General features: G+C 40.8%; 1 protein-coding gene and 1 non-coding gene across 2 annotated transcripts; both read right to left on the bottom strand.

The window, feature by feature from the left end:
• Window positions 1-31,999: 31,999 nt before the first annotated feature.
• Cep350 (centrosomal protein 350) lies at window positions 32,000-175,784 on the bottom strand. The gene is given in 39 exon segments (XM_036201773.1): window positions 32,000-35,720; window positions 49,830-49,952; window positions 52,296-52,442; window positions 52,557-52,961; window positions 53,867-53,923; window positions 53,925-55,819; window positions 57,804-57,886; window positions 60,428-60,564; window positions 63,827-63,987; window positions 67,668-67,812; window positions 71,661-71,869; window positions 74,070-74,269; window positions 83,349-83,506; window positions 86,390-86,536; window positions 91,505-91,592; window positions 92,114-92,298; window positions 92,994-93,190; window positions 99,130-99,299; window positions 101,851-101,976; window positions 104,060-104,196; window positions 108,579-108,719; window positions 109,096-109,206; window positions 111,745-111,908; window positions 112,608-112,810; window positions 117,230-117,416; window positions 120,043-120,212; window positions 122,828-122,963; window positions 124,563-125,611; window positions 128,214-128,335; window positions 129,640-130,295; window positions 132,785-132,931; window positions 137,547-137,660; window positions 141,361-141,474; window positions 156,254-156,870; window positions 161,014-161,173; window positions 162,191-162,302; window positions 164,498-164,544; window positions 166,375-166,460; window positions 175,407-175,784. Coding segments are annotated over 38 exon segments (9,258 nt in total). The 5' UTR covers window positions 166,448-166,460; window positions 175,407-175,784; the 3' UTR covers window positions 32,000-35,555.
• A 27,766-nt stretch (window positions 175,785-203,550) lies between these two features.
• LOC118593598 lies at window positions 203,551-203,741 on the bottom strand. The gene has a single exon (XR_004946266.1). It is a non-coding gene; the product is annotated as a U2 spliceosomal RNA (small nuclear RNA).
• Between the last annotated feature and the right edge of the window lie 5,307 nt (window positions 203,742-209,048).

The raw sequence follows: 209,048 nt of genomic DNA, 5'->3' as shown, positions 1-209,048 counted from the left end.
TGACCTTTTGTGTCCCTGGGTTACACACACACACACACACACACACACACACACACACACACACCACACCACACCACACCACACCGTGACCTTTGAGGGAGCTCTTGAGATTTGCTACTCACTTTCTTCAACAAACTCAGTGGTGTCTTGGTACCAGTCATGCACCAGATATTAAGAATACAGCGATAAAAGACAGAAGGGTGTGAATTTACATCGGGGATAAAGGACAATAATCCAAGTAAATGTAGATTGACCGATGACAAATACTATAAGGAAATAGGATTATAATCGTGACAGAGGAGGTGCTCTATTGGACAGTGGTCAGGGACATTTTAATATTTGCAGAGACCCAGTCAATAATACCACTGAAGACCACATATAGGTTTGTGTACTTAAAAATGACAAGCCACCCAGTGGGGGTGCGGCATGCCTATAATCCTAGCTATTCTGCAGGCTGAGGTGGACCACACAGTCTCTCAAAAAAGAAAACAACCAAATTGTTATATAAAATTCCTACCCTTCTATCTAGACAGGTGGACCTTCATAATCATCTGGAGGGCCAATTTCTTTCTCTGGAGTTCTTGAACTCCCCTGAGATGTCTACTGGAATGTGTTGGCTTGATGGTCACTGGTTCCCGGCCTTCTTTTCTCTGTTGCCCTCTGCTGTGTTCCATTGTGAGTACAATTGTACCAGCAATTGTATATTCTTTGTATATCCAAGCTCCATACAAACAGCTGTGACTCTTCAGAAAGACAGACCGTGGGGAGGGTCAGTGCAGGCTGTGTGCCCAGTTCTAGCCTGTTGCTATACAAAGCATAATGTTTAAGTCTGTAAGAAGCAGGAGCTTTGAGTGGCACACATGGGTTTTTTGTTTGTTTTTGAGACAGGATCTCTCTATTATGTAGACGTAGCTATCCTGAAAATCTCCATGTAGACTGGTCTGGACTTGAACTCACAGAGATTCTCCTGCCTCTGCCTGCCAAATGCTGGAATTACAGGTGTGTGTTACCACCACCACCCCTGGTGCACATGGGCTTCCTGCTCTATGGAAATGAGGTAGTTGAAAGAAGACAGCCCCAGGGTTGGGCTCGGGGTGTCCCAATTTTAAGGAAGTTCTTATGAGGAAACATTTGAACCAAAGATTAGAATGATTGGGAGGGAACTGTGTGTAAGACCATTCCAGGCAGAGGTTCAACAGTTGGGGCTTTTGCTTCCTTCATATTTCTATTCTGTCTGCCTAACATTTAAAACTCCTAAGGAAATGACATCACCAATTGGAAAGTTAGCCCCTCTCTAATCCTAAACCAATCTGATGTGCCAGGCGTTCCTCCCTGGGCTTCAGTCCTGCTCAGCTTTTGTGGCTCACTTCCATCCATCCCAGCAGCTACTGGGTTTCCGGTGTCTCCTGGGAAATTTGATTCCAGGGATTAAAAGTTCTGTAGCTGCTGGGTCAGGTGCTGGTAAAATGTGCCTTAAACATCTCCATCATTAAAGGTGTGTAGTTAGCTTCCCCAGAGGCATGAGGATTAAATAGACATTGTGTGGAGACCAGGCCTACTCCCTGGGAAAGAAAGGAAAGAGAAAAACACAGAGATTGATTGGCTTGTTCCCGTATCTTAGAGAATCAGAAACAGGAAAGAATACAAAGTATTTGAATAAAGTAGAGAAAGTTTCTTGGCAGAGAGGCCAAAAAGATTAGGACTGGGGGTTATAATGTCTGAGGTTTCAATTTTTTCATCTTGGAGGCCCTTGTTCAGTTTTGAGAGCTGTGGGAGCCCACAAAGCTTTTCTAGTGAGATCTGAGCTTGCTCTACACAGCAGGGCTGCATTAGGAGATGGCTTGACCATGTGCATGGTCACCAGGTGTCTAGAATGCTCTGGACTTGGCTGTGCTGGGGGGAGGTCTTTTGCTTTACCCCCTGGCATTCCTTTAAAAGCCCTTTAGTAGAGACAGAAGGGGATGGTGGGTTTTGACTCAGACCCTCCCGAGGCTATCCTGTGTTTTCTAATGGTCTCTCTCTTCTAAATTTCTACCTACATATTCCTCATTTCTCCCTGCTCAAGGGTACTCTGGGGAGGGGGGAAGCAGGTCTCCCTCAGAGAGAAAGCTTACACAGATAACACCAAGCCCAGAGTGACCCTGAGTTCCTACTTCTTGTGGTTTTCAGGCTTTCTTGGTCCAGAGTTATCAGAAAATGGGAACCATAAGTTCATGGCTTAGCTGGTAAAGGTGCCTGCTGTTTGCCTACCTGAGTTTGATGCCTGGTCTCCACACGGTGTCACAAGAGACCCAACTTTCTACAGGTTGTCCTCTGACTTCCACTCCTTCGCTGTGGTATCCCCCAAATAAATAACAGCATGTCACAGTTTGACCTTACTGTGCTTCCTTAAGATGAAAAAGTGACAGAAAAGGACCTCTCTCAGAAATGAGAAGTAGAGAGTGGATGGGGTGCTGTGGAAACCATTGAGAAGGGGGATGCTTAGAAATCCCTAGGCAGGCCCCCTTTCTCTCTCTCCACAGATCATAGTAGAATGGGCTGAGCTCACTAGGCTGAGAATTCAACATTAGAAATACATTTTGCATCTGCCATTCTAAGCACTACCACCATTACTCTTTTGCTCCTCTTTCTAACTGTGAGGTTGATATGGTCCCATTTTACAGTCGAGACTAACAAGGGACCACGTTGACTTTCCTGCCTATGACTCATTCCTGTATTATGTGTGAGTTAAAGAGGGAATTTGGAGATCTAATGAAGCAGATAGTGAGAGGAATGTAGCTTATCTCCAAATACAGCTAATTATGGTGAGCAACAGAGGAGTGTTTGGTAAAACATGTCACCAGGTAACAGCATTAGATGACTGTCTGCTTACTCATCTGCACGAAGAACCAGAGGGGTGTGTGCACCAGGAGGAAGTGCCAGCAACAGAAAAGCACACGTGCCCCTCCGTTCTCCAGATGAATTTCTGGTGTTAGTGAGTTTCTTTTCTTTTTTAATAACACAATACCACATGCGGAGTAGATTCTCAAGAAAAAGAAAGGTATTTTATTTGAGGGCTCTGCATGCAGGTCCACACCTGGTGACGGCCTTCCTGCTGCCAGAATAATACCCTAAGAGACAGGGCACACTGATGTGCATCTTGTCTCATTTCTCTCTGTTTCCAGGGGCTGGGGACAGCAGGGCCTTGTGCTTGGTGCTGTCCTGCAGGGCTGCAAACACAGCCCTTGATTTAGCCTTGGCTGTCTAGAGAGCGGCCTGCTCTGGCCCTCCCCTCCCTTGGGTGCCGGGATTATAGGCATTCACCACCACATTCAATTCTTCTCCCTCTTGTAAACTCAGAATTCCATCATGGCTCCACCATGATGACCTTATCCAATCCAGATCATCTCTCAAAGGCCTCACCTTTGAATGCCACGGTCAGATTGCTGCCATGTGCTTGTTTTGTCTCACTAAGATGGACCTTGAACTGTTCTTCTGCTTCGGCCTCCTGAGTGGTTCGGTATAGGCTTGTGCCACCCACCGTACCAGGATAAGTCTCTATCCTTTTAATGTTTCACAGTGGGCATTAGATTTCATCACAGGAAACATTGGGGTATATATACTCAAACTATATCCAATCCATTGCACTCTCCACAGCTGGGGGCAACTGGAATTCTCATTCTGAAAGTCTCAAAAGAAGTCAAGAGTCCATGGCAGGAAAGAGAAGGCACATTCAAAACCTACTGCATTAGTTTCTTACTGCAATGACAAATAGCTGGCCACCTAAAGAAGGGTTACTGTAGCTCACAGTTGTAGAGGATACAGTCTTGATGGAAGATGTGACAGCAGAGGGGTTAGGGAGAGGTCACATTTTATCTTCAGTCAGGAAGAGACAGGAATGTTCATGCCCACCTTCCTCCCTCCCACTTCTTTCCATTCAGTCAGGGACCCCATTCTGGGGGATGGTGCTCCCCACATTCAGGATGGGTCTTCCATCCTTAGTTAATCCTCGTGGAAATTCCCTACATAGACCCAGTGGTGTGCCTCCTAGCTAAGTCCAGTCGACTTGACCATATTGGCCATCACACTTCTTGAACAGACTTACTAAAGGGCTGTTTACAGAGACATGTGCATGCAAAGAGGACTAACTTAGTACGGACAGCTCCTGACCCAGGGGGAGAAAGGGAGGTCACTGACCGAGGAAGACCAGCAAGGGTAGTCCAGCAAGAGAGGCTGCCCAACTGGAACTGGAACCACAAAATGCCACTGCCCCTAGAATTATAAGGAGGTTGGAGAGATGGGGAAGCTCCAGGAAAGCATAACTTCCAACCCTGTCTTCTCCAGGCTTGTGCTCTTTGGCCAGTATTTCTCATTGGCCAAAACCAATCACAAGCAGAAAGGGTGTCTGAATACATAGTCTGCAGGAAGCAGCTTTCAAGGCGAGAGGCAGGTTAGGGTAGGGCAGGGGATAAGGAAAACAGTGCCTAGTTTAGAATCCCTAAACTTGAGACTTTCCAGGTTTTAGACTTTCCGGGTCTAGAAAACACAAGTTCTTAAACAATAGGAGATCTGATCATATAATTATCTTTCTAGCGGTCTTTTTTATGACTGTTCTTGATTCTTTTTTCCCCTTTGTGAAATGTCCATTGATTTTTTTTCTCCTATAAAATATTAGGCTGTCTTATTACCAGCATGGAGAAGTTCTATTTTTATAAATTTCTGGATGCAAGTCCTTGACAAACTCAAAACATCTCTTGGCTAATAGCCTGTGGATTTTCTTAAGATGTGTCTTCAAGTGAGAAGTTTTAAACATTCCAATGAAGTCTAATCTATTAGGGTTCTTTTTACAATTTGTAGGGTGGTTGTGTGTGTGTGTGTGTGTGTGTGTGTGTGTGTGTGTGTGTCCTAAGTTTTTGTCTACTGTAGTCCTATAAAGATTTTTTTATATATGTTTTCTTCTAGAAGTTTGATGGCTTTAATTTTTACCTTTAGGTCTGATCCATTTTTTTTTTGTAGGGAAGCTAGAGGTCAGAGTTCATTTCTTCCCCATAAAAATACCAGTTGTATTAGCAATATTTGTTAAAAAGACTATCTTTTTGTTCTTTTTTTTTTTTTTTTTCTTGTTTTGGTTTTTCAAGACAGGGTTTTTTTGTGTAGCCTTGGCTTTCCTGGAACTAGAAAAGACTATCTTTTTGTATCTGAATTAACAGATATGAAAAACCAGTTTTCCATGTATAGATCTGTTTCTGAACCATTTTAAAATGTGTGTGTGTGTGTGTGTGTGTGTGTGTAAGTGGTTTTTTTGTGCTATGGCTGGTGTAGAGGTCAGAAGACAACATTGTGGAGTCAGTTCTCTCCTTCTACCATTACATGGGTTCTGGGGATCAAACCCAGCTCACCAGGCTTTCTCAGCCACTGAGCCATCCTGATGGGTCCTGGACCATTGTGCTGTCATTCTTATGATGGTGACACAGTATATAGTCTTCTGAAACTGAGATAAAATTCATTTGCCATAATTTCATCCTTTTTAAGTATACAATTAATTTTTGTAGTATACTCACACAATTGCACAACCACCATCACTATCTAATTCCAGTACATTCTGATGTTCTCCAAAAGAACCCCATACCTGCTAGCAATCACTTCTGAAACCCCTCCCTCTCAGTCCCTGGAAACTACTCACTTCTGCCTCAATGGACATGACTGTTTCATATAAATGAATCATAGAACATAGCTGCTTCCAAGGTCAGAACTCAGGTTTGAATGCTTTCAACTAAGATCAGGGAGAAAAGACAGAATTTCTCCCCTAACCCTATTTAGAAATATACTGTGGGAAAACTCTGGCCAGGCATGGGCTGTGTCTAGATCAATCACTTTAGTCAGGAACACAGGGAGTCACAGTTGGCTCACTCCAGACAATGTGTCTGTTTCCCTAGGCAGTAGCACTTGTAATTGACAGCCCTAACCCAAACCACATGGTTACTTAAAGAAGGACAGTTTCCCAAGAAAAGTAAAATTGTTTTCAATGACAAAGATCAGGTGCTATGCAGACCAAAGCAGATGATCTGCCACCCTTAACAGACTGCAAGGATCAATGAGGAAATCTGAAAGGAGTACATGCCCAGGACAGAGGAGGACCACTGGTGGCCAGGGTGAAGTGAGAGTAGATGATGAGATTTTCATTCTTTCTCCAGTTGTGCTGTGTGTGTACATGCTTGTGCACTTTAACCTCATTGTGATAGTGGTATGCTTAGGTTTACACTTATGTTTATTATTTACTTTTTTTCTACCTCTGCTTCTTGTTCATTTCCTTTTTCTGCTTTCTCTTGCACTTTGCAAATGTTTTCTAGAATTCCATTTTAGTGGGATATACCTCTCCATTTTTTTTTCTTTTGAGACAGGGTACCCCTGGCTGGCCTGGAACCTACTATGAAGGCCAATCCGGCCTTGGACTCAACTGCCTTTGCCTCCTGATTGCTGGAATTAAAGTATGAGACACATGCCAGGCCTCCTGCAGTTTTTTAGTGGCTGCTTAAAGCATTGGTTTTTGATGTGGTGGCAAGGTACCTGATTTCACCAGATGGTGGTGGTTTACACCCTTAATCCCAGCACTTGGGAGGCAGAGGCAGAGGAAGGTGGATCTCTGTGAGTTTGAGGCCAGCCTGGTCAAGTTCCACGATAGCCAGGGCTACACAGAGAAACCCTGTCTCAAAAACCAAACCAACCAAACAAACAAAAAACATCACACAAACGAAGTTTTCCTAAAGTTATCCTTATTTGCCTTTATTTTTATTCTATGTATTGATTACTGTGAGTGGTGGGGTGGGTATGTGTGGAGGTCCAAGGACAGCTTTCGGGACTGAGTTCTCTCCTTTCACCATGTTGGGCCTGGGGGTCGCTGTCACGTCACCAGCCTTGGTGACAAGCCTGTTTATCTTCTGAGCTGTCTCACCAGCCCTGTTTGCCTTTATTTTTGAAGCATATTTTCATGGGCTACAAAGTTGACAGTTATTTTTTTTTTCAGTATTTTAAAGAATTTTTTTTTTTTTTTTTTTGGTGTGGCTATGGATAAAATGTATGGGCTTTGGCCTTAAAAGGCAAAAAAATAGTTGGACTGTGATGTACCCAGAAGCAGGTTTTTTTTTTTTTTTTTTTTTTTTTTTTTTTTTTTTTTTGTGTGTGTGTGTGTGTGTGTGTGTGTGTGTGTGTGTGTGTGTTTTGTTTTGTTTAAGCTGAGGATTGGACCCAGGGCCTTGCACTTGCTAGGCAAGCGCTCTATCACCGAGCTCTACCCAACCCCAGTTTTCTTCTTATTTACTCTACCTCAGATATCTCACGGGTTAGAATTTTTGCCTAGGATGTGAAATGCCCTGGATCAGTCCCTAGTACCAAGAAAGTGTGGCTTCCAGCATATTTAGGAAGCCATTATTGCTCAATGTTTATCGTCTATTCCTCCTGTTATTCCAGTTCCAGGTGTGTTTATTTATAGGACTATCCTCTGAGCCAGACTACCACCAGCTTCAGCTCAGCTGATCATAAGCTGTCACAGCTGGGACTGTTGAAGTCCCTCTTAGAAAGCAGGGAAGAGTTATGGGGCCTTCACCTGAAAACCCAGCCACCCCTGCCAATCTGGTGTAAGCAATTCTTCCCTAATTGCACGTGCTCTCTAGGTCTCTGGGAGGGGCTAGCGTGTATATATAGGCTAGGAAGGGGTAGGGGAGGAGTCTCCCTCTAGCCATAGCCAGCAGCCCTGGGGAAGACTTCATCCCCTGGATGCAGATTTTCCAGGGTGGCTGCATTAAGATCTCCTATGTGCCCGAGAGAGTACTCACACATTGCTCTGTAAATAACCTGAGTAAGCTCCCTGGTTCCCTCGGGATGAACATTGGTGGAATTGGATTCTGGTTTGTCATTGGGACCTTGTGTTTGGAAGAGTGCTGTCCATCCCCTCACCCCAACCTTCCATGTCTTTCCCTCCCACCTCCCTACCCCCCACCCCCGCCTCCATCCATTGCATCCCCTTTCATGTTCGGCCCTCCAGATCTTTGAAACTCTTCTCTGCTTTTTTTTCTTAAATTTTGTCTCATGTTTGTTCTTAGATTAACTTCTATTGGTCCACCTTCAAATTCATGGGATTTTCCTCAGTTATCTCCACTCTGTTAAGCACATTTCATAATTAATGTTTCATATATTATACTTTTGTTTCTGTTTTTGTTTTTTGAGACAAGGTTTATGATCCTGGCTATCCTGGAACTTGCTTTGTAGACCAGGCTGGCCTCAAACTCAGAGTCCACCTGCCTCTGCCTCCTGAGTGCTAGGATTAAAGGCATGACTCACTGATTATACTTTTAATGTTATTATAGATAATATAATTTTTAGTTCTATAATTTCTCTTTATTTAAAAAATGATTTCTGTTTTTCCTTTGCAATTACCTGCCTTTTTACTCATGAAACTTGGTGGTAGTTGTTCTTTGAGACTAGTGCTCACTATATAGCCCAGGCTAGACTCTCAATTATAATCCCCATTTCAACCTCCCAAGTACTTGGGGATTGCAAGCATGTGTCACTGTGCCTTGTGTTCTAGTTTGCTTTCTCTGGTGCTATGATAAAACACTGTGCAAAAAAAACAGCTTAAAGAAGAAAAGCTTTGATTTCAGCTTATAGGTTACAGTCCGTCACCAAGGGAAGCCAGTGCGGGAGTTCAGTACTGCGTGTTGACTCCCTCATTCTTGACCAGCTGCCTTCCTATGCATCCCAGGCCCACCTGGTACCTTCCACAGTGGGCTGGGCTCTCCTACAATTAGCAACCAAGAAAATGCCCAGCAGACCTGCCTACAGGCTAGCATGATGGAGGCAATTGTTCAGTTGAAGGCCACCCTTCTCGGATGTGTTGAGTCTGACATGATTATCATCACATCCAACTACTGCCTTTTCATTCAGGCATCTTTCCTTTGCACCATTTGAGTGCAGGGATATGTCTTGGTTTGTTTAGAAGAGATCAGGCCTCTTGGAAAGGGGTCCATTATGCCCCCCTGACAAGTTTTGTCACCATGTGTATAAACTGATGGCATGATATGGTTAAGGGGAAGGTTTTGTTGTAGATATGAGAGAAAGAACAGTCAGAGGCATCTGGAGAGTCCAGAGCAGAGAGAAAGTGGTAGCGTGAACATGGCCTGCAGACTGGACCTGGCCATGAGAGAAGCAGGAAGATCTAGAGAAGGAGACACGGTATCAAAACAGCAGGCTTGTAAGGAGAACGTACCTAGGGGAGGGAAGCCCGTGAGCTGGAGAAGTTGAGGGCAGGGGAGAGGTGAGAAGAGCTAGGATGCCAGCATGGACTCTGAAATATGCAACAGGTCCTTGTGACACTGAGGGAGCCTGGAGGCCATCAGGCACACACTTTGGTGTGTTCATAGGCACCACAGACAGCCGTTTGTCCTTTCTGCCTTTTGGAATTTGGGGACATGGAGTCTCCTTTGTACCTGACAGGATGCCACTGTTTTAAGGCCCGTTCTTTGATTCCGGAACCTGGGTCATTGTGTGACTGCTTTTCATTGAGAATAGCTGTGTTTGCTAGTTCTTTGTAAGTCAAGTAATTTCCCCATCCCATCCTTCCGCCTACCTCCTGCTCCTCTTGGTCTGGGTGTTTCTGCCTAGGTAATTTTGGGTTCTCCCTGGCATTGAGAATTATGTGCTGTAGAGATCCAACATAATCCTTTTCAAATAGGATTGGTTTATTTTTTCATTTGACTTGGTTTTTAGTAACCAATCAAGTCAACTTAGTTAGAAACAAGCTACAAACACTTCCTTTTGGGTGGCAGCCTAGATCCATTTGTTTCTACTCAAGTTAAGCTGATGTGGGCAGGCAGAGCTTAGTCACAGAAGGTGGGACCAGCCCTTTTCTGGGAATCTCTCCTCATTTTCCAGTGGCATCAGGCACCTTAAAATCTATCCCATGGTCTTCAGGCCAGACAACATTGCTGATTTTCTGCCAGAAAAAGTAAACTCTGCTAGAGCTTCAGCTGCTCTGCACACGTGCCAACTGCAGCCTGCCTTCAGACTGTCTCCACCTCTGCCGTGTGTTGGTCCCCTGCAGAAGCAGCCTTTCCTTCACTCTGAATTCAGGGCTAGCATGCAGCTCTTTAGCAGGGCCCACACCTACATTACAGTTCTTTCAGGTAATACAATGAACCCCTAGAATCTTAGGTGGTCATAGTTGAGTGGATCCTAAGGTTTGTATTTCTGTGATTGAGGCTATAGCAATAAATAGAGCTGTAATTGAACTGACTTAATCCACAATGATCTTCTTTTCCAGTTTGTCCATATTCTCTTCAGTATTTCATTGTTATTCCTACCAGTTTTTAACATTGTTGACAATAGACATATTCTGCTTACATAACACTATAAACAGTTGTGTGATGGAATCTTTTTATTATTTATTTAGTTTTTTTAAAAAAGATTTATTTACTTACTTTATTGTATGGATATTTTGATTGCATGAATGTATATGTGCCATATATGCCTGTTGGGTTGCCTGGAAATTGGGTTATAGCTGATTATTAGCTACCATGTGGTTGTTGTGAATTGAACCCAGGTCCTCAGCAAGAGCAACAAGTACTCTTGACCACTAAGCTGTCTTCCCAACATTTATTTAGGTTTTTGAGACAAGCTACCACTATGTAGTCCAGGCTGGGATTATAGACGACTGTGACCATGCCTAGGTTAGGAAATGTTTAACAGCTTGCTCTTTAGCAATGGGAGTGATCCCTGACTGGTAGTGTTTGCTAGTTTCCCAAGTGTAAACACCCAATCATATCTGATTTAACAACCATGTCTGACTTATAACATCAATGACTGCTGGCCTAGAAAAATGTATACAACCATGTCTTGGAAGCCAGTGTGAACTGTCTCTGGTGCACACGCCACTAATTATAGTGACTGTATAGTATTCCATCATATGAATGGCTAACAGTATACTCAGTTATTGCTAAGCAGTGAATATTATGCTTGCTTTTAGTGTTTTACAGCCATAAACACTTACACATGTTTTTAGTATTTATATCTTATTCCCCCCAAAAGTTTATTGGTCAAACTGCTCAAGATACCAGTACTTTTCTAAAGTGCTCTACCAATGTGTATGCCCACAGCTATATACACATGTCCAAACTTTAAAGTACTGTACCAATGCATATGCCCATAGCTATATATAAATGTTCAAACTTTTTTCTTTTCTTTCTTTCTTCTATTTTTCCTGAAGCTTGTGTAATGGGAATTGAAGCCAGGGCCTCATTGATGCTAGGCAAGCCCTCTATCATGAGCAACACCCCAAGCCCCAGCTGTTGTTTTAAAAGGACACTGGTAACTATTCCAAGAGTCACTGTGAACATAAAGAAGTGCCATTGGAACCTCATTTCCCTATTTCTTTATGAAAATTCTCATGGAAATACTTCATACCGGAGGCAAAGGTTCTGGGATCAGTGATCATTTGCCCTTCTCTAGCTCCCTTTGGGAACTTGGCACTGAATAACCTTATGAGTCCATCAGGCTGCCTCATGACCAGCCAGCCTGTGTGAAATGAAATAAGTGGGTAAATAACAGAGGTGTCTGGGGAGAGAATCCAAGCCACGTGGCTAAACATGAGAATTATGGGTTAATTTAAGATCTAAGAACAGATAGCAAGAAGCCTGCCACAGCCATGCAGTTTATAAGTAATACAATCTCTGTGTGTTTATTTGGGTCTGAGTGGCTGAGGTCCATGCAGGACTGGAGAAAACTCCAGCTGCAGGTCTGCCTGTCTCTCTAGCCTTCAGCGCTGTCCTTTTGTCTGCTTTTCTTCTCCATCGTTTGGATGTTTCTGACTTAAAGGAGTTCTGTCTGTTCCACTTTCCTTTCCCTACTGACTTTCTTTTGTCTCTTGCATCCCATTTTTTGGTGGGGAGAATGTGTGGTAGTCACTATGTTCTTTGGTCCTTCTGTCCTCCATAATCAGGACCAAAGGCTGAACTCCACATGGCTTCAAGCAGAATTGACGTGCTTCTTCTTGACTTCAGATTGTTAGGGTGCAATCACAGGACAGCCTCTGATACTGTTAAACCTGAAAAATTATGAGCAAGCACTCAGTAAACACTGTCTCCTGCCCTCTTTCTAGAAGCAGGAGGGCTGACTGGAAGAGGCAGAGTTGTATGGTAGGAAAAAACAAGAACTTGTTGCTACCCAGCTCTTCAGTGACCTGTGGCTCACCCTGGGCAAACTCCTGACAGTCTTTGATTCCTGTTTTCCAAAGGGAAATTCCCACCTCTGTTTGATCACAGTGAAGCATATTTATCTAAGTGTTGTAATGCTCCTTCCAAACCACCCACATAGTAAGGCCCAACCCACCAGAGAGCTTTAACCGGAACCCTGAGTGGAGAGACTTCCTGTCATTTGTAAGGTAACCCCGAAGGCAGACATTCAGCAGAAGAAAAGACAGAGGCAGGCTCGTGTTTCCCCTCCCTCGTGCGGTCTAAGACAGCTACACCTGCTGTACTTAGAAGCACCACCCACAGAGAGTGAGCCTAATGCTGGAGTTCATTGCCTTTGCTCGGGGAGTTGGGAGAGGAAACTCAGTTGTATTTCTCAAGCCCTGTGGGGACTGAGTGGAGGTGGCAGGTACAGCCCATGCCTCAGAAGGGTGTGATCTTCCAGAGTAGAATCTGCTGCTGCCCACAGGGGCCCTGCCCCTACACTCATCCCCAGCCTTCTGGGGGCACTCCACCTTTCTTGGTCAGGTGTCAGAGGCTAGAAAGAACCATGACTTCCATGGGGACAGTGCTTGACAGTTCAAGAGGCACCTTGACTCAGTGATCTTTGGTGGAAGCAGGAGGAGCAATCCTGATGGAAAGGATAAAGCTGAAGAAGCTGAGGTTCCGGAGGCTAAGAAAGTTGCACTGGGTCATATGCCTAATAACCAGAACCAGGTCTAGTCCCAACCCTAGGGAGAGGAGAGAGGCAGCAAACGCCACTTCCTTCCTGGAGCCCTGCAACGTCATGCTGTCACGGGGCTGCTTCTCATGCTGCAGGATAAATAGCTGCACACCTTGGTTCTTCTCTTTTGCGCCCTTAATACAAGGCATCAGAGCAGAATCCGCCAGCTGGGAACTTGCCTCCCCCCACCATACTGCAAGTTGTCTTGTGCCTCCATCACTCAGTGTTTTCATCTAGCACCTTCATCTCAGTACCTACCTCTCTGAGCCTGTGCTGGCTGCTCCCAGGCCCCTGGTCTTTCAAGGACTTTGCACCTGATCCCAACCCTATGCCCCATGAGAACCACCCTTTCAGCAAACAAACATGCTGTCTCCAAACAGAAAAGCAGAATTCCTGGGTGAACTTCCCACCTCTTCCAGGAACGGTCCCATCTTCTTCCTCCCCTCACATCAGGGTCATCTGAACTGTGTCTACTTCCTGCCCTCACCTCAGTTTCTCACCCCACTCTAATCCACCTTCTGACTTCACTCCACCACTGAAACTGCTTGTTCGGGTGGTGGCCTCAGCCTCCAGATCACTTCCATATCCCCTCTGCTTTCTCCTCAGATAGCTCCATCCACTTCTATGCTTTGAAAATGCATTTACAAGCCAGGTCTCCTAATGCTGTAACCTCACCTACTTGGAGGGCCATAAATTGCAAGTTCAAGGCCAGCCAAGGAAACATAGTAAGATCCTATGTCAAAATAAAAAGGGGGTGTCTGGCACAGTGGTAAAGTACTTTCCTCACATGTACAAGGTCCTAAGTTCAAGCCCCAATGCTGGGAGGCAAAAAACTCCAGACCTGTGTTCCTAAAGTTATACTTTTAGCCCTAACTGAGGTCAAGATTCATATATCTGATATCCTCACATATTATTGCTGCAATGATCTGAACACGTCCAAACCAGTAGTGTTGGCCTTCCTTGGATATGTGTAAGAATTCAGAACCCCAGGCTCTGATCTACTGAATCAAACCTTGAACTGGAACAAGATCACCATAGACATACCAGATGTTGACAGGGGCTCACTTGGTCCCTCTCGCCCTCCCTGTCACTCTCCTCTTGTTCACTCCTCCACAGCACACTGGCCTTCTGCTCCTCATGTCAAGCACACACCAGCTTAGGGTAGTAGCTGCAAGAGCATCTTTGTTTTCCTGGAGCATCCTCTTTTTCTTCATTAATGTCACCACCTCAGAGGGGTGGTCTTTGACCATCCTATTGAAAGCAGTTCTCCACCTGTCCCCAACCTCTCCTCACTAGTCAGTCGGCTTATTCAGTTCCATTTCCTCGCTCCCCTCATCCCTGTTGCTATATTTACTCTTCACTCACTAAACACCTTCCTCCCCTGCCCATAGAGGGAGAAATGGAAGAAGACAGGCTTGGTCTCTCTTGCCCAGTCTCATTACCAGAGGCCTAGAAGATGTCTACCCAGCTAAGTGTAGTGCCTCACGCCTGTCATTCCAGCACTTGGAAGGCGTAAGGCAGAAGGCTTATGAGTTCAAGCCTAGGATGAGCCACATAGCAGGACCCTACCTAAGAAATGGGATAGATGATAGAGACAAGAAAATACCTGCCCAGTTAACTATAAATGATTGTCAGCAAATGTCCCATTCTCTTTCTCCTCTTCCAGCCTGCCCTCCATCCCACAGTTTCTGTTCTTATTGCACACTCTGGCCTAAGGACAGAATTCTCCAAACCTGTAAGAATAGCTCTGCCTGTCACCAGCCAGGAAGTGTTTTTCAGCACGCAGCCTGTTAACAACTGGAGGATGCCTGACTAATCCCAAAAAATAGTCACACTTAATTGCTAGTATTTATATAACACTTACTGTTTGCCAGGTCCTGTTCTAGGTACTTTACCCATGGTGAATAAGCTCACTTATTCCTCTGTTCTTCCTGACAGTAATTATCTCAATTTTATACACATGAAGAAAGCAAGACACAGACAGATTGACAAGCTCCAAGTTTCATAATAAGGAGCTGGTGGCATCAACATCCTTACACCCATCCTGAGGGGCCCCTAGCACAGGCCCCAAGCTTCAGAAGACCCTGTTCCAGCTCTTCTCTGATGGCTCCTCCCCTTAGGATCAAGGGGGGCCTGTGCCATTCTCTAGAACACCTCTGGTACTGTGGCTGTAGAATCCCTAACATGAAGCCAGGAATCTGCCTTCAGAGCCTCTTCTCCTTGTCCATTTTCCTTTGGGTAGATGGTGCCCCTTGCATGGGCCCCAACAGTGGCCTCAAGGCAGCTTTGTAGAGAGGTGTGAATAGAACATGAAAGTATAAGTCCAGTGTCCATGCTGTGGGAGTCCTGAGGAGGAGGAAGAGCAAGCAGGTGTGGAAGAGGAGGATTGTGTCATAAGCTGGAGCCCACTCTTTCATGCCCTTTCTTTGACATTGCAAACCCAGCTGTCCTTGTCAGCATGAGATTTCTGTGTCAAGGTAGAAGAATAAATGTATTTTACTTAATCGTTTGCTAGTTTGATAACTTTGAGGTACAATACTTAGACAAAGGGTGTGTGAGCTCAATTTGTCTTCCTGCCCAGAGTCCCATAGGTGTGGGGATAGGCTGAGTGGCAGAGCTAGGGTGTGGGCCTAGGTGACCTGTCTGAGGCTTGCTAGCCATACTGTATCTGGAGATCGTTGTGTTCTGGGGCCTATACCATTCCAGCAGAGGGATGCTCTGCATGGTGGCTGTGCTTTCCTGTCTTCTGCTTGCCCCTCCAGGGTAGCTCCAATATCAGTTAACTCCAGGATCACTCCCATGGAGGGTCATTGGCTGGGGTCCCTCAACTGTCCACCATTGACCTCACAGAGTGTTTCAAAGCATGTGCCTTGGGCTCTCATCCCAGCACCCCATCTTAGTAGCTATGCAGCTTGGGCAAATTACTTAATCTCTTCACCTGTTCTGTGTCCTACCTTTAAGTATTAAAGGGAAAGTCTGTACACCCAATAAATGGGTGAATGTTCCTTCCCATCACCATACCCTCTAGTGTTGGCTTGGGGACAATGTCCTTCAACACAGCTGTCTCAGGGAAACACAGAGCAAGCAGGAATAAGTATCAATAAAGAGCAATAGACGGGTTGGGGATTTAGCTCAGTGGTAGAGCGCTTGCCTAGCAAGTGCAAGGCCCTGGGTTTGGTCCTCAGCTCTGGGGAGAGAGAAAAAGAGCAATAGACATTTGTGATGGTAAGTGCTGCTTTGTAGGCAGAGGGGAGCTAGAAGGGACAAGGTGGCAGTTTTTCCTGTCAGTGCTCAGAGCCAGAGTCTTCTGTGCAGTCCTGGAACTTGGTTGGTCAAGCCATTGCTCTGCTTCCCTTTAAAATTCTCCTGCCTCTGACCTGTCAGTCTACTTCTCCCCTTGGCTAGCAACAGTTGCACCACACAGAAGACACATACATAGACATGCAGACTGTTTCATGTTAGGTTCTTTGTAATGGCTAAATACAGAACACTCCTTGACAAGAGTTTAATTCCTCACATTGAGAAATGAAGGCTGCCTTTCAACTCGTTATGACAGTCATCTTAAGCAAGATGTTACTATAGGTGGAGTTGAAGGAAGCACGGGGATTTCTAAAGAACAGGTGTGTGTCAAGATTGACATTCTTTTCTGTGCTCTAGTTGGCCATATGTGGGCTGATCAGAAGTAGCGTGGTGGAACTGAACCCACATGGCTTATCCTGGGCCTAGTGGCCCTCTCAGGTCTGAGACCTGTTGACTTGGTTTTCTCTCCCCTGCTATGACATCAAAAAGTCAGGCTTTAATCGCCCATTTTCCACAGAAACAATCCAAATTTGGGATCCAAGCCTCGTTATATAGATGCTGGGAGAAATTTAGGATCTGGGGCCTAATGGTGGTAGGTTGTATGTATATAGATAGACACAATATTATAGTTCTTGATCTGATTATGTGAATTCAAATCCTCTATCATCTACTAGCTAATAATCTGGGCAAGTTAATTATCCTTCTATGCCTCAGTCACCTCATCTACTAAATAGACGACTAATAGTATCTGTTTCATGGGGTAATTGTGGGCTAAGTGAATGAATGCATAAAACACTTAGGGCTGTGACTGCCAAGATAAATATTCATGTCACTTATCAACTTATTAGTCATCTCAAAGGAAGCAGGCCAGAGGCTGGGGAAAATGGTATGCCACATGGTCGTTTTTAATAGCCTCTAAGTGGTTCTGATGCTGGCCTGGGCATAGGTATGTGATGAGGACACAGGCCTGGGCCTTTCAGCATGTACTCAGGTGTCTGGCTCGCTTCCGGACAAATGGAGAGGGAGCTACAGATTTTAAGGATTCTTGGGATCTTGGCTAGAGTTTTGTGGTCTGGGAACTGAGGTTACCCTCAGGGCTCCATCAGAAAAGATGAGCCGAGTTCTCAAAGAGAAACTGCAATGGCCACAAGAAAACCTAGTGTGGAGGCTTGTGAGGAGGAGCTTGGCTTTGTGAGTCACAGGAGTCCAGGTTGCGTTGCTTCGGAGCGCTGAGTTTTCCAAGTCTGCAGCCATTCTCCACTTGAGTCTTGTCCTCCTGTGAGATGGGGTGTGCCTTGTAAGTGTTTCTAGTAAGGACGGAATATGTGATGAGGATTAAACGCTCAGTGGTCACAGGCTAGGGCTCAGTGTGAAGCCTTACCTCTTGATGAACTTTTGGAGAGTCTGAGAAACATACTTGTCTGTGATATGGGACAGCATTGTCCAGGGAGAGGCTGATGGGCAATGGAGGCAGGAACAATCCAAGCATGAGAGTCATCTACACGCATCTAGGAGGACCAGTACTTACTTACTTTCTTTCTTTCTTTCTTTCTTTCTTTCTTTCTTTCTTTCTTTCTTTCTTTCTTTCTTTCTTTCTTTCCTTCCTTCCTTCCTTCCTTCCTTCCTTCCTTCCTTCCTTCCTTCCTTTTTTTTTTCTTTTTTGTTTGTCTGTTTTTTGAGATAGGGCTTCTCTGTGTAGCCCTGGCTATCCTGGAACTCTCTCTGTAGACCAGGCTTGCCTCAAACTCAGAGATTCCTATAGACAAAATTCTAAATGGTCTTATTCAATAAGAAACACAGAGCCAAATACAGAGTTAAAAGCCCAAGCTATCAGAGCACTAGTGAAGAGTCAAGACTGCCTTTAGCTTTCCACTCGCTGCCATCCTTCCCCAGAGAGAAAAAGCTTCCCCCTGTGTGACTTGTCTTTTTCCTGCTTTCCTGTTCTGCCTTCTCATTGGCTCTAAGCCCAGCTACATGACTTCCTTGTCACTGAAGACTTGGGTCACCACGCTTGGCTGTGTCCTTGGCCACACAGAGACTCTGCCTGCCATGTGATTGGATTAAGGGTGTGTGCTACCGCCACCTGACTTCTGCTTAATGGCTCGCTATGACCTCTGATCTCCAGGCAACTTTATTAACATACAAATAAAATCACATTTCAGCACAAATAAAATATCACCATAGATTCCCTTCCTCTGTCTCTCAAGTGCTGTGATTAAAGGCATGTACCACCGCTGCCTGGCACTTTACCGTTTCCAAACCTATAGGGACTAAGAACATTCCCTTGGTTATGATTAATTGCCTCAAGTAGCAAAGAAGCCTCATGACAGGAGCCAGTAGACCTTCTGAAGCCCTGTCCTGCTATTCAATGATCATACCAATCATCACAGTGGCCACTGCCTAGTTGCCAAAGGACTGCAATGAGAAATAATTTATTTAATGAGGTTTAAAACAGCCATAGTATGGCTTACCATCTCTCCTTATCTCTACTCCCCAGCTCTCGATCATAAGTTTCCTTCACATAGGACATCCTCCTGTGCCTCTTAAAGGTTTCTTGAATACCGTAGGACTTGATTGTCTTTCCAGTCTATCAATAACCTGGGTTTGAAAGAAAATGGCCCCCAAAGGGAGCAGCAGTATTAGGAGGTGTGGCTTTGTTGGAGTTGGTGTGGCCTTGTTGGAGGATGTGTGTCATTGTGGGGGAGGGGGGCTTTGAGGTCTCCTTTGCCCATGCTATCTATGTTCAGTGTGGCACACAGATCACTTCCTGTTGCTTGCAAGATGTAGAACTCTGAGCTACCTCTCCAGCACCATGTCTGACACTGATGATAATGGACCAAACCTCTGAAACTATAGGTGAGCCACCCCAATTAAATGTTTTCCTTTATAAGAGTTGCTGTGGTCATGGTGTCTCTTCACAGCAGTAGAAACCCTAACTAAGACAGGGAGCCTAGCCTTAGCCTTCCTTGTCTCTGTCAGTGGTGTGCCAGCCACATGGACAAGGTCTATCACCTACATTCCTTCCAGGAGCAGACCTGCGGCCTCACTCTAAAGACACCCTATCTCTGTACCTTCTGCTCGCAGTACATGGAAGCCATTGCCATCCGGAAGAACATCTTAATTCATGTCCGTGCTTCATTACTTGATCTCTGACAGGGAACTCTTCACCTAGCTTCATCATGCCTACAACTCTCTAAGGCGACATAGAGATCTCAAATAAACCCCAGATGTCACCTTGACCTATGAAGCTTGTCTCCTGCCCTCCCTTGCATACCATGCAATAGCTATGCTGGCCTTTGCTATTGCTCATTTCCATGCCCTTCACTCAAATCTCTTCACTACTGGCCCCATCTTGTTATTCATATTTCCAGTGTCACTTTCTCTAAAGGTACTCCCTGACTCTTAGGCCGTGGTTGTGTGTTGCTTGTGTGTTGTGTTGCCTCCTCTACACCGGAATGCGGAATGCAAGCTCCTGGACTAGGAACTGCCTTTATATATAGTACGTAGAAGAGCGCCAGGAAATTGTTGCTACTTGCAAAATGAATGAGCTAGTCGGCCCTTGAAGGGGTATTACTTAATGACATCCTTTACTTATTTAACATGCATGTTGCTTTCCCCTCTGCACTCTACTGTAAGTCATGCAAGGGCAAGAACTGTCTTCCTGGGACATGTGAGCACCTGGCTAATGAATGAGTTCAGGAATAATGGCTCCTTCTCTGGTGTTCACAGGCCCAAGGGTGGAGGGGAAGAAGAGGGGGTGCTCTTTGCCTTCTGGTCATATCAGAGCATGTGGGAGCATGTGAGCACAATGATGCAATAGGTCAGCAATCACTACTCAGTCACACCTTTATGTATCCACAAACTAATAATTTTGACAAGAAAGTCAGCAGGTTAGAGTATAGTTACACATTGGTAAGCACTGCTGCTGTGAACCAAATAGCCATTTCCCATCTTCTTCCTCAGCCATGGAATCTATCTTTAGAAGCTGAAGATCCTGGAGATTTGCTTCCAGTCTCCTTTACCATTCCAGCAGGGCTCTGTGACATCCAGTTCTGCCCACGAAATACGAGTGGAAGTTGGCTGGGAACTTACATTTTCTGGAGATTGAAACCCAGGCCTTGTGCATGTTAGGCAAGTTTCTAAACCTCCAGGACTGAGAACAGCCCCCTGGTGGATTACCAAGTCAACACCCTAGCTCCTTAATGCCCAGAGAAGAGTCTCCAATGGTAAACTGCTTTGCCACACAAGCAGGGGGACTTGAGTTTGACCCCCGGCACTCCTGTAGAAAAACTGAACATGACAGGATGTGCTTATGATCCCGGTGCTAGGGGAGCAGACACAAGCAGCTCCCCAGAGTTTCCTGGCAGCCAACCCAGTCTCCTCAATGAGCATCCTCAGGGGAGAGACTAAAAGTATAAAAGGCCCGGTGGACAACTCCTGAGGAAGGACACCAGAAACTGACTTCTGCCTACACATAAACACGCATGTGTGTGCATGTGTACCTGTACACACAAATATGTGTTCCTGTACACATACAGATAACACTTTTTAAATTGTATTACTATGTTTTTGGTTTTATGAATATATTCTCTTATGCTTATATGAGTAATTTAACATACATTTTCTGTTACAATTTTTGTAGGGTTGGGTACTGAAACCAGTTCCATGTACATATTAGTCAAGTTTTCTAATGTTATTTTAAAGATTTATCTTATTTTAAAATTATGTAAGTATGTTTGTGGGTATGTGCATGTAAGCACAGGCAATTGTGGAGTCCAGAAGAGGGCACCAGATCCCCTAGAACTGGAGTTACAGGTGGTTAAGCGCCAGCTGACATGGGTGCTGGGAACTTGGGTGTTCTGCAGAGGCAGTGCATCCTCTTAACCACGGAGCCATTTCTCCATCCCTCTAATACTATTTTAAAAGGAATTGCCTGTTGTAATTTCTGGAAACCATTCCTAGAGAGAACAGGGTAATTGGGGAGTCCTCCCTTCTCTTCTCATCTGACCTTTGTCCTGTTGAAGGCAGGGTACTTGGAGCTGCTATAGTAATCTGGCCATCCTGGCCAGGAGATGAACTGATCCAAAGCCCTGACAGCCAGGTCATGGACCATGCATTGTTTTTTGAGAAGCATATTATAAGTGTTTTTAGGCAGGCATTTTTTTTCTTACATTCTTAAGCATATTGGCTGTGATGAATCCTCTCAGTGAAATTTACTTTTCATGGTTATTATTTTACACCTCAGCTGTTTTTGTAAACAAAGATGTAGAATGCAGTTAGAAATCATACTGGTTTAGTAAAGTGGTGGTAGGCTGTCCTCTAAGATCCATGACCTCTCTAGCCCTGGGGAGTTGGCTAGGTTTCCAATTAGCCCGGTGTTGGTTACCACCAAGATCTGAGTGCCACTATTGCATCCTTGGTGATATCCTGTCATGCTGGTCATCATTGTGGTTTATAGACATGACAGCTGGGTAGGACAATTGGTTGCCTCTCTCTCTTGGCGGCTTGCATAGCACTTTCCTATAAAGTGAGGCTTTCAGGACTTGGGTCCTCCAAATTCTTTGTCCTTCTGTAGGACATGGTGTCTTTTGTTTTGTTTTGTTTTGGTTTGGTTTGGTTTTTCGAGACAGGGTTTCTCTGTGTAGCTTTGCGCCTTTCCTGGATCTCACTTGGTAGACCAGGCTGGCCTCAAACTCTCAGAGGTCCGCCTAGCTCTGCCTCCCAAGTGCTGGGATTAAAGGCATGTGCCACCACCGCCCAGAATAGTACATGGTGTCTTTGGCAATAGGGACTTAACCTTCAACCTCTGGGAGGCAACCACAATAGCATATTGCTTTGAGGGTCTCTAGAACCATAAGCAACAACTGGAAAAGGAGTTTCTCATGCTTGGTACTGGGGTTTCTGTTAGATAGTCTATGGCTATTGTGGGGATCCCTGTAGATTCAAATGACATATCATTCAAACTATGTATGTAGCCCGGCGGATACTTTAATCCCAGCACTCAGGAGGCAGAGGCAGGCAGATCTCTGTGAGTTGGAGGACAGCCAGGTCTCCAAAGCAAGTTCCAGGAAAGGCTCAAAGCTACGCAGAGAAACCCTGTCTCAAAAAAAAAAAAAAAAAAACCAAACCAAACCAAACCAAAACAAAAACAAAACAAAAAAACAAAAACCAAAAAAAAACCAAACTATGTATGTATTTAAACTATATATGTAAATTATATGTATGTATATTCCATATAATACAGTTACATGTATTATATGTAATTTTAGGTAAATAAAAAAATCCCCAAAGTTTTTTAAACAAAATAAAGAGTTTGGGAGTGGTCCTTCTGTTTTTATTTTTTAAAATAATTTAAGAAGGTTTGGATGTAGGTCTTCTTTGAAAGTCTGTTGGAAGTCCCCTGTGAATCCATCTTGGCCTGGGCCTTTTAATCAGAAGGCTTCTTGTTACTGTTCCAATCTCTTCATGTGTTATGGGTCTATTCGGGTTGTTGACCTCTTCTTTGCCACGTACAACCCTGGGCCACACGGGGAGGTACAGGACTCTGGGTTCATTTCTGAAATGAACAGTTTTTATTTATTCCACTGCTGTTTACATGTTGTTTATCTACCTACTAGAGATAGGATTGCAAGCAGAGCTTGAGCAAATAGTATCTTTGAACCTTATCTGAGTTCCTCCTTCTGTGTTTCTGTGTGGCCTTGTTTGGCCCTGGAGGACTTTGCTCCTAGTCCTAACCTTTTGCCTACAGCTTTTGTAGTCAAGGGTACATCTCAGTCAAGGTTTGTTCCAGAGAAGGGAACCCCAGATCATCTGGACTCCAACGCTTCTTGGTTTAACTGTGGTGGTTTAAATGAATCTAGAAATTCATTCCACTTTCTTATTTTAGATTTTTCCAGTTTACCAGAGTACATATTTTAAAAATACTCCCTTCCAGTATTCTGAATTTCTTTGGTGCCTGTGGTAATGGTTTCCTATTCATTTCTGTTTCTGTTCATTTGGGCCCTTTCTTTCTTTTGGTTAGTTGGCAAACGGTCTGGAGATCTTGTTTATCTTCTCAATGAACCAGCTCTTAGATTCATTGATTCTCTGTAATTTTTTGTTTCTATTTCATTAATTTCTGCTCTGGTTTTTATCTTTTCTTGCTATAAGCTAGATTTGGATTTGTTTTGTTCTTATTTCAAATTCTTGAGTTACATCATTAAATCATTTATCTGATTTTTTGTTTGTTTGTTTTGTTTTTCAAGACAGGGTTTCTCTGTGTAGTTTGGGTGCCTGTCCTGGATCTTGCTCTGTAGACCAGGCTGGCCTTGAACTCAGAGATTCTCCTGGCTCTGCCTCCCGAGTGCTGGGATTAAAGGTGTGCGCCATTGCTGCCCGGCTGCCTTTTTAATGTAGACACTCAGGAATAGAAATTCCCCTCACTGGACTGCCTTTGAAATGCTCCAGGGCTTTTGTTGTCCTTTCATTTTCATTAGTTCCGGGAAATTTTCTTCATGAATTCCTCTTTGTCCCGTTCATCATTTAGAAATTGTTTAACCTCCAAGTTTGTGTATTTACTGAAGTTTTTTCCCTGTCAATTTTAAGTTAGGGTTATTTATGGTCAGATAGGATACATGGAGTTACTTCTGTTTTTAAAGAGTTGTTTTGTGTCCCACAATGTGATCTATTTTAGAGAAGTTTCTGTAAGTTGCTGAGTAGAATTTATGTCCTCTGGTATTTGGGTGGATATTCTGTAGAGATCTGTTAAGTACATTTGATGTATTATGTCATTTAATTCTGATATTCTTGTTTATTGTTTTAAATGTCCAGTCTAATAGAGGAAGCAGGGCATTTAAATTACCTACTGTTAATAGGTTGATGTTAATTTGTGTCTTTATTTCAGTAGTATGCTTTCATAAAACTGGCCACCCCAGACTCTGGTGTACGTATGGTATGAGCATTCTCATGTCTTCTTGGCGCCCTTGGTCAGAAGAAAGGGTCCTTCCTCATCTTTTCCTTTTAGTTTGAGGTCTGTTTTGTCGGATATTAGAGTAGCGAGGCCTGCTTGCTCCCTGGTACCATCTGATTGGAATACTTTTCTAACCTTTCACTTGAAGGTGGTCCCTATCTCTAAAGCGAAGACCAATTTTCTGTAGACAGCCTGTAAGGAGAGAATCAAGGCCGCTAATATTTAAAGTTATTATTGAAAGGTGTGTGTTGATTGCAGTCATTTTTTTCCCTGTTTGTGTTCTTGGTCATTCTTTTTGTTTTAGGAATTACAGCTTTGTTTTGTTTTCTTTCTAGTCTCCTGGTTATGCTTATCCCTCTATTCAGTCTGAAGTGTTGCTTCGAGTCTTCTTTTTCGTGTTGGCTGCTACAAGTTAATCCTTTTAGCCTGTTTGAATTATTGAGAGCTTTTCTTTCTCCTTCAGCCACAGTCAACAAGTTTTCTGGGTACAGTCGTCTAGGTTGGCATTTTTGTAGTCTTTCAGAACTTGAAGACATTGCTCCAGGCTCTTTGGCTCTCAAAGCGTCCATTGAGGGATCAGCTGTCATTCCAATTGGTTTTATTTTATTTTGACTTATGTTTTTTGTTTTGTTTTGTTTTCTTGAGCTGAGGATCGAACCCAGGGCCTTGCGCTTGCTAGGCAAGTGCTCTACCACTGACCTAAATCCCCCACCCCTTGACTTACGTTTTTTTCTCTCTTTCAACTTTGAATATTCTTTCTTTGTTCTGTATATGTGGTATTTTAGCTATGATAGAAGGTGGGAGTCTCTTTTCTGGTCTTGCCTATTTTGAACTCTGTATATTTCTTATATGTGTTTGAGTATGTCTTCCCTTAGTTTGAGGAAAATTTTCCCTATGATCTTGTTGAAGAACTGGTCCATGCCATTGACCTGGGATTCTCTCTCATCTATGTCTACATTTGAAGACTTAGTCTTTTCATGATGTTTCACAGTTTTTGCATGTTCTTTTCCTGTATTTTAAATTTTTAAAATAGTCTTTGTTTGTATGGTCTAATTACTCTATCTTTGAGTCCTGATATTCTATCTTCTACTTGGTCCTTTCTACTTTTGAGGCTCCTCTTGAGTTTTCTAGTTGGGTTATTGAGTTTTTCAGTTACACACACACACACACACACACACACACACACACACACACACACGAGCCTGGGGGCGGCATGGGCAGAGCCAACAAGATCTGGTTGGATGTGGGACTATGGCTGGCTCTGGTGACAGGGGAGGGTTTGTGGATGGGAGGGTCAGGCAGATTCACCAGGCTGAGCTCTAGAACAAGATGTACAGGACTGTGCTGGACAGAGAGATTGGATGTGGTACCTAGGAGGGATGAAGTCAGATGGTAGCTTCCACCTTAGGTTTTGAGACAGGGTCTCTTCTGAACTTGGAGCTTTTACCATTTGTGCTAGACTAACCAGCTAGTGAGTCTCTGGAACCTGTCTGTCTTCTCCACTCCCATGCCCAGTGATGAGGGTATAGGTGCCCACTACCATGCCTGGTGTTTACATGGGTAAAGATCAGAATTCGGGTCCCCATGCTTGCACAGCAAGTCCTTTATCCACTGAGTCACCTCTCCTACAACCTACATGTAAGGTTTTTAAAATACTTTTTTCTGTCGTCCTGTGCATTGCCATGCCAGCAGAATTCCTTTGTCCTTTCTGATTTAGTCTCTGTCACATTGATGGCTTCCCTCGGTGTCTGAAAGCTGTTTGTCTGCCAGTGTGTGACGTGCTAATGTTTTGACAAACAGCTCAGCTTTTGACTGTGCATTCACTGAAGAGGACCAGGTAGCGGCTGTTTGCTTTGTAGATTTCCTCCTGTCAGGCCTTTCTTTGAGGACATTTTGTTTTACTAGAATTTAGCTCTTTGTCCTCTTATGGCATGGAGTTTTGATACATTTTGCTAGGTGTCTGTGTTCAGTACTCAGACCTTAGCTTAATCCTTGTTTTGAGTTGGTTGCCTCACTTGCAGGCTTTTCGGTGCCTAGAGTTCTCATGACCGGACTGTCTCTGGTTCAGTTTCTTGAGAGAATCAATTACATTCTTTCTCTTCATAATGGTCAGTGACCTGGATCTACTAGGCCTCATGTTTCTAAACCATGAGTTATGTAACTAAACTTAGGGGTTGCAAATACTTTGACAATAGTAAAACGTTTCTGAACACACAGTAACCAAAATATTAGTTCAAAATTAAATGCAAAACTGATCTGATGTGTTTCTGGCAGCGCCTGCCAGTGTTGCACTCCGCCCCTTCCCCTTAGCTCTGAGCACTTGAAAGGCCCACTCCGCATGGAACATGCTGTCATACCACACAATGCTAATGAACACTGCTCAAAAACGCGCCCACTCAGATTCGAGACTATTGTATGTTATGAACTGAAGTGTTAACTACATTTATAAAACTTCTGCTCTTATAAAAACAGCTTTCCTACTCTTTCTAGGGCCCAATCCCTGGATCTCTATCCTTATACATTTACTCTCCAGGATCACTGGGAGATTTGCAGTGTTCTGTTTTGTCTTTAAGCCAGACAATTTATAGAAGAAAAGACTTTTAATATTTTCCTGCTTTCACCTCTCAGTGCATATGTATCAAGTTAGTACTTATTTGGAATGTATTAGAAATCTTGATTTAAAAAATTGCTACTTGAGAGGCTGGAGAGATGACTCAGTGGTTAAGAACACTGGCTGCTCTTACAGAGGACTCAGGTTCCTTTCCCAGCACCCACATGGCAGCTCACAACCCTTTGTTAATTCCAGTGCCTGGGGATGTGATACCTTCTTCTGGCGTCTGTGTGCTCCAGGCATACATGTGGTACACAGAAATACATGCCAGCAAAATATCTATGCACATAAAATAATAATTAAAAATTAAAATTGCTATTTGAGTTGCTGACTTGAATTTCACTTAAAACAATGGGTTGCAAGTAGGAAAAGCTTAAGAAGCCCCAAACTCCTTCCAAACTTCCCTCTGCATCTCTGCTTTCATCCTTGTGGGGAAGACAATCGTGTTCAGCTTCCTGCCCATGACTGGGAACATTAGAATGGGCCTGGGCCTGATAAGATTCCTTTTAAAGGCCCTGTAGCTGGTACTGGCCTGGTCTCATGAGGGTGTGTATCTCTCCCTGCCTTGGATCGGCAGGACCCCTTGTTCTGCTGGTACTCATGTTAGTGGCTCTGATCAGCCTCTGGCGTTCTGGGTAGGGCCAAGGGCAAGTCTTCCACTGCTGCTGTATTGCTCACACGAGCTGCAAAATGGATCTGCTGGCCATGGAGGACCGAGGCATGGCGAGGGACTGTGTAGTGCAGGATCTCTTCTCTGGTGGAAATGAATGCTATGCTACTTTGAGTGTCGCCCCTCCCTAAGCCCCCACCCCACATGTTGTCTCCCCTGGGTGACTTCAGATCATGCATGAGCCTCTTCCTTGGCGAGCATCATTCATCACTTATTACTGCCTGTAATAAAGAACCTGAAGAACCGTTAGAAAAGACACGGGCAGTGAGACAACTTAGAGAATAAAGGTGTTCGCTGCGCAAGTCTGGAGGAGTCGAGTTCTATTTGTGGAACTCATGAAAAGCTGGAAGATGAGAACCGATTCCACAGAGTTGCCCTCTGACCGCCAGATGCGGAGCACATGCCCCCTTCCCTACATCATACACTCACACAACACAAATGAAAAAATTTCTAAATAGTGGAACTGGCTGGGTAGTGGTGGCGCACACCTTTAATCCCAGCACCCAGGAAGCAGAGACAGGTAGATCTCTGCAAATTCAAGGCCAGCTTGGTCTACAGAGCTGGTTCCAGGACAGCCAAGACAGTTTACACAGTGGAACCATGTCTTGAAAAGAAAAAAAAAATGGAACTGAAGGGCTGGAGAGATGGCTCTGCAGTTAGGAGAGCATGCTGCTCTTCCAGAGGAGTGGCGTTGGTTCTCAGCATCCAGATATGTGTATGGTGGTGTTGGAGGAGGCGGCGGCGGCAGCGGCAGCGGTGGTGGCATGGTGTGTGGGGTGGTGGTGGTGGCAGTGGTGTGGTAGCTTAAAACTACCAGTCAGTCCAGCTTCAGGGCCTCTGACGCCCTCTTCTGGCCTTCAAGGGATCTGCACACACAGCATCCTGAGCACACATGTACCCCCCCCACCTCCCCACACAAATATAAGTCTTAAAAAAAAGTGGGTTTAAATCTTAATTTGAAAAAATGGAACTGAAAAGCTAATCCAATTTGTACTCAGCTGTGTCTGGCCCACCACAGAACAAAAAGTACACTTTTATATAAAATGGGCCAAATCATGAAAATGAATTCCCTCCCCAAATACCCCAGTTAAGTCCTAGACACAACACAACTGTGTGGCTATTGCCATCATGCCCCGGCCATCCAATATGGCAAATTAGGATATATCAAGCAGATCATGGCCACTTCTTCATGTTAAACGCCATGTGACAATCATGTGGGGCCACTGAGCACAGGCTACAGACGTGCTTCACCACAGTGGACACATACTACAAATGTAGGGCCACCACTCTGTGTCATGCAGACACAGATACCATTGTGGCTTCAAGAACACCTTTAGCCATATGCTCAGATATGAAAAAGAGTCCAGTCTGAGCATGACACCACGGTCATGGGCCAAGCAATAGTACTGGCGACAGGACCATCACTTGAGATGGATCCTCTGCTGTCTGTCCCAGGTAAGTGGTGGGAGGAGATGAAAAACTCTGCGGGACCAAATAAGCCTGCAGACATTGAAAACTCTGCCTAACAAAAGCCATCTGAACATTAAGCATCTCTACTGGGATGTCGGAAGATCCTGAACTTGTAGGGAAATGGCAAGCAGGCAGTCCACGATGCTGCCTGAGGAGTCTCAGTCACCCAACACCCAGCTGCTCATTCCAGCGTATTTCCTGGGGAGCTGTGATCTGGGCTGAGGCTGTGTCATCAGGTTGTCTTACCTCACACCTGTGGCAATGCTGTCTTCAGGGCCTTCCTGTCATGAGACCTCACGGGATGGGAGACAGCTGGGCAGGATAAGGGTACACCAAGACTCCTCTGTCACCCTGAGGACCCTTAACACCACAGTGCACCGGGTGACTCGATGAGGTATGTCACCTCTGGCCAAGGTGTGCCTTTCCTCCTCGTTTGTCTGTCTGTCTGGTTGGGGTGAAAAGGTGTGCCTCAAGCACTGGGACAGTGGGTCCCTAGGGAAGCAGCAGACAAGTGTCTCCTGGAAAGCTCACGGAGGGGGTGTGGGGACATGTCCCTGTGACAATGCCCTGAGAGGAAGTAGCACAGCTGGAGGGATTTCCAGAAGTCCCTCTCACCCCACACTCCCTCCCATTGTACGGGCTGTCTCTACACAATGACTTGGGATTTCCCAAGACAAACAGGACTCACCAGACTAGTCAGGGTGGCGAGGGACAGCTTAGTCACCCCCAGTTGTTGGTTGGCAGAATGGGGTGGCGTTCGTGTTATGCTGACACTGGAGCACATCATCTGAGGAGGGAAGAGATCAAGCTGGAAAAGAAGTCGACTCGGGTGGGATGCTGTGCCCCTGGCAGTCCCTCAGAAACGTAAAAACAAAATATTAAAATTAGCTTATTCCTCCAGGCAGCGGTGGCGCATGCCTTTAATCCCAGCACTCTGGAGACAGAACCAGGCAGGTCTCTGTGAGTTCGAGGCCAGCCTGGTCTACACATCGAGTTCCTGGACAGCCAGGGCTACACAGACAAACCCTGTCTCAAAAAACACAAAAACAAAACAAAACAAAAAACACGGTTCCTAGCTGAGTGAAGGTCTCATCATTTTTTTTTTTTTTTTTTTTTTTGAGCTGAGGATCGAACCCAGGGCCTTGGGCAAGCGCTCAACCACTGAGCTAAATCCCCAACCCCAAGGTCTCATCTTCTTGATCTGGCTTCCCTAGTGATCCGGATAGCTTACCCCAAACCCAGAGGGAGGCTCTGTCTCCAAGCTGCATCCATAGAGGAGGTTAAGCAAGCTCTATCAACCAAGCTGTTGCCCACATTTGGATCTTATTGTCCTGCTGGATGTGCTGTGCTGTGCTGTGCTGGTCTTTCAGTGAGGGCTAGGCTATGGTCACATGCAGTGAGTGACATATGGAGATCACGTATGAATAGGCAGGCCTTGGACCTGAAAGCTTCCACAGCCTGTGCTGGAGGGCTAACTCCCGAGACTGAATGGTACTCTCCTGCTTAAGCTCTGGTGTCTGGCTCTCAGCAGAGAGAGTATTGTAATGGGGAGGGATGAAGAGAAAGTCTTCCATGACAGCTTGAGTAGGCACTCCACCTCGTCGAAGCTGGCTGCACTGTGGGTCTGCTGGCCGTGGGGTGGGCATGGCTGAGGAATTGCAGGGGCTGATGTAAAGCTCTCCTCTCCTCTGGCTGTAAGAAAACAGTGTCACTTAAACGTGGTGTGCCTTGTTTATTTTGGATGACTTTGAGTCATGCACTGGCAGGCACTTATCTGCCTGCTGATCTTGGCCACACAGCCCAGCCACCTGTGAAAGAGACACAATCTCTACACCTTGTCCACTGTTCTGAACATCTAGCACATGAGCTCTGATCTCCTTTGGAGTTCTTTCTTGTGAACTCTCTCAGTCTTTGGCTCTGCTCTGTTAACTGTCATGCTCTTATCTCATGTTTTGATTCAAGATTATGGCAATTCAGTCTTTTTTTTTCAAGCAAGCATGTCCTTAGCACCAGCCACATTACCTGGCACATAATGGGCATGTGTGTGTGTGCGTGTGTGTGTGTGTGGCTATTAAGGAGTTGAACAGTATCTTAGAGTCTGTTGTCATTTGGGACCAATGGTTTTCCGAGGATTCCTTAATGAGGCAAGGGGCTGAAAGTCCAGCAGACTTTGCCATCAGGAGGAAGTTGAATGTAGGTGAGATGATGACGGGTACTTCTACCTGTTAAACAAAGGAGACTTGTTCCAAGTGCCACATACTTCCATCATTGGAGTTCTGATTCTTCTGTATATCCAGCACCATTCTCCAAGATCTTTTTTCCAGAAATAAATTACACCCTCCGCACCCAGTCATTTTTTTGTGGCCCACTTAATTATGTGTTATTTTTTAGGGTTGAGCAAGACTCAGGTCATCTGGGAGAAATGGCATTTACAATGAACTGAAGGAAACCCATCCACGTTCAAGACAAACACAGAAGCCAGATCCGGTGTCATGTGGAGTCCTGTCTACAGAGGAAGTTTAGGCAGGAGGCTGGACATGATCAAAGTCTGCGGCCAGCTCGTGCCCAAAACAAAATCCACTTAGGATTTATCAGGAAACTCTCTCCTGACCCAACCCCACCATTTTTAAAATTTCCTCCCTGAGCTTTTCTTTTGCAGCCTTGGGTAGTTGAAAATGCACTAGTTTTCAAAAAGTGTTCTTTTGATGATGCTTGTTCACTTGACTTTAAGCGCCACAGGCCAGGGACCATGCCTGCCTGTGTCCTTGGCTGTGGCCCCAGCACTGAGCCAGGGACCATGCCTGCCTGTGTCCTCAGCTGTGTCCCCAGCACTACACAATGCTACGATGGGTGGTGCTCAGTGATTATCTGAGGAATTCATGAGCCATCAGAGCCCAGGGTGTTTAGGTTCCTGTGCTGGTGACTCCTGTGTCACACACAGCTCCCCTTACTCTAAGAACAAGTGTCCTAAAATAAAACAAGAAATCCCAAACAATGCAATTTCATGAGAACTCCTTTTCTAAACTTGGCTCATGAATGGACAAACTGACACTTGACATGAAATAATTTATAAATCAATTTATTTACAGATTTCATCTTACAGTACATTTTAGTTAACAAATCTATTTACACAGGTATACATGGGAATTCATCCCAGTTATTTTACAGGTACTTACAAGTCACACCCTCAGTCTTTTGTGCAGAGCTGCATGGGTGTGCCCATTGGCTGAACATGGCCTGATGACCAGGCTATTCACACACACAGTAAACGGGTTTATTTTTCATGTCTGCACAGTACAGTACACACAAGGAGGCTGAGCCCCCTAAAGAATGCTTTGCAATGTGTAACCAAGAAGGCTTTGCAAAGTCCAGAAGGAAAAGCTTTTGAACATAGGTTCATTAAAATGACAGTACCTCCTTTACACCAGTTTACATTTTTCTTCACATTTTATAATACAAAGATTTTATTGAATTGCTGCACAACCAGTTTAAGATGATTTGTAAACATGTAAATTCCTACAATTTGCATTAAACATCATTGTAGTTTCTATCAGTTGCTCTTTGAATTAATGTTTTATTCACTAGTATTCTTAAGGTAGTAAAAGGAAGATGTAAGTTTGAATTTCTTGCAGAAAAGTTATGAGTCTCTAATGCTGTGCTACAGAAATTCTTTTGCAAGTACACACTTTATTCAAGTATTGCAAAAAGCTAAGGCCACTTTTTTCAAGACAAGAAAGTGAACAAAATTGTTTTTATCAATAGGCCACAACACTCTTATGAGCAATGCAATCTCTTTTGAAAGATAATTTCTCAGAGACCTGTAGTCACAGAAGGAATTCACCTTCCTTATTAACTACTTTTGAGCTCTTCCCACTTTTCCCTAGAGTAAAAATTCCTGTTTAGACCTGAAGAGGGAATCGATACCCTGTACTTGGTTAACCCAGAGTTAACTGCCCTGGATAGCACAAATTGTTTTGGACTCAGAAGAAACTCTGGAGCCTACATGGTGGTTTACTACTAGGTTCTGACAGTGCTATTCTAAACGGTATTACTGCTGATGCAAAGATCTTCTAGGGGAATTATGCAGAAAGAGGAAAGGAGAAGGGGTGGGAGAGGGAGCAGAGATTAGAAAGAGGGACTAGGAGGTTCTTGGTTATGAGGCAGGGCTTCATTAAAAAGATCCCAGTTTGGAACATTGATCATTCCTGATCCTTACAATAAACCCATCTCAGATCCAAATAGTTAAAATAGTAAGAAACCTGCTAACTCTAGACTCTTTTGTTTTTTGCTACCAACTGTAGATATGATTGCTAGCAAAGGATGAGACGATTCTATTCCTGTCTCTTTTCTGGAACACAGGATTCTTGGATAGTGAAGACAGCTGGAGGAGGTTAGGATGGTCACTGCCATGGTCCAGCAGTGTCCAGATTGCTGGGTCCATGGACTTCTATCAGTATGTTTTTCCTTTTCTGGCATTTTAATGTAAAGATACACTTACTTAATAAAAATTAAGTTTAGGTCCAAATAATGAAGATGTGGAAAACAACCTATATTCCTATTATAATTTGATATTCATTTATAAAAAAGTATAGCAGCTGTAAAGTTCAGTATCATAAAGACAATGTGATCCTACAAACAGTCGAGGGATGTACATAAGATGTTTCCTGTCTTCTAAAGAACAAACTGAAGAGAACTATCTTTGCTGTCACTGGCCATATAAAAACACTATTTCCACACTACTGGTAAATAACCCCACGGAACCTTTGCTTCTCTTAGTCAAGTTGCTCACTATGGCTAAAGACGACAGCTCAGCAGCAAGTGCCCAGAAGAGCTGATGAGACAGACCCCACCTGAGCATTAGGAGACCCAATGGTAGCATTTCAGTGCTTTCCTATTGTCAAGAGCTGGCACACCAGTCACTGTGCAAAATGCAAATATCCCAATGATGAATTCAGCAGATCTCGAGTAATGACAGGATGAATGAGGAGAAATGAAGTGTGCATAGTGAAATATTTGAGATGCAAAGGCAAGTTTGGAAGAAAGATGCAGAAAAGAACAGACGTGCACACTTAAGGGTTACGCTGTCTTTGGGTTTTCTAATGTGTTTTGAAGCCATAATGTCCAGGGTATCTGTAAGTGTGAACCCAGTGGATGTCTTACCATGCTGCTCTAGTCGGAACTGTAAGGTTAAGGCATTTACATTCACGCCTAAGATCATCCACAGTCTCCGGGGTTACTTGAAGGACAGGACTGATGAGAAACCAGTCTAGAAGGCAAGTGCTCAGGGTCCGAGGGAGCACCGTGTGCTCTACTGTAGCAGCTGGAGTCTGGAGAGTTTTCTCAGGTCCAGGTAATAGTTGTAAGATGCAAGAGAGGTGGGATTCAACTTTACAGCGGCTTTCAAGTCCTCTCCACCTGCTGTCACGGGTGACGCGGTAAATGCCTGTCGTCTTTTTGATGGACTGAACTGACTCTTGAGTGTGTGTATAGATTTATTACAACTGCAGCTTTCTTTCCTGTGTGAAGACTGAGCTGTAGAAGCTGAGACAGAGGGTTACTATTATGAGAATCTTTCACTTCTCAATAGGGACATACATCTTCAACTTAATAATTTATCTTAATAAATTAAAGAATGTTCCACAGAGCAAAACAAGCACGCAGACTACAGACAGTATCTCCTTGTCTTTGGTGCACACACTCATTTCCTAGACCATTCAAGTAACAGCATCTGACTTCTGGGGAGAGATGGGGGTTCAAAGTTTGAAGGCCAACACGAATTCTTTCCACTTTTGCCATGCCTGGATGCCTGAGATGGTCCTGAGTATCTTCGATTCTGAGAGCAGCTGGTAGAGGTTAGGGCAAATGAGGAAACAGCAGGCAGGGCCTGGGCAGAGGAACCAGCCCGTACAGTCCTGGGGTCCTCATCTTCAGTGGGGCATTGGTTTTCGCTCAGACAGGAAAATTAAACACAATGCAATGGGTTATAGTTTCTTAGGTGGTGCCCAAAAAGCAAAGCTACCACTTATTTCTGATGTCCACTCGGTGCTGCTCAACTTCAAGGATGGAAGAAACTGGTCTTCAAGAAAAAATAAACTCCAGAATGTGAATAGGCAGAGAATCTTGAATTTGCCTATTTTAGAAGTGGTTATGGGTTTAATACTGTTCAGAGACTATAATATCCATTTATGACTTTCTTTACATAGACCAGGATTATATTTTGAAAGTTAAAAGATGAACTTATTTACCTCTCTTTCCTGATGAAACTCAAGGAAGTGATAGCCTTGTCTAAGCTCAGAGGTTAAGTCTGGTGTTCTCAGCCCTCATCTGAGACCTAGTAGGGATACTAATGAGGTGAGTGATGATACCAAGTCTCAACATCAGGAGTGTAACCCTGCCCACGGGAAAGAACGACATAATCCAGTGGACAGTCTGTAAAGGCAAAGGCTGTAATACCAGATATACCACATTGTCCCATGAACTCCAAACCAGCGGTCCATAAGAACAGGTTCAAAGTCCAGAAGCATTCTTGCTATGGTGGAGATGGGGTGTATATCACGAGGCAGAAAGGCCCAGGACGCATGTTAGCACTCAGTGTTCAATTTATTTGCAAGATGTCACACAAGTAGCATTCTCCCCTGTTTTTCACTGATCTGATTGAGAACATCAATAGTATCTTTGATCAAGGTCTCAAAGATCCCATCAGCCAGCTGCATCTTCACACACAACTCATCCTCATCATAGTTGACCCACTGTGCCTCCTCCTCGTGGAGCTCTTGGACCTAAATGGTAGAGGGCAATAAGTCAGTAAATCTGTTATCTCCCAAGAGCTGGGGAGTTACATCTCCCATGTTAGAGCCCCATCCACAATTGCACATCCCAAAGAAATAATGTCAACACACCTTTAAAACTGATAGCTAAACTAAAAATAGCTATAAAAATACATTTCAACATGACAGTATTCCAGTATTTTTGTAGCTACTACGGATTAAAGTCCATTGTTTGGGTTAACATAGGGAATGCGTAGAGAAGCTTATAAGAAAGACCCAACAAGTTTTGATGCATGCAATGAAAAACTCTACCTATCCAACAAATGTTGGCTATGACTCTAGAGTATTCTAAATAAATGAAAGTCAGCCATGGTGGTGCATACCTGTGACTCTAACACTTGGAAGTTCAAGGTCAGCATAGGCTGCCTCTCAAAATATCATTTAAGGTTTTGTTTTTTACGAATTCAACACTGCTTAAGTTTGTTTTTAAATTGCTGTTACAATCAGTTGCTCTTTTTTGCATTTTAGAATTTAGGGGATTCCTAGGTAAATGAAAACTAATAAAATCAGAAAGAACTCCTCAAGGTTTATTGCCTGCTTATAATTTTAAATAACTATACTCCCAAACAACATGCATCGGCCTCCTTACATTGTAGTGTAAGTAGACGGAGGCCAGGAGGAAGAGCCCTGACCTCAAATTCATCACAATTAGCTACATACAGGGTCGTTCTAGTCGAACGACAAAAAGCCAAATGAAGGGTCCTGGTTTGGTGTCATCTGGGAGATGCAGAGTAGGCGAAGTGGTGAACTAGTTAGTACTTCAGTTCCCTTATGAGCAGCAGTACCATGACTGGGGAACTAGTTAGTACTTCAGTTCCCTGATGAGCAGACCATGACCCGGCAGAGGCTCCAGCCGGAAGTGGAGAGGAGGGAAGCAACACTCTCCACGTTCACACACCTATGGTTGGTTTGACATATTAAAAGGCAGCAGCTGTACTCTTTCTCTTTGGAGGAGGGCTTGCAGGTCTGACAAATATCCAGCCCTGTTTTCCTTAATTTATACTCTGGAACAGATGGTGCCACTGAAGAGGGTCTATAACCAAGTAAACTGAAGGGAGCTCACTCAGTGACTACAAGGAACATAACATATTAAAGAAGTCCACCCTAAGCTGGTTTAATTCCATTTCTTCTGTTTATAGGCCACAGAATCCCATTGAGAAGTGGATTTAACTCCCAAGGAACTGGTGTGAAGAGGCGCAGCCCAATGTTGTACAGCACAGGGGAGGATCCAAGCTCTGGAAAGCTAACAAGTAGGTCTGTATAAGAGACTTCACATTCTCGGTTTAAACTGCAGCTCTCCTTTTGTAAAGAGGGGTAAGCCTTTCATAGTAAATCTGTTAATCAAATATTTCTTTGTCAAAAACAGAATTTTAGGGAATGCTATCCTATGGAAATCTTTTTTATACGGAAGAAGAAATAGTTCATGACAGTATTTATCATCCCTTCAGTGTAGTGTGGATATACATCCCTTCCCCACCCCAAGAAAATGCATGGTTTCAATGACTACAGAAGCTCTGTTCCTCAAGACCAGTTACTAACAACAATAACTATTGCTTTTTACCTCAAAGGGCAGCAGACTGGAGTTTGGCTGAGTGGAGCTCAGTAGGTACAGCACATGCCTAGCTAGCATGCCATGAAGCCCCAAGTTCAATCCCCAGTAGCACAAATCAGGAATCATTTCTGTCTTAGAGTCCACACACTTCCTTTTCGTCCGACTCTCAGATCAAAGCTCACCTTGGTACTACAATGACAACTCCAGCTCTGTCTGTTACTTCCTTCTAGTTTCAGAGTCTATTATAGTCGATTACACACATAGCCTGCAGATGTATGTGTGCCTTTGTGTAAAGTATGGAAACAAATACATTAAATTAGAGGTAAAAGTCTAACAGTAACCCACCCACACAAACTGGGTAGCTGTAAACTAGAAGTTTCTTGAAACTGGTATCACAAGTGAGCGCGTGCATGCGCACGCACACACACACACACACACACACACACACACACACACACACAGCAATGGAATAAGACTTCTGACTTGCAATAATAAAAAGTCAAAGACATAATGGATCAAAGGTGTTCTGGTAATAGTCACGTGTTACACATCAATCACTGCAGCCTTAGTTTAGAACATACATGTGCATGGTGTGACATCATGCTTGCTACACCATCAAAAGGTGTCCCAAACAGCTCAGTTTAGAATGATACTATTATGTTATGAGTTAATGTTTTCTGATCTTACAGAAAATATGATTAATTACAGAAAACAGAACTTCAGTGTTTTCCTACAGTTAACTCCTCAGCATGTATCAAACTAGTTAGTAACTTTTTGGACTATACTGTGATTTGTAGACTTCAGTTTCATATAAAAACATCATCAAATGAATTTTGGTTTGGAATTACAACAGAATTTCCAACAATTTCTGAAATAGTTCAAAATATATTTTTGCCATATTGTGCTATGGATTTATGCAAAGTGGCATTTCTCAGCATTGATGGCTATGAAATCAAATCAGCTCTGAAAAATGTTGAAGATGCTCTGTCTTGCAGTATAATATATTCAGCCAAGATTTGGTTCTTTATGTGAAAATAAGCAAGCACATCTATCTCATTAGCATGTAAATGTGCTTTAATCTTTAATCAATGTTAAATTTATATCTGTATACCAAAGAAATGCTTTAAGATTTTGATTTATTATCAGTAAATGTTTGATTGGTATACTTATTTAGATGCCTGGGGCTGCATGAAGATTTCTCAGACAAATGGGCATACAAAAGGGGAAAAAGTTCAAGCCTGTGCTAGGGAACTGTGAAGAGACTGTGGGTCTCTCACAACTCGTCTGTTTCCAGCATAGGTAGGTCCGTGGCACTGTGACTCAAGAAGAGCTCTGGAGGGAATTTCTACCTTGGACTTGTTGACTTGTAAGACCTGTGAGCCTCCATCCTGCTCTCTTCCTTGATAAACTGGGCTCTGTGCATGTTTGTCCACTAGGCTGTGAGCTTCTAAAGAACTTCTGTTTGTAATTTTCCAGTGATTAGCACAATGTAAAGAGAAGGTGTTTGGGCAATGTCTGGAATGAGTCTTTTTAATGACTGGGGAATGTTGGCTTTGCAAATTTATGGCTTGGGTTTTAGTAGTAGACCATGGCTGCAGTCCTGGTAAGATTTAAACTCATGGTAATCTTCCTGCCTCAGCTTTCCGAGTACTGGGATTACCTGCCAAGCTCAGTTCATGTTTTTCAAACCATGACTTAGATGGAGGTAGGCATATCAATTGCAGGCGATACAAACCTGGGAAATATAATAGACATTTACAAAGAAAGAACCAACAAATGTGGTCATCTGGAATGATGCGAATTTCACAAGACTAAAGGCTTCTGATAGGACTGGGGAGGGGGACCAGGAGGGACTTCATACTGTGATTATAGCTACTCCAACAACTCCAAAGTGCCTGCAAGCTTGTCCTGGACTTATCTCTTTGAGTCCAGCATCAGAGGCCAAAGGGGAGGGGGAGGAGGATGGGAGCCCCTCAGCAGATTCTAAGGGGCTTTGATTTGAACATTTACAACATTACCTCTGTCTGGCCTCTCCTGGTTCCCTACCGAGGGCTTTATATTGCTGGTATCTTGCCTTCACTTCTTCAGATTTCTCTCCAGGCAGAAATTGACTTACTTTCCTCCCAGCTCCTGGCTGCTATATTAATAGAACTGCGATGTCCTGTTGGGGTCCCCTAGACCTACCCAACAGGTGCCTCAGCTGCCCTATCTAATGACTGTGACCCAGCAGAAGTCAGATTCGGTTGTCACTCCAACTTGCTAAATGGCAGTTATGGTTATGTTGGAGGGGGTACCCCGAGAGCAGCAGTTACAGAAACTGCCAGGAAGAGTGGTTTCTCCCCCCACCTAAACATGCAGCCCTGATTGTAGGCCACACATGAGGGTGGGACTAGAACTCTAGCCCAAGACTTAATCCCTTCTAGTGAACAGCTCTGGGGCTGTCAGTAAGTCAGGATAGTAATGGGTCATGTCTATCTAGTCTCCAGTTTCAGCTCATCTCCTATGTGATTTCAGGGTTACCTCTTCGGAGTGGGGAATATAACAGCAAAGAATGAACTCTACCTCTAGGTGGGAACACCTCAGCTCTCCCCTGTGAAGTTCACTCAGCTGGGGAGGTCAAGGACTTGGCTAACAGACCATCACAAGGAAGGCAATTCACCCGAAGATCATGTTCTCTTCCTTCCTAGATTTCCTACCCTCAGCTCCGTCCCTACCAGCTGCCATGAAGTCTGACTGGCTCTCCCTGCCTGTCTCAGTCCTGGGCTGACCTCCATGCAGGCTTATCTCAAACAGCATAGTTTCCCCTCTTCCTTTCTCCAGACTCCTCCCCTGGGAAGGTGTCAGAATTGCAGGTTACGTGTGTGTGTGTGTGTGTGTGTGTGTGTGTGTGTGTGTGTGTGTGTGTAGGGGGTATTTTAAATTCTAATAAATTGTCATTAAGCTTTAAAAAGAGGAGGGGGGCTGGAAAGATGGCTCAATGTGATACAAACCTGAGTTTGTATCACTAGTACTTATGTAAAAGCAGGAGAACAGTACACACCTATAAATTCAGTGCTAGTGGAGGTAAAGTCTGGTGAGTCCCAGGAGCTTGCTGGACAGCCAGTTCAATTCAATGAGGCTCTTTCTAAGGTGAAGTGGGTAGGAATAGAGGAAGACTGATGTCAGCCTCTGGCCTCCACATAAATGGATGACAGCATCTGAATACTACACGCATACACATCCACCACCAGACACAAGCTGGAGTTTGGACTTGGGGTTTCACTAAGCTCCTGAAACACAACGACCAGTGGAACAGGATACACAACAGTCTCTTCAATAACGGTGCTAGGAAAACTGGATATACATATACAGGAGAATGAAACTGGATCCTTATCTCAGACTATATACAAGGACAAATTAAAGACCTTCCACTATACTAGAAGGAAATGGGAAAACATGACAGTGGTGTGGAAATTGTTTCTTGGGCTTTTTCTGGATATGATACAAAGCAAAAACAAAAGTAAGTTACACCACAAAGTGGGGCAGCACACGGATGGGAGAACATATTTGCACAGACTCAGTCTGGTAAGGGATTAAAATCCCAAATAGTTAAGCTCAAATAATTCACAGCAAGAAAACAAATAACCCAACTTTAGAAATGGGGAAAGGCCAGGTATGCTGGGGCTAAGGCAGCAAGATCATATGCCAGCTTTGGCTAAGCAGAGTAGGAAAAGGATCTGAACAGACATTTCAAAACGTCATGCAAATGACTAACAAGTACATGAGAAAAGGCATCGGCAGAGGGGAAACGCTCAATCCTGTGAGACATCTGAACTCCTGCTGATTGGAGAGCTGGAAGGGCCGGAGTCGGTGGGTAGGAGCACAGAAAAAAGGGAGGAGTCTTGTGCATTGTTGGTGGGGGTGTAAATTACTACAGCCATCGAATACTAGGGAAGTACCTCAAAAAATGGAAAACCATAATATCCTTCAATCCAAAGGCATTGGAAAGTTGTTAGTGGGATTTCTGCATTCTCATGATACAACAGCCAAGATATGAAAACAACAGAAGTGTCCACTAGGGATGAAAAAATGTGGCATAATGAGACTATATTTGTATACCTATTTGTAATAAAGCAAAAGAACCTAGGCTGAGTGGATTAGGCTAACATAGAAAGACAAATACATGGTCTTACTTATATGTGATCATAATTCTGCATCACGGATGAAGATAGAATGCTGGTCAAAGGGTACATGCCAGACAGGAGAAGTACGTTTTGAGATCTACTGTACAGATGACCAGAGTAAAAAAAAAAAGTGTTTTATGTTCCAAAATAGTAAAGTAAAATTTAAATGTCTTGCCATAAAAAACAGGTATCCCATGCAACAGACATATTAATTATCCCAATTTATTCATTCCCCAGTGTAACCATAGATCAAACATTACAGATTCCCACCATGTGGACCTCATATTCCATCTACTATGGGTACTATACTCTTCCGTCACATTTTCCCTACTGACTCCTACCTGTTAGCATCCAGTAACAGATTTCTCTCAAATTAACACAATTGTCCCAATTCACTACCTCCTCCTTTGTTTTTCTATTTGCAACATAATTCTTTTTGAGTGTTTACTTTTGCATTTCTGAAGCCGTCTCTCATGAAACTTACACCAATCAAGCTTATCCATCTACACTACCAAAACTACCCTGAGGTCAAGAATTATCTCCTACTAAGCCAGTTTCTACCCTACGTGGCCATTAGAGACTTATGACACCACAGATCCCACCCTCTCTCTGAAACACTTTAATCCGATCCCACCCTCTCCCTGAAGCTCTCCCCAGCTGACTGCTCTTCCTCTTGCTCATGGATTCCTGTCTACTCACCCAGTCTTGGCCCCATGGCTTTAACCTCCATCTATGGCAGTGGTTCTCAGTCTTCCTAATGCTGTGACTTTAAATCCAGTCCACATGTTATGGTGACCCCCAACTATAACATTATTTCATTGCTGCTTCATAACTGTAATTTTGCTATTGTTATGAATCATAATGTAAACACAATATGCGATTCTTGTGAAAGGGACGTTCCACCCCAAAGGGGACAGCAACCCACAGGTTGAGAACCTCTAATCCATGTGTGCTCCATTCCTGCCTTGGATTCTTGATTGGCTTTTAGGCTCTCCACATGTGGGAATGGTGATGTAACTCAGTGAAAGGGTGCTTGAGTTTCACTTATTTTTGGTCTAGTGATGCCAAAAAACCCTGACCCTATGTAGAGATGGCTGACTTCTCCATCTGTATATCTACGAGACATCTCAAATTTAACAAGTTGAAAAAGAACCCCATCTTTTCTCACTCTTTTGAGCTATAATAGTCAAATGCTGTACTTTAAGAATGGTTGAAAAGATGGTTCAGCAGTTAGGCACACTGGCTGCTCTTCCAGGAGACCTAGGTTCAATTCTTAGCACCCACATGGCAGTTCACAACTGTCTATAATTCCAGTTCCCAGAGATCTGACACCCTCACACAGACACAACAATGAACAGGAAAAAAAAAAAAAAAGGTTTATTTTTTAAAAAAGGTTGAACTCTTGGACTCCATCAAAAACCATTTATTCTAAAATAAGCCTAACTGGGGGCCTGGTGAGATTGTGGGTGGGTGTGGTTAGAGGTGCTTGAGTGCAGGCCTGAGGCCTGTCTGTTCTCCAGAGCCCTCGAGGGGCGAAGGGTGAACTAACTCTTGAGTCGTCCTCTCAGGCTACAGACACCCCAGTAAATATAAAAAGACTAACTGGGTGTGAGGGTGTTGTAGTCACTGTTCTCTTGCTGGGAAGAGACCCCATGACCAAGGAAAAGCATTTAACTGGGGGCTGGCTTCCAGTCTCAGGGGTCCGTTACCACTGTGGAGGGAGCACATTCTGATGTGCAAGCGGCAGGCACCGAGAGAGACACTGGGCCAACCCTGGCCTCCCCAAACCTCAAAGCCCAGTGACACAGGTCCTCCAACAAGGCCACACCTCCCAATCCCTCCCAAACAGTCCAACGGGAACAAACACGCAAAGATACGTGCCCACGGGGCTATTCTCATCCAAACCACCACAGCGGTGCATGCCTGTGATCCCAACACCAGCAAGGCTCAGGCTGGAGGAATGCTCCAAGGTGGAGGCCAGCCTGGGGTACACAGTGAGAGTAAGCTCAGCCCGGGTACACAGTGAGAGTAAGCTCAGCCCGGGTACACAGTGAGAGTAAGCTCAGCCTGGGAAACCACCTCTCCAACACACACGAAAACTAGCTGTCAAGAATTCACATTCAAAAAGACAAAGCACAGTGGTTCAAAACTATAATCCCTGAACTCAAGAGGCTGAGGCAGGAGGAATCGTCAAGAGATCAGTGCCAGCCAGGGTTATACCATAAGATCTGGTCTTAACACACACAGCTCTAGCAAACCAAAGATAAAATTCTATTTTTACAAAGGAGAAATCATCTAAAGCACCAGAAAAAAAGGGGGGTGGGGCTAACAGTGGTTAGTGCTCCAAGTTCTTCCCTGAGGAGATGAGAGCCATGGAGAGAGGGCAGGTAAACAGCGCCATGGGAACGGGGAAAGGGGAAAAGACAGCCCGAGAACAGGACAATACTTTCAGAACTGAGCAAAAACACCTGCCCACTGAACAAGCATAAGGACTAGAAGGCAGAGAACTCAGAACTCTCACAAGACATCAATCACATAGAGACAAAAAAGAGAAAATATACTTTTCCAGAAGGATGAGTCAGTAGATTTCTCAAGAACAAGAGAGGTCAGATTACAATGATGTAGGACTTCAAACTGCTCGGGTCAAAGGTCTATCTACCAACTCAGAATTCTACACTCAGCTACCTTTCAAGATCAAGAGCAATGAGGGCCAGGATAGTAACTTGGCTCACGTCCAAGGCCTGGGATGCAGCAGCAGCAGCAGCAGCCGCCGCCACAACAGAAATCGAGTTGAAACAGATAGTTTTAGGTAAAGACCAAGGGTCTGAAAACCCAAAGTTAATGGAACCTTAAAGTTTGTACTTTAGGATTGGGGCAACTGACGGAAGAAGAGATACAGAACAAAGGTCTTATGTGGCCATCTATTCTTTTCTATACTTCTGAAATATTTTTTTATAATTAAACATATAGAAGATTTGGAAAAACAGACAAGAAGGGGGGTTTTAAAAAGGAATGAAATTACATATAGCCAAATAAATTCTTAGTGAAGATTTTCAAAAATCGGTAACTGATACATGTTTATAGCTGGCACCCACACACTCTGTAAACTGCACACACCTAATTGTACCTCACTTTTGCTAATTTGTCCTAAGGAAATTACCAGAAAAATGTGCAAAAAAATACCATAAAATGTTCATTACAGAGGAATGGTTAAATAAACTACAATATATCCACAAGTAATTACTACACTTCCGTACAAAAATAGAATGGTCAGAAGTAATATAAAATAGCTTTTGGCCAAGGCAGCCATCTCCCAGCATTCCCCAAAATGACAAACACAAAGGGAAAGAAGAGCTGCACCTGCTTTTAGGCCTTTTAAAAACCACAGCGTTATTCCTTTGGGCACAGCCACACAAGTTCACAAGAAAGGTGATAGAGACAGCAAGGGACTGGGCACTGCTCAAAAAGGAATGCCCCGGGAATGTCACTATGGCAGAACCAGAGGAGTCTACAGCATCACCCAGCATGCCTCGGGCAATGTTGTAAACAAGCACATTAAGGGCAAGATTCTTGCCAAGAGAATTAATGTGCATACTGAGCACTCACTGTAAGAGCGGAGATGGCTTCCTAAAATGGGTGAGGGAAGCCAAAGAGAAGGGCACCTGGCTCAACTCAACCACCAGCCTGCCTTACCCAGAGAAGCACACTTTGTGAGAACTAATGGGAGGGAGCCTGCGTTCAATGCACAAAAAAGAAAAGGTCTACACTAAAATACTTATATATATATATATATATATATGTATGTATATGGACATCTAGGGACAAAGAAAAGTGTCTACATTTTATTAAATAAAACAATCATTCCAAAAAGGAACTACAGACTCCATTTAGGAAATTCTCTTTACAAAAAACTTAAAATCAGCTGGGTAGCAGTGGTGCACGCCTTTAATCCCAGCACTCGGGAGGCAGAGCCAGGAGGATCTCTGTGAGTTCGAGGCCAGCCTGGTCTACAGAGTGAGATCTAGGACAGGCACCAAAACTACACAGAGAAATCCTGTCTCAAAAGACAAAAACCAAAAAACTTAAAATCTACATACATTGAAATACTGAGCTATTTAGGTGGTAATATTAGTTTTGATTAATTAGAACTTTCTAAATTTTCTAAAATAAGCATAATAAAATTTGCTTTAAATTCTAAAATGAGTATAATAAAATTTTAAGCTTTCAAAAATTCTTATTTTTGAGCCTTTCTTCTTCTGTAGTAAAATAATGATTTGTGGTTTACATCTTCCTATAAAATATAAAACCATTAGTTTTTAAAGATCCTAGATTGTCTAATAGTATGAAAGACTAGTTTACTTAGCATTTTTTGTTACTAGTTAGTTCAAGAAATTAACACTATCATTTCATTATACAGTGAGAACAAACTCATATAAAAATCTATACACATATGACCAGCAAAGAGGATATTTATATAATATTTTTTATTTTATTTCTTATTTATATCTTAAATTCTTTTTTTCTGGCAGATAAACAGTGATATCTTTAATCCCTGTATGCAGGAGGCAGAGGTAGGTAGATCTCTTTAAGTTCAAGGCCAGCCTGTTCTACATAGAGTTTCAGGCCAGCCAGAGCTATATAGTAAAACCCTATCTCTAAAATATAAGAGCAAGTAAATGTTGTAGAATATTATTTTAAGATGTGTTACTTTTGTTTATGCTGTGGAACATTTGTTTAATGATGCAAAGATGTGCTGCATTTCTTTATGTTGCATTTGTTTAAACTCTGTGAAGCTGTGATACTGTGCCTGTCTAAAACAACTGATGATCTAATAAAGAACTGAATGGCTAACAGCAAGGCCGGAGAAAAGGAGAGGTGGGGCTGGCAGAGAGAATAAATAGGAGAGAAAGAGGGATCAAGGAGAGACAAAAGAAGGGTCAGCCACCCAGTCACCACGGAATAAGAAGGAAAGAAAAGATACAGAGGAAGGGAAAAGCCCAGAGGCAAAGACAGAGGGGAAATAAACCAAGTTAAGGCTGGCCATTCATAAGAAAGAATATGTCTCGGTGTGTATTTATTTGGGAGCTGGGTGGCGGGCCCCCCAAAAGAGCCAAAGAGCAAAGAGTTAAAGACAACCAACTACAAGCAAAGAATTCTGTTTTCCTTGAGAGAAGGTCTTACTACATAGCTCAGGCTAGTCTTGAACTCTCAATCTTCTTCCTCTTTCAGTCTCTTGAGTGCTGGGATTACACGCATGCACCACTATGTCTGAAAATCTCTTCAATTCTTATAACACAGACATACACCATCCCTGCTCAGGTTAAAATAATATTCAATTTCAAATGAAACATCTTATTTAATATTTGAGAATTTTACGGTAACAGAGAGATGACTCTGCTTAAATGGTTTAAATTGTGGCACATGATGTGAGCCTCTGCTGTTGGGGTACCTTAGTTTTGATACACTTCATAAAGAGCTTCAGATCAGTCTGTTTATTATACATATCTTAGATAATTTATTATTTCTGATAATCAGTTTGGGCCAGAAGATGGCTCCAAATCACTCCCTTCTCCTTGTGCTATTAAGATAATGTCTTCCTAACCTTTGATGTCAGAGTCTAACTAGCAGGACGTCCTGCACAGTAAACGTTTATTTTTGCATTGGTATCTACCTGTGCCTGTTTCCTGACTTCTTTCACACATCTTACAATATTTATCTAAGACATCTTACTTAACACCCTTGAGTATTATCTTTCACTATCATACCCTGTACCTATCTCTTCCTCCATACTCATTTCAAGTATTCCCCCATGATTTCTTAAAATCATAAATCTAATCTTCAAGGTTTCCCTACTTAAAGTCCTTGCTTCAAAAACAAAATCCAAAGTCTTTAACAATGCTTTAAAAGTATTGCAGACGAAGACTACCTTTCCAGCTTGACTCAGAGTGACTCCTCCCCAGTTCTCTAATCTCACCCATGTTCCAGGTGAGACTGATGCACAGTCCAGTGCAGAGTTCTGCAGTCCCTGAATCCTTCTTCTACCATCTCAGCCCTCTAGATCCCAACCCAATGGGACTTCCTTAGACGCTCCTTCATCATGTGGGCTTCCTCTCACTGATGCCGCACATTTCCTATTCTGTTTTATTGCCCAGTCTAGAATTCCACCCTCTGCAAGCCACGGCTTATGCCCTGCCATGGAGCCAATGGAGCAGAGTCTAGAATTCCACCCTCTGCAAGCCACGGCTTATGCCCCGCCATGGAGCCAATAAGCAGGGTCTAGCCTCCTTGCTTGTCACTTCCACACCAGTCCTGATGCAATCCTCGACTGAGTGTCTCTCAACAGTTTTTCCTTTCATTTCTAAGAAGTGAAGGGTTTCAAAATTTTGATTCTAAGACTCAAATTTTAAAATGTTCTAGAAATCTAGACATATACACCTCCTTGAGGGTAAAGTTCTAGGAAGGATTAGTTGGCTAAATCTTTGATTTTTATTTGCTAGATGGTCACTTACCTTTCAACCTAAACTTCACTTGCAAAACAGTAGACAATTCGTTCTTTTTACCTCAGATAATGGCTGTAAAGACCAAATAAGGCAGTGGTTCTCAATCTTCCTAATGCTGTGACCTTTTAATATAGTTCTTGTTGCGCTGATCCCCAACCACAAAATTGTTTTGTTGCTACTTCATAATTACAATTTTGCTACTGTTATGAATTATCATGTAAATATTTCATAGATATCATGTAAATATCTCACAACAAAGGGGTCAAGACCCACAGGTTGAGAACCATTGAAATAATATGCAAAAGAATAATAAAAGATTAAACAATTACTTTCTCACATACTTATTGAGTAAATAAGACACTTGAGATATAGATAGATAGATAGACAGATAAACAGATAGATAATACCATTATACTTTTTTCATTATTAAAATGTTAGTTCAGGTAATACTGAAAAGTCTGAATACAATGAAATTCACTTTAGCATTAAATCGGAGCTAACTTGAGTCTTCTAAGATTAGCTTCACATTCATTTTAGGGAAGAACAGATACAGAATTTTATTTTCTTTGTTTGATTCATATTTTCTTTGTTTGATTCATATTTTCTTTTTCTTTCTTTCTCTCTCTCTCTCTCTCTCTCTCTCTTTGTTGGTGCTAAGAATCAAGCTGAGGGTCTCATGCATGCAAGAAGAGAATCCTACCAGCTGAGCTACATCCCCAGACCTGATCAACGCTTTCTAAAGTTAGAGAAATGTATCATAAAGCCAAATAAATCCTCTCCAGCTAATGTTCTGGACAATGGTGATAATAACAAACAGAATGAAAACAGCTAATACTTATTGAGTTGCTTAGGGGGAAATGTTCTGAGTGCTTTATAATTTTAGTCATGTGCTGCATAAAGACATATGGTCAGAGACAGACTATATAGAGAACTGAAAAATTCCTATCACAAAATCCTAACCAACCCATCACTCATGTGTTTGGGGTAATGATACAATAAACAAAATGGCCATGATGCTAGCATATAATAAGTATAGTAATGCCTGTAATTCTAGCACTTGGAAGGCTGAAACAGGATGACTGAGTTAGAGGCCAACCTGGGCAGCACAGTGAGACCCTGTCTCGAAAAAACAAACAAAAAACAATGCCTATAATTATGCATTGTACTTGATAATGGCTATTACTGGTTTATATACATCTTGGCCTATACTTTTTATTGTTATTTTAAAGTGTACTCCCACTTATAAATAAAAGTCTACTAAGAAACAGTATGCTCTAGTAGTACAGCAGCAGGCTTCCTGCAGTCATATATATGGCTGATCTATACCTTCTAGGTTTGTGTAAATATTGTCATGTTTAGATTACAACTTACCTAAGGGTATACTTTGAGAATGTATCCCCACCTAAGCAACACATGCCTGAAAATAAACACACACTTAATTCTCTTAATAATTCGATCAGGGACGTAGATATTGTCACCTTCACTTGGAAGGTGGAGAAGTGAGACTTGGCAGGGTTGTAGAAACTTGGCGGAGTTAAATGCAGGCAGTTTGGCTCCAGGATCCACACTGCTTTCCTGTTACTTCGCTACCTTCACCTGTGGTTCACTTAAGTTTGACTTCTCAACATCTCCACAAATTTCTGTTGGCTAAGTTAAATATTTGTTCAACAGAACAGAAAAAGCCATTCCTAAAACTGGGGGGTGGGAAGGCAGCAGTTGAAGGCATTGAGTTTCAATCTCATCAACTCAAGATCAGTTACACACACACTTTCCTCTGGAACTCTATCCACATTTTGAGTTAAGAGGACACGACCAAAATACAAATAGTTTTGCTATGAGCACTGACCAGGATGTGATCTACTCGGTCTCTCTTCTTCCTTCCAAATTTCATCATTTTTTGCCAGTCAGTTTTGTGGCTTGGCTCCTTCCTGAGACTGAACAATTTGAGTACTTCGGTTGTTAGGAAGTGCTGGAAAACAAGAGGGAAGACATAAATGCAGACGTCCTCAGATGTGTGTGTGCGTGGCTCCACAACAGATTTGTGCCTATACAATATTTGTGGTAGGAGACCATCTAATTTTCTTCCATTTAGTTCCATTTAGCAAGGTGGAGGGAAAAACATCTCAAATACTCAGATTTTATTCACTTAACAATTTTTATTTTTTATAGAACATATAAAAGTAAAACCAATGCTATATCTCAAAGAAAAATTACCTTAGAGCTGACTTTATGTGTGTGTGTGTGTGTATGTGTGTGGTGTGTGTGTGTGTGTGTGTGTGGCGGGGGAGATTTCGAGACAGTGTTTCTCTGTGTAGTTTTGGTGCCTGTCCTGGATCTCGCTCTGTAGCCCAGGCTAGCCTCAAACTCACAAGAGATCCCCCTGGCTCTGCCTGCCAAGTGCTGGGATTAAAGGTGTGTGCCACCACCGCCTGGCTACCACCATTAGCATACATGAAAAACACTTATGCGTACATGTGTGCATCTATGAGCATGTTCATGTAGGAGACCAGAGGCGGCGCTGGAAATTAAACTTGTGTCCTTTGCAAGAGGAGCTGAGTCATCACTCCAGCACCTCAGCAGCTAACTTGATGGCAGCAAAACTGGTCAAGAAAGCATAAAACATGCCTCTGAACTGGGAAACCCCACGTCAATGGCTGGAAGCAGGGCTATATGAGAATAGCGCAAACCTCATCTGAAACACCAAACTTCAAATTATTACATTAAAAACATTAAGAACACTTCAGTAGGACAGGCCTGATAAAGTTCTTTGCCTTATTTTGGTTTTTGAGACAGAGTATTACTCGATAGCCCAGGCTAGTGCCAAACTCATCATAATCCTCCTGCCTCAGCCTCCTACATGCTGTAATTACAAGCATGTGCCACTATGTGTATCTGTAACATGGCAATTTAACTATTAACAGTATCTAATCAATTATTCTTAAAAATCCTTGTAAAGTACAAAAAAATTTAATATTGCCGGGGGGTGGTGGTGGTGGCGGTGGCGCACGCCTTTAATCCCAGCACTTGGGAGGCAGAGCCAGGTGGATCTCTATGAGTTGGAGGCCAGCCTGGTCTGGTCTACAGTGAGTTCCAGGAAAGGCGCAAAGCTACACAGAGAAACCCTGTCTCAAAAAACCAAAATAAATAAATAAATAAAATAAAATAAAATTTAATACTAAAATGAGTATGCAGTATCTAGTCTATGCTTAATGTGTAGGTAGACATATGATATGCAGTTGATGATGGCCTATATATTATGTCTTGTCTTATTTTTGTTTATTTGTTTTGTTATTAACAATTCAATTTTTTTTTATTACTTTTAAAGGTGTTTCCATCAATCAACAATGAGCTCAGTGGAGAACACATTTATGAATCACAATCATTGGACAAGATTCTCAAACTGCCAATGTGTGCCTCAAACCACTACTCCCATCAACAAACAGGCACACAATGCACTCTGAGGCTTATTACTGTGGGTGAGTGGAAGGAACAGAGGGTGCAAGTGTATTCTGAGAAACTGCTAACTTTAAGCCAGAGGCTGAAGCTTTTCTGTAAAGGATCAGATGTAAGTAAGGCTTTGTGGTTGCATGGTCTTTGTCTCAACTATCTAATTCCACTGTTAGAGTAGGAAAGTAACAAACACAAATTAGTCTGGCTGTGGTCCAACAAAAATGATCTGTAAAAGTTAATGGCTGGATCTGGCCCATGGCCCATAGTTTGCCAACCTCTGACCACACAACAACACATTTTCTAAATAAATTGGTGTCTGCAAGCATAAAATCTTTCTAAAAGGATTTTTATGATTAAGTTTGAAAAACCCGACTCTTAAACCTCACTGCTCACAAACAGCACTGGCCTCAACAGTATTAGCAACTGCATACTTGAGAGTAGGATTTTAGGGTCCTCCTCAGAAGCTCTGTTTAACAAGCACCCCAGATGATTTCTATATAATTAACTATGAGAAGCACTGCTTGAAAAGGAAACTTCTATGGTCAGGCCTGGTGGCTCGAGGCTAGTATCTCAGCACTTGGGATTCTCAAAGTTCAAGGTCAGCATGGACCAAACCAAACAGAACAACAACAAAACCTGCTGAGGTAAGGAGACTATGCAGATAGACTGCACCAGGCAGGACCTGACTGTCCAGTGCCTAGAAATTCCAGGAGTCAATGTTCCCTTTCACCACACCCTCTATTACTCATGGACCCAGTCAACAAATACATATGGCATATATAGACAAGGGCCTGCTTCTATGTCATTTATAGATCTGTATAAATAACCAACCAATGGAGATAATTGATAGCTTGCAGCTTACCTTGATTTCATTCAGGTTATTTGGGTTTTTCACACGTCGGAAATAACTCGAGTTGATTCTACATGGCTTCATCCAGACAGGCTGATTCAAGTTTGGATCCTCAGCAAATATTTCCTCAAAAATCTCTTTTGTTAAATCAAAAACCGCCTTAACAGAGGGAAACAAACAAACAAAACACAAAGCAACAGTAATAAAATGGCTGAGAATCCAAATTTCAGAAAATAGGCAAGAAACTCAAGAACAACGATCCTTGTGTGTTACCTGTTTGTAGACTCTTTTACTAGTGCTTTCTAGGTCTAGACCCTTACTGGCACAGCCCAGCAGTTTTGTAGGAATCCTGAGGCTCTGAAGGTCCTGGCCTAATTCTTTCCATTTCCAAAGCTCCTCTGCCGCATCATGTACAAGGCTTTCCACTTCTTCTGCCGTGTGGGGAACTGCCAATAGTGTTTCACATGGCTTCTGGGGCACTCGCTTAGGTTCTGCCATTAGGGGTACAATTGTTTCTTCTGCCTTGTTCTTTTGGATCTTGTGAGAAGAGCTTAACCCAAAATCTTCATCAAACCAGTCCTGGTCATCTAGTGTGCTCAGGAACTCGCGGCTGATCTCAAGTTCAGCAAGTCTCTTAGCTAGCTCTTCTTGCCCACTGGCACCAAACACTGGGCTTTCCTACAGAAACAAAACATTCAAATAAAGCACCACTCGGTGACTATACCTTATTTAATAGCTTTTTTTGTTTTGTTTTGTCTGTTTTTGGAGTTGAGGGTCGAACCCAGGGCCTTGCGTTTGCTAGGCAAGCACTCTACCACTGAGCTAAATCCCAACCCCTTAATAGCTTTTAAAAGACAAATCATATTTATTACTTATGTTTTTAATATCTCTATATGTAAAAATACAATACAGTGGTCAATGATGAACAAGAAAAAACTATCCTCTTTCTATATTCTGCTTACATAAACCTAATGATTAAATTTTATAATAAAATATTTATTAATTAGTTTGTTTTTTCCTTTTGTATATCATTAAACATTCTATTTCTGAAGGACTATCCCTGGGATTCTGAAACAGGAAACGAAAATTCTTACCTTTGGTGATTATCTGGCTCAAGTTACACAAAATCATTACTTTTCCTTAGTTATCCATGGGCAACCTAAACAAGCTGATGGTCTGAGTCTATGTCATAGAGGATATATTTCAGTTTTATCAAAATCAACATCACAATCTCTGTAGGGCACCATAACTGAATAGATAGGTGAAAGAGACTTAGGTTGAGAACCCCACTGGAAAGTTCCAAACAATCTGGAAGGAGATCTAGTGTGTGGACCATTACAGGGGCCATCAATATAGTAGTTTAAAAGATGTTTCAGATCCCACCACCTGAGAGTGTTCATGACAACCCTATGGTGACTACTCATGACATAACAGAGGGCAATTACACTTCAGACAGAAAAAGAGCTACACGTCCTTGAAAAACATAGTGACCGTATCTAATAAGCAGCAGGTTGGGGGATGTGTCCACCTCAAGCCACAGACTAAAACAAAAGGCAATCAGATTCTCTAGATAAAATACTCACAGGTCTGGGACACATGTCTGGAGAAGAGAGCTCTTCTTTTTCATCTTCCAATTCAGACCTTTAAAAAGCAACTCGGAACACTGGGTAGTTGTTCCTCAATATTTTGGGTTGGATCTTGGGGCAGCACTTCCTTTTGGTCCAGAAATTCCTGATTGCTAAGCTGGATTTTCTCATTCCTAGCCTTTTTGATTTGTTGTAGTTGACTGACTGTGTCTGTCACAAAATCTTTTAGTAAACTGTCTGTCAGTAAGCTGACTGTTTCCAGTTGTTGCTTTGACTTTTTTTCTACACTTACTGATGACTTCAGCTGAGCTTCTAGTTGGTTTTTTTCTCTTGTTAAAAGATCCAGAAGTGGGGTAGAAGGCTTTTCTGAGACTTGGGAATAGGAGTTCTCTTCCTTCTCTGCAAGCTGTTGTAGCTTTGACTCTTGAGAAGCCATGCTGTCTGGAGGAGCACCTGCAGCATCAGGAACATTTTCTGTGGCGCCCGAATCAAGGGCTTTGTCCTCCTTACAAGTAATCAGGGGATCTACTGAAGACTGTTGGTGAACATGGGCTTCTAGGACCCCAGAAATGTCCAGTTTGTTGTCTGTTTCTATGTTAAGGCTTCTATCTGTATCCACTGAGGCTTCTAGATTATGCATACTGGGTAGCGATTTCTCACAAAAATACTCAGCTATATCGTCTTCTCTGTCTTTTGGACATTTTATATCTTTCTGCTCTTGATTATAGTATTGATAATGTTCATCAGAATAAGATTCTTCATCTTCATTTATGTCTATATAGTCATTAATGTTTTCTAGAATGTGAGATATTTTTTGAGGAGGAGCAAAAATACCATGCTTGTCTTTGCACACAAAATATACAATGCCATCATATGTTCCATTGTTATTTCCTTCAGGTTTATCCAGTTCTACTCCAGCCCAAAATCCTTTAGCAAAATTAGTCTCACCTTTGAATCGAAGAGTGCCTGGCTGAACATTGCCTATTAACACCCTATCCCCGATGTGGAAGTCCAGTAGCTCATCGGCAGCAGGAACTGCAGCCAGGGAAAGGGAGTTAGGAACGCCGTGTTCATGTCCCACGTCACTGCGCTCCTTACTCTTCATCAGCTCAGTGGGGGACTTGAGCTCTAGCAGCCTTTCAGAGTGGACACTGCTATGGATGGAAAGGCTCTTTTCGCTTAGGCACTCACTGATGTCGTCATCGTCACTACCAAACCCAGAGGCTCTGCTTCTACAGCTCCTCGTTGGCTGTGACTTCTCTCTGTAGGACGGTGAGTCTTTCCTGAGTGACGATGACGACACCTCGGAGTCATCTTTGTTAATCTCTTCAGCAGAAATCCCTTTCTTGAAAGAAGACACTTCAAAATCTTCAGAATAGGATGACTCTTTAGGAGCATAAAGGTGTCCTGACAAGGCTGAGTCCCCTTTCTCTCCGCCTTTTTGCTCATGGATATCTCTTGCTGACTGGATGTCTTGACTATGATCTACACTTTGATCAGACTGACTCTCTTTTAATATTTTCTCTTTTTCATGAAAAATTTTAATGGTTGATTTAGTTGAATCTTTCTGAATCTTTGTTGAGTCGGAAGGAAGCTCTTTATTTGAAGGGATTTCAGAGGTCAGGTCTAGTCTCAGCAAGACTTCCGGTCCCTCCGACTGCCCAGAACAAGCATCTTCAGCCTCACTCTTCTCCAGTTGTGTGTATTCTAGTTCTTGTATTTCTGATTTTTGACTAGCCTCTTCAGTCTTAGCTTCTGACAGATCATAGATCCTATTAGGTGCACTTCTGAGAGAGTCTCCAGATTCTGTTTGGGTTTTTCTCGATGACAGAACTGGAGATGAGGCCTGCAAGTGTTCTTCTATCCGGCTGTCCAACTCAACCACTCTCTTTGCATATGCAGATAATGATCTTTCTGATAGAGCTCTCTCAGAACATGATAATGAAGAATCTGAAAGAAAAAAAAAATCACATAAAATTATTTAATCAGTCTTTCAAATCCGAGACCCAAAATTTAAATAAAAGCCAAATCTCAGTTAAGAAAAACTCTGGTCAATAAACATGACTTATTTTGGTTATCCTATAAGTTTTTTCTTTTAAAAAAAATTATAAATATATATACATATATATTTTATAAAATATATATTTTACAATATATATAATATATATATAAATACACACACACACACACACACACACACACACACTACAGCCAGTTGGTGGCAGAGCACACCTTTAATCCCAGCACTTGGGAGGCAGAGCAAGGAGGATCTCTGTGAGTTTGAGGCCAGCCAGGTCTACAGAGCAAGATCGAGAACAGGCACCAAAAGTACATGGAGAAAGCCTGTCTCAAACAACAACACTACTACATTGAGAATAAATAGAAAATTAAAATTTCAGGTTTGGAATAATTTATAAGGTAACAGGGACTAAGCTTATGACATCACGTTTAATATGATACTTTCAAACCATGGGGAAACGGGCTGTATAGAGAATGCACAGTTTTTAAGAAGACGAGCATGGGGTAGGGTATACTTCTATTATTCTTTTAAAAAATAAATTTTTGGTGGCTAGAGAGATGGTTTAGCAGTTAGGAGAACTTGCTGTTCTTGCAGAAGACCCAGGTTCATTTCCCAGTACCTACATAGGAACTTTCAAGTTCCAGGGGATCTGATGCCCTCTTCTGGCCTCCTCAGGCACCAGGCACACATGTGGTGCAGACATGTAGGTTAAAACACCCTCCCACACACACAATAACATTTTTAGAAAATTTAACGAATTTTCCTGGAGACCCTAAGTTCTCTGATGTGTGTGTATATGTGAAAGAGAGAATGGGGGAAGGATGAAAAGTGTGCATGTGTGCGTGGGGACACACACACACACACACACCCCATGGCGGCGGCGGGGGGGGGGGGGGAGCAGAGAGAGAGAGAGAGAGGAGAATGTAAGATTACTATATCTGCAAATCTATGACCTTTAGGGTAAAGTGGCAAACTAAGAAGAAAGTATGATATAATGAGCTAACAAATCACGAATTAGGTTTTTTATTCAAATCTCCACTTCATCATTAATGGTAGGAAAGCAGTTTTTATTTGCCTCAGTTTAGTTTCCAACATTTTGTTTTCAGTAATAATTTTCTAATAATTATTATCTTTGAGTTAAACTGAACAATAAAACTACAATCATTTATCACATAATAGATACACAATCTGGTTAGGGAGGAATTTAGAGACATTAACAGCATGCAGCTATTTGGTTTTCATGCCTCACTTTTTTTTCCCCCCAAGACAGGGTTTCTCCATATAGTTTTGGTGCCTGTCCTGGATCTCACTCTGTAGACCTGGCTGGCCTCGAACTCACAGAGATCCACCTGGCTCTGCCTCCCAAGTGCTGGGATTAAAGGCGTGCGCCACCACTGCCCGGCATGCCTCACTTTTTATCAGAAATGCGGGACAATAAAAACTGACTTAAAAAGAACTGAGTGCTGAGACAAAAGTTCCCAAAGTCCCTGCACTTGGGAGTCTAAGGTAAAAGGATGATTGAGCCCAAGTGTCCAATCAAAGTAAGTAACAATCAGACCCTGTTTGTGCTTAGTTCTTTTAGAGAACTAAGAGCAAGATTAAATGCAAGTACTAAAAATGATCAATCATTGAGGAAATGAACTTCTCTAAATTATCAAGGTTGTCCATCTTTCTACCACATGTGTGTGGATGCTTGTGGAGTCCAGAGGGAACTGAGGGCCTCTGCGGCCAGAGTTAGCGGCAGTTCTAACCACTCTGAGATGAGTGCCGGGACCTAATGTGGGTCCTCTGGGAAAGCATTACATGTTCTTGATTGCTGAGCCATCTCTGTAGCCCCAGAAATTCACTGGGTAGAGGTGGAATTCTGTGGGCCTTCAACTATGTCCACACAACTTTGTTCTTTCAGGCACATACCAACATGTTCAGCAATGGATGCCAAGGAGCCTCTGGAGCGCTCTGACTCTGGTATGGATTTCCATGTTTTTGCTGTTTCAGATCTGAAGTGGAAAAAGTAATAAGAAGATGAAATATAACGTGGATACTACAATAACTGACAATAAGTGGACATTCTTAGACAAATCTTTACTCTTCTCTGAGGAGATACTTTGAACAGTTACCACCTTACACAGCCAAGCCTGCTTCTGGCCCTTGTCATTCTCTGTGGATGAACTCCACGAGAAAAGGAGAGATCACTAGGTACCAGGTCACACTACCTAGCCTTTCTACCTACACATTCATCTGGATTTATAACCATTCGACTTCTTTTCCTCCTGCTATCTGAGGGCAAGAAGTATGTCTTTTACTTTCCTTTCCATATGTATGCCTCAACCATTAAAACCGCAAATCCCCCCCCCCCCACACACACACAGTCTCTCTTGTTCTGAGGAGCTAAGGGTAAAGTCAGTCTTGTTCACCCTAGGCACATACTCTGAAACTAGAGTTTTGGAGGCTGAGAGGCACCTTGTGGGTACTGGGAATCCAATCTCAGTCCTCTGCAAGAGCAGCCAAGTGCTCGAAATCACTGAGCCACCTCTCCAGCCTCAACATTTTTCTTTCAAATTTTATTTATCGATTCTTACTATCTTGGAGGTGTTAGTATGTGCATGTATGGAGGTCAGAGGACAGATCTGCTGAACTGACTCTCTCCTTCCACCCTTCTTTGGGGTCAGGGGTCAAACTCTAGGTGTGCTTTCTAGCTGAGCCATCTCATCTTGTTTTCTTTTAAAAAATTATAGAAATTATTTTCAATTCTGTGTCTCGTGTGTAGGTATCTGTGTGTAGGTGTGTTTACATAAATGTAGGTGTCCAAAGAAGACAGAGGCACTGGAGCTTCCTGGAGCTGGAGTTACAGATGGTTGTGAGCCATCCAATGCGGGTGCTGGAAATTGAACCTGGGTCCTCTACAGGAGCAGTATGTGTTCTTAATTACTGAACCATTTCTCTAGCCCTTGTTTTCTTTTCTTTCTTTTTCCCTTTCCTTATTTCTTAAAAAAATATATGTATGTATGTATGTATGTATGTATGTATGTATGTATGTATGTGTGTGTGTATATTCATGGGTGTTTGGCCTACATGTATGCCTGTGCACCATGTGCATACAATGCCTGCAGAGGCCAGAAGAGGGCATCTGATCCCCTGGTACTGGGTGTAGAGACTGCTATTTGCTGCCATCTGAGTGCTGGGATTTGAACAGGGACCCCTGGAAGAGCAGCCAGTGCTCCTAGGTGCTGAGCCATCTCTCTAGTTCCCTAGGTGGGGGGCTGGATAATACATAGAATTGCACTATGTACACCAGGGTAATATGAAGCTTACTATGTAGCCTGGGTTAGTCTAGAACTCATGGTCCTTAACCTCTTGAGTGTTGGGATTACAGGCAGGCAATACCAAACTCAGCAAAGCATTTGGTTTATTCCTGTTTTCTTATATCAATGCAGGTTAAAAACACACAGCTGAAGTAGGGTCTCACTATGTAGCCTTAGCTGACCTGGAATTCACTATGTAGAGCAGGCTGGTCTTGAACTCACAGAGTTCCATCTACCAGTCCCAGTGCTGGGACTAAAGGTGTGAGCTACCACACCCTACCTTGTCGGTTGGTTTGTTTCCTGAGTTTCAATGGTAGTTAAAACACAGTCTTGTGCATGGTAGGCAAGTGTTCTACCACTAAGCTGTCCTAGCCCTCCAAATACTTTAAAAACAACTTTAAAGGCCCACATCTTCTCACAGTAAAATAAGCGAATACAAAGCGTTTACGGTGGCTTTTGCTTAGCTTTTCCAGTCTCTCCTGACTCCAGCAATCCTCTATCACATTTACCTTTTATGGTATGCCCACTGGTTCTCTCTTCATCATGCACGAATGCTCTTCTCTTTCACATTTCCTTGTTCTCAGCTGTACTCACTGGCCTCTTACCCACTGTCCAAACCATTTAGATGTTATAACTTGACTTTGTAATCTAGTATAACTAACACATATTCTACTACTGCTACCGGTGTCTTCTGTATTTCTACTGGGTGTATAATATTCTATTACCTGAATAGAACCATCATTTACTGAGATATTTTACTCATTTTTGGAATTAAAGATTATTTCCAATGTTTTATGACTATAAATAGATACTACGATAAACACAAAGGGTGTTATAATAAATATACTATGCAAATAGTTTTTGGTATTATGTATTTTATCAAGCTTATTTTTTTTTTTTTTTTTGACATGAGGTTATAGAGTTAAAGGTTACAGATATTTTTGCCTTCTAAAACATTGCCTTGTTTTTCAAAAGATCTACAACTAATTCTACGGCTACTCCCACCAATGCTGAGACTCTATTCCACTGCACCCACCAGGCTGCAGGTTACACACACATTGCCAATCTCTACCTTAGGCATTTAACTTGTACTTAGCATATGCAATACTTTATATCTGCCAGGAACAACAGTATTTTCATTTGTATGACTTACTGCCACTTAAAGATAACTCCTACTAAAAATCTTCCCTTTTTCCTTCTCACATAAAGCAGAATACATGTAAGTGAAGTTCCTACCTGTGTAGTGGGTGGGGCTTGATTTTGGGTTTTTCAGAAACAGAGGAGAGAGTTTTAATTTGAAGTTTGGATGTTGGTGATGTGTCCAAATCTTGGCTAAGCTCACCTTCAGTTTTCTTAATGAATTCATCGTAAGTCTAAGTTTAGAAGAGTTAGAGGAGTTATTATGCAGAATGTTTTATTTTAAATCATAAGGGTATTTAAAAATTTTAAATAGCATAATTTAAACATTAAACCAGTAAAAAGACAGAACATAAAGATTTCCCTCCCTGTTCCCTACCACATCTTCAACACTGCAAAAAAAGGAGAAAGAAATGGTAGTTTCAATCCAAAGCTAAGTATTTATGAAGTGGTAATACAAACCCAGACGCATTAAAAACTTGTTATATGTTATTGTCTAAAGGATACACTATTATTTTGTGGCTTCTTTTTTTTTTTTGCAGCGGGGAGTTGAAGTAGGGTCTCGTTATGTAGCCTTAGCTGACCTGGAATTCACTATGTAGAGCAGGCTGGTCTTGAACTCACAGAGCTCCATCTACCAGCCCCTGCCTCCTAGTGCTGGGAGTAAAGGTGTGAGCTACCACCTTGTTTTTCCTCTGAGTTTCAATGGTAGTAAACTTCTAAGATATAGTAAGTCCTTGGGGAAAACTGAGTGTAACCAGTCAGACAGTGGTCAGAATTACTAACATGTCGCCTGGTTATTAAAACCACACTCTTTACTAATCACCAGAACCTCACTGCTCGTCATTAGTATGGCATCCAAGATGGGCTCTCTACCTATTATGTCTGTCCTCCTTTTGGAGGGCTAAACTCACCTGTACAACTCTATTGATGTAGTAGCTGAAAACAAAACCTAAGCACTTTTTATCCAGGATGTATCTGTCTGGCCTAAACTAGAGTGTTAATAAGTGTTTACAGAATGAAAGAAAGATTGTTGGATCCATTTTAATTGCTACAGATTCTTAATGTCTAGACTAAAATCCCTACTTTTACAACTCTTATCCATATTATCTTCAACTGAATCATCAATGTCTGATAAGTTCTGATATTAATCACTAACTAAACATAGATGGCCCATCTAGCTAGGTCTACAGAGAAGGCATAGCTACTCAGATCTGAAAGCAATACTGACCTAAGTTTAGTTCACTTACTAAACAGGTGACCAATAAAGTCCACTAGGTCTTTTTTCATATAAATTGCCATGCATAGTTCTCTATGACATAATATAATTTCAAAACTTAAATATATAACTCTCTTCCATTTTTATTTAGCCATTTAGCCAAATACTGAATGAGATGGCTCATAGAGCACTTTTCTAGAGATTTTCTATCAATGAATAGTCTTTGAACTTTGAGACAGAATTTTCATATGCAGCACAGGCTTGGCTCAAACTCAGATCCTCCTGCTTCATGTTCCGAGACTAGAATCGTATTAATGCACATTTTTAGCACTCCTGTTTATTCTCATTTCCAGTGTCACTTTAATAGTTCAGTTGCATGGCCAGTTGGATATCGCCCAGCTCCTTAGTCTCCTCTCATTTCCTGTCACCTCCATTAGGAACTGGTTCTCCCATGGCTTTCCACTGTATCTCTGCTGCTGTGTACTTCAATTCCCTGCAGCCAGGGTTTCAGTAGTGCTAGCTCAGAATGATCTGGAACTCCCTGTGTGGGTCAGGGTAGATTTGAACTCCCACTTCAGTCTCCTAAAGCTGATTATAGGAATGTTTGGCTTTCCAGGGTCTGGTCATTATTATAACCACTTTTCTAACTTTGAAACACCATGCAAGTTATGATGCTTGCTCTGTCTCCATGTGATGTACATGTGCAAATGTTTATTCCACATTTATCAACAGGCCTATTTTCATGGAAAAATTTAAAATTTGGAATTAGAAATGGAATCCTGCCTTTATCACCTATGGGTTGTGTGTCCCTGGGTAAGTCCTTAATCTTATTAAAACTCAGTTTCCTCTATCTGTGAAACAGTGGTAATACCCATACTTCATTGACATGAGGATGAAATAAAAATACATTCAATTATCTGAGTTCCCCACATATAAAAATAGTCATCTTAGTTTCCTAAGAAAACTAGTAAACACAGGAAGAACTGTGTTGAACAACAAAGATCAGTGGGTAAAAATTAATGAAAAGGATGGAAAATTTGTGGCTCAACACAGCGATGCATTTTCTCTCATTTGGTAAACTTAAGGCTGAAGAGTTTCAACTGTTTTGAAAACTTGAAAGTGCCCAGGTCTGGACAGCTTTCTCGGTGGTGACCTGAGACCAGATTCTTGTCATTTAGCGGGAGGTTCAGATGGATCTCATGACGACACTGTGATTTAGGACAACAAGGTTAGGGCAGCAGGGACAGGCTGGGGGAGGCGGGGGGGGGGGGGGGAGGAAGAGGTTGGGGAGGCAGGGAGAGGTTGGGGAGGCAGGGAGAGGTGGGAGGAGGGAGGGAGAGGTGGGGAGGGAGGCAGGGAGAGGGGGGGAGGGAGGCAGGGAGAGGTTGGGGAGGCAGGGAGAGGTTGGGGAGGCAGAGGTGGGGAGGGAGGCAGGGAGAGGTTGGGGAGGCAGGCAGAGGTGGGGAGGGAGGCAGGGAGAGGTGGGGAGGGAGGCAGGCAGAGGTGGGGAGGGAGGCAGGCAGAGGTGGGGAAGGAACAAACAAACTTGAAAGTGAGAGACAGAGGGAAAGAGAAGAGGGAGAGGGAGACAGAGAGACTGACATTTGTAGGAAATCAGCCAGAGGCAACCGTGACTAAGAGACTGTACCAATGTACCAATAGCGCAGGTAAGGGGCTTCCAGCGCTAACCCAGCCCTAGACTAAGGGCAATGGGGATGGAATGAAACGCAAAGGAACCTGGGAAAAAACTGGGGCTGGAGGAGGAAACAGGAGGGAGAGATCAGCAAAATCCGATTTCTAGTGTCAGGTAGATACAGAAGGATGCTAGAGCTTAGTTAGGAGGAGATTCAACTTAAAGCTATCATTTAGGAGCTGTCCTAAATTAGCTCAAGGATTGTAATAATTATGTGGCCTACTAGCAAGAAAAAAAGAGAGAAAAGTTGACAACAATTTTAATATCTAGATTTATCTATTTGTCTATCCACCCATCCACCCATCCATTTTAATGTTTTAAGAGAATAAGGATAATCTTTTTCACAACAATAATCTTAATCAGAAAAAAATGTACTTTAGTATTTAATATTTTAATATTTGGGACATCTTCAGATTTATTTTTAAAGACGATGAAATATGACCACATGACTCCTGAAAAATCCCAATCCACTACTTTCCTAACAGTACTCCAACATCAGCGCTTCACCTGTGAGTTTAAATTTAGTTCACAGCTGAGCACCCGACCTCGCCCCCACCGGTCACCTCGCCCCCACCGGTCACCTCACCTCCAGCTGTCGGAGCAGACTGGCCTCTTGGGCTTTCAGCCTTTCCTTCTGCCTTTTCCTCTGCTCCTTCTTCAGCTGCTCCACCACCGACCTTCTTTTCCGCAGCTCCTCCTTCAGAGCTCTGATCCTACCTTCGATGTCACTCTGGTCAGATGTAGTTTCTGAAAGACACCACATCTTTTCATTCATTTCAACCAAGAATCAAGTTAACTCAGTAATGAAGGAAAGCTGTAATGCTTAGAGTCATCATTTAAAATTTAAGAAGTCGAGCTTCTGAAAAATGTTGTTAATAAAATGTGTGCTTACTTTTCCACTGATCTTTCTTTTTTCCTTAGTCATCCTAATTATTTTCTAATTTCTGATGGCACTATTTGTTTTTCTCTATTTTACTCATAATTATTGTGAACAATGTATGTGTGTACAACGTGTGTGCATGGTTCGGGGACATGTACGGAGGCCAGGGAGTTGGTCCTCTCTTCTATTGTGGGTTCCAGGGACTGAACAACTCAGGTTGTCAGGCTTTCAAAGCAAGCACTCTTAACCCAGAGAGCAATCTTGTCAGCTCAGGATTTGAAACTGGAACTCGATGTTGAAAACCCTATCTTAGCAAGATACATGGTTGAAGTTTAAATTTTTATGTCAGTGACATTTGTACCTTTTATAAAAAATGGCTTCTGGTGCCAAGACATTCATACAACTGTCCTTAGACATTAAAGTCAAATTAGGATAAAACTAAAATTTTGTGTTTTCAAATTGTGACTTATTAGCTGAGTATTATTATCACATAAAGAGTGGAAAATACACCCTATTGCACTCTTTCTTTGAAAGGTTTCAAGTTACTCAAATGACGCTGGTTCAACCTCCTTCCTCCCCAGTAGCTTACATCTGCACACGAGAAGCCAGTCATGGTAACCTCACGGGGGAGCGCTTCATTAGAACCTGTCACCCAGGCTACGAAAACAAACAGGCTCCATCTAAAGGCGCTGTGTATTTCACTGCACCCAGAAATTACATAGTGACTAATCCTCTTCACACCTCCTGAATCACACACTGACTGCATTTCCACACACTACTGTTCAGCGAAACACTAAATGACCTTGCAATAACAATACTATCTATCAGACTGAAACCTCAAGGCTAATATGTGTATGTTCCATCTTGAGACTAGGTTTTTATCAGGTACTTTAGATTAAGTTACTGAAGAACTGAAGAGTTCATTGCAATGCAAATGACCGTTGTCTCTTTACGGTGGTGGGCTCCAAATGTCTGGGCTACAGGGCAGGGCTCCTGCGGTCACTCACACTGACTTAACACAGACTCCAAGAGGAGTGATGAGGTCAGGGCGACGGAGCACCTTCTTCACACGCTTTCTCTCAATTCTTTACCGAAGAGACTGGCTCTAGGTTGAAAGTTCGACATGCTTAGGGATAGCTTTATACTCATTCAATTAATGGCTCTAGCATGGAGCACTGTAGTCTGGGTTAAAAATCACCATCTTTTCTAAGATCAAATATAAATCTCTAATTCTCTAGTCCGGTGAGTTACATGCTTCTAAGCCAAGAATGTCAGACATGCCTGTAACCCCAATCCTGGGGAGGTGGAACCAGGAGGCCAGCCTGAACTACAGGACATCCTGTCTCAAAAAACCAAGAGTTACATGCCCTTGAAGCTTGAGATGTTGCCTTGTAAAGTGTAAGAGACCACACTTAAACTTTGCTCTCCAGATCATTTTCCATCAATGTATTTTTAAAACTGAATGTCAGCTATGATCTATAATAAAATTATGTTTAGTCTATGGTTTTGAAGAATTAACAGCAGCTGATGAAAAACTTGGGAGTTTTTAGATGAAGAACTTGAAGAATATTTTTTCAACTTCTGAAGAAACTAAAGGCAAGCAAATGAAAGGCAATCAGAGACTCTGACACGATGAGAATACATCATAAATCTGCCTTCATCTATTACTACACTCGGTCCTTATCAACAAGATAAGATATCTTTCTACACATTTTTTTGAACCCAAGCAACTCTCTAGATGAGTATTATTTTTATGGAATGCTCTTCCATAAGCATTATTTGAGAAGAGAAGAAGATGGGAAGGAGAAGGCAAACGACACTTCAGTTTGTCAAGATGAACAGATGTGGTTTGCTCGGGTTTCTGATTTTACCTCTCTCTCATACACTGACTGTACTGACTAGCTAACAGGATTCCCTTTCATTCACATGTGTTACTTAACCCCACCACATTGAAACTGACCACTTCTTCAAATACTGTTTATAATAATGTCCTCACGAAGAGCTACATCTCATCTATAATTCAGTAATCTCAGCTATTTTTCTAAAATTACTTTTTCTTACTTAAGTTTTAGCAATAAAACTATCACAGATATTATCACTGATCTTTAACCTAGAACTCATGCAAAGCTGGTTAAAGCATCACCTTGTTGCTTCCATTGGAAAAGATAATGCAGTACGGAAAGCAAACTTGAAGATTATCAGTAAGTAACAGATCCAAAGCAGAAACCCAGGTTTCCAAGTACACACCCAGTTCATGTCTAGTGACTGGACTCTACCAGAGTAAGTCTGCACTAGAACATGAAAAAAAAAGTATGCAAGTATTACTAGCTGTACAAAAATAAAAAAAGATAATAATTTCAACTGTTTGCCCTGATAATTCTATTATTATCAATCTATCAGCTTTAAAAAATATTGTATATATTTCTTAAAGCATTATTTACAATTGTAAAAAATTTAAGAAAATCTAGATAACCACCAGGAAAACAGCTGAATTATGGTACATCATCTACCCTTTAAATATGTACATGTATGTTGATATGGGTGTGGGTGCACATGCATGTGTTTGCATATGGTGGAGGCCAGGGGTCAACCTTGGGTGTTTTCCTTCAGGCACATCCAATTTGTTTTCTGAGACATGGTTTCTTGCCTAACAGGCTAGACTGGCTGGTCAAGAAGCTCAGAGATCTACCTCTCTCCACTTCCCCTGGGCCAGCATTATAATCACACACCACTATACCAGTTTCCCTTATACATGGGTTCTAGGAATTGAACTGAGGTCTTCACACTTGCAGCAAGTACATCCCTGACTAAGCTACTTCTTCAGTCCACCTTCTCTCACAACAACTGAACCATTTCTATTAAAATAAACATTGACTCAAATGACCTCAAACAGCAATATAAATATATACTTATCACTATAACTAATATGGCAATACTCAATATTGCATTAATTCTCCTCACATTTCTAATAAACACAGCATTTCCCCTTTCGATATGCTTCCCAACAAACTTCTGAAGCCTTGCAGGGTAGAAGTTCTTCAGTCTTTCAAAATAACATCCAACAGAGACACGAAAAGGAAGAGGCATAGGAAAACGCAATGTTCCCACTGCCATCCGCAAGCTATCACTTCTCCATACTGCACCTTTGAGATTTGTGCCATCGTCTCCCACAACCTTCTATCCTCAGGGTTTATTGAAAAAAATTAATAAATGTCCACCACATGAAATGAACTGTACCCATAATGCACTGGTGTTGCCAATGTTAAGAAAACACGGAACCCACTCCCCAGGTCATTCAAGACCTGGTGGGCCAAGGCCAGCTACCAGTTGTGCTGTACAAGACACAAAGATGGTGTCTGACACAGGAAAAAGGAAAGACATTTTGATGACATAAATGTCCACCAACACAAGAGAATAAAGTTAGTTACAATTTGTGGAATGAAGGATATAATTATCAATGATAATCACTGAGCAAGAAAAAGCCTACACAAATGCAACCAAGGAAAACAGAGGACTAGCAGGGGTTAGAGGAAGACAAGAAAGTTACCTGACTGTGTCACAGACAGTGAGTCATCTGACCAGCCGTAACAGGGCTGGTGAGACTTTGCAGGCAGGTGACAGTGTCCTTCAGTCCTGTGACTTCCTTTGCTAGACTCTTGATTTGACACAGATAAACAGCTTTTGGGAGGTGACTGTTCAAATAGAAAGCCAAACAGGAATTATTCTGTCATACAGCTGTGAACTTGTATTTAAAATACATTTTATAACATTTTTATACCAAGTGAACATCAAATTTAGTAATTTACACAATAAATTGAATATATTACATTTTTCCCCCCAGAGCTGAGGATCAAACCCAGGGCCTTGTGCTTGCTAGGCAAGCGCTCTACCACTGAGCAAAATCCCCAACCAAATATATTAAATTTTAACACAACTTTATATAATTTCACTAAAGGTTAAAAAAAAGCTTACTAATTTATTGAAGACCTTTTCTCTTTCTTCTTTAACTCAATTTCTTTCTTTTAAAAAAAAATATTTACTTTAATTTCATGTCCCCTCATGTTTTGCCTGCATGTATGTCTGTATAAAGCTGTCAGATTCCCCGAAACTGGAGTTATAGGCAGTTATGAGCTACCTACCATACAGGTGCCGGGACTTGAACACAGGTCCTGTGGAAGAGCAGCCAGTCCTCGTAACCACTGAGCCCCTGTAACTCAATTTCTTTTTTTTTTTTTTTTTTTGGTTTTTCGAGACAGGGTTTCTCTGTAGCTTTGGAGGCTGTCCTGGAACTCGCTTTGTAGACCAGGCTGGCCTCAAACTCACAGAGAGCCACCTGCCTCTGCCTCCCGAGTGCTGGGATTAAAGGTGTGCACCACCAACGTCTGGCCCTCAATTTCTTGATTAGCATAAAATACTGGGTTTCATTGTATTTCCATAATTTAAGCTGGGTTCTCACTCTGAAGCTCAGGTGCCTAGCAATCACTATGTAGCCCATATGGCCTAACTGGTGGCAGTCACCCTGCCTGTGCCTGAGTGCTGGGAGACAGACATGAACAACCACATCTGGCTAATTTTACCTTTCCTGTTTTGTTTTGGGTGGCGGGGGGGGGGTGGGGTGTGGTGCAGGGGTAGGGGGATAGGGTAGGAACCTAATTTTTCTTAAAGACAGAAAATAAGTTATGAAATAACATGCTTAAAATTATAGTAAATTACAAATGGCTAATATGTTGGTGATATTTACTCTCCTATCCACTTAATTAAAAATTACTAAATATGTACTATTTTTTTATGAGAGGACAAAAAAATGGCGTGAGACTGTCCACAAAGACATGGACCTTTTTACTTTCCATGAAAGGCAAAGTTCCTATCCTGTCATCAAAAGGAAGTGAGGACAGCTGACCTGAGTCCTGCCACTGCCACTTTCTGTGCCTAGGACTTCGGACAGGTCTTTTAAAGAATATTGTCCGTAGACCCAATTATTTCATTTTATGCGTCTCAGTGTTCTGCTGTGTGTGTAAGTGAACCACACGTGTGAACTGGAGTTTTAGGCGGGTGTGAGTCACCATGTGTGTGCTGGGAAGGAAGCTCCAGCCCTCTGCAAGTGCTCTCAACCCCCCGAGCCATCTCTTCAGCCATGGGAGGGTCTTAACCTGCTGATCTTCAGAACAGGGATTTACACTGTCACCCACATGCTAAGGCAGTTGTAAGGATTAAGTGAGGTCATTCCTGTCAGGTACTTAGCATACTACCTGGTATTTGATAAGTATAAAATACTACTTTTTAATTATTAAAATCTACTTTAGTACGCCACTTGTTTTAATTTCCTTTACACATTTTCTTCAGAAAGAAAAATGCCCACTTATCAGCTTTGTGGTTAAAATGAAGCTAGTAACAACGCTAGGTAGAAACTAATACATTTATAGGGCTTAGAAATTAATAAAACTGTGTTAAAATGCACAGTTCAGTTACACAGATCTCTAGACCACAGGAATTATACTATAAGTAAATTACCTATACAATAAGCCTATTATTACCATACAATAATTTCAAAAACCACTAGCACAATAATGAGAAGCCTTCTAAAAGCATTTTTAAGTCTGTGCAAAGAACATTAGCAATGTAGTATTTTCAACATAATGTGGAATCAGCTCTGCATTAACAATCAAAATTTTTTTATGCTAAATCTTTCAGGTGCAATAATGTTAAACACATGAATCTGACTAACTTTTCAATATGGAATCAAACTAATTCTTCACACCCATACTAAAAATGAGGATTCTGAGGAGCTGGAGAGATGGCTCAGGGATTAAGAGCACTGGCTTCTCTTGCATAGGATCTAGGTTCAGCACCCAGCACCCATGGTGGCTCATCACCATCTGTAGCTCTAGTTTCAGGAACCAAGGTCCTTTTCTGGCTTCCTTGGTTGGGTACCAGGCACACAAATGGTGCAGACATACCTGCCAGCAAAACATCCATACTCACAAAATAAAATAATAATTTAAAGACAAAATTCTAACTACATATATTCCTATTTACATTTTTAAACATAAGGTTTGAACTGGGCCAGTAAGATGGCTCAGCAGATAAAAGCACTTGTTGCCAATCCTAGAACAACCTGAGTTCAATTGCTGGAACCCACATACATGGTTTAGGAGGAGAGGAACTGACTCCTACAAGTTGTCTTCTGACTTTCACATGCAGACATACACAAGTACATATGTAACTTTTTTTCAATAAAGAAGCTTTACTATTGCATTTGTTAGTATTTCATATTGCTATGCTAATGTCTTAATCTCCTAGAAATCAATTTGAAAAGCAGATAAGTTTCTAACTTGAGTTTTTAATCTATGAAGTACAAAATAAAAAAATACAGAAAATGTTATTCTATTAATGCCCAGTATAGTAATTGAAAACCATTCATATCAGATATTTTAAAGTGATAAAATCATCACTCTTATTCTGATTATGAATTAGTAATTATTAACTAAATTATAGCAAAGGCACTTTGGTATGTTTTAAGATCTTACTGCTTTTAAGACAAAGTAGATTTGCAAAAGAACTTGTCATATTTCCACAAATAATCTTCAACGGTGTGTGTGTGTGTGTGTGTGTGTGTGTGTGTGTGTGTGTGTGTGTGTATGAAAATGCAGGTCATCAGACTTGGCAGTCAACACCCATATTACCCACTGAGCCATCTCATTGGCCCTCTTACAGACTTTAGAATTTCTATCTGTGCTGACTAGTTTTATGTCAACTTGACATGAGCTAGAGTCATTTGAGAGCAGAAACCTCAACTGAGAAAATGCCTCCATCAGATTAAACTGTATGGAAGCCTTTAGGGCAGTTTCTTAATTAGTGACTGATGGAGGAGGGTCCAGCTCACTGTTTGGTGCCATCCTGGGCTGGTGGACCTGGGTTTGGAAAGAAAGCAGGTGGAGCAAGCCAGTAAGCAGCACCCCTTCATGGCCTCTGCATCAGCTACTGCCTCCAGGTTCCTGTCCTGACTTCCTTAGATGATGAACAGTGATGTGGAAGTGTAAGCTGAATAAACCCTCTCCTCCTCAACTGGTTACAGTGTTTCATCACAGCAATAGTAATCTAACTAAGCCACTATCTCTTTAATATTATTAGCCTTGTTAATGTAGAATTTTAACTTCTACTAAAGCCAAATTCACATACTTATGAATATAAGCTTATTAAAAGTTTTATTTTTCTTCAAATATTAAATCCTGTATGTTACAAGTATAGTGATAATCAATGCTGCCATTAATAGGAATAATATACCTATCAATAACACCTTCTAGACAGATTTTTTTTCTCCAAAGGAGTTTTAAGATACAAATAGGCACTGGGTGGCACACACCTTTAATCCTAGCACTCAGGAGGCAAAGGCAGGAGGATTTCTGTTGAGGTCAGATCGAGGCCTGCTAGGTCTATAGAGCGAGTTCCAGGACAACCAGGACTGTCACACAGAGAAACACTGTCTCAAAAAAACAAAAACAAAAACAAAATATATATATAAAAATAGGCATTAACTTACATGTTTACTAGGAGAGGTAGATTCCAGTTCCTGTGAAAAAACCATTTCCTCAGTAGGTATCCTGTGATCTGGACTTGCAGTCTGTGCCTGGAGCATGGACTCAGAAGGTGTGCAAAGCACAGAAGGGCTGTCTAATTCTTCTGTAATACAGGTTTCACTGTTTCGATGAGAGTAGGAAGGCACTGGAGACTCCTCCTCACTTGTTATTCCTGGAAACACAGGGCGAAAAGATCAATGTCCAATCTTTGTCAATGAACAAGTTAAACTGCTACACTTTAGACTTGTTTCCAGAATAAAACCACAATACTTCACATGCACCACTAAGTCTGTTCATCAGCAATTTTGGCTGACAACATTTGAGAGCGGTATTTACTATGTATAACCAGTGACACTGACTGGCAATCTAAATGTGAGGGTGCAGAGCAATTATGATTCATAAACACACCCCCTTTGCAGTCATTCAGTTTGGAAAATAATTTAGTACCTGGCCAGTCCGGATCTTTCATACTGTCAGGTGTAGCCCAACACTTCAGTGTTTCCTCCTATTAACAACTACTGGGGAGTCCCTTCTTGCACTGTAAGTCTGCAAACTTTCCACAGATACATGGGCTATCTGTTCACAGTCTATTAATTGTACATTAATTGTACATAATAGAGCTCACTCTATTTTCATACATGTATGTAATATGTCAGACTCATCTATTATCTTCTCTTGTTCTCTTCCTACTATCACTGATCCTCTTTCTCTTTCCAATGAATTCTCCTACATTCAAAACTTTTTTCGAAAAATTTATTTTTATTTATGTGTATGTGTGTGTCTATATGAATGTGTTATGTCTGTGTGGATGCACAAGAAAGCCAGAAGAGAGCACTAGATCCCTTGAAGCTGGAGTTACAGGTCAGTTGTGAGACACCTGACATGGGTGCTAACAACAGAACTTGAGTCCTTTAAGGGTAGGAAGCACCCTTAACCACCTAGCCCTGCCCTACCCCTTTTAAAGTGATTCAATTAATGTAATTCAGGGACACATGCAGGAGCATGAATGAGTGGGGTTCTTGTTGATTTATTTGGTTAGATTTGAGTCAGGGTTTCATATAGCCCAATCTGGCTTCAAACTTACTGTGAAGCTGAGAGTGACCTTGAACTTCTGATCCTCCTGCCCCCACTTTGGAGGCAGTCTTGTGCCATCACATCCAGGTGCTGTGGGAGGAATCCAGGGCTTTAAGCATTCTAAGCAAACATTCTAGCAGCTGAGTTACATCTCCAGCCCACAACTGAGTTTCATTCTTTTGGATTTCCTAACCAATGACTTTGCTAAACTCATTCATTATTCTAATAAAGTATAAATTGTGTGTGTGTGTGTGTGTGTGTGTGTGTGTGTGAGAGAGAGAGAGAGAGAGAGAGAGAGAGAGAGAGAGAGAGAGAGAGAGAGAGAGAGAGAAAGAGAAAGAGAAGGGTATATGTGCATATCCATGTGCAGTTATATATGCCCATGGTAGTCAACAAAGTCTTCTGCCTTACTTCTTTGAGGCAGCATCTCTCACTGAATCTGGAGCTGGCAGAGTGTCTCTGCCCCACACAGTTCTGGGATTATAAGCAGACATGGATGCTTGCCCAGCTTTTTTTTACATGGTGCTTAGAACCAAACTTAAGTTCTTGTGCTTATGAGACAAACACTCTTACCCAATGCACCATCTCTCTAGCACCAAATTCTGGGTATTCTATGTGCATATCTTTATGAACTGTAAGTAATGAATATTTTGCATCTTCCCCTCAGTCCATACAGCTTTTGTTTTTCAAGTCTTACTGATCTTCCTAGAGCCTTCATACAATGCTTAATAAACATTTTCAAAGGGAAAGTTTTCTGTTTTATCACTAAGTATTCTATCTGTTTTAAGTCCAGGGTTTTTGTTTAGTTTTGAATTAATACTATTTTGCTGGGTAAATACAGCTCTTTTCCATGTATATTTTTATCTGAGGTTTATGCATATGATCCTAAGTCTTTTTCTGAATCTACAGAAGTGATCTTATCATTTCCCCTCTTTATTAGATTTGTATGCACAGTATTTAGGATAGAGAAGAACAGCTTCTTCCTGTTTCATGTTATTCTTTTATGGATTTAGCATTGAAGTTATATACTAATGTTATAAAGTAAGTTGAAAAATGTATTTCTTTTTTGTATTCTGTGGAAAGTAAAGAATTATACACTCGGGTTTTCTTTTTTTGAATGTCTCTGACAAGTTGAATGAAAAACAAACCTTCATGTTCATATTGACAAGAAGTTACTTCTATTCTCTTAAAAAGTTGCATATCATCCGTAGCTGCATTGCACTCTTCACTTTCGATCATTCCCATGAAAATCAAATCAAATCACTCCACTATGCTGCACTTCAGTTTGTATTCATTACCTTTCTGCTCTGTTCTTTGGTTCTCCAGTTCTCTCTTGGGAGGTTTGGGTTTTAGGAGTTCTCTGTCCCAGGCAGCCAGAGCTTGTTTCTCCATCTGTCGGATCTCTGCTTCCTCTGCGTCTAATCGCCGCTTCCACTCGAGGAGCTCCTCCGCATGCTGTCGCCGCTGCATCAGCTTCTGTTCCCGCTTGGTCAGAAACCTGGAGTCACATGTGAACACTAGTTAGGAAACACACACACAGGAGGAGGTCACTTGTCACGCATGCCTCACCAACAAGCTGTGCAGAAGCAGGGCATTCACACCCCTCTCTCCCTGAGAAAAATGGGAAAAGACAGACATACAATGAGCCAACTTACTGTTTAAATATGAGAAGATTAGTGTTTCCTTATAGGAGGTTGTCAGAGTAGTGAAGGAAACTAGTGTAAATTCAGAAAACAATCTAAAGCTGATTTGAACAAACTTGACTGATACTATTAAGTGACTTACATACTCACTTTTATAGGTGGTTCTTTTTTATAAAAGAGTATGTAAGAAATTTATTCTAAAAGCTCAGACCAGAAAACACACAAAACTCAAAACAATAAAGACCAAAAGCAACTATAAAAAACAAACCCCAAATATGCAAGCAAACAAACAAACAAAATAATTATATCCCCTTTTGATTTATATTTTCAAATCTGGGCTCTGCTTTTACCTAAGAAATGCAATGTCAGGTGATCTTTTTTGTGTATGGAATGATGAGCACCATTTGGATGCCACACATATATCAACTATTGACTTTCTAAGTAAGAAGATGCATTCATTAACTCCCTTGAGTCTCTCAATTTAACCTGATTTCAGAAATTAAATCTTATCTTGGGCCTAAAGGATTGGGAGAAATTATTGATTCAGGGGGAAAAAAAACCTTTGGTTAGTTGCGAGGCTACTAATTAACTGTCCACAAACAGATGTTGTGACTAATACAGATGGGCTGCTTTTATCACTGATGTTAGATCTGTAATGACAGCTAACCAAGGAAAAAGAATTCACATAGCCAACAAGCAATAAAAGGCCGGGAGGAGCTGATGCCTCATTCGTAAATAATCATCGTATCACTCAGTGTAGAAACAGTAGGGTAAAGTCCATATGACATTTGACAAGAGGCCTCCAGGCTGCTGTTAAACAAACAAACAAAAAAAAAAAGCAAAAGCAAAGAAAGCAAACAAAAAGAACAGAGCATGCTCTATCGAAGAGTGCACTGAAAAAGGTGCAGTTACCTGACCAACTGGTTGTAGATATACAGCTGGAATTTGGGATGAAGGTTGGGGAAACAGACACTGAGAGAGGCCCAGTGGTGAGACGTAAAGACAGAGAAGAAGTAGTGAACAGGAGAGCAGTGTCTACAAAATAAGGAGGAAGAGTTTCAAATCAAGAGATCCAGAGGCAGGAGAATGGGAAAGGGAAAGCAAAGAGTTGAATGAAGACCTTTTAATATGTGTCCCGAATATTACATGCTAATCAGTAAAGCAAATCTTTTTGTGGGACACACACAAACATATGTACTTTTATAGATCTTATCAATGAGTTCTGAGTAAATGTGTCTTCTCAAACATTGCTTAGCCATCATCTACATTTTTCAGGTAAATTTATTTGTTTATGAGAAAGTAATGAGGCTAAATACATTTTCAAGAAGTTTTAACACTGAGTAAACAATATGGCCATGATCTAGTGTATCAGCAACTCTATGCACATACTTATCTTGAGCAACTGATTTTTATACCTGTACCTGTGTATTTTAAGCTAAAGTACTACATTTGTCTTATTTAACCATACCATCATGATCTAGCTTGCAAACAAATATGAAAATTTTCAAATATGAAAATATCCAGTAAACCAATTTATAGAATAATAGCTTAAACTTGACAACATAAACTACTAACAGAACATGCTGGAGATAACCCACTTTAAGTCTAACACAGGGCTACTTAAATAATAATACGGAAACTCAATACCCATTCTTTGAAATATTAGGATGTATAATTGAATAAAGTGATATAGTCTTCATAAATACTGTCAGCAAAGAATGTTATGAACAGTCCAATCATAAGGCTAAAGATAAGAAGATTCCATATGTTAAAAGTTTTAAAGGTAGAGGAAACTCACTTTTCTTCTTTTGTAGTACTAAACAGATTACATACATAAATATAAGGACAAATAAGTCCAGTGATAGTTGGAAAGGCTAACCCTCTTTGACAGAGCATGCTCCTGTTCACATGCACACAACAGTGACTTGCAAATAAGGCAACATTTCACTATTGCCTTGGAAGGGCAGGGGTTAATATCCGTAAAATGTTCCAGAAGGGCGAAAATCTAGGTGTAAATGCAGCTATGGATTTTTTTTTTTTTTTGAAGGCACATACATCTTGTTTATATATGTCTTAGACAAAATACTGTCTTTTTCTTTTTTTTTAATTTATTTATTATGTATACAGTGTTCTGCCTGAACAACAGAAGAGGGTGCCAGATCTCATTATAGATAGATGGTTGTGAGCCACCATGTGGTTACTGGGAATTGAACTCAGGACCTCTGGAAGAGCAGCCAGTGCTCTTACCCTCTGAACCATCTCTCCAAGCCCCAGAAGACTGTCTTAATGTCTGTTCCTCCACACATAGCATTTCATCACTCCATTCATCTACACATACACACACATTGTCTTTATATCCGGATTGCCTTGATTTTCTGCACTGAACTTTAAGGAATAGCATTCCTGTAAATTTCAAAAAGACACTGCAACATCCCTTGCCATTCTGTGTGAATGTACAACACTTATTTTGATGCCAATTATCAAAATATTATGCAAAATAAAATTCATTTTAGTTAAGGTTAAAAATTGTATTTATGATATTCAAATCTCACCTACCCTTTGAAGTGTAAAACTGTTAAATAAATGCCTGACCTAGCACAGAGAGTAAAATAATGTTGGAACACATCAAGCTTTTTAAAAATGTATAGGTAACATTTTTTTCTAACCTTTTAGAGAAAACAATTTTTCTCTATCAGAACAAGAACTGACTTTGTCATTTATAAAGATCAAACACTGGGGCTGGAGAGATGGCTCAGCGGTTAACAGCACTGACTGCTCTTCTGGAGGTCCTGAGTTCAGTTCCCAGCAACCACATGATGGCTCGCAACCATCTGTAATGAGATCTGGTGCCTTCTTCTGGCCTGTAGGGAGACATGCAGGCAGAACACTGTGTACATAATAAATAAATAAATCTAAAAAAAAAAAAAAAAGATCAAACATATTCAAAATCTCTATGTTAAAAATGAAGAACAAGGGGTTGGGGATTTAGCTCAGTGGTAGAGTGCTTGCCTAGCAAGCACAAGGCCCTGGGTTTGATCCTCAGCTCAAAAAAAAAAAAAAAAAAAAAAAAAAAAGAAGAACAAGAGAAATGACTAATATAAATTGAATAGTTTAAAAAGAGTATAAGAAATTATACACTTGAAACATTTTCCCAGAAACACATTTCCTTATTTAATATAAATCTATAATTAAAAGCGCCCTTTAAAGCCTGGAAAAACTTAGGATAAAAGGAAAGAGTATGCAAGGTGGTAGCACACGCCTTTAATCCCAGCACTGGGAGGCAGAGAAAGCGGATCTAAAAAAAGGGAGGAGTGCTTCACACTAGAGGTAATAATCCTTAGGAAGCTGAATAGGTAATTGTATGGGATGACGGAAATGCAATTGCTTTAAATTTAAGGCCAGTTTGGATAACATAATGGGGTCTTAGTTTTTGTAAAGGGTCAAAGAAAGTCATCTATTAGAAATATGAATTTTACAAAGAGAATTATCATCAGTGAAACATTAAAGACAGAACTCTTTCATTGTAGCCCAACACAGTATCGTCAGTTCAGAAAAATGTCATAAAATCAATTCAGAAAGTTGACAATAAACAGTAATATTTAAAGATTCCTCCCTAGGAATTGGGGAGATGCATCAGGGGTTATGAGCACTTGCTGCTCTTGCTGAGGACCAAGTTCGGCTCTCCAAACTCAGCAGCACCTGAGAACCATCAGGAATACCAATTCCAGGCTATGGACTCCCTCTTCTGGCCTCAAGGGTACCAGGCAAGCTTAAGGTGCACATACACACATGCAGGCAAAACACTCAGGCACATAAAATAAAATTCTCTTTTAAAATTTCCCCCAAATGTGAATTTTACTGGGGAGGATGACTACTCTTGGGTGTCTGTGTACCCCTTAGAACTGTCTTTGTAATCACACCACAAATCACAGTGCTTAGATACCAAATAGTCATGTGAGTTTGTAGGAACTGACTAAAACTCAAGCTGAAGTTACTTATAATTCTTAGCTCTAAAACTTTGGTAATATAAATGGCATTTTAAAACTATTTTTTATAATACTTTCTTTCAGAGGTCAAAACATTAGTGGATGGATGTAATATTTTTAACCTCTAATGCCAAAAATACTCTAGCCCATCCTCAAATCTCGACTATCATCCAAACTTTTGTTATCACTGCTACCTGACCACATTCCTACTCCCAAAATAACTACATTGCTTAAAACAGATCAAAAAGCTGCTGAATGCTTCAAGGACTATGCTCCTTCACAAATTTCTTAAAACTCTGCTGCGGTGGTTGACAAGGAAAGATAGCAATAACACAAAAATCATAGATGATTAATACTTTGAAGTCTAATGAAAATACTTAACAAATTTGGGGGCAAAGTTAGTGGAAGTCCAATCTTAAACTTGTTACTAGAGGCTTTAAACTGTTAATCTATCTAAATTTACCACAGTAAACACAATTAACCTCAAACACAGACTAGCACTTTCTCTACAGGTGTAAGTTACATTATTAGGATTATTAATTATGTTCAGAGACTGGCATCAAAGATCTTACATCTAGGAGTGAAGGTTCAATGAAGAACTTGCACCTGAAACTGTCTTCCTCCCAGCATGCACCAGTCAAAGGCATTTGGAAGAAGATACAGAAGGGTAGAAGAGTGAGTGAGTGTGCTGGTTAGTTTTTGTCAACTTGACACAACTGAAGTCTGAGAAAAGAGAGCTTCAACTAAGCAAACGCCTCCGTCAGACTGTAGGGCAAGTCCACAGGACATTTTCTTCATTCATGACTGAAGTGGAAGGGCCTAGCCCATTGTGAGCAGTGACACCATCAGATTGGTGCTCCTGGAGTGTATAAAAAAGCAAGATGAGGAAGCCATAGAGAAGAAGCCATGTTCCTCCATGGTCTCTGCTTCATCAGTTCCTGCCTCCAGGTTCCTGCCTGAAATCCCTGCACTGACTTTCCTTTATGATGAACTATAAGCTATAAGATGAAATAAACACTTTACTGCAAAAGTTGCTTTGGGCTATGAAATTTATCATAGCAAAAGAATGAAAACTAGGAAGGTAATAAAAATTATTTCAACTTAGAAATCAAAAGATTCCTTGGAACAATGCAGCATGTTTCCATGTAGCAAGAGAAAATTGGTATTAGGAAAGGGACTGCGGTGCTTTGAATGTGCAAAGTGCACACGCTTGTGTTTTCAATGCTTGGTCCCTAGCTCACAGTGCTCTTTTGGAGGCCATAGAGCCCACCCAGAAGAAGATGGTGATAACCTTTGAAGGTTATACCTGCCTCTGACCATCACTGTGAAAACTGCTGCCTCATGTTCTAGCTACCCATGACAAGGCTACATGACATGCCTACTATGACACTGAACTCAAATTTCTGACACCATGAACCCAAACAAACCTTCTCCCCTCATGCTGTTTCTATCAGGTATTTAGTCACTGTAATGAGAAAAGTAACTAATTTAGGAAGCATAAAAAAGTCTTTTACAAATTCTCCCCAGTGTTAGGGAATCAAACATAGGGCCTCGCTTGTATTACATAAACATTCTACTACTGAGTTACATACTCTCCGCCTATATTTGAGATAGAGCCTTTTGTAGCCCTGTCTGGTTATAAACCCCAAGTGGATAACAGACATGCAAAACCATACCCAGCTCAATAAATTCTTATCAAGTTACCCCATGAATAATCAAGAGATATTCACATATATTTAGCATTCAAATACTCAGTTTACACTACCTTTGTCTGTGTGCAGGGTTTGGCGATGTGTATGCAGAGGCCAGAAGAGGATGCCGGGCACCTCTATCACTTTCTGCCTTATTTCCTTGAGACAGAGTCTCTCAATGAATCTGGAACTAGGCTATCAGCCAGCAAGCCCCAGCAATTCTCCTGTCTGCTCCTCACAGCACTAGGTTTACAGGTATGTGAATGACCTTTTTATGTGGGTTTGGAAGACTTGAACTCAGGTCCTCAGGCTTAGCTAACATGCACTCTTACCTACAGAGTCATTACCTAGGCCTTTCTCTATCTTTAATTTCAAAATTTTGTTTTAAACAGGGAAAATTGAGGGGACATAAAAATGCAAAGAAATTCCTTTATTCCTGCTAAAAATTGAGAAAAATCCCACCAACAAGGTTATAAATCATGTTTATATTTTATATTTATGTTTATATAAAGTTTGTATGTTTAGATTTAAACCTCTTTGTGACCTATTTTACATAAAAATTCCTATCTTTTTTGACTTATGTTTTTATTTTAGCAGCTCATGAACATCTTAATGTTCCTCAAAAATAACCATCTCATCTCATCTCATTTACCAAAGAAAAATGCTTGAAATAAAGGTTAAGTGTATCAAGCTAGGTATGGTAGCATAGGCCTTTAATGGTATGGTAGCATAGGCCTTTAATTCGAGCACTTGGGAGGCAGAGGCAGGTAGATCTCTGTGAGTTGGAGGCCAGCCTGGTCTACAAAGCGAGTTCAAGGTCAGCCAGAGCTACATTGTAAGACCCCTCAGCCAGAGCTACATTGTAAGACCCCGTTTCCAAAACAAAAACTAAAAAAAATAAGTCTATAAAAATATTCTTACTTAACCTTTTTAACAATTTAAGCCACTGGAATCATTTGTATAGTTACTTTGGGACAATGTGAATATGATTCTTTTAAGAGGCTTCACCAACCCTTGTCTTGGGTATATGTAACTTAAGCTAGAAAGTCCATCTTTTTGTCTCTGTCTCTTCTACACACTTACCCATGCTTAAATATTCATTAAAACTTTTTAATAAGCTCTAACTTTGCTTCATAAAGGAACTTATATTTATTTGAGGATGTTTTAGTATAAGCCAGACTGACCTTGAACTTTTTTGTGGCTTCACCTCCCTAATACTGGGATTACATGTGCCACCCACATCTGTCTATTTCTTGGACATTTTTATACTCATTTTAAATAGTCAAAAATTATGAACTGGCTTTCTTGTAATATGGGAAGCAAGGGCTCCACTGGAATTGTTTTACTATTCCATAACTAGAGGGTAAATTTGTGTCATATAAATCAAAATGGCAAGTGAATTCTTCCTGAAGTTCAAAGTATTAACTTAAAATGGCTTTCAACAAAAATCTGTTTTCCTCCCCATATTTACTATGTTTCAAGAAAGGTAGATACGGAGTAGACATTCACAGGGGCAAGGAGCTACTTTATAACCGTATTTAATCTAGTTAACATTGAAAGGGGAACAATCTCATATATATACTTTATATGCTCAGAGCTTACTCACAAGTGAACTACATCTAAATAGGAGTTTTCTTTAAAGAGGAATTCTTAGAGCTAAGTGTGGTGGGGTATACTTGTTATCCCATTCAGCACCTGTGATGCCAGGCAGGAGTCTAGTGACCAGCCCGTGCTACACAGATGCTCCAGGCCAAGTTAAGGTGCATAGCAAGATCCCTGTCTGGGGGTGCAGCAGCTTCATAAGACTGCCCCATTCCGAGAATTATCCAGAAAAGTGCAACTTCTCCTTTTGTTCTTTCTATCTGCTTTCTAAGTGTGCTTAACACTTTGGGTTTCTCTTTCTCTAAAGCTCCCTCAGTGCCATGTGGCTGCTTCTCAGCCATGTGTCTGACCTCCATGCCAGCTTCAAGTGCACGTCCCTTGTTTCCCCTTCTCTTCTCCATTCTCCAGACACTTGGGATTTACAGCTTGCCTGTCCAGAGAGTTTTTGGTTTTGTTTTTAATTCTAATAAAATTATCGTGTATCAAAAACGGGGGTGGAGGTGGGGGGTGGGAGTGAGGCATGTGAGATGGCTCATTGGGAAAAGGTGCTTACTGCCAAGCCTGATGACCTGAATTTGATATCTCAGATGGCTAGGAAGGAGGTGGCCCACTCCTATAGATTGTCTGCTTGCCACACACATGCCATGGTTCATTGTTGCCACCCCCTCAACAAACACACAAAAGAAAGTATTTTAAAACCTTTAAAATGTTCTAGGACATTCTAGACTATAGGTTTTAAAACACTTTCTTTTGTGTGTTTATTGGACTGGGTTGCACAAAAGCATGAGGACCTGAGTTTAATGCCTAGAATCCATGTGGAATCTGGACTTGGTATCCCATGTGTCTATAATCCTGGCATGCCCACAGTAAGATGTGAGGAAGGTGTGGCAGGAGAAGCCATGGAAACCTATGGGTCAGCCACCTTGCATGTGCAGTGGTCAACAAGAGACTTAAACAAGATGGAAGATGAGTGTTGGGGGTAGAGACAGGCGATTCTCAGGACTTGCTGCCAGCTGATCTAGCTGAAATGGAGCTCACAGCTCAGTGACACACACATACACACATTTCAGAAGAATGCAGAAATGACACCACCAGCATGGTGGCTCACATCCTAGCACTCTGGACACTGAGACAGGAGGATTTCCACAAGATTCAGGCCACCCTGGGATATAAGTGAGATCTAGGTCAGCCTGGGCTATAGAGTGAGCTCTGTCTCACAACAAACAAAGACAAGTCATTCCATAACCCAGGAGAATCTCAGCCTCTCAGCTAAGAACTCACACCTGCTCACAAAGCTAAAATTGTACTTATTAGTCTGAGAGATGTCACTGAGTCAACAATGAGATATGGGATATACCACTCTTTCCCAAGTCAGGACACTTAACTCTTCTTTTAATAAAAGAAAGGAGAAAATATTACCATGAATATATATATGACTATTACTTTGGTTTTTTCTCCTTTAAATAAAAAAAACCTGACTGTATTAAAATGAGAAAAATTGTTCGATAAGTAAGATGCATAGTTAGTTGACTGTTAGGTAATCTAGTAATTCTGCTAAAATATTTTCTTTCTCAACCTGATGTAAGTACATTAACTATCACCCACTGATACTTTCAACATGATTAGAGGAATTAGGAGACACAAAAACCAATTACTTTTCATCCATGCGGCTTCTCATGTGCTTCAGTTTCTGCATGATGCTGCTGGTTTCACTGCTGGAGATAGATATTGGAGAAGGACTCCGGGTCTCCAGACCAGGTGTACCAGGACTAGCTGCCTTATTATCCTTTGTATCATCATCACTATGAGAGCCCTGCAAACAACAGAGAAAAGTGGCTTTGGCTCGAAAAGATCTCAAGGAGACCTTAAACACAGTCAATTTATGCTCTAACTTAAAACAACATTTGTAATAATAACTGAAATCAAGACATTAATTACTTACAAAACAGGAATAGATCATATAATTAAAAACAGAATAGTAAAACTGCCAGATGTGGTGGTACAATCCTATAATCCCAGCACATAGGAAACAGATTCAGAAGGATAAGGAATTTGATGTCAATTTGGGCTACCCATAGTAAATTCAAGGCCAGCCTGGTATACACAGTGAGACTGCCTCAAAAAAAGAAGTAAATTTTATGTTATACATGTTTTACTGCAGAAAGAAAGAGAGAAAAAGAAACACATAATAGTTTTATTTTCTTTTTCTTTTTTCAAACTAAGAAAATCCAGAGAACTTAGAAATTTTCTGCCAATATAATCAAGCACCCAAATGTCCTCTTGATTTTAAAAGTTGAAGCACTCTAAGTGCGAAGGGCTGTGGTGTAGTGCAGCGGAGAGTGTGCTTGCTTAGCAAGTGGGAGGCCCGAGGGTTAACCCTGACACTGCTCCAAAATGAAAATAAAAAAGAATGTAACACACACTACAACCATAGAAAACATGTATATATGCCAAGAATGAACAGAAGATATAAACTTTAAATATACCAGTAATAAATACAATATATTTTTAAAACTTCTTGTGGGAAACAGTATGGTCACAGATTTTAAAAAGTTTGCAGGGAAAACATGGAGGAATTACCGGCTCAACCAACACACTACTTCTGAAGAGCAAAAAGCAAAACTTGGAGCCAGGCATGGTGGTGTATGCCTACAATCTCAGCACTCAGGAGACCGAGGCAGGACTGCCAGACTTTCATGGCTAACTTGAGCTACAGAGCAAGTTGCAGGCCAGCCAGCTAGGGCTACAAAGCAAGATCATGTCTTTAAAAAAAAATGCCACCTGGCAAGCACACCTTTAATCCCAGCACTTGGGAGGCGGAGCCAAGTGGATCTCTGTGAGTTCGAGGCCAGCCTGGTCTACAGAGTGAGTTCTAGGACAGTTAAAGCTACACAAAGAAACTCTGTCTCATAAAACCAAAGTCAAAAACAAAAAAATAAGTAAGCCTAATGCCCCTTTCCCACAAATAGTAATTTAAACTCATTACTTCACAAAAAGATGGGTAGATATTTATGGTTTAAATTCCAAGAAATTACAACAAAGCAGATCCTTCTCTTATCCTGAGCAAATGAGTGCTAAAGTCGTTAGAAAGAGCAGCATATGTCCACCCATGTGAGGGTGAAAGGAGACCAGGGCAAGCGCTGGGGACTCAAATCTGGAAAGGATAAAAACTCTAATGCAGGAGTGTAGCCTATGTGCAGGATCAGAGTAAATGGGCAACAAAAAAGTTCATATGCAAGTAAGTGGTCAGCACCAAGTTATGAGCAGAAATATGGTGAGCAGTGAGGATGGCCTTTCCACAGAGAATTTCCTAGCAAAGGTGTCTTGTCCAAAGGGGAAGGAAGATATAGGAAAAGAGAAAATGAATAGGTGTGGTAGCTTGAATGAGAATGGTTCCCTTAGGCTTATGTTTGAATACTTAGTTTTAGCTGGTGGAACTGTTTGGGAAGGATTAGGAGGTGGGGCCTTGCTGGAGGAAGTGTGTCACAGCAGGCAGTCTTGAGGTTTCAAAAGAGTGGTGCCATTCCTAGTGTGTTCTCTGCCTTCTACTTGTGGATCAAAATGTGGGCTCTCAGCTGCTCCAGTCAACATGTCTGCTACTTGCTGCCACAATGCACTGCCATGATGGACTCTTAACCTTCTGTCAACCCAACTGAATGCTTTCTTTTATAAGTTTCTATGGTGTTAGTATTTTCTCATAGCAATAGAAAAGTAACTAACGCATTAAGACAGTAAAGTTTAGTATATACCATATTAATCAAGTAACTGAAGAACAATTATCAACAATAGGATCAATCAAAATCAAGGCCTACCTATTGATGGCAACAAAAATACAGCATCACTTACACGATACTCCTACCACAGATATACAACCTGAACTTAATGTCAAGGGAACACCAGACAAAGCCCAGTTAGGGAATGTTCTACAAAATGACTGGCATGTATTCTTCTCTTATAGCAAGGTCAAGGAACTATTCTAGAGTCAAAGAGGAAAAAAAAAAAACAGACACAAAAACTGAATGCTACTAGCATTGATTTTTATATAAAGAACACCATTTTGACAATGGAGAAACTGAAAAGACTTGAAGTTAAATAGTAATACATCAGTGTTAATTTGCTGCATACTTACTGTCAAACTCAGAATGATAAATTATAATGTACTTAAATTTTTCCTGTTAACTTGAGAATGTTTTAAAAATCAAAATAGAGACTATTAGGGATTTAAAATGTTAGTTATAAAATCCTGAGTTTTCCAACACAGTACTGACACTTCACAGTATCTTAGAATAGACTCAAATTTTGCTCTTGCCTAAATATCTCCTTTGAATCCCATATCATTATAAAATTAAATCTGGAAAGATGAGATGAGTGCCATACAATGAGCAATAGGGTCTCTCTTTTCAACTTTGAGGAGTAATAACAGATTGATCAGCAAATCCAAAGAGTCTATCCCACTTCAGTTCATAAGAGGAAAGAAGTAAAGCTAAAGAAAGACTCATGTGTTCCTTCCAAAATAAGCATGTTCCACGAGAAGGTGTTCTCCCACTGTATACAACAGCAGGCACACAGGACTTTAGCCTAGTTATTATTACACCATACTGAACAAACACACCTGTCATTTCAGAATACAAAGTGAGCTAAGATTAGCTGGTAATATAGGCAGAAAATAAATTAAGGAAATTTTCACTTAAATTACCAATTTATTCTCCCCTGCAGACTTCAACTTCTCCTGCAGTTTTATGGTGGTCTGCCGGATCCGCTCTATCTCTTCCTGCTGCTTAAGAATCAGTTGTCTTTCCTTCCGAGCTGCTTTATTGGCTTCCTGAAGACGTTTTATTTCGGCCTAACATTTAAAGAGTTAGGAGAAGGGATTAAGATTTGAATGAGACAAGTTCAAAGGAGCACACGGAAAAGAATCAAATCATCACAAGGTCACAGACATAGGTACTTCTAGACAGCAATACCAAAACACTCAAATTAATATTAAAAATAACCCTGTCATTCTAAAATAATTTAAGATAATCTTTTAGCTTAAGTAGCTGCAGTTAAAGATGCTGGCAAATTCAGTCCTTTCTAAATCTAAATACCTTTTACACTTCCCCACAATGTTACTATATCTGTACATTTACCTGCTTGATAGCTGCACATCAGTAAATCAATTAGTGTAACTACTATTCTACTGTTAAATTCTTAAATACGAACATTTCTCACTATCCAAAATGCTTTCACCTTAACTGGTCATGTTACAAAGTGGTTGTCTTCTAAGAGGTTCCTAAAAGTAGGAAAAGCAAGTCAATGATAATGAATCAGTCTATTGCCCTCAATACAGTTTTAAAATTGCTTTCAACCTGGGTATGCCGGTATATACCTGTAATCCTAGCACTTGGGAAGCTGAGGCAGGAAGAATAGGAATCTTGAGGCCAGATTAGGATACATAGCAAATTCCAGACCAGCACAGGCTACAAACACTGTCTCAAAAACAAAAACAAACCAATAAAAAACCCACCTCTTTCAAAAACAAAACAAAACAGAGTACTCCCCACTAACAATGTACCAGAACACTCAGGACCACATTGTGTCCATCAGTCTTCACATAGTGTTGGCAGCTCATTTAGTGGGGAAAAAGTAATAAATTTCACTGCTAATAATTGTTAAAACTTATCAAAAACATCCTTTTCATAAATTAAAATTCACTTTACCAATGAGATATGCACAATAAAGACATTAAAAATTGGTTACTTTCATTATTTTAATTATGTCTGAGAGTTTTTTTTAATTATAAGCAATCTGAAAAATTAATAGTATAATTGTCAGGATTCCTAGAATGCAGCAGTACAAGATAAAGCTCTACATTTACAAAAGTCCTTGTCAATAACTGTCAAATTCTGGTAGATGACTCAGGACAGAAGTGCTTGTTCTGCAAGCTGGATGACCTTCATCCCTAGAACTCAGGGTAGAGAGCATTGACTCTTGAAAGTTGTCCTCTGACCTCCACATACATGCTATGGTATACATGTGCTTGTACACACACATACCTCATACACACGTGTACAATAGTAATAATAAATACAATTAAATTTTAAACAATGTTAAAATTCAATATTTCTCCTAATTTTACTTATATACAATAAGAACAGATATGAAACACTAGAGAAAACCAGTCTACCACATTGTATTACCTCATAGGCAACCATTATCATGTATTTGGTATACATTCTTTTAGCATATTCTTTTAAAATTCTTTCACAAGTAGTTGTTACCTACCTCCAAAAATTAGACTGTTTAGTTGTATGCTTTAAGACATTTTACGACAGGTGGTGGTGGCGGCGGCGGCGGCGGCGGCGGCGGTGCACGCCTTTAATCCCAGCACTCAGGAGGCAGAGGCAGGCGCATCTCTGTGAGTTCGAGGCCAGCCTGGGCTACAGAGTAAGTTTCAGGACAGGCTCCAAAGCCACACAGAGAAACCTTGTCTCAAAAAACCAAAAAAAAAAAAAAAAAATACAAATAATATAATAAGTACGTATTTTCAGTTCTGTTCTGCTTATGTGTTACAGGGAATCAAACCTAGGACCTTACACATTCTAGATTAGCACTCTACCACTTAGCTACATGCTAGTCTAGACATTGCCTTTGATACTTCTCCATGTTAATTGATACATTCTAATGTGGCATAAAATATCTATTCCAATAATGCTCCAATGAAGTCATTTGTTTGGTTTCCATGTGAAGGAGTATGAATTTCTCTGGAGTACAGGATCTCAAATGTTCCTGAGGTCCTCCTAGGCTCCCCAGGACACTGTTAGTACTAAACTTTTTTTATAACATAAAGGCAACATTGGTCCTATTCCAAGCTCACTCTCTCTTGAGTACAAAATAACTTTGTTATATTTTTAAGAAAGTAACTATATACAGTTTTAAAAGTTAATGACAACAATAGCATTTACATTTGTAAGTCTATTGTCTAGCTTGATTTTTTTTTCAATATAATATATTGGTCAATTGGAAAATGTAATTTTTTTGTTTGTTTGTTTTGTTTTGTTTTTCGAGACAGGGTTTCTCTGTGTAGCCTTTCCTGGATCTTGCTCTGTAGACCAGACTGGCCTCGAACTCACAAAGATCTGCCTGCCTCTGCCTCCCGAGCTGGAATTAAAGGCATGCGCCACCACCGCCCAGAGAAGAAAATGTAATGTTAATGCATAATGCACATTCTAAATGTTCACATTTCACTATACAAAAATAAAAAATATTAACTAGTATATTTTTATCTCAAAAGAAAAATTATTTAGTAGGTAGCAAATAAAAGTTTTATCTTCCTCTTAAAAACTTGATCTTCAGTGATAATGAAGACCATCCTTTGTTTTCTTTGAAGTCACATCATACTTCTTTTTTAAGAGTTATTTTTAGTTTATGTGTATGGGTGTTTTGCCTGTATATATGTCTATGTATCACTTGCTTAGAATGCCTAAGGCCAGAAGTGGGCATGGGCTCCCTGGTTCTAGAGTTACCGATGACTGACTTGCCATGTGGGAGGTGGGAACTGAACCTAGGTCCTCTACAAGAGGAGTTAGTGCTCTTAACCGTTGAGGATATGAATAAGCAGAGTTTGCCTGTCAATAATTCTTTCAAGTAAACGGTATTCCAGAGTGGGGTTGTGTGGCTAGTTTACAGTAAGAAAATGCTAATTAAAAGAACAGTTAGACTCCATCTAACCTCAATCAGGATGATTATCATCAAGAGAACAAAGGACAAGAAACACAGGCGAGGACACAGAGAAGGAGAAACCATTACATTACTGGTAGGTATGTAAACTAGTGTAGTCACTATGGAAATCAGTATGGACTTTCTTTAAAAAAACAAAAATAGAAATGTTATATAACCCAGTTATATCACTCTGGGCATGTCCAAACAAGATTATAAGTCGGCATATGAACAGAATTGTAAGTCATCATACTACTAAGATATTTGCACACCTGTGTTTACTGTTGCACTATCTGCAATAGCCAAGATATGGAGCCAGCCCACAGGTCCACCAGTATATGAACGAATAAAGAAAATGTGGGACATATACACCAGGGTAGTTGATTCAACTGTAAAGAATGAATTACGATATTTGAAGGAAAATAGGTGAACTAGAATTATTATGTTAAGTAAAATAAGCCAGATTCAATTATTACAGTCTGACTCATATGCAGAATCTGGATTTAAGTTGGCATGTGTGTTCGTGTGCGTGTGCATGTGCGTGTGTGTGACATGAAAGTAGAAAAGAGGTTAAAAGAGGGAAGAAAGAGTGTAATGGGAGGTGCAAACAGGAAATGATAGAACATACGTAGCATGAAGACAAAGGAGAGGCTATTTGTGGGGAACAGAGGACAGCAAGAGGAAGTGGGTGGGGGTGGGCCCAAGGAGAACTGTGGAGGGTGACTATGAATGAAGTATAATGATAAAGGTGTACAAAAAATGTCACAATGAAATCTATTACTTGGTATGTTAATTTTTAAGAATCTAAAGGAACACCCAAGTAAAAAAGACAAAACTACGTGGCTAGTTCAATTTCCAATTCAAATAACTGCACAAATACTTTTCCTTGTATTAATCACTGTAGTCATAGCCAAAACAGGGCCTAATTGTGGGCTTCACATTTCTGTTAAACACAATATGAAAACACATATATGCAAGGGTCACAATCATAAGATTATCATTTTATCACTTAATTAGGGCTTTATAAATCAAAACTTGCTTTTTTAAAAACTGAATGTACATGAAAGCAAAGAATTTGACCATCAATGTAATCTGATGTCCCCAATTTGTGCTAGGGTACTGGTTTATGCTTGAATTTCTGAAGGAAATAATGTATAAACTCACTCAATGACCTTTCTAGTGAATCCAAGGGGGAAAGGGATGCAAATCTCCCTCTATGACTAAGTGTCTCCTAAAGGCCCATGTATTAGAAGGCTAGTCTCCAGTTTGCTGAGTGATTAGGTGGTGGTATGCTCAAGAGAAACTTAGATTGGGGTGATGCCTAGTCCCTTCTTATCTCCCTCTCTCTCCTACTTCCTAGCTGCCAAGAGCTTCTCATCCCTCATCCCCTTGTGATCCTGCCACAATACACTGCCTAACTATAGGTCCCAAAGCAACCAACCAACAATGTACTGAAACCTCTCAAATATAATCAAAATAAACCCTGTTCTTTACCTTGGGTATTTATGATGGCAACAAAGAGCTGATTAACACATTTCCTATGAATAAGTAATATAATCACCAATAACACTTCCTGGGTAAACTTTTTTTTTTTTGGGAGGGGGCAGTATTTAAGTAATAATCTATTATATAACTCAAATCATGTTGGTCTAGGCAATCTGATGCCAGAACCTGAGTTCTTAATCATCATGTACTATGTTGCCTCTCCAGAATTCAAAACCTAGGTCTTTCTAAGTCTCTAAGCCAAAAAACTAGTCAATATGTAATTAATGTTATGAAAATCTATTTAAGGAAACAATGACTAAATATTAACCCACATCCACTCTTCTGCACATATTTTAACTTTTAAAATTTGCATTTTAAAGGACTATTTTATTCTCTGTAGCACATGAAGGCAGATTTACTGAGTAAGTTAGGAATAGACAGTTTTTAAATAAGAGAAATCGGTGAAACAAGTAAGAGACTCCTATAATTACTGTACGACAGGCATAAACAGTAGTATCAAATAAATCTCACTGACAGTGATAACAACAAAACGTGATTAGGCGAAGTAATACATTCTACAAACTTCCCTTGTGACACATTATGTCATACAGGTACTGTTCCTACACACCTTTTCTTGCTGCAGTCTTAAAAGCAAACCACGCTGTTTCTTCCGGAGTGGGGGCATCTTATCATCCTCTCCTTTGTCTCGTAGATGTCTGCAAAGAATATTCTTTCATTGGTACAAATATGAAATTTATAAGTCAAAAAGTCTTAAGTAATATAAACCTATCAACTAATTAAATATCTTCCTATGTGTAAAGCAATTGTTACAAGTACCAATTCAAGTTACAGTAAGTGTTTTACTGAGTATATAATATATGCAAGGCCCAGACTCCATCCTTTCAGGACAGCAGGATTACAGTACTCGAGAGAACTGACAGCCTATAGTGAGTTAGACTGAGTGATCTAAGAGAAATGAAAATATTCACCAGTAGGATAATAACTTTGCAAGTAACACAATCAAAGATTACTAGTACTGTTTTTAGGTTGAGAACTGTGTTGATAACATCCCATCAGATGAGACAGGCTGGGAACACAGGTCACGGTTAGCACAAGTGTTTAGCACTCAACAAACCTGGGTTTGATTCCCCCACAACAAAAACATCTTAAGACATGAAACATTTCCTATTTCCAAAGAAACTGAATAGTGAAAACTGTATTTGTTGAAAGAACTTGCTTTTTTTGATGTTCTAGCCAGGCTAATTCAGCCTTTGTTTTCTCCTTTAAGGCCTTTTCTCGAAGACGCAGGAGTGAGGACTGGTGAGCTGCGCGCATCTCCTCTTCTTTCATATACTGTCGTACCATCTCCATAGTGAACTTAGAAAAGCTGTCCTGTCCTCCTGAGAATGGCATGCTCAGCTCCTGAAGTTCAGAATGCATTTCAAACTCAACACCTTCTAAATCTTTCGGTATTTAACTTCATTAAAAAATGTATGCATTTATGAAAAGTTAACTACAAAAGACAGGAGTGGGGTCACATGTCTATAGTTCCAGAGCCCGAGATAGGATCACATGAACACATGAGTTTGAATAGCCTGAGCAACAGAGTGAGATCTCATTCAGAAAGAAAGAAAAAAAAAAAAAAAAAGAAAGGTATAGAAAAGAAATAAAACAAACACGCATTTCATGAAACTGCCTACTAGATAACAAAATACCACTCAAAAAGAAATGAGAAGGATTGAAACTCAGCCCAACAACCCTTAATGAACAATTACTGCAGCTATGCACTGTTCCAGGGAAAACAAAGCAGGGTAAACTGTGTTCCTGTTTTCTAAAAGCATACAATTTGGAAAGGAGAATATCTGCCTCTAGACGGACGGAGTGAAAGAGCTAGAACCAATACTGGCTGAGATCCTAACAGTCTTATCATAACTATTAAGTTCACATTCTAGTTCATCTGAAAAACTAAGCCAGATTTTACATGCATTATAAAAATTTGATCTCTTGGAAAATACTTCTGATAGTTGCCAACTATATAACTGGCATTTATATAAAAATATATTCTTGTATCTCTGAAAAACTATCACTGCAACCATTTACTTCCTGTAAAGACGCACCTTGGCAGAAGACAGCGCAGTCTTGTCTGGGGAAGTATCTTCATCAGAGTCGTCATGATGGCCTCTTTTCTTCTCCATGTTAAATCTGCGGTGACTCTCAGAAGGGAGTAAAGATCGAAAGGACTTCTCTTCTATTTCATCTTCTGTCATAGATTCATCAAATTTCAGGGAGTATTCTGTTGCAACAGAAGTCGAGTCTAATAGAATGAAGAGAATTATAATTATTTTGTGGGAGAAGGAAGGGTGTGACACAGGGTCCCCTACAGCTAGGCTAGCCTTTAACTGCTGATCCATCTCTACCTCCCAAGCGCTGGGGTCACATATGTGGGCCACCCTATATATCACCACATCTAGTTTATGTTATGTGGTACTGAGGCTCCAACCCAGATCTTAGTGTGTGCTAGGCAAGCATGATTCCAACTGAGCTACATGCCCAGCCCCATACCTCATCAGTAAAATCCTTCTCAGTAGGTCTTTAAGTAGAACCCCTTTCCCTCTGACTAAGGCAATTCTATATAAATCCTCAGAACTGTATGCAGCAATTCAGAGGAAAAACTCAATGATCTTATAAAGAAAAAAAAAAACTCTCTAAAAGTACCTAGAAATGCTAGAATAAGAAATGTTAAAAGACCAATATATTTCTTTTAATTATTTAAAGAGCATTTAAAGAGCAATTACAGATCAGTAAGGCAAGCACTATCATACAAAAATTTATTATCAGATGCTCAAAAGGAAATGACAAGAGAAAAAAAATAAAAGTTTAACATTATTAGCAAAGAAATAAAAGTTATCCTATTGCTGAAGACACCATATACTTAGGACACTCAACTTGGATGACTCAGCTATGTCTAAACCTGAAAGCCTCCTTCCTGCAATCTAGCTTTCATAGTTCCAGAAAATACTGTACAAGCTGCCAAGGGAGGGAAGCAATTAGCAACCCTACTCAGCTCCAACACCTATGAACCATGACAATTACCAGCATGGCAAGAGATGCATAAAGGTACAATGAATGGCATCAACACTCCATTGTTGTCTAACTAGACATAAGGTCCACTCGATGAGAGAATTCATGGCTGGAACTGGAAAGCTAGCTAACTTCCTGGGATTAGTCATGAACCTTAGAAAAGACTCTAATACCACCACTTTTCTAGTCCAGCATAGTTCCTTACCACATTCTAAATCTTATCCTTACACCACAGGTAAGTGTATCCTCCACCCCTTTACAGCAATGGAGATTATCACCGAAAACTACAACTGGACCCAATGAAGAGATCAAGAGGTTGTGGGGAAGCACCCAGACCCAAAAGATACACCTATGTAACAGCTCCTGCACAACGGCTCAGGACACAGAAGAGGGAGTGGAAAGACTGTAAAAGCCAGAGGACCGTGAAGTCTGCCGTCAAAGAGTCTTTCCTAGAAATGGCTGCATAACAAGACCAGAACAACAGCAATGTCAGTCATCTAACGCAGAAGGAAAAAATTCATGGCCTACCCTAGACAAAGAACTACAGGCAACTACTGACTGTTGGAAGAAGAGTTAGCTTCTCCAAGAGATGAGCCCAGTCATCAGTTGTCCAACACAGTGGTCAGTCTTGAAACCATAAACACATAAACAACAAAAATAGTTCTATTTATATACATTTATACATATACATACAAATGTGTGTATGTAACAAATATAATAAGAAAGAGGCTATCAACTTGAGAGTGGGAGGGGCATAGGAGGGGCTTAAGGTAGAGGAACTGGAAGAAACTGGAGGAAGGGAGAGCGTGACATAATTCTCTTTCAATTAAAAACAAAAACAATTCAAAAAAAGAGAAAATCATTCCATGCTTAATTAAAAACTAAACAGCAGGATGAGCACAGTGGTCTACTCATTAAGGCAGAAGCAAGTGGATCTCTGTGAGTTAGAAGCTAGCTTGGTCTATATAATGAGTTCCAGGTCAGCCAGGGATACACAGTGAGATCCTCTATCCACAAAAAAAAAAAAAAAAAAAGAAAGAAAAAGAGAGAAAGAAGGGAATTGGACTTGTCTTCGGGGTTGGTTACTGGCACACACTGAGTCTCTTGCTTACTGAGTGAGCACCCCTCCCACTGTCTGAGTCTCTTGCTTACTGAGTGAGCACCCCCACTGTCTGAGTCTCTTGCTTACTGAGTGAGCACCCCCACTGTCTGAGTCTCTTGCTTACTGAGTGAGCACCCCTCCCACTGTCTGGTCTGCTCTGAACTGACATGGAGTCTCCCTTCCATCTTAGGCTCATCGTTGCTACAAGGAAATGAGTCCTGTTTCTTTCAGTGGAAAGTAATACTTTGAAACCATAATGCAGTCACTCGTGGCCTTTGCTTCTACTGAACTATCACTGCTTCTGCACGTGCTCACTACACAGTGGTAATACGTGCACGAACGCTCATCTATGTACGTGTGCACACACACATACACAATTTCTATTGTATCCATCCAAACAAGCTAAGCCCAAATCCATGGTGATGCTTCTGACTCTAATTCAGCACTGGAATCCACTCTTATCTCCTTTCAAACACTGATAAATTACCCAATACATTTAAGTTGAATCACTGTGAAAAGCAAATTTGCCAACTTAAGTCCAGGTTTATACACAGTTCCATTTGCATTAGATTTAATTTTTCTACTCAAAACACCACTTACTGAAGTTTCTTAGGTTAGGTCTCCCCACCCAGCCCCACCCAGCCCAGCCCAGCCCCGCCCCGCCCCGCCCCGCCCCCGCCCCACCCTGCCCCTGTGATGGCTAATGTTGAAGTCAACTGGATTGATATGTAGGAAACTGTATATTTCTGGGTGTGAAGGGAGGGTAATTCCAGAGATGACTGGCATGTGGGTCAGTAAACTGAGGACTACTTGCCTTGACTGCAGTAGTCCCTACTGAATGGACCAGGGGCTGGAACATAACAAGAGGTGTGAGAAGAAGGCAGCTCGAACTGCAGTGGACTGTCTGGAGCTGTTGCATTTTTCTTGGAGACTCTGGCTCATTTGCCTTGAGTGCATACTTGTCTTCAGACCATACAGAAGCTACATCATTGAGCCCTTTTGTTCTTAGACTTCCTCAGCTCTCTGGCCTTCCGATAGCCACAGGGAAACTCTCCAGATGAGTAAGCCAATCTAATAAATCTTCTATTACAATTCTATACTCGTTGGTTCTGATTTTCCTGAGAGCCTTAACATATCCTGCATCCCCTTCTGTTCAGGTAACATGATTAGAAGCATTAGTTACAGGTGCACTGCATCTGGAGACCCCCAACTGGTCTGGGGTCCCTGGATGGTAAGTTTCATGCATTTATGTTTAGCTCATATACACTAACACCTTTACGATAAACAGTTCCAGCATTCTGAGAAATGTATAGCACTATAGAGAAAATGCAAACACCATACATTAACTGTTCCTTTACCCTAAAAGTTGCCTGTAAACTACCACTTTCATAGTTCAACCACTTTTTCACCTAAATGCCACAAAACCATCAATCTGTTTTCCACCCTTCTACCTATGCCTTTTCTAAAATGTCATATAAATGGAATCATGTAACATGTAACTTTGGGTCTTCTTTCTTCAGCAAAATCCATTTAGAAGGCATCCATGCTGTTGTAAAAACCTGTTCCGTGTTCCCTTTGGTAGCTAAGTAACAGCCACTTGGATGGAAATTTTTTTTTTTTTTGTTTGTATTTGTTCTCCTTATAAAGGACGTCTTGGTTGCCTCCAGTTTTCAGCAATAGGCATAATGCTACTATGAATACTAGTGCATAGGCTTTTGTGTGAACACAGGTTTTAAAATCACTTGGCAAATAGTTAGACTTTAGTCTACTAGGCTATATGGCCGAGTCACTACAAAACCAATCTATGGTAACTGTTCAAATGAATGGAAGCCCCAGTGCTCTGGATCCTTGTCAGCAACCTAACATTGTCCGTTTGGGACTTTAACAACTCTAATAGGCATATGTATTATCTTGACATGATTTTACTTATTTATTTAGAGATCAGGCTGGTCTCAGAACTCCTAGCTGTATGTGATCCTTCAGCCTTAGCCTTCCAAGTATTGGGACTTACCTATACCTAGCTCTTTCATTGTGGACTTTTGATTTTCATATTTTTTATGAGTTATGAGATCATATTGTCATTGCCATCTGTATATTTCCTGTAATATTTTTAATTATGCTATTCATTTTATATTCTTGATGTAAATCCTTCACTACAAATAATCTGGACATATTTTTTCCCCATCTGTGGCTTGTACTTCCATTCCCTTAGCAATATCCTTCATAGAGTACAAATTACTAGTACAAGTAAATTTTATTAAAGGACACCTTATTCATTCCTCACTGCCCCTCCCCACAACCGTTTTGGGGTTTTTTTTGAGATGTTAAGAAGTCATTAGCAAACTGAAGGTCAACATTTTGTCTGTTTCTCCTATATTTAAGTGTCTAGCACGTTTTTTTTGTTTTTGGTTTGTGTGTGTGTGTGTGTGTGTGTGTGTGTGTGTGTGTGTGTGTGTGTAATACCAAGAGAATTCTGGCTTTTCTGGATTGTTTACTCTACTTCTTAACTAGGGAAGGCCTGAACTCCAAGCTGTGCAGTCTGAAATTTCTAAGGAAGGAAGGAAGTGGCTAACTCACTTATTTCCAGTCTCTTATGAATCAACATCATTTACTACTGGATGCACAATGTTTTGAAACAGTTATTTGTTTTTTCTGGGTTTTTTTTTTTTTTTCTCCTGATATTTTACTTAAGAGGGAAAGCAGGATGGAGAAAAGGCTCAGTGGTTAAAGGTGCTTACAGAATTTGCAAAGGACCTTAGTTTGGTCCCCAACACCTATGTTGGGTAGTTCATAACTAAGTTATGAATCTCCAGATTTGACACCTTCTTTTGCCCTCTGTGGGCACGCACATACACAGACACATATACACATAATTAAAAAATAAAGCTAACAAAAATCTAAGAGAGAGAGAGAGAGAGAGAGAGAGAGGGAGGGAGGGAGAGAAAAGCAAACTTGATCCTGTTCTGTAGCACAGCTAGAGGAATTGCTGAATAATGGGCGAGGGAGGGTTTTACAAGAAACCCCCCAGGGTTTCCCTGTATAGCCCTGGCTGGAACTCACTCTGTAGACCAGCCTGGCCTTGAACTTAGAGATCTGCCTGCCTCTGTCTCCCAAGTGCTGGGAATGAATGTGCGTACCACACCTGGCTAGAACTGCCAAATAATTTAATGCTGTGTTTTGTTGTTGTTGTTGTGGGTCTGTGTGTGTGCACATCCATGTGTGCTGTGGGATGTCTGTATGCTGTGAATGTGTTGTTCTGATTGGATGATAAATAAAACACTGATTGGCCAGTAGCCAGGCAGGAAGTTATAGGTGGGATAAACAGACAAAGAGAATTCTGGGAAGAGGAACGCTGAGTCTGGTGATGCCATTCAGGGAGCAGCATGTAATGGCACACAAGTAAAGCCACGGAACACATGGCAACATATATATAGATTAGCAGAAATGGGCTGAGTTTAAATATAAGAGCTAGTCAGTGGTAGGCCTGAGCTAATGGCCAAGGAGTTTTAATTAATATAAGCTTCTGAGTAGTTATTTTATAAGTGGCTGCAGGGTCTGTGGGGCTGGGCAGGACCGGAGAAAACTTGAGCTACACATGTGAGTGCATGTATGTGGAGGCCAGAGAATAACCTCAAGTGTTGTTCCAAAAGTGGACATACATGCAGGCAAAACAGTCACACGTGCACACGCACACACAAAACCCTTAAACATAAATAAAATATGGATAGGCTGAGAATTTTCTAAACCTTCAAGATTTGGCTCCTTTTTTCTTAATAATTCCTTCAATTTACTGGAAGCAGTAAAGGAAACAACACTTTGGTTGAAACCTCTTAAGTTAAATATGCAAGTCTATCACTTTTAACTACTATTTTTCCAGATAAAATTGCAAGAATGGAGAGTATAGTTCCTCAATAAAGGCCTTGCCTAACATGCATAAGGCCCTGAGTTCAAATCCCAGCACCACAAAAAAAGCAAATGAGTCAGTGTGTAAGTTTAGTGGTCTTACTTACCACCTTGTCCCAAGAATCACTATTCCCCCGGTTTCTCCATATGTGTACAAGGAAAGTTACCTTTCTCCTCAGGAAGGGATGGAATGCTATCACTTCGTAAAGAATCATCTGCAGCAGTCTGAAGCTGTTCATCAATTGAACTCTCCATCTTTCCACCGTGAAATTTCTTCTCATTTTCCTTACAAGATGGAACTGAAGGGCTTTCTTGACGGCTGCTACCACTGCTACTTCTGTTTATATAGATATTATGGAAACAAAGATACAAAAAAAGAAAGTAAGGACCATAACTTCAAAGCTAACTTATTTGACCAAAAGGCTGTGCTTTATAGTCAATGCATAAAATGAAGAGAGACAGACTCACTATAAAATCTATGTTGGAAAGATGAAGAGAAGTTTTATCTGGAAACAACAGAAAACCACTGCTCTATTTCATTTCACAGTCAAATTTCTGGTCGACAGACGGCTTCTGCTCACTATTCCCATTTTCTTTCATCAACACTGCAACTTATCACTAACTGTGGTACTTGAACTATTCTTGATAAACTTTTTAAACTTCTGATTATCAAATTCATAAACTGCTTTTTCCTCTGTAAAAGCCCGGGCTTATTGATCTTTTCTTTTTAGACAAGGTCTCATGTAGCCTATGCTGGCCTTGTACTAGATATGTAGCCAAGGGCGACCTTGAATTGCTTGTCTACATGACTACATCCCAAGTCTGACACCTATCAGTGTGAGCCTCCACATTTGGCGTTATGTGGTGCTAGGGACTGAGCCAGAGCCTTGTGCCATGTTAGGCAAACTGTACCAGGTCATCTACAGTCCTGTACTTTCTTTAAAAGCTCTATTTGCTTTAAAATAAAAAAACAGATAAGTAGATGGATGGATGGGTGGATGGGTGGGTGGATGTATAGATAGATAATGTTGATACTCTGAATGAAAGATACTTAAGGACTTTATATTATTCCTGCTACATTTCTGAATGCCTGAAATTATATCAAAATTAAATACAATAAAACCTCTCTTTTCTTATATTCCATGATTCTATTCTTAATACTTTTCTTTCTACTTTCAAAGCTAAATTTTCCTGTATTTATTTCACTTGCTTTTAATTTGTCTTTCCTTAAAATCCTGCCATTATCTATGGTGAATTTGGGAGATGCAAGTGTACATGGTCCCCACCTGGACTACAATCAAAACACTATAACTAGTCTTCATCAAGATGTGAGAAAATTTTACACTTCTGGTGGGAAAGTACTGAGGCCTTGGAAAACAGTTTGGCAATTCTTGAAAAAGTTTCAGTCTTTCAAAAACAAAACAAAACAAATCAAAACCATGTATCACACAGTCCAGTAATTCCTAAATACATACTCATGAAACATGAAAACACAATCCATAAAAAAACTGGAACATTAATGCTCACAGCAGAATTATTCATGATATCCCCAAAGCAGAGACAACCAGAACAGCTACAAACTGACAAATAAAATGCAATATAAGTGTGCACTAGAACATGATTTGATGATATAAATATAGTAGTGATATATACTATAACATAGATGAGCCCTAGAAATACATGAAGTAAAAATAGTCACAAGAAACCTAAATGGTCTGGGAAAACTTTCAAACATGTGGATAGCTGAATTGGGTGCAAACTTCAGAAAAATCGCCCTAGTTATCACATGGCCGAATAAGAACCTACAAACAATCCACTGTAGTAACCCAACAGCGGAAATGAAGTATCAGTAATGGTAACTCTCAGTAAAGGATAAAAAGGAAACACATGGTTTCAGAAGTACTAAGTAATCAGTATCTGCTGTGCTTATCACACATTACTTTTCAAGTTTTTAGTTCCTTTTCTTAGTTAAGGCTTTATTATACTTGATGATGAAATTATTGTACCACTAGAAATGCTAGAAAGGAGACTGTAAAACCTACTCAGAGAACTGAGAACTACAGACATTAATACTGTGCCGGTATAAATGGCAAACTATAAAATATTATCCATAATATTAGTATATATGCTAATAGATAGGGACAGAGGAGTTCATGGTGACACAGGCTTGTATCCCAATTATAGCTACTCAAGAGCAACATAGTGAGACCACAATCTCAAAGGGGAAGGAAAATGAAGAGAGGGGGAGGGAAAGAGAGAAAGATGAGGAAGAAAAGAGCAGGGAACAGTGGGAGGACAGGGGAAGAGAATATAAGAAAAGAAAAAAGGATGTCATTATGGAAATGTCCAATAAACTCAGGCTTTATAACCAGATAAATCAAGGCTCAAATCCTTAATGTGTCACCACCTAGGTGTGTGTATAATCATGTGTCTAAGTGTATGTAGAAGTGTTTGGTGAGTGTGTAGACACTCAAGCAAGAAGAGCATAGGGGCAGGATGTGGGTGCTAGGATCTAAAATCCAGTCATCATGCCTGTGCAGCAAGCCCTCTTAACCACTGAGCGATCTCTATAGCCCCTTAGTTGAACTCATAATGTCTCCAGGAACCTTGGTTCCCTTCTTTAATCATATTATTGTCTGACTTGAAAGATTTCTCTGAATATTGCATGCAGAAGAAACAACCTAAGCAATGTTTCTATTACTATACAATCAAGGAATAGTAGTTGCATTATTGTATGGACAAGTATTTTGTACATTAGCTAGTCAAAAGCGGAGGCTGGCACTTTGAAAGCCAGACATCCTTCAGTTTATAGAAATAAAGGAGGAAAAGGCAATGTTTAGAACACTTGTCAGAGTTTACCAAGCTGTACTGATACAAACTTTCTTCACCTTCGGTCATGACTCAACTTGCACCTTGAAGACTGAGGATAGCTATCATATGAAGGGGGGTACTTCTGACGCTTTGAGTCCAGAGCTCCTTCCTTACTCTGGGAGAGTGACACAGACGGACTTATCCTAAAAACAAAACAAAACAAGACCTGATTAAACATTAGGTCTCGGTAGAATAAAGATTTTAAATACTGTTTAACAGTAACGAGATAAAGTGTTGAATGCATAAAAATTACAAAGTAAGTGTTAGAAAGTATTTTAGAATTCAAACACAGATAAGGTCATATAACATAGAAAGAACATCTTCTCTATTAACTCCTAGTCTCTACGAATTAGAGACAGTCAAAACATTCTTAAAAAAAAAAAAAAAAAAACCATGCGGTTGGGGATTTAGCTCAGTGGTAGAGCTCTTGCCTAGCAAGCACAAGGCCCTGAGTTCGATCCTCAGCTCAAACAAACAAACAAACAAACAAAAAACCCACTAGCTGGGTGGTGGTGGCACACGCCTTTAATCCCAGCACTCGGGAGGCAGAGCCAAGCAGATCTCTGTGAGTTCGAGGCCAGCCTGGTCTACAAAGCGAGTTCCAGGACAGCTGGGACTGTTGCACAGAGAAACCATGTCTTGAAAAACTAAAAAAAAAGTTTTGGGGTTGGGGATTTAGCTTAGTGGTAGGTAGAGCACTTGTCTAGCAATCGCAAGGCCCTGGGTTCGGTCCTTAGCTGGGGGGGGGGGGGGCAACAAAGCAAGCCAGGCAATGATGGCCACGCCTTTTAATCCCAGCACTTGACAAAGGCAGGCAGATCTCTGAGTTCAAGGTCAGCCTGGTCTACAGAGTGAGTTCCAGGACAATCAGGGCTACACAGAGAAACCCTATCTTGAAAAAGCAAACTAAAACAACAAAAGAACCTACAAAGCTTGGAGTAATGACTCACATTTGTAGGCTCAGCACAAAAGAGGACAAAACCAGAGGAGTGTCATAAGTTCAAGGCAGTGTGGGCTGCACAGTAAGTTCTAGGCCAGACTGACTTCCAGTGTGAGACTTTGAATTAAAAAAAAAAAAAAAAAAAAAACCTGCCCCAAAGAAAAACCACATACACCCACAATATAACTGGGCACGGTGAAATATACCTTTATTTAATTCCAACACTTGGGAGGCAGGTCTCTTTGAGTTTGAGGCTAGCCCAGTCTACATAGTAAGTTCCAGGCTAACCAGGGCTACAAAATAAGACATCGTCTTAAAAACTTTTTAAATGATTTTTCATTGTTTCTAGAGTAAAGTCCAAAATTCCAACATCTGCAAGGTCCTACCCTGATTAGCTTCCAAATGAGAGGTTTTCTCAGTAGAATACTCATCAACAAATCTAGAGTGACTCCGCAGCTGACCTCCACCCTACCATACATCCAAAGAACCTACCTATAAAGTAAAATAAGAAATCAAGGAGTCCAAGCCCTTAAAATCTCATATCCAAGCCCTTAAAATCTCATAACTATGTCTTTCTCAATGAGATATTAGTAAATTCATTACATAACTTTGTCAATGTTAAATTATAGACTAACCTCTATATATCTTATATGGCTTACCCCTTTCAACTGGGCTTACAAAGACACCACATCACCCATTACAGAAGTACTAGTAAACTTTCATGACCACACTCTAATAATTGTTTTCTTTACCTTCATATCCTTTATGTAACAGATGAAACTAACAACCCCATCCTAACAGTGAACGCCATAGGACACCAATGATACAGAAGCTATGAATATGCAGGTTAGGAAGACCTATGTTTTGACTCATACATAATCCCAACAACAGACCTTAAACCAATCCCACACCATTTTTTCCTCTTTGTTTTCTTCTTCCACCACACTGGCCTTTTCTGTTTTCATTTCCCCTTAAATATGTTGTATTCCCTTTTCCTTCAAGGCTGTTAATCTGCCTATGCACCTCCTTTAGATCACTTATTCCTCATCCATTATAGCCCATAACAAGCCTTCTAACACCTTCTCTGACTTCCTGGCCTCCCTACTATTTAAATTCCAGCATTATGTACCTAAGTTTAAAAAGCATTCATTCACTTAACTGAATATTTGCCAAATGTTTCTCTTCCCACTGGACTGTATGCCCCAAACTGTATTCTCAATACCCTAAATGGTGTACAGGATATAAAAGATACGTCATTACATATTTATGAATGGCTGAATACTTACCTATCTGTTTCAGCTTTGGTCCTCAGTTGTTTCATAAAGTCTGGAAGATGCTGCCGCTGCTGGTCATACAGTGCTGTTAGGGGAACTCCAGAAGCACCAATGGCATCTGAGATTTGTGTTCGAGTTAGTTCTGCTATCTGAATGTGAACACACAACACAGCACAATTAGACTTTAGAAGGTAGTATTAGAGGAAACCTGAAAAGCAGCACACTGCTCTGGAAAAATCACTGAACTGGGGCTGGCAAAATTTCCTCAGACAATGGCTGCCAAACCTGAGGCCCTGACTTCGATCTCCTGGAGGCAGGAGAGAAGCATCCCCTTCAAGCTATCCTCTAACCTCCACACTTGAACTCACCTGCCCCTGCCACATAAATAAACAAACAAATAAATGAATGCACTTTTTAAAAAGATCGCTGATTTGAAATCCAGTAATCAAGGCTCTGACTAATAAACTATTATGAATGAGTCATTTAGTCTCTTCAAATCACAACGGGTTCATCCTGGGAAAAGGAACTGAAGGGCTGGGAAGTTAGTGTCGGGCAATCAAGAACACTAGCTACTCTTACAGAGAACTGGCTTGGTTCCCAGCATACACAAGGAGCCTCATAACCATCTGTAACTCTAGTTCCAGGGGGTCAGATGTCCTCTACTGGCCCCCACAGGCACCAGACATGCATATGGTAAAGCAACATACATGCAGGCACTCACACACACACACACACATAAATAAAAATAAATAAATCTTGAAAAAAAGTTGAATTCCATAATTTCTAAGGCTTTACCCACTATAACAATTTATTAATCATATAGGAAACACCTTCAAACCATATAATAAGCAACAGTAAACTAAAAATTAGTCTTCTCTTGAGAATAAATCCAATTCCTGCTTACTTTCTAAATATTTTGTAACACAAAGTACATTTGCCTATCTATCCCTTATGCCCTCGTTATAACTGTTAAACATATTGTTTATTTGGTAATTTTTCAATTTCAGCTTTAAGTTATTCCTTCATCTGATGACTTAAAGTATTTTTTTAAAATCTTTTGTTAATGTTTTCTACTAAGTTAAGTTTCCTTAAGAGAAGGTGGTATAGTGTTTAAGAGTGCATACTGACCTTGTAGGGGACCCAAGTTCAGTTTCCAGCATCAACTTTGTGGTTTATAACCATGTATAATGCCAGTTCCAAGAGATCCAAGAATCTCTTCTGACTCTAGTGGCACCCACCTGCACACATACATGCACATGCGCATACACACAGACATGCACATATACACCTTTTGTTGTTGTTGTTTTATTTTTCAAGACAGGGTTTCTCTGTGTAGCCCTGGGTGTCCTAGAACTCACTCTGTAGACCAGGCTGGCTTCAAACACACAGAGATCCACCTGCCTCTGCCTCCAAGTATTGGGATTAAAGGTGTGCACTACCAAGCCCAGTACATAGATTTTTTTTAATTTATTTATTCTATGTGTCTTTTACCATCATGTATCTTGACCTCATTCATTTCCCTGTCTCTTCAAATCTACCCTCTCCCCCCCCCCAATAAAACAAAATTTAAAAGGAAAAAGGAAAAGAATAAAAAAGGGGGGAAAATGACAACTCTTGTCATGGAAGCTGCAGTGTAACACAGGAAGTCACGCTAAAACCCCTTTATCCATACATTTTGCAGGTGTTCATTGCAAATAGTCACTGGTCTGGTTCAAGCCCTCTGGTTTCTGCAACATTATCTATGCTGGGTCCTCACTAGGACTCTTCCTGGGTATCTTGTTGTTGCCCTGCAGCTTTGAGTTGGCGGGTCAGGTTCCTTCACGTGTTCTAGCAGATCAGAGATGGAGTGGATATTGAGACAGGCCAAGTCATAACCCTGGGTCTGGGTCTGGACCTGGGCAGCTGTAGGGTTGGTCTGCCAGATGGGAAATGGAGACAGCTTCCCCATGGCTTACAACTTCAGGGTTGGCTCACCCACACCTCCACCAACAGGGCTGGGTTTATTGTGCTGCCCAGGTAAGGGGCAGGGCCTGCTCTCTAGCTCTTGTGACCTCAGGGCCAGCTTTCCCATCTGCCTCAGGTGTTGGTAGGTGGGGTCATCTTTCCTAGTCCATGCTGCCCCATGGGATAGATGAGAAATGGGGACAGCTCTCACAACTTCAGGGCTGGCTCACCCACACCTCAGCTCACAGGCTTGGCTCTCTTGTGCTGCTCTGGAGAGGTTAGGCCTGCTCTCCCAAGGGTTGCAGCTTGTGTAGGACAAGGACAGCTCCCCCACTCATGGTACCTCAAGGTCAACTCTCCAACTTGTCTTAGGTGTAGATCTGTTGGGGACATGGGAAAGGCAACTCTCCCCAGCCCATGCTGCCACCTTGTGACAGTGAGGGGTGGGGCTAGGTCTCCCATGCTCATGTTCTCAGGGTTGGCTCACGCCCAGCATGTAGGTTTTGTTTGTTTGGTTTTGTTTGTTGTTGTTGTTTTCGAGACAGGGTTTCTCTGTGTAGTTTTTCGCCTTTCCTAGAACTCACTTTGTAGACCAGGCTGGCCTCCAATGTAGATTTAAAAAAAGTAAAAATCTTTTAAAATTTTTGCTTAAGAAAGGAGACTAACTTTATGTTTGTTTGTTTATTTATTTATTTATTTATTTACCCTACATGATTCATAGGTTCATAGTTTTTGTTTGTCTGTTTTTTTCCAAGACAGGGCTTCTTTTTGAGGCCCTGACTGTCCTGGAACTCACTCTGTAGAACAGGGTGTCCTCAAATTCAAGAGATCCACCTGCCTCTACCTCCTGAGTGCTGGGATTAAAGGCATGTGCCACCACCACTGGCACACAGATTTTTTTTTTAATGGCAGTCTTTTCACAAATACTTCTAATTTTCATAACAGCTAAAAAAAAACTAAACTCTATCCATAGATGAAAACATCCTTTTTAGTTGATGGGCATTTAGGTTGTTCCCAGGTTCTGGCTATTACAAATGTGCTGCTATGAACGTAGTTGAGCATGTATCTTTGTGGTATGACTGAGCATTCCTTGGGTATATGCCCAACAGTGGTATGGCTGGGTCTTGAGGTAGATCGATTCCCAATTTTCTGAGAAACCGCCATACTGATTTCCACAGTGGTTGTACAAGTTTGCACTCCCACCAGCAGTGGAGGAGTGTTCCCTTTACTTCTCATCCTCTCCAACATTGACTGTCATTAGTGTTGATCATTTGATCATGGCCGTTCTGACAGGTGTAAGGTGGTACCTCAGAGTCGGTTTGATTTGCATTTCTCTGATGATTAAGGATGTTGAGCATTTCTTTAAATGTCTTTCAGCCATTTGTGAATCTTCTTTTGAGAATTCTCTGTTTAGCTCTTTAGCCCATTTTTTAATTAGATTGTTCAGTATTTTGATGTCTAGTTTCTTGAGTTCTTTATATACTGTGGAGATCAGTCCTCTGTCAGATGTGGGGTTGGTGAAGGTCTTTTCCCATTCTGTTGGCTGTCTTTTTGTCTTATTGACCAGGTCTTTTGCCCTACAAAAGCTTCTCAGTTTCAAGAGGTCCCATTTATTAATTGTTGTGCTCAGTGTCTATGTTGTTGGTGTTATATTTAGGAAGTGATCTCCAGTGCCAATGCGTTCAAGAGTACTTCCTACTTTCTCTTCTATTAAGTTTAGTGTAACTGGATATATAGAGAAAGAAATAAAATTATTTCTGGTTTTACCATTGGTGTGGCAAAAGAAAAGACATTGAAGGGCTAGAGAGATGGTTCAGAGGTTAAGAGCACTGGCTGCTTACTCTTCCAGATGACCCTGATTCAATTCTCAGCACCCACATGGTAGCTCACAACTGTCTGTAACTCCAGTTCTAGGGAATTTAATGCCCTTTTCTGGCCTCCATGGGCACCATGTGGTACACAAATATACATGTAGGCAAAAAACCCATATACATAAAATATTTCTAAAAGATGATGACTAATCTCACTATGGGTAAAAACAAAAACATATAATCCAAGAGAGTGGCTTACACCACTCACTCTGACACATGGGAGATAGAGGAAGGAGAATCAGGAGTTCAAGGTCATTCTTGGCTACATAGCATTCTTGAGGCCAGCCCAGACTTCATGAGGTACTGCCTTAAAAATAAAGACACATAGTCGTGAAGCTCACCTGAGGCCAAGATTGGGGACTAAAAAAGAGGCAATGAAGGAATGGAGTGACGGGAATATTCTATTTCTGACTGTGCTAGTATTTTAGAGAGGTATATACTATGTACTCAACGTAATATATTATTTATAAATTATGTATCAAGAGTTGATAGTTTCGTAAAAAGCTTACCAGAAGATAGAAATTTAGAGTTCTCTATCTTTGTTTTACCTTTCTAACATTCATATGTACATTACATTATCAATGTATAGATCAACCCTATTTTAATGGGGCTTCACTAAAAGTCACTAAGTCAAAGTATGCATCTTTTAAGTGTCAGACACCCATTACTGGCAAGATCTACGTTATTCGGAATGAAAGAGGGCTCCATTGTCTCACCTCACAGATCTGCCGAGCTGCATCTGTGGTGAGGCGAGCAGTCTCAGTCTGCTGAGCGGCTATTTTACAAGTTGCTTCCTGGAGGACTTCTGTCACCTCTCTTTGTGATTTCACCACCTGCTGTAATGATTCTGCATGGACCTATAAATACAATGGGGGGAAAGCTATAGTTCTAGACATCTTTCCGTGTAACTTAGTTTTAACTGATACAATTGTTTCATGGACCACATACTTGATGAAAAACAGGCTTGACTGTAACCTGATTTCATAGCTGATGGGTCTGGGGATGATCACTATGCACCATGGCTGCCACTTCTCTAAATTAGGACTGAGTCTTGACTGCTTATTTCAAACGGTTGCTACATGACTCAAAGGTCATGAAATCATGACATATACTACAATATTATTTACAACCTTTCTTTTTTAATCTTATATAGAACTTAAGAAGTTCTACAGTGAAGTTTCTAAATACAAAATTTTAGGTTTAAAAAATTAATACCTGCACAAAATAAATTACCTGAGCTGTTTTGTTCCGGGTTTCTTCTAACTGTCTCTGGCACTCCAGAGCTTCTTGTTCAGCTTTTAGCTTCAATAAGGCCAAATCTCTTTCATGGCGCTGCTGTTGTGCCTTTAAATTAAAGTGATAAAATATGAATCCTGCAGCACTCAACTGTTTGATATAGTGGCTCCAGTGAATGCATTCCTTTGTTTCCTATCTTCCCTCCTTTCTTTCTTCTTCAAACACATCCTTTCTGGATCAAGCTGGCCTGAACTATCAGGCACTCTGCCTCGGCTTACTGCGCAGCTAGCACTGCAAAAGTGAGCCACCATACTAGACTCACAATGCTGTTCCAGTACAAACAACTAGAGCCTAAAACGACTTTACTAAACTAGAGGTAGTAAACTCCAGTCACCAGACACTTTATTATTCACTATCAGGATTTGGAGCCCATTTACCACGTGTCACTATAGAAATACAGAAATTTTCCAAGATGCGCAAGATTAAGTAAGAATGAATACCAAAAGCAAAAACTATAGCATCTAACTCTTTGAAGGATTTTTTTTAAAGTTTTTATATATATATATATATATATATATATATATATATATATATATATATATAAAACTAAAGATAAAGCTTCATTTCCCATCATTTTGATGTTGCCTCTAAAAGATCAATTTCATTTAAAATGTTGCCTCTGTGACAGTCTCCTTTTTAACAGGATGCTTTCTGGCACCATCATTCCATCCAATGTTGGCTCTAAGTACATCTATGTTCCCTCTCTTCTGGAATAGTACTAAATAGCATGGTTCTCTATAGGTGGTTAGCTGTACATGAAGTTATAGAATGCTATGAACAGATTTGGGATTTCCAAAATTATAACATAGCCTGAAAATAGTACAAAAGAATAAAACCAACTGTGTATATGTGGGTATGAATGTGTGTGTAGACCTGTTCAATATTTTAAAGGGAAATCGGATTCCTGCCCACCTGGACTAAGGAACAATAGTTATCCAGTGACTCTGAGTAGAAAGTCCCTAGCTTTTGTCAAAATGCCCTTGTGAAACAGAAAGAGGGACTGTTCTACTTTGTTAAGGGTGACAGACTGGATGTTTATTCCACATCCAAGGTCAGTGTGGTCTTCCCACTGCAATAAGGCCAATTATTAAATATTAAACAATCTTAGAAAACAATATGGGAGTTTTTCACCAAGTTTCAGATGCTTATACCTGACCCAAGCAATAATAATCCTTGGTATTTACACAAGAAAGATAAAAGCATGTTGTATATCAATCAACATGAAAATGGATGAGCAAGTTAGGACCTACTTACTGATCATTGGATTATTACTAGGTAAAAATACAATGTCATGGATAAGTCTTAGATTTATATTGAATAAAATAAATACAACAGAGAGAAATAAACACATATATTAAGTTCTGGAAGAGATGAAAATAAACATTAGCAAAAGAAAACAGAATGATTACTGCCTCTGAGAACTGAAAATGACCATGGATCCATTTCCTGAGACAATAGAAGTTTTCTACTATTAGATGGAAGAATCAAAACTACACTCCTAAACTCCACACATTTTAGTGAATGTAAATAATACCTAAATAAAATACAAATGGTGCCCTAGAGCTTCCAGAGAGAACATCGGTTAACTTCCGGATTTTACTTGCTAAGTCACGGTCCACACTATCCTTGTTATATAAAACATCTGGATCTCAGAAATGGTTTGTTTGGTTGGTTGAAATAAAGCATCAAAAAAAAATCAAACAAAGTTAGGGCAGCAAGATCACACAAGTAAAGCTTACTGTCAAGCCTGACAGCCTGAGTTCAATCCCCAAGACCAACATGGTAGAGTGACTTCCAAAAGTTGTCCTTTGACCGCCTCAAGCTCACTCACACAATAAGCAAATGATTTTAAAATAGTAATAAAACAACAATAAAAGATCACTACTATCAACAACAACAACAACAACACAGACAAACCAAGTCATTTCTATCAGGAAAGAAAAACAGAAGATGATTGTTTAATTTTCAGTCATCAAAACAGAGCATAAAACATGAAAACTGAAGGACGTGAAAAAGAACAATCACACTAGTGTCCTGCTACCCAATACTCTAGTTTCAATTCTCTTTCAGTTTGGTCTTTGAGGAAGGGTCTGGTTATACAGTGCCAGTTGATCCTAAGCTCCTGACCCTCCTGACTCAGCTTCCCAAATGCTAAGATTGCAGGTATGCCCAACAAATCAGCTTCAGGCTTCTTTTTAGTAATCTGTGTGGTAGGTTTTTTTTGACGGGGTGGGAGGAGATTTATAGGTACTGTACAGACTATTTGTATTCTACTTGGAAGTTTGAAATTTCTTTTCTTTTTCTTCCTTTCTTGGTTTTGTGTTTTGATTTGTTTTGAAACAGTTTCTCTGTGTAGCCCTGGTTTTCCTGGAACTCACTCTATAGACCAGGCTGGCCTTGAATTTACAGAGAGACTCGTTCTTGCCTCTGCCTTCCCAGCACTGGGATTAAAGACATACACCATCATCCCTGGCCTGAAAGTTTATTTTCTTCAAACAAATAAAACACATTAACGGTACTTCTAAACACAAAGAAAAGATGAAACCACAGGAAAAAAAAAAGTTAAGAAAAAAATTCAACTAATACCTTTATGATCTGAGCCAGAGATACACTCTCCTGCTGAGCAAGTGAAATGCCTCTAACTCGCTCCACATCTGACAACTGACGCACTGACTCCTCAATGGCACTCAGGTAACTGAGTTCTGCGGCCATACGATGCTGAAGGCCAGCAGGAGAAAAACGCTTAGAACCTGGGGGTCAGAAGAATTGTTAAATCAAAAGGTTCGTATGAGTGACAACATAAGTTCTCATTTTATGAGCATGTAACAAATCTACCTTTCCCTTGAACTAAAGACAGTGACTTATTAATAGATTGCATTTTTACAGTTACTTTTTCCTTCTTTGGAGTGTGTATATATGCAAACAGACATATTACATGTCTACAAACAGATGGAATATATTGTTTTGGAGATGAGTTTTGACTAAGGCTGGCAACACGGGAAAAAGTGAACACTTGAATTTCTTATGCTTTTAAATACTTAATTCACTGCACAATTTTTTCTTAATACTTCAAAAAGTAATTACATAAACTTGAAATAATATTTCCCTATCACTTATTTGGGGAAAAAAAGGAATTTCCAGGGGAAAAAAGTAAACAGTATTTTATTTTCTTAATTTGGGGTTGTTCTTGGTATTTTCTTCTTCTCTTTTGAAATATGGTTTCGTGTAACCCAGGCTACCTACCCTTCTTGCTCACTAGGTGGCCTAGGATGACCTTCAACATCTGCTTCTACCTCCCAAATGCTGAGATTAGAGGTAAGCACCACATCTAATTTATGTGGTGTCAGGGTTCAAACTCAGAGCCTAACACAGGCTAGGCCAGTACTCTACCAGCCGAGCTACACTCCAACCTTTTACTTTTAAACTTTCACCTGCATGGATCTACTTGCCTGGTGTTGAAGCCATCTCTGTTTTGTTCCCATCAGTGAAAGCTGCAGCGGGCTTAATTCCAGCTGTAGTTGGAGGAACAATAGCTGAGGACTTAGACCTTTCTAAAGAAGTCCCGGGGAGGTCAAACTGTAACAATTTCTGCGAACTTGGAGATAGGGGAGAGGTTGGAGTCTTCTGAGATCTTCCCTTGTCTGATGAGTCACTACAATTTTTTTGCATACAGACATTAGAGAAACTACTCCAAGAAATAGTCAAACAATAAGAATAACAGACATTTTTCTTTACCAACATTATTTAGCTTTACTAGTTATGATGTAGGCATTCACTCAACATAGTCACTGCTCTGACTGGATGTGCATGAATACTTCTCTAGTTGCTAGATACAGTGTTGAACAAGCTAGGTAAAACCCACTCCAAATAAAATAGTAAAGTAGGTTATTGACTAAACTAGTACTTAACAAATCACATATATCACAATTCACTCATTGCATTATGAAGCAAAATCTAAGATAGCTATTAGATACCAATAGAAATATAACTATATGTAAAAACAATATAAACAAATATTAAAACACATCTCAAATAAATATCATTTTGTGTTCAATTTTTTTCAAGAGCCATGATTCTTTCATCATTTCCTGTTAAACCAAAGATCACAAAAAATTATTTTCATATTGTCACTTCCAAATACTTAATATATGTTTACCTATAAATACCACCCCCCCCTTTTGGTTTTGGTTTTTCGAGACAGGGTTTCTCTGTATAACAGTCCTAGCTGTCCTGGAACTCACTCTTCAGACCAGGCTGGCCTTGAACTCAGAGATCCACCTGCTTCTGCCTCCCAAGCGCTGGGATTAAAGGCATGTGCCACCAATGCCTGGCTCCTAATTTTTAATACTGTAACACTTTCTGAGCTTTTTCTTAAGTAACCTCACATAACTGATTATAACAACTCTTAAGGCATTTAATTCAACACAAGAAAACCTATCATTCATGTTACCTTGCACTGATCATTTGTTTATTGAATAAATTAAAAAACACTCTATAAAGTATTTAGCACAATTAACATATTTCTAATATACTAAAATAAGTTTGCTTTTAGCTTCTGAAAAAAAAAAGTGATGGCTTTCAAAGGCAAAAATTATGCCTGGCTTGAGTATTTGAATAAAAGTAGTTTTGAGAAGCATTTACTGGCTTATAAAGGTCTTTAACTAAGGACTTAGAGCACATAACAGTAGTGCCTCTCCATACACATGGGGTTATGTTCCAAGACTTCCAATGGATACCTGAAACCTTAGGCAGTACCAAAGCCTAATACACACTGTCTACACACACATTTAATACCTTTTCTGTGTATTAAAAAAAATTATTTTCTGTGTGTGTGCCTGAGTGCTTGTCTCTGCATGATCTCTGCAGAAGCCTGAGGAGGTCAAAAGCCGGCACTGGATTCCCCAGAACTGGAGTTACAGGTGGTTGAGAGCTACCACATAGGTGCTGAGACCCAAAGCCAGATCCTCTGGAGAGCACTACTAAGTGATCCTATCCACTGAGCCATCTCTCCAGCCTAACTTTGCCACCTTAACTTGGCACTTGGCACCCACTGTGGCTGCAAGCTTTCCAGTCTGAGCCGTGCAGTAAAGCGAATGTGACTTTCTTTTACCATCCCGTCCCGTGTCCCCCACCCCCCACCCCCACTCCTGTCTCAGTGAAGAAGATTTATTCACTGTAGATCTTCATAACTTCAGCCTACAATCCTTTCCTTTCCTTCTGATGTCAAAACATTTACCTTTCACTTAAAGGAAGCACTTTATAAAGTCTCTGTAGCATATACAAATTAGCAAAATTACTACCCTTCAGATTGGAACCCATTACTAACCAAAATGAGGTTTAAATGAACTCAAACATAACAACACTGGACAAAGGAAGGGATGACTCTCATGGAAGATGGGCCTGGATGGTATGTGATTATTCAGAATAGTATTAAAGAGAGAAGTCACTTATTTCTACAACTTCCCATGTAATATTTTACAATGACAGGTGACCACAAATGAACCATGGAAAGCAGAACAGTGTATAGAAGGAGACTACAGTCAACTCTATTTACAGTACCTAAAAGGAACTCTCATTTTAAATTTTACAACATCAAACATAAGGACTCTATGACTCACTGTATGTTTTTATAAGATGAATTATATTTGCCTTGCAGAGAAGATTCCCTTAGACTACCATATTTCAAGAAGATAAGTTTTCAGCGTTTTTAAATAAGTTAAAAGGTTTGTTGTTGTTGTTGTTGTTGTTGTTACTGTACTCCTCTTCAACACAGTTCAAATGATTTTATCCACTGTGGATACACAGAGGAAGAATCACATACATGCTACAGTATGGAGTACTTATTAAGCTTACATGGATTTCATATTCTAGAAATGTTTAACTTTATAGATTTTGTCAAACTAAACTATCAGCATCTTTTACAGAAGAGTAAGCGTTTATGAACCCTGAATTTGGTGACAAAGCAATTAAAATTTAATTTTAAATATAGCCAATGATGGTGTTGATAATACAACATGAAAACATTAAAAATGCTCACCTACATGTAACAGAAAAAGCAAAAGCTTCTTTTAGAAAAATAAGATCAATTTGTGTCTTCAAAGCCATAGATTTTTGTTTTTATTTCTTTTATTTTTATTATGTTTATTTGTATGCATGTGTGCATGCACATGCACACACTCTTATGTTGTGGAATATTATTTTAACTGGGCAAAGATGTGTTACATTTGTTTATGCTGTGGAATATTACTTTAACTGTGTAAAAGTATATTACGGGTTGGGGATTTAGTTCAGTGGTAGAGCACTTGCCTAGCAAGTGCAAAGCCCTGGGTTCGATCCTCAGCTCAAAAAAAAAAGAAAAGAAAAAAAGTATGTTACATTTGTTTCTGCTGCCTTTGTTAATGATGTAAAGATGTGTTACATATTTATTTATGCTGAATTTGTTTAATTACTTAAAGATGTGTTGCATTTGTTTCAACTTGCCTGCCTAAATCACCTTATTAGCCTAATAAAAAGCTGAATGGCCAATAGCTAGGCAGGAGAGGGATAGGAGGGGCTGGTGAGCAGAGAGAATGAGTAGGGGAGAAATGTAGGCGAAGAAGAAAACAGGGAAGGAGGAGGAGAGAATGAAGGAGAAAGAGCAGCATGCCTGAGGACAGAAGCCAGGCGGCCTCCCTCCAGCCACAAGAAGCAGTGAAAGTAGGACATGCAGATGGAAGGAAAGGCAAAAAGCCCCGAGGCAACAACACAGATAAAGAGGAACATTAAACAAGAAGTAGGATATGGCCGAGCATTCATAACTAATAGGAAGTCTCTGTATCTTGATCTGGGAGCTTGTTGGTGGCACAAAGAAAAGGCCTGGTCCACACTTATGTACAGGTCAAAGCACAACTGTGAAAGTCAGCTGTCCCCTTCTACCACGATGGACCTGAGGACTGAACTCAGATCCTCAGGCTTGGCAGCAGGCTTTACCTGCTAAGACAACTCACAAGCCCTAGATTTGATTTTTGTTTTTGTTTTTCTAGGCAGAGTTTCTCTGAGTAGCCCTAGCTGTCTGGGAACTCATTATGTAGACGAGGCTGGTCTCAAACTCACAGAGATCTGTGTGCCTCTACCTCCCAAGTGCTGGGAATAAAGGCATATTCTACTACCACCCAGCCAAGACTTGATTTTCAAAATGATCAAAACAATGCAGAGATATCATGTAGACAAATGTAACAAACAGTAACTGCACAGAAAGCTAATGACTAAAGCTTATTTGTAAGCAATAGGCTAAATGTATGTGGTGGAGAAAAAAGGCTGAGGGCCATCGAGACAGCAATATAGGTCAAAATTGCTTTCCACACAAGCCGACTATCTTGAATTCAATCTCTTAGCCTACATCTTTAAAAAGCAAAAAAGCTGGATGCAGTGGCATACCACCTCTACAGTGGGATGAGAGGCAGATGCAGTGGCACACCACCCCTATAGTGGGATGAGAGGCAGAGACAAGAGAGTCACTTAGAATCTCCAGGGCTAGCTAACCTGGAGTTCAAAGTTATAACAGAAACAGCATGGCAGAAACAAGAGAGGCTGCCTCAACAAGGAGGGAGGAGAGAACTACTGACTCCTTTGAAAACTGTCCTCTCCCCTCCATGCTTAGGCAGTAAACCACAAATGCCTGCTCGCTCTCGCTCTCGCTCGCTCTCTCTCTCTCTCTCTCTCTCTCTCTCTCTCTCTCTCTCTCTCTCACACACACACACACACACACACACACACACACAACTCTAAACAGTTATACAAATTCATGACAGTGTAAGAGTGTCATTTTCATGACACTGACTTCAAGATAAAAAATGGCTTGTGCTTGAGGCAAACAATTACTGGAGATGTTTTAACGGTTGCAATGAGAAATGACCACATGTTAAAACAAAGTCTACAGAGATGAACAAGGTTACAACATCCTTCAGAAAGTAAACAACTTATACTAGCTCAACATGAACAGTGAAATGCCATGCTGAAATTTACCAAATGTCAATATTGTAACTTCAGTGATATTCCAACTGCAGCATAAAGAATATACATACTGTTTTACCTCACAGAATGCCCAGAAAGTTCTTCCAAAGTGTTCTCAGTGTCCAGCATCTGTTCATAGTCTCTAACAGCAAGGTTGCTGCCAGTCCCAAGTTTCTTTCCTTGATGGGAACCACGTTCTGAGTCAGACTGTATTTTCTCCTCATCAATGAGTGAGCTCTGAGCATTTCCAGTGAATGAATCCAACCCTGGAAAGTAAGTTTTAGTGAGCAAATTTCCAACATTAGACTTACTGAGACAGCTGACAAAATTTTTTCAGTAATGAAAGCACAGATTAGAGTATTTAAAAATTAGTTTATCTTTAAAACTTATTTTCCATATCTAAAACAAAGTAGTTCAAAGTAGTTTTCTGCCTCCATTTAAGAAAATGGGTGCTACAGTACATGGCTGTAATTCCAGAGTCAGTTACTCTACTTATCTGAAGTACGTAGATTAGTCAGATTTATAGAAGCAGAGGCTATCAATGGCTGGAGAGGGAAGAGTGGATGTGTAGTGGTGATGTTTGCAATAATACAAATGTAGACTTAATGTCACTGAACTATATTGCCTGAAAATGATTTAAAGGACTGTTTTGCTTTATTTTTTGTTTCAAGATGGTATCTTGTGTGTGGGTGCCCACAAAGATTCCAACTTGTGGTTTGTCTCCATTTTGACTCAAGGTCACAGAATCAGCATTTACGTTGCTCTCCAAGGTTATATGGCAGGATGTTTGGCCAAGGGCATGGTTGCCAGATGTCCTGCTCCTCAAAGCTAGGTAATGGGATGCTTTGCTTAAGGAGGTATTTTGTCTTCCCCTTGCTGGTGTACAAAAAGCCCATGAGGAATAAACTCAAGGCAACTGTGGTATTGACCTAGAGCGCCCCCCCCCCATGCTATCCTGTGTGTCTGTCATTTCTCTTATATGGCTCTACTATCTCTAAATCCTCAATACTCTCTTCAAGGACTGTTGGATAGTTGGGCTGGTGCCCAACACTTGTGTAGCCCTGCTGTCTTCTGTCTCACTATATAGCTGAGGAAGACCTTGAACTTCTGATCTTCCTGTCTCTACCTCTTGAGTTCTGGGATTACAGGAATTCACCATCACATGACATATTATGTATTGTGGAGATCAAACCCAGGGCTTTGTATATTTTAGGCAAAGACACATACTCTACCAACTGAGTCACTTCCTCAGCTTGATGTTAGTGTGTATTATTATTATTGTGTTTTTTCTGAGACAGAGTCTATGTAGCCCTAGCTGTCCTGGAACACACTATACAAACCAGGATGGCCCTGAACTCACAAAGATCCATTTACCTCTGCCTCAGGAGTGCTAGGATTAAAAGCATGCCCCAACACACCCAGCTGAGTATATTATTTTACCACAATGAAATGTTAGCAGTGGTCATCTTTACACATAGAAATTATAGGCAATTAAAAATTTTTCAAATATAGTTTCCTATACTGACCAGTAAGTTTCTTCTTGGATTTCTATTCTACCTCACATTTTTTAACTAAATAAAGACAGTTTATCTTTTCAATTAGAAAAAAAAATTTATAAAAGAAAGGAAAATTGCTCACAAGCTTGAAACCATTTTGTGAGCTTAAGAGGCTTTTGCATGATCATTATATTTCTCTCCCTATTTAAAGGTCTATAGAACAAATATGGGGCTGAAGAGATCGCTCACTGGGTAAAGGGCTTGCTGCCTAACCATGAAGACCCAAGTTGGGGTCCCCAGAACCCAAGTAAAACCAAGCATACTAGCATATGTCTGTAATCCCAGCATGTAAACAGTGAGATGGAAGAAGAGAATCCTCAGAAGCTCACGGGCCAGCTGGCTTGCTGTACTCACTGTCAAACCTCAAGAGACTTTGTAATTTCTCATGTTCTTCAAAATCACCATAGGAACTCTTGTCTGCTTTACTGATGTGGACCATATTTGATGATGCTCAGAAATGTACATGATATACTACCAAGTTATCTGTTTGTTTGTTTGAACACAGTTGCAAAGCATTATTATTTGCATTTGTTTTTAAAATAAAGGTATGTGTGACTTCATGTATAGATTGGAAAAAGTCATCAAAAATTACAGTAGTCACCTCTCAACAGAAGGATTAAGCATGACTTGTAATTCTTTTTTACTTTTTTTTTTTTTTTTTTTTTTCTGAGACAGGGTTTCGCTGTAGCTTTGCGCCTTTCCTTGAACTCGCTTTGGAGACCAGGCTGGCCTCGAACTCACAAAGATCCGCCTGCCTCTGCCTTCCGAGTGCTGGGATTAAAGGTGTGCACCACCACCATCCTGCCTTTTTACTTTCATTTTATTTATTAGTGTGTGTGTGTGTGTGTGTGTGTGTGTGTGAGAGAGAGAGAGAGAGAGAGAGAATGTGCACACATACAAGAATGCCACAGTTCATATACAGAAGTCAGAGGACAACCCTGTGTCCTCTCTGTTCACCTTTCTATGGGTTCCAGGGATCAAACTCATGTGTCAGGATTGTACAACAGGTACTTTTGCCCACTAAGCCATCTCCATATTTTGCTGGCCCTGATTTATATTTCTTAAATGAGTATCTGTAATTCTTAAACTTCTAATTATATATTTCATTTGTATTAAAAGAATACAAAATTAATCCAAAAATGAAAAAAAGTACAAAATTAAAAAATACAAAATATTTTTAAAATTTTGACAAAAGATATTATAATTACAAATGTGAAAGCTAGTTACATTATCATAAATAAATTTGTCTACTACTTATAGAACCAAACCATAACTTTAGGTCATTACCACAAAACCACCGAGAAGAGAAAAAGTCATCAAGCAGAATTCTACTTACATTCTATCTTTTCCTTTTTCCCTTTCTTTCCTTTCGAAGCAGATGAACGAGATGATACAGTAGACTGTGCCCCTGAGGAATGCTGAGAGGTAGCATCCACAGAGGAAAGATCATAGACAGACTTTCTGCTGGAATGGTCCTCCTGGATGCCTAAGTTGCTACTAACAATTCTGTCAAGGAGAAAGCAACAGAGTTAAAGACAAAACTATAAATCGAAGGTCACAAACTCTATTTCAAAGGAGCTCTGAATATCCCGAGCAGACACCACAAGCAAAGCTTACCCTCTTAGGATGAAAAAGCAACAACAAACATGTAACAAAGCTACACAAATTAAACAGTGGCAGACATGCCCAGCAAATAGTGTAATTATCTGATCCTTTTATCAATTTTAAAAGGTTCTCTGTGGCTCAATTTACTACTCAGAAAAATTTCAGATGAGTTGTTTAATGACGTGAAACCAAATAAAGTAATGTTCCAGGCCTGAATATGTAGCTCAGTTGGCAATATCTGTCTAGCACATGTCGGCCTGGGTTTGATCCACAGAAACCCTGAAAACTAAGGACATGGAGACAGAAGTTCGAAGGACCAGGAGTTCAAGGCCAACTGAGCTATGTAAGTCCACCCTGGCCCTGAAACCAGAGCTAATGAGAAAACCCACTCTGGATCTGAGACCAGAGCCAGTTAAAGAAACACTTTAGCCCTGAAACCAGAACCAAAGAAACATGCCCTGACTCTGAAACCAGTGCCAAAGAAACACTTTGTCCCTAGAATCAGAACCAGTGAAAGAAATATGCCCTGGCCCTAAAATTAAAGCCAAAAAGCTAAAAAGGACCAGTGAAAGAAACACAGTTCGGTCCCGAAATCAAAGCCATCTCTGACCCATCAATGAAACTAACCAATCCCTGAGCAGGAAAACCAACCAATACCTGAACTTCGAAAAACCTTCTCCCTGGAGAAACTCTGCCCCTAAGAAGCCCCTCTGCATGTTCTGCTGTTGGCTGTGCTTTCCCACCCCAGCAAATCAGTCATCTCCTTAGCAAGTAAATCTTTCTCAAAAGAGTCTTTGGTGAAGATCTTCATTCCACCAGTGCACAACATTAAGAACCTTGCTGAGATATCTAGCAAGGGGGGATGGGTGCCGAGCAAGGCGGAACAGGAAAAACTAACAACTTTCTTTGGAGTGGAGGAGATTGCTACATTTGGCAGAGTGAAGCCGAAGCAGCAACCTCTTGGGCCAGAGAGAAGAAGCAGAGCTCTGATGGGAAGCCCCTTAAGGAGGGTCCGTCAAAGCTCAGCTGTAGTGGCTCTCTCCTAGGAGAGGAGCAGGACTGCTTTATCCTGCAGGGAGACCATCTCCCACCACACCCCAGCTTCAGGTATCACCTGGCTTCCCGACAAGTCAAGATACCTTTCCCTCCAGAGCTGTAACACTTGCTTACAAATGTGGCCTCAATTTCTACTCAAATTTATACTTTTAGACAGCATATTTGTTTTTCCTCTGATATGCTTAGAGAAAAATAATTTAATATATTCTACTTTAACAGTAAAATGCATCAAATCATATTGATTGATGATATTAATCTCACCACAATTAAATCCTTAAAAACCTTAACTTAAAATTCTAATCTTTTATTTGGGTTCAAATAAAATTTTTTTCTAAAAACTTATTTATTTATGAATATGTGTGCTGTTTTCATGCACACCAGAAGAGGGAGTCAGATCCTACTGCAGATGGTTGTGAGCCATCATGTGGGTGCTAGGAACAACTTGGGATTCCTGGAAGAGCAGTCAATGCTCTTAACCGCTTAGAAATCTGTCCAGTCCCATTGGGTTCAAACTTTAAACTATAATTTTCTTGCTATACTTTTATGATTATTCATTTCTACTACTCCAGCTAGTAGAAAATTAGTAGGACTAATTTTTATAAGATTATTTAATAATTTTGGGGGGGCTACACTTTATGAAACATAAAAAAGATACTGGATAGGAAGAATTATAAATTTATATGGTAATAAAATTTGGGGAACAAATTGTGATTTTGTACAATTTAACCTCTGTTCTTCTGTTTCCTCTCTAAAACAGGTATTCTAAGAATATTATTTCCCAAATCAGGCTATTCTAAAAACGAGCTATATAGGCAAAGTCCCTGCATCGTTTCAGTGTCTTGCACATTAAGGGCCCAATAATCATCAATTGTTAGTTATAATCTATCTTTTCAAAGCTTAGCTGTTGAGTGTATATCAAAGTTTTAGATGTTTTCTTGATTTAAAAAAAATTACTTAGGATCACAAAGTTAAATATCTACTTGATTTCCTCAAGTAACGCAGAGAACAAATTTTTACACTTCTCATATAAATATGTTGCAAGACTGTTTCCCAATGCTATCCCCTGTGAGGAATTGACAGATCGACTTATAATCTGTATTAGGTCCTGTTTAAGTCTTCTATGTTCCATTTATCACGTGTGGTGGCACACACAGTTGACCCCAACACACTTTTGAGCTGGAGGAAGGAGGATCAAGAGTTTAGGGTCATCCTTGGCTACATGAGACTCTAGTGTCAAAAAAGAAAAGACAGACGTCTATTTCTCTGAACATTTGTTCTATTTTCCCATTATGCACAAATACAGCTCAGGAAGTCTACGTCCAGAGTCTGTGGTCTACAGCCTACAGCCTTTATGTATGTCAGTCAACAAGCAAGATACGACTTACACTATGACCAGAGTCCTCATTTACACACTTTTTTCTACTCAAAACTTGATTCTATATTTGCTATCAAACTCTTACTGAGATTCGAGAGTTGACTTTTGTTCTGTCAGCATCCCACTTCCTGGAGAGGAGACAAAATCATCTTCATAGGAAATACTGCTGAGTGGGGTGGCGGCGGCATTGAAAGGCCGAGATGGTCCTCTGTCTTCAAATGCTACCAGAAGAAATCATTGTGGTACGGTTAAAAACAAAATTAAATTTAAAACTACAAACAACACATTCACCAGCATGAAGTTATTAACAGAAAAAAGGATAGCTTCATTTGCTTTTACAGTTCATCTTTTCAGCTTGCTTTTTGTTGTTGTTGTTGTTGTTATTTTTTTCAAGACAGGGTTTCCCTGTGTAGCCATGGCTGTCCTGGAACTCACAGAGACCTGCCTGCCCCTGCCTCCTGAGTGCTGGGATTCTTCACTTCTTTTCAGTTTAGGAAAATTTTGAAAATAAATAAGCATAATAAAACTACTGTATCCATTACTAGCTTTAACAACCATCAATACAAAAGCAAGCTAGTTTCAATGAAACAATCTAGTTCTCTCTTCTACTGTGATCCTACAGGTTATTTTGAAGCAAATCCCAAATAACATATTTCATCTTCAAATATTTCAATATAATTATAAAGTCATAATGAAGATCTAATATAAGAATTTAAGATTTCTTATTAAGAAATATGAATGTCAAGCTGTAGTGATGACTCGGCAGTTAAGAACACTGACACTCTTCCAGAGGACCTGGGTTCCATTCTCAGCACCCACAGGGCAGCTCACTATCATCCGTAACTCCAGTTCCAGGTAATTCAACACTCTCTTCTGGCCCTGCTGGCACCAGGCACACACAAGACATACATTCAGGCAAACCATCAATATACATAAAATAAAATAATGCTGAATAAAAATATTGATTTAAGTACTTTGCTTTCATCAAAAGAAAGTGGATGACCATTAGAATCAAAAGGAATTTAAAATGACAGCTGCCCTTGCTTGCTTGCTGTGATAAATACCATAATCAGAAACAGCCTGGAGAGGAAAGGATTTACTTTACCTATACTTACAGGTCATAATCTATAACTGAGGGAAACTGGGAGGAACTCAAGCAGGAGCAGAGGCAAGAACCACAGAGGAAGGCTGCTTACTGGCTTGCTCCATTGCTTACAGGTTCAAGTTCAGCTACTTTTAATTTTTAATACAGCCTAGGCCCACCCACATAGGGTAGATAGTGCCACCCACGAGGAGCTGGACCTTTCTACATCAACCAAAAAAACAAGACAATGCTCCACAGACACGCCCACAGGCCAGTCTGATCTCGGCCAGGTGACTAGTTTGTGTCAAGTTGAAACCAAAAACTACCCAGGACAACCACCAATATAAATAAAGCGGCTAAACAAAAAGAAGGAATAATACAGAAAGCTGTCAGAAGACCATAAAGTGCCTAGATGTTAACTGTAGGGAAACATAATGTCATATAAGAACAGAAGAGCGTGAGGACAGATGGAATCAACTCATTTGGCAAATAATTTGCTCCATTTATAGAGTGAAAATCTATAACCTAGGAATTCTAAGGTTATGTTATTATATGGTGGGTAGAATTCACCTATAATAAAAAGAAAATAGAAAAGGACATATCTGAAGGAATTAACTTCATCAAAGAAAAAGTAAGCTGTGTTATAAGATTTTAGTATTAAGAGAGACCATGGATTAAAAAAGAGAAAAAATTATGAAATAATTATCTTACTGTAGTATAAGTCTAATTTTCTCACCTTTTCCATATAACTGATATGACTTGGTAAAAATATTAATGACACTATGTGGACTTCCCTTCGCCAGTTCTTCCCACGGTCCTTTACTTTGTGAACCACCTATGTGGCCCAAAAGGGGCAAGAATTTCTCAGCTTCCTTCTGAAACTCTTTGATGGGTTCATAAGAGTTTCTCTCTCCAGCACAGAATTCTTTTTCTTTTAAAATTTCTGCTACCTTCAGAAGGGGTCGTGCATCTCGGCCTCCTTCTTCCTCAGAGAGACTCCCTTCACTAAGAAGAGGCCCTTCACTGACTGAGTCTAGGCTGGAACAAAGAGACCTTTTGGCTCTTTCCTGAGAACAGGACTGTATCTCAGAGCCAGGGGAGTCAGTCTGCCTCTTACACAACTGTGCCAGCAGCCCTCCTCGCTTAGGACTAGGAGACATCATCCTGAAGCTCGAGATGGCACTCTGGGGTCTGATCATCTCAGGAAGCTTTTTAAACTCACTAAGACTGCCTACGCCAGGCAGATCGTCATCAAAAGTGGCATGAGATACACAGGTTCCCAGCATCTTCTGAATCCGGGCAGAGAAAACATCTTCGATGTCCTCTTTCACAGGCGGACTGAGAGCTTTAGCCCAGGGTCCATTCTCTTGAGGTGCCTGCTGCTTCCCATCATACTCAGGGTTCCACACTGTCCCACAGTTAATGCTGGCCCCGGCTAGTTTCTTAGCTTCACTTTCAATCCTGCTGGACAGAGAAGCAGCTGTCGCTTTCAAGGCTTCAATACGATCTAGTTTACTCTTATATTGGCTGGTACTAGGTTTTAACAAGGCATCTTGATGAGGAGCTTGTGAGGTCAGACATGGTTGAGGTGTACAAGTTAATGGTCCTGAAGCCTTATTCTGACTCTTCTTGGCTGGTAAAACTGAGTCATAGTCCTTGTGCTCGAGATGTAAGAGATGGGAGAGTAAATTTTCAGCCGCTCCAACAAGGGGCTGTGCTTGAGAGCTGTGGGCTCGCGGGCTCAACCTGTCAGGCTGCATCCATGTGGGCTCCACCAAGTCTCTCCTGCTAACAGAAATCACAATATTAGGTAAACAGTAACCCATGTGGTGGTGGTGTTCCTTTGTTTGCAGTGCTAGCAACTGAGTCCAGAGCCTCGCTCCTGCTGGCAAGCACTCTACAACCAACCTTTATTCCTAGTCTAAAGCATCACTTAAAAGGGGAAGGGGCTCCAGTTATAAGAATGCTATACAAATACTTCCAGAAAAAAGGCAAAAAGGGTTGAGAGTGAGAGAGTACAGAAATAACCAATCAAAACGCCATTGTCATCTTTGGTAGTTGGTTTACAATTATATCCTTGCTAACATTATCTCATGTGGATGTTGTGTTTTTGTTATGGTGTTTGCACAAAAATGGTATTTCACGAGGCTGGAGAGATGGCTCAGTAGTTAAGAGTACTGCTTGCTCTTCCAGAGGTCCTGAGTTCAATCCCCAGCAACCACATGGTGGCTCACAACCATCTGTAATGAGATCTGGTGCCCTCTTCTGGCCTGCAGGGATGTGTGCAGACAGAACACTGGATACATAATAAATTAATAAATTAAAAAATGGTATTTCACTACTTGTACTGTTTTTCAAACTGCTTTCTTCAAATAAGAGGCCTTATTTTTTCAAATGGCTACTTAAAACTCTGCAGACAAGCTTCCTTAGAGCAATACCTCTATCCAACCCTTTAAAAATAATATATATATAAAAGAGAAATGCTTAAGATTGCTTAATACTGGGACCCACCAAGTGGCTCAGCAGGCAAAGGCCTCTGCCATTCAAGCCTAGAGAACCCAAATAGAGATGGAAGGAACTGACTACACAAAGGTGTCTTCCACCCACAACATGTGTGCCCTGGCAAACATGCCCACACACATAACACATGGTACTCTATGAAAATGTACAATTTTTAACTAAAAAAAAAATCTAAAATTTTAAAGGGGGAGGATGGAAGGAAGAAAAGAAAAGAGGAGGAAGTGGAGGAACTGATGCAAGGCAACAACAAACTTGTGTTTGGTTTGTTTCTGAACATTATTTAGCCATGACACCAGCACAGTAGCTCTGACAATAATGACAAGGACAGCATCACCTAAACTAAAGGGGTCATAATAGAAACATGGTCATTATGACTGAGGTTTAAAATACATTTAGATCATTAAATAAATCATATATTTCTCTTACTAGCAGTAAGTACATAAACTGGTTAAAAGTCCTAGTTTTAAAGTCAGGTTGCTAGAGGCAAACAGATCTCTGAGTTCAAGGCCAGCCTGGTTTACAAAAGGAGTTCCAGGACAGCCAGGACTATAGAGAAACACTGTCTCAAAAAAAGAAAACAAAACAACAATAAAGTCAGATTGCCTATGTTCAAACTGACTTCCACAACTAATGTTTTGATTTTAAGAAGGTTTAATTAAAATCTAGACTTCAAGTCTCTCCTCTGTAGAATAGTAATAACAATAGTGCTTAGGGCTACCAACATGCCTCAGTGCTAACTCACTTACCTAAAGGCACAAGGCACTGGGCTTCATCTGAGCACTTCAAAACAAACAAAACCAAACTAAAACCCAAACAATGTTTTTTACTAAAAGGATTCAATTAGTTCCAGGCCTAGAAACTAAGAAACAATAAATGACATCAATATCATTGGGGGCTAGAGAGATGGCTCAGTGGTTAAGAGCACTGGCTGCTCTTCCAGGGGACCCCATGTTCAATTCTCAACATCCATATCAGGCAGTTCACAGGAGACTGACCATCTCTGTAGAAACCTGCAATGGCATGCATACACATACACACACATACACACACATACACACACATACACACACACACACACACACACACGTAATTGAAAATAAAAAATTTTAAAAAGGCGCCGCTTGCTTTTGTAGAGGACTCAGGTTTGGAGCACCCATACAGTAACTCACAATGACTCACAATCATCAGTAATTCTAGTTTCAAGGGATCCTCTTCTTTCTTCTGACTTCCATGGTACTAGGAATATATGTGGTGTATGTACATACATGAAGGCAAAACACTCATACACATAAAATAAATAAATATAAAAAACAATTTAATATTAACAATATTATTGTCCTCTGGGTGAAAGAGGACATGTGTATTAACTACAAATTGGGAAGAGATCTGATTTATATTTGTGCATTCTCAGAGTGTTTCAAATCTTTTTCTTTTTTCTCTCTCAATGGTTATTATACAAAATACACAAAGTATAATCTAGAACCATCTGTCTCTTTCACTATGATTTATCCATCCAAAAACCTTAATGTTGGGCTCACAGGAGGCAAGAATGCCACCACATGCATAAGGCATCGACACTGCCCCTGACCTGCAGAGCGCAGTGAATACAGCTGCACACCACCTTCAGGCGTTAGTCCAAGGTATTTGCCAAATCTGAAAGAAGTCTTTCTCATAAAAAGAAAGAACTCGCCGGGCGGCAGTGGCACACGCCTGTAATCTCAGCACTCAGGAGGCAGAGCCAGGCGGATCTCTGTGAGTTCGAGGCCAGCCTGGGCTACAGTGTGAGATCCAGGACAGGCACAAAGCTACAGAGAGAAACCCTGTCTCAAAAACAAACAAACATCTTTCACCCCCACCCCTCCCCCACCTTGCAAGAGGCTGTGGCGGTTCCGACAGGGACAGGTCACTGCTGGAAGACGCACTGGGAGGACGCTCCTGTGCTTTGTTTTCTTTGTCAGATTCTCCAGAGGGCTGATACCCAGGTCTGGCCTAAGAGAAAAGGACATCAAATTCATCTGATTCTGATCACAAAGATGTCTTCAGGTAGCACATCAGAAACTTATCAAGTCACTTTAACTTAAAACAAGATCATAAAAGAAGGGCTTTTTCTCCCTCAAATAAAATTGCTTTATATTTGGCTGTGGGGTGTAACTCAGTGGCAGTGTTTACCTATATTACACCAGGTTGTGGCTGGATCCTGCAACACAGAAAACCAAACAGAAACAACCAATACAATTAACAGCCAAACCTCATCTAAAATCCAACGAGGACACTGTGATGGGTCAGTAATAACTGTCCATTTAAGAGATTTGAGGACCTGGGCCTCTAGGCAATCCTGTGAGGGATTATCTTGATTGTCTTGAGTTGGGAAGACCTGCCCACTGTGTGTGGCACCATTCCCTGGCTAGAACCCTTGACTAATTAAACGAAGAAAGCAAGCTAAGCTCCAGCACGTGTCCATTACTGTCTGCTTTCTGACTGTGAATATCATGTGATCAGCTGCTCCAAGCTCCTCCCACACTGATTTCCCTCCATGGTAGATTATTCCCTGAAACTATGAGCCAGAAACTAAAAGACTTAATACGAACAACATGATTAAGATAAAACAGTATTCATTATAAACCTCAGTTATTTTCATCTGATAAGTAAAAACAAGATACATAACCTTCTTGGAGTTGTATTTACTGATACTTATAAGTAAAGCTTTTAATACAGTATGTAATTCCTGAAACACACTCAGTTACCAGTCTTAAATACATTAGCACTGGGCAATGGTAGTGCACTCCTTTAATCCCAGCACTCAGGAGGCAGAGGCAGGCGGATCTCTGTGAGTTTAAGGCCAGCCTGGTCTACAGAGCGAGTTCCAGGACAGCCAGGGCTACCCAAAGAAAACTTGTCTCCCAAAACTAAACAAAAACAAACAAATAAACAAAAAACATTAGCACAAGAGTATGACCTCACTTCAACACTGAACCCAAAATTAAATATTTCATTAACATAATTTTGGCTGTGTATCATATACTGAATATCTGCTCAGTACTACAATGAAAACAGGGCAGGAATATCAGAACCCAGAGACACTGGTAACTAATGTTGCAAGCTTTTCAGCCCTTACTTTCTCTATTTTCTTATTACTCTTTGCATGCAATAAACTTCATGAAAGGTCTTGATTGTTCTAAGTACCAGAACATGTCTGAAGTGCTAGGGATGGTAATTCTTCAACAGTTCTGTACAGCGAGCAAGCTTTCCTCTCCATGAATTACCCCACTTGGTGTTCCCGTCACTGCTAGTACCTGTGTTTCCTGTGTAACACGCTGATGAGCTGGCTCTTCTAGCAAAGTCTTTTCTAGTAGCAGTTTGGAGTATGTTTCCTGCAGCCGCCTGGAGGCTGTCGGATCAGGAGGCACAGCTTTTGCTTTAGTGAAGACTTCTCTCTGTCTGCGGTAGAGCTCCTGTAAGCGTCTGTTCTTCTGCTCGGTGGCCTCCTTCTGGGCCTTCTTCTCTTCACTTTGCTTTCTCCTCCTCTCCTCCTGCTGTCTGACAATGTACTGTCGCACCTCGTCTGTGTCATAGTGGCGCTTTTTGGAGATGACAGGGGGGTCCTCACTAGCTGTGACTCTGTCAGGCTTTCTTTTCACTGGGCTGTGACTCCGAGGCACTTGTACAGGTGCCGATGACTTCTGATTCTGTAACTCTGCAATCTCCTGCCTCACAGTTTGAGCTGAAGAATCTAGCTGTAAATCATCAAGAATGCCACGAATTTCAACTGGCAAAAAATCCTTGTTTAAGGCATCGTTTTCCTCCTGTTTATTGTCTGGAATGGGTGGAGCTGATTTCACTATATTATTTTCAGACCGAGCTCTACTTCTTGAACGTTCTGAGCTTCGTGGAAGATGTTTATGTGAAATATCCAACTTGGGATCAGATTCTGCTCTTCCAATATGGCCCCCTGCAATGCATAGACTGTTAGTTATTTTAAAACTCCAGATTCATTCCTAGAATTTATTCTACTAATAAGAAAACTAAGAAATTTTCCTTTATTTTAAACTCAGATTCAAATACCCTACAATAGTCCAAGGAATGTTGGAAGAAGAAACTCCCTTGTATATCAGTAAGAGTTTCATTTATACTCTTCCCTATATTTTTATAATACATCTTTCAGTTTTTCTGTAAAGAAAACAAATATTATAATGGATGGTAACATTATCATTTCTCTTACACATATATATTTAATTTTTTTCTCCCTCTTCAAAAACTTTATTTAAAAAAAAAATCAATACTTTACCACCTGAATTGAGAGAGAGAGAGAGAGAGAGAGAGAGAGAGAAGCCAGATGTGGTGACATGCATCTGTAATCCCAACACTGGGGAGGCAGAGGCAGAAGGATAAATGTCCTTGGATACGTAGTAAGTTCGAGGCCAGCCTGAGTCACACAAGACTTTGCCTCCAAGCAGCAACAAAATCTAACCAGGAAAACTCCTTAGAATTCTTTAAGAAAGGTAATAATTTTAAATGTGTTGAAAAGATCAGACTTGGTGCTAGAGAAAAAGCTCAGTGACTAAGAGAAATTCCTGCTCTTCCAGAAGACCTGGGTTTGAGTCTCAGCGCACATAATGGCAGCTCCCAACTGTCTGTCAACTCCAGCTCCAAGGGGTCTGACACCCATTTCTAAGACCAGACACACGTGTGATGTACACAAGCAGGGGAAACACCCATACAAATAAAGTAATGAATGTTTTTAAAAGACAGGTCAAACTGCACCAAACATAACTAATACAGACATGGAAAATACTCATTTACTTCTAAAAATTTCTATACAATACTGATTCATTTGCAATTAGATGACACCATATTTAGATGAGTTTATCAAAAACTTTCTGAAAGTTTAGATTCCTGTTGATAAAGATTAAAATTGGGCTCCTATATATCACATCTTAGGAATATCTATAAAACAAATCTCAAAAATATTTTAAAAGATTATTTTGATATTCTACCCATTTTTTTTAGAAAACAGGAAAAACTTCAGTAAGAAGCATAAGAAATACATAACATTCCCTTCTATTAGAATAAACATATCTTTCAGGTAGCCAGGGGTTGTGGTCTACGGTGTGAAGTCCTGGATATTAAAAGCACTGCCCACATGCCAGGCGGTGGTGGTACACACCTTTAATCCCAGCACTGGGAGGCAGAGCCAGGCCGATCTCTGTGAGTTCGAGGCAAGCCTGGTCTACAAAGTGAGTTCCAGGAAAGGAGCAAAGCTACACAGAGAAACTCTGTCTCAAAAACAAACAAACAAAAAAGTACTGTCCACCTCCTAGGGAATGCTCGCCTGCTGACTAAGAGCTGAGCCTCTCTGACTCTCCAGTGAATAGCAGAACACAGTAGATACATTATGTGTGCAAACAACCATTGCAGCATCTACTATTGGCTGACATGGCTTAATGTCAGACTAAGAACATGCATGAGTTCACTTGCAAGATGAAAGAAACAAAATATATATATATAAAGTATATATTGTCTGCAATATATTAAATCAGAGTTGATGGCATTTTTGCTTAACTGACTCCAGGAACTCAAATTAAATGAGGCAAATTTCACTACTGAAAAAGAAAGCTGGCCTGTGGGAACTTTATATTTCTGAAAGTTAGTGTTTATGGAAAACATAACTATTTTTTTTTCCTTTCCCGTGTGTGTGTGTGTGTGTGTGTGTGTGTGTCTGTCTGTGTGTGTGTCTGTGTGTGTGTTGGGTGTGCCACTATGTATGCACGGAGAGGGGTGTGCGCACACAGAAGCCAGGGGCTGAGGTCAGCTCTTCCACCTTATTCCCGGAGGCAGGGTCGCTCAGTCCTAACCAGAGCGCCTTACATCGCCAGTCTTGCTAGCAGCCTCCTCTAAGGACTTCCTTCTGAGGCAGCAATTACAGCGGGCCCCTGGGTATCTGAGGGATCTGAACTCTGGTCCACATGCTTGCTTGCAGAGCAAGTACTTTAACCAACGAACCATCTCCTCAGACCCCTAACGATTTTAAATAGCAGTCAGAGTACTTTAAAAAGGAGGGGGACGGGGAGGACGGGGAGGGGAAGGAGGGGAAGGGGGGAGGGGAGGAGAAAAAAGGATGAATTTGAGGGTCCGATTTAAGAGAGCCCTGAATCTGAGAACAAACAGCTACCACGGCCGCCACACTTGAGGAAGGCGCTTCTACAGACCTCCCCGAGCTCAACAGAGCATTGCCTCTTCTGTGAGCCACAGAAACAAGGTAACTCAAAGTCCTACAGCATCTGCCAGCATACTTTTACCTTTTTTTTTTTTTTAAGCTGAGGATCGAACCCAGGGCCTTGTGCTTGCTAAGCAAGCACTCTACCACTGAGCTAAATCCCCAACCCACACTTTTACCTTCTAAGCAGTCAACAAGCAACAACGTTTACCACATCCTCTCACCGAATCTCGCCACTCTCTCGCGCGCGCTTCGGTCACTCGATGCCGGTCTTGGCTCTTTCTGCTCCATCTTGGGTGCAGGTCCCAGAATCTTCTTTACTAACTTTTGTCCATCTCGCCAAGAAGATGTGCTTATCAGACGACTACTACCTAAAAAATATATATTGCACTTCATTTAAAACTTTAATTTGATCTCTAAGAAGTATATTTACTTGGCCATGTAGGTTTTATGACTAATTTTACATTTATCTTCTGCTATGGTCAAAAAGTCTGCCATTAAAGTGTATTTTTAGAGGCTAGAGAGATGGCTCTGCAGTTAAAAGCACTGGCTGCTCTTCCAGAGGACCTGGATTCAATTCTCAGCACCCACATGGAGGCTCACAACCAACTGCAACTCCAGTTCCAAGAGGTCCAACACCCCCTTTTGTCCTCTGTGAGTACTAAACACACGCTAAACACACAGGCAAAACACTCATACAGATAAATAAAATTAAAATAAATTTTATGAAATTATTTTTAACTCTAACCCATCAATATTAGTAAACAAGTTTGTTCAAATCTTTTTTTTTATTACATTTATTTTTTCAGGGTAGAGAGAATGTGCAATAGCACACATGGGGAGATCAGAGAAGAACTTGGGGTAATCAGTCCAGGTCTCTCTTTCACCACATGGGTCCTAGGAGTTAAACTCAGGTCATCTGGGCAGCAATCATCTTCACTTGCTGGACCATCTTGCTGTTGCCTGTTTAAATCCTGATCTGCCTCCACATCTCAAATAAGTGTAAAACATTTTTAAAGCTAAGTATCAAATCACAATGACTCTTGAAATTTCAATAGCACATGATAAAACATGCTTGCTAAACAAATGAAGGCTAAACACAGGGATAAAAGTTTGAAGAAATATAAAAAACGGGTAATCAACTTTTATTGGGATGATATTGTGGAGACTTTTATATTTTACAGTTATATTCCATAGATAGACATTACAATAATACAATATAAAGCAATGTTCCAGGCTGTCATTAATCACAAAAATTCATGAAAATAAAGGTATGCTGCAATAACGTTATTTACCAAGAGGAAAAGAGTTTTCATTAGTTTCAGACATAAGAAAATTCAAATAGATCATCTCAAAATAGCAACATAAAAAGCAGTAAATGATCCTTATAAAACAGAAATAAAAAAATAAACATTGAAAAAAATAAAAATAAAAAATAACATTGAAGTAAATGCAAAACAACATGACAAACAGGAAGGCAAGGGCTAGATGTAGCTCAGCAGGAGCTTGCTTGCACACATAAGCCCTGGATTCCATTTTGAATTGAAGAAAGGGTTGGGGTGAGATGTGTGGTGGCAAACATCTGTCAAGGTCATCTCCAATTCCAGCACTCAGGAGTGGAGGCAAAAGGAACTGAGTTTAAGGTCAGCGTGGGCCTCAAAAAAAGGAAATAGAGTAACAAAATAATAATAATAATAATAATAATAATAATAATAATAAAAAATAGTGATTTTAAATTAACCCAATAAAAAATATCATTTGTAATTCAATAAAAAAATATCACGTGCCAGGCAGTGGTGGTGCACGCCTTTAATCCCAGCACTCGGGAGGCAAAGCCAGACGGATCTCTGTGATTTCGAGGCCAGCCTGGTCTCCAAAGCTACACAGAGAAACCCTGTCTCGAAAAACCAAAAAAAAAAAAAAAAAAAATCACTTGTATGGGTGGTGGTGGTGGTGGTACATGACTTTAATCCCAGAACTGGGAAAGCAGAGGCAGGCAGAACTCTTTGAGTTCAAGGCCAGCCTGGTTTACAAAGTGAGTTCCAGGACAGCTAGGGCTACATAAATATATCTCAAAAACAAAAACAAAACAAACAAATACTACTTTTATTTAAAAGTCAATATTGATAAAATTATAGTAAAATCATTTATTTATATATTTTTTTCTGCCTGTTGGAATAAATGAACGTTTTTTTGATAATTACTTATTTTTATTTATTTTATGTGTATTGGTATTTTGCCTACATGTATGTCTGTGTGAGGTGTCAGATCTTAGAGTTACAGACAGGTGTGAGCTGCCATGTGGGTGCTGGGAACTGAACCCAGGTCCTCTGAGAGAGCAGTCAGTGCTCTTAACCGCTGAACTATCTCTCCAACAAAACAAATGATTCATAACATGTTTCAGAAGCCAAAATTCTGAGCTGGGTGTGGTTTTGCACTTCCAATCCCAGCACTCAGGAGGCAGAGGCAGGTAAGCCCCTGTGAGTTCCAACCCAGCTAATGAAGGCTACAAAGTGAGACCCTTCCTCAATAAATAAATTTTAAAAGTAAATGATAAAAATTATACACACACACACACACACACACACACACACACACACACACACGCATAAACCACTTAGGTGTACAATGATTAAAACTACTTTAATACAACATTAAAAATACTGTATAGACATAATAAATAAATATGTAATAAACAAATTTAAATACTATTCAGAAACACTTAAACACTAGTACTTTTGTTTGTAATCAAAATAATAGTTTTGTTTTCTTGTATATTTCCAGTTCTTTAGCATACTATCCTATTATATTATATGAAAGACATTCTATTAAGAGTTTCTCTTAAAGGAGCTTTAATTTAATAGTTTAAATGGGAACATGGGTAATAAATACACTAATTATAAAATTGAATTATAAGTATGTTTTGCTCACTTTAAAATGTGTGTATGCATGTGTGTGCATGTGTAGGTGTGTGTGCATGACTCAAAACTAAACAAACATGAATTCACAGGTAATTATTTATAAATGTTAGTTTTTGAAAATGCTGTGTGGCAGGGGCTGGAGAGATGGTCTGGCAGTGAAAAGAACACCGGCTGCTCTTCAGAGGACCCAGGTTTGATCCCCTGTATCCACATGGTGACTCTCAACTGTCTGCAACTCCAATTTGAAGGGTCTGATGCCCTCTTCTGGCCTCGGAGGGCACTAGGCATTGCACATGGTGCACAGATGTACATATAGGCAAAATATTCAGATACATAAAATAAAAAACTAAATTATGGCCTTCTGAAAAACTATTTTTAAGAAGATGACTCTTACTAATAAAGTATTAATGCGGTTTTAGTTCATTTAATGCTGTTCAGCCTAGGTTAATGGCAAGTGCATACAGACCACGTTGACTCGTAAAACTGAGCAAATACAACCTCTGTCCTTCATTCCAAAAGATGTCTCTGACAGAATTACATAATCATATAAAAGTGTTTCTGCACTTAGTTCAAATAACATTGAGATAACTCATTTTCTTGTAAAACAAGTTTTATTTGTACAGAGTTAGTATTATTCTATTGCTGAACCTGAAGTTAATCACAAAATATGCTATCATTCTAATGATTAGTCCGTAACCTGAAGGAGAAAGGCCCAATAAAGGCAGCACCTCATCGCTCTTGTCCTGTTCCCCACAAGACCTTGTGGTCTCTTATCAAAGCATGTGTCACCCTTCGTTTCTAACTGTGCCTCGCAGGGATTCTTGTCTTGCTAACCAATGTTAGCCTAAGCTTACGAGGCACATCACACGTCACACACACATCCACGGCTGGAGAGCACAGTAATGACTAAGTGCATCAATTCCGAGTGTCCCGAAGCTAAAAAGGTCAGGTTCCAAACCGTCTCTACCATCTCACGGCCCAAAGTCACTTGCTGAAGGACATTTCAGGACAGCTAGAAAGCTAGCCACTAGTCATATATGAGGGACATACTGCAACATTTTCTAGTATTAATTCTTTTAGTTCTCACAACAGCCCCGTGAGACAAACTCCACTGATCTTATCCTTTACATATGAGGAAACCAAGTCCTATGAAAATTAACTCACATGCCAAAGAAATAAAGTCAGCTACAATGTAAAGTCAAGCAACCTGAATCAGAGTTGACGTGCAATCACTGTGGAAATAGAAATCTCTCATTTCCCTAGTTTGATCTACTTTTGTCTAGCTTCACCACCACTGGCAAGAACACTGGAATTCTGATGTGTATCTGATGTGTAAAGGCAATCATGACCAATCCCCTTGTAAAAAAAATCCTCAGAAAAAAATTACTATTTTAATTTGGTGTGTTTCTATTGAAAGATACTAGAAAAACCTTTTTGAGGTGATAGATGTATTCACTATCTTGAACTTAGGGTGAATCCAATATTAATCTTCACTGTAAATAAGATAGGCCTTACAATCACGGAGGAACCACACCTCTGGTTATGCGATGAGGGTATTCCAGAACAGTTTAGCAGAGGAAGGAAGCCTCGTCCTGGCTGCAAATGGCACTACTCTTTGAAGAGAAGGTCCCAGACTGAATAGAAAGGAGAGGGTGAACTAAGCTGCAGCTTTTGTCTCTCTCTGCTTCCTGACTGAGGATAAACATGGCCATCCACCTCCTGCTCTGGCCACTGCCTTCCCTGCCATGGTAAACTGCACCCCAAAACTGTGAGCCAAAATAAGCCCTTCCTTCCTTTAGCAGGCTTTGTTGGGAATGTTTTCACAGCAGCACTAATACAGTAAACAAATGATTTCAGAGATGTATACATATAAGAAAGCTTTCAAATTGTATATTCTAAATACGGACAGTTAATGTTGTCGACCATACCTCAACAAATATGACATATATGACAGGCTGAATTTTCACACGTTCCTAACAATGAGAACATCTGGTAACATTTCTCTCTCTCTAGATTCCAGGTCCATACCTCCAGCTTCAAACTGAACAAGATACTGAAAACCAACCTGCTCTGCACTCTGCACTTGACAGCTGTGTCACTTTTTGGACTTTTCGCACTGGCTTGACCACTTTCTTCTCTTTACTCCTTTCAGCAGGCTTTTCTTTCACAGAGATCTCGTCTGAAATGCATGAACATTGACAGCCGTCATTAAGGCTCCCATTCAGCACCTACCTTCTCAATGAAGAAACACTGCAGTCCTCCTTTCTCAGTTCTGTTACCCAAGGTCAACTGCCATTTGAAAACATTAAGTGGAAATTTCCAAACATAAACAATTCATGTTATAAATTGTGCATCATTCTGAATAACATGCTGATCTCTCTTGCTATCTAGCTCCAGCCAGCCAGACTGGGTCATGCCTTTGTCTAGAGTGTCCACACCTATAGGCTTCCCACCTATCAGACACAAAGTAACCATCTGTGCTGTTAAACTAGCTCTCCAGTGACATCATGGAGAGAGCTTGTATTCAAGTAAACTCTATTTGTAAGGTCCCAGAGCTCAAGAACGGTGATGCCAGCAGGAAGGTTACACCAGAAAGAAGCTATACAGTACAGCTGGTTCAGTGAAGGTCACACTTGCCAACTTAGTGAAAACAAAACAAAAAACTGTACGATGAGTTTGATAAGATCTACAGTAACTTCATCTTTTATACCTAACTTATAAAGTATAAATTAAGTGCTATAACAAGTATGTATAAGAAAAACAAAGTAAGAGCCAGGCAGTGGTGGTGCACATCTTTAATCCCAGCACTCAGGAGGCAGAGGCAGGCGGATCTCAATAGGATTCCTCACACTTCAGTTTCAAGCATCCTTTGATGGTCGTAGAAGGATGAGAGAAAAGCCTTCACTGGGGCTACACCTATGACCTACAAACTATCAACATCAAGGACTCCCCAGAAAGATTTGAAGATCACCACTACCCCATTGTAAGATACCAATTCTTTTTTTTTTGTTATTATTTTCTCTTTTTCAGAAAACTTGTGAGAAATCCTCCTCATTTCCATAAATGAGTCATGCTTTCAAATCATTGCATGTTTAAAATTTCAGTGAGCATTTTCTTAGATTCCCTCTTTATTTAAATTTTCCAACATAAAACGTTACAAAATGTAAATATACTAACCACAGACATTCTAAATTACAGATATGAACAGTGTAATTTACAATACACACAGAGCTCTGCTTTATAAGCAGAGCAGAAATTCTTTGAGGCTCTAAGGAGAAACAAACAGAATTCAAGACTGAGAAGGAGTCTGGTGTGAAAGCAATGGACAAAGAGAACAGGAGGAACCCGGGCTGGAGATACAAATGGGAGCCAAGGAGGTGAAAGGTTCTCCAGGCTTTCATGCTTTACTCCTCAGGAAAATGGGGAGTTTGTAGAACACTCTGAACAGAGTGACACAATTTAAACATGACTTTAACAAGCTTACTCTGACAGCTGTGTTGAGAACAGACTCCCTGGAAGAGGTAGCAGTCAGAAACCAGTTAAGAGAGTAGTTGGGAACTCGGGCAGCAGACGATGGTGCCTTAATGCAGGTACTAGTAACCAAGGTGGTGAAGGTGGTTATGCCATAGATATAATTTAGACAATAGAATAGGAACTGTGAAAGAGATGGAGGAGACGTGAAAAGACTACTGAAGATGTGGTCTGAACAAGAGTAGCTGATCTAGAGTGACAAGTGGAGTAGCAAGGTTGAGGGATGTGTCACAACCACATTGAGTAATCCCAACTTTAGACATTAAGCTTGAGATCTCTGTAACACATTCAAGGGAGGAGTACAGTTAGCAGGCTGATAAGAGTTTGAATTCAGGAAGAAGGTCTCAACCAGACACACTGATATGAAGACGACAAATCAGAGACTATTAGTATAAGGAACGTTGTGGCAGCTTTGCTCTCAACAGAAGGAAACAGGGCAGTCACTGGAGAAAAAGCCAGAAGTACTCTATCATGATGACTGTTATGATATAATGTGTTAAACAGTGTGTTAATAAGCACGACTACCCAGAGAAGGAAAGTCTGATACAAAAGAATGAAAGCAAGATGGGGTGATAGACTTACACACACAAGGGCAAAAGTAACAAAAACACAGGTAGAGATAGACAGGTTGGTTTACCCACCATTTAAAGAGAAGGGCAGAGTATAACAGAATAACCGCTTTCACAGTCCCTGGCACATTCTACCAGGCTATGACACTGTCCCATGATGTGTAGTTATGGTCACTTTAAAATGAGGACACAGCCGGGCGGTGGTGGCGCACGCCTTTAATCCCAGCACTCGAGAGGCAAAGGCAGGTGGATCTCTATGAGTTCGAGGCCAGCCTGGTCTACCAAGCGAGGAAAGGTGCAAAGCTACACAGAGAAACCCTGTCTCGAAAAACCAAAAAAAAAAATAAAATAAAATAAAAAACAAAATGAGGACGCCAAGGATGAAAGGTTATGTAGCACCTCATAGATATAGCTAATAAACAGCAAAGCCAGAATGTAGAACCCTTAAGTTGACTCTAAAATATTTGTTTATAACTACTACATTATATTGCGGTGGGTATGTGTTCCCTGAAACATTGTGTGTTCCCCGAAATAAACTTATCTGGGGTCAGAGAGCAGGACGACCACAATATTAAACAAGAGAATAGGTAGTGGTAGCATACGCCTTTAATCCTAGCATTCCAGAGACAGAAATACCGGGATCTCTGAGTTCAAGGCCACTTTAGAAACAGCTAGGCATGGTGACACAGCCTTTAATTCCAGAAATCCAGCCTTTAACCCCAGGGAGTGATAGTAGAAAGCAGAAAGGTATATAAGGCCTGAGGACCAGGAACTAGGTTGGTTAAGCATTTGGCTGGTTTAGCGTTCAGGCTTTGAAGCAGCAGTTCAGCTGAGAGCCATAGGGATGAGGACACAGATGCTTGCAGTCTGAGGAAACAAGACCAGCTGAGGAACTGGCGAGGTGAGGAAACTGTGGCCTGTTCTGCTTCTCTGATCTTCCAGCATTCACCCCAATAACTGGCCTCAGGTTTGATTTTATTAATAAGACCTGTTAAGATTCATGCTATATTATATGTTCTCTCCACATGAAAAAGTATTCTAAACACAGTGTTTAACAAAATGAAGAAAACAGAACCGGATGCCTAATGCCACAAAAAAGATTAGCAAAATCTTTATGGGGGCTTCCTAGAAAGCTGTCAGGTCTCAGAATTACACAGAGGTGATTTTGAATCTTGACTTTAATTCTTTATGTAATCCTGGAAAAAAAACTCTTTCAGCTTTCAATTCCTCTGTTAAAAATTTTAAAAAATAATGTATATATACACACACATACACATACAAGATTTTAAGCACCAGCATCTTGCTCAGTGCCTAATTAGATGCTCAGAAAGTGGCAACATTACTATTCTCTTCTTCTGTTTCTTCCAGTCATCCCCAGGTTCCTTTTAGTTATAATTCTCTAACATGTATTCCTGTAACACTTATTTTGATTTCTGCATATGCTGACTAAAATTACTGGCCACTTTAAAGACCTCTGAGGCTTCAGAGAAGTATGCCACAACTAAACTTTGTTTCCTTAATATCAGTCTGTCCTGACTTTAAAAGTCCCCCAGTCTAAAAGTAGCCTGGTTTCTGTGTCATTAGCCATGGGGGCTAATTTTAACCCTGGAGGAGAGCCAAGAGGCTGAGAGAGTCTCGTGACTTAAACCAGTACTACTCTAATAGACTATACACTTAGAAAGGGGCAACATCTCAAGTTCAGTGAGAGTTTCATATTTAATACTGTATGTTATGGCATGCATGATAAAATAAGCAAGATATAGGAAGCTCTGCTCTCACCTGCAAACTGAAGTGCTAAGTCTCGGTACAGCTCTCTACTCATGCTTTGAAACTCAGCCTCTTGCCACACTTTTCCATCGGGTGTGCGAATCTTGGTCTCTGAAGGGTTGAAACCTGATACACACCAACAGAAGATGCTTTAAAAGACTGGTTATATTTTTAAGCCAGGCATAATTAAAATAACATAAAATTCACTCTGTACAATTTTTTCACATTTATTTATTTGGGGGTTAGGAACATCCCTGTCAGGGCATGAATGTGGAGATAAGAGGGCAAGAAGCTGTTTCTCTCCTTCCACCTTATGGATCCTGAGGACCACTCTCAGGTCATCAAGTTAATGAACCATCTCACCAATTCTAAAATTCACTCCTAAGTATAAGTAGGTATCTTAAAATCTATTCTAGGTTTCATAACTACCACTATTATCTAACATCACTGAGAAAAGAAAATCTGTCCCTTCTATCAGTCACTACCCCTAAGACCTGTCTACCTCTGCCAACTACTCATCTACTTTCTATCTTGATGGATTTGCCTAGTTTAGATATTTCATATGAATGGAATCATTCAACACATGGTCATTTATGTTTAGTCTGTTTGACTTGTAATTTTTCAAAGCTCTAACATCATATATCATGACTTTTTAGTGTCAACTGATACTTTAATAGACAAGACATTTTACTTATCCATATACTGGCTAATAGTCACATGGGCTGTTTATGTTTTTCTATTAGCAATAATGCTGCTATAAACATTCTTGTACAAGTTTTGTGGAAATGTTTTCAATGGGTATTATATGTAGGAATCAATTGCTGGGTCATGGTAATGTAAGAATTACTAAATTATTTTCTAATGGAGTAGCACCATTCTGTATTTTCATCAGAAGTACACACAGGTTTTAAGGACTCCATATTCTTGTTGATACTATCGTCTGTCTTTGTCATTAAAACCACTCTAATGGATCTATAAAATAGCATATTACTGTGGTCTGATTTGTGTTTCTGTGATGATTAATGTCATAATTTCTATAATATGTAATTAACTTTATATTTTTTAAAAGAGGAATGCATAATTGCTACTATATAATATACTGACGAATACCAGTTGGAAAAAAGCAGGCTTCAATGAGATAAAACAGTGTATATTCAAAGAGACTAGAAATGGAGACTCAAAAAAATTAAATAATACAAGAATGTCAACCACTAGAAGTGTGTCTAAACTATACCATATGCATATTTAAGAACAATAAGTATACACCAATTTAAAAAGCATCGATCAAAATTGTGGGTTTCAGTGCCACAAACTACCCTTTCTCAGGGTAAGAGACAAAAAATATTGCCTTTTATCTTTGATAATAGACATTGCTTATTATTATCTATTTCTGCCTCTATATGAACAAATGAATAAGCTGCTATTCATACTGGTAAAATGGCCTCAAAGTAACACATTGTCAGTGTCTTAAGAAACATTTACATATGTGCTACTTGCTAGAAATCAGCATCCTGATTTTTCTCTCCAAATCTATCACTTCTCATTTGCCAGTGCCTTTAATCCCAGCAAAGGCAGACAGATATCTGTGAGTTTGAAGCCAGTGTGATCTACAGAGCTAGTTCCTAGACAGCTGGGACTACACAAAGAAACCCTGTCTCCAAAAAAAAAAAAAAAAAAGAAGAAGAAGAAGAAGAAGAAGAAGGAAGAAAGGAAGGAAGGAAGGGAAGGAAGAGGAGGAAAGAAAAGAGAGGGAGAAGAGAGAAGAAAAAATATTTCTCAGTGAGTTCAGGTCAGTCTGGTCTACATATAGTTCCAGGGCTACATAGTGAGACCCTGTCTTAAAAAATATATATACTGAAATCTGAGTGTTTATTTTTGTAAAATAATAAAATAATGTGGATAATAACCAAAGTAATATAGAGATATCCTGGAGTTTTGTTTCGTTGAATACAGTCTGATTATATAGCCCATGTTGGTTTATAACCTGTGATTCTCCTGCCTCAGTACCCCAAGTGCTGACATTACAGCATGCACTGCCATGATCAGCTCTAGGACTGTCCTACTTACCAAGAAACTGGGAGTCAATAAATACTTGTAGAATTTAATCAATGTGAACAATAAGCTAGAGTCACACTTGGTACAAGCACTTTACAGATATTGAACGTAGAGGCAGAATATGCCTGAGAGCTCAGGACCAGAAGTGTTTCCAATGTGGGGATCATTTTGGATTTGGGGATATGTGCACATACAGGTGTGACACAGCCTAAATGTGTGCATTCTTTGCACATATGGGCTGAACGTAAATGTATGCATATTTTAACAACAGTGTGCACTAAACAAGGTTTGCATATATTGAACATCAGAAAACAAAGGTATCAGTCACTATTTCTGCACCCTTGTGACCAATCTATGGCTGTTTGACATTAACATCATTCCTGACTGAAATGTTACCTAACAGCAATCATTTTCTTCCTTATTCCCACATCATCACCTAACAGTGAAGAATGTTGCACACCACAAACACAGAGGCAAACTCACTCTAAGTATCACTAGAATTCAGCTGCTTTAAACAACAGAACCAGTAAACCGGATAGCAGCTTTCAGTACATGTACAATGCTGTGTCTGGACTGAAGAAGTTCCCAAAAACTGCATTTCCTTTCTGGTTAGAAGAATTTCTGAACCCAAGAGCAGCTCAACCAGGGCAACAGATAGGCCGAGGGCCGACCCACACCTCTTCTCCTGCTCCTGAGATCCAATGCCCCAGTCTCATCCCTAGCTCTGTAGCAGGAAACTTGCTATGGCTTCCAGTTCCTCTCTGACCCTATCCCCTGTGGATCACGGGGATCCTCTGTCCCAGTCTTCCTTCCCAACCCATCCCAGTATCCCAGCCTCCAACACTAGCAGGCCTTCCCTGGGGACGCACCAGCTGAGCAGGCCCGGGAAACAGGTGAAGCGCACTGAAGACCTTTACCACTCCTCCCTCTCCGTTAAACCCAATCCCCAGTCTCATCCCTATCTCTGCAACAGATACCTGCTGCAGGCTTCCTTCCCCTCTGCGCTATCTCCCTCCAGTGGATCCCACAGACCTTCCCCTCCTAACCTCCCTCTCCCCCCCTGCTGCTTTATTGCAGGCACTCCCTGCTAACCCAGCCCACTCCTGCCAGGGAAGCAGGTGGGCTGCCTGTAGCTCTTCCCTCTCCTGTTCTTTAGATCTAATCCCCAGTGCTATAGCAAACCCTCTGGGGTGGCCTCTCTTCACTATCTCCCCCATTCCAAGGAGACAAAATAAGCAGACACTGGTTAAACACTCCACTCTGCTTCCTCCTGTGAACCCCTTCAAACCCCTAGCCTACCGCGACTCCTAAGGATCAGCTTCCAATACCCAGAAATACATTTTACTTGGAAACCCAGTGGCCACAACTATCAGGTCCAAAGAAAATTTCCTACCAGGCAACACACAGACATCATACTCTCAAAAAATCCAGAAAAGAAACAAAAACCAAGGAACAAAAGAGGCACCCAACAAAGACAAATCCAGAAATCAGCACCTAGACCTATAGCAACCCCAATCCCAGATGCCGAGACTCAAGTGTAAGGACACAATCAACAAACGCTCCGGACAACAGGTCTCCACTAGAGCCCACAGCAGGCTCTGAATATTCCAACATAGCTGAAGCACAAGAAAAAGACCTTAAACCACCTAAATGGAGATGACAGAGTCCTTAAAGAGGAAATTAATACATCCTTTAAAGAAATCCAGAAAACACAAATAAGGAAAGGCAATGAATAAAACTGCTCAAACTGAAGAAAACCCAAACTGAGGGAATTCTGAAAATTAAAAAAAAAAAAAATTAGGAATACAAACAGGAACTACAGAGACAAGCTCCACCAACAGAATACAAGAGATGGAAGAGAGAATCTTAGGTGTTAAAGATACAATAGAAGAATATGGTAGGAGAAATGGATACATTGGTCAAAGAAAAAGTTTAATCTAAAAAAACGCCAAACACAAAACATCCAGGAAATCTGGGATAATGTGAAAAGACCAAATCTGAAAAGAACATGAATAGAAGAAGGAAAAGAATCCCAGCTCAAAGGCCACAAAATAATTTCAACAAAATCATAGAAAAACTTTTCCTTACCTAAAGGAGGAGGTGCCTACAAAGGCTTACAGAAGCTGACAGAACACCAAATTCAGGACCAGAAAAGAAAGTCCCCTCACCACATAATAATCAAAACACTAAACATACAGGACAAAAAAAAAGGATATTAAAATCTGCAAGGGAGAAAGACCAAGAAACATATAAAAGCAGACATACTAGAATTACATCTGACTTCTCAATGGAGACTCCAAAGCCAGCAGGACCTGGACAGATGTGCGCAGATTCTAAGGGACCACAGATGCCAGTCCCTGACTACTATACCCAGCAAAACTATGATGGATCACCATAGATGGAGAAAATAAGATATTCTGTGAGAAAGGCAAATTTAAACAATATCTATCTACAAATGCAGCCCTACAGAAGGTGCTAGGAAAATTCCAGCCCATGCAGTTTAACTCATAAAAACACAGGTAATATAATCTCAGACCACCAAAATCAAAAGAAGGGAAGTGTATGTACACACACACACACCACCACCACCACCACCACCACCACCACCACCACTGCCACAACAACAACAAAATAACAGGAATCAACAAACACTGCTCATTGATATCTCTCAATGTCAGTGGTCTCAATTCCCCAATGAAAAGTTAAGACTAGGGGAACTGGGGTTGGTATGTAAAATGAAAAAAATTTTAATAAATAAATATATTTTTTAAAAAAGAAAGAAAGAAAAGTTAAGACCAACAGAATGAATTCAAAAACATAATCTATCCTTCTGCTGCATCCAAGAAATATACCTAAACATCAAGGATAGACATTACCTCAGGGTAAAGGCTTGAAAAAAGATATTCTAAGCAAATGAACCTAAGAAGCAAGGTGGTGTAGCCATTTTAATATCTTACAAAATAGACTTCAAACCAAAACTAATCAAAAGAGATAGTGAAGAACTCATCAAAAGAAAAATCCACCAAAATGACATTTCAATTCTTAGCATCTATGCCCCAAACACAAGGTCACCCAAATACATAAAAGAAACACTACTACAGCTTAAATCACATACTGACCCTCACACACTAATAGTGGGAGACTTCAATATCCCACTCTTCCCCATGGACAGGTCATCAAAACAAAAACTAAATAGAAATACTGGCGCTAAGAGACATTATAAAACAAATGGACCTAACAGATATTTACAGAACATTTCACCCAAACACAAAAGAATGCACCTTCTTCTCTGTACCTCATGGAACTTTTTCCAAAATTGACCACATCCTTGGACATAAATCAAGTATCAATAGATGCAAGAAAACTGAAATAACTGCCTGCACCCTGTCAGACCACCAGAGAGTGAAGCTGGATATTAACAACAGAAACAACAAACAGAAAGCTTACAAGCTCACTGAAACTGAATGACTCTCTACTGAATGAAAAAATTAGTAAAGACAGAAATAATGAAATTAAAAACTTTCTAAAATTGAATAAAAATGATCACAAAGCATACTCAAACTTTTGGGACACAACAAAAGTAGTTCTAAGGGGCAAGATCATAGCACTAAGTACCTACATTAAAAACACACACACACACACACACACACACAACCCTGGAGCAATTTCATACTAGCAACTTAACACACACCTAAACACTCTAGAACAAAAAGAAGCAATCACACTGAAGAGTAGACAGCAAGAAATAATCAAACTGAGAGCTGAAATCAATAAAATAGAAACAGAACAATACAAAGAATCAATGAAACAGAGAGTTGATTCTTAGAGAAAAACAAGATAAACAAGCACTTATTCAAAACTAACTAAAAGGTGGGCAGAGAACATCCAAATTAGCAGAGGGGGACATAACAACAAACACTGAGGATAAGGACATACTTTAGAAACCAATTACTCGCTGGAGAGGTGGCTCAGCAGTTAAGAGCCCTGACTGATGTTCCAGAGGACCCAGGTTCAATACCCTGGCCATCTGGTTTCTGATCACACAAGGGGTTTAAAAAAAATGGATAATTTTCTAGATAGGTACTACCTTTGGTTAGAGTTAAATCAAAATCAGATAAGCAATTTAAACAGACCTAGAACCACTAGTGAAACAGAAGTAATCATTAAAAGTCTCCCAACCGGGGGAAAAAAAAAAAAAAAAAAAAAAAAAAGCTCAGGGCCAGATGGTTTTTTAGTGCAGAATTCTATCAGACTTCCAAGAAGAGTTAATACCAATACTCCTCAATTCATTCCACAAAATGGAAACAGAAGGCACAGTGCCCAAATAGTTTTACAAGGCTACAGCTACCCTGACACCCAACCACATAATGACCCAACAAAGAAAGAGAATTACAGACCAATTTCTCTTATGAACCTAGATGCAAAAATACTCAATAAATACTTGCAAACCAAATCCAAGAACACATCAAAAAGATCACCCACCCATAAAGTAGGCTTCATCCCAGAGATGCGGGGATGGTTTAATATTATGAATCAATAAATGTAATCTACCATATAAACAAACTGAAAGAAAAAAAAATGATCATTTCATTAGATGCAGAAAAAGCCTTTGACAAAAATCCAACCCTTCATGATAAAAGTTCTTGGAGAGAATAGGGATATAAAAAACATCCTAACCATAATGAAAGCAGTTTACAGCAAGCCTATAGCCAACATCAACTTTAAATAGAGAGAAACACAAAACTCAAAGCAATTTCACTAAAATCAGGAACAAGACAGGGTTGTCCAGTCTCTCCATACTTATCTAATATAGTACTTAAAGTCTTAGCTAGTGAAATAAGACAACTGAAGATCAATAGAATACAAATTGGAAAGGAAGAAGTCAAAGTATTGCTATTTATAGATGATATGATGTATACATAAGTGACCCTAAACTTACCATGAAGGAACTTCTATAGCAAAGTAGCTGGATACAAGATTAACTCACAAAAATCAGTAGCCTTACTATATACAAATGGCAAATGGACTGAGAAAGAAATAAAGAAAACAATACCTTCCACAATGGCTTCAAATAATATAAAATATTGTGGGGTAACTCTGACCAACCAAGAGAAAGACTTGTATGATAACAACTTCTTTGGAAGTCTTTAAAGAAAGAAACTGGAGAAGATAGGGGAAAGATCTCCCATACTCATGAATCAGTAGGATTAACATAGTAAAAATGGCCATCCTACCAAAAGCAATCTACAGATTCAATGCAATCCCCATCAAAAATTCAACACAATTCTTCATAGACCTTGAAAGGACAATTCTCAACTTCATATGGAAACACAAAAATCCAGGGTAGCTAAAATAATCCTGACCAATAAAAAACAACAACAACAAAAAAAAAAAAAAAACTGCTAGAAATATCACCATCCCTGATTTCAAGCTGTACTACAGAGCTACAGTAATAAAAACTAGATGGTATTGGCATAAAAACAAACATGTTGATCAAGGGAATCAAACTGAAGACCCAAATATAAAGCCCCACACTCCTATGGGGACACTCAGGTTTGATAAAGAAGCCAGAAATACACACTAGGAAAAAAAAAAAAAAGACTGCATCTTCAGCAAATGGAAGCTGGTCAAACTAGATGTCAGCATGTAGAAGAACACAAATAGATCCATATCTATCACCCTGCACAAAAACTCAACTAACTCCAAATGGATCAAAGACCTCAACATAAAACTCAATACACTGAGCCTGACAGAAGAGAAAGTGGGGAATGGCCTTGAACTCATTGGCACAGGGAAGACTTCCTGAATAGAACACTGATAGCATGGACACTAAGATCAACAATTAATAAATGGGACCTCATGAAACTAAAAAGCTTCTATAAAGCAAAGGACATGATCATTTGGACAAAGCAGCAGCCTACAGAATGGGAAAAGGTTTTTGCAACTCCACATCCAATAGATGACTAATATCCAAAATACATAAAGAACTGAAGAAAACTAGATGTCAAAAAATCAAATAATCCAATTTAAAAATGGAGTACATATCTAGACTGAGAATTCTCAGTAGAGGAAACTCAAATGGCTGAGAAATGTTCAACATCCTTAGCCATCAGGGAAATGGAAATCAAAACTACTTTGAGATTCCATCTTATACCTGTTAGAATGACTAAGATCAATAACACAAGTTATAGCTCATGCTGGCGAGGGTATGATGCAAAGGGAACACTCTTTCACTGTTGGTGGGAGTGCAAACTTGTATAGCCACTATGGAAATCAGTTTGGCAGTTTTTCAGAAAGTTGAAAATAGATCTGCCTCAAGATCCAGCTATACCACTCTTGGGCACACACTCAAAGGACTTTTCATCCTACCACGAGGACACTTGCTCAACCATGCTCATTGTTGCTCTATTCATAATAGTTATAATATGTCCCTCAACAGTAGACTAGATTAAGAAAATGTGGTACATTAACACAATGAAGTATTAATCAACTGTTTAAAAAAATGACATCATGAAATTTGTAGGCAAATAGAACTAGAAAAAGTCATCCTGTGTGAGGTAACCTAGACCCAGAAAGATAAATATGGTATATATTCACTTATATGTGAATATTAGCAATGAAATAAATGATCACCAATCTACTATCTGTAGACCCAGAAAGGTTATGTATTGAGAAAAGGACTAGGAGATACATGGATCTCTCTGGGAGAATAGATTTTACAGGTGTACTGGGGCAGGTGGGAACAGGAACTGGAAGATCAAGTTGGAAAGAGAAGAGGAGAAAGGGTTGAGAAAGGGAATTCAGGGAGAGGCAGCTAGAATTGAGGGGCCAGCTAGAATTGAGGGGCATTTGAGGGATAATATGAAAACCTAGAGCAGTAGAAACTTCCTAAAATCTATGAATGTCCTAAAATCCTAAAATCTTAATGAGGTCTCCTAATAATGAGGGAGACAGGGTCCCAACTGCCCATCTCTTGTCACCAAACAGGGCTTCCAGTGCTGGGACTGTATTGTATCCATTTGAATTTCTGGCCAATGGGGGGTCCCATGGAAATCCCCAAACAACCCAGACTGTTGCTAAGGCAATGGGTTGCTCTTGCAAATGGACAGCAGGGCCCTGTTACTAAGGACAACACCCACACAACTTACTGAACAAGGAAAAGTCAAGCTGGTGCCTACATGGAGCCTTCACCCTTGCATTCTAGTGTCTTTGGTGTGCCGCAGGCTACCAAAGAGAGCTATAAACACCAACCCAGCCACAAAACCTTTGACTTACACTCTGTCATGCCTGCAAGGTATGCTAGAGCAGCAATAACACAAAACTTCTGGGAGTAGCCAACCAATGTCTGATTTGACTTAAGGCTCACTCCATGAGATGGAAATCATACCCAACACTGCTTGGGTGACCAAGAACCAGAGACTAGATAGCCCAGAGACCTAGGGTAAAACCAAACTCTACTGGTCTTTAAAAAAAAAAAAAGGTATCAATAAAATGACTTCTAATGATATTCTGTTATTCTCACAGATCAGTGCCTTATTCAGTCATCAGAGAAGATTCTTCCTGAAGTAGAGGGGACCAGATGCAGAGACCCACAGCTAGACATTACTGGGACAGAGTCCTTGGGGGACAAAGCTCTATACTGGATGTCTCCATCAAATCCTTTCCCTCAGAGCTCAGGGAACCCCACAGAAGAGGAGGCAGAAAGAGTGTGAGAACCAGAGGAGATGGATGACACCAGGAGAACAAGTCCCTCTGAATCAATTCCTCAAGGCACCAGGTGTCTCCCCCCCCATATATATATATATCTGTCTGTCTGTCTGTCTGTCTGTCTGTCTTTCAGCTTAGTATTTTTATGGGACTCAGGAGTCTATGAACAAGTGGGTCTCTGATTCTTGTGCCTGACCTTGGGCTTATTTCCTTCTGTTGGGTTGCCTTGTCTAGCCTCCAGGTGATGGATTTTGTCTTATCTTATGTTGTCATCTTTGGTTGTCGTCTCTTAGTAGCCTGTTCTTCTCTAGTAAGAGACAGAAAGGAGTGGATCCGGAAGGAAGGAGAGATGAGGAAGAACTTGGAGGAGGGGAAACTGCAGTCAGGATATGCTGTATGAGGAAAGAATCTATTTTCAATAAGGGGGGGGGGGTTACGAAAAGAAAGAGGTTGTGGGGAAGAGAAGAAATTCCAGAGGCAGTTGGAGGACTAGGAAATAGATTTGCTAGTGATGGCTTTTGAATGTTTCCTCTACAATTACTGACCTCATTTGCAAGCTTTTGTCTTAGAAGTTGCTCTTCGATTTTATAAACCAAGATGACTCTTTTTCTGTCGTGAATACGCACTGCTTGAAGTCCTTCAGCTAATCATGTTCCCTCTGTCACCTGCAGGCATCTTTTCTAGTGTTAACACTGTCACCATCACCACCACCATATCACCTTGGTTCAGAACCACTTCAGTTTTTTACCGCTGGTCAACAAACTGCAGCCTCATTATCAATATAGTAATTCCCCTAAACCTAAAGGCATGTTTCACATATGTAAGGCCAGAAATCTTGTTTCTTTTTTCACTTGACAGAAATTGACCACCTTATTATAACTGAACACAGAATTGCAGGCCAGAAGTTTATGTCAGACATATTCATCTGTGACCTCAGCCTTTTCAACCAATGGTAAAAGAACACACAGCATCTTCAGAACGTGCACTCATTTTGTTAAATTCATGTAGAAACCCTTCTACACCTGCATCTGTTTCCCCACTGTTAACATGCTTTCAACAAAGTGTTTTTAGGTCTGAGATGGCTCCACAGGTAAAGGCATTCGCTTCCCAAACCTGAAAACCTGAGTTTGATTCCCAGGACCCGCATGGTGAAAGGAGAGAACCAAGTCCAACAATTTGTCCTCTGACCTGGACACACACGTTGTGACATGTGTATGCCAACAAATGCATATACAAACACAATTAAATAAATGTTTAAAAATAATTTTGAAAAAAGAAAGCCAATACTCTTCACCAATATAAGGAAATCCTGAACACAAGGCTTAATTAAATAAAAGTACACTTTAGGGATACATTGCATAAATATTATATTGGTTTGGGGGGACTGTTTTGTTTTTGGTTTCTCTATGCTGCTGAGGACTAAACCTAAAGCCTTACAAACAGTAGGTAAGTGTTCTACCATTTGCTACACGTTCTGCAAGCCCACCCATAATATTCTAATAGGAATTTCTGCTGGAAGGTGAGCAGAACAATTGTCAAGGGCTAACAAAATCCTGTCATTATTCAGATCAGCTCCCTAACAGTGAGTGTGAGCTGCCAACACCTGTGCCAGTGAAACCAACTTAAAAATCTGTCTATGGTCTAACTTTTGATTAGCACAACAGACTGGTAAGAAATTAACCCCTTTAAAACACAGAAGGTGGGTGCTTTCACTTATCACAGGAAGTTTTACAGCTTATGTGTGCCTGCTGTATTAACACATCTCAGCAGTCATTCTGTCCTGAGCATCCGTAATTCCTTCAGTGACTATCTTCTCAGCTATAGTTAGCATCTTCCTGGGGCAGTATCATAAAAGCAGGAATGTGTCGTGAGTATTTTTGATTTTCATGAGCAACAACTTTGACAAACTAGTCACTGAATTTCTCTCTGGCCTTGAAGTTGCAGATGCCTTTTTACCATGAATCCTAAAATAATAATAATAATTCTGTTTTTTTCGTAAGCTCTTCCATAGTCACAGTTTCGTTCTAGTTCAGTTCATTATGGTAGGTCTCCACAGGTTTCACAATTGCATGCCATTCAATGGTACATGTCACTGCAATGCAGACAGATCTACTCCTAAAGATAGGATATTCATCTTTAGCTCTATAGTCTACTTCTTTTTCATTAATGTCTGCTCATCACTTTCATGACAGACCTTCACCAGGTTATCTTGTTTCTCAGGTCACATCTGGTGGTCACTCCAGCCCATACCCTTCTGTAGGATGTTTCACACTTAGAATTCTTGACTTGCACACTACTGATAAACCTAAGTACTTTCTCTTATTGTAACTGTTACCTATAAGGGTACCTGCTGGGCTTTTTGGCATTCTTAGCAGTATCTTTACACCACAGAGCAGAAAATAAACAAAAGGTCAGAAACACTCCCAAACCCTTTGTGGTACATGATGAGGAACGTCAGCTGCTGTGTGACCTACACATGCATTGTTTTATCACTGTGAGCACATGGAGTTGGGGAATCTGGGCATGCATGGTAAAGATATATCCGAGCTGATGGGGCATGGCTGGGCTTTTAATCCCAGGGGAGTCTGAATAAACAATATTATGCACCTGCATTTTGACTGTGACCTGCCACATGAGGTCAGGAGCGGAACTTTCCCCTTACAGTGTTCTACCAGTGCTTACCATGTTTCAGATTTTGGAGTATGGGGTTTGGCATGTTTCTCTCTAGGAGCCCTTCTTTGTATTTGCATCTTCACATATGTTAAGATTTCACTACCAATACGTTTCTTAGTCCTCAAATCCTTAACTCCTTTCTATGTCCAATTTTCTTCTGCTTATTCAATTTTCTGAACAGAATTATTTTTAAATGTCCTGGGGCCAGAGAGATGGCTCAGTGGTTAAGACTACATACTGCTCTTGAAAAGGACCCCAGTTCAGACTCCAGCACCATTTCAGCTCACAACTGCCTGTAACTCCATCAACAGGGGATTCAACACCTCTGGCCTCCATGGGCATGCATGTGAACACCCACACATGTGCACACACACACACTTAAAAAAGCTTTTAAAAAATTGGCATTTATTTATATTCCTGACCTTCATTGATCTTTACACCCGAAAGAAAAAGATAAGGAAGCATTTAGTGCAATATGAGCAAGAATAATCATAGCACACGTGCCATTTGTGTTTCATAAAACAATCTCCATTTCTTTGGGGTCTTGTTGTTTTTATTTTTTGATACAGAGTCTCACCATGTAATCCAAAGCTGACCTCAAACTTATAATCCTGCCTCAGCTTTTTTTTTTTTAAAAAAAGCACAAACAAATAAAAGCAACTACCAGCAAACACAAGGCTTTGAGTTGAAGACCTAACACAGGAAAGGGAGAGGGAGGTAGAGCACGTAAAGAAAGCAAATGAAGGACACATCAACATGCAGAATTGGTTCAGTATGACAAAATCTGCATGAAAACAAGAAATAAACACAAGCACAAACTGCTTGCTATGTACTGTTCCTGGAATGATAGACAACTTGTTAACACAAATAACCTCCAGAAAGGGAACCAGATGGTTAGAACACAGGAATAATAAAGCTTTTCAAAGTATATACTTAGAATCTTTAGAACAGTCAGCCAAGTGAATTTATTATGTATTCAAGCAAATAAAATATCACTTTAGAATACAATGTGATAAAGTCCATTTAATTTACACTGTATAAAAACTGCTTTGCTATTGTAAAAAATAAATCCATTAATCAGAATATTAGAAACTATATTCTGTAACAATTTGTTAAATGTCCACTACTAGTTATCAAAATAATCCCACTAAAAGTTGTATTTGCAAGAACTTTTAATACGAAAACAAGCACATTTTTAAAAAACTATCATAAAAAGGTATATGGTAAACCCAATGACCAACTGTTAAAAAGTTAATATTTAAGATTTTTACTTTTAAGATTCACACTTTGCCTGGCGGTGGTGGCGCACACCTTTAATCCCAGCACTCGGGAGGCAGAGCCAGGTGGAAAGAAAACAGATCTAAAGAATATTTCTCAATAAAAATTCTTTAATGATAGCTAAATCTATTTTAAACATTTTTCTAAAACATGAGGAAATAAACTTCATTAAAAATTAAAACAGGATCCATGCCAACGCCAAAATATTATGCTGTCCTATGTTCAGTGGGAATTGACTGGTTTGACTTTAAGCAGGTTTGTCACTGTTTTTTAGTATTAAGAATTAAACCCAGGGACTTGAGTACACTAGGCAAGCTATCTGCTACTGAGCTACATCCCTTTTTAAAACTGCACTTTGAGACAGGGACTTGCTATGTAGTTCAGACCAGCTGACTGCAGTTTGGGCTGGCCTTAAACGAGAGAATCTCCCTCTCCCTACCTTAGCCTCCAGAGAAGATGGGATTACAGACACACCCCATTATAAACATACTGTTAGATAATTCTTGCTAATTCCAAAGCAAATTCTTTGGTTGTCAGAAAATGGTGCTAATCCTGTTTTCTCTAAGAACTCCCTAAGGAGCTGAGCACGGTGGCTCCAGCCTGTCATCCTACACTCAGACGGCTTTGAGTCTGAGGCTGGCCTGGGGAAGGAGAGGCGGGGAGGAGGGAAGAAGGGAGAGCGATGAAGAGAGGAGATTCCCTAATGGACTTGTTAAAAATTCTTATTCTGGTGGCGCACACCTCCAATTCCAACACTTGGGAGGCAAAGGCACCTAGACCTCTGTGAGTTCCAGGCCATCCAGGAGAAATCCTGTCTCAAAAACAAATGAACAAATAAAATTTCATTCTGGATCCCATCTCCAGAATTTCTGATGTAGGTCTAGAATTGGCTTTTGTTTTGTTTTGTTTTCTCAAAACAGGGTTTCTCTGTTTAGCTTTGTGCCTTTCCTGGAACTCACTATGTGGACCAGGCTGGCCTCAAACTCATAGAGATCCGCCTGCCTCTGCCTCCCAAATGCTGGAATTAAAGCTGTGTGCCACCACCGCCAGACTTAGAATTGGCATTTTTAACATGTACCTGCATGTTAAAACATTTTCTCATGCAGCTAATTTGGTAATCCACCTGCTCTGTCCATCCTAAGGGAACCAAAAGACGTGAAGAGCAAGACGAATATAAAGACTGGTTACAAACCTTTATATGCCGGAGCAGGTGGTGCTGTGGCCACTTTCCTGACCTTTGTTGTCACTGAGTTATCAACGTTAAAAACCATTACTGGATGGTCAACAGGACCTAGAGTCTGGGCCTGGCCATTTACTTCTTCCGAGTGTTCCCACTGTTTCCTAATCCGCTCCTTGAGTTTTTCCAATTTAGCATCATGTTGTCGCCGCTTTGAAATGTCTAATCTTTGGGAATTGCAGGCACTAGTGAAGGATGGAGAAGAGTCAGACAGCAGCAACAGTTTGGGGTCAACGTCGTGTCCCGTGCTATTAAGAGAAGGCTTTGAAATGTTCTCACTTCCTTTCACTCTGTTAGGCAATTCTTCCTCAGTTCTTACATGCACTCCCATTTTAATTAAACATTCAGAACTGTGTAATGCATCAATTGCTGGTCCATCATTTAAAAATCTAACAACTGTATCACTGATGACAGATGGCTGAGAGCTCTCAAGATCACAGCAACGGATATTCCGATCTTCCCGATTGCCTACTATTTGCTTCCCACTCTCAGCCTTTTCCTCGTGAACACAATACACACGCTTTGACTCCAGATGATTGGGGCTTAAGCTGAAAGGTGTACCATGGCTTTCCCTGTGACAGAAAAGAAAAAGCTCTGTAATTAGAGTTAATAACAAAGAATCAGTAGACTTGAAAACTGCAGGGGTGAGAGCTTAGGTATTCTCACCACAAAATAGTATGTATGAGGTGATGCATACATTAAAGAGCTTGATTTGGTAATTCCACAATGTATACATGAATCAAAACATTATGTACAGCAGAAATAATTTTGCATGTCCATTAAAAAGAATCTGAGTAAGAGTTTAAAAAAAAAAAAGCAGTCAAACTGAAACCAGTCATACAAACTGAATGGAGACCTTGAAGCTAACAGGAGTAAAACAAACAACAAAAATTCACTAGAAATTAAAAAAGTAAAACCAGCACCTAATGTTATAGGTCCATAATCCAGCTACTTCAGAGTCTGAAGCAGGAGAATCACAAGTTCAAAGCCAGGCTAGACAACTTAACACTCTGTCTCAAAAAGTAGGGGGATGGGAGGAGGAAAAAAGGTCTACTATGCAGAAGCCCTAAAAACATTCTTCTAAGGTTAACCCTCTCATAACCAGAGACATGTGTTGCAGCTTTAAACTACATAAAACTCATAAGTAGGCAGACCAGTCAGGGCCTAAGACACAACACAAAGTCCACACAGTCTCTGTTTATAAAAATACTAGCAGGCTGGACCATGGTGGCGCACGCCTTTAATCCCAGCACTCAGGAGACAGAGGCAGGTGGATCTGGGCTACAGAGCGAGATCCAGGAAAGGCTCCAAAGCTACTAACTACTCTGTCTCAAAAAACCAAAAAATAGTAGCAGAAGTTTTTCTTCAAAACCAATTTTAATTTATATACTATTCTAACAATTTTCTTAAGAAGTTTATTAAAAGGAAGGTTAATGAAGATAAATAAAACTCAGCTGTGAACAAGACATGAAGAAAAAGTATCCACTACATGTGATAGCATTTTAGACCTGCAACATCTGAAATAGTAGCTTAGCATTTTTCTCAATGTGTGACTAGTAAAAATGTTTAAATGACATTGTAACTCACATTAACAATTCTACCTTATAGCCTAATCTGGACCATTATATATAAAAACATAAAAAACTAAATGCCACAGAAACGCTTAACACTATGACCTTATTCAACACGGTAATTCTATCTTTCATGAGTATATGAACACATGTATTTTTACAGAGCTAGTCCATAGCTTTGCTCATATACTCACTGGGGTCTATGGCCTCCAAGCCTTTAGAGCCTGTTCAGAGTAGTTGATTACTGAACAAAATAAGGCTGAGAAATGAGTCCTATGGCTGCCATCAGAAACTAAGACTAAGAGCAATTATGTTCACTATCTTCACTAAGATTTAACATTAAGTTAAAAATATTTAAGCCTAAAATTACAACATGGAGAGAATAAAATAAAGCAAAATATAATGATGGTTTTCATATCATCTCTCAATCTCAAAAGAGGAAAAAAAATTGATGGGGCTGGAAGATGGCTCAGTGATTAAGAGCACTTGCTGCTCTTGGCCAGGACAAGAGTTCAGATCCCAATACCCTTGTTAGATAGGTCACACCTGTGTATAACTCCAGCCAGGTAATATGACTCTTCTTGAGACCTCTGTAGTAACATGCGCGCCATTTTACGAGCGCGCGCGCACACATACACACACACACACACACACACACACACACACACACACACACAAACAAACGCGCGTGTGCACACACATACACATAAATAAAAATAAGTCCTTAAAAAAGAAAATAGAGAAAAAGGTACTTTTACGTGATTTCACTCATTAAATATTTACGAAATATGTAGTATACAATATTTTTAGCTATCTAAAATCTTTTAATTTTTCATAATGAAATACTGGTATAAATATTCATTAATTAGCACATTACTGCTTTGAGAAGATCAGATGAAAATGTGATATGAAAATGTTATAATAGAAGTTATCTAGTATTATTGAAGCACAATGGTATAGGGTTATGGTTTCAATAGGAAGTGTTTCCCATAAGCTCTTAGGTTAAATGTTTGGTTCCCAGATGACAGCACTGTGGATACCTAGCTGGAGGAAGTAAGCCACTAGTGGATATGCTTAATGGCTTGCCAGGGGCTTTTCTCCTTCTCAGTCTCTTACTGTCTCTCTCTCCTGCTCCCTCTCTCTGCTTCTCCTCTACTGTGAAGTGAATATCCTCTTCCTCCACATGTCCCCACCACAACACTCACGCAATGGTTTTAAGGAGCTAGCAACGTCTCTCAGCTGATGGTGTCTGCCTCACACACACAGTTGACCCCAGCACTGAATAAATCAAGTGGTGCACACTTATGATCTTAGTCATCGGGAGGAGGATGTGTGTGTGTGTGTGTGTGGTGTGTATGTGTGTGTGTGTGTGTGTGTGTGTGTGTGTGTGTGTGTGTGGTGGGGAAGGGGGGCTACATGATAAATGCAATCTACCAGATGGAAAAGGGCATTCCACACACAACTACCCCCTGAGTAATTTTTTCCCTTTTCTTAAAAGATTTATAGTTTATAAAATTTTAAATATCATATAATACTCTTTGCAAGAACATCAGAATACAAAGGAGTCAGTAACTCAATCTCAATCCTGATAGTAACCGTGTTTTTAAGCAGGCTTTTTGTATTCCTTTTTTTGTTTGTTTTAGCTTCAATACTAATAACAATACCCAAGGATCATTTCACATATATCTCACCTACATTTACAAATACTTTACTATCTTCACCTATTTTTAACTTGTATCAAATGCAACATATTAAACACTGAATTCAGTATTTACCTTCTCTTCCAAAGTCTTTATCACAAAATTAGAGTACAAACTCATACCTAAAATTACCAAGTACCATCGTGAAACTTCTTGATTTACTGACACTTTAAAATACACAAAAAATGCTTATAAAGATAGTAAGTATAAGGTCCAGGGCTTGCTACTTCTTACTATTTGCCATGCTAAGGCCATGAATATATTTAAGGCATTAGCTGGACTGTGGTAGTGCATGCCTATAATCCCAGCATATGAGAGGCAGAGGCAGGTGGATCTCGAGTTGGAGGCCAGCCTGGTCTACAGAATGAGTTCGAGGACAGCCAGGGCACACAGATAAACCCTGTCTCAAAAAAACAAAAACAAAACAAAACAAACATACTAAATAAATTAAATAAATAAATAAATAAAATAAGTAAATCGTTAGTGAGGTATCCTAATATCAAAAATATAAAATTCTCTAATTTTAGTACTTAAATGTACATTTTCTATTATTTATTCTACACTATTAAATTCCCATATTAGTCTAGAACATCTACGTTGTTACAAAGTAGAATAAATAAACTCATAAAAAAAAAGAAAAAAGAAAAAAAAATTCAAGCCAGGGCCTAGAGAGATGGTTCAGAGTATTAGCTGCTTGGTTATGAGCAATTTCCGCTCTTCCAGAGGACCAGAGTTCAGTTTCCAGAACCCACACGGGGCAGCTCACAACCAACTGTAACTCTAGCTCCAGGGCCTTCTTGGGCACCAACACCACATGTGGCATACACACAACTATTACTATTTCTTCCACTCAAATACTTGAGAGGACACAGACTGGCAATGTGGCTCAGTGGCTGAGTCTGACTACTATATGAAAGATCCTGGATTTGGCATCTGAACAACAACAAAAAAGACAGTCAGTAGTTTATAAGAGGGTAGAGTTTGGGGGTGGGGGCTGGTGGGTTTTGATTCTTGATGTTGGGTGCACTTTCATTGTTTGGATTGTCTTTTGTGGAGAGGGAATGTGAACTAGGCCCACGTGTTTGAACTCTCCAGTACCGGCCGTAACATGGCTTTAAGGCTCTTTTAGAGGCACTAGGGTGGGCCTTGAAACTTCTAGGCCTAGCCCCATTTCCTTGCTCTCTGCTTCTTAACTGCAGGCACAGTCTGACCAGCAGCCTCATGGGTTGCTGCCATTCCTTCCCTGCCATAATGAACTTTCAAACTGTAAACCAAAAGAAGCCTTTCCTTCCTCAGTTTGCTTATCAGGCATTTGGTCACAAAAATGAGAAAACTAACTAACAGAATTTCAGAATCAGAGTACTGTAAAACCTGAGAAACCCCACCATACTCCTATCGTGATTCTTCAATAACCCCAGCTGCTAATGTCTTTTCCCATACCAACCTGTAAGAAACCAAAGGTTCACGGAATTCCACACGATTGTTTTTCTTAACATTACTTTCCAGGGTGGTAACCCTGAGAGGACTACGAGATTTCTCTTTTCGTGGTTTAGAAGATTTGGAAGTTGGAGCACTGATCCAAGACTCATCCAGGTATCTACCATCTAAAAGAGAAAAGAAATCTATGAAAACAGATGACATAAAACATGACTGTCTAAGAGAATAACTTACTTATGTGTTATTTCTACCATCTCTGGTTATTTAGTAGGTAAGCAGATAGAAAAAAGACCCACAGTCACTCAGTTTGTAGAGAAAACTGTATTCTAAGACAATAATGCCAAATCAAAATCTACTCATCATGAGGTAAGAGAATTACCAGTTCAAGGTCTGTTTGGGCTACAGAGTGAGTTCAAGGCCAGTATGGGCCACTGACCTCAAAACACAAAAGGAAATAAAAATAAGGCTAAAGAAAAGGGCAGTAGTAGGGTACTTTCCTTGGGTGTGAGGGCCTCAGTCAAACTCCCAGTAACTTTCCCTCCCAAACAGTAAAAAGAGAACTGGAAAAACCAAGCAACTTTCAGTCTAAGCAGCCCAGCATTTACTTGTACCTTGTAACCCACCAATTAACTCTCCCAAAAATCAAGTATCTGCATTGTGTCAATTTATTATACAGTATCTCTATGAAAGATATTCCATTAATGATTTTAACAATTTAGCCCCCTGAAACAAACTCATATGCATTAAGTCAATTAAATTTTACCTTCAAAGACTATACCTGTGAATTAAAAAAGGTAAGTACATATAACCTCAAACACCAAAATAAAATTCTCATTACCACAAACAAACGAAAACTCAACTGCTAAACATGATACAATGGTGAAAACATCACCAGCATCACTAAGCATGAGGCTGCTTCAGAAGCACAGTCAAGGACACATGCATACACAAATGGACTACCAAAAAATACTTAAACTACAAAATCTCTATTAATGAAGCCAACCCCCAGAACCCACATAATGGTGGAAGGAGGGAATCGATTCTACAAGATTGGCCTCTGGCCTCCACAAGCATAGTCTGTAGCACATGTGCACCCCTACAAACAATAGTAGTAATGTATTAATCTGTACTTCATATAGCTAAACTTAATACAGCTTAATGTTTTAAAGGAAATTCACACATACCTTTCCTACTTATTTTGCGGGTAGCACTTGCAGACTTCTTAGCATCCATCACAGAATCAATTACAGCTGTACTTGTAGGGGTTACTTCTAATTTGTTCTCAATGTGTCTCAGCTAAAATTTGAATACCATGAAAATACATAAATTAATCCTGAAACAATCAATTACCATTGGTTTACATAGCTACTTAAAATAATATTGCCCAATATCTTTCTCCAAAGTAGAAAAGAAATTAAACACTTTCTTGCAATATTAACTATGTTTATAACTTACTGCATTAGCTGTGACTCTGCTTTGAGCATAATGCTACCCAAATATAAACAAAGAGACCCAACAGATTATGAAGAGATCTGATGAGTTTCTACTCATCATGATGAACTATTTTTCATTGTTAAAGTCTAAGGTAATAAATTATCTGCAGTATGTTGCATATCATTATTCAACATACCTTGTATATTTTACATGTTAAAAAATAAAAAAAGAATAATTTAGCTGGATTAAAATTTGTACTCAGTCACAACTTTTTACAATTTTGTGTCTATGATATACATCTTACAAGAAGCAAAATCCAAGCCTGGCAGTGGTGGCACACGCCTTTAATCCCAGCACTCAGGAGGCAAAGACAGATGGATCTCTGTGAGTTCGGGGCCAGCCTGGCCTGCAGATCAAGTTTCAGGACAGCCAGGACTACACAGAGAAACAATGTCTTGAAAATCAAAAAAATAAAAATTTAAAAAAAGAAACAAAACCCACCAAGTGTGGTAGCACACGCCTTTATTAAATTCCAGCGCTTGGGAGACAGGCAGGCGAATCTCTATGAGTTTGAGGTCAGCCTGGTCTACAGAACAAGTTCCAGGATAGCCAAAGCTATACAATAAGACCCTATTTCAAAAATCTAAGAAAAACTTTTAAATAAAAAAATTAAATGAAATGAAAGCAAAATTCACAGGATACACACAATTCAGGTTGTATATATAATCTGAAATATTATACCAATGTTCTAAGCAATTTAAAGCATTTTCTCTTTAATAGTAGAATACTATAGGCTTATAGGAGAACAGCTGAAAACTAAAAAGTACAGAAATCAAAATCATCAAAATTTTACAAGGAAATAAAAACACTTTATATGAAACTTTATCTTTTTTCAGATTTTTGTGAAAAATTTGCAATAATCATTCACATAATAATTCAATTATCAGTTAATTCTCCCTATTTGTGAATCTTATAATCCTAAAGAATTCTTCAAAAACATAATTAACAAGTTATTTTTGAAAATTAACTATTCTCTGTGTATTGATTTCACTCAAAATATTAAATCAAATCAGGACATAGAAACAACTCATTCCTACATTATACATATTTAAAACTCTTGTAGTGGGATTATATACTGATTCTTTATAAAGCCAAATCTTTATTAAATTGAATCAAAATACACTTTTTCTCCCTACCATTGCATAAGGACATGCTTCTCATGACAGAAAATAGACTTTCTCAAGAGAAAAAAAAAACAGATACAATTTCAAAGGAGTTCCAAAGATTAGAACATAGAAAATTACATAAAATACTCAGACGACACCTGGAGAGAAGGCTCAGCAATTAAGGCGCTTGCTCTCTTGCAGGGCCTGAGTTCAGTTCCCAGCACCCACATGGTGGCTTATAACCAGGCACACATAATGGACACATAAAAATAAAAGTAAGTAAATGTTACAATATAGAAACCGTTATTCAAATTAACAGGGACATATAAAAGTAAAAAGAAAGTAAATATTAGCATAATGAATGCAGAAGAGGAATATTTCTTTGAAGGGACCATGTATCACTTTGCCAGCTTGGATTTCTCACAATCCCGATGAGACCAACTAAACACAAAAGAAAGTAACCCTTCCACAGTCATTCTCTTTACAAAGGAGAACGACCTACGACCACAAAACAGAAGCAGTATCTCACAGTCCAGGAAGCAGTTCCTTTCACTTGCTTCCTGACAATGAGCATTCCACACAGATACAGTCCAACCTTCCTACAGTCATCCTTCATATCACCACATAAAGTGAACCAGTTTATTAAAGGTAAATAAACAGCACACGTTACATGAATATTTGACATGTCAAATTAGTAGACCTGATACCCTAAAGCAGTATCTTGTTTATTCCTTTATTACTCATTTTTGTTCTTTGTGTAATATATACAAAATATCTTTTTCCTTTAAAAAAGTGCTACAGAAATGTTTTAATTAAATCACATTATAACATGGTATCAATTTTAAAACCAATAAATAAGTCAATTTTTAAAATAGGAAGGAAACTACTTACAGCAGCCTTGGTCTGAGAAAGTACATCCCACGATGTGGTTACATCTACTGAGAAAAGTGACATTTACAGAATCAGAGTTCTGCAGTACAGTTTAGACCATGACTTTTAGTATGCTCCTAAATGTGAGCAAAGGTTAGAGAACCACTTCATACGTACAACTATTCCTTATCAGATGCATTTATAATACTGAATCAAAACACACTTTTTCTCCCCTATCATTAAAAAAGGCCATGCTTCTCAACACACAGAATTAAAATAGCCTGATACTATTAGTCCTTAAAACAAATTGGACTAGCCAGGAAGTGGTGGCAAACACCTTTAATCCCAGCATTTGGGAGGCAGAGCCAGGAGGATCTCTGTGAGTTCAAGGCCAGCCTGGTCTACAGAGTGAGATCCAGGTCAGGCACCAAACCTACACAAAGAAACGCTGTCTCAAAAAAAAAAAAAAAAAAAAATTTGAACTATACTCTTACAAAACCTGTAGCAGACATATGCAAAAGAATTTAATTCAATATTCATATTCAATTTACAGCAATGGCCTGAACACACACACACACACACACACACACACACACACACACACACACACGGAGAGAGGGAGGGAGGGAGGAGAGAGAAGTCGGGGAGAGGGAGGATGAGAATGAGGTAGACTCTCACTATACAGCCCAGGCTGACCTCCAACTTAGAATCCTGTTGCCTGAGCCTTCTGAGTGCTAGGATTATAGTAATTCACCAATACACTCAACCAAATATAAGACTCTGTGTTGTTTTATATCACATTATAATGTAAAAGAATACTTTTTTAAATATTCCACACTTCACTGTACTAGTAGAAACAAATATATTTAGTCTTTCAAGTAACAGCCTTTCAACTAGTTTAAGGCTGTGTTGTTTCCCATGAGTTATCTTCTTTCAGAATAAATGTTTTCATTTCCTCCAAATACTCCCTATATGGCTTAATTTCTAGTTTCCTCCCAAATAGGAATCTTCCTCTGGATCAACTCTAGTTTGTCAGCATCCCTTTTAAAATATACCTTGAAGTACCTCTAACAAATAACTTAAGAAGGACTTCAGGGAGCCTGTAACTTACTATGTATTCACTGTCTGTATTACAGATACAGACATTACAGTCAGCATTTCAGAAAAAAGAAAACTAATTTTGTATATATACTTCTTGAGGAGAGAGAAACTGGGTAGTACAAACTGGGTAGTACAAACTGGCCTTAAACTCACAATCCTGCCTCAATCTTTTGAGTTCTGGGATTACAGTAATACATGACCACATCTGGCTCAACTAATTCATTTTTTTAAAACTACTTTTATACTAAAAAGTAAATTTTTCTACTATTTATCTACTTTTTTTAAAATGGTGGGGCTGGAGAGATGGCTCAGCAGTTAAGAGCACTGACTGCTATTCCAGAAGACCCAAGTTCAATTCCCAGCACCCACATGGCAGCTCACAACTGCCTATAACTCAAGTTCCAGGGGATCCATCATCTTCACACAGACACACATGCAGGCAAAACACTAATGCACAGAAATAAAAATAAAAGTTTAAGTTTCATTTGCATGCGTGTGTGTGTGTGTGTGTGTGTGTGTGTGCGCGCGCGCGTGCGCGCGCATGCATACTTGCAAATGACCACTGAAGTTACAAGCATTTGCAAGCTATACAATGTGATTGCTGGGAACTAAACAGAGGTTCTCTGCAAGATCAGTTTGTACTCTTAACCACTGAGCCACTTCTTCAGCATAATCCACTGTTTTTGTTTTACAAATCAAAATACGCATAAATTTCATCTACTGATTACCCAGAATTTAATATATTATCAGATCTTACAAGAGAATTAAATGCATTCTAAAAAAAACAAAACTCATACCTTGAACAGTCTCCTTGCTTTGAGAGCTCCTTGAATTTGGTAAAGGCACCTCTTTTGACTTGCTGCTCCTCATCTTGCCAATTTACCTGCAAATTATGTCAACAATAATCATTGACCATCACTATTATTAAAAAAAATTAAAAAATATTATGACTTATTCATGAAGGTCCGAAAAAGATTGTCATCTCTAAAATGTAGCTTCATACACTCATGAGTATCTCATAATCAATCCAATAAATAATACAATACTTCAGAGAACTATTATCATTATTATCAACATTTTTATTGATTATAGAGTCACTAGGCTGGGACTATACCAATGGTAATGTATGCACTGCCCATACATAAGGTCCCAGTTCAACGCCCAGTATGAAAATGAGGAGTGGTCTGGCCAGATAGCTCAGCAACCCTAACATCTGATTTCCAACCCTAGGACCCACATGGTGGAGAGCACTCGGGAGGCAGAGCCAGGTGGATCTCTGTGAGTTCGAGGCCAGCCTCGTCTACAAAGAAAAGGCACAAAACTACACAGAGAAACCCTGTCTCGAAAAAACAAAAAGCAAAAAACAAAACAAAAAAAAAAAAAAACTGATTATTGTATTAAAAAGAGGGCTTCATTTGTAAGAGCTAATCCTAAGAACATGTGGCTTCCAAACAAAAATAGCAACATCCCTTGAATTATAGACCTTTAACACTATTAGATGTGATTGTGTGGACAGTTAATAGCCATAGGCACTATGAACTTGTTCTTCCTATTGGGCAAGGGCTAGTTCTAATCTCCATCAACTATCAGACAAGTATCCAAATATTCGTTTTGCCTATTAAGATCAGGCAGACTACAGAACTACTTCAAGGTCATTCAGCTAGTAAGCACCAGAACTATAAATTCAACCAAGGGATTTCTCTCAATGTTTTGAAAGCCTCTAATGGCCATTCCTCTTACGCCTCTTACAACACTGAAATGGCCACCATCTAGAACGTAAATATATAAGATAAGCCCTCTATCCCCCCAATCCCATTATAAGTTACCGTGTTCGTCTACCCAAATCAAATCCGCCTTTGAATCTGTGATCTATTTACTTCACTGTACTTGAACTTCTTCGGAAACTGCTCTATGCACCTCAAATGCTACTAAATACATCCCAAAGGACAGGACTTCCTCACAAATTTCTACAAAGTCCTTCATTCTCTCCTCCTCCATATCAGGGCGGGTAAAATGTTTTAACAAGTCCTTTAGTCCCTGTTGCTACTCTAGTTATCTTCCACAGTCATGAAAATGCTTTTCCCCGGTGTACCCATGCCATCCACTCATTTAGCAGTCTGGTGAGTATCACACATGCAGTAAGTAGGAATACAGCTAAGCACTAGATGTATAGCAGTAAAAAGAACAGATGAGCTTCCTGCCTTTAAGGGCCTCAAAAGGTTATTCCAAACACATATTGCAAATGCAGTGATAAGGAAAAACACAGGCTCTTCAAGAACATACCACAGAAAGAACTCAACTAATCCAAGAAATATAAAAGTGCCATTTAAGCTAAGATTTAAAAGACGGATAAAAGAGTTCACTAAGATCAAGAAAGAGCTTTCTAGAAAATAAGAAAAATATGTAGACAGGTCCTAGGCAACAAATAACATGACAAGTCTAAGGAACCAGAAAGTAGTCAGGTGTGATGGTTCCCACCCATAATCCCAGCATTCTTGAAGCACAGGCAGGGGAATTGGGAGTTGGAGGCTAGCCTGCAATACATAACAGACACTATCTCCACCACTCCTCCAAAATCCCATGTTGTTGAAGAAAACTGCCAAAAATGTAAAGCTGAAAAAAGGGAACAAGATCCACCAGGGGCTGCGACATAGCATTAGCTGGGGCTCTCTTTGGTAGAGACAAGTGCTCAGGATTGAACCAGTGGATTAAAACATGCTAAGCACAAGCTCCATACTGGTGCTTTTAAAGAACTCAATGCTGGCCACTCTTTTGTTATAGCCTTGCCATTGCTTTAAGAAACCATCCATGAGACTTTCTGGCACTTTGCCTCCTTGGTATATTAACAAGCTTCTTAAACTTCCTCAAATTTATGAATAATAGCTTTGTGGGACTGGAGAGATAGCTCAGTGGTTAAGAGTACTCACTACCCTTTCCGAGAACCCAGGTTTGGTTCCCAGCACCCACATGGCAGCCTGCAACTGTCTATAATTCCAAGGGATCTGACTCCCTCTTCTGGCTTCCATGGATACCAGGCACACATGTATACATACATACATATATGAAAAAATGCTCAGGTGCATGAAATAAATAAATCTTCTTTTAAAAGAATATCATTATTAATCAAACAGAATGGAGTGAGTCTGTATGTTTTAAGACAGGGTCTTGCTAACTTGCTCAAGCTTGCTTTGAACTCACTATGTAGCCCAGGTTGGCCTTGAACACGAAGCAGTCCTCCTACTTCAGCCTCCCTATGACTGGGTTTACAGGCATGTACCACTGTGCATGTTAATTACAGACACACAGACACATATGTACACCGTTCTTAAACAACTCATTCCAATGGCTATTTTATGAAGAGGTTAACTGGCATCTTACAGAAAAACAAGTTGTTTCACTTACAAATCAAACTATATGTGAATAGTGCTTTGTTCAGACCCAAGTGAAAAAAATCAAAAGGGATTTTAAAAACACCTTTATTTAATATGGTTTTATTTTGCATCATACAAATGAAAGCTCAAAATGAAAATCAACTTCCAAAATTAACTTACGATGGCTACCCTGCCAATAGAAATGAAAATATAATTTCTCTGTTTTATGTTTTTGTTTTTTCGAGACAGGGTTTCTCTGGGTAGCCCTGGCTGTCCTGGAAGTCGCTCTATAGACCAGGCTGGCTTCCAACTCACAGAGATCCCCCTGCCTCTGCCTCCCAAATGCTGGGATTAAAGGCGTGTACCACCAACTGGAAATATAATTTCTGTAAAGCTACTATTAAATGATATTTTTTTTAAAGCCTGGTTAAGCTGGGCACAGTGGTACTTGCCTGTAAACCCTGTCATTGGGAGGCTGAAATAGGAGGACTGCTGAGAGTTCAAGGCCAGCCTAGGCTACACAGTGAGCTCAAAACAAGCCTGAGCAAGTGAGCAAGAACCTGTTTTAAAACATACACACAACCCAATCTGGTTAAAATCCTGTACACTGATAAATAAGAACACTTTAAAATGCTAGTTTGTTGATTGTAAACAAGATCTTAAGCTAACAAGGAGTCTGTATTTTCAAACATCACCAAATATAATGATTGAATGAGATGTCCCTCTTAAGTCTTGGGCCTCTGAATACTTGGTCCCTGCTGATAGCTGTTTGGGGAAGATTAGGAGGTATGGCCTTGCTAGAGGAAGAATGTCATTGGGGGCTTTGAGGTTTTAAGACTTGTACCTCTGCCAGGCAGTGGTGGCGCACGCCTGTAATCCCAGCACTCAGGAGGCAGAGGCAGGTGGATCTCTGTGAGTTCGAGGACAGCCTGGTCTTACAAAGCAAGTTCCAGGGCAGGCTCCAAAGCTACAGAAAAACCCTGTCTCGAAGAAAAAAAAAAAAAAAAAAAAAAGACTTGTACCTCTTCACCATTTCAAGTTGGCTCTTTCGGTGTCCTGTGATGTGAGCTCTCAGCTGCTGCTCTAGACACCTGCTACCTGTTACCTTGTTCTACCATCATGGAGTATTATCCCTCTGGAACTGTAAGTCAAACAAGACCTTTCATCTATAAGTTGTATTACTCACAGTGTTTTATCACAACAATAGAAAAGTAACTAATACACCAAAATATTTGCCTTATAAGAAAGATACAAAGACCATGCTTGTGGGTGCATGTTGTACTCTGATGGCTAAGGCAGGGGGATTGCTGCGTGTTCAATCCCAGCCTGGTCTATACAATAGACCAGGCTAATCAGAGGTACATACTGGTCTCTGTTTTTTAAAAAAAAGGTACAAGGTAGCCAGGCAATGTAGTGCAGGCCTATAATCCCAGCATGCAGAAGGCTGAGGCAGAAGGACTGCAGCAAACCTGAGGTCAAGCTGGGCTGCATAGGGAGTTCCAGAAAGCCTGGGTACAGTGTGTGCCCCTATCCAAAATAATAGTAATAAAATAAAGTACCAAGACTCACACAAAACCTATAGCTAAAAATAACTGAATTGAATTTACCATTGAGTTTGTGTTGGGGAGAATGGAAAAACAAACGTGGGGTGGGTGAGATGACTCAGTGGGTAAAGGATCTGCCACCAACCCTGACCACCTAAGGTGGACTCCCAGGACCAACACAGTGAAGACAGAACTGTCTCCTGTAAGCTGGCCTCTGGCCTCCACATGCTCTCTATAGTGTGTGTGCATGCACAAATGCACACAAATAAAAATGTAATTTTAATGTGTAATTTCTTTTCTTACTATGTAATCCCTGCTGACTTGGAACTGTCTATGTAGACCAGGCTGGCCTAGAACTCACAAGATCTGCCTGTCTCTGCCTCCTATGTGCTGGGACTAAAGATATATCCCACCATGCATGGCCTTTAATGATAATAAATAATTAATAATAATAATAGTAGTAGTAAAAATAACTTTGGGAGAAAAGTTACCATAGGAACAACTCACTATCTCTAGCTCTGCTTACCCAGGTTCTCTCAAGGAACTCCAATACTGGTCACATTCCCCACACTTCTGTCCCAATCTCCCCTCTAGCAGTTTCCTATGAGCAGTTATGCCTAACAACATCTTAAGAAATAAGAAGTCCCTCAACACAGCACCTTTCACTGCTGTGTTTTCCTTTACCAACCTCTCGAAATGTCCACTTGGGACCCTTTGGCTGACTTGTGAGCTGCTGCACTGTGGTTACTATCCTCATGTCCTCACCACAGCAGCGCTCACTCACCACATCACCAGAAACCTCTTCTCCAAATCAAACGGGCATCTGTACTCCTCAAGCTACTTGACCTGACAGCACTCATCACAGCTGACCACTCTTAAAATGAATCAACTGACCAATTTCCCTCTCAGATAGTCAACTGAAGAACTTGTCCCTGATGTCTACAAGAAAATGGAACATCATATTAATCAAACCATCAAATTAGTGAACAGAAAATTGTCCTGACAGATGCAGTAAAAGGGAACTGAGACCATTATCTCCAAATGGATGAGGACACACAAATATGGCTAAATTTGAGCTCAACATATTGTGATGAACTCTTCACAGCCTTGCACTTGTTTTTACAGTTGTTTGGGATACACACACTCATAGATAAGACAAATGTCTTTACCCACTGAGTCATCTTATTGGCTCCATCCTATTTTTTTAATAAGTCAAATTATATTACACAGTGTAGTACAATTTATTTCTTGTAAACAATATTATATCATGAGCTTTGTTCCATGTCAGTACATAACAGTGATAGGAAGCAGTTACTCAATGCACCCTGTTCTTACTTAGAACACAGACACTAACTCACTTAGTTCTCACAACAGCCCCATGAGGCAAGGACTATCATTCTATCCACCTCTCAGATGGATTTCTGTTGTTAATGGTCACAGCTGATCGAAATGGTGCAGTTAAGATGTAACCTAGGAGGTCTGCCGCCTGGTCACTGTGCTGAAGGACAGGCTCAGCTGCTTCTCCTGAAGTAAATATAGATCCCTAAAACCTGCTAACAACTGCAAAGTATCTTTCAGCATAAATATACTATGATTTTAACTGTTCCCTTACCAATGGATAGTTTGGACATTTTTTAATACTTCTATTTCCTTCTATTTTTAACCATGATAAATGAATATTCTTAAAAGATTTATGGTTGGGCTCTTATGTTAAAATTTATGTAACATAAAACTCACAACCATTAAATGATTCTATCAAACATACACAAACTTTATTTAAATTTTGATAATACCAGATTTCTTCCCAGAAAGTTGTTCTACTTAATAGTCTAATTGCTATTTATTTTTAAATTAACACGAGACATCAGAACCACTTTGAGTTTTTAATTAATAGTGACAAAAAAAAAACCCCACTACTAGGTTAAATATAATTATGTTCTGATTTGACAATTATCTGGCACATAAAACAAATGTAGACCTAGAGTTGCTTAGTGGATTCTTCTTCCAATCATGATGCTGCTTTCTTACACAGGAAACAAGGACACTAGACGAACTAGCCTCCAGGATTCACAACACCTATGATTGAGAAAGGCCTAAAGTTATTGCAAGTCTATAATAGAGCACTAGCACGACAGGTGAGGGGCCTAAAGCTTCTATTTTCTTCAGTGACAGCAACTGCTAACAGGGCCTAGGCAAATCAGTAAAATAGTCAGGCTCCAAGACCCACCTGTGGCTTAGTCTCAGTGGCTTTTAAATCCCAGGCTGTCATTCCCCTGATACCCAGCAAATTGGAACAGACATATGGAGCATATTCCTAAGAAAAGATAAAATGTGCCTATAATTTTAAAGTCTTATCCTGGGACTGAGATTGACTCCACCTTCACTTCTTGGTTACTCTAGTACACTCTAGGACCAGGCGCACAATACGAACGGGGGACCGCTGCTGCTGTAGAGCTCGCTTGCCAGATGAGAGACACAAACAACAACCCCGACACTCAAAGGTCCAATGTGAAGTGCCACGGAGACTGGCAAAGCCAAGGCCCACCCCCACCCCCACCCCACCCCCATTACTGCAGAAAGACACCATGCAGTCCTTCCACTCTTCACTGACCCTGTCCAACACGAAGAACTGACGGCATGGAGGGGAGTCAACAAGGAAGGCGATTTTGCAATCACAATTATACAACTATACACTTAACTTTTAAATCAACTGTCTCTATAGTTCTCTTACCACTGATCATGTGTCTTAAATATGCTTTACATAACCAAGAGTAGAAAATGAGTAGGACAATCAAGAGACACAACTGAACATTCAAATAAAATGAATGTAAATTCACTGCAGATGGTTTGTTTTGTTTTGTTGTTGTTTACACTATTGGGGACCAAACTTCCAGCTTCGGGCATGCTAGGCAAATGCTCTACCACTGAGCCCAGATCTCAACTACAGTTTTTTTTTAAACTACAGTATCTTAAGAACTGTTCAAATAAAAAGTTCAAATAAAGAATAGTGATTCATTATAATAATTCATTACTTATTAATAATTATAAAATTTTATGAAAATGCTAATGACTTTAAAAACCAGGAATCAACATAAGGGACAAGTGCCATGTAAAAAGGAAGGGTGGAATTTTTTAAATATTTTAAAATAACAAATAGCAAAAGTATCTAAGGTAATGTTTAATTTAAAATAAAGCTAATTCTAGAATAGCTGCAGAATGAAAGAGCAGCCACATAAATAGATGGCTTTGAGTGTCCATTTCTACAACTGCAAAATAAGAATATTTGTCTACTTTGCTCACATGAGAGCATGAAGACTAATTCATGTATTTGGAAGTATACCCCCTCCCCCTCCAAAAAGGTCAGTTCTTTTCGGCCAATTTCTCTTTTGCTCTTCACTATAAGTCATAGCAGTTTAACATACTAAACTGGTTATATAAGGACTTTCTTGTGCCCACGGCACAGTGTGTTAAAAACGGATTTAAAAAAAATGACAATCAGAAGGAAAAACTTAAAAACTTTAATTCGTTAACATATTAACACCAGTTTGCTTCTATAGGTATTAATGGCCTTAAATAATATAATACACCAGTATATGTCAGAAAATATCTTTCATATATGTACAAAATTGTCTATAAATATAACTGACTACCACTATAAGCACAAAGACAAGATACACATTTATCCACATTCACAATGTATTCTAGCATAACATATATATATATATATATATATATATATATATATATATATATATATATATATATATATTCTGATTAAGGTGTGCTATGTTGAATGCAATGATAGTTCAGATTTATTGCATTAAATAGTTTACCAAAACTCTTACACTTTCATGGGCTTGAAGTAACTTCTAGTACAGGTCTAACACTCTTCCAAAGTCACAATCCCATGTTATTAGCAGCACACGTTTAAAAAAAAAACAAAACGATATTTTCAATTAAGACACTTTTTAAATGGAGAGCAGTTTGCAGTATTTCATCACTGCTCCTTCAAAAATTCTCAGCTGTAAATAGATTGGCCTAGGGTTGACTTGCCTTTAAAATACAAGCTAAGAGGGCAGGTTAACATGGCAACACTAAGGACTCCTCCAAATTCAAATCACCAGCAAAACATTTAAGTAGAGTACATGGATACCTAACAACCTATTTTCCCCGAGTGAAACATTTGTTACAACATCAAAAAAAAAAAAAAAAAAAAAATTAAAATCTATACCTACTTGCAACTTCCTAGCTTGGAAACTTAAAATCCAGGCAAATTCCTGCCTACATCTGTGACATTAGCTAAATATGATTTAGCATACTGGCCTGCACGTTTAAAGGGGGGAGCGGAGCGATCGTGACAACTTCCAACGTGTAAAGCTTGTTAAATGTCACCCCCTCCCCGCCCAATGGTTAGTGAATAAGCCGGTAGACTCCATTCAACAACTGCTGGACTGGCGCTGATCAAAGTTTTCCCGATACTCCACTCTGAGCATATTTACACCCAGGAGAAGGAACAGAAACTGGTCATCCCTGACACTGAAGCTGGTCCCCCGGAATTTCCCAAAATATGCTTCATCTCCAAACGAAGAAGGGACACTTCGGAGACCAAGGGTGAGAGGGTAGCTGAACTCTATGCAGACAAGAGGAGGGGCGCGGGTGGCGAGGACGACACTGGCAGCTAAGCAAAGAAATCTGGTCTTCGGTGGGCACCGGTAGGTCCTGGAACCCAGGTCTCAGGATGACCCTCCCGCAAAAGTCTGGGAACCCAGGGAGGCTCCCCCAGGAGGACGCCAGGCAGTGCCAGGGGGCCCCGCCCCGCCTCTCTGGCCACCTCGGGGGACCCGGGACCGCGGACAGAGGCAGCCGAGGCGGAGCAAACGTCCGCAGGCTCCGCCAGGTCCTCCCGCAGCTCACCTGAGAGTGTCGCCTCCGCCCTCGGCTCCCACGGTGCATCCCGCGGGGCCTGGCGGAGGGTGCAGTGACGCCGCCCTGACCGGCCCCAGGGCTGCCCGGCCTGGCCTCCCCGCTCCGGGGACGCACCGGGTGCCCGCCTCGCCCCGGTTCCTGGGATCCGCCGGGCAGCGGGGAAGGAAGGAGAGGCGCAGAGGCGGCCTCCTCTGCCCCGCCGCAAGCCCCCTCCCGAGCTGCGGCTCTCCGCAGTCCTCGCAGGCGCAGGTCCAGCCCGGCTTCCCCGCCCGGGAGTCACTTCGGCAGCGGCGGCCCAGTCGCCATTACAGCTCAACAACTGACACGGAGGAGGAGCGGCGCCGGCGGCAGTGGCGGTGGCGGCGGCGCGAGGCAGGGCGGGAGCAATCGCGGAGGGGCGGGGGGGCGCAGGGCCGGGAGGGTTGGGGGGGGGGGGGTGGAGGACCCGTCAAACCTCGCGAGAACTGTCTGGAGACCGTTCCATAGGAATGCAGCTTCGGGTTAGGGCCATGTTGAGTGTGGCCGGAAGGAGAGCGCGAGATAAGCCGAGGCAAGGGACGGCGAGGAAGCCATCTTTGGTGTGGCGCGCTGGGGCACTCGGCCGGACTCGGGAGGAGCCAGAGTCTATCCGCAGAGGAGACCACCCACTTCCCTTTGACGCTAATTGGGCCTCCGGGCTGAGCGTTTCACCCCGGGCGAAGACACGCTGGGAACTTGACAAGGGTGAACCGGGAAATCGGGAGCCCGCAGCAGCTTTCTGAGAGTTGGTGGTGCTTCCGCGACTGTCCAAATAAATCGGCCCTCTAGTCGGTTCAGAGTAACTGCAGCTTTGCGGCGGCTTGCTGCTGTCACTGAGGCTGTCTCATTGGCCAAGGTTTACAGTTCCGTTTAGCATACACGCTGATCCCAAAGCGAGTAAAACTCCATTTCCTTTCTCTTCGGTATTGTGGCTTGAGAAACCCTCTGGGGTCAACCTGTTTCCTCTTAGCTTTGTCTTTTTCCAGTCTCCGCACGGTGAATTCTATCTGTCAAGATTGTAAAGGACACCTGCGAATAATGCCACCTTCCACTAGGTGCTCACGACTCCGAAGCTCTTGTTACTTTTCTTCACCTCCTAGACTCCAATGGTTACTTTGCCTAGAAATTGTTTCTCGTCTAAAGTACGATGATTGTCTTAAAGTATCCTTTCGGTATATATACACCCAGTAGGGCCTAGCCTAGTCACTGGAATGTTGTAGGTGTTCAATAAATGGTTGTTACATGGACCATGTCAATAAAAGCAGAGGGCAATAACTGATCCTCTCTGCAGGGCAGCCATGTCTCCGTAGGAACTACGTGCATGTACAAAAGTCCTGCATACATGTAAATGTATGCCCCCTCCCTAAGAAGATGCGCTTCGGCAAAGAATGAGAAATGTGACAAGAAAAACATTGGAAAAGTGAAAGTGGGCACGAGAGATGGATGAGCAGGTAAAGAGACTTGCCATCAATCTTGACAAGCCTGACCTCAATCCCTGAACCCCGAATGGTGGACCAAGAGAGCAGACTCCCTGCAAGTTGTCCTCCTACCTCCACAGGAGAGCCATAGCGTGTGCAGGTGCACAAGAATACATGCTTGCGAATATACATACATACATACATACATACATACATACATGTAATAAAAAGAAAAGTGAGATTTACCTTTTCCCCAGGCTAGTTACTATATATATATAACTATATATAGTGTATATATAGTTACAGAATATATATGATCACCTTATTAAGTAACTATACTTACTTTTCTAAAGGAAGAAATAGGTTCTGAAACACTATTTGACCAATATAATAGCCTCAATAAAGGGGAGAGAAGGCGTTTAGAATCTCCTTTATTCCAAAGATTACTAATACTTTTCCATCTCCCATGTTAGCTCCTGAGTAACAGAAAGGGAAAAAAAAAAAGATTTCTGTTAGCGCCAGCAACAGTGCCTCTCTGCTATCAACCTATACTCTGTCTGCAGCAATTCCCTCTCTCCCTTTGTTTTCTCCTCCACCCCTAGACAAGCTCTATAGATGGGTAGCCTGGGTTGGCCAGGAACTCACAATCCTCCTGCCTCACCCCGAGTGCTAGGATCATAGACCCGCACCCACCGTGCCTAGATAATGCGTCTTCCTTTTGACACCTGTGACTTCTTTTTATTCCCTTGACAGGTATTGGCTTTCATGGAAGTCATTAGTCTCATTCCCACTGCACCGATGATTAAAGAAGTACTTCCAGAGCTTGTCCCTGCCCACCTCCACCTGCCAAGATAAGATTAGTGAGACACTTCTCCAACTCCTCTTGTGTTGTGCTTACAGGTGGGCTGCTACACCCACTTGGCTTGTGCCTGGGTTTTAGAAATCTGAACTCCAATCCTTAGGCTAGTATATTACGTGCATTACCCTCTGGGCCATCTCATTAGCCAATAACTAGCATTTTTGAGCATGTATTATATGTTAAGTAACATCTTCTCTCCATGTATTACTTAATTCTTGTACAACCTTAATGAGCCACACCCCTAAAGAAAACTAGCTCTCCCTTTTCCAGAAGTCACCAAGTGTCAATAGGGTCTCTTGGGTATCTCCCTGCTCCGTGCTAGAGTATTATTGTCTAGGTCAGCGGTTGTCAACCTTCCTAATGCTGCCACCCTTTAGTACAGTTCCTCATGTGGTAGTGACCCCCCAACTATAAATTTTATTTCATTGCTACATCTTAACAGTAATTTTGCTACTGTTATGAATTGTAATGCCATTATTTGGGGAGATAGAGGTTTGTCAGAGGATTTGCAACCCACTGGTTAAGAACTGCTGGTCTGGGTAATTTAACTTCTTTATGTCTCAGTTTCTACCTCTGAATAGTGGAAATTGTAGTAGTATCTATAATCTAAGGTTGTACAAGAGGACCCAGGGTTCAATTCCCAGTACCCACATGCGGTTCACAACTACCTGTAACTCCAGTTCCAGGGGATCCAATGCCATCTTCTGACTTCTGTGACACACACACACACACACAATGATAAAGTCAATCATAATAATAATAATAATAGACCTGATAACCTCCCTAAATCTCATAGAGGAGAAAGTAGGAAAGATGCTTGAAAATTGAACTTATACACACTTGAAAGGGTTTTTCTGAATAGGACTCCAGTAGTTCAGGTATTAAGACCAACAAATGATTAACAGGCCTCAAGAAACGCCAGAGTCTGGAGAGATGGCTCAACAGTTAAGAGCACTGGCTGTTCTTCCAGAGAGGACCCTGGTTCAATCCCCAGCACCTGTGTAAGTAGCTCAGGATCCATACGCCAGATTCAAAGTGTCTGACGCCATCTTCTGGCCTCTATGGGCACTGCATGCTTGTGGTGCACAGACATACATATGGGCAAAACATCTATACATACAGACTAAAGCAGAAAAAAATTTAAAGGACATAATCATTTATGTGCCCACCCACAGAACAGGAAAAGAAAAGCATTACCAGCTAAAATCTGGTAGAATATACAAAGAACTAAAAAGGAAAAAAAATTCTTCACATCAAGAAAGCAACAACCCAATCTAAAAAACAGAACTTAAAACTAAGCAGAAAGCTCTCAAAAGGTTAAAAACAAGTGGCTGAAAAAATATTTTATTTGGGGGCTGGGGATTTAGCTCAGTGGTAGAGTGCTTGCCTATCAATCGCAAGGCCCTGGGTTCAGTCCTCAGCTCTGGAAAAAAAAATGTATTTTTTTTAATGTTCAAAATATTTTGCCAACAGAGAAATGCAAATTAAAGCTACTTTGGGAGTTTATCTTACTCCAGTCAGAATGGCTATGACAAGAAAAAATGCTGGAGTGAATACGAGGGAAAGGGAACACTATTCACTGCTGGTAGGAGTGCAAATTGGTACAGCCACTATGGAAAGAGTGTGGAGGTCCCTCAGAAAGCCAGAAAGAGATGTACCGCTTGATGGAGCTATGCTACTCACGGGTATATTCACATGATTCTATATTCTACTACAGAGACGTTTGCTTGTCCATGTTGATTGCTATCACTACACTGACAATAGCCAGGATATGGAGACAGCCTAGATGTCCACCAACATACCGATGGATAGTAAAATGTGGGATGTTTACACCATGGAATACTGCTCAGCTGTCAATGAACTTATGCAATCTGCAGGTAACTGAATGAAGCTATAAACAATCATTCTGAGTGAGAGAACTCAAACCCAGAAAAAAAATTACATGTTTTCTCTTTGTGGATACTGGCTTTGAATATTTAGACTTGTGCCTTTCATTTGGAATACCCCTAGAGGTTAGAACACTGTACGGGAGGTGGGAGTTTCCATGAGATGGGAAATAGAATACAGTGGTGTAAGGGAAAGCAAGGGGAGTGAAGCAGGAAGGGTTAAATGGGGTGGAGGGTGAGAGGGCAGAGTAAAGGAGGGAACATAGGGAGAGGTAACTAATCCTAAAGACCTTTTGAAAAAAGACATATGGAAACTCACTACTATGGAAACTTCCAAAAGTACATGTGTGTATATATATATATATATATATTTTTTTTTTTTTTAAATTTAGAGATACCCTATAATAATAACAATGCCGCTACCAGACACCATAGGCTAACAAATAAAATGCCCAGTGCCAGAAATGGATGACCTATTTTGGGTTTATTGGCCAGTAGTGTCCCATAGACCCCCAAACATTACAGACTATTGTCATTGATCTTGGTTATCCTCCAGAACTTGATATCAAGACTTTATTGTCAAAGGCAGCACATGCTTGCTTGAATCATCGAACATGGAGAAATCAAATAGGTACTGACCTGGAAGCTTCATCTCTACTGACTGGCTTTCATAGTACTGGAAGGTGCTGTGCACACTGCTGGAGGAGAAAAGCCATCACGGTCTTACCCAGCTGCAAACCTCATAAGCTACAATAATGACCAGCTGGACAAGACATGCCCACTGGTGCAATAGTGGTACAAATGTCACAGGGAGTAACCAACAACTTTCCGATTGGCCTTAAGGCTTGCTCCATAAGAGGGAACCTATACTTAGCATTGTTATTGAAGCCAAGAACCTGTAGCTAGATAGGTCATAGGATGTAGCAGAGAACCTACTATTATTCTGCTAAATGGACATAGTATTAAGCTGATTCTTAATGACATATTGCTATGCCCATAGACTAGTGTATCTCTCAGCCCTCATCAGGGAAGTTTCTTTTAGCAATTGGTGGTGATTAACACAGACCCACAACTGGTCAAGGTGCAGAGAATAAGAAACTGCAGAGTGTTCAGCCCTAAATGAGACAGGTCTATCTCACCCTCCTCCTAAAGCTGGCAGAGTTTTTCATCAGCACCCCAGGTCAGCTCTTTCCCAACAGCTGGCTCCCAAATAATCACACAGAGACTTGATATTAATTATAAATGCTTGGCCAAGAGCTTAAGCTTGTTATTAACTATCTCTTATAACTTTAATTAGCCCATATTTCTATCTATGTTCTACCAACCTTATCTCAGTATGGCATGTTCATCTCCTCCTTACTCTGAGTCCTCTTGAGAATCCCCAGATTCCCATGAGTCTGCCCTTCCTCCTCCCAGCGTCCTCTCTCCCTGAAAATCCTGCCCAGCTATAGGTCATCAGCCCTTTATTAGCCAGTAATACATGGTCATAGTGTACAAAAAGATTGTTCCATACCATCCTAGAAGATGAGATGAAAAGATTTTAAGAACCGAAGGCAGTGGGTGACTATAAGAAAACAGTGTTTTCAAACAGAGCAGGACAGTTGCATGTTTGAACCCACAGTGGCTGTGACAACAGGCACAGGACCTACAAAAGCTTGAGTCTGACAAAATTTGAGCATGGAGTTGGGGGGTGGGCATGAAGTCCTACCCCCAGCTGAGGAGCTATTGGCAATTAATAGCTTATGGGAAACAGTCAGTTTTCCTTAGTGTATTTACCCCTGGGAAGTTAACCATGCTTCAGTGAATGGCCCTACACCCTAGAGTATATAGGCAGCATAGCATGAACACTGTGGGCTTTCAAAATAAGAAAGAAAGAGAGAGAGAAAGATATGGTGATATTTTATTTGTGCTGAAATGTGATTTTTTTTTGTATGTTAATAAAGTTGCCTGGGGATCAGAGCTAAGAGCAAACCATTAAGCAGAAGTCTGGTAGTGGTAGCACACACCCTTAATCCCATCACATGTAAGGCAGAGTCTCTGTGTGTTCAAGGACATAGCCAAGCAGTGACCCCAACCTTTAATCTATGGTACCAACCAAAGAGACCTGGAGGTCTATATAGACAGGCAGTGACAAGGAAGTCATGTGGCTGGGTTTACAGCCAATGAGAAGGCAGAACAGAAAGAGCAGCGACTGGTAAACTGAAGGCTATTTGCTAGTGCTCTGACCTCTTGGGCTTTTAATTCTGTATTTGGCTTTGTGTTTCTTATTTAATAAGACCATTTAGAATTACATCTACAGAAAGAGAAAGTTGAGCAGGGAGGGGATCTATCTGGGAGGAGTTGGGGGAGGAGTAAATATTATCAAAACACATTGTACAAAATTCTCAAAGTTTTAATAAAAATATTGGAAATAAGCCAGGCAGTGATGGTGCACACCTTTAGTCCCAGCTCTCGGGAGGCAGACAAGTGGATCTCTGTGAGTTTGAGGCCAGCCTGTTCTACATAATGAGCTTCAGGACAGCCAGGGCTATGTAGAGAGACCTGTCTGAAAAACACAATAAATAAATAAATAAATAAATAAATAAATAAGTAAGTAAGTAAGTAAGTGTTAAAGATAAATCGTATTTATTCTTGGACCATGTCTACATACATATGATGTATTTTGATGACATTCATCCCACCACCATCTCTGTTCTCTCCTTTTCCTTTTCCTCCCTCTGGACCATGTGTCTTCTCCACATACTCTGAGCTTTTCTACTGGAGTTGGTATTCTGGTAGACAGATACAGTGTAGATATTGCCTTCTAGAAGGAGAGAAGAGACTCATGAAACTCAAACAGCTCACAAAACTTATAAGACCCAGGAAGCTCAGGAAATTTTAAGATCCACAGTGCCCCTCTCCAGACTTACATTAGTAGTAAAGAATTGCTAAGGCTCTCTTAGATAGAACTGACTACATCTTGCTCAGGGAACTCTAAGGATGAAGTTTTAGTGAGATATCACCCATGCTGGAGCAGGTTTTACCATAATGCAGCTGCCTTTGAGTTACCTGTCCTGAAAGTAACCTCTCACTCATGCTTTAGTGAGTATCCCCAAGAAAGTCATTGGTTCACCAATCTAGACTTAGGTGGAATAGTTTCTTTGGTCTGTCATTAGTGCCCTATCTTGGGTGAAGAGACACTTGTTCCATCTCCCCCCATCCAGGGGGGAATCACACAATGGAATTAAGCAAAGACTAAAAGATATCAATAAAAACATTCTTTGCGGGGCTGGAGAGATGGCTCAGTGATTAAGAGCACTGCCTGCTCTTCCAGAGGAACTGGGTTCAATTCCCAGCACCCACATGGCAGCTCACAACTGTCTATAACTCCTGTTCCAGGGGCTTCAACACCCTCATACAGACATACATGCAGGCAAGACACCAATGTATATAAAATACAAGTAAGTAAATTTAAAAAAAAAGAAAGAAAGAAAGAACATTTCATCTTCCAAAGTTACCGACAAAGGATCAGTGTTTGTAGTTAGAAGTGCCATTTTTAGAAGTGTGGATTTTACTCAACACACAATAAAAGATAAAACCAAGAAGAAAAAATGATTGCCAGGCGGTGGTGGCGCACACCTGGAATCCCAGCACTCGGGAGGCAAAGGCAGGTGGATCTCTGTGAGTTCAAGGCCAGCCTGGTCTACAAAGCGAGTTCCAGGACTGGCTCCAAAGCTACACAGAGAAACCCTGTCTCGAAAAACCAAAAAAAGAAAGAAAGAAAGAAAGGAAGGAAGGAAGGAAGGAAGGAAGGAAGGAAGAAAGAAAGAAAGAAAGAAAGAAAGAAAGAAAGAAAGAAAGAAAGAAAGAAAGAAAGAAAAACATTCTTTGCAAGAAAATAGACATATCCATCTACCTTCAAATATAAAACCTGTGTGTGTGTGTGTGTGTGCGCGCGCGCGCGCGCACGCGCGCGCACACACACACACACGGAAGGAAGGAAGTCAAGAGAATATTGGTTATGGACTGGGGATATAGTTCAGTTGATAGAGCCTAAGCATGTGCAAAGCCCTGGGTTCAATTCTGGTACTGGGAAACGGAGAGAGAGAGAGGGAGACTGAGAATCCAGAGTACAAAAGGACATACCCAAGGAGGTAACACTGAGCTGAATTTGACTTCAATTGGATGTTGAAATCCTAAGTTTTAAGTTCCTAAACCAAAATGACAGCACCAGCCGTAGCTGTGTGACAGGCCCCTAGACACCAGCTTTTCCAAAGGAGACATACGAAAGCAGGCTTGTGATTCTTCGCCCCTCAGACCTGGTCACTGGTTTGAAAACAGAGAAGTTGTACCTTCAAAGGTTCTGAGAGGAAGATTTCATCCAGGAGGACAGGCAACAAGGTACACAGCTATTTTCTTTCTCTCCTCGAGCTATTACCAAGTGCTGTGAAGAGACAACACAGAAAGCCTGATGAACGTCTATCAGAATCTGAAGGCAGAGGAGCCAGAGCCGGAGGAGCCGGAAGCCGGAGGAGCCTGAAGCCAGACCCTGGCCTGAAAAGAGAGACCGCAAACTTGACAGCAGAGCCGAGGATGGGGCCAGGGAAGGAGCCAGGTGTTTCTGTTCTGGGATGGCTAACCTTGATTGTTGTCTTAGGGTTTCTATTACTTCAGTGAAACACCATGTCCAAAAAGCAAATTGGGGAGGAAAGGGTTTATTTTGCTTACACTTCCATATCCAAGTCCATCATTGGAGGAAGTCAGGACAGGAACTCAAGCAGGGCAGGGACTTGGAGGCAGAAGCTGATGCAGAGTCCATGGCAGGATATTGCTTACTGGCTTGCTCCACCTGCTTTCTTATAGACCCCAGGGCCACCAGCACAGGGATGGAAACACCCACAGTGAGCTGGACCCTCCCACATCAATCACTAATTAAGAAAATGCCTAACAGCCAGATTTTATGGAGGCATTTTCTCAATTGGTGTCCTCTCCTTTTAGATAACTCTAGCCTGTGTCAAGCTGGCATAAAACTTGTCTGCACAATTGTCATCTTGACTAGATTAAGACATGCCCAGGGGCTGGAGAGATGGCTCAGAGGTTAAGAGCACTGCTTGCTCTTCCAAAGGTCCTGAGTTCAATTCCCAGCAACCACATGGTGGCTCACAACCATCTGTAATGAGATCTGGTGCCCTCTTCTGGCCTGCAGGGTTACATGCTGACAGAACATTATACATAATAAATAAATAGATCTTTAAAAAAAAAAAAAAAAAGACATACCCAGATGAGGAAAGTATGCCTTTGAGTGTGTCTATGAGAGCAGTTTTCAGAGGTAATTAGTCTATGGGGGCTCTGACCTAGTCACTGGACTAATAGATTCCTATGAGCACATTATTGGGAGATAAGTAGGTGGCAGGTCACCAGGGACGTGTCTGCAGGGGCCCTGGCCTCTTCCTGTGTGTCCTTTTGCTTCTCTTCTTGTGTGCTGTGATGTGAAACGCTTTCCTCATCACACTGCCACGGCCATGGTGAACTGATGTTTCTACAAGCTGAGGGCCAAAATGGATGATTAATTCCTCCTTAAACTGTTTATGCCATGAGTTCTGCCATCATATGAGAAAAGTAAGTAATGTGCACTCTAAAGGTGGGTGGGAGGTTGAAGACTTTGTGGGACAGGGTGCAGGACTTAAGGTAGAAGTCAGCACACCATGAAATGTAAAAGGAGGTGCACAATGGGTCCCACAGGAAGGACTGACTCTACCATTCATTTCGGAAAAGGTGGGAAGGTAGATATTTTACTTGCTGGCTTTTTGTTTGTTTGTTTTATTTCTTCCAGACAGCGTTTTTCTATATAGCCCTGACTGTCCTGGAACTCACTCTGTAGACCAGGCTGGCCTCAAACTCAAAGATCTACCTGCCTCTGCCTCCCAAGTACTGGGATTAAAGGCGTGCGTCACCACTGCCCAGCTATATTTTGCTTGTATATTTATAAAGTATGTCTAAAGGGGTACTGAGGAGTGGTAACACTGGCTATGTGTAAGGAAGCCAGTGACCAGGGCTAAGAAGAAGACGCAGCAATCATTCTCCTTTGAACTTTTTACTTTATTTTATTTCATTTTGTTTTTAGATATATTTGTTTTATTTTATGTGCATTTTGCCTGCATGTATGTCTGTGTACCATGTGTTCTTGGTACCTGTGGGGGTCAAAACAGAGCATCAGATATATTAGAAGTGGAGTTACGGTTGGTTGTGAACCACCATCTGGGTGCTGGAAACTGAACCCAGGTCCTCTGCAAGAGCAACAAGTGCTCTTAACTGCTGGGCCATCCCTCCAACCCCTCCTTTGTACTTTTGAATTTGAACTGTGTGTGTAGTCAGATTTTTCTTTGGGCCGCCCACCAGCTCACAAATAACCACACAGAGACTTACTGTTAATTATGAAAGCTCAGCCCTAGCTTAGGCTTATCCCACTAGCTCTCATAACTAAATTGACCCATTTATTTTAATCTACGTTTTGGCCTCATGGCTTTTTACCTTTCTTTCCCATTCCATGTATCCAACACTTTCCGAGTCTCTCTTGCCTAGATTCATCTTGTCTTCCTTTCTCTCCCCAGAAATCCCACCTATACCTCCTGCCTCCCTATTGCCATTCAGCTTTTTATTACACCAGTCACAGCAAATACATCTTCACAGAGTGTACAAATACCCGACAATACGTGTATGTTACATATTGAAGAAGTAAAAATAAAAAATAAAGAGAAATAAAAAATGAATGTTTCTTTAAAAAGCAAATTAAGGGGGCTGAAGAGATGGCTTAGAGGTTAAGAGCACTGACTGTTCTTCCAGAGGTCCTGAGTTCAATTCCCAGCAACCACATAGTGGCTCACAACCATCTATAATAAGATCTGGTGCCCTCTTCTGACCTGCAGACATACATGCAGGCAGAACACTGTATACATACTAAATAAAATTTTAAAAAGCAAATTAAGGATTGGAGAAATAGCTCAGATGGTAGAGTATCTTTTAAAATGCAACATTGAAAAAAAAACAAATTGAACAGATCCTCCTAAGAAAGTGGATGGCCTTCCAAAGTGAGTGGTACCTAAGGAAAGAGAAATACTTAGCTAGTGGCAGAATGTGAGGGGACACCAGAAATGGCCAGTTTTAGGACAGGCAACTTACATACCCAGAGAGTCATAGCTTCAGAGGGTTGGCAGGAAAGTAATCAGAGAACCCAGGCTGGAGAGGTGCTCAGTGGCTAAGAGCTTGCTACTCTTGTGGAAGACCTGGGTTTGGTTCCAAGCACTCATGGTGGCTCACAATCACCCATAACTCCAGTTCCAGGGGATCCAATACAATACCCTCTTCTGGACTCCACAGGCTTCCACACATATGCATAAAAATAATGAATAAATAAATCTTTAAAAAATACAGGGCTGCCAGGCGGTGGTGGTGTACACCTTTAATCCCAGCACTCGGGAGGCGGAGGCAGGTGGATCTCTGTGAGTTCAAGGCCAGCCTGGGCTACAGAGTGAGTTCCAGAACAGGCTCCAAAGCTACACAGAGAAACCCTGTCTTGGAAAACCAAAAAGCAAAACAAAACAAAACAAAAAAACAGGGAAGGGCTGCTGTGGAACAATTTTTTTTTGCATATGAATATGTATTACTCTCACTGGTTAATAAAGTCCTGACTTGCTGATACCTAGGCAGGATTTTTGGGGCAGAGGAATGCTGGAAAGAAGAAAGGCCAAGTCAGAGGAGATGCAGGATTAGAAGTACATACATGAAGTAAACAAACTTCAGGGAAAAACATAGGTGGATAGAAATGGGTTAATTTAAGTTATAAGAGCTAGCTAAAAACAAGTCTAAGCTATTGGCAGAGGATGTATAATTAATATTAAGTGTCTGTGAGGTGATTTAGGAGCTGCCCATCATCCTGAAGACAAACTGCCTACCAAGGGCCAGTGAGATGGCTCAAGGAGAGAATATACACCTGAGTTCAGTCCCTGGCTCCTACCTGGTGGAGGGAAAGATCCAACTCCCTGGGTTATCCTCTGACCTCCTCAAGTGTGCCATGGCACACGTGTGCCCACAAACATATACATGTGTGCACACACAATAAAGAAATACATAAACAAACAAACAAAAAATAAAATTTAAAAGAACCCAAGGAAGCCAGGCATTGTAGTTCATGACTGTCAATCCAGATATAGAGTCAGGAGAATCATGGCAAGTTTTAGGGCAGCCTGGTGGTCTACCTAGCAAGTCCCAGGCCAGCCAGGGCTGACATGCAAAATACTGTCTTTTTGAAAATCTGGAGAAAGAAAAAGACATCTAAAGAAAAGCCTGTCTCTAAACATTTCCCTGTCTGGGGTGAACACAGTCACTCTACAGTTGTACCAAGCAGGTACCAATGTTTTTGTACTTCAGGGCTTGACAGTTTCTATGTGCAATCCCAGCCCCTGGTGAGCAGGGCGGGGAGGATCAGGAGTTCAAGGTCAGCGTGTGTTACCTGAGATGAGCAAATGTCCTGGGGCTCAGTGACAGAGTGTCTACCTAGCATACACAGGTCCTGGGTCCCATCCTCAGCACCCACAAACAATGCTCCCCAGCTTTCTCCATCCCTTGCTTTCCCCCCTAGGCACAGCAGAAACTAAAATCAGAAACTTGTAGCTAGGAAAACAGTCCAGAGAGGAAATTAATTAATTAACTAATTAATTAATTATAAAGACAGACCACTCCCTTCTCCTTAGGAGACAACATAATTTCAGAAAATGCTGACTAGTAAGATTGTAGGCTTTTGATTGAAATGTTGATTAATTTTTCTTTAACCTAATGTTTCTTTACTAAGAATTAACACTTTGAAAACTAATATGATATAAGATTTTCTACTTCAGGAAGAAGATGCGGCTTAGCCATTAAGAGAACATACTGTTTTCTAGGGGACCTCAGTTCAGTTCCCAGCACCCACACAAGGTGGCTTGTACACCTGTAACTCCAGCTCCAGGGAATCCAAGACCCTCTTGCAAGCCTCTGTGGGCACCAGCACACTCACAGCAGACCCTCACATGGATGCACATGCACACACAGAAAAAAATTTTTTAAAGATTTTTCTATTAACTGAAATTGATCAGAAAAGCCATAGGACCTGCCAGAGTCATCCAGAAGAGACTGATCTCCTCCCACAGGGAAAAAAATGTAGAAGAGTACACTGAGAAAAGACAAGCGTTTTTACTATTATACTCCTGAGCCTTCTTCAGAATGCAGGAATAAGAGCACTACCAAAGAGAGGTGGCCAGCTGAGTGATCATAGAGACAGGAGTGTAGAAAGTCAGCTAAGTAATAAAAGCACAAACAACATCTCTCAGGACAGGAATGCAGTGATAGGATGGTGTGGTGTTTTGAATGAGAAAGGTCTCAATAGGTTCCTGGGTTTAAATGCTTGATTAAATCACTTGTTGTTGTTGTTGTTGTTGTTGTTGTTGTTATTATTAGTGTGTGTGTGTGTGTGTGTGTGTGTGTGTGTGTGTGTGTGTGTGTGACAGAGTTCATATATCCCAGATTGGTCTCAGACTTCCTATATAGCCTAAGATGACTTTGAATCTGGCCTGGAAGTCCTATGTAGCTCTAACCTCAAACTTGCAAACATTCTCCAGCCTCAGCCATCTGAGTGCATGGGTTCACCCATGCACGTGTATGCATGTCTGGGAGTTTAATTAGGGTTGCTTTGCATGTGCACGTGTATGAGGTTATTTATTAGCTCACGGGCAACTTAGCTGTGGCTACTACACTCTTAAAGAAAAGTTTTAAAAGAAATTTTTACATTTCTGCTGCCCCTTCACCAGCAGCCACTAACTGCCAATAGCCCCTCAGCTAGAAGTGAGTGGGGCCTTCTGTGGGTCTCCCCAGACCACAGTGGCATGTGGGTAGGCTCAGTCTTGAGCAAGTCTTGTGTAGGTAACCCCAGCTACTACTTATAGTTCAATAGCTATGTCGTGTCCAGAAGACAGCATCACACGGCATGCTCTCCCATCTCCCAGCCCATTCTTTGGACTCCCTTTTCCATGAAGTCTTCTGACCCTGAGACAGAGGGTGATATAGATGTCCTCTTTAGGGCTGAACACTCATCAGTAACTTATTCTTGGTACTTGACTATTTTAAAGTCTCTGTGTAATCCCTGCCCACTGTAAAAATAAGCTCTGGAGCCAGGCAGTGGTGGTGCACACCTTTTTTTTTTTTTTTTTAAGTTACTTATTTTTATTTCATGTGTATCAGTGTTTGCCTGCATATCTGTGTGAGGGTGTCAGATCTTGGAGTTACAAACAGTTGTGAGCTGCCATGTAGGTGCTGGGAATTGGACCCAGGTCCTCTGGAAAAGCAGTCAGCGCTCTTAGCCTCTGAGCCATCTCTCTAGCCCCAGTGGTACACACCTTTAATCCCAGCACTTGGGAGGCAGAGGCAGGCAGATCTCTGTGAGTTCAAGGCTAAGTCTAGCCTGGGTACAGAGTGAGTTCCAGGAAAGCTACACAGAGAAACCCTGTCTCAAAAACAAAAAAAAAAAAAAAAAAAACAAAAAAAAAAAAAAAAAAAAGCTCTGACCAAAGCTGAATGCCACACGAATCTATAGGTATAACCATAAATATTTAGAAGGCAGTTTCACAATTTGTCCATTTACAAAACAACAGTCAGTAGGTTCCTCACTAGGGCTTGTGAGTTCTTCAGCCACGGACCTTTGACCAGATTCGCAGGACCTGGCACGAATTCCTTCCAGGGTAATAGACCTGAAATCCAATTTTTAGAAAGTGGTTGCTTACCCCATAACATTCATCTTCAGACCACTCTTTCATCGGTGAGGGTATCTTGTGGCAGGTGGGTGTGGCAGGATGCAGTGTCCACTTCTGGGTAGAATCACTGATGACTAGCACCCCTCCTCAGCCTCCATAGCACTTCCCAGCACTAAGAAAGTTCTGCAGCAGGACAATTTCCAGGTAAATTCCAGCTGAATTCTCCTACGTCCTGCAAGCATAGTATTTTCAGCAATCGGGTCTTACTAGTTCTGTTGAGCAACCAAGGGCAATGCCAATAGCCTCTACTGTTTGGGAGGTGTCTGGGGGCATCTTTTATCAACAGCTAATAGGGAGGTGTCCAGTGCTTGGCACTGAATTTTCATCTAATAACCCATGGCTCCTGGGAGCCACTCACGCAGGGCACTACTATTTAACCTCCTTTTTAAAAAGAAACTTACTGGGTTACTGTCCTTTCTCTTAATTAGCTTACAAAGTGTTGGGTTTTCATAAGGCTTTCCATACTCCTGCCTTATCCCTGTTTAAATCTCTTGCCTTTGATTTTGAGCAAGCCTCACTCTGTGGTACTGGTTCTTCTGAAACTCAGGATATAGGCTTGACTGGCCTCAGACACACAGCAGCGCTTCTGTCTCTGCTTCTACTGGAAGTATAGGCGTGACTCACCAAGAGCCATTTAAATGGCAATCTCATCTAAAAAAAATTACCTTTATAGAAACATCCAGGCTAGTATTTGGCAAAAGACTGTGTACTATGGTCTAACCAAATCAATTGGCACATATGATTAAACATCACATGAGCCTTGAATTTGCAGAGAGATCTGTCTGCCTCTACCTCCCATGTGGCGTTAAAGGCATCATGACCACAATGAGTGTATCACCCCAGGTTTAAGTCACCCTGCAGAGACAAATGCTCTACCAAATTCTGTGCCATATTGTTGCTATTTGAGCAAATAGTCTTGTGATTGTAACTCAGTATGTTTCAGGGTAACTTGTGCAGCCTGGAGCAGGTACACCTCTTATTTCAGGGACTCTTCTTTTCACATCTGTTTTAGGCAGCAGTAATATTCAAACACAACAACCAGTAAGGGTGGGGTCACTCCGAATGGAGCAGGGTCAGGGACTGCCCTGTTGGGCTGTGTGTAAAATTGCCAGTTTCGGGGAATCAGAGAGCTCTTTAAAGGACAACAGGTATTTACCTACCAGCATGCAGCCACTTTAGTAGTCAACCAAACCAATGCAGAATAATAGGTATTGATGAGGATGAATGTGATACCTGGAGGTGCTATTTCCAGTGGGCTTTGGTCCATTTGTTTTATCCACCTCACAATGGCACCCATTTGCCTTTGGTAAGAACACAATGGACAAACTGAGTCTGATTTTTCACGGGACCGGCCTCTAGGTTTATGCCTTTTTCAATAAGATGGCACTGGCTTCATAATGGGTGCCCTCAGTCCTGCGCTGTGACTCCGCTCAGAAGAATGATCTTGAGATTTTGAGATTTCACTGGAGTATACATGATGAGGCCTTACTGCTGGTCAGATAACTCAAAACAAACCCACAACAGAGTTGAGGGTTCAACTACACAGTTATAGATAAGGATGCCAGTTAGGCTACAGAGTCTAAATCACAGAAAGAAAGAAAGAAAGAAAGAAAGAAAGAAAGAAAGAAAGAAAGAAAGAAAGAAAGAAAGAAAGAAAGAAAGAAAGGCAGGCAGGCAAGACAAGAAAAGAAAACCAGTGAGTTGAGCTCATCTGTGGTTTTTTGTTTTGTTTTTAAAGATTTGTTTGTTTGTTTATTTTGCATTCAGTATTTATTTATTTGTTTGTTTGTTATGCATATAGTGTTCTGCCAGCATGTATGCCTACACAACAGAAGAGGGCACCAGATTTCATTATAGATGGTGGTGAGCCACCATGTGGGTGCTGGGAATTGACCTCAGGTCCTCTAGAAGAACAGCCAGTGCTCTTAACCTCTGAGCCATCTCTCCAGCCCCTTCTTTTGGTTTTTGAGACGGGGTCTCACTATGCAGTCCTGGCTGGCTTGGAAATTACTATATTATATAATAGGTTGGCCTTGAACTCACAGAGATCTGCCTGCCTCTGTCTCTCAAATGCTGGGACTAAATACTGGCTCTTATACTTCTTTACAAAATATCTATTTCTTTTTATGTGTATGAGTATTTTGCCTGTCTGAGTACAAGTCTGGTGCCCGTGGAGGCCAGGAAAGGGAGCTGGGATCCCTTGGAGCTGGAATTACAGAAGGTTGTAAGTTGCTATGCAGATGCTGGGAACTGAATTGGGTCCCATGCAAGGTGAGCAAGTACTTCTAACTTCTGAGTCATCTCTTTAGCCCCAACCTTATTCTCCTTAAATGTGAAGTTATCTAACCATTACAGCAAGCCATAGATAAAAAGAGAATAAATTCTGTTTAAATGGGGTTTATTACAATTTTATTTCTTGATTTAACTTTAAAAAAAATAGTTAGGGTCTCAAGGTAGTCCAAACTGGCCTTGAACTCAATGTGTCTGAGAATTAGTTTCTTGATCAAGCCTCCTGTTTCTACTTCCCAGGTGCTATGATCATAGCTCTGTGAATTTTTTAAGCTCATAAAATATTCCTGCTTCACATAAACTATAAGTACAATTACTTTATAATAAGTACATTGATTTTGTTTGATTTAATTAAGCACGAAATCCTTGTGATTACAACAGCAGGGTTGATTAGGGCTTGAAATTTTCATATTTGAGTAGCGGGGCATTATGGGTCTTACCAACATCCATTTCTATGACTTCTACTGATATTGGCTTGTTGGCTGACTCTAGAGCCAGGGATTTTACCTGTCTGGATCTTGTGCCAGCAGGAATTCTGGCTTTAAGGATCAATCTTTCCTTCCTTCCTTCCTTCCTTCCTTCCTTCCTTCCTTCCTTCCTTCTCTCTCTCTCTCTCTCTCTCTCTCTCTCTCTCTCTCTCTCTTCCTTTCTTTCTTTTTTGAATACAACATGACTTGAAATTGCGAGACAAATAGCTAAATTAGTGGTAGCCTTATGTTTTCTTCCTTCCTTTATTTTGAGGTCCTGGTTTATAGTAGGATTTAGGAAGTAGAAACCCGTGTTGTGTAAAGCTGATACATAACACACAAACACACCCTCAAAGTTGTTGCTTTTTTCTTCTTCAGGGTGCTGGGGATTGAATCCAGGGCCTTGTGCCAAGTAGGCAAGCATTCTACTACTGAACTACACCTCTAAGCTCCACAAACTTAACTCTTCACAATCAAAAATAAACGGGCAGAAGCCAGTTAACACAGCTCTACTCATTTGCCTGCCAATTAATGATAATCCACAGTACGGACAGGTGGATTAATTCACTCCAGCAGTATAGTGTCAGCTGGGGAGAACCAGCTAGAAATCCAAGGCAGCAAGAAATCCACTTTGTGAGCATCTCACTGTGAGGATTAAAGGAGCTTTGGAAGATTGAATTATCTGGAATATTGCTTCAAATCCACACTTCACTTGTGACTAATCCTCCTTTAGGGTGAGCCTGCTTGGCAAACAGCCAGGCAATAGAGGCAGTTTCTTGCTCCTGGGTTTTATCTCTGGTAAGGCCAAAAGCAAAATCTGACAGTGTACACTTAGCCTTCTTGTTGGTAGGTTTTTGTTCGTTTGCTTTTAGAATCTTTAGAACTGTTCATTTGATACTAATCGCCAGACAGTAAAAACAATAGGCGCCTCTGAAAAAATGTAGTTATGTAGTTTAAACAAAGCATTGTTGAGGGGTTTTTTAAAGGGCTGCTTTATTTGTCTCTAGTTTGACATTGATAGGAATAAAAATAAATATGAGTAAGTATAAGTACATGCAAATGATGAGCTCTGGGGGTCAGATCTAAGAGTGAGGCCAGTTTTGATTATTTTACTATGATTTGTTTCCATTTACAAATTCCTCAAGATTTATAAATAAGACAATCAATGTATTTAAAAACAAGTATCAAATCTATTTCAAATTAATTAAATCTCTCCTCAAATTAATTAACAAAAATACTTTTGAAATGTGTGCTTTTAAGATGTTTTTAAGCCTCGGAGGAAATTTCCTACATGTAATTGCCACAGACCTTCAAAGGCAGGTTTCTTTCAATATTGAGAGCCTTATTTGGTCTTTTCTCTTTTGGGGCTCCCTTTCAGTAGAGTGGCTGACACACTAATCTCCTTAACAACACTAAGGGAACCCCTTTTTCGTGGATTGCTCTTAAAATGAAGGGTGTCCTCTAGTGTATCTTTCATTTTAATGCTGATTTATTGCCTCATAATGCCGATGAAATATACACAGGGAAATCTAGCAAGGCAGCTAACAAACAAGGCTAAAAACGGTGAACGGGGCTTTGTGTAACCCAACATGCCGCCTTTTGCCACGAGTGAGCTAGTCTACTTATTGGGCAGTGGAAAGTTTTAAACTTTTGACAGAAGATTTTTTTTTTTGCACCCTTTCCAAAAATAGAAAAAAAAAAAAAAAAAGAAAGAAAGAAAGCAGCTGGGTGCTCTGCCGAGGACCGGCGAGCTTTAAGGAGGCTTATCAGCCACTAAAACACTCCCGGAATCTCAGGCCTACATGATCCCCACCTGTTGAACAAGAAATAGGAACGTGTAAGCACTTGGCTACAAACCTGACTGCAAAATACAAGAGGAGGGAGAGAAAACAAAACAAAAACAGCTGAAAATAAGAGCGTTGGAGAAGAGGTGGCTGGTTACAGAGATGTGAGTGGTCGCATAGACCGTAAACCTGAAATAAAACCTTTGCGCAGCTGCTCCCTGGCTGCTATGAAGTTAACGGCTTTCAGCTAGCACAAGCTCCTGCTGCCTCGAGCCCAAACCATGGGACAGGGAACCCTGAACAGAAGCCTCCAGCGCTGTGAGCCCGAGTAACCTCTCCAACACCGAAAGCAGCCAGTCGCGAGGCCCGCAATCCCAGGCCCCTGTGGGCAGAGGCAGGAGGATCATCTCTATGAGGTCCAGGCCAGCCTGGACTACAGAGTGAGACCCTCGCCAAAACAAAACAAACCACAAAATAAAAAAGCAAAACGAAACAAGAGGCGTTGGAGAGATGACTCAGTGATTCAGAGCATTTGCTGCTCTTGCAGAGGATCAGGGTTTGATTCACAGTACACCCAAATGGGTGGCTCACAGCTTCAGGAGAATCCAACACCCTCTTCTGGTCTCCTCAGGTACCTACATTTGTATACACACACATATACACACACCCCAAAACAAAACACAACAACAAAATCCTGTGTAATTATTTTAATCATTCTGAGTGTTACTTGTTTTTGTTTATGTTTTAAAATGTTATGTTACTTGTTTTTGTTCATGTTTTAAAATGTTATGTGTGTGGGTGTTTTGCCTACTTGTATGTGCACCATTTTGTGCCTGATGCCTGCAGAAGCCAGAAGAGGGCATCAGAGGTCTTGTAACTGGAGTTACAGTAGTGATTACCTTTGGGTACTGGGACTCAAACTCGGGTCCTACAGAAGAGCAGATAGTGCTCTTAACCACTGAACCATCACTTCAGATACATCCCCACACACACATACTTTTGAAAATAAAAAATAAATCTTAAAAAAACCCAACTTGTACAAAGTAAACATATATATTTTTAAAAGATTTATTTACTTATTATGTACACAGAAGAGGGTGCTAGATCTCATTACAGATGGTTGATGAGCCACCACCATGTGGGTGCTGGGAATTGAACTCAGGACCTTTGGAAGAGCAGTCAGTGCTCCTTAACCTCTGAGCCATCTCTCCAGCCCAAGTAAATGTATATTATTCAGAATGTTCTTTACCTTTTTAAGACAGGGTTTCATGTAATCCAGGGTAGCCTCAAACTTACTGTGTAGCCAAGGATGGCCTTGAGCTCCTGATCTTCTCATTTCTGCTTTCCTGGTGCTGAGATGAGTGATGTGTGCTACCACATCCAGCTTCAAACATGCAAGTACTTTCTCATTTTCACTGATGCCTATGTAAAAAGTTATGACATATATATGATATACACATTTCTTTGGCATTGTCTGATTTAATTCTCATGAACTTACACTCATGAGATATAGGATGATCTTCTCTATTTCAGAGATGAGGAAGCCGGAACTGGGAAAAGTGAGCTGCTTGATGGTTCTGAGGTTGGCTAATGGCAGAACCACCTGGAACCTCTGACATCACACACCTGTGTCTATTCTGTTCCACCATGAAGCCATACAAAGCCGAGCATCTACTTAAGAACCTGGGGTATGGGGGTTGGGAATTTAGCTCAGTGGTAGAGCGCAAGGCCCTGGGTTCAGTCCTCAGCTCCAGAAAAAAAGAAAAAAAAAAAAAAAAAAAAAAAAGAACCTGGGATATGTATTTCAGTGCTTTGTCTACACAAAAAGCATGGCCACGTAAGAAACAGACCTCTTTACTGATGGTCCCTGTAGCCCCAATTTCAGCAGCCCACAGAGGACGTGAGAGAAAAGCACACAGACCTTTGTATGCTCTATGCCATGCTCCGTCCTAAATGAACTGAATCTCTGTTTGGTATCTTCAGTTCTGAGCTGAGATCAAAATGAAGGAGAAAGGTATACAATTTCTAGTTTGAAAGTTAGTGCCCACAGGGAGTTATTACAAAACCTCATTCTTGTCCCATGATTCCAGTATGCTTTTAGCACAAGAATTTGTCGTTGCTAGAATATAAACAATTTATAGGAATCTGTGCTTTTTGTCAGAAGTAATACAGGCAACTGCACATTAGGAAGTTCGTGTTCATAAAACAGATTATAAAAGATTTATAGAGCTGGGCGGTGGTGGCACACACCTTCAATCCCAGCACTCAGGAGGCAGCGGCTAACAGGTCTCTGTGAGTTCGAGGCCAGCCTGGTCTACAGAGTGTGATCCAGGACAGGCACCACAACTACACAGAGAAACCCTGTCTCGAAAAAAACAAACAAAAAGGATTTATAGTAGCCAGGTATAAGGGCACATGCCTTTAATCTCAGCCCTCAGGAGTCAGAGACAAGAGGATCAAGGCCACCCTGGTCCACATAGCAAGTTCCACATCAGCCAGGGCTACAAAACGAGAACGTGCTTCAAAAGGAAAACAAAATTATAGAAGATGAGAACAAAAGTTTGAGTCGTATTTTTAAATTAAAAATTCCATTTATTTTTATTGTATGTTATGGGTGTTTTGCCTGAATATATGTGTGCAGTGCCCTTGAAGAAGAAGGGGACATCAGATCCCCTGGGACTGCAGTGGTGGGTGGTTGAGTCACCTTGTCAGTGCTGGGAATCAAAGCTTTGAAACAGCAGCTAGTACATTTCACTGCTGAGCCATCTCTCCAGCCCAAGAGTGGTGTTTTCTAAAAGGGTGATAACCAAGAACTCCCCCACTTCCTCCCAATATGTTCCCATACAGATTGAAGTATTTTCAGGGCCAAATTTGAGTTAGGAGGCCATAGAAGGTGTAAAATAAATCCCAGACTTCTCTGGTTTGAGCCCTTCCCCTTCCCCAAAACATCATGCATGACACACACACAAAAATAATTAGGTCGTGACAACACAGCTGATGCAATTTCTTGATGGCCCTCTGCTTAAATAGCCGAAATTGATTTTATTCAATGACCTAAAACTAATTCGAATACTTTTCTGAGTCCAGGATGAACTTTAAAAAAAAAAAAAAAAAAAAAAAAAGTCTCCCTCTTACATTTCTCTCACAAAAACCAGTCGTGACTCACAACAAAAGCATTTCATTGAATTGTTTGCAGAAGATAGTAGCCTGTGTTTAAGGTACACTGCCTACAAAGGTACGCCAATAACTGTCTGGTGGGGGTTAGAAAGCTGACCCAGTGATTCCAATAGAAATGTAGATTAGATTCCTGAAAGTCCGGGCTCATTGCTGACACATGGTGTATGCTCAGGCAAGTTAATGGCTCGATACTCGCTATCTCAGGTCCCCACCTATCAAAGGGGTAGTCATATTTGCTGTTAGATAATGTCTGCATAGCACTTGGAGAACTTCAGACGGAGGCACCAGGAGTGTTCTGCTATCTGCAGCATGACCTCATACTGTCCAAAGAGTGGCCCTGCCAGGCCGGTTATCCTAACACCTTATGTTCAAATATTTCTTCAACTTGCCTTCTGCCTGATTCATTTCTAGGTATACTCCCTAGGTATTTTCGCTGTGTTGTTTGTGTTCTTAGAAAATTGATGCTTTGAAGAAATCAATAAACTAGGTTTTAAGAGTAGTGTAACTTTTTTTTTTTTTTGCTTGTGTTTAAGATCTAAAAATAGCCTTTAACAGTTGTCTAATTAGGGGAAATGGCTACCCAGGAGGGTTACGTTGTATTAGCTTATTCCAGGCATTCCTCTTGCTTACTTGTAATTTATTTCATATTATAAGATAATATATAGTGAGATATATATACATACATATATATATAGTGTTTGCTCTGTGAAAAGATTTAGGGCAGATATGGAAACTGCCGTAAATGTTGATATTTGTCTTTTTTCTTTTCAAAAAATTTTAATTAAAATTTATATGGATTTATTTATGTGTTTATGTGTGGGATGTATGGCCATGCCATGCATGTGGCCAGAAAACAACCCACAGAGAGTGGATTCTCTCCTACCCTGTGGCTAGAGTTCAGGTTATCTGTCTTGGTGGCAAGTACCTTGACCGGCTGAGCCAATGCGCTGGCCCTGTTCCTGTCTGTTTTCTAGAGAAATGAGATGGTAAGGAGGTGAGGGTTAGTTACTTAAAACTAAATCTAAACTCAACTGATAGTTCAACTAACTAATACCTGATGATCTCTTTGGGAAAACTTCGAAGGCTGTAAAGGTCAAAGGGTCACCTTGGGAATGACCAGATGACTAAAGAAAAGCAAAGCTTCTGACTCAATAACAAAACTTAGAGGTCAAGTCAAAGATAAGCAGTTGGCTGTGTTTCCCAAGAGCAAAGCACTTCATTCCTTCTGTATCTGTCAACATGCTTATCCATAGCTAATAAAAATATTTCAGAGACGCACCTTCGGTCTTTGGAACCTACCAGTTAATAACAGAAAGCATTATTTTATTTCTAAAGGAAGATTTCATTGGTAATCTGTCAAATAAGATTGTGTGTGTGTGTGTGTGTGTGTGTGTGTGTGTGTGTGTGTGTGCAGTCAAGAGGATGAGATTACAGATGTGGCCCTGTTTTCATGTGGGTGTTGGGATCCAGGCCCTGTCCTCATGCTTGCACACCAGGTACTTTACTGACTGAGCTATCTCCCCGCTGCAAAGATACTTTTTTTTTTTTTTTTTTTTAAGCAGCATTACAGTACTCAAACACAGCTTGAAATACCATTTGGACAGATCATGAACTTCAAGAGAAAAAGACCCTTTTCAGAGGAGATATCGAACAAAACACTTTGGGCTTTACAGTAATAATTTTCAATTATAAGAACTTTTGACAATTTTATAGAATCAGTATTGAGAGAGACTAAATTATCATCAACTGTGTTGATAAAAATTCCTTCCCAGGGAAGGCCCCTATGACAAACCAAGGTACAATTCCACCCAAATTTACCAGGGGAAACAAGGAATTATTAGCCTTACTCACAGAGCAATGGGTGAGAGGTTACCAGCAGTAGTGTAGGTGATGTTAGGTGATGTTAGGTGATGTTAGGTGATGCAAGTCTGCACTCAGCAGGTGATGACTTCTCCATGGCTGTATAGATAGAACCACCTTCCCCATCTATGCCCTCTAGATCCTCTCCCAAGACCATGAGCTATTAGGGCAGAGGTACATACAACTAATTGAGAGGTGTTGCTGTTGCTGGATACTTAGGTGAGGGTCCTATGACCCTCCCGATCCTCTCTAGGAAAGGAGGTAAAGAGTCAGGGGGCCAGCTCTGATGCTCTTTTGTAAACTGGCCCAGCAGAACTCCTGAAGATGGTGGCAGTTTGCTCAGGGCATAGTCCTAAATGTAATGTGCATTTAGATTAGGAGATCAGAATCATGGTAGTACTTTCTCGTTAGAAAGATATTCTTTCTAATAGAATTCCAGCAATAGAAAGCTACAGGTTTCATCAGCTAATGGGTCAGGTATCATTTTTTTTTTCCAAATTATATCTGTTCCATGTTTGTGACTTATAAGATATGGTTTGTTACCATTTTCCCCCTTAATAATAGCAGATATTATGATGGGTACACTGATGGTTAGGAATGCATGTTCTGAAGGAAAACAAGAACACTGGTTCTGGAGTCAGTCACATGACTTCAAATTCTTCTAGATCTTCACATTTACTAACTGTTCTCTGTATCTTTTTAAAGAGTATATTTATTTTATTTTATTTTGTTTTGTTTTTTGCTTTTTTTGAGACAGGGTTTCTTTGTGTAACTTTGCGCCTTTCCTGGAACTCACTTTGTAGACCAGACTGGCCTCGAACTCACAGAGATCCACCTGCCTCTGCCTCCCGAGTGCTGGGATTAAAGGCGTGTGCCACCACTGCTTGGCTATTTTATTTTATTTTTAAAATTATGTGTATATGTTTGTGCATATGTATGCACATGTGTGCATGGATGCCCACAGAAGCAGAAAAGGATTACAGATCCTCTGGAGCTGGAGTTATGGGCTGTTGTGAGTATCTCCATGTGGGTTGCTAGGAATTGAACTCTGGTCCTTTGGAAGAGCAGCAAGCACTCTTGATTCCCAAACCATCTCTCCATCTATCTTTGTTTCCTTTTCTTTTATAAATTCTTCTGCAGCAGAGTCTCACTATGTAGTCCTGGCTGGCCTGGAACTCACTGTGTAGACCAGGCTGGCTTCAAATTTACAGAGATCTACTTGCTCACCCCTGCCTCCCAAGTTCTGGGATTAAATGTGTGTACCACCATGCCCAGCTAAATTCTTTTTTTTTTTTAACTTGAATTGCTATTTTGTTTGAATGTGTGGTTTGCCTGCATGTATGTCAATACACCATGTGCATGCCTGCTGCATGTGGAGACTAGAAAATACCCCAGGAACTGGAGTTACAGACAGTTTTGAGCTCTCTATGGGTGGTATGCCAGGAATCAAACCTGGGTCCTCTGGAAGAGCAGCCAGTGCTCTTAAACTCCTGACCTGTTTCTCTAGCACCCCTCCATTGTAGACATATTTATTTAGTATTTATTTAGGATGGAGGCCAGAGGACAGCTTGTGGGAGTCGGTTCCCTTCTTCTGTCATGCTAAACCTGAGGACTGAACTCAGCTTGTCAGATACGGCAGCACCTGCCTTCACCCTAAGAACCATTTTGCCAATGCTGTTTCTCTTTCTTCAGCAAGGAAATAATATTTATTTCAAAAGTTACAAAGATCAAGGGCAATACTGCATGCATGCCACCTTGAACAGTTCTTGGCCCATATTCAATAATAGACCCTCCATTTGCACACTACACTAAGTTTGAATCAGATTCAGAGACAAAAAAAATGTGGGGTTTTTGGCATGTGGGTCATGTGTGATATGTGTGTGGAGGTCAGAGGTCAACTCCAGGTGTCTCCTCAGTCGCTCTGCACCTTATTTTTTGAGACAGGGTTTCTCACTGAACCTGGATCTTACCAATCGGCCAGGAAGCCCCAGGAAGCTTTCTGTCTCCATCTCCCCAACCCTGGGATCACAAGAGCACCTCATACATGGGCTCTAGGGATCTGAACTCAGAGCCTCATGCTTACACAATAAGTACTCACCAGCAAAGCCATCTCACTAACCCCAAATGTAGTTAGTGCCTGGGATGTTTATCAGGGCAGATCCTTCTCTCAACACCTGATGGGGAGGAAGAACAGAGCAGAATGGGAGAAAGAAGCCATGCCATAGAGTGGGGACTGGGGGGCCGAGCCTCTCTGTCACCCCAGTTAGGCACCCTATGTGCTTTAGCTAATCAGCCTTTCATACTTCCACTCAGCATTGCCATCGGGGATTTCTGTTTCCGAGAAGGAGTGTTTTGTTAGAATCGGCACTGAGTCTGTTCACTACTTTGGATAGTGTAGATTTTCTAATCAGCATTCATTCAGTCCATGAATGTGGGCTGTCTATCTTATGTCCTCTTCAGTTGGTTAATTTGGTTTTGTCACAGTATTGAGGATTGAATGCAGGTGCTCTTCCAGGGGAGTAGCCCCACAACCCTGGAATTTTCACTGAAGAGGTCATTCATTCCTTGGTTGAATTTGTTCCTAGTGTAGGTTGGTTTGTTTGTATTTGTGTGTGTGTGTGTGTGTGTGTGTGTGTGTGTGTGTGTGTGTGTGTGTTTTGAAAATAAATAAATGGAATCTCATTGGTAATTTCTTAGCAGTTTTGTTACTGGTATATTACAAAGTTGATTTGTACATTTTGTGTTTCACAAACTAACGGAATTGATGGGTGGTAACAGTTAGCTTTTGGTAGAATGTTAGGTTTTTCCTTAGGCAAAGACATGCTGTGTTTGAACAGGATAGTTTCACTTCCTTTTTATCTCAGCACCTGTCATTTATTTCTCTTGTTTTATTGTCCTGGATAAGATTTCCAATATTGGGGCTGGAGAGATCACTCAGAGGTTAAGAGCACCGACTGTTCTTCCAGAGGTACTGAGTTCAATTCCCAGCAACCACATGGTGGCTCACAACCATCTATAATGAGATCTGGCACCCTCTTCTGGCACACAGGCAGAACACTGTACACATAATAAATAAATCTAAAAATGAAAAAAATTGTTAAAAAAAATTTCCAATATTGTATTTAACCAAAATAATGAAAGTATCTATCTCTGTCTTATTTTGCTTTTTTGTTCTTGTTTTTGAAAGCAAACACACTTTATTTCTTAGGACCCATTTCCAATTATGTAAGAGCAGGATTACTTATGAAAACAAATTTAAGTTTTAAGAGAGTACCTCACTCTGCATTCCTAGTGGGTCTGGAACAATGTAAGTACGATGACTTCACAAGAACGCCCTGCCTCTGCCTCTGGAGGGGGTGGAATTTAAGGCTTGAAAAGCCGGGGCCCCATGAGTGTTCATGGTATTCCAAACGTTGAAGTAGCCTAGAATCTAAAACCCCAAGGAAACAAGATAAGGAGGGAAAACTAGAAATTTACAAGTAAACCTGGACCCGGTCCCAAGTTATCCTAGGTATACTATCTTAGTGCTTATATTGAACCAAGTTTACCCTCCGACGGGGTGCACCGTTCCGAGAGGTACTATAATGCCAGGTCAATGGGTGGAGTGGACAGGGCAAGCTCATATTCCAACCCCAAACTCCAAAAACCAATTTAATATGTTGTACTCAGATAGAGAACGTATCAGATATTGAACTGATAAGAACAGATACTACACTTGATCTTAGGCAAAAAGCCAAGAAGCGATACCCGGCACACCACAAAGAGCCTTGCTCCACGCCCTCCAGCCACACTGACATCGTGGTGACCGCTCGCAACCCGCTCTTCCCCGCGCCTCCTTCTGCTTCTCATCTGCGTCCGCGTCCTGGGGCGCCTCACTCGCCCCCTCCCATCCCACAGTTTCAGCTACAAACCCCACGACCCCGGCGCTCCCGCCGCGTCTGATTTGCATGCCCCGCCTCTGTCTTGTTCTTAATTTTAGAAATGATCTGAGTTTTCCTTGTTGGTATTAGCTTTATCATCTGTAGCTTTTATTCTGCTGGGTTTATTGTATTGAAATGTATTCCTTTTATACCTAATTTTTGAGGGCTTTTTATTATGAAGGAACGTTGAGTTAATTTATTTATGTGCTTATTTTTGTTTTTTGAGACAAGGTCTTACTCTATAGCCCAATCTGTCCTGGAACTCACAGTAATCCTCCTGCTGCAGCATTTTAAGTGTTGGGATTTGCAGGGGTGAATATACATACTAGCAGAATTTTATGAAACTGTTTTTCTGTATCTACTGAAATGATTTTTTTGTTGTTGTTTTGTTGATGATATTGTGTTTTGGGGGGGTTTGGGGAGGGGGAGGGTTTTTGTTTGTTTGTTTTGGTTGGTTGGTTGGTTGGTTTTGGTTTTTCCAGACAGGGTTTCTCTCTGTAACAGTTCTGGCTGTCCCAGAACTCTCTTTGTAGACCAGGCTGGCCTTGAACTCTGCCTTCCGAGTGCTGAGATTAAAGGCATTGTGGGGGGGGGGGCATCCCTCACCCCCACACTTCCCCAGAGTACTCTTGAGTAGAAGCAGCAGGAAATACTAGTTAGAAGGATAGAGGGGACAGAAACAGATAGAAAATACAGGATAGACTCAGGAGGACCTGGACCCTAATCCATTGGGCCCGACTGTCTTTGCCCTAATTCCTATTTAAAGGAACGCCAAGGGGTGGAGCAAAAGACCTGCCCCCCAGCAGAGCCAAGTGCAGACCATCTCAGACACCTGCACTCAGGTCCGTGGTCTAATCATCCTCTTTATGCAGACCTGCTGGGTAAAGCCACTAGGAACCTAAAAATGGGCTCCAAAAAAGACATGTGCCTCCACTGCCGGGAAGATATTTTTTATTTCCATATACTGAGCGGCCCCTGCATTGGGACAGTTCCTAGCTGATCATGGTGTATCATCTTCCGTGTGCTGCTGGATTCGATTTGGTCATCTTTCTCTGAGAACTCTTGCACTGTGTTGAACAGGGATACCGGTATGTACTGTTTTATGTAGTTGTCATTGGGTCTCTTTCTGGGTCGAGTACCAGGAGAGTGTTGTCCACACAGACTGAGTTTGAAGATTTTCCTTCATTTTAATTCTGACATAGTTTAAGAAGAACTGTTATTGATTCTTTAAAAGTGTGGGAGAATTCAGCAGTGAAGCCTCCTAGCCCTCCTGGCCTTTCCTTTGTTGGGAGACTTTCAACACTAGCTCAACCTCGGCGGTTATTACAGTTTTGCTCAAATCTCCCATGTTCTCTCGGTTCCTTTGTGATAGGTTCAGAAATTATCCATTTTTTCTAGGTTTTCCAATTATATATATAGTTGTTCATAATAGTCCTTAATGACTCTTAGTATCTGTGTTATTAGTTATAACGCTTCCTTTTTAAAATGTATCACTCTGTGTGTGTGTGTGTGTGTGTGTGTGTGTGTGTGTGTGCGCGTGAGCATGCCTCAGCTTACTAGCCTCAAGGTTGACTGTGAACTCTTGATCCTCCTGCCTCCATTTCCCAAATGCCAAGGTTAAAGGAGGGTGGTTACCATACCCAGAAAAATGTATTATTTTTTGATGGAGGCACTTGCTGTAATAAATTTCCCTCCTAATACCACTGCAGAAACTTCAGTTGCAGAAGCACATGTTTGTCCAGAAATATCTGTGAACAAGGTGGACTAGCCAATGACCGGATCATTCTACTCAAAGTCCTTTAACTCCTTGGTAGGTGCAGTTTTGCCCTGTGTGACCCTACACACCAAACAAGGTAAACATTAGAGTTCAAAGGAGCACCACTGGTAAGAACTTGAGGGCGTGTGTGAGAGAAAATGGAAGAGCCTGAAGATGCTGGGGGATGCTGGGAAACGTGTCTTCTAGACAGGACACAACCATTGCACTCATGACTTCATGGCTACCATGGTGACCTGCATATGACCTACCCAAGATTGGGTCTCTCAACAATTCTATCATGGACTAGAGAGGGGCTCGTGAGGCCTCACTCCTCCTTGGGAAGTTCCTGGGAGTGAATGGTTCCTGGGGGAGGTAAGAGTCAGTTTGTGCAGTAGTGTAGCCACTGGCAAGCTGCCTATGTGCTAGGAAATCACCCATCCCCTGTGCTCATTCGAGCAACCCTGATGAAACTCAGTGGGTCACAATAAAAACAGAAAACGAAGAGATGGAAGTAGTGGGGCTTAATGGAAAGATGTGGTTCTGCAGGAGTGAGAGATGATGGGAAAGGGTAATGGAATGAAAATGGGCAAGGCTGGCGGTGGTGGCACACGCCTTGAATCCCAGCATTTGTGTGGCAGAGCCAGCTGGATCTCTGTGAGTTCGAGGCCAGCCTGATCTATAGAGTGAGTTCCAGGACAGGCTCCAAAGCTACAGAGAAACCCTCTCTTGAAAAACCAAAAAAAAAGAAAGAAAGAAAGAAAATGACCAAAATACATTATATACATGTGTTAAGTTACCAAAGAATGAAAAATTATTAAAAGAATCTACAAGTTGAATATAATCATTATGGAGTCTAAATAGATCAGAGAAAAAATACCATATATGGGAACCCAGAGGACATCTGAGTAGTAGGAATTAATGTTTTCGTGGCCTCAGATGATGTAGCTAAGGCTGACATTGACCAGAGGGTCGGGATTACAGGTGCGGGATTACAGTCATGCACGACCATGCCCAACAAGAGTAGATGGTTCTAAAGCCCATTTGTCGAGGTTTGCATCTCCGTCGCTTTACTTTTATTTATTACTTAATGGGTGTTGAAGGTCGAACCCAGGGCCTTGTGCATGCTAGGCAAGTGTGTGATGTCCTTGCCCTTTTAACAGGTAATCAGGGTTGGTGAGATGGCTCAGCTAGAAAAGGCAGTTGGCACCAAGCCTGGACCTGAGTTAGAGCCCCAGAACCAATATCGTAAAGGAGAAGTGACTCCTATAACTTATACTCATTTTGTGTCTTGCTTTGTGATTCAGATTCCTACTGTATTTTATAATATTACCTCACAGCATTGTGGGAGTTAAATTGTTTAATACATATTACACATGTGGAAATAGTGATTGTCATTAATAGGCAATTAATAGTCCAAATCTATCTATCCATCTATCCATCCATCCATCCATCCATCCATCCATCATCTATCCATCCATCCATCCATCCATCATCTATCTATCCATCCATCCATCCATCCATCCATCATCTATCCATCCATCCATCCATCCATCCATCCATCCATCCACCCACCCCACCCACCCATCCACCCATCCATCCATCCATCCACCCATCCATCCATCCACCCACCCATCTATCCATCCATCCACCCACCCACCCACCCACCCATCCACCCACCCCACCCACCACCCATCCACCATCCACCACCCACCCACCCACCCATCCACCCATCCACCCACCCACCCACCTATCCATCCATCCATCCACCCACCCACCTATCCATCCATCCACCCACCCATCCATCCATCCATCCATCCACCCATCCCATCCATCCATCCATCCATCCATCCATCCATCCATCCATCATCCATCCATCCATCCACCCATCCATCCATCCATCCATCCATCCATCCATCTACTTCTATTTTGTTCCACTCATCAAGCAGTGATGAATAAGTGGTTGGATCTCCAGTCCCATGGGCCCTGATGCCCCCATCTGTCTGTCCTCTGAGGGCTCCTGGCAAGAGCAGGATACATAGACTTACAGGCAAGAAAAAGTCAGGGTCACCATCTCTTCCTAGGAAGAGGTGCAACTTAATATATCTAAGACTCCCCTTCCCCACCCTTCTCTGTCAAGCAGGGTCTTGCTATGAGTAGTCCTGGCTAGCCTACCATGCATGCACACCAGACTGTTCTTGAACTAGTAGCAGGCCCATACCTCCTGGGGTTACAGATGTGTGAGCTGCCACACCCATCCTTATCTACACCTGTCTATGGATCTTGTGTCCCTTTGTTGGAGATGAAACAAGAGAAAGTCCATTTAAACCACTGGAAGCCAGGTGGGGTGGTACATGCCTCTAGTTTCAGCTACTCGCAAGAAAGTACCGGGAAGATTGTTAGGGCTCATACATTTGAGACCAGCCTGAGCAATGCAGTGAGACATGATCTCAAAACCAAACAAAAATGAGACTGAGAGTAGATTTTTGAAACTTGCTCATCAAGAAATGTAACTCCAAAAAAAAAAAAAGAAATATAACTGCTATGGATATATATATATATATAATGTGTATTATATTATATTATAAATTATATTATATTATAAATTAAATTATATTATATTATATTATATATATTTTTCCTAAACAGGACTGCCATGGGTTATATAATTAATACCCTTTTAGGCAATATAACAGGATCTAAGACTTGACAGCTGTTTTAGGAGTACTCAACTGGCTGGGCGTGGTGGTACTTTAATCCTGGCACTCTGAGTTCAAAGCCAGCCTGGTCTATGTTACATAGCGAGTTCCAGGACAGACAGGGCTATACAGAGAGACTCTGTCTCAAAATAAAAACAAAAAACAAAACTAAAACAAGCCCCAGAGCACTCTACTTACTTGTAATACTGCTCAACCCAGGATGAAATTGTTACATAAACCTCTTGGAAACAGGAAAAACAAACAAACAAACAAAACCCCCCACATAACCAGAAAGATGCACTCTATTTAGGTAAAGCTGATTATGGTAAAGCTTGCTGCTTTTACTCAACAAATTAACTTTTTGATTTTTTTGAAAAGTTTTTTTTTTTTTAAAAGATTCTGCATGTATGAGTGTTTTCCTACATGTATGTATGTCTGTGAACCACATGTATGCTTGGTGCCTGAGGAAGCAGTGAGCCTCCATGTGGGTGCTGGGAACTGAACCCGGGTCCTTGCAAGAACAGTAAGTACTAACTACTGAGCCAACACCCCAGTCCCTAGACCTTTCATTTTTAATGGGGTTTCACTATATTGCCCAGGCTAGCCCTGAACTCTTGGGCTCAAGCAATCCTCCCTCAGCCTCTTGAGCAGCTGCAGATACCAATGTGTACCACTGGGGG

Source organism: Onychomys torridus, chromosome 11 (genome assembly GCF_903995425.1).
Source record: "Onychomys torridus chromosome 11, mOncTor1.1, whole genome shotgun sequence".
Lineage (NCBI taxonomy): Eukaryota > Metazoa > Chordata > Mammalia > Rodentia > Cricetidae > Onychomys > Onychomys torridus.
Note: the sequence above shows the minus strand (reverse complement) of the source record. Positions and strands in the feature narration are given on the sequence as shown.